Source organism: Dysidea avara, chromosome 4 (assembly GCF_963678975.1).
Source record: "Dysidea avara chromosome 4, odDysAvar1.4, whole genome shotgun sequence".
Lineage (NCBI taxonomy): Eukaryota > Metazoa > Porifera > Demospongiae > Dictyoceratida > Dysideidae > Dysidea > Dysidea avara.
The window spans coordinates 44,361,203-44,621,758 of NC_089275.1; the positions used below are offsets into that span (position 1 = coordinate 44,361,203).

General features: G+C 38.5%; 17 protein-coding genes and 1 long non-coding RNA gene across 19 annotated transcripts; 8 read left to right on the forward strand and 10 right to left on the reverse strand.

The window, feature by feature from the left end:
• Positions 1-52,703: 52,703 nt before the first annotated feature.
• On the reverse strand, positions 52,704-55,852 carry LOC136253894 (tripartite motif-containing protein 2-like). Its single transcript, XM_066046552.1, has 2 exons — positions 55,646-55,852; positions 52,704-54,842 (listed from the first exon to the last, which is right to left on the reverse strand). Exons 1-2 carry the CDS (start codon positions 55,823-55,825, stop codon positions 52,881-52,883), a joined length of 2,142 nt encoding a protein of 713 aa, XP_065902624.1. The 5' UTR covers positions 55,826-55,852; the 3' UTR covers positions 52,704-52,880.
• A 6,874-nt stretch (positions 55,853-62,726) lies between these two features.
• On the reverse strand, positions 62,727-63,991 carry LOC136252312 (uncharacterized). Its single transcript, XM_066044722.1, has 2 exons — positions 63,870-63,991; positions 62,727-63,775 (listed from the first exon to the last, which is right to left on the reverse strand). Exon 2 carries the CDS (start codon positions 63,754-63,756, stop codon positions 62,896-62,898), a length of 861 nt encoding a protein of 286 aa, XP_065900794.1. The 5' UTR covers positions 63,757-63,775; positions 63,870-63,991; the 3' UTR covers positions 62,727-62,895.
• Positions 63,992-63,996: 5 nt separating this feature from the next.
• On the forward strand, positions 63,997-112,164 carry LOC136252310 (dedicator of cytokinesis protein 2-like). The gene is made up of 58 exons (XM_066044721.1): positions 63,997-64,079; positions 64,358-64,418; positions 69,477-69,560; positions 74,733-74,773; positions 74,871-75,044; positions 75,294-75,380; positions 75,511-75,560; positions 75,689-75,776; positions 76,193-76,228; positions 77,152-77,303; positions 86,841-86,940; positions 87,811-87,877; positions 88,140-88,208; positions 88,260-88,356; positions 88,535-88,623; positions 89,229-89,360; positions 90,400-90,524; positions 90,683-90,781; positions 91,304-91,376; positions 93,138-93,241; positions 93,934-94,135; positions 94,850-94,947; positions 95,593-95,676; positions 95,892-95,992; positions 96,393-96,471; positions 96,611-96,663; positions 96,775-96,889; positions 97,556-97,626; positions 97,817-97,935; positions 98,083-98,234; positions 98,698-98,787; positions 99,707-99,805; positions 99,853-99,947; positions 100,421-100,600; positions 100,728-100,858; positions 101,130-101,206; positions 101,675-101,760; positions 102,042-102,207; positions 102,732-102,772; positions 102,865-102,955; positions 103,057-103,164; positions 103,218-103,307; positions 103,988-104,095; positions 104,293-104,379; positions 104,761-104,815; positions 105,267-105,348; positions 106,552-106,636; positions 107,318-107,404; positions 107,649-107,825; positions 108,249-108,332; positions 108,378-108,500; positions 108,623-108,699; positions 108,808-109,111; positions 109,339-110,109; positions 110,161-110,426; positions 110,762-110,895; positions 111,335-111,435; positions 111,509-112,164. Exons 2-58 carry the CDS (start codon positions 64,364-64,366, stop codon positions 111,836-111,838), a joined length of 6,921 nt encoding a protein of 2,306 aa, XP_065900793.1. The 5' UTR covers positions 63,997-64,079; positions 64,358-64,363; the 3' UTR covers positions 111,839-112,164.
• A 2,389-nt stretch (positions 112,165-114,553) lies between these two features.
• Positions 114,554-134,915, reverse strand: LOC136252315 (scavenger receptor cysteine-rich domain superfamily protein-like). Its single transcript, XM_066044726.1, has 9 exons — positions 134,785-134,915; positions 131,631-131,957; positions 126,554-126,877; positions 125,591-125,917; positions 123,422-123,760; positions 122,524-122,850; positions 117,793-117,962; positions 115,453-115,649; positions 114,554-115,084 (listed from the first exon to the last, which is right to left on the reverse strand). Exons 1-7 carry the CDS (start codon positions 134,831-134,833, stop codon positions 117,817-117,819), a joined length of 1,839 nt encoding a protein of 612 aa, XP_065900798.1. The 5' UTR covers positions 134,834-134,915; the 3' UTR covers positions 114,554-115,084; positions 115,453-115,649; positions 117,793-117,816.
• A 9,854-nt stretch (positions 134,916-144,769) lies between these two features.
• Positions 144,770-173,058, reverse strand: LOC136252314 (scavenger receptor cysteine-rich domain superfamily protein-like). The gene is made up of 9 exons (XM_066044724.1): positions 172,786-173,058; positions 166,229-166,555; positions 159,765-160,091; positions 152,582-152,908; positions 149,980-150,318; positions 149,542-149,868; positions 147,306-147,474; positions 145,780-145,976; positions 144,770-145,283 (listed from the first exon to the last, which is right to left on the reverse strand). The coding sequence occupies exons 1-9, from the start codon at positions 172,832-172,834 to the stop codon at positions 144,889-144,891; spliced, it is 2,457 nt and encodes an 818-aa protein (XP_065900796.1). The 5' UTR covers positions 172,835-173,058; the 3' UTR covers positions 144,770-144,888.
• Positions 173,059-173,133: 75 nt separating this feature from the next.
• LOC136252316 (uncharacterized) lies at positions 173,134-175,176 on the forward strand. 2 transcript variants are annotated; one of them, XM_066044727.1, is made up of 6 exons: positions 173,134-173,690; positions 173,745-174,220; positions 174,261-174,455; positions 174,508-174,594; positions 174,667-174,943; positions 174,992-175,176. In XM_066044727.1, the coding sequence occupies exons 1-6, from the start codon at positions 173,324-173,326 to the stop codon at positions 175,174-175,176; spliced, it is 1,587 nt and encodes a 528-aa protein (XP_065900799.1). In that variant the 5' UTR covers positions 173,134-173,323. The 2 variants fall into 2 exon arrangements, with proteins under 2 accessions (XP_065900799.1, XP_065900800.1); XM_066044728.1 differs by having other exon boundaries at positions 174,282-174,455.
• Positions 175,177-175,284: 108 nt separating this feature from the next.
• LOC136252317 (uncharacterized) lies at positions 175,285-177,480 on the forward strand. The gene is made up of 7 exons (XM_066044729.1): positions 175,285-175,429; positions 175,651-175,794; positions 175,847-176,017; positions 176,069-176,250; positions 176,439-176,809; positions 176,862-177,061; positions 177,112-177,480. The coding sequence occupies exons 1-7, from the start codon at positions 175,285-175,287 to the stop codon at positions 177,141-177,143; spliced, it is 1,245 nt and encodes a 414-aa protein (XP_065900801.1). The 3' UTR covers positions 177,144-177,480.
• On the reverse strand, positions 177,398-178,904 carry LOC136252318 (uncharacterized). Its single transcript, XM_066044730.1, has 2 exons — positions 178,169-178,904; positions 177,398-178,046 (listed from the first exon to the last, which is right to left on the reverse strand). Exons 1-2 carry the CDS (start codon positions 178,406-178,408, stop codon positions 177,438-177,440), a joined length of 849 nt encoding a protein of 282 aa, XP_065900802.1. The 5' UTR covers positions 178,409-178,904; the 3' UTR covers positions 177,398-177,437.
• A 5,512-nt stretch (positions 178,905-184,416) lies between these two features.
• On the reverse strand, positions 184,417-201,657 carry LOC136252313 (scavenger receptor cysteine-rich domain-containing group B protein-like). The gene is made up of 9 exons (XM_066044723.1): positions 201,562-201,657; positions 194,326-194,655; positions 191,319-191,648; positions 190,309-190,635; positions 189,017-189,355; positions 188,398-188,724; positions 186,241-186,409; positions 185,381-185,574; positions 184,417-184,963 (listed from the first exon to the last, which is right to left on the reverse strand). Exons 1-9 carry the CDS (start codon positions 201,608-201,610, stop codon positions 184,557-184,559), a joined length of 2,472 nt encoding a protein of 823 aa, XP_065900795.1. The 5' UTR covers positions 201,611-201,657; the 3' UTR covers positions 184,417-184,556.
• A 1,951-nt stretch (positions 201,658-203,608) lies between these two features.
• LOC136254185 (uncharacterized) lies at positions 203,609-206,043 on the forward strand. Its single transcript, XR_010700349.1, has 3 exons — positions 203,609-204,450; positions 204,527-204,888; positions 205,624-206,043. It is a non-coding gene; the product is annotated as an uncharacterized lncRNA (long non-coding RNA).
• A 4,774-nt stretch (positions 206,044-210,817) lies between these two features.
• On the forward strand, positions 210,818-212,971 carry LOC136253895 (uncharacterized). Its single transcript, XM_066046553.1, has one exon. The coding sequence runs from the start codon at positions 210,818-210,820 to the stop codon at positions 212,969-212,971; it is 2,154 nt and encodes a 717-aa protein (XP_065902625.1).
• Positions 212,972-220,464: 7,493 nt separating this feature from the next.
• Positions 220,465-230,413, reverse strand: LOC136252323 (serine-rich adhesin for platelets-like). Its single transcript, XM_066044734.1, has 5 exons — positions 230,299-230,413; positions 229,269-230,070; positions 228,322-228,489; positions 223,702-223,810; positions 220,465-222,688 (listed from the first exon to the last, which is right to left on the reverse strand). Exons 2-5 carry the CDS (start codon positions 230,027-230,029, stop codon positions 220,649-220,651), a joined length of 3,078 nt encoding a protein of 1,025 aa, XP_065900806.1. The 5' UTR covers positions 230,030-230,070; positions 230,299-230,413; the 3' UTR covers positions 220,465-220,648.
• Positions 230,414-230,440: 27 nt separating this feature from the next.
• Positions 230,441-231,858, forward strand: LOC136252324 (testis-expressed protein 264-like). The gene is made up of 4 exons (XM_066044735.1): positions 230,441-230,765; positions 230,986-231,089; positions 231,135-231,258; positions 231,561-231,858. The coding sequence occupies exons 1-4, from the start codon at positions 230,508-230,510 to the stop codon at positions 231,681-231,683; spliced, it is 609 nt and encodes a 202-aa protein (XP_065900807.1). The 5' UTR covers positions 230,441-230,507; the 3' UTR covers positions 231,684-231,858.
• A 1,262-nt stretch (positions 231,859-233,120) lies between these two features.
• On the forward strand, positions 233,121-237,917 carry LOC136252327 (testis-expressed protein 264 homolog). The gene is made up of 4 exons (XM_066044739.1): positions 233,121-233,411; positions 236,330-236,433; positions 236,598-236,721; positions 237,592-237,917. Exons 1-4 carry the CDS (start codon positions 233,154-233,156, stop codon positions 237,712-237,714), a joined length of 609 nt encoding a protein of 202 aa, XP_065900811.1. The 5' UTR covers positions 233,121-233,153; the 3' UTR covers positions 237,715-237,917.
• On the reverse strand, positions 237,853-239,577 carry LOC136252326 (DDB1- and CUL4-associated factor 13-like). The gene is made up of 2 exons (XM_066044738.1): positions 239,487-239,577; positions 237,853-239,295 (listed from the first exon to the last, which is right to left on the reverse strand). Exon 2 carries the CDS (start codon positions 239,266-239,268, stop codon positions 237,937-237,939), a length of 1,332 nt encoding a protein of 443 aa, XP_065900810.1. The 5' UTR covers positions 239,269-239,295; positions 239,487-239,577; the 3' UTR covers positions 237,853-237,936.
• Positions 239,489-242,886, forward strand: LOC136252328 (small ribosomal subunit protein uS12). Its single transcript, XM_066044740.1, has 4 exons — positions 239,489-239,599; positions 239,689-239,848; positions 239,981-240,165; positions 242,715-242,886. Exons 1-4 carry the CDS (start codon positions 239,596-239,598, stop codon positions 242,795-242,797), a joined length of 432 nt encoding a protein of 143 aa, XP_065900812.1. The 5' UTR covers positions 239,489-239,595; the 3' UTR covers positions 242,798-242,886.
• On the reverse strand, positions 242,801-244,669 carry LOC136252325 (uncharacterized). The gene has a single exon (XM_066044737.1). The coding sequence runs from the start codon at positions 244,616-244,618 to the stop codon at positions 243,047-243,049; it is 1,572 nt and encodes a 523-aa protein (XP_065900809.1). The 5' UTR covers positions 244,619-244,669; the 3' UTR covers positions 242,801-243,046.
• A 9,773-nt stretch (positions 244,670-254,442) lies between these two features.
• On the reverse strand, positions 254,443-256,049 carry LOC136254186 (uncharacterized). The gene has a single exon (XM_066046860.1). The coding sequence runs from the start codon at positions 255,960-255,962 to the stop codon at positions 254,523-254,525; it is 1,440 nt and encodes a 479-aa protein (XP_065902932.1). The 5' UTR covers positions 255,963-256,049; the 3' UTR covers positions 254,443-254,522.
• Between the last annotated feature and the right edge of the window lie 4,507 nt (positions 256,050-260,556).

Below are 260,556 nucleotides of genomic sequence, written 5' to 3' on the forward strand. Positions count from 1 at the left end.
GCAGCTGAACTCTCTACATGGTAGTTTCTTTGTAGCTGAACTCTCTACAATGTGACTTCTTCTAGCTGATCTCTCTACAAGATGACTTGTTTCTAACTGAACTCTCTACAGTGTGATCTGTTCATAGCGGAACTTTCTACTGAGTGATTTGTTTGCAGCTGAACTCTTTGCATGATTGTTTCTTTGCAACTGAACTCTCTACAAGGTAACTTCTTCTAGCTGATCTGTCTACAGGGCAATTTGTTTGAGCTGAACTCTCTACATGATGGCCTGTAGGCGTAACAGACCTCGACCTTATTTTACGCAATTAATCGGTCATAACTCCGTGAATGTTCATCGGATTCCTACCAAAGTTGGTACGGAGATCCGCCTTAATGAGCCCTTTAAATGTGCCAAATTTCAGCCCGATCCGAGCGCGCATTCGTGTTTTATGGCGGATTTTGCGAATTGTGCGAAATGAAGAAAGAAAGAGAAGAAATTAAAACGAAATTGTGTTCGCTCGTATCACGGAAATAGCTAGAGCGATTTTCTTCAAATTTGGTGTGTAGACTCCCCTAGGCGGCCGGCACGTATGTAGCAAATATGGTTCCAATCGGATAAGGGATCACAGAGCTACATAGGTGTGAAAATTGCGTTTTCTTTCTTCCTGTTAATATACTCACGGGTGGCATGCCAGCTTCTTGGGCCGCACGACACACTACCGTGTGTCTTGATAATATATGTGCCCAACTTTCTTGCAAATGTAACATTCATTGGTACAAAACATACAAGCATTTTCACCCCTCCTTAACAGGATTAAATGCTGATAGTTTACCATGAGTTGCGATAATTTCCATAGTTTGCGCAGTTGTAACAGTTTATCTTCATCGCCACTGTAATGTACCCTCCAATATAGGCAAGTCCTTTGACTTACAACACGTGATAATAAGTCTTAATATATAGTAACATTTAAAGTTTAATATAACTGATAACACACCAATGATACCATATAGAGGACTTGCAGCGTGACGTAAATCATCGTAATTACTAAGCAACCGTAGCTGTCGGCCATGTTTCGGGACAGCGTTGTGGCTGAAAAGCGCTTTCTCAGGATTTGGTACAGGCTGTGTTCTACACCATATGCGTATTTTGTACCATACGCGTATGGTACATACCATATGCGTATACGCGTACGGTACAACCATACGCGTATGGTACGGAAAATCGTACCATCTGAGTATAGCTAACCTGGTATGCGTATAATATCAAGCAGAAGGTTTTTGCACTGCCGTACATTTTGACTACGCCTGATGGCACTCTGCTTTCATTTCTGTTCGGGGAAGAGGGAGGGGGGAGGAGCTATAGTCTTTCTGTTCAGTGAACTTGAGATCGAGATACTCTAATAGAGCAATCATATATTTTATTATTATTATATAATTGCAAGACCTCGCACAGCGAGTATAAATGCAATATACAAATCAAAATATATAGCTACAGCTAACTAATTACAATTTTACAGTTCATTTATAAGGTTGTTAAACACGGTGATAGATGAAGCTTCAAAAGTCTCTGGTTGCAAGTTGTTCCATATAGCAGTGGAAGGAAAAAAGCTGAATTTATATGAGTCAATTCTAGTGAATGGCAGGGTAAGTTGATCTGATTATAGCTATTCTATTCTCTAGAGCTAAGATCAATTTAGCTTTACTGCGATTAAGATATAATTTACTTTACTGCATCATGGATGCAAACCTATTTAAAATAAAGCATTCCTTAAAATAAAAGAATAACATGATATCTCGCATGACTATATATAAGTGATGAAACTGACATCTTGATTTAGGACAATATATGATAAAAACAATCATGAATTCATCACACTGTTGGCAGATCCAGTCTTGAATTGTGTTAAGTCCTGCTGATCTGGTAGCATCTGATAAAATTCTACATTGTCAAAACTAATAAAGGTCAATCATCTGGGTTGGAAGCTTTACGAAAAACATGATAACACCTAGCTGCATACAGTATAAGTCTGAAAAGTATAAATCAAAGGAAGGGGATTAAATATAATATGTCTTAATTTATACGTAGTCATTGGTGTATATCTAGCTATAACAATGTATCTCGTTGTCTGTTTAACATTTCATATCATCAAAGCATCTGACAGTTCCACAAAATACGTGCAATAGAGCCACCACCCATATAATTATGATGGTTTATGTATAAGCACCTGTGGATTATTTTCTTGATGTCTTCTGACTTTTGTACATATTGATTTATTGCCTCGTCCCGCTGTCTACTGCCTTATTTGTCATGGATTTCCATCTTGCATTTTTATAATAAATGACTTCATTTATCCACAGTGTAATTGATTTGAAAGTACATGCACAAGCTGGTATACTGTATACGTTCTTTAGAATAGTTGAGTTAAAATGACCAGATTTGTGAAAAGGTACTTTTCCACACATTTTACATACCAGCAAACAAAATGGTGTAACACTTGACTCCTTACACTGATAAACTTGCTCTTAGTATCAAAATGCAGATAGATACTAGTAGCTACTGTACATTCATGGATAATTGCATGCAGGCAATTATAAGGTATATGTTCTAAAACTTACGAAACCCCAAATTTCAAAATATGCATGGGTCAAATTTTGTCTGTGAAAAAGGTACCTTTTTGCAAATCCAGTCACAAATTATCTAGTTGTTGCATAGCAACTGCACACACTGACAACGTATGGTAAATTTTAATTTTTGTTTTTTCTTCCACACAGTACATTGTGGCTGCAATTGCTACACATATATTGCTTCTTATTGGATTCATGATCCATTGTTGATACAATGAAAATTTAAAAACTAGGCCATTATTACAAATGCTAATCCTCCTTCATATCTATAATAGAGTTAATGATGTAATGTAATGATGTGACATGATGTAATATAATGTAATTTATGCATACCTGTAACATTAATATTGTGTACTGTAGTTGTAAGAGTTAGTTGTTATTGTGTACTTTCAGTTATTGATTAATAATATTATATACACTAGTCTGTTTTGCCTATAAATGGTCTGCCTACACTTCCCTAAAATTAGAACAATACCCACACATAATATTTATGTGTTTACAAATACTCCTGAAGATAGTCAAAGATTAGTACAATAATTAAAAGCTATATAGAGCAACATTACCCAAAACTCTACTAGGGGTTTCTCTATACTTGCATATATGAACTTTGTAAAAATGTGTTTGCATGGGTTTAAAGGTGCCCAATTATCCTTTCAACATAAAACAAGAGCAGTATGCTCCTTGTCTTACTCAGAAACTGAAATTGAAGTTTGATCTTCTAAAGCATTATTTAGGGCAAAAGACATTGATTTCTTTTAGGCTGTAGAATTGTGCCAGCATATTGATATTCACGATTTTTCAATGAATATAACTGGAATGCATAGTGATATAAATGCTAAGCCAGTAGAGGTAGCATTGTAGCTAAATATAAACATAAGATTTTGATATAATTATCCATATACTACATTCTGATTGGTTACAACATAGCAACCATATTAAATAATTTGCATCCATTGGCAAATGGAGCCAATTTTTTCAGGCATATATATATTATTTTATTAAATATTTTATTCTATTGTTGCTACATATAATCTATTTTTTACCTTTAATTTGTTAGTACACTAGCTTCCACTTAAAAATGGATATTTATGCCTGGTGGCACTAAAGGTGTGTCACAGTTGAGCAGACAATTTTAATCAGATGAGCTCGAGAAGTACAATGTATAATGATTACTCAAACAGAGGAAGACCTGGAGAATGTTGATACAATAACATTGAGGGAGGTAGCAAAGAGATATAACTGTATAGAGAAAGTAATGTTTTTAGTTTGCAAATCTGCATGGCTGTAGCTTATAGCAATATTAGACATGCTATACTATAAGACTGATGTGCATAGTAATTAATTGTGCAATAGTTTTTTTTAAACTGTAGTTCTGTTCACTGAATCTTTGCTATTGAATGAGACATGTGCATTGCCTGCTGAGATGAAGTAGGAAAACATAACATGGCAGAGATTTTATGGTGAGTTTATGAGTTCTAATGTATATTTCAGTAATGAATGTATATTAAGTAGCATTGTTTTATTATTGTTAAGTGCGTTGTATAGCTACTCGCTACTTACTGTCATGCTTGTGGATGGGAAGACAATGTGTTTAGCTACTCTTATCTGAATGTACTCTTTAAAGTTAACAACATCCACATTAATTTGTGCTGTAGGTCCAGTGTGATGAATATACTATTTACAGTATGTATAAACAAGAAAAGTAAGTAAACAAGAAATTGGATCCTCAAAAGAAGAAGAGTGTATATATAGTATATAAAAATGCAAATACAGTGAGGAGCCATGTTGCACAACTGATGACACTTACGAAGTTCATTTTTCCAGTTATTAGCTTTGCACAAGCAGTATAATTATGAATAATTCAGTTAGAACTTACTAGCTGCCTACCATGCATGTTGTAATTGCTCTCCTTGCTTATTTACCCAATTCTGTTGTAAATTGTCAATTATCCACACTTATAATTGAGTATATTATATAAGACCATCTGCATGCTTCTGATAGCTAATGTATAAAGTAGTATACATGCACAGTACCATTTATGTAAAGTTCTGCAGACAGAGTGAGATCATGTACATAAGATTTAGGTACATTAGTATAGGACTATAGTGGGTATTGCTTGGGCATAGCAAGCTAGGATAAAATGCATGTGTGTGCTGATGAATAAATTTATAGTTACAGCTCAGTAGTAAGCAGATTATTGTGTTAATTGTGTTCTAAGTTTGCTCAGCTAGAAATACTTGTAAAGACAGCCCATTGTAGCTAGGTGATGGCAAGGCTAGAAGATACTATAATACGCATATCACTACCAGAGAAGTATGCCATGAAACGTCTATGTTTTTTCCATGAAATGTTAAATCGCCCCTATGAAATGTACCATGAAAGTCAATTCATGGTATAGCATGGATTGTTTCATGGGCCATGAAATGCGTCTCCAGATCAGATTTTCATGGTAAATTCATGGCATTGCAGAGATTTCATGGGTGTAGTACCCATGAAACGTTAAAATTCATGGGATAAACCATAGGTATTTTCATTGGTATTTCATGGTTATTTTCATGGCAATTTCATGCACTGTATCTGGTAGTGTATGGTACGTACCATACGCGTATGTCTATACCGTACGCGTATATATGGTACGGAAAATCGTACCGTACGCGTATGGTACCATACGAGTACGGTACAAAATACGCATATGGTATAGAACAGCTGTAATAAAGCAAATCAGTGTTGAGTTGTGTTGTAAATACCACCCAGCTCGTTTAAAAAGGCGAAGAAGTGAGTAATGTATCGAAATTTAATTAGCCACCTATTTCACAAAGCCAATGATAAGATTAAAACTAGTACCTTACTAACCAAGAATTGATGTATATAAATATTCCTTCCTCCCAAGAACTGTACCAGCCAATGGAATAGATTAGATGATGAGATTATTGAGACTGACTGTGCTGAAGAATTTAACTTGAGCAAAAATTAGCCCCTTTAGTCTCGCGTGGCCAGACCGCTTTTTTCTCTTTGTCATTGGGTAGGGAGAAAAAAGGGTCTGGAACAATTTGAATCCCACAATCGTCTTGACATGTCACGAGTCTATACGTCATAAGTATGCAACCCATGCGCTTAAACTCTATTGTAACAAGAATGCCACAGCACAACAATAAACAAAGATTTAACTTGCTTAAAGAACTAACAATCAATTCATTGACAATCTATTATCGCCTCAAAGGCAGCTTTAGATGCTTATCGGTTTATAAATACGCGCTTGCAATTGATTGACGCAAGTGGCTACTATTTGAAAACACATCACGTTTCTTTGGTTAACACCCCCCAATTATCTGGGGAGTGCCAAGACGAGTGTGGGATTCGAACTGTTCCAGACCCTTTTTTCTCCCTACCCAATGACAAAGAGAAAAAAAGCGGTCTGGCCACGCGAGACTATAGCCCCTTCTATGTATATAGTTATGCTGTTTTCTCCCTATCTGCTATATATTTACTGGCAATTGCCAATACCTACTGTGCAAGTCAAGGTACAAGAAGATGATAAGTAACTTATCGTAATTGTATATATTTTTATAGTTTATTATTGTAATGCACCTATCAATGTAATCCCCGACTACTACTAATACGGGCTGAGGTGGGGGAAGGTGGGGATTTGCATTTCTGAAAATTACAATTCCCCACCTACTGGTGGAGTACTGGCAATATAAACCCCGACCAAGTCTCGACTTGCAGACCCCGGGAATACTGGGGCTAGGCGGGGATTTGTACGGTCGTGTGGCGTTAGTCTAGTGATGAGTTAGTTCGAGTGGATTCTAGTGTAAACGTAATAGCTAGCACCCGACCTCTTTCCTAAACTGAAAGCACACATCTTCATTGTCTGAGTGAATTTCTTTAGCGAAGACAAATCCCCACTATATGTCAGGGAAATTTAGCGATCAATTCCCCCCACCATCCCCGACCTTCCCCCACCCCCAGCCCGTATTAGTGGTAGTCGGGCATTACATTGATAGGTGCATAATTGTACATATGTATATAATTAAGTAACTTGTCGTAATTGTACATACTTATATAGTTAAGTAACTAATTGAAATTGTACACATGTAATTGCACACATTATACCCCTGGAGGGTCCTGCTGATTAACAATAATTACAATTATTGTGAAAGTAATAAAAGTTCATTACATGTATTTTGAACCATATAGCATGCTGTGCTGTACCTAGGTCAGTAAGTAGCACATATTTCACCTGGCCACTTACCTGATAATTTTTGAAAGTAAAGTCCAGCTTTGTAGCGATATGTGTACAGTTAGTTATACTGTGTGTAACGTAGTTGATTACTTGTAAGCTATAACTGTGTATGTCTCTGTGTTTATGCTGTTGTATCTAACTTACTTAGGTCATTCTACTGGCTGACATTATTTTTACTTAGACTAATCATAAAGGCAACAGCTGCATGGTTTATGTCTGCTATTCCTTATTGGGTAGTCTGTATGTGTGCATCATATATGTGGTGGACAATTAACAGGTCCACCTGTAGAGATATACTATGGGATTAGTCTCAACAAGATATAACTGATGCCATAGGGTATATACACCTTAGTGGTAACTATGATGAGGTGATCATATTAAAGAGGTAGCCACAAACTGAGATTTCACTAATTTGTATACAATGAAAAAATTATAGGGCTTGCTCTAAGGTGTAGCAAGCCCACATCAAATTGAATTTAGAAGGGACTACAAATGATCCTGTTAAGTCTTTCTGCATATTTCAGTAAAATTTAGGGTATCATAGAAGTGCTCATATCTAGTAATCATCACCTTCAACACTTATACACGCAATACAAAGCCTGTGTGCACACCACTTGTTAATAGACTAATTTAACTCCTTCTTTGAAAATGTTTTAACAAGCAGAGTGGACTTTACAGGATCATTTTTGATGTGGTATATAGCAGTTGGATACTCTCTTCTCTATTATTTACTCTTGCTAATACTCATTAGGGATGTCAAATGGATTTTTAAAAGTCTCCCAAATGCGTGTTTTAGCCACAGCATCTTGTAGAGCTAGAAAAATGCTCCAAAATGATATATGGGTTTGCCCACATTTGCTTTTGTAGTAGCCAGTAATTGTTAAATAAACAAATAGACTGTTCTCCAGACTTCTTTATTGATCACCATTATTTTATTGTATTGTATTAATGCTTTACAGTGATCAGCACTGAAGGTCTGCAGCAACATGTGCTGCAGCCTTAGGATTACCTAACCTAATTTCAAGGACTTAGACTTAGTGGCTTATAGCTGAAAAGGTGTAACAGAAAAGGGGCCAAAGTAAGGAAAAAAAATCCCTCCAGCCGCAGGAATCGAACTGCAGGTCACCCAATGTCTAGTCGGGGCCACACTCAGTCTCCTCCAGGAGGGATGGATTTTCTTCCTTAATCCTAAAGTATTTATTGTATTAATGCTTTACAGTGACCAGCACTGAAGGTCTGCAGCAACATGTGCTGCAGCCTTAGGATTACCTAACCTAATTTCAAGGACTTAGACTTAGTGGCTTATAGCTGAAAAGGTGTAACAGAAAAGGGGCCAAAGTAAGGAAAAAAAATCCCTCCAGCCCCAGGAATCGAACTGCAGGTCACCCAATGTCTAGTCGTGGCCACACTCAGTCTCCTCCAGGAGGGATGGATTTTCTTCCTTAATCCTAAAGTATTTATTGTATTAATGCTTTACAGTGACCAGCACTGAAAGTCTGCAGCAACATGTGCTGCAGCCTTAGGATCATTAGTAGCCCTGGCACAAAACAAAAACAAATGATGTATGGGTGATTACGTCACTTTGTATTATCAATTGCACAACATTGCCAGGAAACTAATACAGGCGTTCAAGTTGCATCTTGCACTAACTGAAAACCAATCTATCGATTAACTGGAATGCTGTTGTGCATGGCGATCGACAAAACTAGCCTGCTGTCATCTTCCATACATTTACTAGGCAGGAATCCAACATTGGGTCTTACACGCGCACCAGCTACGAGGAAATTCACCAGAAGAGCACTACCTTGACCAGTTCATCACTATGAAACGAAAAAATCTAGTGGATAAACTGTCTACAAGACGCACAATTCATTGTGCCACTTTTTAATGAAATTTACGGGAGAAGAAATTTTGTTTTTTTTCGGGGGGGGGGGGGGGGTTGACATCCCTACTAATAGGTGATGCCGATACGCTATATGAGCTTCATTGAAAATCAGCATAAGCTGAGTTGGCTCCCTGTTTAAGTATTGCAATTATAATTTGGGTTTAGTTAACAAAGAAGGGGGTGGGGGAGGGACACAACTTCCCTGCCTCTTTGTTGAAGTGCACTTCCGGAGAATAACGGAATTGTCAGTAAATCACTTCAACTCGTGACGAGCTACACTCGTGACGAGCTACACTCGTGACGAGCTACACTCGTGACTAGCTACACTCGTGACAGGTTTCACGAAATTTTCAGTTGTCTCAGAGTGGCAGTGGCTATAGAGCAAGGTGTTGTGCGTTGTGACATGAGTACAGAGAATACACTGTTTGCACGAGTAAAAAAGAAGTCCCGTGTTACGTGAAAACAGAGCTCACGTCGGCTCACCTCAAGTCGGCTTCTCTTGAACTACGCGTGACTGTTTACGCGTGGTGAGTTATTTCTGTTTGTAGTCAATTGTACATTTGGTATTTTAATTACTATATATTGCATCTACCAACCCACAGTCTCTAGTCTCGCGCAGCTGCTAGAGCACCAGATTTTGAAGTTCTACTGCGTGAATTCTGATTGCTGTGAGCGGCTTGGCGGGAATCGCACTTTTTAAAGAAAACAGTAGAGAAAACGGCTCAATTGGCACGCCCATCGAAAATCGCACATGATAGCTTCCAATGAAGTCAAATCCATTGTGCGCGGTTCTCACCAATCAACACTAATCAGTGAACCTTTCACAGTAATCGGAAGCCGCGCAGTGGAAACCGAGGAGTGCCAGAACAAAACCGCTATGCTGTGTTCCTCTCCGACAAAAGAAGTGATCTGGCTGTGCGTGACTACCCAATCTACATCCCCTGCTCAGGAATCATAGCGATTTGAATTTCCGCTAATGTAGCAGTATTTGTTTGAATACAGTAGAGCAACAATCATGAACTGCTTGCTTACCTTGCTATAAGTGAAAATTGTAGCCATAGCTATGTTAATTGCGAATTTCACTCACATGCACTGCAAAACAATGCATACCTCGTAATTAAATCTATGTTGGGGCTAGTCTGGCGCCGCTGCCCCTTCGCAAAAATTAAGGGAGATACCATATCATTTCAAAATAATTCTATTAAATGGCGTACATAGCTGTCGTTACATCAGATGATTGCCCTTCAGTTCAAACAAAAGCATTGTGTTACCAAGGCAATTTGTGTGCATTGAACGTAATTGGCACTCATTAATTGGCTATCACCGAATCAGGGTGGTAGAATATCTGTATTTCACTACACCCTTACTTTTTGGAAAGGGGTGGGTGGCACCAGATTATGTTGGGGCATCATTCTGCATCAATAGTACAAAACTCCTGAGGTGGGGACTAATAATGATAGGTGTATATTAAAGCAATAAAATCCATTTAGCAACTTCCTATGCAAGAACCTAAATCTTGAAAATAGCTCTTTGCATTGTTAGTAATTTTCTGGTCTATTGAATGGTTTGATCTTTCCTGCACTGTACATGTGTGATAATATTGGTTTGATTTTGGTTTGTACATTGGCTGGCATTGTTTAACTATATGGCTGACATAAATAGCTATGTTGTCATGGTGATCATTGGTCTGGTGCTTTTTTATTGTTTATAGGGAGTTACCCAGCCAGTACGTAACTTTCTTGAGTGTATTTACGTAAGCAATAGTTTATACTGGCTTAAGGCATGTGACTTATAGTTAGTTGCAGTTGCATTTCTATCAAAACTTGTGTGGCCAATACCACAATATTGTGTGAAGTCTGGGATTTTACATGCTGCATTGAGATGTCCATTAGGTAATGCTAGCTTGGTAATGAGGATGATTATTTGTGACTGGATCTGCAACAATCCCACCAGCCTAATTTTAGAATAGAATGCATTAAATGCAATGTGTGAAGTATTTTGTAAAATTGAAAAAATTATATCAAGTATTTTGTGAAATTGAAAAAATTCTATCAATTTTTTTGAGTGCTTGTTGCACAATAAAGGAAGGTGATAATGGTGAAAACTTGATAGCATTGTGATCCCCACAGTAAGAGAGCTTTGAAAATCTTTGTTTCGTGTCAATACTTTTAACGAGATGGAAGATCTGAGCATTAGTCTGCCTTGCATTGGACAAGTGAAGGGCCTGGAAGACAAAACTTACCCTGCAATAGATTCACCTCTTCATGGAGAACCTAATGGTATAAGTTGCATCTTGCTAGAGGACTGCTTTTGTAAGTTACGACCGTTTGTTTACAGTTTATTTTCCATTACGTTACAGTGCAAATCGATTTTCAGTTGTTGCCACATTGTAACTTCAGAAGTTCTTGGCTTCTAGAGTTGAAACTTCGGTTGACTATCCCTTTTGAGGGGTGTGACACCTTCACAAATCTGTACATGATTTGAAACTTGTTTTGTGATTTGAAATTGGATTTGTGATTTGAAACTTGATTTGAAACGTCATGCGTGATTACCACAGTATGATTTGTAAGGTTATTACTGGGTTCTGAAGGACATTAGTTCATGATTAAGAACTAGTATTGTATCACTGTAAGCTTGTATTGTTATAAATATGTTATTGAGGCTAGTTTTCAAGCAGCATTAATTACTTGCGAGGGCGATTCACTCGAGATTTGTTGATTTGTGAAAGGCGTACTTGCTTGATTTGTAGAGGTGTCATACCCCCCATACCTTTGGCTATCTAGATAAAGAAAATAGAATCAAAAATGCAGGGTTCTTGCATATTCACCTCAAGATGTCCACACTGGTCCCACTGCAAATACTCAGCAGGGATAGGACAAGCCCACATTAACTTGTAAACTTGCAAGGTCCTTAGTGCTACTAAAATACATTTTAAAGAAACAGATTCTTTTGTCTCTATAAGGATATACCCAGCTTGGACAATTGTTTTTAGTTGTTTGGTAAATTAAATATGTGGGGACTGTTAAGTGGCAAATTGATGACCACCACGTGTCGTTGTTTTGGAATGCTGATTTCTACATGATGTGTTTGTTATTCTTCATGAAATCAGACCATTATAAAGTGCAAACACAGTAGAGTATACATCTAACTTCGTTGAACCTCTTCATCAATATTTTGTACAAGAACCAAATTAGGCTCATGTGAAATATTTTTGGGCACCACATAAGTGTATTTCATAATGTATATCAGTTGATGTGGACTTGCATATACTAGTACTACTGTGAAACTAAAATTGTATATGTATATTACTTGTAACATAGGTTTCATGTAATAGTGGATGGTGACATAAAATTCATGTATGATGTGTATACTTTCTGTTCTTATTTTATATTCAGGTTGCTATCACTAAAGTATATACAAAGATGCTAGGAATGCAGGCTCTTCATTTATTTAATAGAGTATATGCCATTCCTTTTTTGCTCATTTTGTGCTACTCCATTTCAACATCCGTTTTCAAACATGTTTATAATATTGGGATAGTTGCAACTACTATACTGTGTATGGTAAACTTACAACTGGGGTACCAGCCAGCCAATCACTACATACTTGATCTCAGGCCAGAATATGGAGACGATATTGTTGAAATTGCAAGTGCAATCTTCCAGAGCTTCACCTATCAACTCCCATTTTTGAAGAAAACCAAAAGGCGACTTCGCCGTGGTCAAACAAAAAGATTTATCAAAAAACGTGGTTGGCGACTACACATGGTGCACCCTAGAAGAAAAACTTGTAGAAGAAACATATGTAAAACACACATTGTAGACAGTAATCCTACAATCTTATTGCAAGATTTACCACTGCAAGCTGTACCAGAATTTGTTTCAGCTGAGTATTTTACAAAGTGTACTGTATCATGTGAAGCATTTGCAGTAGCAGGATCCACTGAAGAAACAGATGTGATCAGTGATGATATTATGCCTTTGGAATTCAAACAACGGTCAACTTTCTTGGCTAGTGTTTCAGATGAAATATTGATACCAGAAGCTCAATTACCAGTGACATCTTGACTATGTAATGTTATTAGTGGCTTTGGTAGTTTGTTCTATGTGTTGAATGCTTTTGTGTGTATGAATTATTGGTTTTGTAAGAAACATAATTGTATTGCTATTCTCTATCAGTTCACTTGTGAAGTAAATCTCTGTAATCTGATGCTCATCAGATAAAAAAATTGTACATGTGTGATACTGGGTAATATTGCAAACAGTGTGGTATTCTGGATTTAATGCAGTCTATTATGCAGAGGTGTAAGTTTTTGTTTTTTATAAACTACATATATATGTTGTGAAGCTAAGTGTTCGGGCAAAGGGTGGAGCATGACTGAGTCATAAGGTTAAAGTCATGCAGAGGTGAGTGTTTAACCAGAGAGGACTAATGGAGAGTATAACTTCAGCTCGAGGGTACAGTTCACATACGAGGATATGGAGATGATATAGTCAGGCTCTTGGCATTATGCACCTATCAATGTGTTGCCCCCCCCCCCCCCCCCCCCCTCCCTCGGGCGTAGCTAAGTGGGGCTTTACAGGGGGAATTTGACACGAAACTGCTGCCCCACTATGAGGCATTTGACGATCATTCATTAAGCGCCCAAGTACTTTTTCGTTGTAACTTTCTATATGCTATGTCAAATCCCGAGTAAATCCCTGTGATGCAACTGGGGCCAACAGTGGGGATTTGACGATAGGTTTGCCCTACTTTGAGGCATTTGACATTCGGCTGTGTCAAATCTAACTGTAACTTAGCACTTATTGTATTTATTGTAACTTAGCCCTCACTGTAATTTAGTACTCATTGTAATTTTAGCACTTATTGTAACTTACCACTTACTGTAATTTAGCACTAGTTGTAACCTAGCACCTATTGTAACTTAGCACTTATTGTAACTTAGTACTAATCATTATTGTAACCTAAATTATAGGCACTTATGTTATTGTAACTTAAACTAGGCACTTATGTGTACGTACCTTGTACATTAGCGTAAAAACCCTGTTGGGTGTTTGCTAATCAATAAATAAATAAATAAATAAATAAATAAATAAATCCCCACTATAGCCCCATATATGCCCAAGGGGGGAGGGGAAGTGGTGGGGCAATACATTGATAGGTGCATTACTACAGATACCGCTTAGTCTCGCGTAGCCAGACCCTTTTCTTTCATTTGTGTGGGGGCGGGAAAGAAAAAGGGTCTGGTAAACATAGTATAGCATCGTCGTTGGCCTATCCCGAGATTGTAGGGATTCCACTGCGCAGCTTCTGGATTGTTGATTGGGACGAATAACGTGATTTGCTATTATTTGCGTCATTTGCATCCTATTACCATAGCTACTAATGAAATATCTATGGTAACAGGACGCAAATGCAGCAGATCACGTCATTTGCACCAAACAACAATCCGGAAGTTGCGCAGTGGAATACCCACAATCTCGGGATAGGCCAACGACAATGCTATACTATGTTCACCAGACCCTTTTCTTTCCCCGCCCCCGACACAAAAGTCTGGCTACGTGAGACTAACAGATATTTGTAATGCACTTGTCAATTTCATGCCCCACCCCCAGGCGTCCCCACACCCCAAGTGGGGATTTTGGCATTGCTCCTTGTCCCCACCACAGCAGGGCGGATCCAATGGGGGCTTTGGGGGCTGAAGGTCCCCCTTCACTTTTAAGCTTTACTTGATCAATATGCATGCTGAGTATTATAATGAAATTTTGTCTTAGCATAAGGCCAATGAAACTTGATTAGCAGTTTCGCGTCATCGCCCGCATGGTTTTGATACACCCGCATGGAATTTCATTATTGGTATTTCAGATCGAAATACTCTAATAGAGCAGTCAGCTAACTACTCTAATAGAACATTCACTGGAAGTATATAGTTGATTCTGTTATAGAATTTTTCCAAATCTGTCTGCACCTATAGAGCGTATTCACGTGACGTCACAAACGTGGCGTTTATTTGAAACAAGTTCGGCGTTTATTTAAGACGTGTGGATAGTCCCAAATTGCAGCAGCATATTCCAGCACAGGTAAAATAAATTGTTTATAGCTTAGTTTGCACGTGAACAGTTTCTTAAGTTATGCTGTAAAAATCCGATTAGTCTGGTTGCGTTGTTGCATACATGGTTAACTTGTGGTCCCCAAGAAAGATGGTGATCTATTATTATTCCAAGGTAAGAATGCTGTTCAACAACTTTGAGGGGTTCGTTTGACATGTGATAAAGAAATGTTGTTTTATGGTGGTGTTTGGATAACTGGAGAATGCAACACTTGTCAACATTAAATTTCATTTGCCATGTTTTAGCCCAAGTATTTAAGTCTTGTTGTAATAACTGATGATCATTAGGAGAATTTTTTGGTCGATAGATAAGACAGTCATCAGCAAATAAACAAACAATGCTCTGAATATTTGATATTAGATCATTAATATATAGTAGAAATAGTGTTGGTCCTAAAACTGTACCCTGAGGTACTCCAGAAGTAACTTTGCATGGGGATGAGTATGTGCCCTCAATGACTACTTGCTGCAATACAAAAAAATTGCATTTTCCTTCTTTCTACCATACCTGGAACAGGAGCAGCCAATTCACGACTATGAGGTAACCACCTGTGAATGTGTAATAACATACTAGAAGCATGACCTCGTAGCTAGTCTACTTCCTGGTATCGCAGCGGAATGTTTCGTCTTGTGTAGGAACATGGCACACTTCATGGCCATTATTTCAGAAACTATACTAACTACGCTCTTGTGCTTCTAGTTCCTAATTCTCCATTGATAGGCGACTACTGTACTGCCACTAGGAAGTTGTTCGGTGTATTCGTGGTGGTGGAAAAACGCGAGGTAAAACTTGCTTAGTTTTGGCCTGTGTTTTGTTGACACTAAAAGCAGAGAGAAAACCAATTCATGGCGGTATGGTAGTAGTATATTAATGGTTAATGATGTACTAGAAGCACATTGGCGTAGTTGGTCTACTTTCTGAAATTTTCACCACAGAACGCGCCATGTCCTAGACGCGTAGGAAAACAGATGGGGCGTTCTATTACGATATCAGAAAGTAGACTAGCTACGAGGTTGTGCATCTAGTATGTTATTACCCACCTGTAGGTGATTACTACAGGCCACGAATTGGCCGTTCGTGTACCAGGTCAGGAGGAACGAATGAGAACGTGATATTTTTCTATTGTTGCATTGGGGCTTTTACCACACGTATTTTAAGCGCCTCGTTTGTAATTTCTTCGTGAATACGCTCTAAACATACAATGAAGTGCATTGGTCTGTTTAAAGGGCTTCATTCACCTACTTGTGTAGTTAATATGTATGGCAATACTTAATTCAGGTACACAATTTCCATTGAAAATGCTCTCAGATTCAATCTTAGTCTGGCGTAGCCGACCCGCGCGCGTAACGCGAGGGTCTGGTGACAGCCGCATTCAGTACCTGTGCCAGCCTTACGGAAAACTGGTGCGTCCAATCAGATCGCTTAGTGACCATTCTATGACGTTATTCCAATTTGGCCACTGATTATGGCGAGCTTCTTATGTCTTTTCTACAACCAGCACAAATGTAAGGGTTTGTAGAGGAAATAGACGTCATTCAAGTACAAGTACAGTAGCTGTCGCGCTCTGTTACCGGAAATTGTCCAAGTGTTTCGCGCGTATTTTCAAATTTAATTGCATTCCATCTGCACAGGTACTGAATGCGGCTGTCACCAGACCCTCGCGCTACGCGCGTGGGTTGGCTATGCCAATCTTGCATTGTTCACATTTCAAAATTTTCCACTTTCAACATTATTATTTTAACATGCATCTATTCAGTGTTGTGCAATTGTGAGATGGTGCACCATGTACTTGGTTGTCTGTACCTACCCAAACTTTTCCATTAACAAAATGCTTCAGAGAGCCATACCTATAATCTAAAGGCAGTATATAAAATATCTACAGGCAGAAAATATTATGTATTTTATATGGAAATGTCTCCAAATTGCAGTATTTTAGCTCTATTTTTCAAGAATTTCGTGGGGGGGCATGTCCCCAGACCCCTCTAGTTACAGCATGCTGGGAAGTGTGCTTCGCACACCTCTACCCAAGAGATTAATACCTTGAGTTAGCCCCCCCTTTTATAAATCTTAGATCCGCCCCTGCACTGGGGCAATTGACAGTTGTCCAATTCACTGACCAATTTTCAGTAGTTGCATTTCTAAACAATAAAATCGCACTTGCTATAATTTTACTAGCTACGAGGCAGGTTTATTACTAGTCGCATGCATGAAATATGCGCTTAGTCATCCTTGAGGTGTTGTCAAATCCCCTACTTTACAAATCAGCATTTTGGTTTGTTCACCTACCTTCTTCCCAGTGCGTTTCACGAAGCTATCTAGTGTCATCATGCCAGGAACCCTTTTTACAACTTTGCTGGCACAGCTGCCATCACTACCACTCGCAACACTATTACCACTACCACTTGCAGCACTACTATCACTACAAGAAGATGGGGTACAATTCTTTAAATGGTCCAGCATATTCTTTGTGCCTAGTGATTTTTCTTCCCCGTTTGCCATTCTTTTATAAAGAAGACAGGACTTACACACACTACAAGCAACACCATGTACTTGCTCATTCTTCACTGGATCCCAAACAAGATGAAACTGGTTCCAAGCACGACTGCCCTTTCACTTCTTGTTAATCTTAAGAACCAACTCTCCCGACACCACACACTTTGTAGGGACTCCAGAAAACACGGAATACGGAATAACATTATTGTTATTATCAAATTGTTTAAAGGGATACACAAAAGGCATGTGCCTGTACAAGGTGATACCCTTACATACAATCTTTACAGTTACAAAATACAATTACAAAAACAGAACAACATACAGAATTAAACAATTAGTAGTGTGCGATATCAGGATTTTCATTTCGATATGTTATCGATACGATATTGGGGTAAATATCGAAATTTCGATACGATTTTCGATAATTTTTATTGTGTGGGTGGTGTAATTGCGTGGGCGGCCGATACTTATAAATATGCTTGAAATACACTGTACACACAAACTACTGCATAAAAATAATAATAAGCCTAGGAAACTGGTAGACAAGTTTTTAAAGTGGCTAGATAGTACAGAACCAACCTTCATTTCTAGCGTGATTGCGCAATCACACACTAAATGCTGTAGATTTATCGAAATATTCTTCGATATTTCGATAATTATCGCAAAATATTACCTTTTCGATAAATATCGAAATCTGCTAAAGCAGTATCGAAAATCGATACGATAACGATATCGACAAAATTATCGCGAAATCAATATTTTTCGAAATATCGCACATCACTATAAACAATCACATTAAAATAAACTGTTTCGATCTAGATCTGAAATGTTTAACCTGGTTTCGGGCCAAAATGTCCTCAGGAATAGTGTTCTACAAGAATGCCACAGATACAAAAAAAAACAATAACGGAAATCATTGATAGTATAAGAAAACACTTTTAAAGTTAGGGAGTGCGACCTTGTACACAGTGTATTGAACTCAAAGTAATCACTAAAGTTTATTCCAGTACGCCCCTTCCAAATATCATACAAATTTGACAGTGACAAGAATTGCTGTCTAGACTGCAGGGATGGCCATTGCAATTCACTAATACAGTCATCCAATGATTTGGACCACTGATGTGATTGTGGATTCCAGGTGCTACAGATCCAACGTGCTACTCTGCGCTGCACTAATTCAATCAATTTAATGTTAGAAGAAGTAAAGGGAGACCAAACAGGACAGGCATATTCAAGATAGGGTCTCAAAAGGCACTTGTACGTAATGTTCTTAGCTGAAAATGAAGCACCAAACATAATACGACGAAGATGATTGAGACAAGCCGTAGCCTTATACACACAATATTTGTAATGGTCGGACCAGTTCAATTTTGAAGTTGCAAAAAACACCAAGATACTTCACCTTCTGAACCCAGCTTATCAAATTAGATCCAATATAGTAATTAAAATGTAAAGAACAGCGCTTGTTGGTAATGTTCAAGGCTTCACACTTGAGTGGATTTAGTCGTAACAACCAAGTCAAAGTCCACTCATATATCCTCCTAAGGTCCCATTGCAACAACTCACAATCACTCACACTGACAATGTTCCGATACAAAGTAAGATCATCAGCGAACATCTTTAGATAGGAGTGTGAGATCACACATTTTATATCATTAACATATAAAATAAACAACAGTGGGCCCAAGATAGAGCCTTGGGGCACTCCTGAAATAACAGGTAACCAACTAGAATGAGATCCATTGACAACAACTCGCTGAGCTCGAGTAGTTAAAAGCCTTGACCCAGTTCAACAAATCACCAGTTATTCCAAGACTCTCCAACTTTAATAATAAACGCGAATGAGGGACAGTGTTGAATGCCTTAGAAAAGTCAAGGAACAAACAATGGCAGCTCTAACGTAATTCTAAAGTATGTGCCCAATCATAGGTAGCTTCCAACAACAAATGAGTTGTTGAACGATGTCTACAAAAACCATATTGATGATTTAATATGAGACCATGAGCCTCTAAGCATGAAGTTAGCTGTGAGTGAATTATACGCTCCATAATTTTAACAACAATAGAGGTAAGGCTAATTGGGCAATAATTAGAAGCATCACATTTATCACCCTTCTTATAAACTGGGACAATGTTGGCTGTGACCCAGTGACGTGGCAAGGTACCAGTCTCCATTGACTTTGTATATAGATATGATAGTGGCACAGATATACTCTCAGCACAGAACTTTAGCAAAAATCCAGTAATCAGATCAGGTCCACAAGCCTTACTATCATCAATAGCACATAGATAATCACATACAACAGTAGTACTGAACTCCACTGATGAAATAAGTGGAGGCACAAAATTCAATGACTTACGAAGCTCAAGAAGGTTAGAAACATCCTCTTTCGTTAAAACTGACTGAAAATATTGATTGAAATATTTGCTTTAGCAGAGTCCTCTAGTATAGGCACATCATCGTGTCTCAGTAAGGGAATAGGATCCCTTTTACCCTTGGAAGAATTTAGCCAGCTCCAAAATTTCTTAGGATTAGAAGAGTATTGCTTAGAGAGTGACTCAGCATAGTTGCGAGAATCTATCTAGTAAGGAAGCAACTGAGTTTCCTGTAAACAGCCAATAACTCTGGAGGTGGTGAGTGTCAAAGACGTTGAAATTTCTGAAGACGTTGATATATATGTCGCTTCTTGTAAATGAGATGGATTGTATCACAAGAGAACCAATGCTTCATTTTACTCTTTTTCCATTGGACTTTTGGGACAACAGAATCTACAGCTGGAAAAAAAGAGATCTTTAAACAGCATCCAAGAGCTTTCAATGGTGCTAGCTAACTCCATAGTGTTCCATGGTACCTGAGACATAACATCCGACAAACGAGAGAGGTCGGCTCTCTTATAATTATAAAGTAACCTCTTACATGAAGACGTTCCAGGTAAGACCACTGATAAAGTAAACTTAAATAGCATCATGATCAGTACCAGGAAGATTGTCAGTTACTTGAACATTTGCAATAAAATTAGGAGAATTAGAAAACAATAAATCCAAAATGTTGTCACCTCTAGTAGGAACGGTTACTAGTTGAGAAAGATAGTTATCATTGACCAAGTCACATAAACTATTAGCTGGAAGTGAAGAAACCGTAGGGAACCCAACTGACCAATCTATGTTAGGGACATTGAAGTCACCGCATAATACAATAGAATAATCAGATATGGACAATAAACAATGGTTCAAAGAAATGATATCACTGTTACTTTGGGAAGGCGATCTATAATAAACTCCAAAAAGAAGTGGTCCATTTAAAGTAGCCACCTCCATCCACAAGAGCTCACTACAAAAGGAGTGAGCTCTTGTGGATGGCAAAAACGGAACAGCAGAATAACGGAACAGCGGAATAATGGAATTGGCAAAAATTACATTCTTACATTTTACTACATATATACAGTCTATAGCATTTATACAATACTCACCTCGTAACAATTCCACAGAGAATCCACTAATACTCACCTCGTAACAATTCCACAGAGAATCCACTAATACTCACCTCGTAACAATTCCACAGAGAATCCTCAGGGCGATCTTTAAATAGAACGAGCACAAAACTAACCACTCTAGAATAATCTAACTCAGTTAAAATACTTTCTAGGCTGTTGATATTTAGCCGGTCATTACAATTTTAAAAAAACTTAGAAAAAATCGTGACACAAAATGTTTAAGAAACGAATAAAAATGTGTGACGTGACCTAGACTCGAACCCAGGTTTAGAGTACCAACGCTCTACCACTGTACCACCGGTGCTTGCTGGCTACTCCTCTTGTTTTTGTACTATTTAAATGTTACAAATATAAATTATTAAATTATATAGTCTAACCATACCAGTGAAGAAGAAACCAAAGCTGAACCCGACCCTAACCCTAAGCTAACCTGACGTTTGCCTGTTAAACGTAGTGATGACTTTCACTGCCTTCATACAACTAGTGTGTTTGATACTAGAGTTAGAGTAGAGGCTGGTATTGTGGGACAGGGGGCAATGTGGGTCGCATAACTTAAAACCAGTTGAGCAGGTTAAATCCTGCAGATTTAGGAGTAAAGAGATAGTAAATATTCAGATCATCACAGATAGTGATTATAAGTCAACCACAAATCTAATTATGGCATGATATAGCTCCTTAAATTTACTACATCATATTGGCATACTGTCGATGATTCTCTTTGTACCACTCACTATGTAGTTAAGAGTACAAAGATGTAAAGTAGACATATGAAGTCAACTAATCTTTTTTGACACTCTACAGTGTCCCTGCTACCCTTTACATATGACACCTACTGTAATTTAGTATGAAATAGTCAACTTTCAAGCACAACGTCTCATAATACCCCCATATGTCTCATAATACACACATCTACAGTGTTCCAGAAAAATTATCATACAGACCACCACAAAGCAGGAAATTTTTAAAATTTTTAAGTTAATGTAGTTTATGGGTACACTTTTCCTTAGTAGTAGTGGGAAATACCAGGGTTACAGTTTTAGGTAATTTCAATGCTTTGAAGTTAAGTGTCTCATAACTACCACTACTACTCTATAGGTGACACTTCCCAACAAACGGCCGGCTAAATATCCACTTCATACTTTCTAATACACTTTACTACAAAATCGCTACAACACTATAAGTTCTTTCTGCTAGAGTTGCTTATACCAGCAGTCACACACGAGTAACTACCCGAATTTATTAGAATCAAGCTGCACAAAGTGATGTCAGCTAAATACAGCACTTAACCTTTGAATTTACATTAAGCTTGTTTGGCGATGGATAACTAACAGGTTAGCCAAAGTAGATTATTTCAGAGAAGATTTCTTAGGATGGACACTAATAAAATCGGGCAGTTACTCGTGTGTGATGGCTGGTATAAGTAGCTGTCGCAGAAAGAACTTATAGTGTTGTAGCGATTTTGTAGTAAAGTGTATTAGAAAGTATTTTAGCTTAGTTAGATTATTCTGGAGTGGTTAGTTTTGTGCTAGTTCTATTTAAAGGTCGCCCTGAGGATCGCCTTAGTGATTCTCTGTGGAATTGCTACAAGGTGAGTATTGTATAAATGCTATAGACTGTATATATATAGTAGTAAAATGTTAAGCTGAGAATATAATTTTCGCTTATTCCGTTATTCCGCTGTTCCGTATTCCGTGTTTTCTGGAGCCCCCGCTTTGTAACAGTTTGAGGCGATATGGTATCACACGGTTCAGAATGAACACCAGCAGATGGCGGCTCAGACGCAATGTGCTCCTTCGCGCAAATTCGAGCGCAGATCTGATGCTCGACCAGAAGCCATATTTCAAGTTCACGTAATCTAATTAATTATCCCGGTCACATCCGGATAATTTATTTGCCGGATGAGACCCGCTCGACCCGGCAAAAAAGTGACCCGGATTTCCCTGGTCATCCCACCCACTTCCAACGCTGCTCGGAATGACACCTCTCCAAATCACGTACGCCCTTCAGCTACCAAATCACAAGTCAACAAACACTCGAGTGGTTTCGCCCACGCAATAATTACTCCCGAGAACACTGATATTTCTAAACAATACAAGCTCGCACCTTACAACATCTGAAGGTCACGTGCTTCCTTTACATTAGTCTAACATCTTTGTCCAGCATCTTACCATCTGGTGTTAGAGGTTGGTGGCAAGGGGTGCTGGTCACCCTGGGGTTAAAGAAAAGCTCACAGTGATACAATACTAGTTTTAATCATGAACTTCTGTCCTTCAGAACACAGTACTGTAATAACATCACAAATCACACTACAGCAATCACACATGAAGTTTCAGATGGGTTTCATTATGTAAAATCCTGCGGATCACGTGATTACTATTTTAACCACAATGAGAGAGAAAACCATCATGATTATGATGAATGTGTACAAAAATAACAACAAAAAAAGAGACAAGCATGTGAATCCTCAGACTAACATGTGACCACAGATCTTATCTACACAGTAGTCAGTTGTGGGCATGGCCAGGAATGAAAAGGTGTAACTACATACATACATACATACATACATACAATAAGAAAAAGCCCTATAAGGTAGCTTAAAATCTAGTTCAATCAGTCTGGGTCGATAGGCCATTCTTTACAGTTCCTCCCAAAAAGATCTTCTGAGATGCAGAAATTGATGCCTACTATTTTAAATCCCACGAAGGTTTCTGATTCTCAGTTTGATGCATCACTACTGATGCACTTGTCAATTTCATGCCCCAACTCCATCCCGGGGAGGGTGGGGGAATAGAGGGGATTTGACAAATCGTTGTGTTAAATTCTCCACCACTGGGGCAAAATCGGCTGTCAAATCCCCACTATGTCCTCACCCCCATAGTAGGGGATTTGACAACACCTCAAGGATGACTAAGTACATATTTCATGCATACAACTAGTAACTGTAGCTAGTAAAATTATAGCAAGTGCGATCTTATTGTTTAGAAATGCAACTACCGAAAATCGGTCAGTAAATTGGACAACTGTCAATTTCCCCAGGGGTGGGGACAAGAAGCAATGTCAAATCCCCACCTCAGGTATGGGGATGCCTGGGGGTGGGGCATGAAATTGACAAGTGCATGGTTACTGCCTCCCTGACAGATCTGATTATCAAGCAGTCAGTTTGTGCTCGGCCCCCTGATGTTTGTTCTGTAAAGGCCCAAGTTCATCTTAGTCGGCGAAGAGCTTCCAAATAACTCCCTATGCATGTAAGAAGTCATCTTTCTTCCCAACTTCGGGATGGCTATTGGGGCAATAGCCACCAATAATTTGGCTAGTTCAAGGGCGTAGGCAGGGGGGTTCGGATGGTTCGGACGAACCCCCTGGCAGAATTTTTTTTTAAATCATATACGGTTATTCATACTGTGTAGCTAAATTGAAAACTGTAAATTTGTGGAATATACAAATGATGCTTGTTACGTCCACTGCGTCCTGTATATGCCTCGATATAGACAAACCAGTCCCACTGGACCAGGATGGACAAATGATGACTGGATTGGATTGATTGATTGGATTGATTGATTGATTGATTGATTGATTGATTGATTGATTGATTGATTGATTGATTGATTGATTGATTGATTGATTGATTGATTGATTTGATTGATTGATTGATTGATTGATTTGATTTGATTGATTGATTGGATTGATTGATTGATTGATTTGATTGATTGATTGATTGATTTGATTGATTGATTGATTTGATTGATTGATTGATTGATTTGATTGATTGATTGGATTGATTGATTGATTTGATTGATTGATTGATTGATTGATTTGATTGATTGATTGATTGATTGGATTGATTGATTGATTGATTGATTGATTGATTGATTTGATTGATTGATTGATTTGATTGATTGATTGATTTGATTGATAGATTGATTGATTTGATTGATTGATTGCAGAGGCACTTCTACTGTTTTTTGTTTGTAGTGTTGTGTAACGGGCTGAACATAGCTGAAAGTGAAGCGTAATGGCCACTGCATTTTCAAAGCAGTATATGATAGCTGGGGGCGCACATTCAGATGAAAACATTAATTCTGGAGCCATCCTTTCTTTTGATGCGGTATGCGTGGGTTCACTAGTCATAATAATGTTACAAAAAAGTAAACAAACAAGTGTAAAATATTAGCAATTTTAAGTTCGATTAGGGATCATAGAAAAAATGTATAGGGAAACAAGGAGGTCACCTACACCTCCTGAAGATACATATAGTGAACATTTAATACCTAGTTCAGCATTTATCTTGGGTATAGACTGAATTAGGAAATAAATGTTCACTATATCTGCGACTCCATTATTTCCCTACTTTTTTATATGATCCCTAATCGAACTTAAAATTCATAATTTTTCCTTACACTTGTGTATGGAAGGTTCAGTATAGTTTAGATGAAATTAATAGCGTTCATGCAGTATGGTCCCACCCAATAATTTTATCGTACAGTACGATAGTACTGTATAGTAGGGACATCGAAGGTGTGGGAGAAATCTGTAATATAATATAACCCAAAAACTTACTGCGATTTTTCCTCACAACATGACAGTATTGGTTGGGTAAAACCAAGCCCAAAAGTGTCTTCAGATCGACCCGAAACATTTCCATCAAGTTGCTACAGAATTTGTTTAAAACTATTCAACGGAATTTTCTACTGCCTGTCTGCCTGCCTGACGCCTTCAGTCAAGCGTAGCAGAAAACTGGCTATAGCCCTAATTCTTTCGCAGAAACATCTCGATTTCTAGTTCACTTAAGAAGAAACCTTTGGTATATTGATAAACATACAATGCTTGCGCTATTGTCTTACCTTTGACCCTTCTTTACTATGGTCATCAGTCAAGGTTCTACCACTGAGTGTTAATAGACTACAGTACGGCTTCCATCTACCAGTGTATTATTGCATCAAACTATTTGAATACACGTGGTTTCCGGTCACACGTACATGATTCGCAGTTGATATTGATTAGTGAGAGCAACTCGTGGCAAACTATATAGTAATGTGTAAGTAAATAAATATAGTTTATTTAGTAACAATGTTAAATCGAGTCAAGTCCCACTTTACGGATTATTCGGGTCTGACCCCACGTGCTAAATTAAATGTGGATGTGTTACTACACATCAAAGCGTAGCCCTGCTTCTTTTGTGAGCAACGACCACTTATGTAAATTACTGTCTAGACATATGGTAGCCACGCCCATTCATTAGTCTACAGGTATGCACGAATCCATGTCCATTGTTGTCTGCAGGCTTATGTAGAGCCACGCCCACTGATCAGTTGTTATTGTATGAGCCATAATTTAGTGTAATAATGCTGTGATCAACTCTTTTAAAATATTGTGACTGGTTTTGGGAAAAGCAGGCTATCTAGTGGTCATGAGCTTGCATAATGTCTTTTCTGTTATTGTTATTCTATGAGGTACTCTGCACGGCTCTGTTAAGAGAGTTGAAAGCATTAGTAGCATCAATTAGTAGCATTCCCTCAGTATCATCATCATTAAAAACTTCCCTCATAGCATGAACAGAAGCTTCCCCTCCTGATGGTTGTCCTGCACACAGTTGCAAAGAGCCAGCAGCAAACTGAACATCTTCACCAATCACACACAAAACAGCTTTAGCAATAATACGTCTAACTGTTTCACCAATGCCAATAGGTCGGACACCTGGTCTCTTATCTAAAGCTATCAGCCAAAAAGCCATCAGGGGGGGAATCATCACAGGATCAACAAACATGGTACACAAACGACGAGCTAATAAAGCAATGGAAGAAAAAAGTTCATCTGAAGCAGAGCGGAAGGAGGAACACAGTCTTTGCCAACCGTGAGCATCAATTCCAGAAGGTCCGGCAGCACCTGAAGTTCGTAGGGCAGCAGCTCTTATAGCTGGACCATCCAATGCATCGAAGATAACAGGATACACAGGAGTTGTAGTAACACTGTCAGGTAGTAAAGCTTCATAATGTAATGGGGCAGCGGCAGGATGTTTTGACTTGAGAATATCATATACTTTACCAGATCCAGGTATGGTATCATCTAAACGTAGAACTCCTCCTCTCCCGGGTTCAGAGGCTAACATCTGCATAGCAGCTGCAGTCTTACCTGAGAACATCAATTTAGCAAAGGGCTGTGATAATGAATTATTACTAGAAGCACGATTGCTGGTCTTAAGACGATTTTGAATAGATCTGCCTTCTAGAATTAGCTCATTCAGATTGCCATCACTCCACAAAAGCATCCGTCGTTCAAGAAAAGATCTGTAGTCTTTTGATTTTGGAGTACGTGTTGGCTTCTGAGTCACTAAGGTGCAAAATGTGAAAGCAGCTTTCAAAGCAATGGACTCCAAACTGGATCCCTCCCCAGCTGAACGAAAGAGTCTGGCCAGCTCCAGCACAAATTTCTTACCAACGTTTCCAGAAGGTATTTTAAAACTGTTGTTTCTCCAGTGAACAACTTCACTATAACTTGCTTCAAGCGAATGACAGAAAGTGTCTGAGTCAACAGATCCCCAGTTAAATACAGAACTAGATGAAGGCTCAAAGTCCGGTAGGGAACAGCGTTGGTCTTGAGTATCAATGTTATCAGATATTGAAATAGGTAGCGAAGAAACGTCAGTCGACTTGATATCAATAGCATTATTTAAGTCCGCTGGTAGTGACGCTTGAGTCATATCGGCTAAAGCACTAGCAGTAGAAGGTGGAAAGTTGGGCTGAGAGTTTGCGCCAGCTTGCAATTGAGCACTTGGAGGGTACGGCACACCAATAAACCGGCAACAACGTTTGCTCGAGCAATCCACGAAAGAGTCCAAGTTTCGGGAGAAGGGTTGATCTTGATAGCGGATGGTATTCTTCCAGTTTTTAGCAGAGGCTTTACCCGCTTCGCGCTGAAACTCACAGCGTGTCAGGGTTCGAGAGCCAAACTCGATGCAACGTCTAGACCCACAAGATAAGTCTCTGGTAAGCAACTTCGCTTGCAAAGTTCCACAGACTATATCCACTGTCAAGGCCCGAGCTCGAGGTAGTTTCTGTAGCCATTAAGAAGAGTTTCTTGGAGCTACGAACATGTTCAAGCTCGTTAATTTCTGCTTTGTTTTTGCTTCGCCAGACACAGTCATCGGCCTCACCCCCAGTTTAGTTCAGCGCAGTGCTTCATAACTTTGGAAAACGTAGGCGCTTGCGAGGGGGCGCTTGTAACCGTGACGACCAGAACCACGAGTCGACGTCCACTCGAAAACTTGTGGCATAGATAATAGGTAGGGGTGTCTATTATCTATGTTTGTGGCAAGTTATAATAACCGAATACTAGTGAAGGTCACTATTTTTTGGAACCATCAAAGATAAATTTATAATACCCAAATAAAATGGGACAATTCCTCGGTCACATGCGACCACGTTGACCAAAGCAGAGATAATCACTGACCAAAGTCATGGCAAGGATAGATACAAAACAAAAACAAACAAAAGTGAATAGTCCAAGTTGGGTTGCTGAGGACAAAGCAGGGGCGTAGGGAGGGGGGTTCCGGGAGGGTCAGGAACCCCCCTGTAAAATTTAGACTTCTGCAAGCAGGGTCCTAACTCCTAACACACCATTTAGTGTGGCAGGACAAAATGAGTGAGTAATATAGCACAGCACAAAAATTGATAAAGCTTGCATTCATCTCTCAGGGAAGGATTTACAGAGGTAACATGAGCCCTACAAGGGGGTGTCACTCAGGCTCTTGCAGTAGGTAGATCTGCGACCGCCGTCAAACTCTAAGTCAACGGTCAAGGCCACTAAATAGCTCTTACAGTGGGTCAAGGGTCAAGACAATACGGAAGGTTCGAAACCCACAATTGAAAACTATACGTAGCTATTATTAAGTTTACGGGATTATACGTAACTCACAAGAAAGTAAGGATCTCTAAGATGTTTTAAAGCTCCAACAGGCATTTTGCCGTAATTATAATGATTTTTCTCTCCCAGCTGCTGGTAGCACGCACTAAGAAAATATTATACTAGGTTACAAGCGCAGGTGCGTATAGGAAAATAGAGAAATAAGTGTAGGTCAAAAGTTCGACAAGAAATGCTCAAGTCACAGGTCAAAGACGATAAACTCTGCAAGTCAAGGGTCAAGGTGAAATTTTCCTCGGTCAACACTTTGACCGTGGTCGCAGATCTACCTACAGTGTGAGACGACGTGACACCCCCTTGCCCTAGGCCTCTTTAAAAAGATCGATATACTCTAATAGAACAGTCAGGTATACTCTAATAGGACATGCATGTGATTATGATTATGATTATGATTATGATTATGATTATGATTAAATACGGGTAAAGGCACAGCCTGCATACCCGATCAATGCAGTAATTATACAAAAATAACTCTTGAATCAATTAAATAACTTATACAAAAATAAATCTTGAATCAATTAAATGACTATCTAATAATGATTTAAAAGTGTTAATCGAAGAAATATTTACAACATAATCAGGCAAACTATTCCAATTGTTGGTGATTCTATTGATAAAGTAATTAGATCTACATAATAGTCTTGAGCGTTCCTTAAACAATTTGAATTGATGCCCCCTGGTAATAGATCTTGAGTACGTATATATATATCAGTAAAATCGGTGGTGAAATAATTGTTAAGAATTTTGAAAAGAAATATTAGATCACCTCTCAAACGTCTATAATGAAAAGATGGCAAATCTAGTTGTGTCAACCTCTCTGAGTAAGATTTGTCTTGAAGTTGTGGGATGAGACGAGTAGCCCTTCGTTGTATCTTCTCTACCTTTCTGTTGTCTAGAATATAATGAGGCCCCCAAATAGGATTATTGTATTCCAAGATAGGTCGAACTAATGTATTGAACAGACAAGTTAGCATGGTAGAGTCAAGGTATTCAAATGATTTCTTAATCAAACCAAGTACTCGGTTAGCTTTGGTAGTAACTTGAGTGGTGTGATGATGGAATTTGAGCTGATCGTCAAAAACAATACCGAGGTCGCTGTGCGTTGCATTGATGTCAATAAATATGTAAATATTTCCATGTCCATATGAATTTTTCTGACATTCTAACATTAAATGCAAAACTTAGCATGACCTTATACTGCTATAGCTTTGGTGTGCAGTGTGTAAAGATATAGAGCTCCAGTAATTTATCACTTGTGTTATGCAAAATGAATTCATGCTATGCATATTTGTATAGTTATATTGTTTTGATTGTAAGTCATTCCATTTGTATCAGTGGATTCATGGCTCTTATATACCACAGTGAGATAACTATCACTTACAGATTACTATGTGTCTCTATATAATATTATGTGTTATGCTATTTGTTTCCACTAGGTGGCTTTATCTAGTACTACCTTCATCGCGGGGCACTTATATGCATCATAATTAATGTACTTTTTGCATAAAATATAGCAATTTGCTGGGTGTTGATTCATTAAAATATTGAAAGTCTCTCAGCAGCTGGGGGCTGTGCCCCCAGACCCCTGCTTCTGGTAACTCAATGCTGCTGCTGCTGGAACCCCCCTTCAAAACATCCTGGCTACGCCCCTGCAAAGAATATTCTCTGAGAAGCATGCAGTGATAGCAATTGCTGGTGCTGTTTTGGAATGGGAGAAACTTTGTGAAATGTTTTTATTGCTGTAATGGTTTCATTAAGGTAATGACCAATTTCTAAAGTGGAAATGTGAAGGTCCGGCACTAACTAGTAATGTCTGCCACAATGGGCATTCCGGGTACTACTAATTTTGTAGTGACTGTCACTAGCTACCATTTCCTTTAAGTCCAGCTCCAGTTTCAGTTTGCTAGGCCTTTGAGTGCGAAGCTTTAGGCCTTGTAGTTTTCTCAAACATTATTTGTGACCGGATTTCACATAACAACGCTTCCACACACACACAAAATCAAACTTACGTTTTTACCAGAAATGGATTGCTGACCTAATACACTATCATATTCCACACTGTACAGGACTGGCAGGTCTGGTTTCTGTGGCAGCTTTCTTCTGACCCTGTCAAAGCCACGAGTGGGAGATTGGTGCCATTGAATGGCCATGGCTTTGTGGTAATGGTTGTGTAGTGAGCTGGGACTTCACAGAGAGCTCGCCAACAGTGTTCTCAGTCAATTTGGAGTGATTTGAGGGTCATGGAGGGCCATGGAGAGCCCAAACTTGGCCTCTCGATTCCAACCGTCTTCTTGCTTCATTTTGGCTGTTGATATTTAGCCGGTCACCGGCTATGGATTTTCAGTGTTATTTAGCCGGTCATGCCGATTTTTTCTAAGTTCTAAAAACGTGATACCAAAAGGTTCAAGAAACGAAGAACAAAAGTGTGGTGCAGCCGGGAATCGAACCCAGGTACCCAGGTTTGAGAGGCCGACGCTCTAGCCACTGTACACCGGTGCTTGCTGGCTACTCCTCTTGTTTTTGTACTATTTAAATGTTACACATATAAAATACTATATAGTAACCATATACCAGTGAAGAAGAAACCAAGGCTGAACCCGCGCCTACCTCTAACGCTAACCTGACGTTTGCCTGATAAGCATAATGAGGGCTTTCACTGTCTGTATGAAGGTAAGTTTTTGGGTGAGTTCGAGGCGAGCTAGGGTTGGAGTGATTATGATTATGATTATGATTAAATACGGGTAAAGGCACAGCCTGCATACCCGATCAATGCAGTAATTATACAAAAATAACTCTTGAATCAATTAAATAACTTATACAAAAATAAATCTTGAATCAATTAAATGACTATCTAATAATGATTTAAAAGTGTTAATCGAAGAACTATTTACAACATAATTAGGCAAACTATTCCAATTGTTGGTGATTCTATTGATAAAGTAATTAGATCTACATAATAGTCTTGAGCGTTCCTTAAACAATTTGAATTGATGCCCCCTGGTAATAGATCTTGAGTACGTATATATATCAGTAAAATCGGTGGTGAAATAATTGTTAAGAATTTTGAAAAGAAATATTAGATCACCTCTCAAACGTCTATAATGAAAAGATGGCAAATCTAGTTGTGTCAATCTCTCTGAGTAAGATTTGTCTTAAAGTTGTGGGATGAGACGAGTAGCCCTTCGTTGTATCTTCTCTACCTTTCTGTTGTCTAGAATATAATGAGGCCCCCAAATAGGATTATTGTATTCCAAGATAGGTCGAACTAATGTATTGAACAGACAAGTTAGCATGGTAGAGTCAAGGTATTCAAATGATTTCTTAATCAAACCAAGTACTCGGTTAGCTTTGGTAGTAACTTGAGTGGTGTGATGGTGGAATTTAAGCTGATCGTCAAAAACAATACCGAGGTCGCTGTGCGTTGCATTGATGTCAATAAATATTCCGTTGAGACAGTAAGGACCATAGTGGTGGGCTGGGCCAAAGTGAAGGTGTTTGCACTTGGAAATATTAAAATTCAAAAGCCACTGTTGTGACCATCTTTGAAGTAAGTTTAAGTCACTCTGTAACGCAGTATAGTCTTCTCTATTTCTAATGACTCGAAAGATTTTTGTATCATCAGCAAACAATAGCACCGGACTTGATACAATTGATGGTATCTCATTTACAAACATCGTGAATAGTAGGGGACCCAGCACAGAACCCTGGGGGACACCACTAGTAACTGGAATGGTGGAAGATTTATGGCCATTAAGTACAACTTGTTGCACTCTGTTAGATAAAAAACTTTCAATCCATTTTAGCACATTTCCATGAATACCAAACGATGTTAACTTTTGCAATAAACGTCGGTGTGGAACAGTATCGAAGGCTTTTTGGAAATCTAAGTAGATTACGTCAATAGAATAGCCCTCATCAAGATGATGAGTTAAATAATCCAGCATCAGAAGCAATTGAGTGGAACACGATCTTCCTGGTATGAAGCCAAATTGATAGGGAGACAGTAAGTTGTTTGTGGATAGGTGGTTCAGTATATGATCTTTGACAATGGATTCCATTAACTTGCTGAAAATAGAAGTGAGGCTGACTGGTCTATAATTGCAGGCCAGATTCCGTGCACCTTTTTTGTGAATAGGTGTTACATTGGCACACTTCCAATCTGAAGGTAAAGTGCCACTATTTAGCGATTTATTAAACAGGATAGATAATGGTACAGAAATAAATTCACTTACAGATTTGATAATAGTTATAGGCCATCCGTCTGGTCCAGAGGATTTATTACTTTGTAGAGCTATTAGCTTGCTGAAAACAGTTTCAGGAGTGATTTCAATGGAGTCATCAAGGAGAGGGGAACTAGTTGAATCAACTGTTGGAATACTTGTGGTGTCCTCACAGGTAAATACACTAGAAAAGTATTCGTTAAAGTGAGTAGCCATTTCAGTATCGAAATGTATTGCAGAACCATCCGAGGAGACCAACTCGGTAACACCTGGGCGTACTTTTGTCCTTGAGTTAACATATTGCCAGAATGCTTTAGGCCTAGATCTGACACCTTGAGCCAGATTCTTTTCGTAGTCTTTTCTAAGGTTACGAGTCAAGCTTCTAAGCTGATTATTTACTGATTTAAAGTTTGCAAGGTCTATGAGAGAACGGGTCGAGAGGTACTTTTTCCAAAGATGATTCTTTTTCCTTTTCAAACTAAACACTTCAGAGTTACTGTATAGGCTTTTCTTCTCCTTGGGCTTGTAAGTAGGAACACAATTGTCAAGAGCATCCTGAAAGATTGACCTAAATTGCAACCAAGCATCGCTCATATCAAGGGGGTCCAATAAGGATACCCAGTCAACATCACCAAGAGTTTGCTTCATTAGATCAATATTTGCCGCTCTTGTATTATATTTCAAGTTGTCAGTCTTCTTCGGCTCCAAATAGCACAAAAGATCAAACTGTATACAAATGTGGTCGCTATTACCCAAGGGTGGAAGATGCAACAAGTTTGTAACCATATTCTCTTCGTTTGTGAATACTAGATCGAGTAGGCTTGGGGAATCACCCTGTCTAATTCTTGTGGGCTTGTTGACATGCTGAAACAAGAATAAATCATCTACTGAGTCGAGAAAAGGTACTATATGAGAATTAGTAGTTGAACCTGAAAGGTCTGACCAAGTAACTTCTTTAAAGTTGAAGTCGCCACATACTAATAAGTGAGAATAGTTATCGAGTTTGGTAAATAAATTACAAAGAGATGAAACACTAGTACTGAGATCACCCGTAGGACTACGATACAGACAGCCAACTAACAGTGAATCAGATCCACAAAGTTGAATTCTAACCCATACTTGATCTTCAAGATCAGGTGAGTGAAAAAATACTTGATGAGCCTGCAGCTTCTCAGAGACAAATATTCCAACTCCACGTATGTGAGAGGTGACAGGGGTATATGTGTTTGGATCAAAGTTAACGTAAAGAGAATATCCAGGAAGTGCCAGTAGAGCTGAGCTAACAGTAGAATTTGGTGATTTAGGAAGCAATTCGGTAATAATAATTATGTCAGGGGGGTGGCTACCTGTAATTTGAGCTGAAAGAAGATCACGCTTATTTAAAAACTGATCAGCGTTTGTATACAAAGTTCTTAACATTGTATTACTTATCATTACTGAAGAACCAGCAAGACTTCTATCAGGAACAATTAGTAGCCTGCTGAGTGTTGGTGGTTTCAGCAATTATATTTACACGGGGTTGTCTCTGTGAAATAATGCCATTACGAATTATCAGATTAGTTTCTCCATTGGCCTTCCTTTGTTTTAACTCGTCAACAACCCTTTTGTGCTTAGCACGTTCAAGTCTTGTTCTATCAGGGACAAGGTATACTTTGTTGTACTGTTCGTGTCGCTTCAGAAAGTGAGAATGAGAGAGCATGAAAGTCTTGTCGTCAACATCTTCAACAGTCAATAGTAATGGTCTGTGTTTATTAGGGATCTTTGGTCCCAAACGAATAGCCTTGGTTACATCCAGATCCAATTTGAAAACTGTGTCACTTAGGGCCTTAAATGATTGAATATCAACGTTTCGGTCAGTGGACTCCGGGAAATTGTATGCGACAATGTTATTTTTCCTTCGATCTCTATCTGCCATCTCATCTATAATGTCTAGAGCATTACTAGATGGACCAGCTCCTTGAGTGATGGATTGAGCTGGAGCACCAGTGTCCATGTTAACAGCAGACTCAACAAATTTGGAGGATATAGATTGCACCGAGTTGTGTAGTGTTTGTTGTTTGATAGTCAAATCAGCAATTTTCTCACTAAGGTCAGTCAGAGTCTTAGATAAACAATTCTGTTCCGTTGTTGTGCTGGTTTCAGAACTGTCAGCCGGTGGGAAAAGTGCTTTACTGATTGAACCGAACATAAGCTGCTTGGAGCGCGTTTCACACTTATTAAACTTACAGTAGTACATAACATTTTCAACAGTGGATGTTAATTGAGTAAGCAGTTTATATTCGTCTTTACTTAGACCTTCGCAAGATGCGTGCAGCCACGAACAGCACAAATCACATTGAACAGCCTCACTTTTTTTAGTACATTTCTTGCTGCAATGACGGCAAACATCCACGCTCTTACTGGAATCGTCAGGGGAATCCTCTGGTCTCTTTCGTTTGGATGGATTGTTTCCCAGCGATGCCATCCGCTTCAGAGTCTACTTTCAGTTCCAATTGTTGCCAACTGAGGGTGACCAGCAGCTGCGAATATACGCGAACGAGACAACTGTACGTACTGAAAGCAAACAAACCTTCCTTTGTACCGAGTGAACGAAGCGAGCGTCCCGGCGAAGCCGGGCCAACCCTAGCTCGCCTCGAACTCACCCAAAAACTTAGCTTCATACAACTAGTGTGTTTGATACTGGAGTTATGGGGACGTTTATACAACAATGACCGGCTAAATAAATATCAAAACCGTGACCGGTGACCGGCTAAATATCCACTTCGCTTCATTTTATACCCCTATATTAAGCCCACCCAACCAACGCCCCCCACCCTCCCACCCTATTATAGGGTCCGCAACGTAAAAAATGAAGTAGCAAGAAACAAATCCCCAACTATCGTAGTATGTTACCCTTAGTGCCCCATCACTAATACCACCCTTGCTTTGGAACTGAGTTCCCTTGTTGGAGAGACACGCGGATTTTAATATCTCATATGTGATTGATTTTTATTTCGTGCGCTCCAAAGAAGACGCCCAGAGCTCCCAGATTCTGAGTGTGATATCAAGTGTTGTTGGCCTACCAAACCATGCTTAGAAGTGAGTAAAACTTTGCCTGTGTTTTCCACGGAGGCTGACTTTCTGTGGATGGGTCGAGAAAGTTTTTCGTTCGAGGTACTCTACCAGCCAAGAGAAGAGAAGCCAATCCTATCACATAAGATGGTAATGAAGTTGGATGTATAAGTTTTCTACACACCAAGTTTGAAAGAGCTGCGACCTTTCTAACCATCTGGCTGGCAGAGTTGAAATTTTCAGTACAATGATCTTCAATGATTTTGGTGGGATGCCTCCTTCCTACTGTTACAAACTGTCTTCCATAGGAGCTTTAAATCAGGGGAAGATCCAGAAGAACATCTGAGGATTCTAAGAAGTGGTCAAATCCTTGACTTGTAAAGTTAAAGGCCATTGCAAGCTACTACTCTAATAGAACGTTCACTCTATTAGAACAACCATGTATAGTCACTACTATAACATTTGCCATCTACTATTAGTTGTGTCAATTGAACAGCTGTAGACAAGTTGCTTAATTAATAAAAGTTGCACAGTCATTATAATATTATTGTATAAATAATATAGAATATAGTTTCAGATCAAAAACCTTGTGTATCGGTATGTCAATAATCCTGCATAACCTAGCTAGCTAGCAACTTCTTCAATGTTTAGGGCAAAGGCTATAGCTTTAATCATACTGAAGAACACAATTATGTATAATTTGCAATGTTTGAGGTGCATATTGTGCACTTTGACATCCTCATGCAGTGTGGTTGGGTGTTTTATGTACAAGTAAAGTAGTCCTCCAGGGATGGCATCCCAGACATTCTGTAATGTACATGATGATAGAATCGCTGCTAGTTTTCACTAATTGTTGACGTGTGTATAGTTACATTTTTATCCAAACACACTTAGTTATAATTGTAGGAATGCATCTAGCTATAGTTGCATTTGAAACAATGTGGTATATACTTTTAAAAGTTGCACAATGTTAATTTATAGCATTACAATTTCCATTTTGTCATTAGCACTCTCAATCAAGGTGTTAAAACACAAAAGTGTTCTAGGATGGAATCCCAGACCCCTGCCATGTAGTTGATCTCATGCTAGGACCAGCACACTAAGTGTTGCATTTCTCTGTGTTCTATGTTGCACAACGTTGAAACCGGGTCACTACTGCTGACCCGGATGACCCACTGACCCGGATTTGACCCGGATGTGACCCAGATTAATTAAAGCCGAGGCGTGCGATAAGAGCTATGTTTCGGCTAGTCTCGAGTGAGCGAGACTACCTTTTTGAGCGTTCGATTCGTGTTGAGTAAACAGGGGTGGATCCAGACGCAACTTCAGCCTAGCTGTAGGTTGAAGACCAAAAAAAAAAAGGTCATCACCTACTAACAATAGCTACCCCTCACCATAGATACCCTCAGTTTCGTGCTACATACTGCACTTACTAATAAATGGGCGTGGCTGAGCGTATGTTTGTAATGCGATAAGTGGGCGTGGCTCACGAAAGAGCTACGCGATAGCGTTTATAAATTTCCACGTCGTCAAACGAACAATTTCGTTTCTCACGTGATCCAATCCGGGTCAGACCCGGATAATTCGTAAATAGGGTCAGACTAGGATAATTCGTAAATCGGGTCAGACCCGGATGACCCGGAGAAAATGTGACCCGGATGATCCGACCCGGTTTCAACGCTGATGTTGCACACTCATCATATCACTCACATTACTTTGGAAAGCAGTCACCAAAGCTGAATCATCTATGATATCATCCATGATAGCTGTCAGTCTAATGATAGTTCATGGAATGATTGGCAGTATGATTTTAATCAGGAATAGCAAGGGCGGACAATATTTAAGGGGGGGTCTAGATTGATGATGCCATGGTCTAGCAGTAAGTTGAAGACCAAAAAAAGGTCACTGTACTACCTGCTGGCAATAGTTGCCCTCCACCAACTAGACTATATCTCCTTATTTATAACTACATACGTAGCTTGCTACACTGCTCCTCTAAGAATACTGTGACTGCTCTATTAGAGTATATACTTCAATCTTGACTGCTCTATGATCTAAATTATTGATGCTATTGAGCTAGGCTCTCCATCACAGCTACAGATAACTTTAGGAGGGCTAAACACCCCATAATTTTTTTTCACAGGGGTTGCAGCCCCCTTTCTCTGCTGCCCCTAAGGAATACACCATTTTACCAAGTTGTATTAGTACAATAAGCACATGCTAAATTTATAATTATGAGCATAAGTAAGCATATTTATCACTGCAATGACTACATCATAATTAACTCTATAATAATTATCTATATATTCAGTAGTTGCATTGTGCTCAATAAGCAGACAAACTGCCAGGTCTCTCATTTCTTATTCCAGCTCCTGCATAGATTTCCCACATCCTATTAAGCTATATAGTGAGGCATATTATACTTGTACATTAACCTACTCACATTCTATAGGTCGCCTGGAGAAAAAATTGTGTGATTAGTCTATTACATTACGCACATGTAGTTTACAGTAAACAAATCATACATGTGCATGACCATACGCTTAAATAAATTAGGTCACATAAACTCAATCATCAGTTTATCATCCATCAATACTACACAAGCTTATAGCCAATTATTCTTTACAAACTAGTTTGCTGAATTGATACCCCAAATGATTTGAAATGCTACGTTTTAGTCTGCTCTAGCCATGCATTTATTAACTTTGATGACAGCTTCATACAGCTACACTCAACAATCAATGGAACAAACAATCATTGATATGGTAAGGGAAACAATGACATAGGCAGAGATGTAAAATTAATAGATCTAGATGAACAGAAATTTGGCTTTATAAAGTAGATAACATTGCAGATTGATGAGTATTTTCAAGATAAGTTTGTTATTTTGAACAGGTGTTGTTACACAGAGCAGTCCAATGCATATGGACCTGTGACAAGCAGAAATCAATACAACAGGATAAATGTATTCTTTGGACAATAAAATTCACTAATGTGTTCAAAGAATTATTCAACCATGCACATCTCCTTACAAAGTACTTTCAATTAGGAAATATGCCAGCATAATAAAAAGCATAATAGGCTGGAATGCTATGCTACGTAATGCTAGCATATTAGGTGGATATTTCAAGCTATGGAGCTTAATTCTATGAAAATAGATTGATACTCTCCAATAGAACAGTCAGTGCATGGATGCTGCAAGCTGAGCACTCAAATGCATTGTAGATTGATACTCTCTAATACAACAGTCACTTTTAGTGAAATAATCTAACAGAGCATTCACTGATTAAAATGTTCAAAGATAAGTGTCAGAATTGTTGCTAATCTAAGAGCATAATGCAAGCATAATGGGAACATCTGATGAGCATAATAGGTGAAAATTTAGGGAAATTCCTGAAAGCATTTTGGGCAAACTTTTGAGCATATTTCTCTCAGGCCTACTTGCAATTAAATGTAAAAAGTTCTTTAATTAGTCCATACAGACACAGATTCCATCTGGATGCATGCCCCAGGGCTCTGAGACAGTACTTTGGGTGTCACTTTAAAAATTAAGCAGTTTGTGATTGCTCTATTAGAATGATTAAGAGCACATTGATCTTTTGCTACAAGAATTGACCACCAAAACTGGGGGACCATGCATGGCGTGTGGTTCCCTGCCCCATTTTCACTACCTGTGCAAAACATGGTAAAAGGACACTGCAAAAACGTGTGTAATCTATTGGTCTACCACACCTATCAAGTAATACACTACTCTAATAGATAGTGCTTGGTGGTATTGAAAAAATAGCAAATGATATACCTTCCATAAAAGTATCACGGTATTACTAAATATCACGGCATTGATGTAAAAGTCATTGGTATTAAAGTAACTGCCATTTACCTCAATAAAAGCACCAAATACCCATGGTAGCTCAGCAAGCCTCAGGTACCAACTACCGCTAACAAACTTGCTTACATAGTTTGGCTAGCTGACTACATTAGCACCTGCCTACAAACATTGTCACATGTCTGGTTACCTTCTAAATATGGGATGAAACAAGCCCACAGGGAGGCCATAGTGCCCAGACGGTATGGCGGTATTAAAAAAAAAACAGGCGGTATCAAAACTGGTATGGCTTAAATATCACAGATTACTAACAATACCGGTATAAGCTTTACCTCTATCTTAGTCATGAATCAATAATTTCACAAACTCATAGGCCATATACACAGCAGCATTAGGGTATTATGGCTATACCTGCATTACTGAGTTGTTATTTGTTTAGGGAGTTGCACAAGATACATTATTATTGTTGTTAATTTTTGTATAGAAAACCAGGTATGTAAAATGTGAGGTTAATGAGCTGGTCCTGCAATAAAGTACTCCAGCTCACACAAAATAATTACTCCGTAACAAATGAATGGATTTCAAATACTATTAGACTCTCCAGCATCCTGGACTCTGCATTGCTTGCATCATCGCAAGGTTAAAATATCAAGATTTAAACATCCATAAAATGCACACTTGCCAAGCAATCTATACAGCTGTTCAACTGACTGACAATCAAAAGCAGATAGTAAATGTAGAGACTACATGGTTGTTCTAATAGAATACTGAATGTTCTATTAGAGTAGTAGATTCCAATGACCTTTTAACTTTAAAAGTCAAGGATTTGACCACTTCTTAGAAGCCTCAGATGTTCTTCTGGATCTTCTCCCGATTTAAAGCTCCTATGGAAGACAGCTTGTAACAGTAGGAAGGAGGCAACCCATCAAAATCATTGAAGGTCATTGCACTGAAAATTTCATCTCTGCCAGCCAGATGGTTATAAAGGTCGCAGCTCTTTCAAATTTGGTGTGTAGAATACTTATACATCCAACTTCATTACCATCTTATGTGATAGGATTGGCTTCTCTTCTCTTGGCTGGCAGAGTACCTCGAACGAAACATTTTCTCGACCCATCCGCAGAAAATCAGCCTCCGTGGAAAACACAGGCAAAGTTTTACTCACTTCTATGCATGGTTTGGTAGGCCAATAACACTTGATATCACACTCAGAATCTGGGAGCTCTGGACGTCTTCTTTGAAGCGCACGAAATAAAGATCTATCACGCGAGGTATTAAAATCCGCGTGTCAGGGGCGGATCCAGAGTTTCGAAAGAGGGGGGGGGCACTTTTTCTGAAAAACAGTTGAAGACCAAAAAAACTTGCTGAAAACCAGTTGAAGACCAAAAAAACTTGCTGAAAACCAGTTGAAGACCAAAAAAAAAAAAAAAAGGTCACAGCAATAATAGCTAGTTATCCTTACCAACTATATCACGTCTGTTATGCAAAATAAAATCCTATTTGTAGCTTCATAGGTAAGCTACACTGCTTCATGAACATTGTGACTGCTTTATTAGAGTAATTGACTGCTCTATTAGAGTATCTCGATCTTGTATGCAATTTCTTGAAGGAGGGGGGGGCATTTGCCCCAAATGCCCCATCCTGGATCCGCCACTGCGTGTCTCTCCAACAAGGGAACTCAGTTCCAAATCAAGGGTGGTATTAGTGATGGGGCACTAAGGGTAACATACTACGATAGTCGGAGATTTGTTTCTTGCAGCTTCATTTTTCACGTTGCGGACCCTACCTATTACTACCACCTGTGATATTATTACCCGCTCGAGAAAAGCTGCCCAAAACAGGGCTAATTTTGGGTATCAGAGATGTATACACCCACTCATGTGATAGCTAGTAAATAGATGCATACTTGGTGCAAATTTTGTTTGCACAGCTGTAGGCACTGGGAAGTTATTACACAATGATTACTTAAAATCGCCATATCTCCTAACGAAGCTTTGTGCGTCGAAGCCGGGTTTTGTCAAATTCAGTCACATTTATTATTTATTCATTCATTATTAGGCCACTCCAAGAAAATTCCTTGTTTCCCATTTTATTTACCTCAAAAATACATGCGGGCGGGCGGTTCAAGTCATTCAGTATCCATTATTCATTATAGATATTTCCACTAATTTTCGAAATTCATAACTAACTTACAGGTAGAATACAGTAGAAATATTTAAATTAAGAACCTAAACAGTGAAAAGCTAGCTAAATGGGTTTTCTGCCAGAATGCTAAACTAGTTGCTGCTATGCAATCACAGGATAAATAATGAATAAAATGTTCAGTTGACAGCAATAATGAATGACCATGCAGGAAGAGAATCTGCATGCTGGCGGGAAATGGGAAACAATGAATTTTCTTGGAGTGGCCTTATTTATGACATAATTTTAACCGCATTTTGTATTATTCTTAGTACTTGGTTGTATAATGACTGATAATTCGCACTTTATGGAAATAAGATTGAGATACTCTAATAGAGCAGCCATTTACTCTAATTCAGCAGTCAGGAAATGCAGATATACTCTAATAAAACAGTCAGCTCTCAAGTATAATCTTGATTTTGAGGGTATAATTTTGAGCATAATAAGCTGGATTTTTTAGCATTACTCAAAAGCATAATAGGCAATTTTCAAGCATAATTGGCTCAAGCCTAGTTGTACACATAACAAAGCTGCTAATCAGACAAGTGTGTTAGGGCTCCAATCCATCATTGTTATATTTGTGTTACCACAAAACATAAACAAACAACTTAAGTATACATGCCAGAACCTTTGACATCAGCCCTCCAGTGGTTCTGCAGCTGAATATAGGTAATAATTCACAGATTCCCCGAGGACAAGGTCCGCAAGGGGAGGATGGATTGTATGAGGAGGTGGAGGATACAAGGAACAGTGCTAACTAGTGGTATTACCTTCATCACTCCTTGCCCACAGCACATTCAAAGCTGAGCTTTAAATAGAATTCTTACTTCTAATTAACACCTTCTTACGCAGTGAAAAGAAGCAGTATACACAAATTACTGTTTCACCAGCACAATTTGATTTGCTGGTGCAAGTATACAATTAAAATCAATCTACACACCTGTATACGGGGTAAGTAACCCCAAAGAATCATATACAATACAAGTATAATATTCTAGAATACTAATCACACTACTTAATCAGAGTTAGTTCAATGGATAGTCAAAATCACTCACACCTCCAGATCTCCCTCTTCCTCTGCCATTTCCATGGAGCTGTAGAAAGGGAGGGTATAAGGCACATATATCATGTGGGTGGGATTGCACTGTTCCTTGTATCCTCCACCTCCTCATACAATCCATCCTCCCCTTGCGGACCTTGTCCTCGGGGAATCTGTGAATTGTATCCGGAGGTTCCGGATACAAGGAACAGTGCTAACTAGTGGTACGTTTAAAGCACAAATCATACCTGCTAGAGGGTCCTGATAGAACAGCTCTAGTAAATTCAGAAGACCCTTCACTTCTGTAATAGAATCTCTCAAAGGTACTTCTTGAAGACCAATTTGCCACCTTGAGAATCTCAGCAACAGGGACTCCTTTAGCCCGAGCTCGTGAAGAACTGGCACTTCTGGTGGAATGGGCTGTAAACTGCTCAGTATCAATGCCTGCCTTTCCCAAGCTGTGTTTAATCCAGTGACCCAAAGTTCCTGGACGAGCTCTTCTAAATGGCCTCTTTGAAGTCAAGAATACTGGCTTAGGTGAAGTTATTGAAGCTGCTTGTTCTGGTGTTCTGGAGAGATATAATTGAAGGGAAGTAACTGGACATACGTCAGCATCCTCTGGCAGAGAAGAATAGTGTACTGTCCTAGGGGGACCTGGGGTACGAGTCTTAGTCAGCCGAACCTACTGTAAATTGGGCCCCAGTGGGTGTCCATCTCAAATGATCCCTGTCCAGGGCTGCTAGGTCTGAACACCTGCTTGCATTAGCTAGTGCCATTAACGTTGCCACCTTCCTGCCCAGCTCCAGAGTTGAGAGACCTTCTGAAGGGCAGCTTCTAAAGTACTCGACAACTACAGCTACATCCCATGACACACTAAGGCGAGGAGCTGGTGGCCTGGCATTGAACATGCCCTTTAGTAACCTAGACACTAAAGGATGGCTTCCCACATTAACGTTATCTAATTGTGGGTGAGAAGTTGAGATTGCAGAGCGTAATGTATTAAGTGAACTGTATTGTAAGCCTAAATCAAATTGGTCTGCAAGGAACTCTAACACATTTCCTAAAGATGCTGAAAGTGGATTAATTGCCTTCCAGCACACCACTTAGACCAGGCTGAATTGTATGCTGCATGGGTGTCAGATCTCCAGGAGTGCAGGAGCAGTTCTGTAACTCTTTCAGAAAATCCTTGTGTTGAGAAAGCTTGCCTGAGACAGACCATGCGGCTAAAGACATCCGATTCTCCTGGATTAGAGGATGGGGCTTCAGATCTGGACTCAGGAGCAAATCCTGTTTCATGGGGAGTAGGATAGGATTCCTCACTAACATTCTCAATACCTGGGAGTACCACACCTGAGCTGGCCAAGTTGGGGCTATTAGACAAGCATAGTCTACCTCTTCCAGGAAAATCTTCGACAGTGCTCTGCCAATCAGGTTGAAGGGAGGGAAGAGATAAGGCTGGTCTTGCGACCAAAATGTTGAAAAGGCATCTACCACTCTTGCCTGTGGGTCTGGTCTCCAGCTGCAGTAATTTGGCAGCTGAGCATTCGTTCTGCTCGCAAATAGGTCTATTGTAAAAGGACCAAGGAGGAGGTGGACAGCATCGAAGACTGATGATAGGAGTTGCCAATCGCTGCTGTTGTGGTGGCAAGACTCCCAGTCTGCCAAGACATTGTCCTTCCCTGCCAGATACTCTGCATGTGGTGTAATCCGATGTAGGAGGCACCACTCCCAAATCTTCAGGGCCAACTGACACAGTTGGGATCTCAATGGATTGCCAAGCTTGTTCAAATAAGCTATTGCAGTGCGATTGTCTGACCTGACCAGTACTGCTATATCGGTTTTGTCCTTCAGATAGGACTGCAAGGCCAGAAACATTGCTTTGAGCTCCAAATAATTGATGTGGAACTTGGTCTCCTCTAGTGTCCACCTGCCACCAGTTGGTACCCCTTGGCAGACTGCCCCCCCAGCCCAACTTGGAGGCATCTGACTCGATCACTGTTGAGGCCTCTGGTTTCCATATTGGGGCTGAGCAGTGGGAAGGCAGCTCCGAGCACCACCACTGAAGGTCTACCCGTGCCTCCTTCGACAGGCTCACAGAACCTTGGTAGTGAGGGTGTTGACGAAGTGATCGAATCTTCATATCCTGTAAGGCACGATAATGGAGAGGGCCTGTCCATACAGCTGGTTTGGTTGCTACCAGTGTCCCAATGAAGCAAGCCAGAGTCCTCATTGGAATTCTGTCCAGAGAAAGAAGATGAGATGCTTCCTTCTGGATACAGTGCAACTTGTGTGCTGGGAGAGAAATTACCATGTTGTCTGTGTCCACTATGAATCCCAGAAACTCCAGATGACAGGTGGGGGCTGTGATGGACTTTGGGATATTTATTAGAAACCCTAGACTGGTAAGTAACCATATGGCTGTTGAAAGGTCCACCAATAGTTGATCTTTGGTAGAGCTGCCAGTAACAAATCGTCTAGATAAATAATTAGGTGTATGCCTCATTGACGTAGGAACTGGGTTGCAGGCTTTGTAACTTTTGAAAAGGTGAATGGTGCGGTACAAAGCCCGAATGGGAGGCACTGGAACTGCATCAAGTTGTGTGGTGGACCTGCTTGGAAGGTTAGAAGGTTCCAAGATTCTTGGGCCACAGGGATGGTTAAGTACACATCCTTTAGGTCCAATTTCACCATGAACCACCCCTGACTGATGATGCTTGGCAGCATGTACAGGCCCTCCATCTTGAAGTGAGGCGGTACTATATGGGAGTTCAGGTATCTCAGGTCTATAATCAGTCTCCAACCTCCGCCGCTTTTGGGGATGACAAAGATCGGACTGATTATGTGAGCTTCTGACTGCTGCACTAGGTGAACTGCCCCTTTCTCCCTCAGTTTGGACACTTCCTCCTGCAGAACTGATTGTTGTTCCCTGCTGACTGTGATGGTGGACCTGTGCTGCTCTGGCAAACACTCTAGGGGTATCTGATACCCTCTGATGGTGGATAGCACCCAAGGATCTTTGGTCAGGCACGCCCAGTTCTCTAGGAACAAGGCAGCCCTTCCTGCTACTGGTGTTAGTGTGTCGAGGTAGAAGGTGCAGATTCAAATTGAGTGCTTGAAAAGAGGTATGTGGTAGGGGTAAGATGTTCAGGACTTTTCCAATCTCCCCGAGTGTTTGTGGGCTTGGAAAGTGGACTGCTTCTGAGGATGGGGGTACTGATGGTATGGCTTGTAAGGCTGCTTGTTGGATGGGGGAACATTGCTCTGCCAGGACCCCGAATTGCCGGCAGGGCCTGGTCGAAAAAACTGTTTCTTACTGTGACCCAATGTGGACTGGCGGCTTTTCTGGTCATATGGCTGATAGCGGTGGGATATTTGAACCACTTGTGCCAACGTCTTATCAGACTCCACTGTCGCTTTCAGCTTGGGGCAAAACTCTTTCCCAAACAAGAATTCTTCACTATTAGTGGGGGGCTCCTTACCATACTTCTCCAGACCTTGGTCAACAGACCGGAGGATGTTGCACCTCCTTGTCTGGGAGACAAGTTCGTTGGCATTCCCCAACAGCACTAAAGTGCGCTGGACAACGCTTAGCGCATCGTGAACGTTTATCATGGAATCCTCATCCTTCAACAGATCGTTATCAATTAATTCCGACCACAGACACGAGAGGGGCCCAGCACATCGCAACAACGCCGCTTGTATCGTGCCAAGTTCGGCATCACGTGACCTCGGGAATCGTTTGTTTAGGTGATCGAGGACAAAGCGATCAACTTTTGGCACTTTCATCGCGGGAGTACGAGGTACCGGGTGCTCCTTATGCATCTCCTTTCGCACGTCTTTATCGAGAGACGCGCGAAAGTGTTTTTCTAGATACTGTTTAATTACCTCATGGGTTTCAAAGGTGAAATCGTCGTCCGACTTCAAGTTGTTAGGATCAAATAGTGTGGATCCCCCCGAGCTGTTTCCATCATTACTAATAGCCTGGGAGTCCCCATCTCCCAGAGAGCTAGCTGACGACTGGCGCACACCGGCATCCAGCCCGCTAACCCCTCTCAACTGGGGCACACCGGCTCCCAGCGAGGCATTAATACCAGATTGACGCACCCCGGCTGTCAATTGGTCTTCTCCATAATCAGGAGGGTGGTCTTCAACCACTGGGGGACTGGCTACAGTGTTTCCTGATTGATCGCGTGCCTGGTCGCCACGCTGTTGTCCTTCTCTATCCTCGTCCTGCTGGACTGGGTTTCGAAGTGCATCCAGGAACTTCTTCCTCAGTGATTCGCTAGAAGAAATGCTCTCCAAAAGACTTAACACAGAGTTCTCATCCATCACGATGTGAATTGAAGTATCACGTGCTGATTGAGCAAGTAAAGAAGGTGTTAATTAGAAGTAAGAATTCTATTTAAAGCTCAGCTTTGAATGTGCTGTGGGCTAGGAGTGACGAAGGTAATACCACTAATTAGCATTGTTCCTTGTATCCGGAACCTCCGGAATACAATCTGCTGGCCACAGCCCATTACAACTGATTTTCGATTAGGTAAACAGCTAATTATTGGCTTCTACTGATTACTGATCCAATTATTGGTACAACTCTAGTCACCATAATTTTCACCGGTTCACAGTAACAGTTTATCTTCATCAGCAGTGTAACTTAATGTACCCTCTAATGTAGTACCAAAGTCAGCAAGTGTTTTGACTTAGCTATAACAACTTATTTAGAACATTCTACTGGCTGACATTTTACCAACACAAATCATAAAGGCAACAGCTCCATTAAGGCTGCTATTCCTTATTGAGTAGTCTGTATGTGTGTATCGCACATGTGGTGTACAGTGAAACATCGATCATTAACAGGTCCACCTGTAGTGTAAGGGATTAGTCTCAACAAGATAATCCTGATGTCATAGGGTATATGCCTTAGTGGAGAGAGTCACATGGTAACTATAATGAGGTGGTCATATTAAAGAGGTAGCCACAGACTGAGATTTCACTAATTTGTAAAAGCTTGTACTGATTCCACCTCATTATAGCTTTAAAGGTGTAGCAAGTCCACATCAAATTGAGTTTAGAGGAGACAACTTTGTTCATAAGGCCAGCAGCCACATGATAGATTTAAAACTATTGCCTCTGAACAGGTGAGCAAGAGTAATACTGCAATAACATTCCATGATCGCTTATTAAAATTTCAAAAATTTCTTACAGGAAATTATTTTTTCCTAACTAGAAAGTTCTCAAGCATTATACTGCGTAGCTTAATTCCTTTAGCTAATATGGTAGCAATTAGATAGCTTTTCACCAAAATACAATAACATGGCTAAATCTAACACATGTTGCTGTCAGACCTTCAGTGCTGGTCACTGTATAACAATAATAATAATCGTCTCGTGTAGCCAGACCAGCTTTTTCCCGCTATGTGGGGGTGAGGAAAAGCCATCCCACTCAAAAGACAAAAACCAATCTGGCTACGTGAGACTAGGCTAATTCCCCTGTAGTTACATGTAAAGATAGTGACACTCTAATAGAGTAGTCGTGTAAAATAATTTTCATTCAGTGCATATTGTGAAAATAATTATAATTTTACACAAAAATTTATTGCCATTTTTTTTACAAAATGAAACCACATATGGCTTGGTTTCACACATTTTTGATATAGTCATCATCAGGAACTCATGATCACAGAAATCACGTTTAGTTAATTGATGTTGACCTGACAAAAACATATGTATTGTTATGTGACCATGAATTCACTTTAAACATGCCTCACAACTCGCTCTTGCTCCTAACAAAGCTTTTTAAAAACAAATCTGGCATTTAAAGGGCATCACAGTACAATGTACTACAGAATCTTTGGGCATTTGTGCATGTACGTAAGAAGGGTTGCTTCACTGGTTTGCTGTTCAAATTTGCTTTAAGTGTTAATCTGAGACTAATACACAACATGTCAGACTAATTTAGTGGCTGCAATTACTCTAAATGTGACAACGTGTATTCAAATTATCAGCTCATCAAAATGAACAGTTTCACTTTAAGGTTATAGACAAGTTACTGCTAATATAATACAAAGTGTGACCTCCAGCAAAGCCCACTGTTTCTTAGTTTTGTATTGTGACTATATACAGTAGAAGTTCATGTGAAATACCAATGCAATAATATTTATATAGGCAGTGCTATGTATTAAGAGTTGTATAGATTTCTGCAAATTTAACAGCTATAAGAGCTAAATTAAGAGCATGAAATACAGCCGGTACAAGCTCCATGGGTTATATAACTCTGAGTAAAGTTATTGTAGCTCCATGGGTTATGACTCTGAGTAAAGATATTGTTAGAAATCACTCCTGTGCACAACTGCTACACATTCACATGATAAATAATTAATAAAAATTAATGTTCAGTTTACATCATATATAATGAATAAAACCATGCGGAAGAGAATTTGCATGCAGGTGGGAAATGGGAAACAATGAATTTTCTTGGAGTGACCTTATGCCAAACCCATAGATATTTAGCCAAGCCTCTAAGTTGATCACACCTGTAAGCATTAAGGCATGCAGATTGCTCATGACTATAAAGACCTAGGATTAATTTTTGTCACAGTATTAAAATAATGCACCCAGGGTAAAGTACTGTGCAGTGTACAAAACAGTAATGTACATCACATTCTGAAAGTTGAGTATATTATATATCTTCTCTCTTGTGTCTGTGTGTCCACGTGCATCTTGTATTAGGCACACAGTAATATCTGATTAATTATTTTTATAAAAGTGCCTATAGGTGCTTATGGACTCAATGTGCCAGGTAAACAAAACATGCAAAACAATAACCACCCTGGTGCTCGTGCGTATATTTCAGGCAAATCACTTGTGCCCATGTTACAACTACTACACATATAATTACATATACCTCATGCAGTGACATATACTGTACACACATGTATAATATACCCACCCACTCATACATTATAGCAAAAATGTGACTCAATTTGGAAAACCATACTTGTTGGCACACTGGTCAATTTTCTCTTTTATAGCTTAAATGAGGCACAGAGTGTTATCTGTCTTGTGTTCAGCTTGATATCTTGAAGGGTTCCAGAAATATGGTCAATTTACTGTCTAACTTTTCATAGTAATACATTGAGTTCTGTGGGTGATTAAGTGTGACAAATGGTGACAAATCACTTTGCTTACAAACAATTCCATTCTTACCATCTAAAATATATATGTGACCCTATTTTGGAAAACCATACATTTTGGACAGTACACATGCAAAATTTGTGGGAATACTCAATTGAAAATCTGAGATTTTTTGAAATTAACTTTTTGTAGCCATGTATTGATAAAGCAACTATACACAACCAGAGCTTCTTTATTCTAGGAGATATACTTAATTATATCAGACCATGTAGTAGTTTCACAGTGTGTGGGACACCAATTAACTTACAAATTGGGTGATTTGTTCATTCCCAAAACCAAACAGTTTCTTGTCTTTAGACAATAACACAAGTGATTTAATTGAGGAAAAGCACAAAGAACACATGATTAAACTCTCAAGCAGGGGCGGACCGGATCCAGAGTTTGGAAAGGGGCTGAAAAGTTGAAGAGCAAAAAAAAGGACACAGCAATAATGGCTACCCTTTACCAAATGTATTTACTATGAAGTGTATAAAATTTTTATTCATAGCTTCATAATTAAGCTACACTGCCTGTGACTGCTTTATTAGAGTGACTGCTCTATTAGAGTATCTCGATCTTGTATGCAATTTTTTTGAAAAGGATTAAAGAAGGTGCCCCTCAGTGTTGGGCAAGTTACTTTGTAAAAGTAACTAATTACATATTACTTGCAACAGAACTATTTAGTTACAGTTACATATTACCCATAAAATAAAGTAACTGTAATAATATTACATATTATATTACTTTGTGTCCACAGCCTTAAGCTGTCACGTGTGAAACTACCACCTTATCACGTGACATGATTGCGTTGTTGGACAATGTGCAAATCTTGGTTATAAGTAAGAAGCTAGTGAATAAGCTTCATTCAGTAGGCCTCGTTACTTCGTTGTGGTTAGGCGTTACTCAGAGGATTACTAACGAGATCAGTAACTTCGTTACTTTTAGTAATAATATTACGTCATATTAGACTCGTTACAGTAATTATATTACTTAGGTAACGCGTTACGTTTGTAAGTAAAGTATCTTGCGTTATATTACCTGTTTTCATAGCGTATTTCGTTATATTACTTTGTTATCACAAAAGTAATAATATTACGTAACGCGTTACTCCCAACACTGGTGCCCCTGTACCCACCCCTCCTGATCTGCCACTGTCAAGATCTCTTTTCATCCATTTTAGATTGTAAGAATGAGATCTTTGTCAACAAAGTGATTTGTCATCAGTTTGTCACACCTGATCACTATACAGTTCTATAAACTGATAATGAAAAGTTAGTTTGTTACAGACAGTAGTAAATTAGCCATATCTTTGGAATGCTTTAATGTATCATCACAAAAGTTTCACACAGGTAGATAATCACTCATTTTACTACTATTATAATTTTACTATTTAAAAAAAGAAAATTAACCGATGTGCCAAAATAGAGTCGCATACTAATAAAGAGACTTATTATAGTTAAATAAAGTGTTCCTGGTCCTTTTCTTCAATTAACTAATTATTGCCTAAATGCTTAGTTTTAACCATTCTATCACCTGAACAAATTACCCCATTTGTATATTAATTGGTGTCCCATGCATTGTGAAATCATATCACTACATAGTCTGATAAAATCATCCATTAGTCTGGCGGCGCCCGCCCCTTCGCATAGAGTAAGGGTCTGGTATGCTTAGTATAGTGGAGTTGTACCGGATTACCAAAACTGGTGCAACCAATCAGAACGCTCCACGTTTAATCAGCGCATTTTTGTGTATGTTACGTCAAAAGAAGGAATCAAATGCCCTAACACGTAACAGTACTGAAGAAACAAAAGGAGTTAGCTAATAAAGAACAAAGAAAAGAAAGTGTTATATCGGGAAGGGCTTTTCGCCTTGTTTGATACGCGAAAAAACCATGTTACGCTCTGATTTCCTAGGTAGGGAGACATGTGTCTTTTATAAAAGTAGACCAATCCACTTTCGCCTGTGTAAAGACGAAGAAAGTTCAATATCTCTGCTACAGTTTTGGGTGAGGCGCTTCCGTTAAGGCCATTTTCGTTACGTCATTACATTCAAATTAAATTCCTCCAGAACAACTCGGTGATACTAAGCATACCAGACCCTTACTCTATGCGAAGGGGCGGGCGCCGCCAGACTAATCATCCATATCTTCTAGCAGAAAGAAACTTTGAGTGTTCACAGCAAGAAGGATGAATAGTTGCTTTATCCAAATGTGCAATTTCTTTTTTAATTGCTGAAATTTTCAAATTGAGTTTCTACAACTTTTGCATGTGCCCATGGCCAATAGGATGGTTTTCCAAACTGATTGGGTCACGAATGTGTTTGTTCCAATTTCTCAACATTTGATCAGGGTACAGTTATCAAAGTTAACAAGCTGCAAGCAGTCAAACATATTTCATTGTGTTATTAGACCCATCTGTCAGGTATATATGTTTACCCCACAATGCTGTGCACATGAGTATTGTGTCTAGTGATATAATATACTCAAATAAAATTGATTACCTATTACAAACATTCTGGTAGGAGATACATCAAACAATCATAATAAAAATATCTACAAAATCTGAACCCTCCTGTTGCTATAATCAACAACAAATAATATTATAATAATTACATAACAATAAAGAATTTTTTAAAGTCTCTAAAATATCTAAACCCTCTTGTTGTTATAATCTGTAACATACACATCATTGTTGGGACTAACAGCTATTCCATATGGAGCAGAAAATTGACCTTCAGCAGAACCATAGGACCCAAACCTGTGTAAGAACACTCCATCTTTGTCAAGAACTAATACAGAACTTCCATCCTCATCACTCACAAGGATAAAGCCACTCAAATCAATGGTAAGTGCAGTAGAAGCGAATTCATATTCTTCATCAAACTGGTCCATACATGTGCCATCAAGTCTAAACCTGAAAATGCCAACAATTTCACAATCAGCAACAAGTAGTTGATCATTACTAGTCACTGCTACACCCCAGGGGTTACAAAGTTGTCTTGATCTAATAAAGTGACTGAACTGACCATTGAGGTAAAACACTGAGACACGACGATTGTGACTTTCAGCAACAAACACTTTATCACTGTGGACTACAATACCTACTGGACAGTTCAGTTGACCATTGCCAGATCCATATTGTCCAAACTGCAACAAGTATGTACCATTAACATCAAATTTCTGTACCCTGTTGTTGTTGCTATCAACCACATACAAGTGATTATTGGCATTAAATGATACTCCTCGTGGATTATTAAATTGACCATTGCTGTTTCCTCGTTGCCCAAATTTTCTAATCAACCTGTCTTGACTGTCAAATATGTATACACAGTGGTTGCTATAGTCAGCAACTGCCCACACTCCATCCTTACCAAACGCAATGCCCCATGGACTACCCATCTTGCCGTCATCATTCACAATCTTCCTGGGCTTGTTCACAGTTTTGTAATCTCGGGGCTGCACCATAACAGTGTAGGGGCTTCCTTTAATATGATCCCCTTCAATGGTAATTGACAACTTTACTTCTTCAACTTGTTTGGCTACAAAAGATGCAGAGTAGCTCCCATCATTGTTATCCTTCACTTTTATTGGAACAACATCTCCTTCCTTGCTTGATTGTGCTTGAACAACAATGTGGCTACCTCCATTGGAACAACGTTCATAATTACAATTCTTGGTGATGATGGTAAACTCAAGTTTGCCTCCCACCATAATCAGTTGTGCAGGAATACCAGTAACTTCACAATTGTCTGGTATGGCAACATCATCAAACAATTGGCCAAACTGGGGAAATGATTTTTTGAAAGTCTTTGCAGGAACAAACTCCATTGTGGGCAACTCAACTGGCTCAGTCTCAAGCTTGCTGTAGGAAATAGTTAGCCTTTTCACATCATTTCCAACTTGTCTCTTCATGAACAATGCTTCCTGGTCTGATCCATATTTCACTGCATCATTCAGCTCCTTCACACTCAACAGTTGTGCTTCTGTGAAATCTATTTGTTCCAGCTGTAGTGAGATTACCTTTTTCTTTTTTGTAGACAACTCTCGTAACTTGTTCTTTAGTTCTTCTCTTTGTTGTTGTAGTTGTCGGTGTAGTTCATCATAATACAAGTCAATCTGTTGATCAACTTCACTGGCCTGTGATGTAATCTTCTCCCCAGCAGCTACCACCTTCTGACGTGACGTAGACAACTTGTTGATCATTTCCTTAACTGGTTCAATCATCTTCTCCATCTCCTTCCTGTGCTTGGTGGCCATCTTCTTCACAGAATTGTGCGCATGTCCATTGTGCTCATTGGTTGTGCAGTAATGACACACAAGCTGGTCACATGTCTCACAGAAGAAATTCATCTCCAGATCATGGTCAGGGCATAACATGGACTTTGCTTTGGGTCGGACGTCAACTTGTTTCTTCTTTGACTGCAATTCAACCAGCTCAGTAATGTTGTGGTTTTGATTCCCTTTCATCTTTTTGTGGAACTCATGGCAATGCTCACACAGGAAGGTGATGCAATCAAGACATAATGATACTGCTTTCCCTTCATCAACACACATGTCCAGGCCCGTAGCCAGGAATTTTGAAAGGGGGGTTCTTTTTGACCAAAAGTGGACCTTTACTTGCATGATGATTAATAAAGGTACTGAGACTGGGTGTGCGAAGCACACCCAATCTAGGGGGGTCTGGGGGCATGCCCCCCCAGAAAATTTTTTGAAAACATACTAAAAGGTTGAATTTAGTGGCATTTCAGTCAATAAAAATAACATTTTTTTTAGGTAAACTGAAGACCAGCTGTATGAATGATATCTGGAAAAGTATCTCTACTGCTACTGTAATTATACCATCTGCACATACATGTGTCTAAATATAATATATTGGAATGTCACAATGAATAAGAATGGGAAAGATTGAGCACCCTGCCATGATCAACAGGGGCAGTGTAGCAGAACAAAGGGTGTCTTAAACAATGAAATTTACACATTGCATGGAGTTGAAGCATGGATGCTATTCGTGGGCTCTGCATGGAGGGGCTTGTCCACCAAAATCTTATATTTTAATGAAAGCTCGGTTTAGACAATCTACATGTAAATTAAGTAGCTTTTAAAAGAAAATGTAATTGTGACTGTTCTATTAGAGTGATTGTTCTATTAGAGTGGTTGACTGCTCTATTAGAGTATCTCGATCTTGCATTGCATTTAATGCAAGCACTGAATGAGTTACTCGGAGCACTTATTTTAGCTTCTTATTATAGTGGTATCTAGTCAACTGTAGCTAATGGACTTTTGCTCCTGAAAATTTGGACTTGTATACTAAAATTGTGGACCTTTTTGCTAAAATTGTGGACCTTTTACTGAAATTGTGGACCTTTTTTCCAAGAGGGCGGTTCTTCAGAACCCCCCGAACCCCCCCTGGCTACGGGCCTGATGTCACATTTTGCTTCATCTTCTCCCTCAACTTTACGCTTCAAATCAACTTCATCTAGTAGACGATTAATGAAGAAATTGTTTGGTAATTCCTTCACACCTCCTGCCGGCACCACACTCATTTCTCTACACTCTGGGCAGATGATGTTAGAACCACTCTGTAGTTTCTCCATACATCCTTCACAGTAGGAATGATAACAAGGGAGCCTCTTGTACACTTCATAACACACTGGACAATTTAGGAGACCTGCTACCTTCTTCATTCGCTCTGCGGCCATTTTGTTTGATGGGGTACAGTTTACCAAACTTGAAGGAAAAAAAGCAAAATTTATACGGAAAATAAGACGGGTTGCCTTTTTAAGGCGTGGTCGTTTTACCGTAAATTTTCCACATACTTTCCGAGTTCGCTAGGTCAAAAATGTATTACAGCTATTGGAGAAAATGAACGTTTCGGTTAACTTTAGCAAGCAAGAGTTAGCCAGCCTTCAGAACAGAAAGTATGTTATAGAGAAAGGTTTGAGCTATAACATATCCAACGTGTAAGGTGAAGGCTGAACGAGAAGATGATTTTCTCTCAATCTCGGGTTTTTGGAAAGCGATAAAACTCGCTGAAAACATTCTTTGTAAGACTTTGCTACTACTTAGAATGATAGACTGGATGATTTTAACTCATCTTGTACATTTGAAGAGCCAAAAACGTTTGTCAAACTATTTTAAAAAATGGGATTTTTGTTGACTTCTTGACCAACATTGTAATCATGCGTAAAACGGAAAGTCGCATTTTCTCGCGTTACACAAGGGACACGCCCTAAATAGGCAACCCGTCTATACAACACTTATCGCTAACCTTGAGCTTCTGAAAAGGTGAAGTAGCTAGTAGAGTCTCAAGTAGAGTCTTGTAAAGGTTGAGCGTCGGGTCTCCAGAGCAAAGGGAGTTAGCCTAGTCTCGTGCCCAGCCAGGCTCGCGCTAACGAGTAAACATTAGTGCGAGCCCGGCTGGGCCACGAGACCAGTTTCACATAAGGCCTTAAGAATGCAATCAGTGTTAATTGTCTATTGCGTAACCACTGGATGCTGTGGATGCCCATAAAAAAGTATTGAAGCCATTTGGGAAAACGATGATAACCGGCAGCATTTTCTGTACATGGAAAGAAACTACATTGATTTCTCTTTCGTTTCGTGGTTGTCCGCTGTGCCAATACAATCTTGGATATGGTCAATTAAAGCATAGTTAATGTGCCACAAACATGAAGCTAGCTATGGCTACGCGTAAACATTACAATTTTACATAGCCAAGCAGCTGAGCCTTGAGGGAAATATCTAAATTATACTTTAGCGAATGCGAATGTATTATATATAATATTATATAGTTAGCTACTGTTCCAGCAATGCACCGATGTCACCTCTGTGAAAACTTTTGTGCCATCCCGGCTTTTAAACTTCTGTTACTTCATAAAGTACACTCTACTGTGTGGAATTGATCATTGTGAAGCTACCTTTATCAACTTTCATGCGTTTAAGTGACACACTGTAGAAATTCACTGTTCATACTGATGGTATGACTCCTGGAGTCCTGCAGTCATTTACTGTAATAATGCTAGCTAAGTGACTGCAGGAGTCATACCATCGATGTACAGTGTTACAGAAGAAGCACTGATTGATTACTACCAAAGGTAGCTAATAGATTTGACCACTGGTCAAAGTGCTGGAGATATCGAGGGAGACACACTACACAAAGTGTGGATTTTTTTCAATCCAATACACAGAGCCAGCATTCTAGCTCTGGCTCAACATCTTCTATACCGGATAACCAAATTTTCTTTTAGTTTAACATCTATGTTTTGTTTTAGGAAAATCTATCATGAAGATCACCTTGTAGCTAGCCTTACAACTAAAAAGATGACCACATATTTTGGTTAGCATTCAAAGAATGCCTTTTGTAGTTGAGGTGAGACAAATATAATTAGTTGATTAGCCATAAGCCTAATAATAATTATTAGAAACCATCAAATAATTATATCGAAGAGTCTCCATATGTGCCCTGTTACACAGTTTATTCAAGTAGAGTTTACATACTTTTGTTGTTTATTGCACAGCACACTTTAGAGTTATGAAACCTCTAACTGGGCGAAGAGTGAGAATTTCTCTGCTTTGAAGATCTTTTACATGGACAGTGGTAAAGATGTTTGATGGCTGAACTATCCAGGAATGGTAGTGGTCAGAGTACTCTATAAAATTTAGAGTTTTCAGGCCTAGTATAATATTTGAATGGTATATACACACACAGTTCTTCAATACTGGCAAACTTGTGATTTGTGTGATCTTCAGTAGAGGTGACGATGCCTATTTTCATTCTTTGAACTCAGTTCTGCTTTTGAATTACAGCTGTTACTATGTAACCATCTCAGTTGCTGAAACAGCATAACCATTTGCCAAATTAACACATCACCTACATGTGCTAAATTAAGTATACCTTTGTTGTAAAACCACAAATTAAATGTGTTATTTCAGCATATGGTTTGTTACATCAACAACCTAGTAACAATAGCGCATCATATGTTAAAATAACTACCCAATTTTAACAGTGTGTGTGTGGGGGAGTTGACTATATGAGGGAGGATTGAGTTCCACAGTTTGATTGTCGAGCGGAAAAAGGAAAATTTATAACTATCAATTCTGGTATCTAGTTGGTTGAAGTAGCCATTTCTCAAGAAGGGTGGAATAGGAATCAAACAATCATTTGGAATACACACCAGGTTGTTTGTGATTTTATACATCATCTGTAATTTGGGTAGATGTGTGGGGGTCCCGTACAGGAGAAGCATACTCTATTACCGGTCTCACCATAGCTATATAACAGTTAAGTTTAATATTAACAGGACAGTGGTATAAGTTGTGATGTAAGAAGGCGTTGACTTTGGTGGCTTTGCTTGCTATCTGCTTTATATGTTCATTCCAAGAAAGGGTCTGATCAAATATTACTCTGAGATATTTGACTTCCTTTATTGAGTGGTTGTCAACATAATAGATGTTGGGGATGATGTTCTTATTGTTAGAAAGCCTTAAAAATTCACACTTCTTAGGATTAAATATCATCTGCCATTTGTGTGACCATTGTGTGAGAAGATCAAGATCTCTCTGTAATACATAACAGTCTTCTATGTATGTTGCGGTAAAGAATGACATAGTCTGATTTTGCTTTGTACTTGTAAAGTGATGTCATTAATAAATAATAGAAATAACAAGGGGGCTAAAACAGTGCCCTGTGGAACACCAGAAAGAATATCACTTTGTTTATTATCAAGCTTAAGGATTACTCTTTGTGAACGGTTACTAAGAAAATTTTTAATCCATGTAAGTAGAGTGCCTCTGATACCGTAGTGATGTAACTTGTAAAATAGTCGAGAATGGGGAACTTTGTCGAAAGCTTTGCAAAAATCCAACAGTAACACGTCACATTGTCCTCTTTCATTCAGACACTGCATGGGCAAAGTCATGCATTGCAATCAATTGAGTTACACAGTTCCTATGCAGTCAAAATCCATGCTGTTGCTCTGTTAAAACTTGATGGCAGTCTAAATGTTCAAATATGCAAGAGTATATAATATGTTCTAGTATTCAGTTTGGAGCAAATACAAGTTAGCGAAATTGGTTGGTAGTTGCTGGGATCATCTTTTTACCTTTCTTGTATGGACAACTGAGGCAGATTTCCAGATGTCAAGTAGTGACCCCTAGTTCAACAAGGCCTGGAAAATCAAACACAGGCCTAGGGAAGGAGCAATCTCATTTGTAACCTCTTTAAGGAAGTAGGATGGTAGGTTGTCAGGACCCGCAGCCTTATTTGGTTTTAGATTAAGCAATACTTGAGTGACACCTTCTAGATGTATGTGGATTTGTTGGATATCAGGAAGCGGTTCACCTTCAAGAGTGGGAATGTTAGACGAATCATCTTGAGCATAAACTGATGAAAAGTAATCAGTGAATGCATTAGCTTTGGATAATGAGTCAGTGTGGGTTTCTCCTCTGTAGTTAATCGGGCCAATATTAGTTTGGTCGAGCCGCCTGCTTTTAATAAAGGACCACAATTTCTTTGTGCAATTGTTTTCTGCATCAATAAAGCTAGATATGTAATTGTTAAAGGCCTTACGGCACTCTCATTGCATAAGTCTTTTGATGTCATATAGTGAGATGACCAATCATCTCAGTGATTTGTCAGTTGTACGTACATGATTGTACACTTGCTGTTTCCTATGAGTGAGCTGTTTGACATGATTAGTGAACTTTTTGTTGTATACATATTACCATAATTTGCATTTTTTGTTGTTGTAAACTAATTTTCATATGCAAAAAACTTGTACAAAAATTTCTTACACAACATTTTTACAGAAGATTGAACTACTCTAATAAAGCACTCATTCACGTAAATTATACGAAAATATTTTTACATGGAAAATTTGTCGTGAAATTTTTTTGCATGAAAATAAAGCAAATTACAGTATAGTATGTCTGTGCAGAAAACCTGTCTTCCAATGAAAATCCTTCAAATGTTATGGTAACTGCACACATAACACAGCAGAAAGGTTACAAAGGGGTTGGAGTCTCTTACACACAGCCAGCTGACTGCACCTTTAATCAAGATACTCTAATAAAGCAGACACTATTGCTTTATAGCTGAGTGTAATTACCTCATCAGTTTTTTGATGTAATTATGGACGGGAAACAAGCAATGCCATATTGATGGCTTTAGTTTAACCAAATTGTATACATATAGTATACGTACAACCCTAAAATTACACACAGCTATTATACTATATATATTGTTAGTATAGAGTAGTTGTATTAAAATATCACAATTTTTAATGTCAAAAAATAAAAAAATACACTGATCTATATAGTTGCTCTATAACAAAACTAAGTGACTGTCTAAGTGATTTCTACCTTGTCAAACGAGATTCTCGGCTTGTATAAGCTATTGACAAAGGAGACTAATGGATCAACATACCTCCCATCACTCTTTCAGGAATTTTGGGAGAATGATATTGAGCTCTATGGCCAGACAAACAGCATCTAACAGTTGCTTGTAGTAGAGACAATTATAATTTTTTTCAAATCTCAGTGAAAATGTCAGGCAACCTAAAGCATTACCTGACATTGATCGATATGCTACTGTTTTACACAATTCGTTGGAAATCCTTATGATACATTGATAGAATAGAGTGACTCAACCTATAATAATACAATCACTGTTGTCTAATTGATTGACAATGCGTCACTATAAAACTCTCTAACTTCCTTCTATTTTGATCTGACATTTTGTCAGGCAGGTTTCATTATGGTCATGATATTTGCCTGACAAATGGCCTATGTCAGGCAGTAATAATTGACTCTGTTGTAGTATTGTGCACATGATCTCCCAGCTCCCGGTTTTACCAAGCAATCTCCCACTCCCTCTCCCCTCCTGGTTTTACCAATGCCCCATCAAGAGTTTAATAAACTCTTGAGACTAGAACGTTTGACGTCTGCTCAGTTACCTGTTATAACCCTACCCTGCAAAGTATAATACCCTGGTTCTTCACATAATTAATTACTCTCCCATGTTATGCATTTATATATACATGTAAATGTGTTTGTTCCAATTCTCAACACCTTAGCTGCGAGCAGCCAAACAAAATAAATTTCATTATGATATCACCCATCTGTCAAGCCCCACAATGCAGTGAGTAACTGTCTAATTACTAAAATGCTCAAATAAAATAATTACAGTATTACTATACATTTTTGTATGTGCATATGTCATGCTCATTTGTGTAGCTGTATAGTTACAATCGTACAGAATGTCAGAATCAGCAGAATTAATTGTAACATGTTTGGGCCGCATGTAGCTCTCTAAATCTGTATAGTACAGGAAATTCCAGTTAACAGTGATACATGCATTATACTAGCAGTATACTGAACACGTAAAACAGCTTTGGTTAACCAATACATACATAGAGAAGTGCATGCACTGATTTAAAACAAACTCCATCCATTATAGTTAAGGGAGATGATTTTGTGGTTCAGAAAGTTCACACTAGAGACAGAAGAGGTAGTTCACAAATACATATATTATTTTAAGAAGTCAAGCTATGACCGTATGATACAAAATTTTGGTGGAATTTTTTTTTGGCAAATTGACTTCAATTTGTCAAAAAATTCTTGTCTAATTTTTTCAGCGAACTAAACAGAGAAATGCAATATAACAGAAGCATTTGCCAAAATTACCAAATTCTATATCTTGGGTATCGCCAAAACTTTGTATCATGTGGTATTTCCAAGGGATGTTGAAGTTGCAGATTTCAATGCAGCTTGTTCATCTACAAAATTACATTTATTTGCAAAATTTTGTGCACTTTTTGCTGCTGTATACATATGTAGCAGACAGTCTGTGTGGAAAACCTGTATATTCCCTTATTTTAGGCTAGGTCATCCCTGTTGACACATTTTGTAGAAAGGTTACTAAGGGGTTGGAGTCCTTATGCACAGCCAGACACATGCACCTTTCAAGATCAAGACACTCTAATAAAGCAGACACAATTGCTCTATATTAGGGCTGAGCGATACTGCCATTTTAGTATCACGATCGATACTAAAGGCACTATTCATGATACTGAATAGTTCACGATACTTACAAATATGTCAATCATAGCTGGTGCTACATAGTGTATTCCTCAGTATTCCTGCAGGAAGTCTTCAAAGTTGCATCAAACTAGCCACTGTCAACCTTGTTTACAGTAACAGTTATTGTAAGACATGCTTTGAAGTTATGTTATGGTGTTCACACCTCTCTGCAGGGGTAACCAGGTTATGACTTACAAGGATTCTTGAGCCTGGTACTGCATAACAAATGGCTTTTTAATGACAGTAATGTACAGGCATGGCATCATGATAGTTAATAACAAAATATCGCGATATATCGCTAAAACGGTAGTATCGCTCAGCCCTACTCTATATCCAAGTAAAATTACCTCATTTTTTGCTGGACGGGAAACAATATCGGCCATAATGATGGCTTTAGTTCTTTTGCATATACAACCCTAAAATTAAACACAGCTATTATTCTGATTACAGTAAGCATTTAACTGTCAGTATAACAGCTACAGAGTAGTTTTTAACATATATGACAATTTTTAATGTCCAAAAATAAAAAAAAATACACTCAGCCTTTATTGTTCTATAACAAAACTAAGTGACTGTCTTAAGTGATTTATACCTCGTCAAACGAGATTCTCGGCTTGTATAAACTATTGACAAAGGAGACTAATGGATCAACATACCTCCCCATCACTCTTTCAGGCATTTTAGGAGGAATGATATTGAGCTCTATGGCCAGACAACGACAATACATGTTGACCAGTTTGTTAATAAGTGATACTTGGCTGGATTGGACCAATAATAGGTAGGGGTTTCCCCCAGGGGGAATGACATCGAATGACACTGTGTGAGCAGTATTTCTTTCATCTAGCACCCACGACTTGATATTATGGTATGAAATCTTCCCAATTTCATTCTCTACTTTCAAACAATTCGGCATTATTTTAAGCATCACTTTGGTGGTGGAATTATTGATGAAACAGTTATGAAACACATAGGTCCCATATCCCTCACACTGCTGAGCTAGTTCTAAATATTGCCGCTCGACAGTAAACATTGGATCAAGATAATCCTCAAGCTGCATCAACTGTTCATCACTGGGTTGAATAAGGCCAGTATCAACTGCATGCTTTGCTTCTGCAAATAATAAATGAAGGGCTACATCATCTTTAGCTATTAGTTTAGCCTCTAACTTGATGTCACTTGGTACACGGGATAGACTCAATTTCTGGCCAATAGGAATTTGAGCATCGTCATCAAATAATAACACCTGATGGTCTAGTCCTCCCAAAAAGATGCCAAATAACTGGAGAGAGTCATCTTTCAGTGAGAGTCGCTTTTTCAAGGCCTCCATCAGTTGTTTCCCGCTACACGGGTGTATTATATTACACGAAGTTGTCCCGTATTTTCCATAAGTCTCCACCACGGATAGTTCAGACCCCTGCGCACCTGGATTATAGAACTTGCCCGCCATACGTCAGTGTACATTCGGCCTGGAAAAACAACACATTAATTACGCACTTATTGGTGCGAAAATCACACAATTGTAGAAAGTTAGGAGGATAACACAAAAGAAAGCGTACTTACTAGGAGCCAATATCGAAACGGTAAACTCCAGATTACATTCTAAACACCTCCCAAGGTCTGTGGGCGTGGCGTAACACCTCGTGTTAAACCACTCTATAATCACGTGATAATTCCCGTGTCACGTTTTGGGATCACATTTCCTGTAGAGGCCGAGGTAGAGGTAGATTAGTACACGTCAGACAAGTCTTCAGTTGTGATGAAATAGCGTATGTATGTTGTGTTAAAGGTGTCTGCATGTTAAAAGCATATTCTTTCGTAACACTTCGTGTTCGCCCGCCATTATTACAGCGTGCTTGTACAAGCGCGCGTAAATCTCGTGTTGCAGGCGGGCTGTATCAATTGTGTCCATGTTTATACACCTTGCTGCATGTTCACTCATGTGTAGTTAGTGTGTAAGTCTATCTGTAAGCGTCTGGGAGTGTTGAATGTCGTGCGTTGTGTTTTTTTTGTGTGAAGTGATCTCAATTGATTCTCATAATTTCGCGCAGGTTGTTATGTTTTCGAGGAATCCCGTTTGGAGTCCACTCACAGCACCCAGGCTCGGGATAGGTGAGTATAGAGTAGTGTTACATTTGTTGTGGACATTAAGAAATTTGTTGGGAACATGTATCTAGAAATTTCTTGACTGGGTCCGCAACAATTACATAGTACGCTGTGTAATACTTGGGTCCTGATTATCAAGGTGGCCGTATTTTCCAGGTCAGTTTAGTTGCGAAGGGATCTCACCTAAATGCCTGGATTATGTAATTGACCTTATTAGCCCTAATGTTCCACTACAAAGCCATTTTACACACTTTAATCTGAACAATTCTTTCCTTGCTGTGTGAATGATATTTCAATAAGTAAATGTCAAAAATCCAGTGTCAGCAATACCGGGTATTTGAAATCATTGCATTGTTTCCCTTGGCTCAGATTTTTCAGTATCAAATGTACACTATCTCTCAAGGTAGTGTACAGTTTGTTAATATTGAGAATCAATTTGACTGTGCATGTCAAATAAAAATTGGTACTTTTATATCTGGTTAACTTGTAACAGAATGAAATTGTGTTGCATGATGAAATGTAGCCACTTGTTGTGTTGTGGAACTTGAGAAACGTTAGCTGACAATGATCTTTGAGGTACTGCAGTTGTTAAGGTTTGGGGGGAATTTCTATTATGGATCACAAAAGCAAATATGGCTGCCTGGTTGGGAATGTATCAAATTTAATTTCTGGGACAGTTGGTTTCACAGTCAATTTTTAAAACTTCCCATCCACCAGCTGTTAGATGTATGCAGACATTACTCATCAGCCAAGTTTACGTGGCCACCTGTGGGACCAAAAATAATACACTTAATTAGGTGCTGCCATAAATGAGGTGGTGCATGAAGTGTGCCTAAGTGAGGTTTTGTGTTTGTGACATGGTCGTTATAATGAGATGGTCTAATTAATGAGGTCACAAAGTACACCTTACACCCCATTCACACCACTTTCTAACCCAGGTACAGCACAGCATGGCTTGAATCAATTGAGCTGTGCTGAAGCACAGCACAACAATACAAGGTGGGCTGGCACGGGTCGGGATACAATGTGAATGTATCCTGGGCTGGCCAGCTCGGGTTAACAATAATATTTTGGTTCTGTTAGCCACACAGTAAGTATTTTCTACACTGTAAAGTATTCTACAAATGTACTGTGATGCTCCTAATCGTTTTGCACCACAGACATTGGCAAACGGGAAACCCAATTTCATTACAGTTTTATTAGCTAAGCACCGAATTGAAGAACAGTTTATTACACATCACGTGCTTGTTTTAGCTCATTATTATTTGGCACGTGCAATCCTCAGCCTGTTTGTTGAGCAGTAGTGTGAACAAGGGCTGGCTTGAGTTCGATAAGCTCTAGTTGGGACAGTGTGAATGGGGTGTTAGCTGTGTTTGAGACCTACCCTCAGAACCTATAAATACAGGCATTGTGAATCTTGGCACCGGAACCATCAGAATACCAATCTTGTAGCACATTCAGTCTATAACCACAACACCTGGATTCAGACTTTCACCCTAAACTGAGGCATATCAACTTATCCCCAACTAAGGGACCCATGAGAAAGCTAAAAACCTGTAGGTGCAGGCTGTCAAAATCTTGGCACTAAATATGACCATTATAATGAGGTGGTTCTTCAAACAATGTGACTGCTAAGTGAGGGCACTGTAGCAGTAAAATTAGGCTTCTTTATAACCTTATATGTACATGACAGATGCTAGTTTATATGGAAGAGGTTATTAGGTAATTTGGGTGATTTACTGATATAATTTGAAATGATTGACCACAGTGTTATTGCTCAGCAAGTTAGAAGGGAAATTCAAACTATTTAAACAAAGGGGGGTTAAACGGTTCCCTGTCAACTTGTAACATGTGTTGAGATGTATTATAAATGGTGGAATAAACTACCTCCCATCACCTTGACAATCAAGAACACGTGTTTGCAGTCCCAATAATTGTGTATTACACAATTGTACATTTAGTTTATGACTCCTGAGCACTTCTCTAATCTGAAACTATAGGACTTCTAAGTGTGATTGTTGCTTAATTTATAGAGAATCATAAATCAAGAGTTGTGTGTATTAAAATTCATACACTGAGATGTCTTAGTGTTATGTTTTATCATTTTCTAATGTTAGTCATTGTGCTGTATGATCACACATCATCAAATGTATCATGATCTCTAAATAGTTATCCGGTCACATGTGACCAGATCTGCAATAACCTGACACAATCATGCAATCCTAAATTTACAGTATAACACATTGAATGCAATGGGTGAAATACTTTGTTCTAAGTGAAGAAAGAGTTTAACAAAGGAAACCTGGATATCATCTTATTTGCCTACTCGAGAGGCATTCGAAAGATCAAAGGGTGCGCAAGCTATGAGAAGTTGTTTATGTCACATCAAAACAATAGTACAGTCAAAACAATACGTGATTGATCCTTCTTCACTAATTTAGTTAAGAAAGGTGATACATACCCAGTAATTGATTTCCCTACTCATGGCAAACACAATGGTACAAATTTCAACTCCGTATGTCATTCTGCTTCTAACAACCGTAGTTTAGTAAGCGCCTGAAATTTATTTTCCCTATACTTGCTATACAAATCAATGTTTCTGTTGTTGTGACTTTGTAGGGAAGTTATTACCATATCAGGCTGAACTTTACCAGAGCATACTTAAGTAGATTACAATATTAATAAACAGGAATCTTAAAAATGTACGATTGTGTCGAGTTTTGCAAAACCTGGTCACAAATTAATACAGTGATTTTTTCGATAGACCACAGTTGCTTAATTAATTCATAGAGCTTGTAATCTGAGTTGTCTGTCAATATTTACATTTGTAGTGTCTAAACTGTAGTGTCACCATTGCAGCCATCATGCTCACTCAATTTTAGTACTCAAAATGGCATCTGAAAAACTGTCACCGTGGTGAATAGAGACCCCTGGTATAGCTTTGATTGGCGTTTACTGAATAAGGACTATTGGTTATTCAACTTAAATTTGGCTATTGCATTTGGAGAGCCAATCAGTAGTATTCACAGCTATACCAAACATTCCGATACTTGAATTAGATCCTTTCAAATTTCCATTTGTTTTAAGCCATCCCAAAATGATTTCTGACCTTTCTAGCTCATCCATACCCACTTAAAACATATCTAGAGTTTATTAAAAAGGTTGGCTTGGCTCTGTTATACGAACATCTTGAGGTGTAGAATTATTGTATTACTTAACACCAAGTAATGTACCGCAAGTGAGTGAAGTCTAGTGACCACAGCATGATACTATGTTGTGCTGTATTAGCTAGGGCTGGGGGTATTTTCACACAATGAGGTGAGCCCTCATTAATTCAGTGGATGGAATTACACAAGTTTTTGAAGTTTAGATTATGTAGTACTGCTTGACCTGCTAACAAACATATCTCATTTATTATGACCAATCAAAATTTTCACCATACATTTCCTATGTGGAAACTATGAAAGTGTAGGGACTGGTATGGCCTTTCCTCCTGGACTTGTAATGGAGCCAAACTGCTCTTCATACTGTTATTGTCTATACTCATCTGGTTGCCAGTTCCCTTGAGATAAAAATCTATTTTTTTAGCAAGAACAATTTAGGAAAACAAAATCAACCTTGAAAAGCTGTCCATACTCTTGTCCAATAATATATCACCCTCCTTGCATCTCTTTTCTATAAAAAGATTGCTATCATTGACCCTTAGGGCTCAATACCATGGCTACAGTGTTTTATAGTACTTTTGGTCCTTGATTTAAAGTGTTTGTTTCGTGGACTCAAAACTATTTGGATTTTCACAATGTCAAGTACTTATTGATAGACATGAACAACTTTTGTAATTTGAGATGTTTTGCAGGACATGTTTTGCACAGCATTTTTTGTGGACACAACTTTATATCCTCCCACACAAGTAATGTCTATATGAAATGAACTAAACCTCATGTTGTCCCTTATTTGCACTTGGTCATGGTAAGATTACAAAGCTGTGATAACTGTGGTCATAAACATGGTATGGAGTTGTTTGTATGTTACCTAACATCTCCAATATCATGGTGGTTACATGTGTGTGACATGAATTCCTCTATGACACACATGTGAACATGTGGCTGTTGTCAAATAGCAGACCTGTCTGTTACCTCATATGTGATGTTAAAATGGCTACTGCTGTATGTAATGGAAACCAGCCTGTTACGGCAACCGTGTTCTTGCCAAATATAATCTAACCAAAAGTGTATTTTTTTTCATTGTTTAGATAATCTAACAAAAAGTGTTTTTTTTTTTCATTGTTGAATGCAACATACATGTGACATACATGGTACTGACACATGATCACTATGCATGTCACATGTCAGTCATGTGTTGTACTAAATATGCAACATCTAGTCTGAGCAAGGGACCAACATATAACAAAGTGCTCTTCCCACTGTTCTTGTAGTGTGTTTGTGTATAAGCACTGTCCTATAGCGTTGCTGTCATGGGAGTTGGAAAATATTTGTATTGTGAAGTAATCGTACTAAACTTTTACAACATCTGTCATTGTGCATAAAGAACATGTCAAGTATATGATATCAACAAAGAATATTATACAAGCTGTTTTGACATGTGAAGTTGAATTTCTGAAATGTAGATTTTTCTTGAAGTACATATGGTAGGTGGTATGGTACAGCTTACTTGACATAAGGTCCACTAAATCTCACTGTCTGAGCATGTGTTGTACATCCTCATGCAGTGTATGTGTAGTTCCTCCTGCCAAAGAGCCAAGTCTGCCAAACTGAAAGTTTCCCTCCATATTTTGCATGCAACGTTTGCTGGTTACACAGTGTGGTGGTGGTATGTGTTAGGAGGTACCACCTGTCTATCCGATAGGCGATATTATATTACCAATTAGTGTGCTGTTAACATTCCTTTTACATTTGTTGAGAAGGTTGTGAAAACCACCTCCCTGCTTCCTCCAGATACTCATGTTACAAATTACATTATTATGGTATTGTACAGCTTGTGTGTAGTGGTGGGCTATATTTAGATTTTTTTCTGATATTAATTTTTTTTTTCTGTTCGGTGTAGCTGTGTACAACTTTGTTGCCAAGGATGGTCATCAGCTAAGTCTACAGTTTGGAGATCTTGTTCAAGTAGTAGAGAAAACTTCAGGTATAGTGTGTGTGTGTGTGCGTGCGTGCTTGTGTGTGCGTGCGTCTACTTACACGTGGTCTGTGTTCACACACATGGGGTGTAATTTACAGACTTGTTGTGTGTGTTTATAGTTTGCTTCGTCTAGCTTTTAGCACCCTACATTAAGCTGTTGTGTTTGTTCTAAATTCCTCCATTTGCAATAGAATGAAACCAAGGACCACATTGACCCTAACCTCACTTATTAGTAGCATTGCTTTTAGCTAATACATGTATAAACTACGTTCTGGACATGTCATGCTAAATTTAATCCCAAGCACTCTGTTATTTGTTTGTACGTAGCATATTATCAATTCTTATTAAGTTTCTGAGGTCACTGATATATTCAGCACACCTCTATACTAAAAAATTTTGCTCTAATTGTATCCAAATCTGGTATGAACATCAATGTCAGCTGAGGTTGTTTTATAAGGGTAGTTCTGAAAACTGATTGTGGGTTTCAGTTTCTTGTGTTCAGTTAGTCTAGAATTTGTTTTTACTGTACTCCAGATGAGAGAGTGGAATGCAACTAAATTTGGATTAAAACATCAGCATTTTTTGAGTAGGGGATTTTGCCTCCTCTAAAATATTTTCTTAAAAAATTCCTTTGCTCCCTACTAGTTGAGACTAGGGAAGCACTAGTGTAACCTAAATGGCTTTGCAATGTAAACAATCTGGGAACGTAGTCTCTTTAAAACGAAGCAATATTACTTTATTGCATTTTTTAGCCTAAATGAGATGAACAGCTTTAACAGAAAGTTTGATGAATAATAATTTGAATGATGTATAGTACAGGTTGTTTGTTTAGTCATGTGCAGACAAAATAGTGTGAATACATTGGCGTCAACCAAACATGTTCATTTGCCCTCAACAAATAATCATATTGCTGTCACAACTGTCATTTCGAGAGCCAAGTACTAGTGCTTGTCAATATGACTTGACCCCACGTCTGAATTTAAAACTAAATTTGCTTTAGGGCATGATTTTCATCCATGCACCTTCCAAAAAATTATATTTTTAACAGTTTGATTGATGTTGTGCTGTAGTGAACTATGTAGTTTTATAGTGGAATGTGTGAAGTGTGATTATGGGTTTGGGTTATGTTTAACAATTTCTTTGAGGTCATGAGATAATTGATGATGCCTTCTCTCAATCTACGTGATGCTTTATTTCACATTAAGTCCGACGGTTACTACTTCCATGTAACGTAGCAGCTTCCTTGCTACTTTTTTCTCTGCCGCAGCATTTATCAATTAGAGATTATGAGCCCATGTCTCAAGTCCCACCTGGGTATTGATCAGTTTTATGTGATGCTTGAGGAAGGTTTTGTTCTCTTTGTTATAGCTTCTGGTCAGATTGTCATCTTGTCAGTGGCAAAAATAAATAGAAATTACCAGACCGTTTTCAGAGCTATAGTCTTAGGAACACATACAATACTTTTCATCACTTTGATTCTCCCACACTAAGTACAGTGTAAAAATGCTGAACAGATGAGTTGTATGGGGTTATATGTGTATTCAGGTTCTATTTTGTACTTTGCATTAGTTTGTCACATCATATTCTGGTAAGGATTATAAAGGTTTGCACCTTCCAACAACCAATATTAATATTGCAGCCTCACAGTAACTCCACTGAGGTATTATTTCTCAGGTGCACGATAGTGTAACCATGCTCCTTCCAAAAAATGTAATTCTATATAACGTCCAGTGTAGTAGTGGACCATGTGATTTTATTTATAGTGTAGGTTGTACAGTTTGATTGTGGGTTTGGGTTTACTATAGTTTGTCACACCCTGGATTATGAAGGTTTGCACCTTCCAACAACAGCCTCACAGTAACCCACTGAAGCCCTAAATTAAGGGTTTTGAAGCCACACAAATACTGTTCTTTTCACTTTTGAAAAGAAATCTGCAGGAATAAACTAAACTACTATTTCAAAGATTAACCTAACTTTCTACTATACAGAGGCCAAAGTATAAGATTATACCTTGATTCATTCACACGCTACAGTCCCTTGGCTGCTTGCACAGGCATCAAATTCGCTGTGAAGATTCTTTAACTATTTTGTGGAAACTTAGCGCATGGATTTGTCTTTGCACTTCTTCTTTCTTGAGTTACGAAACAAACAGTGAGTGCTCGTGAACAAACTTCGACTTCCAGGCCTTGTAACTTTGTGCTGGATTGCAACAATTATAATTCTATGCGCTAAAACTTTGTAAATTTATCACTGATGGTTCATCAAAAGTTTGGTAGAGATCCGACTATCGTGTATTCCAGAATATCACCTTTTACAATGCAGTGTACAACTTGTGCTTGCTGACAACAAAATAATTCCAATAAGCCACAAATTCCAACTTATCAAATAAGAAGATATAAATGAAGTTCTGAATGTAAGAAAAGCTCTTGTTTCTTTTTTTAGCACTAGGACACCTTCTTGTTGTGCCAAACCTGCTCTTCAATAGGTAACGCCTTATTATTATGCACAGTTAGCATCTTGTAGTGGATGGTAAATCCAGCTGGAACATCATCTCTACCTAAAACAGGTATACAATTATAACTTACCAGCATACACTATCACTCAAGACAACATTAGCTGGTTTGTGTCTTCAAAACTAACATTTACTTTCCGGCTAATTTACTCTAGTGTCATGCTTGGGCGCCCAGATGATCATTTTCTTGGTAGCTGTCAAACAAAACAGGCTGTTTTTTTACCAATTTCGTTGGCACAAAACACGGCCGCCTAACACCAATACTTCAAGTATGCATAATATTGCCAATTATGATGTAACAGCTGCATGTGGTTATGTGGGTTGGCCCTTGAATGGCTTCAACAACCCGCTAGTTGGGGCGAGCCTGAGCGAGCCCCACACTAGCAGGACTTTCGTAGCATGGTTCATGCACGGCAAGTTAATAATTAAATCCGAAAACAAACCTTACAAGTTCTTAAGTGTCACTAAAGGCCGCAATAATAAACGAAGTTAAGTAGTGCTATCAAATAAGTTATAGAATCCGAAGTTAAGTGGTGCTACAAATTACGTTATGGAACCCTGATGCTACTGGTGCTATCAAACATCCGGTTGGTGCTATCAAACATTACACGTTACGGAATCCTGACGCTACTGGTGCTATCAAACATCCAAATATGGGTTGGTGCTATCAAGCACCACAACAAATTTCTAAAAGACGTGTGCTTATAATTTTAATGCATAAGTGCTGAGGCTCTGGGACTTGAACGTGCTACTGTTGGGTGCTCCTCTGAAAGTCAAGGTGACAGATGTAGATGAAGGCATAGGGAACTGTTCAGACAAAGACGCATGTGATGGCAGTAGTTGGTAGGAGACAAGAGTATTCGGTGACGGTGGTGAAGGAGTGTACAGTAATGGTTTTAACAGAGTGTTCAGTGATGAATTATGTGTTGATTGTGTGATTTTTTTGTGGTTGTTATTATGATACAATGATTTCAGTCAAAGGGGAGAATTTGATAGTCAAAATGTTGATCAGTAGCAATTGACTTGGTATCACTATGATGCAAGGGCTTACTTGATACATACTTTTCTCCAGCAGTATCTGCTTTCTCTTCTTGCAGTAATCTATCATGTTGTTGAGGTGTCATCTTAGTTTTTCTCTGTCTGGCTACTTACACTTGTTTTTGTTGTGTAAAGTTTCTTTGTCACATTATAAATTATATTACAATAACTATTTCTTACAGTAGTCATTTCTTGTTCAACTCATCATATTGCTCAATGTAAAATGATAAAAAAACATGTATAATTGTACCTTCCATGCATCACTATCATGTATAACTATCTATGTGACTCCTCAATCACTCCTCGACGTTGTTAACATCTGTCTGGTACACACACAGGTAAATTCACAGGTGCACGATTGTATAACCATGCTCCTTCCAAAAAATGTAATTCTATATAACGTCCAGTGTAATAATTGACTTTGTGATTTTATTTATAGTGTAGGTTGTACAGTTTGATTGTGGGTTTGGGTTTAATCTGAGGTATGATCCCAAGTTCATGATATTGAGCTATCAGTGTCATCTCCTGGTAATACTCATTGGACAGGCACTTTGTTGAAAGTGTACATTAAGAACAACTTGTAAATAATGCATCACTCCACAGAGGATCATGTACAAGGTTTTACAAATTTGTTCTTATAATTGTAGACATCATTTTTGACCCAACTTTGGAAAATCAGTCTTATTGTCACATATGAAATGCACAGAAATCTACACTTATATGTGTCACCACTTATGCTCCTAGTAAAATATTTCACAGAATCTCTTATAATTCTGAGTATTAATGCATTCACTGTAAAGCTGAGTAGAAGTTCGTAATGCCTTGATTTAGTCATAGTTGTAAAATGTGACATTAAGACTGATTTTCCAAAATCGGGTCACATTTTTTTAAAATCTAAAACCTCATACCATAACAAAGGTTCTATCCTACATCAGTGTAATACCTAGTTACCCACTATATTGTGGCCAGTTACTGCACTGTGTATCGAGTTCATTGTTTGGGGGAAGTATCTCACTTCCAGCATGTCTGAATGGTGTAAACACAAATTTACCACTAATCTCTACTAGTGGTAACGGCTCTTATTCTAAGAACCTGAGGTGTTACCTGTGTATTGAAAAGTGTCCTGATTATCAAGGTGTCCTGATATTTCAGGTCAGTTTACATGTTAATGGATAGTTTGGGTCCATTACCAAGTGTCTGGGTTCAAGCAGGTGTCCTCATTTTCAAGTGTCCTGATTAACAGGGTCCACTGTACAACACAAATCCTCCCTGGTTTCTTGTTGGTTGGGTTCACACTTAAAAGTGTGTACCTTGCAAAAAATTATGTTCTATTAGAGTACTACCTAATTTTAAATTGCATTGGAAACTCGCTGTAGACCTTTTATAACCACTTGTGTAAAGGGTGATTATGGGTTTTAGTTTTTCAACATGAAACACTTATAGTACAGTTGTTTGAATGTTTCAAGTGATTTCTAATCATGTAGCTTTTAATAAAGGCCTGTCTACATATTGCATTGATTAGAATTATTCTCCTCTACAATAAATGTGCATTAAAAGTGAATTTAACCTTTAGGGTGTGTGCGTGCATGTGTTCATATTTTATTAACTTGTAACTTGTTCCATTACAGGATGGTACAGAGGCTTCCTGTACTACCAGCCTTCACAGCAGGTATACATGTGTGTGTGTTTACCATAGTGCCACTGAGTGAATACAATGTACAATCGCTTGATATAACAGATGAACATGTTGTTATCCATCCCCTTAGGGCATATTTCCAGTCAGTTATGTCCATCTTAAGAGTGACATCTCCACGGGGACAGTAAAACGTCCCAAGAAATTGAAACACACAGACCTGGTGCCCCAGCAGAAAGACCACTTAGCCCTTGAGATCGAAGAGACACTTAGAGAGTGGAAACCTTATCTGTGGAAACTATTTGTTGTAAGTTAACCACATCTTTGTGTACCACATACATGCATTCCCCACTATAGGGGACTCTGATATACAAAAGTTAGATTGTGTATTTGTAGGAATCAATTTCGGTCCGTAAAATGGTTTTGCTAAAGCAGCCTTTCTTTAATGCAGTACGTGATATTTACATCAGTTTGTAGTGTGTGTAACATACTCCCTGGGGGGGGGGGGCTTGATATGTTTGATGTGACCTGTGATCATGTGATCCACTTCCTGTAGGAAGGACCACAGGATGACTTCCAGTTGTTACTACAAAGCATGAGAGACATGTTATCATATCACCAGAATGTTAAGGCTGCTAAACTGGTATGTAATGTGTTGCATGTAGTGCAGTAGTATAGTGTCTGTGTGTATGTGTGTATACAATGTGTATGTGTGTATACAATGTCAGATATGTTTTAGTCCGGATCTGTGGTGATGTTATTCTGTTGTGTAGGAAGCAGCTGTGAAGCCTAAAGTGACCTCTAAACTTGACTTTATCAACCAGTGAGTGTGTAAATGTGTGTTTTTATTTTATGTATGAACCTGTTAATGTGTGTATTTAATGTGCGTCCGTGCGTGCGTGCGTGCATGTGTGTGTGACATGGTACATACTGCTATATTACCCACTACAGTAAACTGGGATTAAATGCTGTACCCCGCAATACTCAAGGAGTGGTGATCGATCCTCAAGAGTCCAGTTTCCATCTGCTTTGTGAAACAGTTGAGTCACTGTGTTATATTTATTATTATCGTGCATGTAGTTTCTGTTATCTTCATTGTTCTTGCAGTGCTTATAACAGCGAGAGTTCATAATATTTGTATTATGAACTCTTGATAACAGTCAGATTACTTTAGGAAAACAGGGAATTTTTGTAGTTATTAATAATGGCTTCTCTATTAAAATTGTACAGTTTTTGCAATGGATTTGAATGGCCACATGTTGATGTGTCAATTTATTTACACCTAAATGACTTATATGGGATATCATTGTTTTCCAAATTCCATTTCATGTAGTGGAAAGAATGTATGGGATTAGCAAAATGGCTACAATTGGTAGCAAACAACTGAGTAACCCTGTGTCCAAATTAAAAGAATTTAAATTCAAACAAGTTGCTATGTGCTTTTCTCTCTTCTAGTACAAGTCACGAAGTGAAGACATCAAAAGATCCGTGGTGAGTTGATTGTTATTTCTTATTGTTTGGTGTGGAATTTTCTTGCCAATGTTAGGAAAAAATTTCTTTCTTATAAAATGATATGCTACATACTACTTTTCTCTAATATCACAAGCTTTCAGTAAAACCCAAAGCTGGAGTGTGTTTGAGTGTAGGTTGAATACAGAGGTATTTCAGGCCAGCTGTTATGTTGTGGCTGCTGGCTCGTGCCTAAACTGCATTTTGCTGTGAAGCAAATCACCAGCTGGGTCTGTGAGTTTTTCTGCATTCTACAGAGTTCTAAATACATGTTTCGTATTCACTGGCTTAGCCTTCTCACTTGCGATAACGATTGGAGTAATGTGTGTGTCCTGGTAGAGTGTAAGACTCACATACGTACACGTACTGTGTATTCTAATGCTTTTCAATGAAAACATTATGGTCGTGCCAAGTAGGTCCCCAACAAAGCTGAGGGTTAGTGTTCCATCAATACAGAAAAAATGTACTGATCTGATACCGATACCCAGCAATGAATTTCACCAATAGAGATCTGATGCCGACAATTGTCAGTATAAATTTGTTTGGCTATACTGCTTGTATTTATGTAGGATATTATCATGTGATGACTGTTCTATTAAAGTACCTCAATCTTTTTCATTCAAATATGATTACTCAATATTTTGACCTGTACTAGAATAATACTCATTGCTATTTCCAGCCTGTAATCCCCCAAGTTTTGCTAGCAAAGTATTACGATGATGATTAGTGCGGTTGTTAAGTATTATCGGAATAGTTTAATAACTGATACTGGTCGATACCAGTATGGCAGATATTGGCTCCGATTTGAGATACTGATCTGAATATCAGTGGAATGATGTTCTCTGTTATAAGACCATCCAGTCGGCTGTATTACTACTATGCATTATTAACTGTTCCTATTACAGACTGGAGCTGGTACTTTAGTTTACAAGAAGACTACGTCTGTTTCGATGTCTTATCACTTGTACTTGTCTGTGGAGGAGATTGATCACCCATTTCCTGATGACACAGAGTTGTTCTTCCGACTGTATGACATTGAAAAGAAAGAGTATATAAGGTTATTAGATATGTTTGTTGTTGAAGCTATTTCGTATTTGAATTTTTTGTTAATGTTGACGTGTTTGCATAGGATACAGCAACATTTTAAAGATGTTGCCTTGAACAGATAGATAGATAGATTTTAAAAACGGAAATTTAAAAAGGATCGCGATCACTAGGGTGGTAATGTAAACCACGAATCCCTATTTTGACTCTTCTATCGAGGCAAAATAGGGATGTGGTTTACATTACCACACCAGCAATCCCTTCTTGCTTTGTGAATTTTTAGTGATCTCTATTTCTATCTATATAGTTTGTTCCACCTCATTATAGCGACCATGTCAAGTAGGTCCCAGACATACACCCTGTAGCTAATGTGTACTTCATGACCTCATTTTTATGGATAGTATCAATATATGATGGATCCCTGTACATGTACATCAATTATGGTTTTATGGCTGGCCAACTATTGTGATCCAATGCATATATCTGACTGAAATAAAAAAAACTCGAGATTTAAATCAAGTTTGTCATAGGGCTCTGCAATATTTAGTCATACTGAGGTATTAACAAAGCTATGTGATCATCTCAGCAAACAAACCGCCTAGTTCACACTTTTGATTGAGATAAGAACGAATTTATAAATTGGTGAAATTATGTACATGTATACTTTATAATTGGTGGTTCTAAAGTCTTACAAAAAAATGGGATTTCATTGATGTGTTTGGGCCATGTTGTAGTGTTAGTTGGCTTATTTCAAGCACTCTTCATCCTAAGGGGTGTAATATATTTCGCGGACTGGACTCACGCACTGAGCTAGAAACAGTTTTTAAACAATTATCCAGGCCTTATCCATCTCGTGCAACACTGGAGACACCACTATCGAGCTACAACTGCCGGTACGGCTCTTCCTTACAATTCAACAAACTAGTGCGTGCACTAATTAATTAGAATACACTTACGATGCACGATTACTAGCAGTAATAAAGCGTGATAGAGGCTATTGTTGTTTAGACTATGGTACAGCTCATTTACAGGGTTACTAAATCACTTAGTCACCTGACATGCTCATTTAGTCACCTGCCCTCAAGCAATTTTATACAAGATAAATAATTATAACACGAAAGGCACACTGCAGTACTTGATAATACTGTAATAGTCTTCTTCTCCGTGTTCCACAAATAATTCTGGACAAATAGTAGACTAAACCGGCGTATGTACTGTAGCTCTAGCCGTTACTTTGGTTACCGGTCAAATAATTATTTTTGTGGGCGTTGTAAGGACTTCAGGAAGAAACCGTTCCGCTGTTCTGCATTGCTCTTTCACCCCACACTCATGCTCTAGCTATAAAGGTACGTACTTTAAACCATAGTCTAAATAAGTTAGACACCGGGAACTAAGCGATTTAGTAACCCCTCTGGCCCTTAGTAGCGCCCTCGCTGCGCTCGGGACGCTACAGCCTCAGACCATCAGGGTTACTAAATCGCTTAGTTCCCTTGGTCTTGGTGTCTAACTATTATTTAGTGATGTGCAATAATATCGATAGTGTGATAATTGTATCACAGTGATTCATTATCATGATATGATAATAGCTTATGATTATCGTGAGCACTAATATTAGACATTCTTACCTCGCTGAAATTACTTAAACAATTTAAGCATTCACTTGTATATTCAATTATGTATTCTAATTGTTTTCTGAGATTGAACTTTGCTGTATTTTGGCAGTACATTTATGCATTCGAGTATACAGGATGTACCTTTACCCGTATTTATAGAAAATAAGTTAAATTAGTGTTACATTATGCATCTTATCATTTGGATTTACTACCGTGATAACTATCGTATTGTGATGCAATTACATTTCGGAATGCTCGGATCACATATCAACGTGTTTGGCCTAGTTTTTCTTATGTCAGCAAGTTTTCGTAGGATCAAAACAAAACGGAAGTGACGTCACCACAACCACCGTATAAGTACTGCCACGTGCTCACACCAATCGGCCATTTTTCTTGCTCGTTCATCAAGTGAGTAGTACGATCGTTGCGACATGTCTTCCAGCGATTCTTCTCATCGAAGGCACAAGAAGCACCGACGACACAAACGAAGCCGCTCCCGTAGATCCGAGCCTGACGCATCACAGCTAGCGTCTCTACTCGAGTCCATACGAGGAGAGTTGAAGGCAAGCCACTCTTTCCTGTGCGACGAAGTCGAAAGAATTTCTTCAAGAGTGGCAGCCATCGAGGGCAATAGTTCGGCAGAGCCAACTAACACGGAGCAGAGCCTCCTCACCGCCCAATCCCCCGCCGCGGAGCAGAGCCTCCCCTCCACACCATCCAATGCAGTGGGGCAAAGCCTCCCTATTCCAGCCGATCTTCGACAGGAGCAGAGCTCCACAGAAAACCGGGACAGAGCTGACGGGACAGAGCCCCAACAAGAACTGAATCAGCCGCTCCTCGAAGCCAACGAAGACTGGCCAGAGCGTGAGGATGACCCAGACTACAACGAGACGGTCTTCTGGGAACCCAGTGACTCGGAATCGGCAGAAGGCGACGTCCGAAAGATCTCAGCTACCACAGCAAAGCTGGTGAAAGACGCCTTCTCCCAGAAGCTCCTGCCCCAAAAGAGGAAAAGTATTAAAAGGAAGCAGCCAATCCCTGACACTCCCTTTACTAAAGTCCCAAAGCTGGACCCAACCATCATGTCCAGAATGACACCAGGAGCTAAATCAGCTGACCGGAGCCTAGCTGGATTGCAAGGGTGTGTCCTAGACGCAGCTGTCCCTCTAGTAAACATGCTGGAATCGGCAAGATCAGGAACACTCAATCCCAAAGAAGCAGCAGAGTCTGCCCAGCAAGCTCTGAAGCTAGTTGGCAACGCTTCAGCCCACCTATCTGCTGAGAGACGCCGCAGAGCTTCCCAATATCTTAACAAAGAGCTGTCTACCCTGGTGGAAGAGGAATCCACCTTCAATGATGCTGTCCCCTTCCTCTTTGGATCCTCCTTCCAGCAAAAGATGAAGGACCATATGGAGGCCCTGAGGAACCTCAAACAATCTTCCTCTGCTTCATACGGCTATGGTCGACAGCAGCCTTTTCGGAGGAGCCACCCCCCACAGTCCCGGGAAGGTGGCAACAGCAGGGGCAGAGGCCAGAAATTCCCCCAAAAGACAAGGAAATAAACTCAGCAATATCCGTATGCTCTTTGAAAAAGCAAATAAATGTATTTACAAGTATGAAAGTTCAAAGGGTTGTAAACGACTCCCAGAGCAGGTGTCTAGGGCCCACTACCAGGGAAGCCAGGGTGATAAACTGTCCACTAGTGACCTTGCAGGTGCCAGAGTGCACAATCAACCAAAGGGTATCAGAGAACATACCACAGGTTTCAGACCCCCCACCCTCCAACCAACTGGTGTCAGAGACCACACCATTACAGACCCTGATACCAGTGTCAGAGATCACACCTTTACAGAAATCATTGGCAGAGGCCAATCAATATTATGTTCTGGGCTTCCCCATAGTACACCTTCCTCCAGCTGGGGAGAGTCCATCCCAGACCCAGTTAATCCAGAGAGGCATACTTCCAATGGCAGAGACCATTTGTCAGTCCAGTCAGACATTTGCAGGCAGAATCAGCCTATTCAAGCTGAACTGGAAGGCCCTAACTCAGGAGACTTGGGTAATTCAGACAGTGACGGAAGGCTATCAAATACCACTCATTTCTACTCCCAACCAACACTCCCCTCCATTCAACCCCCACTTGTCCCCAGAGGACACTGCAATAATGGAGGAAGAGATACAATCTCTCCTGCAGAAGCAGGCTATTTCCCAAATTCCGACTGCCATAGAGGGATTTTATTCGAACATGTTCATTGTCCCAAAGAAAGATGGGGGTCAGAGACCTGTCATCAATCTAAAACAGTTGAACAGGTACGTGAAGTCAGAGCACTTCAAGATGGAGGGCCTTCACACAGTCAAAGCCCTCCTGAGGAAACACGATTGGATGGCAAAAGTAGACCTGAAAGATGCATTTTTCATGGTTCCAGTAGCCCCTCAATTTCGGCAGTACCTCCTCTTCAAGTTGGGGAAGAGGATATTCCAGTTCAACTGTCTCCCTTTTGGCTTGTGCACAGCTCCGAGAGTATTCACGAAGATACTCAAACCAGCTGTGGAAATGCTCAGATCACTAAGCATTCGACTGGTAATCTACATGGACGACATGCTTCTGATGGCAGACTCCAAACAGAAGCTAGCAGAACATATCCAGTTGACATTATTCCTTCTCGAGAACCTGGGGTTCATCGTCAACAGCAAGAAGTCCATCTTGCAACCCACTCAGGAAATCGAGTTTCTTGGGATGATTGTAAGCTCCCTATCAATGGACCTAAAATTACCAGGAGAGAAAATCAGGAAAATCAGACAAGAGGCGCGACGCTTGTTGCAGCTAAAGCAACCATCAGCCCATTTACTATCCCAGTTTCTAGGAAAGCTAAATGCCACCTCTCCAGCTCTACAAATGGCTCCCCTATTTTGTCGCTCACTCCAGATCTGCCTAAAACAAGCTCTGACAGACAACCAACAGAATTACCAAGCAGCAGTACAACTGTCTCCCCAGGCACTGGAGGATCTTCAGTGGTGGGAGCTCCACCTCTCCTCTTGGAATGGAAGAAGCCTGATCATCCAGTCAACTTCCTTGACAATAACATCGGATGCCTCTCTACAGGGCTGGGGGGCCACCTGCAATGGCAATCGGACCAAAGGACCATGGTCTCCACACGAGCAGTCCCTCCACATCAACTGCCTGGAGCTGCTAGCAGCCACCTTGGCAGTACAGACCTTTGCAAAAGGGAAATCAGGCATTTCCATCCTCCTACAAATCGACAACTCAACAGCAGTCGCCTATATCAACAGGAGGGGGGGAACAGTATCACCCAAGCTGTCCCAGCTAACAAAGGACCTGTGGTTGTGGTGCATGGAGAGGAATATCCTTCTTCACGCCCAGCACCTACCAGGAATTTTGAACACGATCGCGGACGAGGAATCCAGAACTTGGTCAGACAGGTCAGAGTGGAAACTCTCTCCAATCCTATTCCAGGAAATCAATCGTCTTTTGGGACCTCTGTCCACAGATTTGTTTGCAAGCAGACTGTCATCTCAGCTTCCAGTATTTGTGAGCTGGAAACCAGATCCACTAGCAGTGGCCACAGATGCCTTTACTCAGGATTGGAACAGCCTTCCAGGGAAGCTGTATGCCAATCCCCCCTGGGGTTTGATAGGCAGAGTCCTATCTCTAGTTCATACCCAAGGAGTTCAGGAGCTAGTACTGGTTGCACCAGTATGGAAGGCCCAACCATGGTATCCCATGCTCCTGCAAATGCTGGTCAGAGCACCAATCCTTATCCCACAGTCTCCAGACACAATACAGCCAGTGTGTCAGAACAATTTACCGGACATCATCCCACAATTAGCCGTGTGGGCTATATCCGCCAACAGTGTGAAGGCAGCCACCTTTCTCAAACAGCTACAGATCTTGTCCTCTCATCATGGAGGGACAGATCGACAAAGTCATACAATTCCTCATTTGGGAAATGGGCTAGCTGGTGTGCTGAACGGAATAGAAATCCATTTTCAGGACCTATAAGTGATGTAGCCAACTTCTTAGCAGAGCTATTTGAACAAGGCTACCAACACAGTTCACTAAATTCCTATCGATCAGCTATTTCTTCAACTCACGAAAAGGTTGATGGCATGTCAGTTGGACAACACCCCACGATTGTGAGAGTGCTCAAAGGAGCTTACAACCAGAGACCCCCTTTACCCAGATACACCTTTACCTGGGAAGTGACCAAAGTAACTTCCTATATTACTGCCTTAGGCGATAATGAGTCATTATCTTTGAAGATGTTGTCATTTAAACTAGTGGTACTACTGGCTTTAACAAGGCCTTCAAGGTCCAATGATTTGTCTAATCTTAGCTTGAAAGCTATGAGAGTGTTACCAGATGGTGTACAATTTAATCCAGCCTGCCTATCAAAGCAATCGAAACCATCTAGACCACTGAAGCCATTTATATTCCCGTCCTTCTCTTCTGACAAGAGGCTATGCCCCAAAGAGGCACTAGCAGCCTATATAACAAGGACAGAGTCTTTCAGAGGTGAAGGGAAAGATAAGTTACTTCTCTCATATGTCAAACCTCATAATCCAATATCGTCATCTTCAGTGGCCAGATGGATAGTTTCCATGCTAAAATTAGCTGGAATAGATACTGACACCTTTAAGTCACACTCTACAAGAAGTGCTTCAGCTTCTGCAGCAGCATCAGCTGGGATTACAACTAATCAAATAATGGAGGCTGCTGATTGGAGATCTGAATCTGTTTTTGAGCGATTTTATTACAAGCCAACTAGTAGCAACCAAATGGGACAAGCAGTGCTGTCCACATCTTCATCAGATTCTCTACAAACATCACGTTGATATGTGATCCGAGCATTCCGAAATGTAATTACCTGAATGGCTCAGATCACAGAGTGATTGCCAGCTATTCTGGATTACATGAGGAATGTGAGGTGAACATATCAACGTCCCACCCATCCCATACCATTGATATATTCAGTCACATCACTTGGGAGCAGAGTCTCCCACACTGAGGGCAACAGAGTTCCCCTAGGTACTAGCGCTTACTCCAATCAGCAAACCTATTCTAACTTTAAAAATGGCCGATTGGTGTGAGCACGTGGCAGTACTTATACGGTGGTTGTGGTGACATCACTTCCGTTTTGTTTTGATCCTACGAAAACTTGCTGACATAAGAAAAACTAGGCCAAACACGTTGATATGTTCACCTCACATTCCTCATGTAATCCAGAATGGCTGGCAATCACTCTGTGATCTGAGCCATTCAGGTAATTATCATGATTAATCGATATAGTTGCAAACTTGTTATGGCACATCACTATTGTTGTTAGAGTAGATGTTTCCCTTTATTGCTGTAGCACTAGTGCTAGGGTTATAGAGATGAGCCAGTAATTATTCTTAGCAGGTAGCTAGGTGGCACCACCAGACAAGGTGATGGGGCTATGCAAATAAACTGGCTCATCACTACAGCCCTAACAATAGGCTAAGTATTGATGCAACAAAAGGAATAGATCTACGCTACAACAATAGCCTCTGTCACGCTTTATCACTGACAGTACTCATGTATTGTAAGTGTAATTAGTGCACGCGCTAGTTTGTTGATTTGTAAGGAAGAGCAGTACCAGCAGGTGTAGCTCGATAGTGGTGTCTCCAGTGTTGCAAGAGATGGATAATGCCTGGATTATTGTTTAAAAACTGTTTCTAGCTCAGTCCGTGAGTCCAGTCTGCGAAATACATTAGGCCATCCTAAGGTTATCTTGTATAGCATCGCTAGTATATTTAATTTCTTTGTATTAATTCTGGAGTTTAGCCAAGGCCATTCTTTTGTTTCAGAGTATACAGACAGTTACATACTGACACACACATACAGACAGTTACATACTGACACACACATACAGACAGTTACATACTGACACACACATACTGACACACACATACTGACACACACATACTGACACACACATACTGACACACACATTCAGGGTAGTTATAATTGCTTAGAGGCACAGCACATGGAAACAATGACATCAGCAATTTCTGGTCAGCACGAGACATGTTTACAAACTGTAGGTAGATAATATAGCACCAATAAATGGTTTTAATTTCTAAGTTCTAAGCCTTAAGACTAGGCTTTGTGTGTAAAGGTAACAGGTTATGGAAATCAAAATTCATAACAATGAATATATTGGCGTTAGCACTGATGAACGTACTTAGATGACCTCTTGTAACAAATTGCATATGCAAAGAGAAAACTTATTGATAATGCATGGCCGCACAATCAACTTAGAAGACTATGTATTCCTATACTAACATACATACTGTGACACTGTGTGCATTATGAGAAAGATCAATGCTTATTCTTCTTTTGTAGAATGGCGGACATTGATCCGTAGCTGTACAGACTTTAAGATAGTACATCTGAACCACTTCCTACATTGCCATCATGGGTCTCTAATTATTACACAAATTCATCCACATAGTGCTAAAACCCAGTTTTCCTATAGACAATGCTAGCTTCTTTGTACCTCTCTCATTACAACCTTAAAATTTAATGAAAAAATCACTCTATTAATGGATTTATAAAAGTATCTTATTAATGAGGTCATGAAGTACACCTTAGCTATGTCTGGGACCTACTTGACATGGCCACTATAATGAGGTGGTCTTATTAATGACGTCATGAAGTACACCTTAGCTATGTCTGGGACCTACTTGACATGGTCACTATAATGAGGTGGTATTACGAAAGTACACCTAAGGTTTTGGCAATATCATAGAGCTCTAGTTTGTCATATTCTTTTACTGCCCATTTCAAAATTGTATTCCGTTATGATTGTTCTATTAGAGTAGTGGTGATGCACGTCTGATTGCTTTATTGACTATGCCTTACCTGTCTGGGGTCCTCCACTTAAATAGTCACAGTTAGCACATTGGCAACGATTGCAGAACAGGTGCTAAATGTTTAAGGAAATACGATCATGTTTTAGGACATCGTTGACAATTAAACTGGTTGCCTGTCTATGATCAAATTAGGTTTAAATTTACTTGTGCCATGTTTTGTTTCTACCATCATAACAGTGAGCCATACTTGGTTCTCAATCCACCAATCTTATTTGGACAACAACATAGATATTATACACGTTGCACGTTGCAAAGACAGCTTTGTTAACCTGCAACCTTGCTATCTCTACTCCACCAAAAACTTTTCCATTCATCTGCCACTTCCTGGTGGAATTCTTTCACTGACGCCACACGTGTTATGATGAATTTATATTTTCTGTTAAGAACTTTTACTTAAATAAGCTTGTGATTTATATTATTGCATGTGTTACATGGTTGTCTAGTGGTTGTGTTTTGTACTGTGTTTATTGTTGTGTGTGCGCTCTGGTAGGGAAGAACGGCTTTAGCCAACTACCATGACATTAAACAGAAAATCAATTAATCAAAGAGTATCTCAATCTTTCTAAACTTTTCCTCCTGTATTTAGACCCTTAATACAATATGTTGTTTTTTTAAATCTATCTTATTACACTGCATATTTGTGCTGTTTGGCTTTTTTTCTCTGTGTTTTTGCAACTGGTATTGTATGACAGGAAATTGTAAGGAAGAATTGCACATTTCATCAGCTTTGACAGATTGAATGATGAATTCAAGAAATCATAGATCTAAACACATATAAAAGGTGGTTATGAACATTTCACAAATTAAAAGTTGACCATTTAACTGGAATTAAAATTTTAATTTAATTGGTCAGCCTTAAATTTCCTGTTGTGCGGTAGTCTGGTGTTTCCTGATTTCAGAGAGGTTTCCAGAATCTGAAGAAGCCCTACTTCACACGCCCCTGCCATATGTGGTGTTTATAATGCTTACTGTATATATGTGTGCATGCACCTACTAATACACTAATATATGTGATCTTCTAGTGAACCGTTCGCTTTTGAAATAAAGAGAAGTGGAGAAAAGACTGGCACATCAAGTTTCCATTTGACAAATCAGTCTGGAGTGAACCATGCTCTCTTCACTGTAAGTGGATGTGCTATACATGATGTTGTTAGAAGTGAGGTACAGCGGAACTATCTACTTGAGACTTTACTAAGTATCCATATTATCAACATGTCCTACATTTGGTCAGTACATGTGGTAAAGGACAAGTGATCAATATACCTGAGAGGGTGTATCTGTCTGTACCAATACAATACAACAGATGATATGGTACATTTTTCTTAACCTTACGTGCTATTAAATGCATGGACTGCTAATATATTTTTATAACCATTGTAAGTATCAGCTATTACCCCATTCATGCTTAAAAAGAGTCCTTGACAGTGGTATATGCTCTGTTCTGATATGTATTGCATCTCTATTTGGCACCAATGTACCAATTAGTTAAACCACAGTATCTTTCTTTGATACTGTCTAATTTCTTAACACCGCAATACTGTGAATGTTAAAACAGCTTAACTGTTTTGTATGAAAGGATTGAACTGGTGTATATATTCTACCTTGCTAACACATTTTTGTCTTCAAGATACCGCGGTGTAACTAAATAATTGGTACATTGGTGCCAAATAGAGATCTTCAACAAAAATGTTTAAAATCTGTACTCTGATTTTGCGTTAGTAGAAGTCTAAAATGGCATCAAACTAATTATTATAAGCCATGCCAATAATATAGTTATACCATAATATCAAGAGCTATTTACATCTTGATAATATCAAGTACATGTAACAATATTGTACCATCTATGAAATATCAAAATCACTCAGCACTATTTGGCACCGTTACCAAATGTCTAGATTATGTATGTAGGGAGTTTACAAGTGCCTGCATTTTGACAGGTTCCACTGTAAGTCATTTTGTATCCCAGCAATGAAGTGTTTAATTGTCTTTCAGGATTTGGGAGGCAAGGATATCTACCTGAAGCAGATTTTCCTTGTGTGTCATATTGTGAGGACTGGAGGTATGTATAATATAGTGTATGTCTGTATAGTGTGTGTACGTGTGTGTGTGTGTGTGTGTGTGCGCGCGCGCGTGTGTGTATGTTGTACATGCGTGCGTGCATGCGCACGTGTGTGTAGCTAATGCTAACTGTCCATGTCTCACATAACAGGTGAGATCAGATCTTTATGTGTAGTGTAGTGTGCAGTGCATGTGTATTCTATAGTCACATGCATGCTTGCATATGCACGTGTACACACATACTGTTATACTCATTCTCACAGGTCGTATGTTATATGGAGAGAAGAAGTACTCATCCAACCACAGCTTTAGGAGACCTTATGGTTGTGCAGGTACACTATTATTTGTACTGCATCACAATTGATTGTGGTTTTGTATTTTAGTGTTTGACATTTTGGAGATCTTACGAGGTGCCGTAGGGGAAACCCCAGAATCAGTCTATGCTGATGAGCACCACTGTTTCATGCCCATCTTTGTCTGGTAATATTAATAGAAGCAGCGTGTTTTATTAGACACGTGGTTTCTTGTTTGTTGTTGGGTTCGTATTATTTGTTTATTTTGCTTTATTGCTTTGAAGCATATACTCAAAATTGTGTGTGTGTGCATGTGTGTTAGGGCATATCACATTTTACAAACACTTTGTGTGCACCTTTTTCAGTGCTGGAAAAGACCAAGAAGGTGATTTTGCCAGTTTCCACGACAGCACCATCAGGTCAAAAACAAAGGGGAAGAGTGTGGACAGACAAAGTAAGTGTCGCGGTGTTGCTATGGTAACAGTGGTGCTGTGCTTTTTATAAAATGGTGCCACTTTGTGGCAGACACTAAAGAAATTAATCTTTTTTACCACATTAACTCCATCATAGCCAAAACTACTGGGGCTAATTTTTTTTTTTTTTAATTACAGAAGGTTTGCTTGTGGAGTCCCTTAATTATGGGGAAGCAAATGATTGTAGTATTGTGCTCACTTTTCTACAAGAAATAAGAATAAACCACTAAAGGAGCACCTCGCCTTATTTGAATGGAATTCATACAGGAGGCTACTTCTCTGAAAAAGCCGACTTTAAAAAATTTACTAGAGATACTTTTGTATACTACTTCACCGACCACCTGCCTATTATAAGTCAAACAAATTTTGTGGCCGGCGTGGACAGGCTTCACTGTACTGTGGATACCTTAGAAAAACCACTTTGTACACAAATGACATGATTGCTATGGTATGTAATTCTACGATCAGGACAGTATTGGTTGGTCCTTAGCTATCAATGACAGATTCGCTGTAAGATTGGCAATTCCTTTTGCATTTGTAGTTTCTGTCAGTATATTATCTGTGTTCGATTTTTTGTGCTTTACAGTGACGGGGATTTCATTTCTGATGCGCAGCTACCATGGCAGCTATAGTGACCTCTGTCATGATCATCCGATCCTCGCCACAAAGAACCTTCACATCATCCATAAACTGGGCTTCCCCGAGATCATCTTACCAGGTGAGTCACGTCCCTTAAGGTTATGATAAGTTTATATTGTGGACCTGTATCAGTAGGGGTACACCAGGACACTTGTCCTATTGTCCCATTTAAATTTTGTATTAGTGTACACACATTTAGAGCTAGACCCTTGAAGTCAAGACACCACACTAATAAGGACACCTTGATAATTAGGACACTTGTCTTAGTGTATATACCAGAGGAGGGCTGACACGAAGTAAGCGTCATCAAAGATTTCATGTTCATTGCATAACTTGAATTTTTTTGGTCGCTAAAAGCAATGTCTAAGCCCATATTGTAGGATTGTAAGGCTCTTCGGAGACTTTTAAAATCCGTTTCAGTCATATTCTGTTTCCCGATAAATGTTTGTCCCCCATTTCATGTTGAGAACTCTTGATCACGTGGCAATGTCTTCAGTTAATTGTGTATACTGAAGTCAAACCATTAGAGTTGAATGGAGTTGATTGCACTGCTTGATTGAGCAGAGAAAAAGCTTTTGATTGGCATGCATAGCTTAGAGATACCTTCCCAAAATTGGTCTGTACAAACCCTATGGCTCACATGAACATGTTGGCCCTCCTCTGCATACACACATTTAGACTCTCAAAATCAAGACACCTCACTGATAAGGATACCTTGGTAATCAGGACACTTCACTAATAAGGACACCTTGATAAACTCCATGATCCCATTTGTATTAGTGTACACACATTTATACCCCCAAAATCATCAAGATACCTCACTAATAAGGACACCTTGATAATTAGGACACATGTCCATGGTCCCATTTGTATTAGTGCAGTATACAGTGAAATTTGTAGTTTTAAATACTGTCTCAAATCTAACATTCAGCCCCAGAGTGATGGAATTCATGTCTGTTGTACGCTTAACTTTCATTGCTAAGTTTTCCCCTCACCTGTCCGCTCTCCACCACTCATGTTCTGTCCACTATTTTTGCTGTAAATCCCAAGTTCTGTGTTCATATGTCAGCACCTGTGTGTGTCCATTACCATGGTAGTGTATATTCTCTTGTTGCTAGGTGACAATCGTAATGATGTTTACATCATCTTGGAGAAGGGGGAATATGACAAAGGAACCAAGACTGCACAACGAAACATTGAAGTGTGCGTTGTTGTAGTCAAGGACAGTGGTGAATTGAAACAGGTTAGATAGAGTCATTAGAGTGGTATTGTGAAACATTTTTTTGTGCTGTTTTATCAAAATTCTATCTCAATGCTGTCAGGGTTAACGTCTATTAATAGCCTATTAATATCACAAATTGATTGGTTGTTTATTTTAAGTGTTTGTGTTCTTGTTTACAGAATGCAATTGTTATTGCTGAGGGCTTGCCACCAGTAACTGAGTATCATTCAACTATTTATTACCATAATAACAAACCTCGTTGGCAGGAAATGTTGAAGGTGTGTGTGTGTGTGTATGCATGCATGCGTGTGTGTAGTGTATGTGTATGCGTGCGTGTATGCATGTACGCGCGCGCGCGCGCGCGCGTGTGTGTGTGTACAAACCAGACAGGGGTCAAACACTTGGGCAAAGTGTTTGAAGTACTTCTCAAGCACTTGCAAAAGGGTAAAAGCAGAAATGCTAAAGTACTTCAATCACAAAATGAAGCACTATAAAATGATTTGTCTGCTAGCACATTTTTGGCTGTCTTGTAAGTAAGTACAATATAATTTAATGGTTGGCAGCTTTTGTGCTTATAAAGTTCTTAAGTATTAGCACAAGCACAAATACTTCAAAACAACAAATGTATGAAAGCACTCTCAAGCTAAGTGTAAAGCGCCTACAAGCACAAGTGCTTAAATGCTTGACCCATGTCTGGATGAGTCTCACAAACAGACATGTACTACAGACATACACTACATGAACACACTACACACACGTAACATATGTTGCTGGTGATGTCCTCCCTTACCTTACTCTAGTTGGCTATTGGTATTGAGGAGTTACCACATGTTCACTTGAGATTCACCTTCAGACATCTTGCTAAAAATGAAAGTGAGTGTAACTAGACAGTTGCTATAAACATTGTGAGGCAAGCCTGATAGAAGACTTGCTGGACACATTGTCCCTAGCAACACCTAGCTACCTGTACACCTCACTGGTGATTGATTGGTGTTGATAAATACAGTCAAGCATTTACTCTGTAGACTGAGTGTGTTTTTGTTAAATGTATCCCAGTTACTGTAGATGCTCTCCCTGTACAAACATTACACATCTTTCCCTTCTTGGTTGAAGTATGGCTTCCTGTTCTTTGCTGGTCATTGCAACATGCCTAGCTGTCACTCTCCAATCTGTAGTACACGTAGAGTACCATATCTCTGTCATGTTCTCTTCTCCTTGATCTCTTCTCTCTTTCCAATGCATTCTTTTCGTGCATGTGACGAGTACATACTATTTCAGTACAATTTTCAATGCCATTCTCTTCTATTGTTGGCATTTGTTCTCCATTTTGTGCAATAAGTTCTTCATCATGTGATGATGTCTCCAATTGTCCTGTATACTAATATCAAACCACTGGAGTTTGGTGGGGTTCACAGCCTCATTAAATTATGCTTAAGAAAAGCTTTTGATTGGCACCTAGTTTTAATGAAACTCTCCTAAATTAAGTTGCTCTATACAAATCCTACGAGCTCACACAAGTGTGTCATATGTGCTCTGTATTTGGTCTATACTGTAGATGGTGCTTAGCTGTGTTACAACCATTTTTATACCAGCATACAACTGATTTGTAACACTCGATCTACGCACAATAGTACTTTTGTAATAAAACGCATTCAAAAACAATGGGTAAAAAACGCAAGCTTCAGAAAAATTTTATGCAAGTTTTTATCGCCTTGCTGGTCAGTGAATTGACACTCCAGTGGGTAAATCCTGGGCATCATCGTGTTCCCCTATTCATAGGGAGTTCAAAAATCCTTGCTTCATCTTCATACACAGGTGAATTTCTGAGTTACGGACGTTTGATTACGTTGCGGTGACGAAAGAATTTACAACAATATTTCTTCAATGAATTCGCCTTCCTTCCGGATCACAGAAGAATACCTTTGGCAAAAACTATACCTTGGTGGATTCACAAATTCATGGTGAATACAATGAGCAAAGACTCAACTCCGTACACCATTGTATCAGTTATGATGGTTTATGTAAGTGCGTGTAGATTATTTTCTCGATGTCTTCTGTACATATTGATTTATTTGCTCGTCTGGGTGTCTACTGCTGTATTTCCCACACTGCTTATCTTATGAAGCTGAAACTTAGCCAATCCATTCCTCTGTCCCTGTAGCCAACAAAGAACCAATAAAACGGATTTTGATAAATGTGCGGTTTTCTAAAATTAGGTCACATACACAGTTTGTAAATCTAAGAGTGAAGGTTATAGTTAGAGACTTCATGATAGGGAAATCTTTAAGGAAAAACAGCCAGGCTGATTTATATAAGTTGCCTCTGTAATTTTCTACTAGCTACAATGTATTATGTGTAGTATCTATATGTACATTGTTGTATGTGTAATATGTGTGAATGCCATATTGCCTTCAATAATGGCCGGTCTCGAATAATGGCGTGGGTAAAAAGTTACCAAGAAGTTACCAAGTTGCCTACATGTTTATTTCACTGAAGTAGTTTTTCACCCAAGCCACCCCTAGTATATGGGTAAAAGATGCTTGAAAGAAACAAACACCCAGGCCACTATTCGAGACAATATAGTAAATGTGTGTGCACTTCTTGATGATGTACACGTCTCATTCACTCACACAGATAAAGATAAAGCAGACAAGACCTTTTCATTTGCCTTCTTCAAAGTCATGAGGTCAGATGGCTCCATTATATCAGATGGACAGCACAGGCTCTACGTTTACAAGGTATCCATGACAACACCAATGATAGTGTAGCACCAATAGCAGATTGTGCACACACTCACCCATTAGGTATTATCAAGAGTTCATAATATATATATACTAAGGATAGTATCCTACTCTCATATACCCCTGTAGAAAGGCGTATCGTGAAGTTATGATGTAACGACAAGATGTTGTGTTTTGTGATGTGCAAGAAGCCGTAAAAGTGCAAGAATCGTTAGCACCGTTTCACACTTGCGACGCTCAGGATAGCCGTATTCGCGAATGGTCTAGTAAGAAACGCCTACGAAGCGGTCTTAACCCATGAAGGAACGATTGTAGTTGGGCTGGAGTTAATTTGGTTGCTAGCGACGTTGTTAGGCACGCGTTCAATCGATACCATGTTCAACTAATGACATCATTAATATACAAAGAAAAACGGGCGAACTCAGAAGTATTACATCATAACTTCACGATACGCCTTTCTACAGGGGTATATGAGAGTAGGATACTCTCCTTAGTATATATATTATGAACTCTTGGTATTATCTAGTTATTTTTATTCTATACATACAATTGACCATACCCAACTAGTAGGTTACACTGGGCTGCAATGGACATGCTTGATATGTGCATTTGAGGCCCAAGAGCCACACACAGCCTCAGAATTTTGGATGTGTATTATGTCTAAAGAGAATCTTCTGGTTATTTTACAGGCTGATCACAAGAAGTGGTTGGAACCAAAGGCATACTTGACACAGATGGCTTCTAAGGAGGATGTGAAGCAGGCTCAGAACACACTGACTATGAGCACAACAGGCAGCACTCAACAACTTGCCCCAGGCCAGATTGGACAGAACTATCATGAGAGCTTCTATATCTCCATCATGACCTGCTCCACTAAGCTGACACAAAAGAGTAAGTATATATGTACAGTATGTAAGTGTTATAGCTATTTGTACGTAACACTGCACACATGCACACGCACGTACACACACATACACACACATACACACACTGCACTACACGCCCACACAGAGTTGGTATTTGCTTTCCTAAATATAACCAGGTACCCATCACAATGACACAACTGGGTGAGTTAGAGTAATGTGACATAAAACTTGGACCTGTGACCTTTCGGTTATATTTACCAGGCTGGTGCTCTTAAGGCACTTTAGGCTGTGCCGCCTCACACATACTATAGGTCATATATGTTAGCTATTTTGGATGACAGTTACATGAAGGAAAATAAAACAAAAAAAGAAATAATACTTAGACGGAAAGGGTCCCTCAAACAAAGAAAAAAAGCACAACAGTCAGGAAGACTGGGAACTCAGGCTAGAATTCTACCGCTATGCAATATTATTAAGCTCTCCTATATAATGTGAATCAAGAAGAAGAGCTATATGTACCCTGGTGAACCTGACCCTAACCCTGATGTTTGCCTGTTATGCATATTGACGTCTTTCACTTGAGATTTTTGTGAGTTTTAAGGCAATTTGCTGTCTCAACCCTATTTCACCTCAAATGCTAGTGTGTTTGTAGTGTAGATGACTGCCATACTGATTTTATTCGCATGGCTACTGTGCTAGTATAGCCACTCTATTATATTTATTCTGAATTTTTCTGTAGTCGAGTTATTGTCCCTACTAAAATGGCGTCAAGAGGAAAAGAAACTTGATAAAATTCTAAAGAATCTCATGAATGTTGACGGAGAAGAAATGGTCAAGGTACTTCCATATGTTTTGATTGTGGGGTTGCAATATAGTAGTACAAGGGTCAACAGACATCTGTTATCTGACCACCTTGATGTTTGGAATTGGAAATGACTGCATGTCCATGTATCAATGATGGTAGGCCTTCTATTAAAAGTTATCAAACAGTTGAATGGACTTAACAAATCCACTTGTTGAAACTGTGTCGGGAAGCTTGACTTTTTAGGGTCCACTGGTGGTAGAAAGCTGTCCTTACTTGGTTTGTGTTTGCTAAACTGGTCACTTGCCACCGATGTGTAATAATAGACTGCTATTTTCCTTACCTGTTGAAACGTACAATAGACATCAAATGGACATTGCTTGAAAACTTATTGAGACTGATTAATAACGTATATGTACTCCAGTATGACCCACTGTAACCACACCACTGTGATAGCCTTCCAGATATTCAAGTTGATACCCTTTGAAACTTTGTGTTCTGCAGCAACCTTAAACTGACAGAGTTTCAGGTTGCCACCTTGTTGGTTAGGAGTAGTCAACTCATGCCAATTTAAAGCTGTTATTCTATAGGTCAAATATAGAGTATTTTTTTGTACGCTGCAGTACTTAATTGGTGTATATGCATTTTGAGTTTCAGTTGTGTTATGTGTTGTACTGTAGTTCTTACAAGATACGTTGGACAGTCTCTTTGAGATTCTGGTACAAAATGCTGAGGCTTACAGAAAGCTAGTGTTTGATGTATTGGTAAGTTAATACCAGTATGCGTGCGTGCGTACGTGTGTAGTGCGCGTGCACGCGGCAGCAATAGTTGTTTCACAAGACTACCGGAGGCTTTGCTTTGCTTTGTACATATATGTGTGTATGCTGTGCATGTGTGTACATATGTATGTGTTATAATGTAGAGCTGCCTTTGAGCTGTTTATCAGTACAGTCATCATGATGCCCATGTTCCGATACAGGTACACATCATCACATTGTTAGCACAACAAAAATACAGCCATTTTCTACCAGTACTTGATGTCTACATTTCCCGCCATTTTTCAGCTACTCTAGCATACAAGTGAGCTCATGTGTATGAGACATACATTATCAATAATATTACCGTATGTGCTTATGAGGTAGCTTGTAGGATGTGCTGCTTTTGTTTCATAGCTGCTTCAGAAGTTTTACATATCACTTGGATCGCTATTTCATTTAAATACATATTTTTTTACACTTTTGTTAATAGCTATGTGGAGAATCACTACTTTGGCATTAATGCGTAAGGATTCTAGTCGGATCTCACTCTAATAGAATGCACACAAACTAAAACTCTAATTGAACAGTCATTTTTCTGTTGATGGCCAATTAATAAAATAGCAGGGCTAAACAATATCAATTATAGCGTAATGATGTAATAGTAACATTGTATACACATCAGTTAGTGTGGTACTCTTACATGTTGTTATTGGTGCCTGTAGGCAACTGCTATATTCTATCGTTGAGTATGCCCGTAATGCTAACACCATGGAAACTGAAATGCTGTCAAAAACTTTATCAGTAAGTGTGTTTGTTCCCTGTGTTTCTCTGTGTGTCTGTCAATGAACAAGTAAGACACAGCACATATAATACAAATCCAGTATTTTGATTAATTAAATGTTTATTTTTGTATTTACATGATATTTCATACATGTTACAGGCACTAGAGTACACCTTCAAGTTCATGGTACAGTCACACATACTTTACTCCAGGTGTGTTGGTGTGATTTAATTAGAGTATAATATGGTGCATTATTAAGAGTAGTGTTATGTATTTTAGATCATAAACTATTAAATTTGGTATATGAATTTTGGTTGCTATAGGAACAGGAATGCAGAGGACCCACAATTCCCTAATGATCTGAGGGCGTTCTTCCAGGCCATGAATGGTATGATGGCTCTCCATACTGACCAGGTAGCTCAGATACATGAACCACAGGTTAGCAGTAGTGACTGTAGTACACTTGTCTGTCAGCACATATATGCACAGTGAACTCTCAGTTATCCTGGTCTCAGGCAATGGTAAAGTGTTCAGATAACTGAAGCCATATACAGAGTTCTGAAACACTCTAATAAAACATACACCTTTACTCAGGTTATTCTAATAGGACAGTCATTTCCAATTTCAGATAAGCTAGGGTATGGATAAACAACAGTCAGATAACTGAGGGTTTACTGTACTACACGTGTATGCACACAAACACGCACACACACATGCGCACACCGTATGCTGTATACGTAGTGAAATATAGTAGCCCCTCATTTATCTTACTACAACATTGAAATGACTAGTCAATTAAAATGTATAAGTATTTGTTTAGTTTGAGTAGAACAAAACTCAAGGCTCATACGGTGCGTGCGGGTGTGTGTGTGTGTGTGTGTGTGTGTGTGTGTGTGTGTGTGTGTGTGTGTGTGTGTGTGTGTGTGTGTGTGTTGGTGTGTGTGTGTGTGTGTGTGTGTGTGTGTGTGTGTGTGTGTGTGTGTGTGTGTGTTGGTGTGTGTGTGTGTGTGTGTGTGTGTGTTGGTGTGTGTGTGTGTGTGCGCGCTTGTGTGCGTGGGTGTGTGTGACAGACATCTAATTTCACATACACATTTTATCCCTCAGAATGTGGCACTACTCCACTTGGCCTCAGTTCTACCAGACATCAAGCACATGTTCAGTAAAGAAGAGTCAGCGTAAGACACTGTGTGTACTTGTGGTTGGTAGAGCTAGTGCTTGACAAAACTGTATATAGCGTAACCCTTACACTTGGACTATGTTAAAGTGTACTATACTGAGTCCACCAACTTTGGTCCCATGGTACACTTACAAAGAAGTTTTACATGTGGTTCAGTTAGTATAAATATGTGTTTGGTCTCTGTATAGCAAACTGGTATCAGATTTTCTTAACTCAATGAGAAATCGTCACCATATCCTACCTGCTGGTAAACTGCAGTTCATCCTCAATGTACTGGACAGCTCTGTAAACTTCTTACAATACCCAGGTGTGTGTGCACATGCGTGCGTGTGTGTGTGTGCGCTCATGTGTGTGTGTGTGTGTGAGATGTAGTGCGTGCGTGCGTTCGTGTGTGCATTTGTAGTGTGTGTGTGTGTGTCCATTAATTGTCAAATACATCACATTCACTGCACAGACTCAAGAGCCATCCTAATTCCCACGCTGGTTGGACATTTAATGAGCTTTGTCAACAACACTGTTCTGAAGGAGAATGAGTTTGGAGACAATAGTGTTCGGTGTATGAAGGCCATCGGCAAAATCTTGGAGTCATTACACATCTGCAGAGAGGTAATTAATGACACTATGAGGATCCTATATAGTTGTAAATAGAAACGCAGTGATATGTTAATGTGCTGTGTCCATTATCCAAGCACCTGTGTGATCACAAAATAATGTGTTCAGCTAAATAAATAAATCTGTTCATTTAATTTACTGTCAGGCCTTCATCTAAGAAATGACTGGGGGGGAGGGCTATGGTATAAATATCTTTGTGCCATCTAGGCACCTTGGGGGCATGCTCCCCAACCCCCCCCCAAAAAAAATTTTATATCTTAAACTCTCAGATTTCTTCTGGTACATTCTCAGTTACCTGAGAATGACCAGAAGTAATCTCAAGTTATTACTATTACTGTTCCTGATGTATTCCCAGGTACAGTGCTCAGCTACTGTACCTGCCAAAATAATTTAAGGGGGAGGGAATTCCCCTCCCTTTGTATTTGAGACATGTTACCTGTTTGTATGCCTCTCACAGAGGGCCAGCAGTGATGTGGAATTTGTCAGACCGTTGTTCAACCCATTATTGTCACTGTGTAAACTAGCTGAGCAGGGAGAACAGATTCAAGTGAGTTACTTGTATGTTGGAACCCACCTAAGATGGATGTCGTCGTGATTTTTTTTGTATCTTGTTAAGAGTTTCGTTTCATAACTTTTGATTTGGGACCTAGACAGGTGTCCTTCAAAAAAAGAGGTTATCCGTAAGAAGGGTGTCCGTTTAAGAGTGATCCTGCTGGAGTGCTTGTAGTAGAAGACTTCATTGGACCAGTTCTAGTTTTAGGTCACTGTGCCGCTTATTGGTATACTTTTATCCTCAGATAGTAGTCCAGGTGCTAGAGTGGCCTCTTTTACACAATGCACCTTTAAAATCATGTGAGCTCATCTGTCATAAGTAAAACTGGGAGGCACTTATAGGCTCCTAAAGTACGCATCAACTGAAGAAGTTATCCCACAAGTAAAGGGTTGCCAAATGATCAGGTTATATGTACATAATATTAACCTTCTATACCAGCAGGCAGGTAGACACTTGTTGTAGTGTTATTAATACTCACTGGCCCTCTCGGAAGCCACCAGTACTACTCCTGACATGTACTTGATGTGGTTCATTGAGGTGCCTACAATAATATGTCTTCTATACATGGTCGCTATGGTTACCCATTGTGTTACTATGGCTTTCCCAGGGAAGAGACATTTGGTGCTATATGTTACCAGTAATATGTGTCATGTTTGGTTGTGGGTGGGTGTTGCCACATTTTATACTCATTAAATCCTGCACAGCAGCTGCTGTTTAACAAACCAAAAGTTTATTTGTGATATCGGACCCCAAAGGTATTATATTCTAGTAAATAATAAGAAGTTTTGCACAATTCTTTGAATTGACATGGCAGGGAACCAGAGAAATAAATTTTCATGTCCTATAATATGTACAGTATATACTCTTGCATGTTATGTTTCATTGTGGGATTTGCTGTTGTTCACACACATAGCAACTGGCTCTAATCAACTTTGTGGCACTACTAAGACTGTTTAGTGATAAAGATTTTGGACAATTCTTAAGCAGTCTGAAAAAGACCGAGACATTAAAGGTTAGTTATTTGATATTGACTTCTGGTTAAATCAACATATTCTTTAGCAATGTATTAAAGATGTGTTCACTTTGTTCTTGGAAATGGTAAAGTTTTCACCTTATCATGCTGAATGGGAGGCTGTGCATTATATACAGAATAGGTCAGTCTGTGTGTGTGTGTGTGTGTGTGTGTGTGTGTGTGTGTGTGTGTGTGTGTGTGTGTGTGTGTGTGTGTGTGTGTGTGTGTGTGTGTGTGTGTGTGTGTGTGTGTGTGTGTGTGTGTGTGTGTGTGTGTGGTAGTGAGACATCACAACCAAGTGGTTAGAACACCGGCCTGGTAATCCAGGTTTGATGCTCCAGTTGCTATTGTTGTTGTTCTTGAATAACCAGCTGTAAATGAGGATTAGGGATAGTAAATGTCCAAATGTTGTAGGAGTGTTGTTCTGTCTGTGAGACATGGTACAGTCTACCTGTCTGCTTATGATGCACAGGTGTTTCATTGGGTGACAATAGCTGTGATTTTGCACATTGGTTTGTGTAGTGTGGTGTGTTATTGTTTAGTTGTAACTTTGTACAGTATACAAAGTGTAGACATACTCTCATATTTACATGCCCTGTTCCTCCCACTCTGCAGAGTACTGTTGTGCACAGTGCGCAGTTTCTCCGTTGTCCTCCACAAGAAGTTCTTTGATGAGAAATACTTCAGCAAGAACTTATGGCAGTTGTTCTTCTCTCTCTGTACCACCTTCATCACCCAGCCATCGCTGAAGGTAGAGGAATTGTCTGACTACAAGAGATACAAATCCCTCACCAGGTACGTGAGTACTAACAATACTCAAACCCACACTCTTAGTGTCTATATTAAAATGATACTAGAGAGCCCTAGCTGTATGCCTATCTATTGGTGAATGTGTGTTAATTTTTCTTATTGTGGTATTCAGTTTTGGAGATATGAGGGTGGAGATGTCGCAGCATGTGTCAACGGTGTGGTTGGCACTTGACGCTCACAAGCCATCCTTCATCCCAAGGATCATAGTTACTGTGTTGGAGATGTCCCTCGTGAAACAGAAAGGTTAGAATTGTGTACACTGAAACTTGTCAATGAGGTAACCCACACACTTGGTTATGGCCTAAAGGTATCTATGACGTGATCTGGAAAATTAGAACACCTTGTAGTCAGGACTATCCCAATTGTATGTAGATGTTAGTGCCTACCAGTTCTGACTCCATACATTTTTACCTCTGAAAGGCTCAGAATTGGTGTCCAGTTCCATTTGTAGTGAGATGTTGTATATATGAATTTCTTGAGTGAAATATTTCAAATATAATTTCTTATTATCCAGATGTGAGACTGAAGACCATTCCGCTCCTGTTTGATATAATTGTATGTGAACAACATAACAGTGGGAACTTCAAAAGGGTGAGTTGTACAAGTTTGACTGCTTCTCGATTTACATGTGTAGTGCGTATAGCTGTGTGGAGGACATGGACAGTTTACTAAACTTCATGTCCCTGTACCAATAAAATTATATGAGAGGGCAGCTGAATGCTCTATTAGAGTACTTGAGATTATATCCATTTTTTGAAAATTCAGTTGAATCCCTTTCTTGTAATCCACTCATAACCCAGCTGACAAATTCTGTTGTTCCTTATACCAGTAGCTGTTAATATCATTTTTATAAATTACTTGGTTGTTGTAGTAGTCCTTGTTTTATAATTGCTGATACAAGACCTTGTGACACTCTAGTGATCTGTATTTAAGACTTAGTACTTCTTTGAGTCTGGATTTTAATACAGATAAATACAGTGCCTGATTGCACACAATCATGATGTCAAATTCCAGGCAGTGCTACAAGAGTTGTTGTTCATGTTGTCCTTTTGTCTGCAGGTGGAAAAGGAGATATTTGACAAGATGGACTCCATGTTCAGTGCTGGTCAAGGAGATGGAGAGTATAAGGAACTGTTCTTTGATATGTGAGTAGTGATCATGTGAGGTCATGTGATCCTGTGATTGTGTCATATGATCTACTGACTATTGCTCTGAATTTATATGCCCAATAGCTTGATTAGTTTTTGATTTTGCACGAAAGCCAGAAGCATTATGGTTAATGTAGTTCCTACAAAATTACCATACTAATGTGCACATCAAAAAAGTTTTGTCTAGCCACATTTCTTTGCTTTAATTTATACTTGTGTTTGTCCTGTACAGTGTTCTGATGTTGCCATACTTGATATGATCTCTCTCCCCCCCTCAGAATGACAGAGAAATGTACTACACTAAGAGACGAGCAGTTATCCAAGTCTATTACAGAGTTCACCCAATCGATGAAGCACTACATTGAACTAATCCTCGACTATCGTAATGTACCAGCTGGTGACAGTCATAAGAATAAGAGGATGGGCTGTATGCTGAATCTGCTGGTATGTATGCGTCTGTGTGTCTGTGTGCTAAATTCTATACAGGGGTTGGGGTTTCCCTTCCTTTCCTAGACAAACTCCCACCTACCCCCACTCCCTGCCCTTTAAATGTTAAGCAAAGCTTAAATGAAGTGCATCAGCAACAGTAATTGCTTCTGATGGATGCACCAGAAACAATATAAAAAAAACCTTGGGGGGGAGGGGCATGAATGTCTTATACCCTGTTTGCTATGCACATGGTAACACCACACCAATCCTTTACATCACCTCCATCCCCTCCTCCTTACTATCATAAAACCTTATCTCCCCCTTCCCAAGTTATTTCTTACAAGGGCATCATATTCTAATTATATAACTCAAACAATGATAAGAAATTTCAGCCCATAGATTTGTTATATACAGAACTTCAGTTAACTACTCTAATAGAACATACACTTATAATAAAACATCTCCCTATTTTCGAAATTTATAATTTTCACTTTTGGGTAAGTGCCATATTCATTAGATCTTGTCCTATTTCTCTGCAGAACTTTTATCAGAATGTTGACAAGGAAGACTTATACATTAGGTGAGTTGAACACAGCCACACCCATCTCTTGTATGCAGCCTGCACATAGCCACACCCATGCAGCCACGTTCACACCTATTTGTTACTTGCAGATACATCTACAAACTCAGTGAGTTACATGAGAGAGAGCAGAACTGGACAGAGGCTGGCTTCACATTACTACTACATGCTGACAAGCTAAAGGTGATCACTTGTTATTGTTTGCTGTAGGCTAAATGAGACATACTTGACATTGATGTAATCCATACAATTTGAGTGATCATGTGATCTCATTGTGATTATAGTGGACAGAGGATGCACTAATGGCAGAAGGGAAATACCCTGAACAGATGGAGCGGGAGAGAAAAGAACAGCTCTACATGGAAGCCATAGGATTCTTTAATGAAGGAAAAGTGGGTGTCCATTATATTGGTGACATCATATTACATCACATTGCATATTCCAGACATGGGAGTGTGGTATCAGACTGTGTAAGGAACTAGCTCAGCTATATGAAATGGAGCAGTTTGACTATCACAAGCTGGCGGCCATCTTGGTGAGTATTGTAATACCATGTGACCATGCTAGCTTTCAGTGGACAATATAAATTATAGTGCTGTGCGATATCTGGATTTTGATTTCAATATGGTATCAATCGATAATCAGTAAATTATCAGAATTCAATTTGATTTCAATATTTATTAATTGTATGGACGGACTGTTTGTGTGAGCAGCCAATAATTTATATTAAATGCAATTGATTCATTAAAATCATTGCATAGCACTAGTAGATGACCTTTTAAAATGGCTAATTTGACCTCATGTCTAGCACGGTTGTGTTTTATCGAAATATAGCTTGATACAAATCCAGGTCCCAGCTGTTGTAGCTTCTTTGGTACATACATAGACTACATGTTGCTGGAGAATCAAGTCACCATTGAGTGTTGTGGGTTTTTCTCTACATTCCAGTGTTAGTGCCCTGGTACAGTGCATTGTCAGTTACCATTCCTTTTTGCTATGATATCACGTGAAAAACAGCCAATCAGATGCTTTGTAAGAATTTGAAAAAGCCTGGCCACCTATCATTGTTTGGTTTTCACGTGAGTCTCATTCAGAATTTTTGTACGACTGACAACCAACATGCAAAACTGTATACATGCTTTTAGCTCGGGACCCCAGTGAGGTGTAGTGATTAATAATCTATAATGTGTAACATGTGTATTATCCACCCTGTAGGAGACAGAGGCAAGATTCTTTAAGAACATCATCACAGAATTGAGGATTGTGGAGCCGGAGTATTTCCGTGTCAGCTACTATGGCAACGGGTTCCCTTACTTTCTACGGGTAAGGATTGTTTGTTTGTTATTTGTACCAGCATTGTGTGTAGAATAGTGTAAGTCAAAGTGGAATCAAGATCAAGACCAAATCATGTACAATTATAAGTCAAATCAATGGTTAAAAACTAAATCATGGGCACCTGTTCCATTAGTACATTGTATGAATAAATAGCAAAGAGTTTATTCTGTTGGTTTGTTGTATAGAACAAGACATTTATCCATCGAGGTAAACCATACCAGAAACTGGGAGCATTCATCTCCACCCTCACTAATGAATTTCCAACTGCACAGGTTAGTCCTTTGTAACCCGTAGTGTAGTGTGTGCGTGCGTGCATGTGTGTGTGTATTTAGTGGGATGAAACCTTCACTATCCAAACACCTGTATACCAGTTGGGTACAATGACAATTGTATCAAGTTTGAAGCTTACTCATTCAAATACTCTAATCTCCTTAGTAGAACACACATAGACCTGTTTACAAAATATTCTGATCAAACATTTGGTTCTGCTGTTTGAATAATTGGGAGCTACTGGTTGGTTGTAAGTGATTATTCAGGTCTCAGTGTATTTATTGTAACAGTACATAGAGATTACTGTTTAGGAGTGTAGTAGGTTGACTTGTTAGATATTATTACTAGTAATTTATTCCTACCATTGGTTGTATCCTCCACAGATACTCACTCACAACAAGCCAGTTGATGATGAGATCAAGAACTCCACTGGAAGGCGTATCCTAACACTCTCACACTATATGTTGTACATCATTGCAAAGGCTTGTAGCCATGTGTATGAAGTTATAGTGTGACATGTGCACGCTCACTTATCGTAAGATGGATACAATATTATCAGTGTAATACTTTTCTATTATTGTTTATGGATAGTGTAAGTTTCTGAGACTTTCACAACATGTTTAGCAACTTATTACACAACTGAAGAAGCTACCTCAGAGCACAGCTTGCTAAAGCGAAAGTATAATTCAGTAATATATGGCCTTGATTCTCCTACATTTCAAAATGTTTTGCTCTTGTGTGTGGACAGGCAAACATACCTACAAACAAGTATACTATAGATGGGTGCACACACTTTTTTCAGACATCATTTTAACAATGTCATGTATATTCTATAAATTGTTAGCCTTATAATTCTTGCATCAGGTACAACACCTTAACAATATTGTAGACATACAGCTGTGTTGTGTCCAGCCAATTGAAGAGAAGAAAGACATATTCAAAGGAAAGAATGTGGACATGAACATTCTGAAGTGAGTTAAAGTATTTGTTTTTTTTTGTACATTATTAAGTGTCTGAATGGATAACATAATCTATGGTTGCAAGTAGGAAACTGTCTTGGTTGGTACAGAGAAGCCTGCTCTGTCCACCATGTATTAACGAGTAGCTACATATGTTAGGCAAGTCACTTTGTACACAAATTACACATTTTCAAGTTGCCCAGTATTAGGCAGGTAGACAGATAACCAGGAGCAATTCAAGAAAATTTGTTGACTGGTTTAATGCAGTAGATTCCCACCAATTGTGTCCATAAAGTAAGAATCTTTCATTTATTTTAGCATTAGTATCAAGGGAGTCAGTTGCCTCGGTTGGTTTGATAACCTCACTGTGCTCATCTGGACTCCTGCAATGGTCCTAACCTACAATGAAACTGGGTCAAGTCATCCCAGATCATTTTGCTGGGTAATCCGAGTCTGCGGTCTAACCCAGATTGATCACGTGCAAAGTAAATAGTTAGTTTCACAATGGGAAAGCATATTAACATGTCATAGTATAGTAGTTCTAGCTTTTCTGTGAGCCATACCCACTTGTCAGGATTACAAACATCTGTTGAGCCACACCCATTTATCAGTAGTGCACGTACTGAAAGTTTGCAGTAGTCCACGTCTGTTGTATCTGCAAGTTTACTTGGAGCCATGCCCACTAATCATTTGTTATTGTATGAGTCTTGCAATAGGCCAGGTTCTTTTGTGAGCCACGCCCACTTTAATATTGAGAATGTGTTTGTAGGGATATGTGGAGCCATGCTACAAATTTATCAGTACAGTGTGTTGACGTTAGTAGATATAAATGAAGCATGTTTTATTGTCTGTCACCTTATATGGAACCACTCCTACTGACTGAATGTTATAAAACTACCTGTTTAATTAATTAATTATCATATAGCTACCCGTTTACTTAAACATACTAATCAAACTCCCAAAATGTATACAATCTTGTGTGGCTGAGACTTTAATAGGTGCACCCCTTGGTTGTAATTAATCTGGGTCAAATTTTGGACTGACCTGGATTACTATCTGGGTCAGTGTGTCATCCAGGTCAGCAGTAGTGACCCAGTTTCAATGCTGGTTTGAAGCTAAAATGAGTTATTTTGGTAATTTTGTGTTAGAATAACTGTTTTATAAGAAGTTCCCAGACTTGATAATTCTCCTCACTGTTTGTTGTCATGGTTACAGGTATTACAAAGTGAATGACATTCGGAGGTTCAAATTTGATAGACCATTTCACAAGGGGACTAAAGACCCCAAGAATGAATTTGCTGTAAGTTCCTTATGTGTTTAAGACAAGCGACTACCTTGTCCTAAGACACTATCTAGTTTAATGTGAGAGTGCTATGTGTTGTCATCAAGCATGCTATGTCAAACCAAGTATAGTAATAAAACTATACTTGTTTGCTATGGACTAAGAAACTCTCTTGTTTACATGGTGTTAACCGTGTAACTTCATGTACCCTATAATGTTTCGTTATCCGAGGGTATTTTCTACCAAGTTTCAGCAAAACTTGTCTTCACATATGGATGTGTGTACAACAACATGTGATCACTTTTTTTTGTTCTTTGATCAAGTGTTTTTATTTCACTGATACAAGACACTTAGAGCAACTATAATAATAATATTGTCAGATTATTCTAGCACAAATTATATTGCATTCTCACAATAGTCCGCAAAGAACTCGTCAACCCAAGAAGCAGGCTTCTGTGGGTGTGACCATTTCAGCACAGGTGCTATACCTTTAGAAATGTTCAATGCGAGTCCATAACATGTTGTATGCGTAAGTTGGTACCCTGTGCTTGTTTGAGTTTTCAGAGACCAGTATGTTTTAGTCCACCTAGGATGGTTAGTTTTAAGAGTCCACTTTTGTAGGCATAAATTTTTCCAGTTTCCATTACGGGTTTTTTCTAGCTGTGTTTGTGCATATTATTTGTGTATTTTGTTTGTTAGACATTATGGTTTGAACGTAACACCATGACAACATCAAGCAGTTTCCCGGGAGTACTTAACTGGTTTGAGGTGACAGAGTCTAAAATGGTAAGCATTTGTACATAATTGTGTAAGTTAGGCCTTCCTTAGTACATAACTGACAAAATCAGGACACCTTGGTAATCACAGTTGGCCAGTCCCATGTCTATCACCTTTGTTGTTGGGACTAACTGAAGGTGTCTGCTGTAAAGTTAAGTTTTGCTAGTAAAAATAAATATTTATAAACATTTTTTGTAACTCACTAAACTTTACATGTGATTTAACTATAATATTGTCTTATGGTGGGCATTAGGTGGAGTTGGCACCCTTGGAGGTAGCTATAGAGACAGTGGAGTCAAAGAATGGTGACATATCATCACTAGTGGATGAGTACAGTTCTAATAGTAGTATGGATATCAACCCATTAAGTATGTTGTTGAATGGAGTGATTGATGCTGCTGTACAAGGAGGAACTGTACAGTATCGTGAGGTGTGTGTTTGTGTGTTGTGTGTGTGTATTGGGAACCTGATGGCCTAGTGTCATCTGGAGAAGCAGCCCACCCATCTATGACATCACTGGGTGCCTGGTGTTTACTGGGGAAGGACCAACTGTCCTTGCCTTGCCTTATTTAGCGGTGCTTGGGTCGTGGAACTTCAGATTCCATGACCTCTCTCCGTGATAACTGGACAGCCCTCCTGCGGGTTACTAGCCCTGCCCCAGGAGGATTTGCCTGCAGAAGCACGTGAGTGGTGTACGGCCATCCCAGTGGGCAGCAATAGCTGTGCTGCTGTAGGCTTTGCTTTGCTTTTGTAGTATGTGAGTATGTAGTGTGGGCGTGTGTGTGTGGGCGTGATGTAATATACTTATGGTAATTTTGTTTTGTTTTATATAATATCTGTACATTTTAAACAGATTTTCTTAACACCCAAATATCTTACTGAACATCCAGAGGACGCAGCACCGATAGAGAAATTGAAGACTTGTTTAGAACAACAGGTATATTATTGAAACACTGTAAAGGTTGCTATTATATCTTTCTAGACATCACTGTGTCGTATAGGACTGGATATTCATGGCAGTCGCATCACAGCCAGTTTACAAGGACTTCATCAGAAACTCGAGGAGATGTACAAGATGATGTGTAGTACTGCAGGAACCAGCCAGGTGTGTCATTGTGTTTACATTCCTGTACTGCATTCTCCATAATTGCCTTCCTGTATTGATTGTATTCTCTAATACTCCATTCTCTGTATTTACATTCTCATGCTGCATTTTTTTAATGCCAGGATCAACCAGAGATACGTCGCAAGTCAGCTAGTGCTAAGAGACCACTACCAGAAACACCACTACAAAAGGCTATCATGTTAGTTTATGTGTAGCTTCTTTTTTGAGTCCTTGTAATTGTTTCTTAAATGAAAACATGTTCTAGTGTTGTATTACCTGCTATTATCCCACATGTGTCAACACACAGTGGTCATGAAACAAAGAGTGCTACAATGGCTGTGATGAGGAAGGACAGAGAGAGAACAATGTCTGTTATGGTGGACTCTGGGAGAGGCAACAGGTTGTCAGCAAACTTTCAACAAAAGTCTGCATCTGTATCGGCAATACCTGATAGCAAGCATCCGTTTTCTCCTCCATTATCGGAAGTTTGTCCTGTTAATGAAGACACTGCTGATAGTATTTATGAGATGACAACAGCTCCGGAAGATTATGAGTTTGTTGACCCTGCTAAAGCCAGAGCTAGTATGCTGCAGCAAGATGATATTTATCAGGTGAATATATTGCAGTATGTGTTTTCCTGTGGGTTATACTAGTCCTACCTCTTGGGAGGGTGCTAAGTGTTGACTGCGTAGACACTACCCTTGTGAATAGCCGAGGCCTTTCTTTGTGTAGTGTGTGTGTGTGTGGGGGGGGGGGGGGGGGGGGGGGTGCAGTTTATATTTGTATGCTTGATATACTCTTTAATATGTGTTTTTATACCTATTGCTCATGTGTACAGGTTCCATCAAGCCTTGCCAATCAAGGTGCTCCCAAAAACAGTCAAAATGATGTGTATGGCTTTGACACACTGGCACCTGCCAACTCATCACAAAACGATGTATATGGCTTTGACAAGCTAGCAGCACCTAATTCTGCACCACAGAATGACATATACGGTTTTGACAAGTTAGCAGCACCTAAAGGTTCTCCACAGAATGATATATACAGTTTTGACAAGTTGACACCAACAACTACAAAGTCAACCACCCCAAGGTTCCCTTCACCTACATCCAACAGGGCTAAGGTTCAATTTTCACAGGCAGACAGTGATTACTCCTTTGATCAGTTAGTTCCAGCTACTCCTCCTAAGAAAGGTAGTGGCAGTAGCAGCAGTATCAAGGAGGATATGCATCATGTACAGTTTAAATGTCCGGAGGAGCAGTCTGACGATGGCTTAGTTGTGAAAAAAGATCAACAGAAGAAAATGTCAAATACGGGATACGACACAGTCCCTCCACCTGTGCTCAAATCACCGTCGCCTCTGAGCGATGATGATCAAGAGGAATACATCGAGCCGATTGATGAAGAAATCTTGAAGGGGATCAAGGGTGAGCATCAAACTTATGATCGATTGAGCAAAGATCAAACTCATGATCGCATACCTGGTCCACCCCCACCTAATACTAATCAAACTCCTCCAAAGTTACCAATGAAAAAGAAATCGTTTCCAGTACGTGATTCTTCCTACGAGCTATTGGGAGCAGACGAGTCATGCCCCGTTGATGAAAAGGTATAGAAATTACAGCATGAATCACTGTAAATTTTATTGCTTCTGTAACAGAATACACCAACAAAATCCAGTAGTGGTGATGGTGCTGTTGCCCCACGATTGCCAGTAAAGAGCAGGAATTCTCTAATCATGGATGACGGAGCTCCTCCACTGCCAGTCAAACAAGACTCAAGGGGAGGCAACAGGAACTCCATATCCAAGGACGATATTCCACCACCATTGCCCAACCGGAACTCTTTGATAATGGATGACGTACCTCCATTGCCTATGAAGCAAGACGGCTCGTTGCCTTCCAAGCCAAGACCATTCAGGGAAAGGTATTAAATATTGTTGTGTAGCATTATTGAAAAAAAGATTTCATAAGCAATAGCATATTAAGACAACAAACGTTTATTCTCAACTGTATTAACTTGTTGCATATCATCTTTTTGGATTGAAACCTGTTAATGTGGACACTTGAGAATGCCTATACACAATCCAGACACTTAGTTAAGGTCCCAAAGTGTTCCTTAGTACATAAATTGATCTGGAAAATCAGGACATGTTGATAATCAGAACATTATTGGTTGGTCCCAAGTTGTCCATATTCCACTTTGGTTCCTGTGTTTGTGTAGATCCATTTTTCAGGACTTCTTGTTATATTTTGTTGTAGTCGTAAAGGTCCGTCACTTCCACCTCGAAATCAGCCATCACCAGATGGCAAGCCTGTCCCTAAACTGCGTAGTGGTAGTCAAACAGCTGTCTCCCCTGTATCACAACCAAATCTGGTCAGGAACATCTCACAAGGTTAGTGTGTTCAGTGTGATATGAAGTACGCATTTTGCCCATGGACAATTTTCAGAGGATTTTTATTTTATTTTTTGCAGAAATAAACAATTTTGCATTCTTATATTCATGAAATCCCAGGAGCGATCTATGATAGTGTTTTCACACAGCCGTTGTCACTCAAAAAATTCACAACATAATCATTACTGTTTCTTGAAAGAGTATCTCAAACTTTTTATAATTTATCTGCTTTGTGCATGTTGTGACAAAGATAGAGTGTCATGACATTTACGGTTTTATTGCAATCATTATAAATATTTTTATCACCTTGTTGGTTTTAAGTCCTGCTTGTGTGTTTTGACATGCACGTATCAGTGTTGCTAACATAGTAATCCAAAGTTTTGTACTGTAGATTATGCATATACTGCATGTGATGGTCACATGTTTATTATCCCTGCAGGCAAGATTCAAGTGGAGTCAGAGTACTCCGTGTTGGAAGCAGTACCAAGCACAAACGATATTGGTCCAGCTCCAACAGCAATACGACAACCAATGGCTAATGTAAGTGTGTGTATATTTCCTAAGATAGATAATGTCTGTACTATAACTTGTACAATACTGTTGTTGCTTACAGAAGCCCAGACTACCCTCACCACCTCCCCCTTCCCTACCACCAAAGTCATCAAGCTCGGCTCCATCTCCAGTAAGACCAGCCCCGATGATTCCTTCTACGCAGTCACCTGCACAGCGTCCACTCCCAGGCCTACCCATGCAGTCACCAGCACAACGGCCATTACCAGAACCACCCATACAATCCCCAGTAAGGCCTGCACCGATGTTACCATCATCATCACAACAGCTAGCTCCTAAACCGACATTGCCACCAAAAACCAGGACACCTACCTCGGGCAAGCCAGGATTTATGAACAAAGTGTTTAAAGATCGTGGAGAATCAAATGCGTAGGCATTTTTTGGAATTTAATTTTAACATTATATTAAATAAAATGATTCCTTGTTGTCCAAGCCTAATATGCACAACCCACACGCATAATTATATATTATTATTATTATATAACTTTTTCATCTTTTTTTTATTAATGTAATAATAAACAGGTTGTTATTTTCATTTTATACATGTGACAGTGTAGTGGTATATGTTGTGTGTATTGTAGTCTTGTTTGTATGGGACAGATTGTCTACCTCATCTCTGGTAGGATGATGTTATTTCATTTAATCAATATTGTAAATATTGCATGGTTGCAGTGTTATAAATTTGAATGTTTAAATTTGGAGATTGATGATTCAAACTCTAGACGGTATAGTTGACAACAGCTGTTCTTCCTTGCCAGAGACTTAAATGAAGACACATTCACTTATTATTATGCAGGGATAAATGTGGACAGAGAAGACAGCATCTGAACTTTGCTCTAATAGAGCTATCAGGGTACTATGTTTGTCAACACATTCTTGTAATAAATTGTTGTGATTGTGACCATCCACATGCCATTGATGCTGTCAGAAAGGTAGTCACCATTTTGGATTGCCACCATGAAACCACACATCCATGATTCCAGAAACACTTGACTATCCCACAAACTTAACCAATTATAAGTCATGTAGATATTTGTTGTAGTAAAGCAGAGTAGTAAATTTGTGACTGTCCCCAAGTTTTACAATGAATAAAAAGATTGATCAAATAATAATGCAAACAGCTATTACTTACATCCTGGTAGTCTTATTGTAAGTGTACTGGCTAATATAACAGCTGCAGATTGATAATGGGCAATATATCTTGAGTCTTTTATTATAATTATGCTTTTAAATTCACACATGCTCTTAGGATTTGGCCTATAGTACAGCCCCAACCAACCCCTTTGAAAAATCCTAGATCTGTCCCTGTAATTCATGTCACATGAGGATCCTAGTTTGGTGTGTAACTATGAAGACTGACATCTGCTTTACACCTGTATATAAATTCCTTACCAAAAAATAACTGATGCATGATGGACCCAAAAACACTATATGTGACCGGATTTGCAAAAGGGTACCTTTTTTACACATAAAATTTGACCCATTTTTTCAACTTTCAAACTTTGTAACTTCTTTATCATTGCAAGCACGTGTCTGTAATTTTTGATGAGTATGCCTACATTATGTGGCTATATTTTGATACAAAACGAAAGTCAAGGAGTCAACAGTTATGATATTTTGTTTGCTGGTATGTCAAATGTGTGAAAAAGGTACCTTTTCGCAAATCTGGTCACATATACCATCTAGATCTCTGTGTGTGTGCAGTAATTCATAAACTTCCAAAAATAATTAAGTGTATTATATTATTTTTTAATTCAACAATGCATTGTTCCCGCTTGATATTTCAGCAGCACAATAATTAATTATTTTATTAACAACCAATTAGCAATTATAAAGTGCATGCCACTCTGTTGTATGGCTTTGTACCGAAACTTAACTTCGGCAATTCTTTTAAAGAAATCATCGATCAAGTTTCTACTATATATATACTTCTTGTAACTTTAATTTATAATATACAGCTGCAGTATCACCTAACCCGTTGCTACATAACCGTTTACTGAATTGTTAAATTTTTGCTCTGTTCAAGCTTTTATGTGTCCAAGATCAAATAGAAAAGTAGTCATAAATATACAATCATGTTGATATTGTACACATGGATTAAGTGTTATAACTAACTTTAAAATGTTTACCGGATTTTTGAATTTCTAAGTTATAGACAGGTAGATTAAAGTTAATTCTGAGACATTCCTTTTCTGTATTCTGTCACTGTGCAACCTTTGTATGCTTTTTAGCACTTCTAATACATAGTTTTTGACAAATTCTAGTATTTGTGACTGGATTTGTGAAAAGGTACCTTTCTTTACACACAAATTTTGACCCATTTTTCAAACTTTACAACTTCACAACTTTTTAATTATTGCACATAGCTACAGTATCTGGCTGCATTTTGATGCAAAGAGCAACTTGATCAGTATAAGCAGTCAACTGTTGACATTTTGTTTGCTGGTATGTAAAAGGTGTGGAAAAGGTACCTTTTTGCAAATCCAGTCACATTTGGTGACTCCTGAGGACTGTTTATAAAGGTACATGTTGGACGTGAAACATTAACACAATTGTTAAAGTGTTAGGCTTCTTGTCTCTCTGTGCAGTTTCAGTCAACACAAACAAGTGGGGTAGTATGTAATAGTCATAATGAGCATGCCACAGCAGTGTTTAAGGAATATAAATAGATTATCGAAACAAGCACACATCTGGTAATCTTCAAATGGCTCATACATTGTGTGTTACGATTCACTATCCTCAAAACAAATCAAACATACCACATGAGGCACATCATACTGTATAGCTATCAGATGTGCACTTTCTTCAGACATCTTGTTTGACATACACTGCAAATAAACTATAGAGATGTGTTTGAACATAGTATGCTGCCTCTGAACAGTAATTATAACTGTGTTATTTTGATAAGAATTACAAACAGCCAATGAATTGCTAGGCCTAATGATGCAGCTGTTTGTCCAATGACACTACTATTAGTTATTTTGTCTGATCAGCAGCTTATACGACTTGCTAGTAGAGTACAGAACATGTAGAGAGAGAGGAATTATACTGTCTATGGCAATTATTTTACAACCACCTCAGACACAAATTGATACATTTAAAAATGTTATTAATGTATCAATGTGTCACTACTGTACAAAAAAAAAAAAATCAAAATTAGACAATAGCTGCATATACATATGAACACCATAATTGGTCAGTACTAGTAATACAGTTCATCAAATAACATCCTGAGTGGTAGGTGTGGCAGTAGTTGCATCATTTGACACTGTAGTATCAGGTGGTGGTCCAGCATCACCATCATTAGTGGATGTATCTTCAACAGAACATTCATCGGTATATTCAACAGCAGTTAGTTTGGCTGGAATACAAGCTTTAAAATCAGATTCATTATCACTACCACCATCAGCTACAAATATCATTGGGTGTTGCTTATGAAGAAGAACATATGCAGAGCTCCGTTGTTTCGTGCGGTAACGTCTCACACAGACACAGGTGACAATCAGTGAAGTGCAGAGTAGTAGGACAACACCAAGTGTAATACCAGTGATGGCTCCAGCAGACAGCTTATGGTGGTTGTGGTGGTGGTGATGATGATATTTAGGTGTAGAATGCTTATCTAAAATTGTAAACAGGATAAACAACGTCCACAACTTAAGTAGAAACTATAAGCATACCCATCTCAGATGTTTTTTGAACCCAAAAACATCTGAGATGGACAATAAAGCTGAGTACATAATAGTCACAGTGATGATGTGCCTGAAGAAATCCCATTATTGCAGTACTAAAAGTATGGATGTATGAATCAATTACAGGAGATAACAGTATAGTAAAGATGTACTGTAACATGTGGGACTATAATAATTCTGGTAGAACAATATTACCATGTCACTTTTTTATAAGTGATAGGTTTAAAACATGAGGAATTACGATTGGAATTTGAAAGGCTATAAGACCTTTTTTGTTCATACAACATTCATAACTTACAGCAGTGAAGTATAACATCCATATCATGAGTACAAGGAATATTATGATTATACCCGTAATCATAGTCGTGATAATCTGATGAACAACTGTGGCTTACATCACATGAGCTCAGTTTCTTTTCTGACCCATTACAGTTGGTTTGACAAACAGCAATTGGTCCATTAACAAGCTCACAATTATGCATCGAATAATTTTTACTAGAAAAGAAACAAGAACATCTGTAATGCAGTACAGCTATGTATATTGTGTATAGATGTTCAATCACAATATAGCTAGTATTATTATTTTAACTCTCATCACTGCTAATTAAAGGCCATACAACAGTTACCTATATGTAGCAGTACCTGCCTTATCATTAAACTTCTCCAATAAAGTACTTCTCTATCCTAAATTAACACCTACCCTATAGCACTATCACAAACACATACAAGAACGTGTGTATTGTTCAAGCAGTAACAAAGTATATTTACCTACCCAACACAACATGTACGTAGGACAAAATACACAGATGAAAAATGTGACCTGCCCAACAATGTAAATTAAGTCACTATGATGTTGAGGGATTGCATAAGAGCCAAATCTGTCAGTCTGTCTGTGAATTTGTTTAATGTGTTCTATTGAATTTAATGCTTGATGTATGCGCACATTAACTTTGTAAGTGTAAGGCAGGCACTCTGTTTTGTGTTGTATATGAATACTTTGTGTTTGAAATGTGCACACTATACATCACACAGACAATTACAAAAGTGTATAACACTTCTAGTGGGAAAACCATATAGCGTAATTCGCCATTTTATTAAACACATTTCAATGAACGCTTATAAATCCTCACCACAACAACACATGAACTTCTGGTTTGGACTATTCAACAGTTGTAAGTAAACTACACCAGCATGTTGTGAGGTATGAGTGAAACAATAAAAAAACCCACTCCTCAAACACTGGTATGTACATATTATCTAACAGCAGTACTTCTTCACTCTATGATCAATTTTTGAACAGTTTACACATTTAAATTAATAACTTACTATGAAATTATCCTGTCACTTTAAGGGATACCCAACTACCAGTTGTGACAAAAAATTTTAAGGAGATTGAATATGCCGTTCATGAGTTATTCAAGTTAGACTAAAACCATTGGTTGTCATAGGCACTACCGTTTTGCTCATAAATTGAGGCCTGCTAATCCGGTTTACTTAAAACTTGGGACTCAAAGAGAGCAACACAAAGATTCAACCACATAGCTCACTGAAAGCTGTGGTATAGTGAGCTACACTCCACTGTGAACCACAGTATAAATGGTAGAGCAAGTAGTGATAGGGAATTTGGTAAGCTGAGGACAAAATAAAGTTGCAACTAAAAGGCCCAGGAGTGAATTTTGGACAGGAGAGTGCCTAACTCCAGTTTAAATAGAGTGTGTCAGGTCTTTCTGGTTATTATAATAAATCTACGCTTATAATTTAAGTAATAATTAAAGCATTTAACACTTAGAGAAGTACCGGTACTGAAAGTTCATCTATTTTGTTGTGACTATACCAAGTTGTCATCATTGCTCAGTGTTGTTAATGGCAAAATTAAAGACGTCAAAGCCAGCAGTGTTTGGTATTGTAGTTATACAAGATGTCAAAGAGCTCTGATAGAGGCAACAGCTCTGGAGATGCTGTATGATTTCATGAAGTTGCAGCAGCACAATTTACTAACTTTACTTTGCAATGTCAAGTGTAGCAGTTAACCATCATACTCTTATCTGGTCATGTACCTTGGGATGTAACTGCAGGCTAGGTGTTAGCTGCTGTCCTCACTCTATGCAACCATTACAAGTAGTAGATTTATCATATGCAAAAGTAAAATTGTTTGTGCAAGCCTCTGGCACAAATCATGATTAACATTCCTCGTTATAAAATAGATTTGATGTGGCCATTTTGATAGACCATACTGGAGTTTGACACTCTCCTCTCTATCCTTCCTTGGTATGACTAGCATAAGTCGCCTATTATCAAGCGGTATGTATTAACATACTAGTCAAGCTACTCAACAGATCAAGGCCAATAAAGGCTAACAAAAGGACTTATTGAGCTGTAATTACCAACAATATCACATTTACAATAGTTTCATTCAATAGTTTTTATTGGTATAGGGCTCCAGAGGCTCTAGTTGATACATGACTACATGAAACAAATAAAATGTTAACATAGACAGAAGATGAGTGTACAAATATTACTTCAATATATGCTGATCAGGGTGGATGGTGCTGCACTATTTATTGTGGACTTATTTGCTATTTTATAACAAGGTAGACTTTTGTGATCGGGTGCTGTATACTACACATAGAAAACTTACCATGATGCAGAATATTTGTTACCATCAAAGCCCAGCTGTTCTACATGCCACATTGGCAGCATGGCGGTAAAATCCATGGCTACACACAGTTCCCCATGTGCCGTTACCCAATTGAAACATCAATGTTCCAGATTTTCGACTAGTACCACCAAAAATCCGCAAACCGTGATCTGTTAAAGGGAGAATTATAACAATAATGTGACCATCTCAGCACAAGCATGCACTTTGAGAAAAACAAACCTTAAAAATTATAAAATTACACATGCTACAAAGAAAAATGTGCAAGTTTTTATCTCAAAGAATATACAGACTCATATCATACATAACCTCATTTGCCTGCTCATGGAGAGTTCAAAAATCTTTTGTACCACAAACAGCATGCATGTTACATGCATTTGTTTACAATGTGGTAAATGTAAACAAGATTGTCATCATTTCTTGAACAAAACTGCTTTCATGTGTGAGTGACTATAGGGCAAATATTATACCTTCATGCTAATCCAAGTTGAACCAAATTCCAACATCGTAGACTACTGTGCCAATGGAAGTTATGGTTGTGAATGTAAGCACCTGCAATATATTTTCAGTATAGTCACTGTACAAATCGATTTTCTTGCTCTTCCTACTGTCTAACACTGTAATTCCAAAACTAATCACCATAAAAGGCTGAACCTTCGGTGATCCATTCCTTGGAGACTGTAGATAATGTGGAGAAAATAAAAAATACTGGAAGTTGTGCAAACAAATTGGGTTTTTGCTGAGACGATGATAATTTAGCACGTGTAGCAAATTATCACAATACTCATCAGGATTGTAACACAATTGGTTATTTGAGACTATACTGTCATACTATGATATTTAATAGTTATACCACGGCTGTGAGGGATTTTGCTGATATATACGCCCAAAGCCCAAGGGCTGCAGGCCCAAGTGTATATGTCAGCAAAATTCCAAGCAGCCGTGGTATAAGTGATATATATCACTTGGGGCACACTCACCTAATAGGTGAAAGAACTAATGAGAACTCATCCTATTTGTTTTATACAGTAGTATCTGAAAATTGATCGTGGTTTTAAAAGCGTGGGCTAATAGCCATCAAAACATTGTCCATACGTTAAAACGTCATTAATACGTTACTATGCTTGCTTCAACACGCTGTTAGAAAACTTGCGATTGTGGGATTGAGTTTATATTATCATTTTTGTACTAAGTGTCTATAATTGGTCTTTGAAGTGGCATCCTAAATTAAATCCAAAGAAGTGTGAAGCAGTTAACATCACTAATAAACGCCATCCAATCAACTTTGAGTACTTTATTGGATCTCATCCAATTCCATGGTCACAGAAAGTTAAATATCTTGGCATTGTAATCAGCTCAAAACTTAGGTGGAATGATCATTGTCGATATGTAGTCAGTAAAGCTACTAAGTGCCTGAACCGTATACGCCGTGCTATGTTTGGTTGTACCCAAGCAGCTAAAGTTAGTGCTTACAAAGCACTGGTTAGACCCTACCTTGAATATGCTTGCGTAGTGTGGGCGCCGTACACAGCACAGGATATTAGTTTGTTGGAATCGGTGCAAAATAGAGCTGCACGCTGGATTAAAAGCTTTTGGGATGCAGCTGCTCAAAAATGGTCTAAGTCGTCGTCGGTTTGCATCAGTGAACTGGGATGGCCTTCACTTAAAACACGTCGAAGCTATATATCTATCTGGACCCTCTACTCCATTTATCATAAAAGAACTGCCATCAATTTCTCAAGGTATTTTCATTTTAACACATTGGCTACGAGGTCACATGCTTTGACATTAAATCTTGCGTCGTCAACTATCAACGCATTTCGGCACTCATTTTTTGTGACTACACCTTTTCTTTGGAACTCAATTCCTTTTGAAATTTTATCTCAAAGGACTGCTGGCAGTTTTAAGACTAGGTTAAAACATTATCTTTTTTTGTAATTAGGTTTATTGATTTTGTAATTATTAAGTAGTTCATGTTCCTTTTGTATTTGTTTGTGTGTAATTGTACATGTGAATGTATGTTCTGTGTTGGGGATCACCTTGTACAGGCAGTATTGCCTTTTGTGTTACCCATCTTTGGAAAAATTGATAATAATAATAATAATAAAGTTAAGCCAACTAACTTCGCTATTGGGACAGTAAGTGTTATATTAAGTTAAGTAACTTAGGACTGTAAGTTACTAACCTATTTCAGCGTAGCAGTATATAGTAGTTTTTCCGTTCTGTGGTCTGTTCAAAGGCTGATACGTAATGGGTAGAAATACGCATCCACAATCGCCCAAACAATTATTTTGTGCCTTCATTATCTTTACTAACAACCAACTAGTCCATCTTAGAAAATATACTCAGTTTAGCAACCACTACAAAATCAAGTCCCACAATGTAAAGCTCTATGTCACTCAATATAACGAGTCAAAGCATATCGTTTCTTTGATTTGGCTGGGCATCAAAGTCATTGGCAAACCGCTTTCCCATGATATTGCCCAGGCAATATGCAAGTTAAACACCAAGCGGTGTCTTTGAACGCCCACGCTAAAGTGGTATATACAGTGATATACTATTATCATAATAGACATGTAGACAAAGTTATAACCTTTTTCAATAAATAAGCACAGTACAATATTGTAATTAATAATCATTTCATCACAATTATCACACATCTGCAATACCTACACACATACTATAGCAAAGTATCTTAATGTGTATGCTAATGTGTCTTGATCTTTACAAAGTATGAAAGGGACAGTGTAATCATATCAGGATGTGGACAGACATGCAGCTGAAGTAGGAGGCAAAGTGAACAATTTCAAATACATACTTTGTATAGGTCCCACATTCATATGCATGTGAACATATTATGCATGCAACTGAATCTGGGAAACCGGTCTTATCACACATGGCAGCAGGTATGGTTTTTCACCATGAATACAAAGCTACATGAATAATCTATCAAATTTCACTGAGTAGTTCGCTTTTGCTGGCTGCTCTTCCCAAGTCCAGTAGCAAGGTCTAAGGTCCTGAAAGAGCTATGGCCAACCTGGGGCTCTGTGGTATTGAACAAAGACCTGTACTGTAATTTTCCTTGCATTTTAGCCAGTTTTGAGCACTGAAGGGCCCATCACTGGGCCTAATTCATCCCCACACATTCCCTTTTTATTTTGCAAACAACCCTCCTCCTCCATCCATTCACCACCACCCCCCTATTGGAGCCAGTCTGATACAGTCAACCTTGAGTAAAAAGCTACTTGCTCTGGAAGGTAAAGAATTGGTGTGAAAATATGGTACATGTATCTTCGACCATTAGCAAGCTACAGCACAAAACTGGCATTTCTTAATACTTGACAAGACCATTTTCCCTGGAGACAGTCACATAACTCTTTATAGACTCTAAGGACCTATTGTCTTGTGTAGTTTTACTGTCTTCTTTATGCTATACTAGTTTGAAAAGTTAGCATGTAGGTTTCTTAAAATTCTGTACTAGCCATGCAGTTAACAACTGTTCTAATAAAACTCGAATGTTAAGATAAAGAGCTGTGGACTTGATTTACAGGCATACGATTCTCAGCAACATTTCCAAGCATTTATTATGTCAAGGTGGGTTCCAAACTGGCAAAATAAAAATAACTGATTTTTCACCACTACAGTAATATCCTCGATGGTACACTGAAATAGAAATTCCAGTTGCTATTTATTTTATTGAATCAGTTATAAGCTACAAAGTTCAGTTACATCACAAATACTGATCCCCTGATAATCAGATCAGTATTAAATTGGCACTGGATTTTGTAAAATGAATGTCAACTGCTATACTATTGTCAATACTAATACTAGACTTGCATACAATAGAGGGAAAGCAACTTGGAAGCATTAAAAACCAAGATACCTTAATAGAACAGTTGGTATTGTGCAGATACCCTAATAGAGCAGTCAACAAGCAACTCTGTAAAGTTTGCCTGCATTGTTTAAAATAAGCACTCTGGTTTAAGCTCAATAATAGGTATATGTGTACCAGCATAATCAATGCTTCACATACAACTGTTAGTCTATTGGTATTAACATTGATATTAATAATATTAAGTGTTCTGATATCATAATGGTCTATTGCTGTATTAGTAGATCTCTAATCACAATGTGATGTATGACCAAGAACCAGAAGTGTTGTTATTATAGGTGCATTGACAGTTGGTGAATACTAGCAAAGTTAACTCTCCCTTCCAACAGTGTGCCTTGCAAGAGTGGTGCACAGTTTAGCCGGCAAGCTACAGTGAAATTGATGCTATGGTGCTTCATGCTGGAAAAATTCAAGCTTCATGGTGTGTCTCCTAATAAAGGTATGCACAAAAACAGGTCAGCTGTACCATGAATAGATCAAAGATCAACAATGGCAAAAGAGTGGACTATTCAAAGCCTCACTTGAGTCTCTTTGTATACGGCTTTAGCTTGTTAGTGTCACTATCACAGATAGCACTTACTGGGAATTATCATTTTTCAGTGGTAAACTGTCATCTGAGTGTTGCATGCATAGTACAAGTGACTGCTAAATGAAGGCTATGATGCATTTTCATAGAACAATCTCTGGGACCTAAAGTAGCCATGTAATAGCTTTGATTACTAAATACATGTACATACATTCAGGTTACACTGCACATGCACAGGTAACTTTGATAGCAGTAGGTCACATTATAATTTTGAAACACCATAGTCAGTACTTACGGGCAGTACAGACTAATCCTGCACCTTCACCACGTGGACAGTTGCGTGAATTAAATCCATTTTGAACACAATCAATCAGTCGACCCTCTGATCCTGTGCAAGATACATTGCCTGACCAGATCTGTCTTGTTCCTTGCCCATAAGATTGATCTGTAGTGACTGCTTTAAACGAAAGTCCCAGTTGACGACAAGCAACCATTCCATCACTTTTACTCCAGGAATTATCACAGACAGTTCCCCATTCATTATTGTGACATATTTCTACTCGTCCCTTAGTATCATCAACACCACCCACAAGACGAATTTCACCTTCACTACAAGTTATATCTGTAACAAATCATATTATGTAACTGTACTCATCAATATAGTCAGTATATGTTCACCTCAGCCCCCACCAAATATAGTAGTAATATCAAAGAGGTGAACATGTGTTCACTCCTTGTACTGGAACAAGACATGTTTGTGTGCCTGAATCGTCTATACTAAATGTATGGGATACTTTTTTGGCCTCATAACTCACTTGTTCTTGCCCATATCAAAGTGCTTTTTTGATAAACAGTTCAGACATTTAAAGGGCTTCACAGTGCTACTAAATGTTTGGGCAGCTGCTCCTTGTAACAAGAGTAATTAACAAGAAATGAGGGCCCAGTGAACGTAAATAGATTATAGTACACATGTAGATAGATATGAATGTCAGTATCTTCAGTGTTAATTTCTTGCATGTCAGTTTTTACTGTTGACTTCCACCTTTTAATTAATACTGGAAGGCATCAAATGGACTTGAGTTTGTAACATCATTCAAATGGATAACATCAATATCAGTAAAGGTAAGAATTTAATCTCCCACATGTATGTACATAATGGTATTTCTAAAAATCATTTGACTACTACAACTTACTTGTACAAATCAGGTTTACAACCTGAGTTGAGTAACGTTTATTTGAACTAAATTCATTGTGAGCACAATCGGTTAGTCTAGTCTCTGTTCCTGTACACGACAATTTGTCCAGCCAAATCTGACCTGTTCCTTTCCCATATTTATGACGATACGTATAACCTGTAGGAATTGTTACAAACTCAAGTCCCAGTTGGTGACAAGCAACTATTCCATCGCTTTTATCCCAGGTACTACTACAGAGAGAGTTCCATATAGAGAGATGACATATTTCCACATGACCCTGGAAATCATTGGTACCACCTAACAGACGAATATCACCCTCACTGCAGCTTGTTACATCTGTAATTGAGAACATAGTTGTGAACCCAAAATACTGGACTGGATGCAGCTATGTACTTTATTCACATTTACTGAAATACTCATGAGCACATGCATGCACACACAATAATAAACTCTTTTGTCTATTGTTCCCTTTCTATTGACTGCTAGTAGTCCTCAGTTTATTTTGCCGATCTATGCTTATAACATATCTGTAGTAGTAAATGCATTAATTCTGTGAGGCTGCTCTCTGTGTTGCATTTAAAGTACTGTAATTTGTTGTAAAATAGTTTTCGTATGCAAAGCTTGTACAAAAACTTCTTACACAAAATTTTTTACATATATCAAACTACTCTAATAGAGCAGTCATTCATGTAAATCATATGAAAATATTTTTTTACACAAAATTTTTTATTGCGATTTTTTTTTGCAGCTGTGCGCATGTGTGTGTAGTGTGTGTGTGTGTGTGTGTGTGCGTGCGTGCATGCGTGCGTGTGTGTGTGTGCGTGTGTGTGTGTATGTGTGTGCGTGTGTGTGTGTGTGTATTTCATGCTCAAGGAAACAACAACACCAGAATATTATTGGCATAACTTTACTCACATTGCTCCAGTGTATATTGGGGATTTGGGGACCTGGTGTCATCTGAGAAAGCAGCCCACCCAGCTGTAACATCAATGGGTACCTGCAGGTGTTTGCTGGGAAACCCAACTGTCTTTGTCTTGTTTAGCAGTATCGGTGTTGTTGTGGAACTTCAGGTTCCGCAACCTCATTCTGTGGGATCTATACAGTTCTCCTGTGGGTTACTAGCCCTGCCCCAGGAGGATATGCTTGCACAAAGTGCCTGAGTAGTGCACAGGTATCCCATTGCTGGTCTGTAGGCTTGTTTTTGCTTGTGTGTGTGTGTGTGTGTGTGTGTGTGTGTGTGTGTGTGCGTGTGTGTATGTGTGTGTGCGTGCATGCTTGCATGCGTGTGTATGTGTAGATATACGTTACATTTATATTTATGATAAGAAGTCTGGACATAAGGCCATATCAAGAGTTAATAATAGTGGAGAAAAGAGTGTTTAACACAATACAGCGCCTCTACAAATGATTTACAAGGATTCCTCTGTAAACTCTGTGATTTGTAGTATATTCTATATGTGAAGTTGTTTTAATCATCACATTTCTTTTTTCTACTAGTGTGCACTTATTAACACATCCCTTTGAATCACTGAAAATCATTTGTAGAGGTTCTGTATTGTGTTAGACGCTCTTCCACTATTTTTAACTCTTGGCCATATCATATGTTTCATGGACTGTTTACCCTCTAGTAATGATCTGGCAGGTCAAAAAATAAATAAAATTCAGCTGCAACTGACTGTTTTATTAGAGCACATATGACTGCTCTATTAGAGTATCTCAATCTTGACAGGTGCCAAAGTCCTCCTGAAAAATAAAGGGAGCTTTATTCTATTTGCTACTACACCTGTTACTGCTTACACAATTTTTTGAAGAGTCTACAGCCACTGATATCAGCACTTCTTAAAAAGTACATTTATTTTAGGTCTGCCAAAACACTGCATCCATTAAACATAGGATTAATTTGTAATAGCCTAAATAATGTACTGCAAGGATTTAAGTGACTATTGCATAGGAGTATCAGTAAACTGGTAAACTAAAAGATACTACAACAGTAGACAGTAACATGTTCTGCCTGTTTTCCAAAGTATTTTTTTAGAAAAAGACATTTGACTTCTGGTATAAGTGCTCACTTAGCCCATGAAAATAATGTTTAAAAACTTAATTCTCAACAAAACATTAAGCATGAGCAGAAAATATTTTAGCACCGTAGATTAGATGGACACTTACTGTTGCATACTACTCCTACATCTTTACTATGTCCACAGTTGGGAGCACTAAATCCGTTATGGTAACAATCAATTAGTTGAGTCTCTGATCCTTTACATGATAAATTATCCAGCCAGATATGTCCTCTGCCTTTCCCATAATATCCTGAGGTAGTGGTTCTTACCAATGAAAGTCCTAACTGACGACAAGCCACAATTCCACTGTTAGCATTCCAGTTATTATTACAAACAGTTCCCCATAAATTTTTGTGACAGATTTCTAAACGGCCTTCAAAATTGTCAGGACCATCCACAAGACGAACTTCTCCTTCAGTACAGTTCACTTCAACTGTATAAGAAAGCCTGTACTAACAGCTATACAGTTAAAAAAATGAGCCACATACATACATATGCAATTACAAAGTTGTGCTTAAGCAGACATACCACATTACAGAAGCTGAAGTTTCTTAGAACCAACACGTTTTTTTGGAGGGGTTGTGGGCCCCCCCTGAAATTTAAGGATGTCATTTTGACCAAAAAGTGCTTTGAAATCCAATTTCATGATGGCTATTTTCAAAAACATTTCTCAACAGTCTACCATTTGGCTAAAAATATTACTCCTATATTTAATTTCACTATATTTAAAATTTTACAGTTGCTAAATTTCCAAAGTTTTCTCTTTTACTAATCAAAATTGCTTCCAGATTCAATCTTTTGATAGTCACCTTTGAAACATTTTCTGGGGGGAATGTCCACAGACTCCCCTAGTTTGAGCATACTATGCATGCTGGGTGCACTGATGAGAACCCCTTGACTATCCCTGATTGCATCAACCTTAACCACTTTACTAAATTCAACAAAATAATGTATTTATTCATCTACCCTTTGCCCTCCCTTCCACTGGCATATGCCCTCTCAAATAAACACTGACTATAGGTACAAAATGCAAAACTAATCACCTTACAAAATGCATAAAACTGCTTACCATCACATACTAGACCAGCTTTCCTATAAGAACAACTGTTTGTACCAAATACACTATCACCACAATCAGTTAATCGGCTCTCTGATCCTGTGCAATTTAAATTGCCAAGCAAAATTAAATCTCTTCCTTGCCCATAATGGTAGCTTGAGGTGACTCCAACAAACTCAAGTCCCAGTTGACGACAAGCAACCGTTCCATCATTGGTATCCCACTTGTCAGCACAGATATATCCCCATGTGTTAAGATGACATATTATTACATCACCATCATAATCACCATCAGTACCAACAAGACGAATTTCCCCCTCAGTGCAGTTTGTTTCAGCTGTACAGTAAATTCATCACATACTATACACATTAACATCTTTGTACACAATACAAGTGAACAGTTAATCAAAACTTTGTTACAATTGTACTGTATAATACAGTCAATGCTCAGTAAAATAACACTTAAATCAGAACATAATTTCATTATAGGGTTTTATCATTCAATTACCAGAAAGTTGATGCATTACTATAGGTACTAATAAATTCATTAAGTGATGTCATGAATTGCATTGTTGGAATCTTCATTGGCCTGTCACAATACACTTAGTATTACTGCTCAGCAATAATGTATAAAGTTGAGGTTTCTCCCAATATTGTGCAATTGCAGGGATAATACTCTCTGTCACCCAATTTCTACCATCAACAGCTCATGAAACAGTTTTGATGTACTAAGGACACATTTCAATGGATGACATACAATATGTTTGTTTTGATGCTCTACATATTTTAATGCTCACTGTATTGTTGTTTGCATTTTCAACATTCTTTTGATCAATTTTTGGAAATATACTGTTAACAAGAATTACATCTGTGTGTAGTAACCAGTCATACTACACTTCCTCAGAAATAACAAAATGAATTGTGTTGAATCAACTCTTATGTGCATCTTAGGAACTGGCCTGGGGGTCGAATATTTACAGTTGAAACTGACATCACTAATGAAATTGTATCATTGTGTATTTGGTGTCTATCAGTATGTGGATAAATTTAAGTTTAGATGCTGTCGGTGCCAGTATTTCTTCCTCTTGAAGAATCTTTCTTGCAAGAGACTGTATTAAATTACATCAACGAATAGAAAAAGCACATCAAAGAACATGAAGCACTGTGAGTATTTTGTATCATCAATGCATGTCCAAGGTTACATGTACATAAATAAACATGTAAGTGTAACAACATCTTGAGACTGTATTAGAGAGTGGATACATATTAGATATTTATTACTATAACTTTTAAGTTTGTCTTTAAATGCGCATGCTTGTCTATGACTAGTTTTGGATGTGCTTATTTTTGTAGTACCATGATGTGTTGGCCACAGAGAATACTTTCACTGTACATACAGTTAGGAAATAATTTATACACTCTTTTACATTACTGATCAGATCATATTTTCTTGTAAATTCATCCAAAGAACAAGTTAGACAACACACAGAAGTACTTTACTGATGTCAGGCTTGACAGATAATTCTTGTAGACCACATGGTTGGTTTATTCTATTAGGTAATTGATGATATTGTGGTGGAATCCCTTCAAGGCTTCTCTTAGTCTACATACCAAACTTCGGTGAAATTGCCTCAGGCAGTCAAGGCAGACTAAGAAAACAACCTACGTATGGTTTGTCATGACTACAATACCTAAAGTGAGTAAGTTGAAGTTGCTTGCTGATGATGTATTACTTTATTTTAATGTGACATCGGTAAAGGATTGCCAGTTATTACAGAATGATCTTTCTGATATTAGTATCATGGTCAGCGTCAGCTTAATTTCAACCCCAAGATATGTGAGGCATTATCCATTACCAACAAGAGGAAGCCGATTACCTTCAGTTATGTTATAGACTCAATAGACCAACACCTGGGGATCCATATAAATGGCAAATTTCAGCATCATATTGCTGCATCCAAGGCCACCAGGGTTTTGAATGTTTTACAACATACCATGTTTGGGTGTGATACACAGGCCAGATGTAGAGCATACAAAGCTATTGGTAGGCCATTGTTGGAGTATGCTTGTGTGGTTTGGTCTCCACATACTGTGAGGGGTGTGAATTTACTGGCAGCTGTTCAGAGACGTGCTGCATGATGGGCTTGTGGTGCTCGCTGGGTCCCAACAACACATTCTTGGTCTGTTTCTTATGATGTGTGCTACCAGAAGTTACACTTACCTACCTTGTGTGCCAGGCACGACTATTTGTCAGTTTGTGCCCTTCAGGACATTCATCATACTGGTTCCATTACTATTGTATGTACAACAATGTGCCTATGTGTAGCCATCAACTTACTATTATCTCTATGCTATCTACAATAAATGCCATACGTTATTCTTTCTGTATGTGTTAGTTTTACTTGAAACCAAGTTCCCCTCAACATACTGGGAATTGACCGCCATTCTGCATGTTTCATCATACTGCTTATAAACATTTTTTGTTGTAAATTTTGAGTATTTGATTGTACTGCTGTTTGTTTTGTATTGTGTCATGTTTGTCTAGTTTGAGTTGTTGTGTTTCGGACAGTACCTTGTGCAGGCTTGTGCCTTTTGTACTGTTCCTTCCCTTGTGGTGTGGTAAATTCATAACAAATAAATGGTGGGATTATGGTTGAGGAACTAACAATTTCATCCAGCTAGCATGTTCACTAGCAATTAATCAAGATCACCACACTGCTGCTGCGCAGGAGAAGATGTTACAGTACACAATGTCTAGCACAGCAAATCAAGGCATTGAACAACCATAATCTCTTCATTGTGTTGTAACTGAAGACATCATAGGACATACATATGTATACATCTGTACACTGCAGGTACATTAAATGTCACCATACAGTGGAAAAGGACTGATTTCTAGAAGCATTATATGACAGTAAAAGGATGAAATTTTGACAGCAGACAGCCAAGCAACCAAAATGATTGTTTTAACACTATTAAGGAAAAGTTTTTATTCATCAAATCGTGTAGGCAAGCAAACAGAAAAAGATAACTATACGTACTTGACCCCAGTAAATGGTAATAATTGATTATTTCACTGGTATCAAGACACATGATAGTGTGTCATGCGGCAAAGTACACAGCCAGTGCGGGCGTGTGACAGAAAAGTGTGTGTTTTACAGGAACCAAGAAAACGTCGTTTTCATGCATCCGTAGCTTGATAATGGCTGGACAGAAATTAACCATTTTTGCTGTGTAAACTCCCTCGTTGTAGGGTACCTGCCATTCCAAATTTGAGGTGAATTCGCCCATCCATCACTGAGATACGCACCTTCAACTTATTTTCTTCATATTTTTCTTAATCTTTTTCTCCTTCTTTTTTTTATTCTTCTTCGTCTCACACACTTTAGTAAAATTGTAATAACTCGTGCATGCTTTGGTCTGTTTACTTACAATTTGGAGGGCTGTAAGAACGTAATACTGCACATTTGCAGTCCAATTGTGGTACAGCTCAGACAAAGAGCAAGAGAATTATGCACAATTTTTCAAAAATCTAAAAGTGATGTGTTGCCATACCTCCAGGGTGAACTGCTTGACAGAATAACTTGAAAATTGGTCTGTACATGGAGTAACCATTGTAGTGCAAACTTTTTGTGGTTTGGAAGAAATTGCACTAACAGTCATGGAATTATAACAAAAATGCCAACCATGTGTAAAATTGTATGATCGAGTTTTGCTAATAAAAAGTATTACTTAAGCAAACTAGCTAATGGAATCAGCTGAAAATAGGTAGAGAGGTAGAATAATTACTTTAGAATGATCTTTTTCAGTAGTTTACAAGGAATCAGATTAAAACTACTGAGTTACTCTACGAAAGTCAACTAGGTGTAACAAGTGTGCAATCGAGATACTCTAATAGTGCAGTCATCCTAATAGCAGACACGCCAAATACATTTAAAGTACTTAAGTAAAGTACAAGTACTTTTGAATTTTCCAAGTACAAGTACTCCAGCAGCAATCAAGAGAGTACTTAAGTAAAGTACAAGTACATGCTGGAAGTACTTACAAGTACATTTTGCTGTAGTAAAATATATGCTGTATTCAGTGTATTGTAGTATGTAAGTGCGCCTAGGGGGTTGGTTTTTGTCAACCATTCTCTCTCTTAAACTCTTAAAATTCACTGACTTGAATAGCAGCATTGTTTTTGTTTGCCAGAATGCTATGACATCATTAATCGTGGCAACATGGTACATAGTAAGGTTGGGGAAGGCAGTAGAAGAATTGTAAAAAGTTGTAAACTGCACCTTCACCCACTGTGTACAAACTACGTACAATGTTTGCAGTACTTACAAGTACTTAAAAGTACTTTAAGTACTCAAGTACATACAAGTACTTAGTGAAGTACTTGAGTATAAGTACAAGTACATTGGGAAAATTAAGAAAGTATTTAAGTAAAGTACAAGTACTTTCAAATCTGTACTTAAGTGTACTTAAGTATAAGTACTCATGTACTTGGCCCCATGTCTGCCTAATAGAACATTCAGCTACGTAATAAATCACTCTATTAGAACGTTCAGTTACAATCACATCACCATATAGAGAGTTCAACAATGAGCAAATTACCCTGTAGAGAGTTCAGCTACAAACAAGTCACCCTGTAGAGAGTTCAGTTACAAACAAATTGTAAAACTTTTAATAACAACAATTCAGGTGAATTTGGTGCTGCTTGATGTTGGCACCAAATTCACCTGAATTGTCATTATTAAATTTTTATCATTAACCTACCATCACAGCCATTTCTTGGCTGCCACCTTGGATTTCACATCTTTTTTCACCATAGCCTTTTTGAGGGCCGCACTCTTTTTTTACAGCTTATCTACACACTACCAGTATTACTTGCCTTAGTGACATGCAGTAGTTAATATCAAATTAAAAGTTTACAACAATAAATCATTGTAGAATTTTGGGAGGTACATGTGCATAAAGACGTATGCACATTGTACATACATGTGGAATACTTTGAGTAATGACATAGCTAATGACATCTCTTTTGGTCTCACTCAAAGCATATCAATATGTTACTATGTAGCAAGCCTATAATATGTACATACCATAACACACTAGACCTGCATCTTTGCTGTGGCTACACCCGTGTGAACTAAAGGATTCATGCGGACAATCAATTAGTCGATTTTCTGATCCTGTGCATGATAAATCATTCAGCCAAATACGTCCTCTTCCTTGCCCATAAGAGGCACTCTTAGTTACCGAAATAAACTCATGTCCCAGTTGACGACAAGCTACAATTCCATCATCAGCACTCCATAGATTATCACAGACAGTACCCCATAAATTATTATGACACACTTCCACACGACCCTCATAATCATTGGGACCATCCATAAGACGAATATCACCCTCAGTGCAAGCTGCTCCAACTATAAACAAAAGTGGTAAAATTGCTCTACAGCTGCTACTGCAGATATAACAAAGCATTATAGTTGTGTCCTTACCATTGTACAGTGTTGAAGTACACACACATTACTCAAACAAAGAGATATATTTAAATACAACAACTAACAACTGATACCATCAATGATAAATACATTAACTATCAGATAAGTACTTTACTATCACAAACATAACACAGGCCCACCCGACAGTTATGTTCTGTACCATAGAGTTTTATGGCATCTATTTGTAGTGACCATATACACCTTGTCTACTATATAGTAACTTTTTACATTCTGGAATGTCAAAACTTGATACTCCCAAAACCACAAATATCATAACCTTCCCATATTACTAACTCTTGGCTACGTACACAAAGGATGTCATTGAAACATACGTACAGGACCAGCTGGGTTTGACATAAAGATTATTTCTGTATTTAATCAACTGTTATGATTTGTTGACAATAACATATTCACTATTGGTGCTACAGCTGTTATGAAAGTGCACAGACTGTGTCTAATTGAATGATCTAAGTAATATTCCCAGCCAACACAGAAACCCTATACAGTGTAATAGGGTTAGTCACATATCAGTCACTAATGAATAGCAAATACCAACAGTTACTATAGCAACAGTGTATACTACAACATCTATGTTAAACTAAATCACAATACCCTACTTGTTTACATTTCATCCCAATAGTGGATACCTTAACCTGGTAGTGACTGAATTTTGGAAAATCACCCATACAGTATGGGTGCACATGAAATAATTAGAATTTTCATGTTTAGTGGGTTGCTAATAAGCACAGGGCACAGTTTTGAAGATATTTTAAGAATTTTCTTGTCAGTTAAGGTATTGAGAATGGCTTAAAACCATCAACAAGTAGATTTGCATTATAAAGTTTGTGATTTGGTCATTAAATATTTTAGGTGTCAAATGCACCCATCAGTATGAGTGATTTTCCAAAATTTGGTTACATATATGACCTAAGGTTGCATTGAAGCAACAAGTTATATAAAGTGCTGACTTTTACAGGAGGCACATAGCTGTAGGGAGACCTGTACATATGAAGGCAACTAAATATTGCCTTTCTAATTGTTGAACTGTTTCTTGGTATTTCTTCTCAAAATTTTGACTTCCTGCTGTGTGCACTTTTAACATATACATAACTAGAAATAAATCCTTGGAGCCTGATAGCTCCAGTTGTTAAAGCAAAAAGAAATACACTAGAATTATTACCAACCATTGGCTGAAGATCATTATTTTTGTAAGTCACATAATATCATCTAGCATAATTCCGTCACAGCACAACAAATTGAATGTTGAGTTGGATTTGAATAGTGTTTGTAAAGGCGTATGTTGCTCTGGTAAGAATGAACAACAGATGATAATTGACAGAGGGTAAATCAATCAGTCAACTGTGCAGTTGAATTACCAATGGTTTGACCACGATTGCAGATCTAAGTGCTGAGGGTTTAACACTCTGAAGTTTTGTACACCCCGTCTGTAATACAGCTGAAATTGCAGCCCACATGATATCACCAAGAGTTTAATAATGATGAACATTATGTGAACATTATGAACTGAAGGAACACTTGATATCACAAGTCAAGCATTTTAGCATGCAGTGTGACCACTGTACGTATTATATACATTTCTAACTGCTTTGAGCCATGGCTTAAAATAGAATCGGAAATCTTTCTACAGTGACACATGGCATGAAGAGATCCTTGTCATGTCATAAGTGTCACTCTTCACTCTTGCTCTTAGGTACCAGCATGGCTACAATTATGTGAGCACATGAAAAGTCAATCTGTAGGTTTTGATGGATAAATTCAGCCCATTACTACCCAGTCAACTCTTCATATCTCGTATTGTATAGCTAGCACTTGGTCTCATATTCACTGAAATCACTGCATGTGATTTGGAAACCTCACAGTTAACTCCTGCTATTCCCAATTACATCTTAAATTATAAGGTGGAACGCAGTTAGCTGTAGCTGTTTGGTTAGTGGCTAATCCTGTTTATTTCTTCTGCTGTCATTGTGTAAGTGGCCTATAGTTGCTATAGTTATGTACCTATCAATGTTAAGCCCCACTCCCCCAGTACGGGCAATGTCAGGCTTTAGGAAAGGATTTGAAGTTGAAAGTGTGCCTGAGGGTGGGGAATTTGAATGGAGCGCTAAGAAGTCTGACTTGTGCATATGATAAAACTGAAGCTCCGTGTCATATCATTTCTTTTCGCCATGTCTTAGGGGATATTATGAGGATTCGACCTAACAATTTTTCCTCAGGTTGGAGAATTTGACTTTCTACCAGGTCTAATCCCTGGCCTGTACTGGGAATAGGGCATTGGTAGGTGCATTATAGTTTGGCCATAAAGGTAACTAAAAGAAGGCGACAGGGCCTATATGGGTATTGCGTACCACCACCCACAATAGTGGTAGGTATATATTATCTATGAAATAAACACAGTACGAAAACAAAGAACACTAAGAAACATTATTTAAAAATATAAACTGTACTGTGACAAGTAAAAGATGAGCTAACTCATGTAACTTCACTACTGAAGCCTAGCCGCTTTACCAGTTTGACAGACACTGGAGGGCGAACACTGGAGGCAGAGCCTGCATATACAATGTGTTTACCACGAACCAATGAGCCTAATGTTTAATAAAGTGAAACGGCGGGTGGATAAATACCAGCATTGCGGAGACAACTATATGCGAGTCGGCAGGCCGCAACTGAGGCACAGTCAAGTTCATGTGGTTTGATACAATACACTGACACAACGTACAATTGTATGTACCTGCTAAAACAGTTGATGCAAAAGCAAATATATTCACCACGATCTTCATCCTCAAATCTCGAGTAAGCTTACATTGTTACACTGTATCACTTGCCTTGATTGCATCAGACTTTGATCACGTGACAAGGTAGCTAACTACAGCTACTCTGTGAGACAGTTGTAGTTACACAGGTGACCCAGCTGTATTCTTTGATAAATAATTTACTTTGTGGATCCATAACAAGCCTCATGACTGATGGGCCAATGGTGAGATAAACAAACCACAATAATCACAGTAGCTTTGGCAGATCTAGATCGTTTAGACTTCCCAAACTTTTATGAAACGCTGGAAATAAGTGTGCTTGGGCACTATAAGCATTTTTCTGTTAAAAATATACTGAACTTGTTGTGTTTTGTCCATTCTGATCTATCATTGCCAAGGTCCACTGTACAGCAAATGCTAGACACTGCATGCATATCGGATTCTCAGAGGATATTTATGACTCGGAAATGCAGTGAATGGTTCTCTCCAGACCTGAACTGATTTAACTGTATTAATTGGTATACTCAATATATTTTTGTATTTCACTCCTTGCCATGCCCACACTGGTGTTTTTGTAACTCTTTTCTGTGGTTGCATGTGACCGAGGACACACCCTCATTATTATTATTGTATATATGTACATTTTCTCTCATTGTTTCAATGAATACAATGATGGTATCAATAAAATAATTATCTAGCCGCAAGGGGTGGGGTGGAGGCAGGGCCGCCCAGAGAAATTAAGGGGCCCAGGGAAAAGAGTTAAAGTGGGGCCCTTGACCCAAGTTGTAAAGTGAAGACCAAAAAAAAAAAAAAAAAAAAAAAAAGGTCACAACCTGCTGGCAATGACAATAACTACCCATCACCAACCATATCTCCTTATCTATAAGCTTGCTACACTGCTCCTCTGAAGAATACTGTGACTGCTCTATTAGAGTATTTAGATCTGACTGCTCTATTAGAGTATATCGATCTTTTAAACAGGTATTCAGGGGGCCCTTCATGTGGCCTCCTGGGGCCCCTTTCAGGCTGGGGCCCGGGGCAAAATGCCCCAGTTGCCCCCCCCCTGTGGGCGGCCCTGGGTGGAGGGCCGGTGGGGGATTATAGCCTACTTATGCACTTGTCAATTTCATGCCCCACCCCCCACCCCCGGGGGGGGGGGTGGGAGAATACAGGGGATTTGACAAATCTTGGTGTCAAATTCCCCACCCCTGGGGTAAAATCGGCTGTCAAATCCCCACTATATCCCCACCCCTTTAGTAGGGGATTTGACAACACCTTGGATTTTGGTTAAGTAACCTGGTTTGCACCAGGAGCTCATCGAGTCCGTAGGACGAGGGAGCATGTAACTCCGCATACTCACAATGCAAACAGCAAAATTCAAACATGGCGGACATTTCTTAACATAGTATATTCCTTATATAGTAAAAGTTGTATCGTAGGGTAAAGAATTACGTAATAATCATGCCACAAATATGCAGCGCCTGGATTAATTCGTAAAAGAAAGAGATGGCAAGGGAGGAAACGTCGAGGAAAGGGCTTAACTAACGGAGTAAAATAGTGACAAGATGTTTTGGAGACTGCTAGGAAACATTCTTGCTTACCGCGTAATGTAAGTGGGCCGGCTATCAGTCCACGGCGGCAGCACAGAATATCTGCAATAAATACTGAAGGAATCGAGTTTCATCGCTCAGTGCTGGAGCAAGAAGACTACAGTATTGTGCCAGCAGTAATGGGTTTAGCGAGCATGCGCGGTATGTTTTTATCCTTATACGGTTACTGTTTAAATTACTATTAATAAATTACGACGCCATGTTTGAATTTCGCCGTTTACGGAGTTACATGCTCCCTCGTCCTACGGACTCGATGAGCTCCTGTTTGCACCTACAGCTAGCAAAATTTTAGCGAGTATGATTTTATTGTTTAGAAATGCAACTACTACGAAAATCGGTCAGTGAAGTGGACGACTGTCAATTGCCCCAGAGGTGGGGACAAGAACCAATGTCAAATCCCCACCTGGGGTGTGGGGACCCCCGGGGGTGGGGCATGAAATTGACAAGTGCATTATAGGGGCCAGAGAAAGCTCAGTTTCTTGGAAAATAAATCCTCAAATCCAACTACAACATAAAGCTGCCTGTATAGGTGTTATTAGGACAGGGTACCGACTGGAACACTGTACACATAATAAACTTAGGATGTATTCTTTAACAAGGAAGGAGGAATAACTGGTAAGGTCTGAACCACTAGCTTCGAATGGGTTAAGCGTAGGCTAATTCATCAATTTTGGAAAGAATAGAAAATCAGATATTTAGCTGGTCAGAGGGGTCTGGGTGTGCAACCCCCAAAAGCTGCAGGATTTTTGCAATTTGAAGTCTTGAAAATAGCCTAAAATTTATGCTAAAATCAAGAAAATCTAAAATAACAATGTTAACCTATGTATATACTGCAAGATTTGAATTTTTTGGGGGGTGGCAACTTATTTTTCAACAGCAGGGGGTTAGAATCATCTATGGTTATGATTATAAATGTCAGACCACTCACCACCATGACTATAATTAGTGTTAATTAACTACTGAAACACATGCAGTAGCCTGAAGCAGAAGAATAATCATAGTCTATGGCACTGTGATAACATCAAACACATATCAGCATGTACTGAGACATATATGGCTACATTTTATAATACTTCATCCTGATCAATAAAGTAGGTGGTGTAAGACACTTGGCATAAAGGATAAAAGATGGTAAAAATCCATTAGAAATGATCGATATCTCTCTGTATTATAGTGTCAGTTGGTCTAAATAATTTATAACTAAAGCATTTGTTGCTATTGGCAAATGTAATAATTTACTCAGAATATTCAAATTAAAAATGTCATTAATTTGGACAAGAAATATAATGGAGGACCAAGAATGCTGCCCTGAGGGACACCAGATACAGCAGGTAACAGCTCTGAAATACGATTGTTTATAGTTACAAACTGATGTTGATTTTGATACTGATATATGAGGATCAGAGTTTTTCATTGATGCTGAAGTTGGTTGTGGCAAGGGCATCTCCAGGAAATTTGGTGACAGGTTTTCAAATTTTCTGCTACATGTATGTGCACACTTAAGTCTAGGGAGTTTGGCAGCATGCCCAGGAAATTATGTGTTTTGAGATAGAATTTTCACCAAAATTAAATGTGACATTTTAAACATTATAATTTTATTCTGTTAGGAATTGTTTGATTTATTTGACATAATATTATGTAGGTTGCTAATGCTTACTTCTACTGGCAAAGCATCAGGAGTAGACTAAAGGGTTAGAGATGTGAAGTTTTGTAATTGTAATAATATAATTATTTACACAGAGAATCCATTCAGTAAAACTGATTTTCAGTGGAACAGCAGTTGGCTGGGCTGGAATACAAGCTTTAAAATCAGATTCATTATCACTATCACCATTAGCTACCAATATCCTTGGGTATTGGTTATGAAGAAGAATGTATACAGGACTGCATCGTTTCCTGCAGTAATGTCTCACACAGACACAGGTGACAATTAGTGAAGTGCAAAGTAGAAGAACAACACCAAGTGTAATACCAGCAACGGCTCCAGCAGACAGCTTATGGTGGTTCTGGTGAGATTTATGATGGCAGTTATCTAAAAAATTATTGTACATATATCATTAATAAAGCAGCAGCATTAAGAGTGAATAGCTTCTCTATTATTCACTCTTAACAGTATGACCCATTATATGGAACCAACAATGGTAGGGTACTTTGGATACTGTAAACAGGATAAACAATGTCCAAAACCTATGCAGAAACTAGTACTTTGAACGCCATGATGAGTATGTGGCAACCCAATAACATCTGAGATGGACATTAATGCTGAGTGTATATGGTTGCAGTGATGATGTGTCACCCAATTTTGAAGTGCTATAGATATGACTGATGCATGAATTGACAGGAGATATCAGTATTATAATAGTAAAGGTGTAACACATGTGACTACATTAACTCTGGTAGATTCACAATAATAATATCATAGTGTCACTTTTTATAGATGATAGGTTAAAAACATGAGGAGTTTAAATTTGATTATAGTCAAACTTGGAATTCGGAAGGCTATAAGACCCCTTTTTGCAGGTCCATTCACACAATGTCATCAACATTGACAACTTACAGCTGCAGTAGAGTGTCACATCATCATTATGAGTACAAGGAGGATTATGACTGTACTCATAATCATAATCATAATAATCATATGATGGACAACTGTGGTGCACATCACAAGAGCTCAGTTTCTTTTCTGTCCCATCACATTTGGTGTGACAAACAGCAATTACGTAGTCCATTAGAATGTTCACACGATGTCAAATAATTTGTACTGCAAAAGAAACCAGAATATCCATACCATATATGCAATGCAATCAAGTTATCTATATTGTGTATAGAACATTTGCATGCATGGAAGATACTGAAGTACTGAAGTGGATAATTGGAGATTTAATCAAATATTTCTGAAAACAAAGATGCTCAATCACAATAATTATAGCCAGTATCACTCTGGAAATTACTGCCAATTGTTAAGGCAATACAATATCACAGCACATTTAGTCATGGGTGTAGACTGAAGTAGAGATTAAATGTTCATTAGTATATCTACAGGTGTGGGTGACCTCCCTTATTTCCTTACTTTTTTATGATCCCTAATCAAACTTAAATATTCCAATTTTTTCCTTATACTTGCTTGTTTGTAACATAACTATGACTGGTGAACCCACACATACAGCATCAAGAAAGGATGGCACCAAAGTTAATGTTTTTGTCTGAATGTGTGTCCCTGCTATCAATTACTGACTCGAAAGTAAAGTGACCATTACGCTTCACTTTCAGTTATGTTCCGCCTGTTACACAGCAGTTCAATTGAAGAAAGTAGGAGAAGCTCCTCTACAATCAATCCAGACACCATGGAAAACATGGATGATATTCCCACTTAAAAATATAGGGAAGCCATCATGCTACCATGAATCGACACCTTGGGCTGTCAGCAAAGAGAATTGGGACATAAAGGAGGGCAAAGGTAAGTCTATAATGCATGCGTTGTACGTACTGCAGTATGCCAAAAGCCACTTGTCAGGCTGAAGCAATGATGAACAGTGAAACAAATCAAGCATGTAGCGTTAGCCATTATTGAGTTACACTTATCTGAAGGTATCAGGCAGGCAGTTAGTCAGTAGAAAATTGCTCTAATGTTTGAAGAATTTATACTCAACAGTAGAATGTGACTCAACCACAACTTTCAGTGGGACAATACATACGTAACAGTTAATAATTTATATGGTGAGTCCTTAGTTTGTTATATACAAAAATTAATACATGCCAAATGATGCTAGACAATAAAAAATGTTACACAAAAAATGTTTAGCAGTTACTATAGCTCATTTGTGGACACATTTGTTGTAACAGGGTGGACTTTTGTGACCAAGTGCTGTGTATACATATAGAGCACTCACCATGTTCCATAATCACGGACACTATTAAAGCCCAGCTGTTTGCATGCCACACGGGCAGTATGATAGTTAAATCCATGGCTACATACAATTCCCCATGTGCCATTACTCAACTGAAACATCAATGTGCCAGATTGTGGACTAGTACCACCAACAAGCTGCAAACCATGATCTGTTAAAGGGAGAATGCAACAATAATAATTCAGCATCTGCATATGTAGTGAATTATAGTAAATCACAATACCCATCAGGATAGTAACACAACTGGTTTTGGAAACTGATCTCACAAGCATACTATGTAGTGTAGTATACTGTTCTCATGATAGAAATCATGGCATAGGTAACTATATGGAATAGTTGTAACACAGGCATGAGCGCTTTGCCTGATATGTATGCCCGTGGATCTGTGGCTCTCGGACAGTCAGTCATACATATCAGGCAAGGCCCGAATGCCCCATGTTACAGCTAATGTAACACTTATAAGGCTGATAGCTTCTACAGGGCAATCAATCATCCAAGCCAATACAAGTGCAACCACTGGATATATTATATTTGCATACCTAAACATTTTCGATTATGGGTCAGTAGCTAGTATGTTCTGGTTACGTTTCGTTACGATGAATGGACATATCCTAGAGATATCATGGAGAATTTCAGTTATGTAAGTGTGTGTATATGTCCTTAGATAATATAGCTATAGTCTGTACTGTAAAGTGTACAATGTTGTTGTTGCTAACAGAACCCCAGACTACCTCACCACCTCCCTCTTCCCTACCACCAAAGTCATCAAGTTTGGCTCCATCTCCAGTAAGACCAGCCCTGATAATTCCTCCTATGCAGTCACATGTGCAGCGTCCACTGCCAGGCCTACCAAAGCAGTTTCCAGCAAAACGGCCATTACCAGAACCACCCACACAATCCCCAGTAAGGCCTGCACTGATGGTACCACTGTCATTGCAACAGCTAGCTCCTAAACTGACATTGCCACCAAAAATCAAAACAACTACCTTGGATTTATGAACAAAGCATTTAAAATCATGTTGTTTATATTGTAGTGTTGTTTGTATGGGAGAGATTGTCTACCTCATCTTTGTTGGATGATGTTATTTCATTTAATCAACATTGTAAATTGCAGCATTATAGATTTGAATGTTCAAATTTGAAAATTGATGATTCAAACTCTAGACAGATGACAATAGTTGTTCTTCCCTGCCAGAGACATAAATGAAGACACATTCTCGTATTATTATGCAGGGATAAATGTGAAAAGAGAAGACAGCATCTGAACTTTGTTCTAATAGAGCTATCTGATCAGTCTTTTTATTCATTGTAAAACTTGGGTACAAATTTACTACTCTGCTTTAATACAGCAAATACCTACGTACATTACTTATAATTGATTAAGTTTGTGGGATAGCCAAGTGTTTCTGGAATCATGTGTGTGTGGTATCACAGTGGCAATCCAAAATGGTGACTGCCATGTTGACAGCATTAATGGCATGGGCCATGATAGTCACAATCACAAAAGTTCATGTCACTTTATTACAAAAATGTGTTGACAAAATAGTACCCTGGTAACAATGCAATCAGCTAGCCATATTATTAATTAGCTACATGCTATTAATGTTATTGTAAGCGTACTAGCTAATCTAATAAAACAGCTGCAGGTTGATAATAGCTATAGGTTATCTTGAGTCTATTAGCTTGCATTGTTACCAGGGTATTATTTTGTCAACACATTTTTTGTATTAAAGTGACATGGACTTTTGTGATTGTAACCATCATGGCCCATGCCATTAATGCTGTCATATGCTATTATGCTCTTAGGAATTGGCCTAGTATAGCCCCAACCAACCCCTTTGGAAAATCCTAGATCCGTTCCTGTAATTCATGTCACATGAGGATCCTAGTTTGATGTAACTACAAAGACCGTGACATCTGCTTTACACCTGTATAGGTCCTTATTTCCTAGCTTACCAAAAAATAACTGATGGACCCAAAAACACTATCATCTAGGTGTGTGTGTGTGTGTGTGTGCATGTGTGTGTGTGTGCGTGTGTGTGTGTGTGCATGTTAGTGTGTGTGTGTGTGTGTGTGTGTGTGTGTGTGTGCATGTTAGTGTGTGTGTGTGTATGTGTGTGTGTGTGTGTATGTGTGTGTGCATGTTAGTGTGTGTGTGCGTTTGTGTGGGGATTCATAAACTTCCAAAAACAAGTGTGTTGTTATTTTTTATTTCAACATAATCCGTCACTCCCACTATATTTCAGCAGCACAATAATTAGCTATATTAACAACCAATTAGCAATTACAAAGTGCATGCCACTCTGTTGTGTGACTTTGTACTGAAATTTATAATTAACTTCGATAATTCTTATAATTTTCTGCTGTAAACTTTATTGTAACTTTATACACAGTATCACCTTACCCATTGCTACATATATAACTGTTTACCGAATTGTTAATTTTTTGCTCTGTTCAAGCTTTTAAGTGTCCAAGTACAAAGAGAAATTCATGAATATACAATTATGTTGATACTGTACACACAGATTAAGTATTATAACTAACATTTACCAGATTTTTGAATTTCTAAGTTATGGACAGATAGATTAGTTAATTTTTTTTCTGTGTGCAACCTATATTGTGTGCTTTTTAGTACTTCTATATATATATATATAGTGTATGGTACATTTTTGACAAATTGGTATTTGGTGACTCCATGAGGATTGTTTATAAAGGTGCCTGTTGGATGTGAAACATTAATGTCTCTCTGTGCAGTTTTGTCAACACAAACAAGTGGGTATATAGTACATAATAGTCATAATGAGCATGCCACAGCAGTGTTTAAGAAATGTGAATAGATTATCACACATTTGGTAATCTTCAAATGGCTCATATACATTGTGTTACATTTCACTATCCTCAAAACAAATCAAACATACCACATCATACTGTATAGCTATCAGACGTGCACTTTCTTCAGATTTGACATACACGGCAAGTAAACTATAGAGACATGTTTGAACATAGCATACTGTCTCTGAACTGTTGTGTTATTTTATTAAGAAATACAAACAGCCAATGAATTGCTATATAGGCTTAATGATGCAGCTATTTGTCTATAATGATGCCACAAATGGTGCAAAGTCTTAATAACATACTTACAAGTGGTAAAAGTCAAAGAATTGGATGTGTGTGGAAGCATGATTTCATCAAATCTGGTCACTATATATGTGGTTTTGACAAATTAGTAATTGTTGGTGGCTCCACAAGTATTGCTTATAAGGGTGAAAAGTATTATACATTGTTAAAGTGATAGGCTTTGACATACTTTCTTGCCTCACTAGCCAACACAAATGAATAGCATTCCCTTCTTCTCTCCTGATTACCTCATATCGCCCAGATATTGTTTAATTTTAATTTGTTACAATGAAAGCAGCAACTCGGTGGCCTTGTTAGAACTGACATGTCCCTTAGATTCAGTTGAACACCTCAAATCTGCCAGGGATTGAAAACAAGGGAAGAGAGAGTACCAAGAGTTACAGTCAGAATTTGATCATCAAGGAATTCCTTGTTTTTATGATACCATTGAAATAAGTGTTTTAGGCCACTACTTGCCGGCGTCTTTGTCATCATTTATGAACTGTGTTAACTTTATTCAAAATGAGATCAAGATTTCTAAATCCACCTGCAGAAGGATTTTTGACTTGGCTGCTACCATTTCTATTTCTTCATCAAGAAGAATTTTCATGGCAAGAGATTGCCCTGAATGGTCTGAAGATGCTTGAATGTTGTCAACTCTATTATTTATTGTAATTACATTTTTTGTGTGTTGCTGTAACTAGTTTTTTCCCTTGCCACACCCACTTGTGGGCATACATTCTATTGCCTTCTCTGTGGTAGTGTGTGTCTGAGGACTCACTCAATTTGCTATAGTTATTTTTGTACATTGTCATTTTTTTGTTGTTCATCACCAATGATGGTTTCTCCCCTCTAATTAATAAAAACAAGCACACACAGTAAACCTCTAATGGTTCTTACATCGCATGTTATACTAAAACAATATCAAATGTACCACATCAGGTGTATCCTGTAGTTATCTTATCAGATGTGTTCAGACATCTTACTAGAACAGTTTCAAACAAAGACATACATACAGCTGACAAATGAACTAGAGACATGTTCGAACATAGCATGCTGTCTCTGAACAGTATATATATAGTTGTGCTATATGTTTTGTTAAGAAATACAAGCATAGCCAATGAATTGCTAGGCTTAATGATGCAGCTATATGTCTCAGTTGTTTGATGCCACAAATGGTACAAATTCCTTCACAGAAGTCCTCAACATATTAATTCCTTTGTCTGATCAGCAGCTTACAACTTGGTAGTGGAGCACAGAAAACGTAGAGAAAGAGGAATCATACTGTCTATGACAAACATTTTACAACCATCTCAGACACAAACTGATACATTTAGAAAGTTCTTAATGCATCAATGTATCACCTACATACTGTACAAGAAAAACACATTTAATAACAACTACATGTACAAACATTATTATTGTTCAGTACTAGTAACAGAGTTCATCAAACAACATCCTGAGTGGTAGGTGTGGCGGTAGGTACATCATTTGACACTGTAGTATCAGGTGGTGGTCCAGCATCACTATCATTAGTGGATGTATCTTCAACAGAACATTCATCAGTATATTCAACAGCAGTTAATTTGGCTGGAATACAAGCTTTAAAATCAGATTCAGTATCACTACCACCATCAGCTACAAATATCATTGGGTGTTGCTTATGAAGAAGAACATATGCAGGACTACGTTGTTTCGTGCGGTAACGTCTCACACAGACACAGATGACAATCAGTGAAGTGCAGAGTAGCAGGACAACACCAAGTGTAATACCAGTGATGGCTCCAGCAGACAGCTTATGGTGGTGGTGGTGATGGTGATATTTATATGTAGAATGTTTATCTAAAATAATTATACATAACCATTAATAAAGCAGCTACTAAATGGTATCAAGAGTGAATAATAGCTTCTCTATTACTTGCTCTTAATGGTATGACCCATTATGTGGAATCAACTATAAGCAGGGTAGTTTGGACATTAGAAACAAGATAGACAATAACCCTATGCAGAAACTAGTACTCTGAACACTGTGATGAGTATGTGATTGTTGCAACCCAAAAACATCTGAGATGGACATTAATGCGAAAATCCCATTATTGAAGTGCTAATGATAACTATGATGGATACATGAATTGACAGGAGATAACAGTATAGTAAAGGTGTAACATGTGTGACTACAAAACTCTGGTAGATTCACAATAAAATATTCTGTGTCACTTTTATAGGTGATAGGTTAAAAACATGAGGAGTTTATGATTATAGTCAAACATAATTCGGAGGGCTATAAGACCCCTTTTTGCAGGTCCATTCACACATTACATCGACATTGACAACTTACAGCAGTAGAGTGTCACATCATCATCATGAGTACAAGGAGGATTATGACTATACCCATAATCATAATCATAGTTGTAATTATCAGATGATGAACAACTGTGATGTACATCACACGAGCTCAGTTTCTTTTCTGACCCATCACAGTTAGTTTGACAAACAGCAATTGGTCCATTAGAATGATGACATGAATAATTTGTACTGCAAAAGAAACCAGAGATATCCTTAAATATGCAAAGCAATCAAACTATCTACAGTACATTGTGCATAGTACATCTGCATGGAAGATACTGAAGTGGATAATTGGAAATTTTAATGAAACATTTCTGAAAAGGAACAATACCACTCTGGAAATTACTGCCAATTGTTAAAGGCAACAGCACAGTTCAGTCATGAGTATAGACTAAAGTAGTGATTAAATGTTCATTAGTATAACTGCAGGTGTAGGCGACCTCCCTTGTTTCCCTACCTTGTTTTTTTCTATGATCCCTAATTGAACCTAATTTTTCCTTACACTTATTCGTTTACAGTGGAACCTCTCTTAACAAACTCCCTGAATTAAGGACACAGTAGAAAAAACCTCTGTAAAAAGGACAAAAATTTTGGTCCCAACAGGTGTAGTTAATACATTTTTACCTCTGAAAGAGGAAAACCTCTATATTACAGCAAAAAGTGTTCGAAAATTCTGGGTCCCAAAATGTCCGTAATAGAGAGGTTCTACTGTACTTTTTTGTAACATTAAGTGAACTCATGTATACAGCATCAAGAAGGGATGGCACCAGAGTTAACGTTTTCATCTAAACGCATGCCTCAGCTATCAATTACTGACTCGAAAGTGAAGTGGCCATTACACTTCACTTTCAGCTATGTTCAGCCTTTTTCACAGCACTACAAATGAAGAATAGTAGGAGAAGCGCCTGTGCAATCAATCCAGTCATCACAGAGAATATGGATGATTCCCGTTTAAAAACATATGGAAGCCATTGTGCTACCATGAATCGACACCTTGGGCTGTCAGTAAAGAGAAATGGGATACAAAGGTGGGCAAAGGTAAATCCATAATGTGTGCATTGTACATACTGCGGTATGCCAAAAGCCACCTGTCGGACTGAAGCAATGTTGTACAGTGTAACAAATCAAGCCCGTAGCCTTAGCCATTTTCGAGTTATGCTTGTCTGAAGGCATCAGGCAAGCAGGCAGTTAGTCAGTAGAAAATTGTTCTAGCATTTGAAGGCTTTATATTATGGTTTACAGTGGAACGTAGCTCAAGACCACAGCTTTCAGTGAGACAATATCATACATAAGAGCTATGGTGAGTGCTTAGTTTGGTACATACAAAAATGAATAAATGCCAATCAGGGTAGATGGTGCTGGACAATTATAAGTGTAACACAAAAGAGTTTGGCAAGTACTATATATAGCTCATTTGTGCTGTAACAGGGTGCTATATATAGCTCATTTGTGGACACATTTGCTGTAACAGGGTGGATGTTTGTGATCGAGTGCTGTACATACATATAGAGCACTCACCATGTTCTGTAATCACCGTAACTATCATAGCCCAGCTGTTTGCATGCCACACGGGCAGCATGATAGTTAAATCCATGGTTACACACAGTTCCCCATGTGCCATTACTCAACTGAAACATCAATGTTCCAGATTGTGGACTAGTACCACCAACAAGCCGCAAACCGTGATCTGTTCAAAGAAGAATACAACAATAATAATAATTAAGCATCTGCATATGTAATGAGTTATAGTAAATCACCATACCCATCAGGATAGTAATACAACTGGTTTTGGAGACTTATCTCATAAGCATACTATGTACTATTGGGTAATGTTATTATGATAGGAATCATGGCATAGGTATATGTTATAGTTAAACCCCACCATGAGTAGGATATCATTGTTATCAACCTGAGGAGAAGCTGATTCTACAAGTGCAGGTGTGGTTTAACTGGCTTCTATCCCACACTTTGAAGCAAACGACTCTTAAACAACATTATAACACACCTTCAAGTTGGTTATAATTTTTGGTATGCTTTTAATATATATATATATATTTTTTTTATTTATTTAGAATATACCATGGCTTCATGTTGTCTTTGATCCAACTGAACGTGTAAATAAACTTGTCTTTGATATTATTGATACTTACCTACTGGGGTTTAACTTCTAGGTTTAACTACCATATACTCTTAGTCTTTTACTTTGATGTAGGGCTTCAGTGGGATAACCTTACTTTTCCAATAATAAACACAGTGCAGTATATTGCAATTGATAATCAATTTATCACATGCATACCTATATGCAAAGGAATTATCATTTTTTTCAGTGGTAAATTGTCAATTCACTATTGCATGCATTGCACAAGTGACTGCTAATTGAAGTGGCTATGTTAAAATCAACGCATTTGCACAAAACATTTTCTGGGAGCTATAGCCACATATTACTAGTGATTTACATCCACACAAAAACAGCCAAGCTGTGAAAAAATGGTGTGACCTTTAAAAGCCTGGGTGAAAAAAGTTGTGAAATCAGAGGTGGTGGCTGAGATATAACAATAGCTATGTGCATTGTTAAGATTTATTAGCATTAACATCACTGCAGCCATTTCTTGGCCACCACCTCTGATTTCACAACTTTTTTCACCCAGATTTTAAAGGTTGCACCATTTTTTCACAGCTAGGCTGTTTTGTCCGTGGACTTCACTTCTTTTTGTACTTTAGAAGGCCCCAAAACCAGCCTATGACTGACTTCATTTGTTTTTACTCAGATTTCTTGTTATAATAATATTATAGACACAATGATGATTAAATACAGACTTATAAATGTATTGCATGATTTACTATAACATTATTATAATACTCTAATAGAGTGTAAAATTTTTGAGGACTACTAATAGAACACACATAGAAAGTTCTAGAATAATCTAGTACTTTTATTGTTAAACTAGAATTTTCATTTATAAAGCAGAAATTAAGTGCGATGATCCAGCCAGGATAGCAGTGGTTCAGCAGTTAAAGATGTGGATGTTAGATATGGAGGTCCCTGGTTCAAACTTTGGTAGATTCCTTTTTTGACATTTTTGTGCACCTTTTTCACTGCACTATGATTGTTCTATTTAGAGTATCTCAAACCCACAATTTTATACTTGAATGGTTTATGCTTTATTATTTGTCGCTGTAACTCTCTTGCTATTCAAACTATCAAAAGGCACTGCTATGATGATCAACATATGAACACACTGATTTTCAAGTTATTCCCATACTTGGTTTACCCTATAGCTGTGACTAAAGTTTGATCTTTTTTATGTGAATAGTGCTCATAACTCCTTGATATCCATCAGATCTACAGCAAGCTTGGGATGTAAATTCACCTTTATACACTCGTATAGCATAAGAGAAAAAAACAAAGAAACTGTATCAAAACATTGAATGTCTATATCTTGCAAATGGCTGTTGTGAATTTAATCAAATTTCCTACCCTACTTGGTGGGCAGCTATACTGCAAAAATGGTGTGCTTTGAAGAAGGGCCATGGAGTTACACACATGTGAAAAGCTGTTTTTTTTTCTTCCTATTAATATACTCATGGTGTGGTGTGCTGACTTTCTTGGACACATGACACTACTGTGTGTCTTGATATACACTGTATTTGTGCATACATTCAGGTTCCATTGTACTTGAATTTTGATAGCAGTAGGTCACATTATACTTTGAAACACCACAATATACTCATGTGTAATTATTTCAGTACTTACGGGCAGTACAGACTAATCCTGCACCTTCACCACGTGGACAGTTGTGTGAATCAAATCCATTTTGAATACAATCAATCAGTCGAGCCTCTGATCCTGTGCATGACACATTGCCTGTCCAGGTCTGTCTTGTTCCTTGCCCATAAGATCGATCTGTAGTGACTGATTTAAATGAAAGTCCCAGCTGATGACAAGCAACTATTCCATCATTATCACTCCAGGAATCATCACAGACAGATCCCCATTCATTATTGTGACATATTTCTACTCGTCCCTTAGTATAGTCAACACCACCCACAAGACGAACATCACCCTCACTACAAGTTATATCTGTAACAAAGTTACGTACATTGAACATATTGATAGTATGCATGCAGTATATGAATAGATTAATTTAGTACATAGAATGATTTTTCAAGTCATTTGACTATTATAACTTACTGGTACAAATCAGGTTTACAACATAATTTGAGCGACATTCATTAGAACTAAACTCTTTGTGTGCACAATCAGTTAGTCTAGTCTCTGATCCTGTACATGATAATTTGTCCAGCCAAATCTGTCCTGTTCCTGTCCCATATGTATGACGATACGTTAGATGTTTAGGAATTGTCATAAACTCAAGTCCTAGTTGGTGACAAGCAACTATTCCATCACTTTTATCCCAGGTACTACTACAGAGACTGTTCCATATAGAGAGATGACATATTTCCACATGACCCTGGTAATCATTAACACCACCTAGCAGACGAATATCACCCTCACTGCAGCTTGTTGCATCTGTAATTGAAAATAGTTATCATCATAGTAGCCAAAATACTGGACTACAATGCAGCAACCTTATTCACATTTTACTGAAATACTAATGAGCACTGCACACACGCATATATACTATTTTTAAAAATTGTTAATTTAAATATGAAGTAGGGTTTTATGCAATAAAAAGTAGTGAGACAAGAGATGAATGATGGTGTTACAGAATAGCTCGGTCCCTTCTTTGGCATTACACAAAATAATAATAGCTGATGTGCCAAAGTAGGCACTTTCACACTGAGCTATGCTGTACTACAATTATTCATCTCTTGTTTCACTACTTTTTATTGCATAGATCCCTTCAAATTAACATTTAAAAAAAATATATTATTTTGTTTAGTTTTTTTGTTGTGGAACAGCTAGCTACAATGTAACTTGTATTACAATTTTCCACATCTACAGGTATGGGAAAGGCTGATGCCATCACTTATAAACATCTTGTCTATTTGCTCAGAAGTGGAGTTCCCCATATTTTGTGGTTATGGGCAGGCTTCGTTGCAGTTTGGGGTTCTCCTTGCTGCACTCTTCAGTAATGTGTATCAGGGGATCGCATTCTAGATCCAAGCATCCCTGTGTGCCGCCAGCTGTTGACTTTACTGTTGCTGAGGGGCACCTGTCTCCTTTAGAACAATAATGTAATATACTGATTTTATATTGTGCTTGCTTCTTTTTCTTATAAAAATAGCTATGTCTACTAGAACAATGTAACTTGTAACTGTTCTATCATACATGACTGTTGTATTAAAGTATATCTCAAGTCAGCCAAGGGGTTTACAGCTAGCAAGATCAATAAAGAGTGAAGTGGTCTTGTTTATTGTTAAGTAAATAGCTAGATTGTTAAGAGGTCAGATCTCCTTCCCCTTTGTTACTATGCTCACACAATATTGAAGAGTCTACAGCCATACTAGCACTCTTTTTAAGAGATCACGTGATTTACATTTATTTTTGAGCCTGCCAAACACTGATCCTGTGAAGCATAAGATTAATGTGTCATGGCCTAAGTATTAATTAGAACAGGTCAACAAGTTTTCTATGCTTTTATGCCATTTAGAGACCTGAGGACGATGTGGGTGAGGCTACCCACAAACTTACCGTAATTAATGAGGATGCAGGCCGAGGTAATCAATTGTGAATAGCTAAGCCTACATCATCTGAGGGGTTCTAAGTAGCATAAAAACCAATGTTGACCTGTTCTAAGTGATTAAGAAAATTTTCCTAGGTTAAGAAAGAGTGAGAGAAAGTGAGAGAAAGTGACAAACCGTGCATGCTAGTATTGGGATTTACCTTAAGTCGAGTTGATCATGTCAGGCCATTGCACTGGTGTGACATTCATAACATTATGTGACAATACTGCCAGTATTAAGTAGTTACTATGCCAAGCTAGAATGATGCTTGTCTTGTCCAGAAAGTAAGCTAACAAGAAGCAAACTGTGGATGCTAGCATAGATACAGAAGTTTCATTACTTCTTGTAACAGTAGAAAGCCAAAAGCGTAAAGCATGGTGTGGGGTCTAGCATGTTACTTACCCACAAAAATGCATTGCCAACTCCTTGGCTTACTGTTAACATTCCTTATATGTATTCAACAACAACATTCTGTGGCCAATTAAGGAAGCCATGTGACACCTTACGCATTTCAAATTTCATTGCTGTGTTGCAAGAAGTAATGAAGCTTCTGTAATATACTAAAAAGTGAATGGCAATGGTGACGTTACTATGGACAATCCTTGTTAGTGGTTTGACTTGTCATGCTCAAGAGTTCAGTAGTAGACAGGATCAGCACTCAGTTCATGAAATACATCCTTAATACAAATTTTTAATCATTGTGGACTTAATTAATGTTAAAAAAATTCTCGTACTTTGTCAGGGTCCTTAGCAACAGTGCCACAAAAATAACTGGTGCCATACCTGGGCAACCATATCAATGAAGTTCAAGATAAACTGGCTCTGTACTGCCATGATTTGATAACACTCACCCAATTATCTATTGGATTTAGTAACCTCATACATCAAAGGAAATATTACCTAAATAAGTGACTAATGTATTAGAAGCATCAGTAAACTATATAATTTATGGTGATAAAATTATAGACACTATAGATAGTTCTACTTTTTTTTCCAATGTACTTTCTTTACAAAAGCCATTTGAGTTCATGGGGTAAGGCTTATTTAGCCCAAGAAAAATGTTATAATAATGGCATTATATACACATACATTAGATGGACACTTACTGTTACACACTACTCCTACATCGTGACTATGTCCACAGTTGGAAGCATCAAATCCATTATGGTAACAATCAATTAGTCGAGTCTCTGATCCTTTACATGATAAATTATCCAGCCAGATGTGTCCTCTGCCTTTCCCATAATAGGCTGAGGTAGTGGTTCTTACCAATGAAAGTCCTAACTGACGACAAGCAACAATTCCACTGTTAGCATTCCAATAATTATCACAAACAGTTCCCCATAAATTGTTGTGACATATTTCAACACGGCCTTCAAAATTGTCAGGACCATCCAGCAGACGAATATCTCCTTCAGTACAGTTTGCTTCAACTGCAAGAAAGACCTATACTAATTGCTATACAGTTTAAATAGTAAGTCAACATACATATGTAATTACAAAGTTGTGCTTAAGCAGTTCTTACAGTGAGCTGGTACACTGTAAAAGCAGGGGTGTTATGGTAACACCAAATTGGAGTGTCAAGCACACTGTGCACCACTGACACCCTTTCAGCCTTTCTAACACCCTTTGAAGTGTCACCCACAATAGAAAACTGAAGGGTGGCATGTGAGGTATTGTGAAACACCCTGGTAGGGTACTATAGTGATACCCTTGATGCTCTATACTAACTTCTAAATCTTCCATTGGGTAAAACCCCCATCATCCTCTCTTGGTTATTGATGGTTTATTTAGAAAGTACACGTGATCTGTTAAATACAGCAATTCAACATATTACAAACACACTTAATATTTACTTGTCTTCCTACAAGTGCACAAAAAATTTGGAATTTTCAACTAGAGTAGGGACCATAGCACATTGATAAAAAGTACTAAAACAAGCTTTTATTGGTGTGCTATGGTCCCTACTCTAGTTAAAAATTCCAAGTTTTTTGTGCACTTGTTTGTTAACTTATTTTGCAAATAATTACTATGACTGGTGAACCCACGTATACTGCATCTGAAATGGCGATGCACACCCCAGCAGTGTTGGGTGTAATGCGTTACTTATGCAATATTATTACTTAATGCAGTAATGAAGTAATATAACGTGCTACATTTTTTAAGCTAGTAAACAGTGTTGGGCAAGTTACTTTGTAAAAGTAACTAGTTACATATTACATATTACTTGCAACTGAACTATTTAGTTACAGTTACATATTACCCATAAAATAAAGTAACTACAATAATATTATATTACTTTGTGTCCACAGCCTTAAGTTGTCACATGTGAAACTACCACCTTATCACGTGACATGATTGCGTTGTTGGACAATGTGCAAATCTTGGTTATAAGTAAGAAGCTGGTGAATAAGCTTCATTCAGTAGGTTTCGTTACTTTGTTTTGGCTAGGCGTTACTCAGAGGATAACTAACGTGATTAGTAACTTCGTTACTTGTAGTAATAATATTACATAATATTAGACTTGTTACAGTAACTATATTACTTAGGTAACGCGTTACATTTGTAAGTAAAGTAACTTGAGTTATATCACCCATTTTTGGGGCGAGCCTGAGCGAGCCCCACACTAGCGAGTCGTCCACGTAAATTCGTGTCATCAACCATGCGCAAACAATTACAAAAGAAATCGGAAAACTTACCGAATTAATGCCCACTATACTCCATGCCACGGTACAGTAAACGGCGAAGATTACAGCACTTCCATATATGCTCGTGTCATCGACCATGTCACGGAAAAATAAACGGCGTAGACTACGGCACTTCCATATATGCTCGTGTCATCGACCATGTCACGGAAAAATAAGTGGCGTAGATTACAACACTGCTAATCTCGTCTACCACGTCGCGGCACGTGTTGTCAACCATGAAACAAACTTGGTCCATGATGGACAGGGAAGAACGCCTTAGAGAAGAGAGCAGTAGCTATAGATTGAGAAGAGATCGAGAAACTTCACAGGTAGCAGAAGAAAGACGAAGGAGAGACAGAGAATATCAGAGAAGACGTGCTCAATTTACACAAGAGTAAAGGGACACAATCATACAGCAGAGAAGGCAGAATTAGTACGTTTGTTATATATAAATTTGTAAGACTCACAAAATATTTGAGTATAATAGATTAGGCCACTACAATGAGATAACTTGTTTCTCATCAACTTCTCATAGAGTAACACATGCGGTAGGGCGGGTTATCTCATTATCTCATTATTGCACAAGCCATAGCATATTTGTACAAAACCAGTATAATAATCCTTTATTTTAGGCTATTGGCAGGATGCACACCAAGCACTGGTGCACACTGAGGGTAAAATTCCAAGTGCACATAAACTTCAACTTCAGTAACAAAGCATTCAAGTCCTTTGCGAAAGTTCCACCAGTCTTGGAGTCATGTACCATGCAGCAGCAGACAGCAGCAGACAGCAGCAGTCTTAGCACATGTAGGCTGGTCAGTCTTATTAGGGGGAGGGGCTGTGTAAGCTTGTGGCAGAAGTAGCAACGCTAAAGCTACTATGTCTCTTAGATATGATGGCCCTGCACATAGGGCATGCAGGTCACGATACCAATGCTAGTGTATGGTCTAATGTACACTGTAGCACTCACTGTTGATGCCTTGGTGGTTGTTGATGCTCCAGAAAGCTCTCTAATCAACACAGAAGTAAAAAACACTCATAAATGGTGTCTGTATCTCAATGGGATTGCAGTTTTTCATGGAAATATTGCTTTTCTACGTGATAAACCCACTACCACAACACTCAAAAAAGCCATGCTGCCATCTCGTGCAATAATGAGTGCGCATGGGCAAAAGAAAATTTTGGTGCGGGCGGTTGATGAGAAACAAGTAATCTCATTGTAGTGGCCTTAGTAATTGCTGTTCATAAAATATTAAACTGAATCCTATACAACTGATAAAAAATAGAACTGATTATGGTCTAAATTCACTACCACATTCTTGCAGATGGTTTATATGTGCATATCATACTAACAACTATTGTGACTCATTTTCATGATGTGTTTATATTGATAGTGCTTCAAATGTTGGTGTAGTAGCAAATACTGATGTGAATGTGGACCAATCACAACATGTCCAACGTCATGTGCCAGTTGACATTAGTGACCCTGCAGTCATTGCCAAGATTACAGAATTTCATGCTGAATTGACACTGTTCAATATGTCTTGAAAAATTCCCAAGCATTTCAATAATTGACATAAGTACCCCTGTAGGCGTTGTCACAATGATAGCCATGTCCTAAAGCTATTTTCTGCTGCTAATAATATGGATCCTGGTCCAGAACTTATTGTAAGTTATGTTCCTCACACACATGATGTCTAATAACCATTTAATACTTCCTTTTGTAGGGATTGTCAAAAGTAGAACAAATGTTAATTTCACCAGTTATATGTGTGCGACGATCAAAGATACTGACTGCCTTGCAGTGGTTGATAGCAAATAATGTATACTTCAGTAATATTACAATCAATCATGATAATATATCAGCTTTACCTGAAAACGATCATCTTACAAATGTACCTACAGTATCCGTGCCATCTGACCTACACATGTAAAGCAACCTGATTCACCTACAAACATAACAGAAGATCACAACAACCCAGATATACGTATGTAGAACTTTTGTTCCAACGATTCCTCAGACCATGACCGAGGTGCAAAATATCAGACATTCATTGCAATCAACTACAGTAACATGACCAGCCAGAGGAGAAAATCCCTTAAATGAATTCCAATGTAAACGGTACATTACCTGTGCTTTTCCTGTCCTTTTTCCTACTGGTGCTCAAACCACATTTCAACCCCATACTTTTATATAATGTGCATATCTTCCATTAGCATGAATGGCTAGATAATAAGACCAACATTCAATTATGACCTATACTAATATAAAACACTTATTCCCTTCAGGCTCGCCCCACGATGCTGCTAGCATCTGCCTAGTTATAGCGTATTTCGTTATATTATTACTTAGTTACCACAAAAGTAATAATATTACGTAACACGTTACTCCCAACACTGCTAGTAAAATCTAATGGATTGTTATTTTACATAAGTAATACGTTACTAAAGTAGCGCATTACTATATACTCGTTACTGTATAATATTATTACCTAATGAAGTACTAACGTGAACTAGTGCAAGCGTTACTTTAATATTATTACCTAATGAAGTACCTTTATACATTGTGTAATATGTAATATAACTTACATCCCAGTGCGTGGGAGTATCAAAGCGCTGCGCTGGGTTATAACTACCATACAGCTAGACAGAGTGGCGCTGCTACTGTACGATATATTAGTTATCACCCAGTGATAACTAACTTATCACCCTGTTGCGGAGCCACTCAGTCTCTTTCGTGACATCATAATAACCGCGAATGGCATTGCTTACCAATGGAACAAAGAGCCAAATAAGGAAATATTGATACAAAACATACCAATACAGCACTTAAAACTAGCTAAATCTTACAAGAAAACTGTTAATCCTTTACACAATAACACTACAAGTTACCAATACGATAGTTTAACAAATGTCAAGAATAGTCCGTGACGATTTTCACTCCAGCAATCACTCCCAACGGTCACTATGGTGAAGAACTAACTTCCTCTAGCTTCATCGTTCTATCTAGGACTATGATAGCCACTTGTTGGTCTTTATTTTTCTCTTGCACACCACGCGACACCACCATACCAACTTCTGACAAAGGCGAATTGTACCTGGAACCGCTGCTTCATAACACCGCCCTTCGCTACAGTTTGTAGGCAGTATGTAAGGTCTCTCTTGTAGCTACGAAGTAGAATCTCCACACAATTCGGACGAAATCTTGAGCACAGTGACAGGAACTCAAACCGGAACTTAATTTACTATCCGTAAACTTCTGCGCACTGGGATATAAAATAGTTATATCCCGTATACTCGGATGATATCATTATTATTACACTCGTCCTCAGCTCCGCCTCGGACTCGTGTAATAACAATGATATCACCCTCGTACCGGGATATAACTATAACATATTACTTTTAAACTGAAGTAATATATAACTGTAGCGCTTTTCATCACAGTGGCAGTAACGAGTAATAAGTAATAATTATATTACATTTTAAAAGTACCGGCCCAACACTGTGCCCCAGCTGTATCAATTATCATCAGAAAAGTGAAGTATCCATTATGCTTCGTTGTCAGTTATGTTCAACCCATTATACAGTATTTAGAATCAAGAATTGTTCGAAAAGCACCTCTGCAATCTGAAAGAAAGAAATGATACCGCGTGCCCCAGTTATATCAATTATCATCTGAAAAGTGAACTATTCATTATGCTTCATTATCAGCTATGTTCAACCCATTACAGAGCAGTACGAATCAAGAACTGGTCGAAAGCATCTCTGAAATCAAAATAGGCACTATGAAAAATATGGACAATTTCCATTACTAAGGAAAGCTCATGTGCTACCACAAAATCGACACTTTTCACTGTCAGCAAAGATGAATGGGACACAAAGGAGAACACTGGTAAGTCCATGAAGAATGCACTGTATGTACTGCGATATGCCAAAAGGAACCTCTCGGGCCGAAGCGACATTGAACAGTGAAAAAATCAAGCCTGTAGCCTTAGCCGTTATTGAGTTACACTTGTCTGAAGGGGCAGTCAGTCATTCAGGCAGTCAGTCAGTAGAAAATTCTGTTAAATATTCATATACGTAAATTCCGTAGCAATTTGTTGAAAGCGTTTCAGGTTGATCTGAAAGCTTGTTTGGGCTTTTTACTTTTACTTACCAATACTGCCTCATTGTCATCAGGGAAACTTGAGGCTGTTTTTTGGGTGATGCTGTTTCGTGGGCCACGCCTACTCCTTTGTAGTCCCTACTATACACTACTATTGTACTGTATTATACACTTCATACAAATTGCAGTTTGTATTTAAAACATAACTGCTAAAAAACTTACAATTGTGGAATTTTAGAACATTTTCAAGTCAATTTTAATTTCTGGACTTTATGTGGGCAATTCTAGCATATGACTGCACCACAAAATTGCCAGTGAAAGTTACCCACAATTATGGAAACATAGGCTATCAGTACATAGGGAAATGTACCATGAAACCACCTAACTTCAAAGACAAATTCCAGGGTACATATCTTATAAACCCTGGCTGGCTATGGTACATTTAAATGTATCATGGCTTTGATATCTTATGAGGTAACGTTGTTTGTTTTTATAAGAATCCTGGCAGTATTCGATTGTGGGAGTTTATTATTACTCACATGATGAAAACCATGAACCTGATTTTGCATTCTACAGCACTCATACGAAGGCTATTCGACACCCTTACCACCCTATGAGTTGACAAACGGAAGTTTAAGGTGAGAACTAGTGTTATAGTTAATTTACAATCGCGTGTCCACGTGTTTGATTATGTACCACGCCCACTTTTCGTATATCACGAGGTAACCACTCTACAGCGAAGCTTACCCCTCTGGATGTTTAGAAAACATTGTGAACAGTGGTTAAATGATGTAGCAACTTTGAAACACTTGTTAATCGCAAATTGAGTGTTTCCGTGATATTCATAGGATTTTCCCGTTTATGTTAACAAACGTAACTGCAACGTTACTTGCTGCTGACCCATAATCGAATTTTACAAGACTCTCTATATAATAAATCCAGCGGGTTGCCTCGTATTGGCTTGGGTGGTTAGTCGCCCACCACAGTAGACTATTAGCCTACATGGTACATATCAGTTGTATCACGTGCCCTCATGATTTGCCTGATATGTACACCCACACTCTCGGGCCTAACGGCCCTTGAGCTTGGGTGTACATATCAGGCAAATCACTCGGGTACATGATACAACTATTACATGTTAGGTTGATGGATAAATGAGTCACCATGGGGTGTCATAGGGTTATTAAGGGTGCTACAGAAACATTCCTTGACACCCTTACACCTCATCAATAAATTGGGTTGTTATATACCATAACGCCCAGAGAGCCACATGGCACTTAGGTACACTCTCAGAGTGTTACCGCAACACCTCAATAATGACACTCTTGGGTGTTACTATGACACACTAAATCACCTCAGAGCATTATGGGATGTGATGTGAGCACTCATATATGTTGTAGTAGCACTATGCTACTGCTACATCACCGTACTTACAGTGAACCATAGGTACAAAAATGCAAAACTAAATCACCTTACAAAATGCATAAAACTGCTTACCATCACATGCCAGACCTGCTTTACTATAGGAACAACTGTTTATACTAAATAAATTATCACCACAATCAGTTAATCGGCTCTCTGATCCTGTGCAATTTAAATTTCCCACTAAATACAAATCTCTTCCTTGTCCATAATGGTAGGAGCTCGGGGTGACTCCAACAAACTCAAGTCCCAGTTGACGACAAGCAACTGTTCCATCATTGGTATCCCACATGTAACTACAGATATGTCCCCATGTGTTAAGATGACATATTATTACATCACCATCATAATCACCAGCAGTACCAACAAGACGAATTTCCCCCTCAGTGCAGTTTGTTTCAGCTGTAAAGAAAATTCACCACACATTATTATCATTGTAAGCATATTATTTTGTACACAATACTAGTGATCAATTAATTCAAAACTTTTGGCATTATAATAACCTTATGTTCCTAATAAATACAATACATTTGATGCTCATTAAAATAACACTTAGATCACACATAATTCAACAGAGGGCTCTATCATGGGTTTCATTCTATTATCAGTAAAGTTCATATTATAGAAGTCTATTACTATATGTACTAATAAATTCATTGTGATGTCATGAATTGCAGAGAACACTGCTAGCCACTTGTCCATATGAACAAACTTAGAGTATTACTACTCAGCAACAATATATAAGTTGAGGTTTCTCTCTAATTGTGTAATAGACTAACATTTAAGGACCTTAAAATGTAATTAGTGTTAATTGCGTATGACATAACAACTGGATGCTGTGGATGCCCATAAAAATGTATTGAAGCCATTGGGGAAACTATGATAATCGATGATTAAATCTCAGTTACTTACAAAGTATACGGTATGTTCCAATTCTCTGTACATAAAATGAAACTACATTAATTCTCTTTTGCTTTGTGGTTGTCTGCTTTGATGAGCAAGTTAATTATAGAGCTCCAAGTTCAAGATTTTGCTGAACAATGCTTTCCATGGCTGATAATGAGTTTGTACTTGAAAACTACTCAAACTGATAGGCAAAGCTTTGTAGTAGAGTATTCCATGGTTCGTATCAAAGATAAAGGCTACAATCGACTTTATGGGTCAACTAGCAAACACCATGTTTAGCGAGTCAGCAAACTCTATCCAGGTGAGTTTTAGTATTGTTACTCCATATAAACATAGAAACAAGCACCTGCTTGCATGCTTCGTCACTAGACAACTTTTTTGCCCGGTGCTTTCAACTTCAACAGCTTTTTAACTTGCCAATCGCTACACCTAGAAGCAGCACACAACCACCACCAGGTGTAGAAATTAATGTAGTTTTCCATGCTGTTTTGAAAACACGGATATATTATTTAATTTCTGTATAACAAAGGGTTTAGTCCCTGTGGTTGTCCAATGGTTCCTGTAAATTTTCATGGCTACCCACAGCATCCAGCATTGTGCAATAGCAATACCAGGGCAATTAAAATACTTTCACATTAAATGAACTGGTCTATTGCAAGGATAAAATTCTCTAATAAATCTGTCACCCAATTTCTACGTAGATCAGAGACTATTGTGTTCAAAAGCTCACAAAAGTTCCATGTACTAAGGATACAATGATTTAATTTAAATGGATGGTTTAAAATTGATGCTCTGCATATTTTATGCTCATTTGCATTTCAACATTCTTTTGATTAATTTTAGGGAATATCAAGACACATGGTAGTGTGTCGTGTGGCCCAAGAAGTTGGTACGCCACACTGTGAGTATATTAAAAGGAATAAAGAAACCACAATTTTCACACTTATGTAGCTCTGTGATCCCTAATCGGATTGGAGCCAAATTTGCTAGAGAAGTGCCATCCAATTAGGGGAGTCTACATACCAAATATTAAGAAAATTGCTCAAGCCATTTTTGAGATACGAGCAAACAAAATTTCATTTTAATTTCTTCTTCATTTTGCACACTTTGCAAAATCCGCCTTAACACACAAATGCGTATTCCAATCGGTCTGAACTTAGGCACACTTGAAGGGCTCATTAAAGCGGATCTCAGTACCAACTTTGATAGGAATCTGATGAACATTCACAGAGTTATGACAGATTACGTGCGCAAAATAAGGTCGAAGGTCTGTCACGATCACAGGATAAACCCCTTGGAGAAATGAGTTAAAAATTGCTATGTAGATGGAGTAACCATTGTAGGAGTGCCTTTTTGTGGTATGAAAGGAATTGAGATAAAGATCATGGAGATATGACACAAAACCCAACTTTTGTCACAATTACGCAATCGATTTTTATGAATAAAAAAATTCATTAGTTTTTGCACCTACCAGGCAAACCACTTAGAGCAATGAGCTGAAAATCCATATGTAGCTGGAATAATCACCATAGAAAGTCCTTGCAGTAGTACAGAAGAATCGGAATATAAACCACTGAGTTATGATTCGAAAGGCAACTACGTGTAACAAATGCGAGATCGAGATACTCTAATAGAACAGTCATCCTAATAGAGCATTCAGCTCCGTTTATAATTACTCCATTATAGAATTATACTACGTTGCAAGTTACAGTATCCTGTAGAGAATTCAGCTACAAACAGTTAATCTGATAGACAATTCAGCTACAAGCAAGTCACCTTGTAGAGAGTTCAGCTGCAAACAAGTTATCCTGTAGGAAATAATTGGCATGTAATAAATATCTAATCAAAAACAGCCAAGCTGTAAAAAAAGGTGCGGCCCCCAAAAAGGCCATGGTGAAAAAAGATGTGAAATCCAAGGTGGCGGCCAAGAAATGGCTGTGATGGTAGGTTAATGGTAAAAACTTTAATAACGACAATTCAGGTGAATTTGGTGCCAAAACACAAATTCACATGTATTGTCGTTATTAAAATTTTTACCATTAACCTACCATCACAGCCATTTCTTGGCTGCCACCTTGGATTTCACATCTTTTTTCACCATGGCCTTTTTGGGGGCCGCACCTTTTTTTACAGCTTGGCTGTTTTTGATTAGATATCACTTCTTTTTGTATTTGTATACTGCAAAGCCGGCCAATGGCTGGCTTTGGGTTTTTTTTAACCCATGTGTTTTTTTTCTTTACCACAGGAAGAAGAAAAGAACTTAAAGAAGATTTTTAATACTTCAATTATTTTTGATTTTATTAGTAATTATACAAATTATATACATATATTTATTACATGCCCACTATTCCCCACAGGATATTATTTTGCAGCTGATCTCTCTACTAGGTGACTTGAAATGTAGCTAAACTATCTATAAGGTGACCTCTTCTAGCTGATCTCTCTACAGGGTGATTTGTTTCTAGATGAACTCTCTACAAGTGATTTGTTTGCAGCTGAACTCTCTACATGATGGTTTCTTTGTAACTGAACTCTCTACAAGGTAACTTCTTCTAGCTGATCTCTCTACAGGGCAATTTGATTGTAGCTGAATTCTCTACAGGGTGATTTGTTTGAGCTGAACTCTCTACATGATGGTTTCTTTGTAGCTGAACTCTCTATTAGGTACCTTCTTCTAGCTGATCTGACTATAGGGTGACTTGTTTGTAGCTGAATTCCCTACAGAATAACTTGCAATGAAATATAATTGAGTAAATTATAAATGCAGCCAAATGCTTTATTAGGGTGACTGTTCTATTAGAGTATCTCGATCTCGCATTTGCTACATGTAGTTGCCTTTTGAATCATAACTCAGTCATCTGTAATCCGATTCTTCTGAACTACTGCAAGGACTTTCTATGATGATTATTCCAGCTACACACTGATTTTCAGCTTGTTACTCTAAGCGGTTTGCCTGGTAGAAACAAAAACTAATAGTTTTTTTTATTCATAAAAATCGATCGCGTAATCTTGACACAGGTTGGGTTTTGTGTCATATCTCCATGGTCTTTATCTCGATTCCTTTCAAACCACAAAAAGGCATTCCTACAATGGTTACTCCATCTACATGTCAATTTTCAACTCATTCCTCCAGGGGACTTATTTTACGCAAATAATCGGTCATAACTCCGTAAATGTTCATCAGATTCCTACCATAGTTGGTACGGAGATCTGCCTTAATGAGTCCTTTAATTGTGCAAAAGTTCAGCCAGATCCAAGCACTCATTCATGTTTTATGGCGGATTTTGCGAAGTGTGCGAAATGAAGAAGAAAAAAAAACGAAGAAATTAAAACAAAACTTTGTTTGCTCGTATCTTGGAAATGGCTGGACCAATGTTCTTCCAATTTGGCATGTAGACTCCCCTAACTGGCCGGTATTTCTGTAGCAAATTTGGTTCCAACCGGATTAGGGACCACAGAGCTACATAGGTGTGAAAATTGCGTTTTCTTGCTTCCTGTTAATATACTCACGGTGTGGCGCGTCAGCTTCTTGGGCAGCATGACACACTATCGTGTGTCTTGATACTGCAGGTACATAAAATTTCACTGTACAATGCAAGAGGATTGATTTTCTAGAGGTATTATATGACAGTAAAATAATAAGGATGAATTTTTGACAGCAGACAGACAAGCAACCAAAATAGTTGTGTTTTAGCTCTAATAAGGAAGTTCTTTATGTACACATTGGTGTTCATCAAATTGTGTAGGCAAGCAAACAGAAAAAGACAACTATGTACTTCACCACAGTAAATGCTGGTAATAATTGACTATTTGACTGGTATGATCCATACACTTCCAGTAACACTTACAGTGATGTGCAGTAGTTAAATACTACTATAAATCATTATGGAATTTTGTAACATGCTAGGAGGCACACGTGCACATAGTCAAAGACCTATGTACATACAGTACATGCATACATACATACACACACATACACACACACACACACACACACATACATACAGTACAGCTCACAGGTAACGTTGCGACTATACACATGCGAGTAATGCTCGCATCTTTTCGCGGGATCATTCTTTTGCAATGTACTGTACAATACCTGTGGAATATCGCGTGGATATGCACTAGCCACGTGAGAGACTCGCCACACATGAGGACACTCGCTACTGAATTTAGTAACTTCATACAACACTTAAATCACATAAACATTTGTGATCAGTCCCATAATTATGTTCGTGCAAGCCTAGCTAGCTAATTATACAGTAGAATGCAATAAACACACGCTGGGCCCACAGAATGCGATGGGTGGAATATTTACAAAAACGAATAAAAAATTGTAAATTCTAAAGCGTTTGTTTCACAATGAAAGAAAGTGATAACACCATATGCCTTGGCAGCATCATGATCCCAAAAGCAAGAGGTGTTCCAAAATCTTTGTTTCGTGTCAGTACTCTCAAGGAGACAGAAGATATCAGCGTTAGTCTGCCTTGCATTAGACAAGCGGTTCACTATCGCTTTTTCTCACGTTCGTTCGCCTTTGCCGGTCCCCCGTGGATGTAGGAAAGGCCTGGAAGACAAAACGTACCCAGCAATGGATTTGCTTGTTCATGGAGAATTCGATGGTGCAAGTTGCATCTTGGTAGAGGACTGCATCCGTATGTTATGATCGTTTTATTAAACGCCTGTAGTTTATTGTCACTGTACAAATCGATTTTTTGCTGTTAGCACTTCGTAGGCCCTTCGTAGCACTGTAACTTCGAAATTTCTTGGCTTCTAGAGTTGAAACTTCGGTTGACCATTCCTTTAACTATCTAGATAAAGAAAATATGAATTAGAAAAATGCACTAACTGGGGTTCTGTGGCATTAGCTACTTGGCGACCAATCCATCTAGGTTTACGGTAGCTACTGTATACTGCTAGCTACAGCACTGACTGTAGTCCGTGACAGAGTCAAGGTCAAGTCAGTAGCTAAGTTACCAAGTATTCGGTAGCTACAACACAGGCATTGCAATAGGAGACTTCACAGCTGGCGGAACTGAACCAGTGCCGCCTCCCAAGACCATAGGTGAGACCTGTTATCTGGTCTTGCGTGACGCTCTCGAGTAAAGTTAGCTATCATGGAGCATTACTGTAGCCTTGCTACATCCACACGGGTCACTCGAGCGCACGTCACGCGTATCATGTGCGTACATGCGATGTCACCCGTGAGCTGTACTGTACATACAGACATACATACATACATACATACATACATACATACATACATACATACATACATACATACATACATACATACATACATACATACATACATACATACATACATACATACATACATACATACATACATACATATATACATACACACACACACACACACACACACACACATGCACATACATACATACATACATACATACATGCAAGTAGCTAGTATTTTTGAATAATGATTTAATGACATCTCTTTTGGTCTCATTCAGAGAACTTCATTATGTTACTATACATTATACTAGCATTATTTTAGTAAGGACTTTTAGTTTTAGATATAGTTAACTAAAACCACACTACTATATTCATAATATGTTACAAACCTATTAATTTTTACTCAGCTATTTATATATGCATGTACATACCATAGCATACTAGACCTGCATCTTGGCTGTGGCTACACCTACGTGAACCAAAGGAACTGTGTGGACAATCAATTAGTCGATTTTCTGATCCTGTGCATGATACATCATTCAGCCAAATGCGTCCTCTTCCTTGCCCATAAGAGGCACTCTTAGTTACCGAAATAAACTCATGTCCCAGTTGACGACAAGCTACAATTCCATCATCAACACCCCAATGGCCATCACAAACAGTTCCCCATAAATTATTATGACACACTTCCACACGACCCTCATAATCATTAGGACCATCCATAAGACGAATATCACCCTCAGTGCAAGCTGCTCCAACTATAAACAAAAGTGGTAAAATTGCTCTACAGCTGCTACTGCAGATATAACAAAGCATTATAGTTGTGTCCTTACCATTGTACAGTGTTGAAGTACACACACATTACTCAAACAAAGAGATATATTTAAATACAACAACTAACTACTGATACCATTAATGATAAATACATTAACTATCAGATAAGTACTTTACTACCACAAACATAACACAGGCCCACCGGACAGTTATGTTCTGTACCATAGAGTTTTATGGCATCTATTTGTAGTGACTATGCACACCTTGTCTATTGGTTCAGATATTACATTCTGGAATGTCAGAACTTGATACTCCCCAAACCACAAATACCACCTTCCCATATTATTAACTCTTGGCTACATACATAAAGAAAGTCATTTAAACATACAGGACATTTGCTGGAGGGCCAGCTGGGTTTGACATAAAGATTATTTCTGTATTTAATCAACTTTTACGATGTTGACAATAACATATTCACTATTGGTGCTACTGCTGTTATGAATTGATTAGTAAGTGCATGGACTGTGTCTATTCCCAGCCAACACAGAAACCCTATACAGTGTAATAGGGTTAGTCACATATCAGGCACTAGTTAATAAATAGCAAATACCAATAGTTACTATAGCAACAGCGTATACTACAACATGTATGTAAACCTAAATCACAAGACCCTATACTCATCCCAATAGTAGATAGCTAATAGTCAGAATGTATGTACCTTAAACTGGTAGTGAGATCATGGAAACCAAAAACACTAACTAAAGCCTAAATACGTATATGGCCTAATGTCGCATTGCTATATAAAGTGCTGACTATTACAAGAGGGTGTGACAAGCACATGCTGTAGGGAGATCTGTACATATGATGGTAACTAAATATTGCGTTTCTAATTATTTAACTGTTTCTTGGTGTCTCTTCTCAAAACTATTGACTCCTGCTTTTTCCCTGTTGTCTAGTGCTTGTGTGCACTTTTAACATATACATAACTAGAAATAATTCCCTTGGACTCTGATAGTACATCCCGTCTGTAGTTACAACGTATTGTACTTTGCATGGGAGGATCAAAGCCATGCTGCGTATTAGGCCTGTGCGATAATGAAAAAACCTATATCTCGATAAATTCCGATAATAAAAGCCTATTTATCTCAATAAACGATATTATCTCGATAATGATCATACAATATAACACTGAACACTAAAGAACTTTCAAGTAAGTGATGGTTGTTAAAACAAAAGATTTAGTCTCACAATAAACAATATTGTTATACCGTTAGTCATACTGTTACTTTTAAATTTATCTTTTCTTCTTGTTAACTTCTAGGTTTGCACCAAGGAAGACCAACATGTTAACATTCTCCGGTAGTAGACAGGCTCTTTTTTCATTTACTACATGTCCAGCCACACTAAACGCACGCTCTGATGGCACTGAGGTTGCTGGAATACATAAAAATTTCCTAGCTAACCGTGCTAACCGTGGATAGCGTTTCTGATTGTCTTTCCACCATACTAGAGGATTACCCACTGTACTAGGATCAATTTCAATGGCAATGTAATTGCTCATTTCCCTTTCTACTTCAGCTTTGATTCTTTCACTGTTTGATAGTGGAGCACCTTCATCTTGAGATTTGGAATTAACAACATCATCCAACAAAGACATCAAGCCTTTCTTGGCCTTTTTAGATGGTGGAGGAGCATCGTCATCATCAGTCAGATTAACAGTGCTTGTACTAGTATCAAGGCTGTTTCTATCATCATCATTCAACTCTTGTGCTTCTTCTTCCACAGAAGCAATTGTAAAGCTCTTGTCACTGTCAGTCATGAAAGCAAGGGCTTTAAATCTACGGTCAAGGAAGCATGCCTTGTTAATCAAGCTCATGACATCATCGTAACGATCTTTGAGATCACCCATCACAATCTTTTTCATTGTTTTAGCCAGTGAGGAATCTGAAGAATTTTCAACCAAATGTATTGACAAAAGCTTGTATAATAGTGCTGAAATGGTTACTAGTTTTTCACCACCCAGTGTCTCAGTGATTTCCACAATGGGTTGTAAAACTTCTAAAAATGTTTCCATTGATGAAATCTCAGCATCACTAGGCATAAAATCTGTTTTCTTAATTTCAATTAAGGTAGCACACAGTGGCTGACGCTGTTGAAGCAAACATTTCAGCATGTAATACGATGAGTTCTACTGTGTAGTGACATCTTGAACCAAACTTAGTTCCTCAACATGCAAGTCTGTTTGTTTCTGCTTTAATATATATGAAGACTTAGAAGAGTGATGAAAATGGGTCACTACACGGCAGGCACGAGCAAGAGCTCTTGATATTTGTGGAATTTCCATAGCTTTCTTAACTCCAATTTGAAGAGTGTGGGCTAGACAACCAAAACGAGGCCATGATAGTATTTCAGTTGCACAAACAATGTTTCGTGCATTATCAGTGGTTATAGACACAAGATTATCATATTTAAGATCCCACCTTGCAAGGCTATCCTTTAACTCATCAGCTAAATTGACACCTGTGTGCTCCAATGGCATTTCAGCAGTGTCCAAAAGGTGAGCTTGTAGATTCCATAATTCATCAATATAATACACAGTATGTGTAATATAACTATGGTTAGCACGGGAGGTCCAACCATCTGTGGTAAGTGAAAAATTCTTTAGACCACATGCCATAGCAGCAGCAATTCTTGCTTTCTCACTCTGATAAATTTCTGGAATGTAATTCTGTGAGAAGGTCTTCCTATCAGGAACCACGTATCTTGGCTTAAAAGTACGCAACATAGCCCGAAATCCCACATTGTTGACTATGCTAATGGGCAACATATCCTTCGCTATACAATGGCTTACTGATTGGTTAAGAGTTTTCCACCTTTTCGAGTTTGTTGACAGTGGCTCTAACTGACGGAAAGCTTCACTAATGGGTGGTTGGTTGGCAGACACGGCACTACACTTTTGACCAGTTGCCGTTTTGGCTTTTACTTTCAAATATTCCGAGCGGTGGTTGTATTCCAAATGAGAGATCATATTGGTGGTGTTTCCAAGATAGTTCATCTTCTTTGGGCAGAGCCTACAGTAGACTTCAGCCCGCTTCTTTTTATCTTTCTCCAAGTACTGCCCATTTTCTGCTGGGAAGCCAAAGTATTCCCAAACAGGACTCTTTGCTTTTTCAAGCTTTAACAGTTCACGAGGACTATCGCGACACTCACAGCTTGAGTCACTGCTAGAATCACTACTCGCACCACTATAAGTGCTCATTTCACTAACGCAGATAAAACAAAACAACACGAGGTGAATCACGAGATACATGATTACGTAAGCAATTGCATCATAATTAATTATCGTATAATAATCGATTACAAGGAATATAATATCGCTATCTCGATAACCCTTCACCCTATCGCGATAATCGTATTATCACTATTATCGCACAGCACTACTGCGTATCATATTGTCCATACAGTACTAATCAGCTGCATAACTGTACAGTATAAGTCATACAGAACAGTTATGCAGCTACTTGGGTAAATACAGTACAGTTATGTGGAGAATATATTTAAAGAATGTTACGAAAACTAAAACCAGCTAACCAGTTCGTTCTACGGCTAGAAATAGATTGTATAAACACTCACTGATTGCCTAATCATGAAGCTATTTAAACACCGTTCCACTAAGACAGCACGATTGATCACGTGCGTGACATTGCAAATCGCTACAACTAGCCAAACTAACCCTATTAGTTTGCTCTACAACTAGAAATAGATTATATAAACACTTACTGATATCCGCATTACCGAAAATTGCAGCAGTTTGAGTACTAGAGAAAATCACTCCAAGCCAGACAACCAGGAAGTACAATATAACACTTAAAGCACTGCCTATGCTATATTAGTCTCTCGACATGCCCCCTCGTGCTGTATTTTCCATACACACATGTGGTGGTGCATTAACTATAACTGAAATTGTAGCCCACATAATATCACCAACTTGAAGAGTTTATAATATTATGAATGTTATGTGAACATCATGAACTGAATGAACTCTTGATATCACAAGTCCAGCATTTTAGCATGCGGTGCGACCACTGTACGTATATGCATTTTAGCTGCTTTGAGTCATGACTTAAAACAGAATTGGAAATCTTTCTATAGTGAGACACATGGCATGAAGAGATCCTTGTCTTTTCCATAAGTGCCACTCTTCACTCTTGCACTTAGGTACTAGCATGGCTACAGTATGTGAGCACATGAAAAGTCAACCTGTAGGTTTTGATGGATAAATTCAGCCCATTGCTACCCAGTCAAACCTTCATATCTCCTATTGTATAGCTAACCCTTGGTATCATATTCACTGAAATCACTGTGATTTGGAAATCACACAATTATTAATTAACTCCTGCTGTTCCCAAATACATCCTAAATTATAAGGTGGAGCGTAGTTAGCTGTAACATAGTGGCTAAATTGTTTTTTTTTTTTTCTGCTGTCGTTGTGTAAGTGGCCTACTTATTCAAAGCCAAATTAGACTGTTTGCTGATGACTGTCTTATCTATAGAACTATTCATTCTCATGAAGATCATGTAATCTTACAACAAGATTTGAACATCTTAACAGAGTGGGCAGACAGGTGGAAAATGATGTAAAATGTTTCAAAATGTAGTATAATGCAAATCAGTACAGCTCTTCACAAAAGCATTTTTGTCTACACAATGAATGGCAACCCACTAAGTCTTGTTACAGAACACAGATACCTTGGGATACTGATAAATGACAAGCATCCACACAAAAATCAACTGTGTCACAAAGTCAACCAGCTACTAGAGTTTCTGCAACGTAATCTACGAGGCTGCTCAAGAACACTTAAGGAACATAGCTACAAACAAGTGATTTTATCTACTATAGAATTCTGTTCAGCCATTTGGTACCCCCACCATCAGAATGCTATCCACCATAGATAATATACCCCCCTGGATTGGAAACTAGTAAGCGCCACTAGTTACAGGCTGGTTTCGCACCCCCTTCAATAACAAGACAAGTTTCCCTGGGTGAAACAAGACTCACCACTGGTAAAGGGTTCTTTCTCAAGATGTTTTGGAAGCCAACAGTAAGTTTTGAGGCAAATTGACTCTTTATTGTGCGAATGGTAGAAGTGAAACTGAATGCGAGATCAGATGGTTTGGACACATTCAAGGAAAACACCAAAACCCTGTACGCTACTCCCTTCGCACCCATACCATACCATGGAGCATTAATTGATGACTTTGTAGTATAAAGTGTGTAGCGATACTGTCTAGAATCACAAAGAGAATGTGTTTCCAGTTTTGCCAAAAATACCATCCCAAAAACCTGCCAAAGAAGTTATGGGAAGGCATGTTATTTAGCCGAGGCAATTCTTTATAGCATAGTTAACCTTGTGATACTTAATTTTTCTACCTACAGCACAATCAGTTTAGCCAAGAATGTTTTTCCAAAAAAGCATGTAGTCCACCATTGTAAGCCTTCCGACCAAAAGTGAAGCGTAGTGGTCAAACTAACCAAAATATTTATCATAACAACACCACAAGTCATTCTCATAACAAAGTAAAGTCATTAATGCCACTATTCTGCTGTAATATTTGTTGAGGCGTGAAACCAGCCTAAGGACACTGGTTCTTGTACACAGTCTATGGGCGCGCAGCATAGTTTCCAATCCAGGGGGGTATATTATCTATGTATCCACCAACTGGAAATGAATCAACACCGTGCTGCAAGATTTGTGTTAAACAAACCTTAGAGAAGAAATGATCAAGACAGTATATCACAGATGTTAATGAACTTGAAGTGGCCTTCCCTTCAAGATCAAAGAAAACATTCTCGCCTTCATTTACTTATATGGGTATTGGGTACCACCGCCCACAAAAGTGGTAGGTATATATTACCTATGAAATAAACACAGTATACGAAAACAAACAACAATAAGAGACATTATTTTAAAATATCAGTATAAACTGTGACAAGTAAAAGATGAGCTAGCTATAGACAATACACTGGAGGCAGAGCCTGCATAATTATACGATGTTTTTACCACGAGACAATGAGCCTAATGAGTAATGTTTAATAGAGTGAAACAGCGGGACACTACACTGCGGAGGCAACCACCAGTGTAGGCCGCAACTGAGGCACAATTCATGCCAGATACTGTGACAATACATTGACACGACATACAATTGTATGTACCTGCTAAAACAGTCGAAGCAAAAGCAAAAATATTCACCACGAACTTCATCCTCAATGCTTACACTGTTACACCGTATCACTTGTCTTGATTGCGTCAGACTTTGATCACGTGACAAGGATAGCTAGCTCTGTGAGATAGCTGCAGTTACACAGGTAACCCAGCTGTATTCTTTGATAAATACTCGAGGGATCCGACACCACCCAAAAGTCGCATGTAAGATTCCGAATCTCACCACTTTTTTTTTTTTTGTAAAGATTCCTGATTCCAACCTAGTCTCGCGTGCCAGACGGTTTGTGTGGGGGCGGCAAATAAACCGTCTGGTCACTGTCAGAGGAGGTTGGACACGCGCACGTGAGCGCATTCAATTGTACAGCAAACAGAATAAACCGTTTTGTGAAGCTTCTATTAGAACCAATCGATGCAGTAACTTACTATTAATGTATCTAGCCGCTATACCCCATTCAACCCCACCACTTTGAATACGGAAATCACGATTGTATAATAAGGGATCACGTGTGCAGAAAGTGCGCGATTGAAATGGAAGAGTTGAGTTGCGCGAGAGCTTGTACGCCCGAAAGTACGGCTCCAAAGCGTCCCAGAAGCTCCCCAACGCTGCTAACACCTCATAGAGACCCCAAAAGAACGCCAAGAACACCACTGAGGGAGAAGGATTGTAATGGGAATCATACTCTGCCACGTGTCTTATCAGAATCTTTTGATCGTGTCGTCAAGAAAGGAGCCAGTGCATCGACAAAATGGTCTGACGCTGAACTAAAGGCGCTTACAGAATTCATCTTATTCCATTCTGAGGGGAATTCCTGGCCTGCTCATAAACGGGATGTTTACTGGCAGAGTGCCAGTGAGTTTGTGCATACCAGGTCAGGGCACAGCATTTACAGAAGTGGTGAGTCATTTATAAATGTGTGCCACTTGCTATACCTAAATATTCTGCATCTAGGCATGGCCTGTCGGTTTAAAGTAGTAGGCTTGTTGTCTAGTAAGTTTAAGACACCAAAAGAAGCTGAAGTGCACTACTTAGGGCGGGGCAATGCACCAGTGACTGAGCCTGCATCTACCAGCTCACAAAGGCCTACTGTTTGTGCAAGTGTACAGAGAGATAGTATAGATGTTTCCACCCTGTTGGTTTTATTCAAGAAGTTACCTGAAAAAGATCAATTGCAGGCTGTATCGAAGATGTTCACAGCATACCTCTCATCAGGCCATTGTCTTGTTCCTGAAGATTTTTTGATCCATGCAAAGAATGCTATGCTGCAGCTTAGACGCCATGGACGCTCCAATGTCTTATACAACCTAGCTAAAGGTATTGGAACAATGAGGGAGGATAACAGTGACTCAAAATTTCCAACGAAATGTATGCCGATGGGGTTGGTTGAATATGCTGCAAATTTTTTTTCTTGTGATAATTTACAACAGGTAATAATAATGTATGTACTAAAATGTAGTCAATATGTAGATGTGTCATGCTGTTATGCAGGTTTCGTGTCCCCTGGATTATTGGCTGTGGCAGCAAACAATGTATTGTCACTTTGGACAGAAGTGGTCCAAGCTGCATCATGGGCCTTTATGGAGTGTTACATTTTCTGCACAATCTTCTGAAAGTAGTCACAGTAGTGCTGATCAACATTCATTTGGACGGAATCCCCTTCAGGTATAACATTGATTGCACTTAACAAATTAGTACCTTTTATAAATAAATATAGGCTTTGGTTAATATCCCCGGCATTTCAGAAAGGACAATACGACGAGATATTGCTTCGAGTGAAATACATTTAAATTCACAAATACAGGTACACATGCATGTTTGTACATAATGTAATATATAAGCGAAGTACTACTCTGTATACGATTGTGGTTTCTAGCTAACCGTCCTAGATGAAGCAGCTAAGTCTAACCCTGATGCATGGTGGTGGCTCAAAGCTGATGGGTGTGATATTACCAAAGGCCTGAAGGAGTCTGTAAAACTACAATGGAGTGGAGATGTTGACCTGAACGATGGTTCTTTGCAAAAACAGTGTGATGCTTACAATAAACGTTTAAAGATGGCAGAAAATGCTGGATTAGATAGAAACCAAGCTGGGGAAGATTTCAAGAATATCTTGAAAGATTTGGCCGAAGATTTGAATTTTCTTAATGCAGGTACTGATAACGTAATTTTACAAATTGAATTTTATATATTTCTTACAGAATTGATAAGGTCAAATGATGTGTACTCTGAAAAGCTGCATTCAAACAAGTACAATGACAAAGATCTGATCAACTTGAGCTGGAAGCTTAAGGAACTGGGGGATCTTAACGAGATGGGTAGAAAATTGCATTCAGATATTGATGTACTGTCTGCAAAGATTGGCGAACACCAGCACTCATGGTAACAAGATAATATCCCTAGCCAGCTGAAGGAGATCCGCACGAATTTAGTGGCATTCATCAGGGGCATCACCCGGCACCAGCGAACTGCAGCGACCCACATTTTAGTGTTTATGATTAGCAACGAAGAACGTAGGAAGAAGCCATATGCAATACCCGTGCAGTGTCTGCCGTACAAGGGATTGACTGATGGTAGGGTTCGTGAACTTTCAAACAAGCTAATTGAAGAGATGACGAAAAGGAAGATGAAAGTGGCTGGTGAGTGCGTATATACACACATGCAATCATATTGCTATTTGGCAGAGGAAAGTTTGGCAGAGGAAAGTTTGGCCTATTTGGAAACTTAAATGCCTAATAAGATCCACAAATTGCTTAAAAGTTTTCCTCACTAAACCTTACCAAGAGTAAATTCTCTGAACTTGCTTAATGTATAGAAATATTGCTTTTAATTATAGCTATTGCTTTTAAATAATATGTAGGGTTTACGACAGATGGTGAGTGGAATTCATTGCGTATGAAAGGAAACACTCGACCGCTGTCAGTGCTGCAGATTCGTAGTGATGTTAGACGACAGTATGGACACATGAAACTTCAGAAGATGATCGAAATGATTACTCCAGTGTGTAAGTAGACTATGTAATCTGAATACGCATCACTGTGTTGATACATATGTAGGTGATGCTGATGGCCAATGCACTGCACGTGCCTATAATCCTGCTGTACCTGCAGACCTGCTTAAACAGGTTCATGGATGGTTTAAAACAGGTGCAACAACCGATGATGCGATTGACCGTCTGAGGCTGCAAACTGTACCAGCTAGATATACCTTTCACACTTGGATAGAGGGTCTGTTAGCAAGTGACATTGACCTGTTTATTGTAACAATATCCGGGTTAGGTAAAGATGAAACAAAGGCAGAAAAATTAAAATCAATTTTGGCTCAGCTTGAATACAAGCATCAAGTTGACCTTTGGCAATCCAAAGGTGTGCCATTCAAGGAGCATCTGTATGTCCCAGAGATTCATCCAAAGACAGGACTGGGCTTTTGTGAACGGGAAGATGAGGGTCACGTCTTAAAGGTTAGTATAGAGTCTCTTTGTGCTTTTGTAGTGGTCATCACTTAAACATGACACATTGAAATATACAGTATGGATGGGTGTGAGAGAGCATTCGGGGACCAAAGCCATATTTTTGTATATTTTTAGTTATGCTTGTCTGTAAATTCATAATTGTTTGGCATTAAAATTCATTCCTTTATTGAATATAGCGCATAGGACATAGCCTGAGACAAGGTGGAAACGATGATATCCAGCTGGAGAGATTCGAAGAAGCTCTTCATGATTCGTCTGCTGGGCTCACCTATACAGCTCTCTCAGGAGTGAGAAAGCAGTCTGTGGAGGACGTAGAGAGATTGTTCAGTGGATCTTTAGTGAAATGGATGGAGAATAAAGGCTACAAGAAAGAAGCCGAGTACCTTAGTGTTGTTCACAATTGGAGACGTGCCTGTGACGAAAGGGGACTGACAAGTGCACAGCGCAGTAAATATAATGCTGATTTTCTCAGCTACCTCCTGGACGATTTGATGCCTTGGCATCAACAAGCCGAACTTCGAGACTTCAGTCTTTTAGAAGTCAACAGGTAAATAAACATATTTAATGTGTAAATATTTCATATATAATTGCTGATTTAGAAATATTACAAGAGTTAGGGGGTTTAGTAGAGAAACATTAATTGCACTAATTGCAAACATCGAGTCCCGTGAATGGAGACATGAATACATCACTAAGCACAACCTGCCCCCAGAGCATCCTCGGGCAAGTACAGCGGACGATGTAGAATGCTTTTTCAGCTTGCTCCGTGACAGCGTTGGGAGAGACTTCACTCTAAGAGGTTCAGGATTTCAAAAAATTACATTTCTGTACATGTGCATTGTTATGCAGGTTCTATATGGCTGGAGAAGGGTGACACATGAATTTGTTAAAAGGATTGATCCTGATTTGCCATTTTATTATTATACATCAGCCCACAGCCGTTTCTACGAAGGAGAGATGCCTGACTTTGAAGCAAGACCCAATAAAAATCCTAAACCAAAACGTGCTCCCAAATATGAAATGCTTGGATCCAATAACCGGGTGACACTTGCAGTTCGGAATTCTACCTCAATCCGAGCTACATTTCATAATTTGCCAGTTGAGCTGCCACCCCCACCCGGCACTTACAACCAACTAACACACGAACATTCATATACAAATTGTCATAAATAAGTCTATTTAAATGTACTACAGCTTTGACAAACAGTCTTAGACCAAGTTCCATTCAAAGTGATGATGATTCCAGCGTACCAGCCTGGATTTTTGTAGTACACTTTGACCATAATCCGATCAAAACGGACTGCTAGTATTTTGTCTGCATCCATGGCATTGTGGACATCAGGTAGTGCTTCAGACACAACATATCCGATCCTCTCCCATTCCTTGTCAGCCTTACACATGAAGGCAATGGCACGAGAATCAAAACAGTTTGTTGGTTCTTTCTTTAACTGCACCGGAACAGTCTGTCCGTCTTTCAACTTCTTGCTAGCTAAAGCTAGCAATTCTTGGTACCTTTTTTCTTTATTGGCCCCAATACACTTAAACACCACGGAGTGAGTGATTGGTGGGACTACTGGTTCATCCGTATTGTCACTCTCATCATCATCAGATTGCAATTGATGATTGGTGGTAGATGCATCATCACCGTCTTCATTATTACTGCTGTTTACTTGCTCCCCATCCTCCACATCGTCCAACCATGCCCAGTCCCAAATCACAAAAACTTGGTTATCCCGGAACAACTTGTATTGGGACACATCAATTGATTTGGCAAATTCTTCAACCTGCAAAAATAACATGGAATATTTCAACATTTATATGAATAGTAAATATTCATCATGTACACTGTATGCACGCTGTCATAACCCCTCAGCGCTTGTAGAAATCGTGTGATTTAATGGCTCACCTCGATAAGAAAGGCATTGTCGTGACTAACAGGCAGTCTGGCTACTGCTGGCAGGTGGTGATTTAAATTCTCGCATTCACGGACAAAACCATCAAAAACGTGCAGCGTTCCATCTTCGATGTCTTTCCAACGAAACTTTGCCTCTCTTATAAGCGGCTTAAATACCGGAAAGCTGGGAACAACGTACTCAAGTCGGCTTCCTGTCTGGAGAACTTCAACGTCAACTACGCACTCCGACATTTTTTCCTCAGATTCTAAACAAGGAATTTCAAATATGCAATTAAACGTAATAATTTTCAGTAGCGTTTATATCGTGTCCAACCTCCTCTGGGTCACTGTTGCACACTTTCCGTGAACTCACTGGAATGCAATTAGATTACATCACGGCATTGTTTTGCGCCAAGGATGATGTAATAATCGTTCCAATCACCTCTGTGAGCAGACTAAGACGATAATTGTACTGTATTGTCCTGGTGACGTATTCGAAACATTGCTGAACGTCTTACTCTACAATTCCGCCGTTTCACAAATCCGTAGTGAACCATAATCGTTCTTATACCAACGCTTTTAAGAGCCCTGTACTAGGGAAACAAAGATCCTAAGCCCATGGCGTTGTTAAACTTTCGAAAAAGTAATCTGTAGCCGAGATTCAGTTCTTTACTACACTAAGAATTTGAATTATTAGTGTTTGTTTCGTCACAGAGTCCGCGAAGCGATCTGATTGGCTCTGCCAACATTCCGGCAGTGGTCCCGGAATGTGTGCAACAGTGACCAGACGGTTTATTTACCGCCCCCACACAAACCGTCTGGCACGCGAGACTAATTCCAACCAAAGATTCCAGATTCCAAATTTGGAAATTTACATAGCTAGCAACACAGATATTAGCACTTTTGTGCATTCAGCTGGCTTCCAGGCTAATTGGATCATTGGCGAGGCCACCGTGCTCACAAGACTAAGCTGATTGCAGTTAACACATGTACAGCACATGAGATAATATACGGTATAATTTACTGGAAATATACGGAAATAATTGGACTTGCAGAACAACTGTCGAGATTTCAGATTCCAAATTCTTGCCCAAATTCCAGATTCCACTGTGGGATTCCAAATTTGTGTCGGATTCCAGTTGGTGTCGGACCCTCCGTAAATACTTTAACATGACTCAGTCACATGGCCTGATGGGCCAATGGTGAGATGAACAAACCACAATAATCACTACTAGCAGCAGGGGGTGGGGTGGAGGGCTGTTGGGGAGGGGGGGGGGGGGGGGTTATAGGGGCCAGAGAAAGCTCAGTTACTTGGAAAATAAATCCTCAAATCCAACCACAAGATAAAGCTGCCTGTATAGATGTTATTAGGACAGGGTACCGACTGGAACACTGTACACATATAGTAACTGGCAAGGGCCTGAACCACTAGCTTCGAATGGGTTAAGCATTGTTAATTCCTCAATTATGAAAAGAATATAAAATAAAAGGCTGCTGATCAGAGGGGTGCAGGATTTTTGCAATGTGAAGGCTTGAAAATGGGCTAAAATTTATGCTAAAACATAAAATAACAATGTTAATCTATGCATATACTGCAAGATTGGGAGGAGGGGTAGTAACTTAGCAGGGGGTTAGAATCGCCTATGGCTATAATTATGAATGTTGGGCCTCTCACCACCATGACTATAATCAGTGTTAACTACTGATTCTGAAACACATGCAGTAGATACAAGTAGCCTGAAGCAGAAGAGTAATCATAGTCCATGGCACTGTAATAACATCAAACACAAATATGTACTGAGACATATATGGCTACATTATAATACTTCATCCTGATCAATAAAGTAGGTGGTGTAAGACATTTGGTAGGACTAAAGCCTTCGGGATAAAAGCTGGTAAAAGTCCATTTAAAAATGATTGATATCTCTTTGTAGTGTCAGTTGGTCTAATTAGTTTATAACTTTCCTATAGCATTTGGTGTTATTTGAAAATGTCAATAATTTACTTAGAATATTCAAATGAAAAATGTCATTGATTTAGACAAGAAATAGCTATATTGGAGGACCAATAATGCTGCCCTGAGGGACGGATACAGCAGGTAACAGCTGTGAAATATGATTATTTATAGATTTGACATATATGAGGATCTCAGTTTTTCAATGATGCCACAAGACCATATAGATTTACTGGAAGTTGGTTGTGGCAAGGGTGGCTCCAGGACATTGACAGGTTTCCAATTTTTCTGTACACTTGAGTCTAGGGGGTTTGGGGGAATGCCCAAGAAATTATGTGTTTTGAGATTAGAATTTTTACTAAAAGTAAATGTGACATTTTAAACATTATAATTTTATTCTGTTAGGAATTGATTTATTTATTTGAAATAGGTTGCTAGAGATGTGAAATTTTAAGCATACAACAGACACATGGATGCCATTCTGGGGGTCTGATTGTGGTAGCATGTCCCCAGGAAAAAAGTTAGGTCTAAAAGCGAGCACTCTGAGAAATGATTACGGACTACTTTTACTCAGGTACTTTAAAAATACAAAATGTGACTGTTCTATTTGGGTATTTCAATCTGAATCTTTGCTAATCAATGCAATGATAAATTTTAATTTCTTGAATATACTTGACCAGTTTCTGGAAACCTCAGAAACTTCCCTGGATCCGCCCCCATAATGTGGAATACTAAGTCAAACAGATGCATATAAATATATGTTGTCAATTTCTAAAGTTGATTGGTAAAATATTGAGGTTGCTGTAAGGTAGCATTGCTAATAGAGTCATTGAAACAATATTGCTGTAGATTAGATGTCCTAGGACCTTTGATGTGTTGCTTAGTAAGAAGATGGGGTGGTGTACTATCTTGTGGACTTTCTAGGAGTCAAAATTGTAGCAGACATTGAGTAGAGATGCATGCACTTGTTATGCAGTGCTTCTTCAGCTTTCCTGTTTAGTAGTTTACATGTCCTAATTATGAATTGTACAGGTAACTATAATTGCTGAACATAAGAATGTATAACAAAACACTCAGTTCTTAGCACATGATTATTGATTTCTGGCTTTATGACATGTGTTTCTGACTCAATATAGAAATAGCTACTCAGTGGCGTCTTCCAGGCACCATGCTGGAACTGCTAAACAGCATTTACTTATGTATTCTCTATAGGCATCGTATATACAGTGTGTCCTAAATAAAGTTCATGTCAGCTGTATGAAGATGATTGTATTGTTTACAGAAGAATAAACCATTAAGATACTAGCTACAATGACTGGCTTGCATGTGTGGCATGTGAAATTAAGTGTATACATCAGTACTAAGCTTTAAAAAAGACCCCACTACTGTAATGTTTGAGCACTAATAAACTCTTTATTGTTGGCACTCAAACAAAGTTTAATTTTATGTTATATTGCTGGTAGCATTTGCTATGAGTATTTTGAGTCTCACTATGAGGTATAATTCTAGGGCAAGGCCTCTAATATTTTACTATGTGCTAGCTACAGAGATAGTAGAAGCTACAGAACAGATAATTACATCTTAAGTACACATGGGCAATGAAAAGATGTCAGGGGTAAAACTACTTAAAAATTAAAATATTCGAATAAAAACAGTCTAAAGAATTCCAGTCTTACTGCAAAACTATATTTCTTCACATTTGGGGGTTTCTGTTATTTCAGTCCATGTTGCAACTGTTTTCAAAGAATTTTCATTTATTTTCACCAAGTACGGGAAGTACTTGGTGAAAACAAATTTAACTTTTTCTCAGAAAGCTAAATTTGCAAAAAAAATTTCTGTTCCCCGATAGAGCATGCTTTACATGTTGAGTGTGCTTTGCTCATTGTAGTTGCTATAACTACTAGTTGTATCAACAATGCAAGTTGACCCACAATTCTTAGCCCTCACCCTAGCTTAATACCCTCTTCTAGATCCATCCCTATAATTTATGATAGAACATGTCACATGAGGATACCATGCAGCTATAATTACAAAGATAAGACTGTCACATGTGCTTTACACCTCCTTATTCCCTAACTAAAATGTAATAGCAAATGGGCCCAAAACACTACCATTGTGATGTATACTGCAAGAAATCGTCAACTTCCATTCATTATTATGTTTTTTTCTAAGTTGCACCAATTCAACATACTCCTACTTGATACTTCAGCACGACAATTAGTTATGTTAACAACCAATTATGAAGCCATTGAAGTGCATGGCATATGGCTTATACTTAAAATAAAATATATTCCTGACATACTCCATCACCAGTACTTTAATTTTATAAACAGCTAGTATCACCTTACCCCAGCCCATTGCTACAAAACTATTGAATTTTTGTTTTGTAAGCAAATCTTTCAAGGGTTCATGAATCATGTTGATATTGTACATGGATTAAGTAACTAAAAATTGTTTTAATTACCAGATTTTGAATTTCTAGAAAGTTATATGACCAGGTAGATTAAGCAATTAAATTAATTTTCTTTGCATTTTCTGTCAACGTGTTACCCTTACCACGTGCTTTGTAGCAGTCTGACTAGTCTAGTACTTTACCAATTGCATACAAAATTATATGGTTTTTGATAAATTTGTAGTTGGTGACTACTAGGATTGGTGTTTTGGATGTGAACATTAACCCATGCAGTGATAGGTGTGACATCATTTTGTCTCACTGTACGGTACAAACAAGTGGGTAGTACACTAGTGAATTTAAAAATTGTTAATTTAGAAATGGAAGTAGGGATCAAGCGATAAAAACTACTGAAACAAGTGATTTGAATGATGGCAACTATTATTAATTACAACATAGCTTTGTGGGGAAATCCTTACATTGGTATCTCACCACGTCACCATATATGTTCAATGCCAAAGTAGGGATTTCCCCACAAAGCTATGTTGTAATAGTTGCCATCATTCAAATCACTTGTTTCAGTAGTTTTTATCGCTTGATCCCTACTTCCATTTCTAAATTAACAATTTTTAAATTCACTAGTTTGTTAACTTTTTTTTGGTATAGGTATATAGCTATTATTGATCTTTGGCACTGACTGCTCTATTAGAGTATCTCGATCTTGCTGCTTGCTTTATGCAAGCTGCTCAATTACTAAATTGAAAGGCATGCAGGGTTTCTATCTCCTGTTTTCTACAATTAGTTACAGCTGGACCATTAGTAATGGGCGTGGTCCACTGATCGTTAAGTACGAGCGCGCGCTCTGATTGATAAGGGCGTGGCAGTGTGTTCTTACTTCACTAGGCTGTTTGATCGCTTTGCAAGTGTTGCTATACAGGCATCTACTTGCCCTTACAGTACGGAATCCGTTATTAGTTTTGTGGCGTCCGAATACGGCTGCTCTAAGGAAAGTGTCGATACGAATTATTAACGCCTCCGTGACTGGAAAAGAAGAAGACGATCCGTAATTGAAGATAAAAGGAAAGGCAAAGCGCAGAAGGCAGACACTCGTCGGAACCCGAAAAGGCACATCCCAGCAGCAAGTTAAATATTGTGGCAAAGAATGGTGATCCTTCGCTGCTTCGTTTGGCCTGTAGCCTTGCGAATGTGGTCAGGCTGGCAGGCAGGCAGGCTGGCAGGCAGACGAAAATTTCTGTTTTAGCGATTTTTTAGAAATAAAATTCCAGCACTTTTCTAGTCGTTTCCTGATATATAACGCTAGAAATAAAGTTAGAAACTTGAAGACTCTTTAGTAAAAGGTTTATTTGCTGTGTGAGATATTTCTAGGATGATTTTAGAGGGATCGAAATTTGAGGCGCGCGCCAAATCCACCTTGATCCCTACTTAAACAGTACTATCGTACTGTTTGATATGTGGTAGTAATAATCAGCATGCCACAGCAGTGTTTAAGGAATGTGAATATTTAATGAAAACAGGCACACAACTTGTAATCTTCAAATGATTCATACATTGTGTGTTATCTATCCCCAAAACAGTATCAAACATACTACATGAGGTGTGTCAGCATCATACTGTAGTTATTACATATGCATTTCTTCAGACATCTTGCTTGACATACAGCATACACATAAACCCATAGAGATATGTTTGAATATAGCATGCTATCTCCAAACAGTATAGTTGTGCTATTTTGTTAAGAAAACAAGCAGTCAATGAATTGCTAGGCTTATGTTATAATTATGCAGTAATTTGTCTAATGATGTCAGAAATGGCGTAAATTCCTTCACAGAAATCCTAAACAGTCCTTTCTTATACATAGTTACTTTGTCTGATCAGCAGCTTACAACTTGCTAGTACACGTAGAGAAAGAGGGATTATTCTGTCTATGGCAATTATTACAACCACCTCAGACACAAATATAAAGTTGTTAATGCATCAATGTTACAGTAACTACATATGAACACCATATTGGTCAGTACTAGTAATACAGTTCATCAAATAACATCCTGAGTGGTAGGTGTGGCAGTAGTTGCATCATTTGACACTACAGTATCAGGTGGTGGTCCAGCATCACCATCAATAGTGGGTGTATTGTCAACAGAACATTCATCAGTATATTCAACAGCAGCTGGTTTGGCTGGAGCACAAGCTTTAAAATCAGATTCAGTATCACTACCACCATCAGCTACAAATATCATTGGGTGTTGCTTATGAAGAAGAACATATGCAGAACTACGTTGTTTCGTGTGGTAACGTCTCACACAAACACAGATGACAATTAGTGAAGTGCAGAGTAGTAGGACAACACCAAGTGTAATACCAGTGAAGGCTCCAGCAGACAGCTTATGGTGGTGGTGGTGATGGCGATATTTATTATAATCATATGATGTAGAATGTTTATCTAAAAAAATTATCATATACAGATCATTAATAAAGCAGTATCAAGAGTGAAAGAAGTTATCACTCACTCTTAATGATATGACCCATTATATGGAACCAACAAAAAGTAGGGTACTTAACATTGTAAACAGGGTAGACAATGTCCAAAACCTAAGCAGAAACTAGTACTTTGGACACTGTGATGAACCCTGAAATGAACATTGAAGCTGAGTATATGATGTGCCCATTAATCACTGGTAAAGGTGTGTGTTAGTTTAACACGTGTGACTCAGGTGTTCAGATTAAGAAATTAGATTACCATACTACTTGTTAATACGCAATAAGTTAAAAACATGATGAGTTATGATTGGAATTCGGAATATTGTAAGACCCCATTTTACAGGTCCATTCACACATTACATCAACATTGACAACTTACAGCAGTGGAGTGTCACATCCATATAATGATTACATGGAGTATTATGACTGTACCCATAATCATAATCATAATAATCATATGATGAACAACTGTGGCGTACATCACATGAGCTCAGTTTCTTTTCTGTCCCATTACAGTTGGTTTGACAAACAGCAATTGGTCCATAAGAGTGCTCACACCTCGAATAATTTGTACTAGAAAAGAAACCACAATATCTACATAAGCAGCACAGCTATGGATAGATGTTTAATCACAATATGCCTAGTATCTCTCTGGAAATTATTGTTTTATCTCACATGACCGTAAATTGTGAAATGGTTACCCATTTACAGCACTAGCAACAGTAATTGTCCTTCCATGCAGTTTAAACTATTCAGTGCACCAAATCAAGTACTTTTCTATCCTCACCCATCCTATAACACTATTACAAACATAACCTGACAGACTGGGCCAGTAACACAGATGCAAGGATGTGTGTAATATTCAAACAGTAACCTACCAAACACAACACATAGGACAAACACACAGACAACAAATGTGGCTTGTCCAACTACATACAAAAAGTCACTATGATGTGGAGGGCTAGCTATAAGAAGCATGAGAGCCAAAACTGTCAGTCTATTGACACATCAATTTTCAAGAAAACTGTAAGAGCTTGAACCAAACATCTTTGTGTAGCCAAATGGTATGTGCCTAACAATTACTTCAATACATGCTAATAAAGGTGGATGGTACTGGACTATAAAAGCATGACACAAAAGGTTATAGGCAGGGTACTATAGCTCATTTATTTGCTATTTTGTAATAGGGTGGACTTTTGAAATTGGGTGCTGTGCACTACATACATATAGAAAACTTACCATCTTCCAGAATAACTTAAACCATCAAAGCCCAGCTGTTTACATGCCACTTGGCCAGCATGAGAGTTAAATCCATGGTTACACACAGTTCCCCATGTGCCATTGCTCATCTGAAACATCAGCATGCCAGAAAGTGGACTAGTACCACCAACAAGTCGCAAACCATGATCTGTTCAAGGGAGAATAATAATAATTTAGGTGTGTACGTATGTAGCAAATTATAGTAAATCACAGTTTTTGAGAATATTCTCACAAGCATGATAGCAAATAGTATGGCAGTACTGTTTAAGTAGGACCCCCTCCCAAAACAATCTTGCCATTTTTAAGTATTCTTTCTGTTTATGGATTCCGCTTTCTTACTAAAGAGAACAGAATATAGTAGAGAGACTGGGGACTGTTTACATGACTGCTCTATTAGAGTATCTTGATCTTACATACAAACAACCCTGCCATTTTTGGTAGGACCCGAGTTTTACTATGCCTAACTCTATGCTTCACCAGTGGTGTCTCAGTCAAAAAAAATGTTGAAATACTAGTGAAATTTTACCTGGATTGTACCACTACATAGCTAACCATGTATAGCTACAATGCACACGAAAAATCAATCCATAATCACGTGATCCATGGAAACTAATACCATTAGGTGGTCACAACATAATATTGAAGTCTAAATAACTTGCTGGAGAAACTAAAACTTGGAGTTATTGCAGCCACGCCTCCCATTTTAGTGTCAGACGCGCTAGGAAGAAATTTCATGCCGCTTAGTTTGATGGAAGGAAAGCTCAGATCCATATGAAACTTGCGCTGTGCATGAAGTGATAACCAAACTATATTGCTTTATAGTGAAGGTTTGTGGGCTTTCATTCTGTTGATTGCTGGGTTGCTCTGAATCCAAAAATATGTGATTTTCGGCCGATTTTTGGCAAAGAGTAGCTCCGTACCAAATCCATAGTAGCAAATCAATTTATTTCTGCTGTGGGTTATAATCAGGTATAAAACCTGGACTATATATGCCAAGTATGGGAAGGAACCCATGCTTCATCCGGAAAGCACACAATTTTTCATAATTTCCAGCACAAAACAATTGTGATTCCCGTCGTATGGAGAAAGATAAAATTAATAAGCTTGATTGGTACAAAAAAATGATACTTTGATATGCCCTACAGGTTGAAATAGTAGGGGAATAATTTCATGATTATCAATTTTTTCATTGCGGACCCTATCTTAGACCATTAGCAATCTACAATACAAAACTGGAATTAGGACCATTTTTCTCAGGGACAGTCACATATATCTTTATAAAGATTTAGACTCTAAGGAGAATGAAGGCACTATTTTATTGTGTAATAGTATACTGTTTGCAACATGATATATTCATTTGGAAAGTGCTTCTTAAAATTCTGTACTAGTTCTGCTCAACTTGAATGCTAACATTACGATAAGAGCTATGGACTTCATTTTACAGACACAGCTGGATAAACTTAATACATGTAAGTACATGGTACACAAGCAAATACTTCACATACAACTGCTAGTCTACATATTTGGTAGCAGCATCAGTGTTGATTATTAAGTGTTAAGTATTGGTATTGTATTGAGGTCACAAATTACAATGTGATGTACGACCAAGAACCATACATGCTGTTATTATAAGTGCATTGACAATCAGTGAATTCTAGTGAAGTTCTACATTGCAAGTGACAGTTTCTAACTCTCCCTTCCAACAGAGTGCCATCCAAGATCAGTACACACTTTAGCTGGCAAGCTACAGTGAAATTGATGTTCATGCTGGCAAAATTCAAGCTTCATTATGTAATAGAGTGGACTATTCAAAGCCTCACTTGAGTCTCTTCTCAAGGCACATGGCTTTGCATATATGGCTTGGTAGTGCCACTATCACAGATAGCACTTACCCAATATGCAAAGGAATTATCATTTTTCAGTGATAAATTGTCAACTGGGTGTTGCAAGCAGAGTACAGGTGACTGTTAAATGAAGGGGCTATGTTAAACTCAATACACAATCTCTGTAGCCACAGTGAATACTATACATACATCCAGGTTCTATTGTATATGTACAGCAAACTTTGATAGCAGTAGGTCACATTATACTTTGAAACACCACAATATACTCATGTGCATTTATTTCAGTACTCACGGGCAGTACAGACTAATCCTGCACCTTCACCACGTGGACAGTTGTGTGAATCAAATCCATTTTGAATACAATCAATCAGTCGAGCCTCTGATCCTGTGCATGATACATTGCCTGTCCAGGTCTGTCCTGTTCCTTGCCCATAAGATTGATCTGTAGTGACTGCTTTAAATGAAAGTCCCAGCTGATGACAAGCAACCATTCCATCACTTTCACTCCAGGAATCATCACAGACAGTTTCCCATTCATTATTGTGACATATTTCTACTCGTCCCTTAGTATCATCAACACCACCAACAAGACGAATATCACCCTCACTACAAGTTATATCTGTAACAAAGTTACGTACAATGAACATATTGATAGTATGCATGCAGTATATGAATAGATTAATTTAGTACATAGATATATGTATATGTATGTTGTATCTTGAGTGTCAAGTTCTTGCTACTGTGTTTTTACTCTAAGATGTTATTTTATTTTTGGCTTCCACCTTTTGATTACTACTGGAAGGTCCACAGCTCAAATGGATAACATCAATCACAGTAAGGTAAGTATGTATTCTCTCAGGGTGTATGTACAGAACGGGTGGTCTATAAGTCATTTAACTACTACAACTTACTTGTACAAATCAAGTTTACAACACGACTGGAGTAACATTCATTAGAACTAAACTCATTGTGAGCACAATCGGTTAGTCTAGTCTCTGATCCTGTGCATGACAATTTGTCCAGCCAAATCTGTCCTGTTCCTTTCCCATATTTTTCACGATATGTATAACGTGTAGGAATTGTTACAAACTCAAGTCCCAGTTGGTGACAAGCAACTATTCCATCACTTTTATCCCAGGTACTACTACAGAGACTGTTCCATACAGAGAGATGACATATTTCCACATGACCCTGGAAATCATCAACACCACCTACCAGACGAATATCACCCTCACTGCAGCTTGTTGCATCTGTAAATGAGAACAGTTATCATCATAGTTGTGAAGCCCAAATACTGGACTGATATCACAACCAGCTACATTTACTGAAATACTCATGAGCACGTACACGCATGCACACACACAATAATAAACTATTGTTTCCTTTTACTTAAAATTTTTATTGACTGCTAGTAGTCTATCAGTATATTTTGCCAATCTATACTTACTATTTTTGTCTTGTTTAGCAGTGTCGGGGTCATTGTGGAACTTCAGGTTCTGCGACCTCTCTCCCTGAAACCTGGACATTTCTCCTGTAGGATACTAGCCCTGCCCCAAGAGGATTTGCTTGTACAAGGTTCAAGTGCCAAACAGGCATTCCATTGCTGGTCCGTAGGCTTTGCTTATGTGTGTGTGTGTGTTTTGTGTGTGTGTGTGTGTGTGTGTGTGTGTGTGTGTGTGTGTGTGTGTGTGTGTGTGTGTGTGTGTGTGTGTGTGTGTGTGTGTGTGTGTGTGTGTGTGTGTGTGTGTGTGTGTGTGTGTGTGTGAGTGTGTGTGCATGTGTGTGGGTATGTAGGTATATTGTAAGGAGTCTGAACATAAGGCCATATCATGTTTCATGGACTGTTTATCCTCTAATAGTGACCCGGCAGGTCAAAAAATAAATAAAATCAGATCCAACTAACTGTTTTATTAGAGCATATATGACTGTTCTATTAGAGTATCTCAATCTTTACAGGTGTAGGTCCTCCTGAAATGAAGTGAGGGAGCTCCATTTCCCTTTGCTACTATACTACAGCCATATTAGTGCTTCTTTAAAGAGAACACATGATACACATGTATTTTTTAGTCTGCCAAATAATTGATCCACCACATAAATGAAACAGAAGATCAATTTGTCATGGCCTAAATAATACTACTGCAAGGGCTAATCATTTAACATGAAGAGATGACATTTTACCACTGTAGATTAGACAGACACTTACTGTTACACACTACTCCTGCATCTTGACTATGTCCACAGTTGGAAGCACCAAATCCATTATGGTAACAATCAATTAGTCGAGTCTCTGATCCTTTACATGATAAATTATCCAACCAGATATGTCCTCTGCTTTTCCCATAATAGGCTGAGGTAGTGGTTCTTACCAATGAAAGTCCTAACTGATGACAAGCAACAATTCCACTATTAGCATTCCAATAATTATCACAAACAGTTCCCCACAAATTGTTGTGACATATTTCAACACGACCTTCAAAATTGTCAGGACCATTCACAAGACGAATATCTCCTTCAGTACAGTTTGCTCCAACTATAAAGAAGGTCTATATATACTAATAGCTATACAGTTTAAACAATGAATCAACATATATATGCAACTACAAAGTTGTGTTTAAGCAGTATCATAACTATTTCAGTGAGCTGAATTTTCTATGTAGGAGCTATTTGTCCAGTTCCATACGTATAAATAAACCTAGACAAAAAGTTTGGCAAAATGAAAAAAATGCAAAACTTCCAGGGCTCGAAACTGGACCACTGGTGTAAAAGGTGAGTGTGGTACCAACTGTGCTACCACTCCCCAGCTCATTACTTTTCTATCTTATTAATGTGATCCAATAAGTAGCCTGTATACAGTAAGGAAGACCGGTCAAGCTGAATCCTAACGCTAGCCTTAAGTTTGCCTGTTAAAGCATAATGATGTCCTTCACCGTCTGTATGAAGGTAAGTTTTAGGTGAGTTCTAGGGTTGGCCCAACTTTGCAGGGATGCTCGCTACACTCTCTCCAACCCTGGCTCGCCTCGAACTCACCAAAAACTTACCTTCATACAACTAGCTAGTGTGCTTGATACTTGAGTTAAGATGAGTGAAAGCTGGACAAATAACCTGTGTACGTCGGTGTCCAAAACTGGAGAAATAGCCACTACCATTTTTCTAAGCACCATAGGTACAAAAATGCAAAACTAATCATCTTACAAAATGCATAAAACTGCTTACCATCACATACTAGACCTGCTTTCCTATAGGAACAACTGTTTGTGCCAAATACATTATCACCACAATCAGTTAACTGGCTCTCTGATCCTGTACAATTTAAATTACCCAACAAAATTAAATCTCTTCTGTGCCCATCATGGTAATAGGAGTTTGAAGTGACAGTAACAAACTCAAGTCCCAGTTGACGACAAGCAACTGTTCCATCGTTGGTATCCCACTTGTCAGCACAGATATATCCCCATGTGTTAAGATGACATATTATTACATCACCATCATAATCACCATCAGTACCAACAAGACGAATTTCCCCCTCAGTGCAGTTTGTTTCAGCTGTACAGTAAATTCATCACATGTAAACACAATACTAAATTCAAAACTATGAGGGTTCTGTCAAGGAATTTCATTCAAATTATCATAAAGTTCATATTGTAGAAGTCTGCCATACCATTACTATAGTATGTTCACGTTGAGCTGAATCCTGAAAAACAGCTAAAAATTAAAAGTGGATTTTTTTCTCAATAGAGTGAACATTTCAGCCAACCAGATGATTATTGGTAACAGCAAAGAAGTCAACAACAGACATGTACGGTTTGGCTCCATTACAAGTTTGGGAAAGGGCCATAATGGACACTGTACTTATATGGCTTCCCCATAGGAAATGTATTGTGAAAATTTTGATTGGCCGTAAATATTATGTCAATCATTTGAACAAAATAATTTTGAAATATTTTTAGCGGATCAAGCAGTACTACAAATGAGCCAAATTTCAAGATCATGTGTAATTGCATCCGTGAGTTATTAAATGTTTTTGAGGATTCAGCTCAACGTGAACATACTATATATGTACTCGTAATATTCATTGTGATGTCATGAATTACACTATTGGAATCTTCAAACAGTGCCTACCACTTGTTTGTAGAAAGATATATGAATATATTAGTATTTGTTGCTATAGAGATCAGCCATGAACAACCACTGCTCAGTGACAATGTATAAAGTTGCAGTTTCTCTCAAACTACTGATTGTGTAATAGCAAGGCTCTAATAAAACTGTCACCCAATTTCTAGATCTGAGACCATTGTGTTCAACAGCCCATGAAAAAGTTTCCATGTACTATTAAATGTTTGGCTTTAAATTTGATGCTCAACATAATTATTAATGCTCACTGTATAGATTTTTACATTTCAACATTCTTTCAATCTTAGAAATATACTGTTAACAAGAATTACAACCGTGTGTAGTAATCAGTCACACCACACTTCCTCAGAAATAACATTTAGACAAACAATCACTCTTAGGAACTGGTCTATAGTGGTTGAATAATATATATTTATAGTTGGAACTGACATCACTAATGAAAACACTGTATTGTTATCATTATTAGTATTTTTTTGCGTCTATCAGTATGTAAACGAATTTAAGCTTAGCCAGTGCCACTAGTTCTTCCTCTTGAAGAATCTTTCTTGCAAGGGACTGTACAGTGTGGCCTAAATATTAAATAGTTTACTAAACATCTTTGAGTCTAATTTTGAAATCATTTTGGATTCCATCTCTGTTTGCAATTTTGTAAACAGTTAAGTACATGATCGCGAGTTGGCCACCGAGAGTATTTTCACCGTGAAACATTTCATTATTAGTCGGGTCATTTTTTTTTTGTAAATTTGTCCAAAGAACAAGTTTGGCAATAAAAAGGTGCTTTACTGATGTCAGCCTTGATGATAATTCTTGTAGACTACATGGGTTGTTTTATTCTATTAGGCTGGAGTCATTGATATGATATTGTAGTGGAATCCCTTCAGGGCTTCTTAGATTACATATCAAACTTCAGTGAAATTGCTTCAGGCAGTCTAGGCAGGCTATGGTAAATTTCAAGTAGCTAAACAACCTACGTATATATGGCTTGTCATGGTGGTGGAACTGTTCATGTACTAACTATTTCATCCAGCTAGCTTCAATATGTTCACTAACAATTAATCAAGTTGGTAGTCATCACACTGTTGCTGGGCAGCAGAATATATTACAATACACAATGTCTAACACAACAAATTCAGGCATTGCCTATAACTGTTTACTAGCACAAACACCATAATCCTTCACTGTGTAGCTGAAGACATCACTGAAGGACTGCGTAAGTCTGTACACTGCAGGTACATAAAACTTCATGCATGGAGATTGATTTTTCAAGATTTTCTAGAGGATTAGCTACACATGATAGTAAAAATTCAAGATGAAATTTTGACAGCAGCCAACCAAGCAACCAAAATAGTTGTTTTAACTCTATTAAGGAAAGTTCTTTATGTATACAATTGTGTTTATCAAATCATGTAGGTAAATAAACAGAAAGAGACAACTACGTACTTCACTCCAGTAGATTATTTCACTGGTATGATCCATACACTACCAGTATTACTTGCCTTAGTGATGTGCAGTAGTTAAATATGTCAAAAAAAAGTTTATTACATAAATCATTATAATATATATCTTATGTTGAGAGGCACACGTGCACAATGACCTATGTACATACATGTAAGTAGTCAGCCTAGTATTTTGAATAATGATTTAATGACATCTCTTTTGGTCTCATTCAGAGCACATCAATATATGTGACCCAGTGTGGGAAAATCAGTCTTATCACCTATTTAAAAGTATCTGAGGTTGGCCGTATCAGGCGAGCTCCAAAAGAGGAGGGGACCTGGAAGGAGGGCAAGAGACTATTTTAAAAATTGAAAAAGAAAGTATAGGGATGAATTAGACCAAGTTATGGGCCATTCAGGCCTCAAAATGGTTTAAATGAAAGAAACTTTACAGAAGAGGTTTTTATTCAACACCATGAAATTGTACTGCCACATACAGCCATCCCCAGGCTGACCAGAGCTCCATTAAGATCCCATACTGTATGTACGGATTGCCACTGGCCTTGCGGACCACTCAAGTCTAGCTGATTTTGATTGTGAAGTTAGATAGTTCATTCATGTAGCTTTGTGTTCTATATGTGTACTGTACTTACCATAGCATACTAGACCTGCATCTCGACTGTGGCTACACCAATGTGAATCACCAAAGGAATTATGCACACAATCTATTAGTTGATTTTCTGATCCCATGCATTGTATATTATTCAGCCAAATGTGTCCTCTTCCTTGCCCATAAGAGGCACTCTTAGTTACCGAAATAAACTCATGTCCCAGTTGACGACAAGCTACAATTCCATCATCAGTACTCCATTGGTTATCACAGACAGTTCCCCATAAATTATTATGACACACTTCCACACGACCCTCATAATCATTAGGACCATCCATAAGACGAATATCACCCTCAGTGCAGGTTGCTCCAACTATAAACACAAGTGGTAAAATTGCTCTACAGCTAATACTTCAGTTATAACAAAAGCATTATAGTTGTGTCCTTACCATTGTACAGTGTTGAAGTACACGCACATTACTTGATATAATAATTATGTTGTCAAACAAAGAGACATCAACTAATTATGATAAATACATTAACTATTGGATAACTACTTTACTACCACAAACACAATACAGACCACACCTGACAGCTACGTTCTGTACCATAGAATTTTATGGTATCTATTTCCATGCATATCTGTCTGTTGGTACAATTTACCTTCTAGAATGGTATTGATCTACCATATAGCTACATAGAGAAATTCATACATATTATACTATTTGTAGTTTCGAGAACATTTGCAGGAGGGCCAGCTGGCATATTACTGGTCTATATTGGAGTCTGTTTCATAGAATGATAAAAAGCTTTAAATGTACACTTTTACGGTTTGTTGACAATAACATAATATCACTATTGGTGCTACTGCTGTTATGAACCGATTAGTAAGTGCATGGACTGTGTCTAATTGTATGATCTAAGTCAAATATAAATTTCCCAGACAACACAGAAACCCTATACACTCTAATTGGGTTAGTCCCATACCAGTACTAATGATTAACAAATACCATAACAACACTAGCTATGCTCATGCTATACTCAAACCCTACAACCAGCTGAAAAACTAAATCACATGATCCTCCTTGTTTACATTTTCACCACAAAATTATTATTGAGGATACCTGACAGTAAAAATGTACCATAAACTGGCAGTGACTAACATCATGGAAATTGAAAACACTAAACTATATAGCAAAGTGCCTAGCAAGCATTAGTGTGTGGGGTGTCACAGGTCATACAGCCAAAAGGCCAAATACCACCTGGCCTATGTATGCACGAGCTGGTAGTTTAAAGGTGGTTGTATAGAAGTAAAAAGTTATAAAGTGCTGACTGGTCTGGCAGGCACATGATGTAGGAAGATCTATACAAGTGACTGTAACCAAATATAGCCTCAATTTCTCAACTGTTGAGCTGTTTCTGGTGTTTTAACAAAACTTTTGACTGCTGCTTTTCCCCTATTATCTAGTACACATATGCTTTTAATATACTAGTAAGGTGCTTGATAGCTCCAGCTGTTAGAGCAAAAAAAATGCACTAGAATTACCGTATAGCGCAATATTTTGGTGGGGGGAAAAATTGACGGTTTTGACGGAAGAGGGGTAATCCATCAAAATTTTACCCATCAAATTTTAACTGGTGTGCAAATTTTGCAACGCTTATCGTAGAATTTATTAACAGCTGGCGGTGAAACTGAACAGGTGACAACAAGGTGACAATGTCATTGTTAAAGTATTTTAGTTGGAAGAAGACCACCAGTATTACTAAGGAGATACTACCAGATCCATCAGGCAGTCTTTTGAAAGAAGTTCCATCATCGAATATCGCAGCAGCCAATGAAATAGCGGTGACTGTATTGACAGCCAGTAAAAAGAAGAAAGAGTATATTAAGCTGACTGATGCCCAGAGATTGCAAATAGGGAAGAAGGCCAGCGAAATTGGGATAGCTGCCGCTATATGATTTTACAATGACAGAGTACCAGATCTGGGTCGATTGCTAATAGAGCCTACTGTTCGTAGGTTAAAGCATCGATACAATGATGAACTAAGGAAATACAATGATGAACTAAGGAAATACAATGAAGAACTAAGGAAAAGACCACAAGACCAGGACCCTGGTGAATTACTCCAGTTGCCATCGAAAAAGAGGGGGAGGCCACTTTTACTCGGAGAAAACTTAGACAGACAGGTCCGAGCCTACCTTAACGCAATTCGTGAACGTGGTGGAGCTGTGAATACATCACTTACAATTGCTATTGGAACAGATATTGCAATGAGGGATAGCAAGTTTGCCAGTATACACTGCAATGATGACTTTGAGTTATCAAAAGACTGGGCTAAATACCTTATGCAACATATGGGGTTGGTGAAACGTAGAACAAGCACTAAAGCAAAAGTGGATGTTAAAAATTTTGAAGAGATAAAGAAGGGGTTTTTGCTAGATGTACGTAATGTTATGGAAATGGATGAGATACCTCCAGATCTGGTCATAAACTTCGATCAAACAGCTGTACACTATGTACCAGTTGATAATTGGATGATGGCAAAGGGAGGTAGCAAACGTGTAGAGATCATAGGAAAGGATGACGAGCGCCAAATTACGGCAGTCTTAGGGGGAACGATGAGTGGAGATTTTCTTCTGGTTCAGCTGGTGTACAAAGGGACAACAAAGCGCTGCCTTCCCTCATTCAAGTTTCCAAATGACTGGGACATTAATTATAGTTGTAATCACTGGTGCAATGAGAAAACGATGTTGGATTATGTGCACAAAATCCTTTTTCCATACTGTGCAAAAAAGCGGAGTGAATTGGCATTACCTCCTGATTATCGTGTTTTTGTTTTGTTTGATAACTTTAATGCAGGCTTTAATGGGCAGTGTACAGAAGAGATCTTAACTCTATTGGATGATAACCACATCAATGTTATTATAATCCCAGCGAACTGCACAGATAGGCTTCAGCCTCTGGATTTGGCTGTCAATAAATCTGTAAAGGATTTTCTTCGAAGAGAATTCCGGGATTGGTGTGCGAAGCACGTTTGCAGTCAACTGGATGAGGACCGTGTTGAGCTCGTTGATCTCCGTCTGACCACTATAAAACCGTTAGGGGCTCAGTGGATGGCCAATGCTTTTGACTATATCAAGAGTAAACCGGAGATAATCAAGAATGGATTTTCCTCGGCTGGGATATCACAATAGAAGAAACGTTTGTATATAACACAATGTAGAATTCCATTGTTTGTATTTCATTTCATGACAGGGTAGTAGCAACTAGCAAATATTATACAATCATCATGTTCAATAATTTAGTGGAATGTAGAATACTAGTGTGGTTTATATTTTGGTGTACCACAAATTATAAAGCAAAGTACTAATTAGTCTCCTGCACTGGTACAATGGAACTCCTCTTACATCACCTGGGGTCTGGTTTACACTTATGCAATTAATACTAGCACGTGCATGCCGTAGGGCTGTACTATTTAGTCACTTTGTTTATTGTAATAGACTACAAACCACATGTCAAATGGGGTTGTCCAGGTAAGGTAAGAGAGTGTTCATTAATATTGTTATTACAAGATTTCAGGGAACTGAAAATTACATAACTAAATACGTATACTAGTCCAAAAATGATATGAAATGATATGTACAAGTAAGAGTCATGTGTTATTAATATATACACTAACGTTCAGTCATTGGAAACAAAATCATTTTGTTCTGGAGAAAACACCTGGCAAGATGAAGCCTCATCCGGTCCTGGTGGAAATTGGCATGTTCTACATCAATGCCAAGCGCTAAGCTTGTAGAAAACGCAATGGCAAAAATTCCACAACCTTTCTCTCCTACTTGCTTTTGTGTTTTTCCTACAACTTTGATGTGGGTGTTACTGGGAAAACATTTGTATAAAATCTGTTTTGTAGGTTCATCAATGTTTCGGAAAACGGAGTCATATATCTTCACCATTCCATTGTTACAGCCAATGGCTGTTGCTGTAATCCAATGATCACGTGATGAACAATGAACAATTTGAACCCAATTAGTTGTGGGCTCATTGGATGGCTTATCTTGTTGCAGGGTTGACCTTAATCCATTTAATTTAGGAAACTGTAGCTTCAACATTTTTTGACAGTGATTGATCTCTATATCTGTAAGCTTTTCACCCATGATGATGAGATGGGTATCAATACACAGTGGTTTCTTCTTTTTTGGAGATTCATCATCAGCAGTTTCCAAATCAATGACTTCAACGATAGCTTCATTTGTACAACTGCTTGTGGTGCTACTACCACTACCGTTGGTGCTGAGATTGGTGCAACTACCGTTAGTATTGTTGGTGCTACCACTGTCAGTATTGTTGGTGCTACTACTGCTGGCACCGTGGCTTGTTAAAGTATTACAGCTGCCTCCACTGCCAGATTTGCCTGTGCTGGTGTTGCACTTGGTAGCATTGCTGGTACTGTTGTTATCTTTCTCTGAACTCTGTAACTCTATTACTAACTTCCCTTTCATCAATTGAAGTGAATCGTTGATTAACTTCTCTGTTTTGCTGCTCTCTCTTTGATCTTGTATGCTAAATGTAAGAATACACGGTAATTTCAGTCCTCCTTGTGGTAAGTCAGAAGAATATTGCCTGTTTCCAATGACTCTGCACTTGATGGTTCCGCTTTGCCGTAGAAATATTGAACAAATAGGCGAAATGACTCGTGGCACATGACCCACTGTTACAGAGTCCTTTCGCATCGCCACAGCAAATGTATCGTTCCGATTTCCCACCTCTCACTCGCATGTCAGTTCTTCGTCAAGTTCTGCATTCCAAATTTCTTTGTACACATGGTACCCTCTAATGACTGCGGCAACACTAAAACGTGACGCCATTTAAATGTTCGCGCTCAGACATGGTGCGTGGGCATGTGATATTGGTGTAACCGTCAATATTTTCCCCGTCAAATATTTCAAAATCTTGTATCCGTCAAATTTTCCCCCGCCAAAATATTACGCTATACGGTATTAACTTTGTTTTGCCAGTTGCTGAAGACCATTCTCTTTTGCACATGTACCATCTAGCATAATTTTGTCACAGTATAAGTACTATACTTTATAAATTAATTTCAAATGTTATTGAATAATGTTTGTAAAGTAGCTATAATATGTGTATTTCTCTGGTAAGAAAGAACAACAGTTGACAGAGGGTAAATCAATTGTCCTTGACTGTTGAATCACCATCCTTGACTTTGGTTTTGACCACGGTCGTAAATCAATCTATGGTAAGTGCTAAGGGGTTTATACATTCTGAAATCTTGTACACCCTGTCTGAAATCACTGTAATTACAACTGAAATTACAGCCCACATGATATCACATATCAAGAATTTAAGCAGTGTGATTCTGTAAACATTTTTATGTATTTCTGGCTGCTTTGAGTTATGCATACATGATCCAAAACAAGACTCACAATTGGAAAACTTTCTACAGTGGCACATGACATGAAGAGATCCTTGTCTTTTCATAACTGCCATTCTTGTCACCAGGCATGTGTATTATGGCTACAGTATGTGAGCATATTAGCTAAAAGACAAGATACACCCTGTAGGCTGATGGATAAATTGAGCCTGTTGAACCTTTCTTCCCAGTCGACCCTTCATTTTGTCCTATTCTATAGCTAGCACTCGTTATCGTATTTACTGAAACCATTAGAATTGGAAGTCTCACGATTCACTCCTGCTGTTCCCAATTACATCCTATTAAGTTGGTGTGTAACTAGTTAGCTGTAGTTTTTCAGTTAGCTATGCCAGTTTTTTTTTCTGTTGTCACTGTGTAAGTGGTCTATACGGTAGTTAAGGTAAATGAGGATAATTCCGGACACTCTTTAGTAAATCACTCTAACACTGCACTCACAACGAGTTAGTACAAACTCTACTAATCATTTTAAAGCCTATCTTATGGTGCATCTGCAGTACAAATTTCGTTTCGATACAACCAACTGCTGAGAAGTTATGAGTTGAAGTTTAACAGCATGTAAAAATGCAACATACGACTAATTCCGGACACTTCGAATAACAAGCAAGTAGCACCTTCCACAGGTTATACCAATCCTCTCTGAAGTATGGAAACTAAAGTACCACTCACCTGCAGCTTATAAATCAAGTAGAAAGTTCATAACCTTTGGGAGAAAGCAGCAGTGCATATTTTTAAAAGCCTAAGTGTATGTAATTCATGAATATTTTCTTTGTATTCCAACTGAGCAGCTGCTGCAAAATCGACTGCCACTCCGCCTGTGCTGCATGGATTCTTATGATTTCCATATGCAATTAGCCGAGAGTATGACTTTCATATAAATATTTGAAAATCGAGAATATGAGCTTGGGCTGCCTGGTTAGATAAAGTTTTTGAACAAAACTACCCGTGATTGTGCTACAGATACGTGTCAAACCTCGAGGTGAAATAACGGATTCGCTTCAATTTTTTTTACGCTGCAGAACACTCATTTGTAATTTTTTTGATAGTACACAAAATAATATAATGGGAAAAAACAAAATACAGCTACAATACAAACTACTCTACAACTAAACTACAAACACAATCACAACAGGGGTTAGGAAAAGGAAAATCAGAGTCCTCACACTGCAAAGTCCAGTACCGTAAAATCATACGGGCATTGTTCGTCTATAAAGAAACTGGAACAAATGTTTATGTGTTTGGTTGACGCACCACTTCTGGCTGTGGTGCGTTCAGCAATGGTACGAAGGGTTTGAAGTGCAAATGGTGACCAAACACCAAAAGTCTCTACAACAAGTGGGACAGTCACACCCCGCCTCCTCTACAGCACCTTGATGTCTTGGCTAACCCAGCACAACAAGAAATGTGGTTCCTTCAATTTTGGTTTGTAGATAGACCATAGGACGTTGTAAGAGTGGAGCAGCCATAGAGAACAATAAGTTATTAACACTATTTTTGTAGGATATAGACACTTTAGACTGAAATCTATTAGGGATGATATCGTTTTGTGTGGTTCAATCGGCCAAGCTCACAACGTGACACTGCATCAACACACCTGGGATTCTACCATTGTTGAGAACGATCTAAGTGTCCGGAATTAGCCGCTGTCCGGAGTTACCCGCATTTACCTTACAGTTTGCGGGCCATAAAGGTAAGGAAGGCGACAGAGCCGGTTTATATGCATGGGTATTGGGAACCACCATACTAGCCTATTCTCCGTACTCCCACCACATTTAATACTGAAAATAACACAGAATACACTGACACGACGTGCAATGTACTTACGTACCTGCTAAAACAGTCGAAGCAAAAGCAAAAATATTCACCACAAACTTCATCCTCAGTTCTCGATATCACATCTTGATTGCGTCAGATTGATCACGTGATGATGGGGCTGACAGCTATATATTCACTATTAAAATGTACTAAACTAAAATATTACTAAACTAAAATATTAAGCTATAAATGAAATGAATTGCCAGTGCATGCAGAGAACTTCAATTTGATCAGTATAATTTGCAAGGTATAGCTACGTAGCTACAGCTACTCTGATGAGACACCTGTACGAGGGGTCAGCAACAGAGCAAAAATGATTATGATGTGATTTGGGTTGAGGCTTAGAAGCCTGTACACCCATTCAATTACATACATACACATACATAAATTAGATGCAATGACTGAACAAAACTTAACTATGAATATAATTATTACATTAACACAAATCTATAGTCATAAAAGTAATTATCTACAGCTGATTTAAAATTATTTAATAAAGAATTTCCTACAATATCACTCGTAAGATTGTTCCAATCATTAATTACTCTAGTACCAAAATAGTTGACTCGACATGAAAGGTGGGCAGGGGGCTTAAGCAATTTATATGCGTGACCTCTAGTTTGTGTATTGTGGGAGAAAGTAAAAAAGTTGGAGTGATCCAGATTGAAGTAATCGCTCAACATCTTGAAAAGAAAGATTAAGTCACCACGTCTGTGCCTGTACAAAAGAGATGGTAAATTCATTCGATCTATGTAAGACTTGTCTCTTAAAGATGGTACTAGTTTTGTAGCACGCCGTTGCACACCCTCAAGTTTACGTTGATCTAATACATAATGGGGTGCCCAAATTACATTTCCGTATTCTAATATTGGTCGAACCATTGATTTGTACAACCGTGATAGTACAAATTCATTCAAATCGATAAATCTTCTTTTCATACAAGCCAATACCCTGTTCGCTTTCATAGCTACTTCAGAAGCGTGTTGGTGGAACTTTAAATTCGCATCAAATATAATACCCAAGTCCTTATGACAATTAACTGAGTCCAATGAGACACCATTAAGATAGTAGCCTCCAAAGCTCTGTGTGGCTCGACCAAAGTGAATCACTTTACATTTAAGCACCTATCAACGTTAAGCCCCACTACCCCCCTCCCGGGCTTACTAGGGGATTAGTGGGGGATTTTGACCTGATTTGATCTGAAACTCTGCCCCACTAGTGGGGCATTTGACCGCTCGAAACTTTAGGCGTTTGTTTTAACTTGCAAGCTACATGAATTGACCTGTTTTCTAAAGTACCTTACAGCCATACTACATGGAGATTTGACCCGAGGGGTCCTTCACTTCCAGAAATGTCGTCGATGACCATAGAAATTTGGCAATTTTTATTAGAAATGTAGAAATTTTTGTTGGGAATTCAGAAATAATAACTGAAATTTTAAATACATAAATCCATACAATTAAATTTTTTATAATGTTTGGCATTGAATTTTGATTATTTCATTAGTGTAAGTTACATTGCATGGATTTATATGTGTATATACACGAGGCCAGATGCAAGGAAGAGGGGTCACTATCAATAGAAGACCTATAGCGCCATCTAGATTATACGCACTAACATTTGTCCGTAATCTGCTTCGTAAATTTGTTGTATACTTTCGAGCTGATTCGATTCCCACGGTGCAAAGGCCACAGTGCAAGTCGTTTTGGTGTGTCCATGGATTACAGAGTGTTTTATTCAAATTCCTACCTCACCTCAACCATGATAGAGTCACGACAGCTTACCAGACCTCTAGTGAACCGTTCGGCTCGGCTTGAACCCATACTGAAACCATAATACAGTAGCCTAAGGCAGAGGCACTAAATTATTTTTTTTTAAACCTTCGTCACAAGTTTACCAGTATTAAACTGACACGCAAATGACTGTAAATTATGTACACTACTACGCGGTATCACCAGGGGTTGCTAGTGAATGCGCACACACAACATTCAACTCGCTCGTGAATCCATCGAACGAAAATATTAGAGCCATACTTCTATATTTAGCCTAGATTACTCGCGTGATAGAACATTTTTGAATCTAAAAAGAGTGACCCGCTTCTCCGCGGCAGGAGTCACAACTCACAAGTGACAAAGGAAACCAAATGACGCTACGAACCTACTGCCTACGAGATGATAAAGTGTTAGCTAAATAAATGTACCAAGTTTTTGGGGCGAGCCTGAGCGAGTCCCACAATTGCAGTACTCTATTCGACCGTACGATCGTCGCGTTCCCAAACGTTTACGCAAAGAACACGGAAAGTCCCACACTGTTAGTAGTCCATTGGACCGTCGTACGACTTTTGCGTTCCCAAACGTTTACGCAAAGAACACGGAAAGTCCCACACTGTTAGTACTCCATTGGACCGTACGATCGTCGCATTCCCTATCTTTTTCTCTCTTGCGGTCCTCCATACAATGCATCCGCGGAGCCCGCTCATCCATCGGTCACTATGTTAAGACTCCCCCAATTGTGGAGCTGATTCGGGCAGAGTCTCAGTTTGCCGTGGACTAAGAAAGTCCCGGTTTGTCCAGCACAGGCCATTTATGTGCTGGGGGTGGTAGGCAAGGGCAGTCCATCAAGCCCGGGTAAAAAAAAAAAAAAATTATTGATAAAAAAAAATAAAATAAAATAAAAAAAAAACGTTTACGCAAAGAACACGGAAAATCCCACACTGTTGGTAGTCGGGACCGTCACATTCAGTTTCCAAAAATTTACAGTGGTCACTTTTATTGCACGTGGCGCGATGTGACCATGGCGAGTGTTGAAAGTGCAGAACAGAGAGAAGAAAGGCTCAGAAGAAGAAGGGAGCGCGATAGGCTCAGAAGAGAGAGAGAGAAACCGAGGACGAAAGACAAGCAAGGTTTTGTAAACGCAAATAGCCGGTACATGCACTAAGTGCAGCTTGCTACCTGTGCCTTTCGAAAATACTATTGTAGGTTGGCTAGGCGAAGACAATATGAAAGAATTAGACGCGAGAACGTGGATGAACACCGAAGGCTTACCAGAAGACAGCAAGATCGGCGTACACGTGGAACAGAATCTGATGAACAGAGGGAAGCAAGGTGCTGCCGGGTAAAATAGGACTGTTGATGGGTGTTAAATGCATGTATCTTTAATTCGTAACACATTAAGTTTATCAAAGAACTGTGTATTAAGTACTTTCAATAAACTAAGTGAGGCTGTGTTGATAGCCATCTAAATTGCATGTCAACATAAGTCAGTAATAAGCTGACTATACTGTTTTTTTGAATATGGGATTTTATGTGACCCACTAGGCAAAAACCCGACTTGCTTACATGTTTCTTGATATAGCTCATCACATAATAAAAATTGATTGTACTTTTCATATAGATTGGCTAGGAGGAGGGAAAATTATAGACGTAGACGTGATGCTATGAATGCGGAACATTCTGAAACAGCACTTGAAGATCCAAGGGAGAGCCATCAAATTTCAAATCATTCATTACCGTCTCAATTTAGAAACCTGGCATTATGTACACCGACCATCCAATGCAACATTTGAAGACATGGCACTTCTTCATTTTGCCCAGAACTATTCCATGCCGAGAGAATTGGGTACTGCTCCCAAGCAACATAAAATGAAAATAGTCAGTGTCCGACCATACTGCTCACCTGATCCAAATGGTCCCAAATATGAGCAGTACTGCCAGTAGAAATTGATGTTGCATGTTCTATTCCGCAGTGTTGACCAGTTAAAAGGAGCCTGTGAAAGATTCTCAGAAACTTACTCCATTTTTCTTAGTTCTGCTAATGTTCCTCCATCACTTGAAGACGACATCAGAAGGCTGACTGAACAGCACATGGAACAAGAAGAACAGGATGCAAATCGAGCACGTGGGTGGCTTGGGACGAGACTACGTAATTTCTTCTTTATTATTCTTCGTTTCTCTGTGTTACTTTACGAGAAGGTCATGGTGTGGAATGCAATAAAGACAATACACAATTAGGGTGTTTACCTGTATTGTTGCATCCCTAATGTGTATAGCTAGCTATACAAGTCTTTTAGCTATAGATCAGGCTCGCCCCACAATGCTTTTAGCATCTGTCTAGTTTTATCGAGTCAATCACACTGGACCTTTGTACGTACGGCAGTGCAGTCTGTTTTTACTTTGTCAGTCAGTCAGTCAGTCAGGTGGATCAGTCAAGCTTACAAGTTCTGCTAGCAAGACAGGTGGGATTTGGTGCAATACATGGCATTTGAATTTTGCCGAGTGAAGTGAGTGAATACGTCATCCTGTCATCAGTGTGCTAGGACTGCAGCACAGGCTGTGGCTAACGTAAAGTAACCTGTATTTGCACTAAAGTATTAGCTCTACGGGACTGTGGATGAATTTGTTGTACAGTTGTGGCACGTGCGATGATGCTCGACGAATATAGCTACCTCGATTGGAAGCAGTCAGTACTGAAATATAGTTACGTAGCTAGTTATTTCAGCTGTAATAATACAACATCGTATGTTGGCTAGCCCACCATTGGGTCATTAGCCTTTTTTTGCAATCATGAATGATTTTGAGTGTTTCGTGGGGGCATGCCTGCCCCTCCATCACCTTCTGGCTAGCTACGCCCCTGGCCTAAGGCACGGAATATACTGCAACTCAAGCTACAACTTCGTAGCACCCAAGAATTTCCAAGCCGGAAATTTGGTAGAAATTTATCCAGAAATTAGAAATTTGGTTGGCAAATTTCCATATTTCGAAATTTCGTAGATGGATTTTGTATAGTCTCGCGTGGCCAGACCGCTTTTTTCCGTATACTGGGTGGGGAAAAAAGGGTCTGGTGCAACTCCAATAGCTGTTTACTTCTGAGCCGTCCCCACATTCCGGGGACGCTAATGGAATAACATTGGTCACAAAGGAGGTGCCATGACGTCAGTAAACTACGAAGTATTCCTACACTCCTGCTCCGGTTGTGAGTCTTGTTACACGATGAGGATTAACTTTCAAGACGCTATAAAAGAGACATCGGAGCAAATTAAGATTCGTTTAAAGGATAAACAGATCTCTAGTTAACTTACTGACGTCATGGCACCTCCTTTGTGACCAATGTTATTCAATTAGCGTCCCCGGAATGTGGGGATGGCTCAGAAGTAAACAGCTATTGGAGTTGCACCAGACCCTTTTTTCCCCACCCAATATACGGGAAAAAGCGGTCTGGCCACGCGAGACTAGATTTTGTATGTGAAGGACCCCCTGATTTGACCACTAGTCGTTCCCCATGGGTGGAGAATTTGATTTTTCAAAAAGTCAAATCCCACCATTTCCCCCACTACGCCCGGGAGGGGGTAGGTGGGGGATAACATTGATAGGTGCATTAGTAACATTGAACTTCAGTTGCCACACATCAGGTGGGGTCTATTCTACGGAACGGAACGGAATCATGGACTAAACTACGGAAAGGAACGCTTTCTCAAAATGAAGCCTGCAGCTTACCATTGCTGAAACTTCCCTTACAAGTTATCGATGGACCTCCAGCCGGTGATTAAACAAAGCCCCAAGAAAGATAGAAACAATTAAAGAACTGATTGTGGGTTTTAGTCGGTTGTCATTAGTAACGAAGTACTTATTGTGGGATTAGCTGTCTCAGTGATGTTTATCTAAGAATTTATCAAGAAGAAGAGTTAATGGATCAATTATTTTCATTGAAGCTTGCACTTGTTTATGCTTAGGCCACACCAAGTCAAACCTTAGTTTCTGGTCACCCGCCCGCATGGTAAACCTGGAACCCTAGTTTATGAGGACTATTATTAATATTACAGGTGCTTAAGTGCATGTGACCCAGCAAGACACTTATTTTTTACTGTAAAAGATCGAGATACTCTAATAGAGCAGTCAGGGATTCCAATAGAGCAGTCACACTACTCTTAACTCTAATATTAGGTATATATGCCACACTAATAAAATGTTTCTAACTATAGCTAGTTTTGTCCTTGATTAGCTGTTCAGATTATAACTGTTACTAATGCTTCTGTAACCAAAGTATTTTCAGTAGCATTAACTACTAGCCCATGCAGATGGGCCATAGTTTTAACTTTATAATTCAAATGTAGTCCTCTAATGATTAGTCTAGTAACTTCAAATTCCTTATCACTGAACACTGCAGGGGTATGGAAAGCCGGCAACATTCGGTGAGCTTAAACTTAAACTTTTCCATAACTAAAATTAGATTGGCAAGTAGAAACCCTTATAGTTTAAACATTCCCAGATGATCACTAAAAACACTATAGTCTGGAGCACTCAATGACTCAAAACTTTGACAGTTACTTTTCTCAAGGTTACTGAATAGAAGGCTGGAAACACATAGCTAGTGGGCTACGACTTCACATCTGAATGAAGAATTTATGATGTGAAAATAGAAGTTAAATTTCATTTTGGATCATGATCATTTGAACAACTTAGCTATATAAGTCATAGTAATATTTTCCTGACATAGCTAATGAGACATTTATTTCACTTGGAAAGCATAAGTAGCTACATGAGCAAAACATTTTCTATAGTATATTCTAAATAAATAATTAAATAAATAAATAAATATACTTAAATGCTATACATCAGTGTATAGCTAGCCATGATCCATCAACAACTTTCCTAGTGCATTTTTGCCGAAGCACAACTACTTATGTTGTTGGTTAAGTTTGACTAAAAACAAAATCAACATGAATTTGCTAAATTGAGCAAATAATAATACCATACAGTATATTGTCACAGTAGAGTCTATAGTCCTGAAGTCCTGATCATCCGCCCGCCCGCATCCATTTGTAGGCTTGGGAGTGACCAGAAACTAAGGTATGACTTGGAGTGGCCTTAGTGTGACTATAGACTACAGTCTGGGGCCAGCATTTCAATCATAAATCAGTACACTGAATGTTGCATGCTTCAAAGGAAACAAGCAGGAAGGCAATGGTGATAAGAAAGAGCCAGCTGAAGGAACTCAGTCAAAATATAAGGAATTTTGTACAGTGTGTGAAGTGCAAACATTCTGGCGGACTGAGTGCCACAACAAGGCGGCTATTTTCTGTGAAAATCAATAAAGAGCTTGCCAAGTCTTTGACTGTTAGCCTTGAATCAATACTTGAGACCACCGACAAAATCAACCAGATCTCCTAAACCTTTCATGCATTCATGCTCATAGTCACCAGACCTTGATTTGGACCAAGATCCTAGGGATTTCTAGAGTGTAACATTTCATATGCTTCTTTCCATACAATGAGACTAGCATGTACTGTAATTTGCTGCAACAGTGTGGCTTGTGTGGGCTCCCTGGGAGTCTACCTTGAAATATCAACTACAGCAGATCTAATGCAGAACGTGCTTCGTAGTAAGAACCTGTGATCCCACTGGACCAGCTGCATGGACTAAGAATCCTCACTCGAAAATGGTGGTGAAAAAATGTTAAGATTATCCCAACATGTGAAGTTATTTGATGTGCATACATCCACTTAGCAACATATTCAAGACAAGAAATTACCACCTTTTAATCTCCAACCTTCACCGTCATCCAAGACCCAGTCCACCTTTATTCCATCAGTGATTTTGTGAAATTATATATCTAACCTAGCCAAAGACTTTGCCACTCTAATTCACATCATTTCTTTATAATCACCATATTGTATAATTGCCACTATGTGTATATCTTCATTTGTAAAGTACAAAATAGCTAGGTATGTAAATAGTAAGGCAGGATTCTATTGACTGAACAAACTTAAAATTTAGAAGACAATAATTTACTTTAAATTGGATATTTAATGTCTTGCAACCCAAATCTAGGCTCACTCGTCTTTGACTGCCATCTAAAAGATTACAGATTATAGTAAAGAAGTTTTTAGTCAGTAAGAAACACCAACAAGAGTATCATCCAACTCACAGTGTACTTGTAAATAGTACATATAGAACATAATTATTTATGTATATAAGGCAAGATTTTTTAGTTAAAAACAAGGTACAATTTTCTTTTTACTGAGAGAAAAATTCTTATCAATGTCCAAAAATTTGATGAATCCATGCATCTCATCAACCTTCACACTGGTGGTCTAAACTTTCTGAAAGTGATACTGTGTTTAAATAAAATCGAGTTATGATCAACTAGCCTTTTCCTGTCAATTTTCTTTCTGGTTTCTGAAGACAACGTCAGGAAATTCTACTGTGATTATGCTCTGAAATCAACGAAATTGATTAACCTTCTAAATATTGTACTATCTCATCAATATCAGCAGAAACAATTAACTGCATGACATCATCCAATCAGCTATACTGTATATATCCAGTAACGGCCTCACGATCATGTAATAAATGAATTGAAGAGCACTACTAGGGAAACAATCATTGAGAAGGCTAATCTTGTTGCTAATGAAAACTAACAATCTATCCTTTAATAAGGGTATGTTTGATCACACGCTGCCGCTGGAGGTCGGCTGATAACTTGTAATGAGGATAGATTCAGCAATGAGCTGCCGCGATTTGAGAAAGCACTCCATTCCATAGTTTAGTCCATCATTCCATTCTGTTCTGTACCATAGATCCCACCTGTTTAGTTAATGGATCCATGCTCTTATAGTGATGTTCACAGAATATAGCCTCCTTGTGGAACACAGCCCAGTCCGCCAGAATGTTTGCACTTCACACACTGCACAAAATTCCTTACATTTTTACTGAGTTCCTTCAGCTGGCTCTTTCTTGTCATCATTGCCTTCCTGCTTGTTTCCTTTGTAGCATACAACATTCAGTGTACTGATTTATGATTGAAATGCTGGCCCCAGACTGTAGTCTATAGTCACACTAAGCGTAAACAAGGTACATACAGTAAGCTTTAGAGAAAATAAGCGATCCATTAACTGTCCTTCTTAGATAAACATCACTGAGACAGCTAATCCCACAATAAGTACTTCGTTACTAATGACAACCGACTAAAACCCACAATCAGTCCTTTAATTGTTTCTATCTTTCTTGGGGCTTTGTTTAATCACCGGCTGGAGATCCATCGATAACTTGTAAGGGAAGTTTCAGCAATGGTAAGCTGCAGGCTTCATTTTGAGAAAGCGTTCCGTTCCGTAGTTTAGTCCATGATTTCGTTCCGTTCCGTAGAATAGACCCCACCCACCACACCATTTGGCTAGATTATCTAAATCAGTTTGGAGTTGTACATGGTCTGCTAATGTAGAAATGGTTCATATAAGCTTGGTATCATCTGCAAATAAAAACACATGACTTGAAATGGATTGCTCTGTCCCACATGGCTTGATGTTTAATATGTTGGAAGCTGTCAAAGTTCCCATGTCAGTGGTTCGCTACATTCAATCCTTTTATTCTGTTTTGTCTGTTATTATAACAACTAAAACTTGGGAAACTGAGCCAATTCCATTTCGAAGAGGCGTTTTTCAAGGTGATACTCTATCGCCTTTAATGTTTTTACTTGCCTTTAATCCCTTATTAAAGTTAGCTGAATCTTTGAACCACCCACATGGTTATCATATCAAGATTCCGATTGAGGACTCTGAAGCTCTTCCTCCTGTTGATTCCTATGTGTATGTAAAGTGGACAGAAGCTGGAGAGGAACCACCTGGTTGGTACAAGGCGCGAGTTGGTCAGTACTTTCTAAACAGATCGTGTAAAATTGTTTATGATGACAGTGATGATCAAGTTGTTTCTGAAGTTGTTGCTTTACATACAATAGAGTGGAAACTATGTGCTAAAAGAGCAAGGAACTTTGTCTCCCTTGATGGGAAACCTGCTTTTACCAAAGCCAACGGGAAACCATCAGTTAAATTTGCTGACTCAATGAAACACTCACTCAAAGGATATGCTGACGATGTCACTTTGATCTCCTGTGATATCGATGTTCATAAATCAGTTTTACAAACAATTGACCTGAAGGCAGCAGATTTGGACTTGACTTTTAAACCATCTAAATGTATTTCCTTTCTATTTGATGGCTCCAAAGTTGTGCCAATGGGCTTGCCATTATCCAAAGGTACAACTAGACCCATCACAGAAGGCCAAACCAAATTTTTAGGAAAGTTAATTGATGTCTCTTTGAGTGCTACCAAGAAAGTTACAGGCAAGCGTATAATAAGCCATCTTACTGACCTACTTTCTGCATCTGACTCACTCCCCATCCGTGGTGAGTACAAACTGTGGATGTACCGGAACTATATTCTCTCACTGACACGGTTTCATTTGTGTGTTGATGCTGTCTCCAGGGGGACCATCTCCAAGTTAGAATCTATTGCCACACGGTTTCTGAAGAAATGGCTGAATTTGCCCCGGAGTGCTACACGAGTTATTCTGTACTACCCAGGTGTTTGTTGTCCTAGTATTTCTCATGTCTCCAGGGAGGCAAAACTAAGTTTGCTAGCCTGTGTCAGTGCCTCCTCTGACTTGCGGCTCCAGGAACTTAACCTCCATTTGCGTCTTGGGAATGTTGCTCTACAAATCCAAGACAATGACTATTCCATCCTGTCGATTGCTCAAAAACAATTATCTGCCTTCCCATCAGCTCGGTCGTTATATATTAAGGCTAAGCACCAGTTGTCAGATTCCATCAAAGCTCAATGCAAAGACCATTTACAGTCACTAACTGTTCAGTCAAAGTTTGAGAGTTCCGCTGAACTAGAGAGCTCCTGTAAAACTTGGAACAGGCTACTGAAGGGATTCCACCCCGGTCAATTGTCATTCCTCCTTCGTGCAGCATCTGACACTCTACCCACCGCTGTGAATTTACAGAGATGGTCCATCCTATGTGAAGCGAAGTGTTTGCTTTGCGATTCACGGCGCCCAACAACTGCTCATGTTTTAAGTAGCTGCCCTGCAGCATTAAATCAACAGCGGTATACCTACCGTCATGATCAGGTTCTTCGTGTTTTGGCCACTAAACTTTCTGAAGCATTTGCTGACATCCCATTTGTTAAAGTGTTTGCTGATATACCTAATTTCCATGCTGATAATTCTCCACAGTCTACAATTCCGATGAGTCTCCTTATTACATCCTACCGTCCAGACATTGTAATATATAATTCCCAGAGTTCTTCCATCACTCTGTTGGAACTAACATGCCCTCTGGACTCCATCCATCAAATCCAGTCTGCTCGCAATAGGAAGCAGAGCAAAACTGAGTATCTGCAGCTGTTGGCTGAATTTGATCGCCTAAATATTGCTAACTATTATGACACCATTGAAATCACGGTACTTGGTCATTTTCAAGTGTCTTCCATCAAGAATTTATCTCGTTTGTTAAACTTTGTTCAAGCTGATATAAGGATTTCGAAGCACATTATTAAGGAATGGTTAGATGCTGCTGCCTCTGCCAGTATCTCTGCCTCTCAGAGAATTTTTCTAGCACGAAACTGTACAGAGTGGTGCACAAATTAGACAGTTTTATTTTTGTAATTACAGTAATTAGTCTTTTTTGTTGTTGTTGTTTTTGCCTTGCCATGCCCACAGTGTAGTCCTCTACTTTTTGTGTTCGCATGCTGTCCGAGGTTTCACATGCCTATTTGTTTTGTTGTACATCTTTTCATCACAATTGTTAATGATGGTTATCTTCTTCGGCATATCATTATTTATTTTATTTATTTAGCTTTACAGCATGCGTGCAAGTAAAATCAAAATTGAAGGTATGCCAGCAACAGGTGTTGACATCCAAGGTGGAAAAAAAAAAAGTAATAAATAAACAATTTTAGTTACCGTTAATTACAGAATTATAGTTACAGTTCATTGCAATTTACGGATATAGGCACACTGGAGCAGCGATGACACGGACAAAGAAGGTGAAAAGTGCAGGCTCGATCAGAATTGAAATTATTGTAAAAATGAGTCCATAAGTGTTGGATTAATTGGCGTTTGATAATGTTAGTTGGTAATGAAATGTTAATAACTGGGAGGTACCGTACGGAGGGAAACTTTGGAGGGGGGGGGGGGGGGGATTTGGCGAATCTAACAAAATATCACTGTTGGCGAAATAAAATTTGGCGAATTGTTAGCAAAGCGCACGCCGTGTTGAATTAATTAGATCACTAATCGCTGTGCCTGAAGCGAGAACTAGAGTGTCACGCCTCTCAGATTCGCCGCCTGGACTCAGCTACCAACTAAAAGGCAATACTATATAGACAGTACCCTAGTTACTGTAATCATTACCATGGGGCTTTAGGGGTTGTAAGTGGCTGCGGGAGAGTATAGCTACTGTACATTTACCATGCATGCACTGTTGGAGACTGATGCATGTTTCTGACTCTCTGTATTCACAGTCTTAGCCTTCTCACAGGTCCCTAGTGGGATAGCACTTAATAGTCATATCCAATACCGTATAGCCATTCCGAGGAGCAACATTTTCGAGGTTAGCTAAGAATAAATTTTTCAGAGGATTTGTATGCAAATGAACAGGCTTCCGGCATAGTTTATATCTGAACAAATTTATACTTACCTGAACTGGCACACATGCAGGTGTTCGGATAATGGAGGTCCTACTGTATCTTCCATGCAAATATATCAAACACAATTTGAATAGCTTGACAGCATGGCATATGTAAATATCTTGCTTCCTTTTCCAGTAAAGATTACCCAAATTATTGTAACTTTGTATATAGCCATAAGCCTAATGCAACAATTGCTGTTTGTCAAACCATCTGTAATGCATGGGACAGAAAATAAACTGAGCTCGTGTGATGTATGCCACAGTTGTTCATGATAATTATGACTACAATTATGGATACAATCTTGTACTCGTGATGATGATGTTACACTCTCCTGCTGTAACTTGTCAGTGCTGCATCAGTGAGTGCATGCCGGAAGCATGGATCATAACTATAAAATATACTTATTCTTTTAACCTATATCACCTTAAATAAGTAGCTAATGTCTTAGTATCTAATGTCTTTGAGCAGGCTGTAGGACCAGGTGTCCTACAGACCTTCAGCACTTGTGCTGTAAAGCTTTAATAAAAATAAAAAAATTAAAAAAATTTATGCCAAGCAGTGGTAGTATGTTAGGGGGTATAACATGACCAAATTTCAAGCTACAAGAGTGTATAGTATCTTATTCACAACCAGGGCTATGGGTTGACAGGTACATGCAATTGAAATGAAACCACTTTTGCAGATCCAGTATATTATAGCTAGATCAAGGTACAAGATGGTATGATGTTATAAACAGTGGCAGAGGGTTAAGAAGTTTATGTGAGGGGGGAGGGCTGACCAGAGTATAGAATTTCTGATTGCTAGGGGGAGGGGCTGCACCCAAGAAGCTGCAGCCATTATAGCTTTTATGTTGTTCATGCACCTGAAGTAATTTATAGGTACAATTTGAAGCATTTCAACTAAAACACCATTAAATTTAGTCAAAAAGTACAACAGGCTATTTGCAGTCAATGAAAACCTCTTTTCCAATTTGGCAAAGTTTTTAGCTGTTGACTACAGGGTTAAGCTGGGTATTTACAAGCAGTACAAAACAGCCTGGATACCTACTTGGTACAGTGATAAGATACCAGCTCTCAAAGCAAGAAGTCAAAAAAAATTGATTGTGGGATTTGTTGTGTGATTTTTTCGTTGATTCTTCCTAAGCCATAATGTTCGTAATGTGCACAATATGTTTATTTGTACCTTGTAGGGCCTAATCAGCCTTGGGGCTGTCTGCTCTATTTTAATTTAACTAATAATAATAATACTCCATCCAGTCCTGCGATTCTTTCAATGAGCTCTGGATGACTGGCCACAACACCAGAATGAGGAGAGGAAAAAAGAAACCTGCTACATGTCAAGATGGTATGGATATGTCAAAGAAGACTAAGAGTCTTAACTCATCTTGTCCCATTTGCGAACAGGCCTTTGAACCGGGGCAGGAGTCTATTGTGATGGCGACTGTCAGAAGTTCATTCACCGGCAATGTGCAAGCCTGACTAAGAAACAATTCAAGCAGACTGATGAGTCTGACTTACTGTGTTCATTGCACTTAGTCTAAACAAAACTCAGAAATACGGAATCTTAAACAAATTATCACTGAGCTTACTGACAAAATCAATTCTCTCATGCCAGTGTGACCGGCTAAAGGGAATTCTACTGTACAATAACCTGTAAGCTTGCAAGTGCTGTTAACCATCAACACTGCTACTGCAACAGTGCAACAAGCTGACTGAAAATTTAACCTGGTAGTATATGGAATTAGTGAGTGTCCTATTGGAACTAGTCAGGCAGACAGAGTGAAACATGACATAGACAAGTCCGTTTCTGCTTTATCCAAGGTTAACAATGACATCAACTCCAACTCACTGCTTAAGATACAATAAAGATCAGAATCGATAGAAATTGACTTGTCCTGGTTGGGACCCAGGTTAGAAAAGACAGAAATTACATGAATGGCTCTATTAAGTATTAACAAAAGTGGATGAGGACGATCAAACCTGACATGACTCCTGATGAAAAACAAAAGGAAGCTTTAATACTCAAAGAAAAGTGGTCACTACTGCAGTCTGGTGTTAACAAAGCAGATATCAAGATCAGGTCAGGTGCTATTTATGTTAAGGGTAAGAAACATGGGTATGTTTCTAATTCAGTCCTCCACTCTGTGAATGCTAGTCCACCGACTATGTCTGTGGATGGAGATTCTACAGACAATTAAAATTGACTCAAAAAATATCTACACTTGTGTTTGTATAATTACAGAAGTCTTGTAAATAAATTGACAAAACTTTGTCTACACTTCTAGCTATATATTATAAGAATATCTGAAACATGGTTAAATTCTACAATAGCACTGATTATAGCAGATAATGAAATTCTTCCTGCTGACTTTACATTGTTCCGATAGAAACACTATAGAGGTGGAGGAGTACTTTTAGCTATCAGTAATTCTGTTTCCAGCCATACCCTGATAACTTAGAATTGATCCTGTACTCGTTGACCTAAACAATCCAATTGAATTTGCTTGCTATAACCCTCTTTCTATATACTATAGACAAAAATCTAATATCATGTCTTGAGAACCTTACTACTGATCCTATCCCACTTGTCACAATGGACAATTTTAATGTCCCAGATATGAACTGGGCCACTTTAACTGGGTTTTTCATCACAGTTGTGTGACTTAGTATTTCAGTCTAACTTACTGCAGATTATCAACTGCCCAACATTAGAGTAGTTTTGACTGCTCTATTAGAGCATGTCAATCCTTTCAATACATACCTTTTTAATCCACTTTGGAGAAATCAATGTAAGCACTGTAGTGATACTGCATGCCCTGCCCTGTTCCCGTTTGTTCTGTGGATGTGTGCTGCCAAGTCTGGTGTTTCTTTATACAACATAGTTATGTGCATGTTATCACCATCTGTTCCCTGCCAATGTAGGAATTTTTCCACATAGTTATATTGTAATAGCTACCATCATTTATATACGTAGTTTGTTTCACTATGTATAATCACTGGAACCCTACTTAGACTTTTAGCTTTAATAATACTATATAGTGTGTCAACTGTTTTTTCTATTATACATGTGTGGCTGTGACTGCTTTATTAGAGTATCTCTATCTCCCTGATAGAAGGGGACGTGCTTAGATGTTAAAAATCAATATCTGGCCATCTGTTTTAAATGTGTTAAGACAGATTTGTAGAAGTGAGTTCCATCATGTATGTTTGTATGAAAGTTTTTAACTGCAGCATTTTGGGTGGCATCCATCACTTTTAGGGGGAATCCCACTAAACGGTACTACTGTACTGTTTGATATTGGCAATTCATTTTACAAGTACATAACTAGACTGAAATGACTATGTCTTATCTGCAGGTGTAGGCAACCTTCCGTGATTTATTTCTATGATCTGTAGATGAACTTTAATTCCTTGTACAAAAAGTATAGTGGCTATATTTTCTTCATTTTCAGCTACTAGCATGTCAACCCATTATAAGCACCTCTGCAATTAATCCAGTCAAAGATGATTCCCATTATAGTAAGCAGGATACATAGTTGGCAGAGGCATATTGCACACTACTGTCAGTGAAAAGAAATAGGACACAAAGGAGGACAAAAGGGAGTTCACAATGCATGGAGTGTATGTACCTGTTGAGCTGAAGTGACATCTAATTAACAGTGAAAAATCAAGCCTATAGCCTTAGCTAGCTGTTGTTGAGTTGAGTTTGCCTGAAGATGTCAGTCCAGTAAGCAAATTGAAATGTAACCTAAAAAGTGATTTTTAATGACAACAGTATTGCCGCATCATTATTAAACTTTATGTCATTGCAGTCATATTTGTTTGACCGCCACATTCGAATATGCAACTCGGCTTAGGCTTTTTTGATGGCCATATATATTTATATACACCTTACTTGTTTCTTCCCCAATGCTCTATATGGCCAGCTTTGGAGCTAGATTTTTTGATTTGTCTTTCTTTACTCTGTTTCTATACAAAAACATAACAGAGTAGCATCTTTTACTTTATTACTAATATTACAGAGCAGTTACTATTAATTTTGTGCTCAGTCGTAGACCTGTAACTGCAACTTTCATATTTAAATTTAAGCAAGAGGTTTCTTTCATAAGAGGGAGTCTGGCAATAATTGTCCAGTAGATAAAGCCACTTATTAGATATGAGGTCCCTGCTTCATTGAGCTTTTTGTTCACCTTGTTATCAAGTGACTGTTCTATTAGAGTAAGTGTATTACACCTGTCTGCAGTTAGTACTTCAATCACAATTAGTTTAACTAACTAGCTTTCATCTTCTTTCGTAAGTATACAGTTTATCCTGTAGACATGATAACAAATTACACCCCTGATTTCTTGAAAGTTGGACCTGTACATGTGTGTAGATCACCAGTTTATTTGTCTATAGTTGGTGAAATTATTTCAAATTTGGAGAGTTATCTAATATAAAACGCATGAGCTTATAGGCTGTGTATAATTGTGATGATTCTTGTAAGGAAAAAATGAGGAAGGCCAAGGTTAGCACTAAAGAAATGTGTTAAATGACAAGTATTTTATATTGATGATGTGGCTATCATTGCAGTAGTGACACTGTCATGATGGTACACAAAATTAAACATCCCTGATGGTACTGGTACGTGACCCGTCTATTTGTTTATGTACCTTTGATGTATATCAAGCCATAATGCTCATTTAATTGATAGTCAGGATGCATGTTCAGGTGAAAACAGTGAGCCTGGCAGCCTTTTTTTAATCTAATGCAGTATGTATGGGAAAAGTAAATAAACAATTAAGTACAGGAAAAAATAATTAGGCATTTTAAGGATCAAAGAAAACACCTTAAGATATACTATATAGTGGACTTTTAATCCGTACTTCAGTCATGGGTAAGGATTAATGTCCACTAGCTAGTTTATCTGCAGGTGTAGGCAACCTTTCTTGTTTCACTACTTTTTCTTTCATCTCTAATCGATTCCTAGCTTGTACTTGTTCCATACTATAAATCTAAAGGATATCAAATTGACATATATTAGGAACAACCGATGATTCTAGCTAATTGTTTATAATGGTCATTATACAACATGCATCATATGGTGGAATATCTTTAACTATCTCTCCAAATTAAGGACACAATATAGAAACCAATAATATATGGATAAAAAAAATTATCGCAAAATGTTTAAATTATATTATATTGACCTCTGAAAGAGGAAAACCTCAGCACAACTGCATGGGCCAAAATTCTTGTCCATTATAGAGAGGTTCCACTGTATTGATAAAAGCAATTATATTTTAAAGTAGTTGTTCACAAGCCAATAGTATTATCCATTCTGAAAGCGCAATTTTCTCAACAAAATGTTGGAGGCAAAGGCAGAAATTTTAGTATTTTGAGCAGTTCAGCATATGGAGAAAAAAAAAATGAGTTCTGTATAATACGGTCGTACAAAGTCTCAAGAAGACACACCCTTGGACAGAGGATGAAGTAGAAGTAACCTATTTGAAGGTGCAAAAATTTGGGGAAAGGCAAATGGGCCCTAATATTAAAAGTTATGACTTTAGCCCACATCGGACCAATGTCCATTTGAAAAGACAAATGGAGGAATATGATAAAGAATAACCAATTGAGTTTCTAGTAAATATATTTATAAAGTATATTGTTGGACTATAATTGAACTGTAATATTTCAATGCCAATTATTTTTCAATAAATCAATCAAATTACACATGAAATTGCTTAGTTCTTGGAAAAAAAATTAAAATTACTGTTCCTGTATATCAAGGGGTCAGCAACATAATCTCGTAGGCCATTGAAGAGAATCTGTAAATCTTTGGTCTCAGAATTGGTCCAAATTTCTATGTTAGGAGTTCATCAAATCCTTTGAATCTGTCTGTAGGATTCAATGTGCTCCTGTCTATATGTATACTGACAGTTGTATAAATTTGTAGGATAAATCTCTGTGTAAATCCCACTCTCATCATACACTGTATATAGGCGATTTTTTGCTCATTGCAGATCCCTTGCTTTAAGTAGGCCTGAGTCAAATATGCTCAAAAATTTTCCTTAAATGCTTCATAAGAATTTCCCAAAATTTTCACCTTCAGTGTTCCCATAATGCTTACATTATGCTCCTAGGTTAGCAACATTCCTTAAAATTATCTTGGATCAGTGAATGCTCTATTAGAGTATTTCACTACAAAGTGACTGTTCTATTAGAGTGTGGAATTTATTTTCATGGAACTAAGCTTAAAAATTTTTGCTGGCATATATTTGATGCAGGCCTAGTTACAAGAACGATAGTTAATCATTGACATAGCTAACTCCTGTTATGACAAACTAGCTTGTGTGTATGTGGGTGGGGGGAGTTGCCAATTTGAACACCAATACCATTGAACTTTTACTTAGCTCTTGGAGGTTAGCATGTCAATAATTATTGCTAAGTATAGGCCTAGTCCAAGTGACTGTTATAAGAGAGGTTCCACAATATTCAGCTTTATTCTCAAACTCATGTATAATAATAGCAATACATCTATTTAATGTATTTACAAAATGTAACACAAATAACATGCGTACAAAACCATTCATAGCTAAAACTTTGTTATATTGTACTCCGAATAAATACACAGCTATATAAAATAAGCATTTATTTTACATTTGCGTTTTGTATAAATCCAGCGCTCTTCTTTTTAAAGGAAACTTTGCAGCTAACACACTGTCTTTTACTGAGCTGGTTGTCTTTTCACTTTCATCAGTTACTACTGGCTTGGGCTGGGTAACATCAGCAGCTGACTTACTCTCAGATAGGTTACTACTAAGTGATTCTACTGTTTTGGGTTTAGGTAGGTTGGGTCTTTTCATACTGTGGGGCACAGATTTCATTGGTGAGGATGTTTTCAAAACATTGCTGGCACCAGCTGTCTTAGCGCTTCCCAGTTTCTTTCCATTAACAATTGTTTTTAAACGTTGGTCTCTGTTGGGTAATTGTTTTCTGTTTGATGACTGTGAAAATTTTTGTCGTGATTGTGTAAGCGTTGAACAAAAATCAAATTCACGTATTTTTGGAGTGGATGATTTTTCTGTCAATGACTTTTTCACATCCGATGAGTTTCCATAAAAATTCAAATGTTTACTATCATCCAATAGTTTCTTAGCAGGCATTGGTGACAATGTTTTTGTTTGACTGCTGGCTGTATCTTTGGTAGATGATCTTATACTATTACTATTATTACCTGTTGAAGTACTATTTGAAAGTGGTCCATTATGTTTATCTGTTGTGGATATTTGTTCTTCTTCGTCATCAGAATTAAAACGATCCAATTTGGCTTTCTTAGGTACAATAAAAAGTGCCTCATTCTCTGAAGAAGACTCAGTGTCTGACTCACTACCAGAAAAACGCCAGTTCCGCTTCTTTGCTTTCTTCTGGTCCAAGTTGTTGTTTGTAACTGTTACAGATTTTGACTTTTCAGATTTGACTGTCTCTGATTTTGAAACAGCAGAGTCCTTTTTCCCTGTAGTTTCTGATTCAAGTATTGGTGGTGCCACCATTACAGAATCTGTTGTTACTTCAGGTTTTACTGATGGCATTGTTGGAGACATGTCCTGTTTTGTTGTTGTTTCAAGTTCATTTGTTATTTCTGGTTTTGGTGAAGGTGTTTTTGATGACTCTGGTTTCATTAAAAAGTTACTCAATTCAAATTTCTTTTTCCGTTTCACTCCATTTTTGTGTTTTGATTCTTCACTTCTCTTATTGGTCCTGTCTTTATTGGAGTCTTTTTCGTGTTTACTAGGACTCTTAACTGGTGGAGTCTCTTTGCTATATCGAGCAAACTTCATTTTGACGACATCGTCTCTCCTGCACAAGTTCGGAGACTCAAGTTTCTTATGCGAACTTGTTGAGCTGTTGGTGCTCATGCTTGGTGGTTGGTTGAGGAATGGTGCGTCTTCAAATCCGAACATTGGTGGGCTGGGTGCACAGTCCGAGACACTTGGAGTCCTACTGCTTCTCCCAGAACTCACAGAAACACCTGCAATTGGTTCACTTCTTTTACTGCCTGACTCAGAATCAGACGAACTACTATCCTCTCCACTAGAACCAAAGCTGCCAAATAATTCTCTTGTAGTTAAATGTGGTGGCTTCAATTCAATGTTGTCCTCTGGTAGGTTACCATCATCATTAAAATAATATGGCTTAGGTGACTTCCCACTACTGTCAGATACTGAAAGAGGTGGGCTAAACAATGGACTAGCTGTGATACCTTCAGCTAAGCTCTCCTTTCTCTGCGCCAACAGATCAAACGCACTTTCTTCTTCACTCTTTATATCACCTCGATTGAGACACAAACTTGATTTGCGTTCCGCCTTAGTTAGAAGCCTCTTCACTTCAGCAACTGGAGTAACTCTCTTCTCGGCCTTGCTCTGGCTAATGGGCTCACTCTTAACAACATCAGTATGAATACTGCCATTTTGGATGGCTTCCTCAGAATGGTGACCATTACACTTCATCTGGTTGTAGTACTGTGGCAGGCGTAGATGCCAAGCTATGCTAGTGCAGGCACTGATGGTACGAAACTGGTGCACCACATTTCGTGGAATAAAGTAGATGTCGTTACTGCACAGAGTTACTCTGGCGTATCTGATGCCTTCTCTTCTTAGCTGGTTCAACTTGGCTTCTTCTACCCACTGGACACACTAAAAAAATAACCAGAGATCATAATGTTATATCTTCTACCTAGGCATTTATTTTATTTGGACTCAGTGTTTAAGGAAGCCTGGTGGCTACTTACACCAGGTATGTACTGTTTAGAGTTCACCAGATGTGGGGTGGTAATGGGTTAAGTTGAGGTGAAAGTGCTTATATATAATCAACTTATAGTTCTGCAGCTTCAATTACAATGAAACACCAGGTGAAACAGTATATATGTACCTGACACTTGAATAATGTATGTACACATTATGGGATGAGACAGCTTGGGGAATACCCAATCAAAAGGGAAAGTCCCCATAGCCAAGAGTGATGTCATAAATTCCCACCACATGATTGCAGGTCATGTGTCATGCATCAACAAAAACTCACAATCTCACAAGAAAAGTTCAATCCATTCAACCCTGACACCTCAGTATCATTAAAGTATTCTAATGCATGAGTTATATCAATAAATCACTGTTCCCAGTGCCCTTGTTTTAGCCACAGAGCATGTTGTGTGGTTTTCATATCCAAGAAACAAAGCCTACATTATTCATACTTAATGTGAATGTGGCAAATATAACAATACCAACTTCAAATGTCATGTTTGGTTGTGTAATAACATGCTATGACACATGAAGACCAACTACCTCTGACAAGATTGTATTATGGTGACAGCTTCTTGTAGTGCATAAACGAATGTACTGAAATTCAAAGATTTATTTAGATGGAAAACAAATCTTGGTAGTTGACACCCAATATCTACATCACACATAGGGATATAACTTGTACAGTTTTGGTCTTTACATTCATGTGCACAAGACAAGTATGCAGAAATCTCACAATAGGTAGATACGATAAATTAAACTGTGGTTGAAACTTTCACATTATTCTAGGTTTTCATTCAAACATTTGAATCCTCAATTCTAGCATTCATTTATGCACTAGCTCATTCATGTTGTTAATTGGTTCCCGTGAGAAGGCTAAACACATGGAGTTAAGTATCTTATATACATACCTGAGATGCAGGTGGCTCGTGAAGGTCTATTTGCAGACGATAGACGACCTCATCATAATCCTCTGCATGGAAACAGACCACGTCTTTAGTCTCTCTGTTCATATCATGACTACAATGAAAACAACAAAACAGCATCATAGTGGAACTAGATCTGACTAACAAATACAGTGATACGTGAAGCTTCACTACCTTGTTAGGCCAGGTGTCAAACATAAAGCAAGGCTTATTCATCTCATAACAAGATCCTGACACTATTTTACACTACTAATGAGGTGAATAAAAAAGCATCTATCTGGGACCTGGTCACTATAATGAGGTGGTCTTATTAATGAGGTCATGAAGTACACCTTAGCTATGTTTGGGACCTACTTGACATGTTCACTATAATAAGGTGGTCTTATTAATGAGGTCATGAAGTATACCCTAGCTATGTTTGGGACCTACTTGACATGTTCACTATAATAAGGTGGTCTTATTAATGAGGTCATGAAGTATACCCTAGCTATGTTTGGGACCTACTTGACATGTTCACTACAATGAGGTGGTCTTATTAATGAGGTAATGAAGTATACCTTAGCTGTATTTGGAAATGTTCACTATACTGAGATGGCCTTAGTAATGAGGTCATGGGTATGTTTGGGACCTACTTGACAAGGTCATTATAATGAGGTAGCCTTATTAATGAGGTCATGAATTATACCTTAGATATGTGCTGAGTAATTATAGTGAAGTGGTTCATTGAATACACTGGAATAACAATTTACTGTTAACCCTAAGTGTAATCAACACTTCATTTAACAATATCAGTTACTGTATGGCTTCTACTACAGAAGCCAAACATTATAATTGTCTAAACATGCTGCCCAAAGCCATGCAAGTGCCACCACACGTCATGTAATTTGATGTCATACAAATAACGAACTTCATTTTCCTGGTTATCAGCCACTGTTATTTCAGAGATAAATATCTTTGAACTTTTGTCGTTTCCAACCAAGTTGAGGTCCTTCGTATGGAGGAGACAGCATACACAAGTGTGTTTGTACTATAGTCTACGCATCGTCCACTGAAATGAACATGTGTTGATACTACACAGTGTATCTAAATAAGTACGTTTGCACACAATTTAAATTCACGCTAAGTAAAGTTGCCATACATAAACTGGCCTGGGACACCTTTACAATCAGAATGCTGTCCATACTATGGGAATTCCAGTTTAGTATTGTTGGGGATAGTTCTAAATTTGTTGTAGTACCCGTAATGTTAATCTGCTAAATGTGGACACTCTTGGCAATCAGGATACCTTCCATAAGTGTTCACATTAACTAGTTCCAGTGCAGGATATTCCAATAAGCTGGTAGAGGATGTATGGTTGAAGACTTCCACAAAGCAATAACAGATCACATTGTGGATACAGTGGTATCATTTTATCCAGACAACCTTGGGATCATGCTTATTAGTCAGGTGTCCTGATATCAGGGGTCTAAATGTGTGAATGTTAATACAAATATCACTGAAGCAGACCAATTGAGAATGTATTGTGGTTTTCAATGTACACACACACTTTTGTAATGTAAACATTTATCATCACATTGCCATTCCAGGAAAACACACTTCCTGTGCTGACCATACAACACAAAAGAACTCTAACTTGAACTTTAAAAGTACAAGCGAAGCCTTAAAATGGATCATCCCATTTGTATTAGTGTACACACCCCTGAAATCAGGACACCTCACTAATAAAGACATCTCGATAATCAGGACAGTTGTCCATTTGTATTAGCAAGAGTTAACTCTTGGTATTAATGTACACATTTAGACCTTTGAATCAAGACACCTCTCTAAAAGGTCACTTTAGCACAGTCCCAAAGGTGTCCACATTGACTAAAAAGGTGTTTTATGTATTTGCATGGCACCCAAATTCATTGAATCGTGAACTTCCCCTTGTTAATTTCAAGGCTTCAAGCTAAAGCTAACAATGAATCCACTACTATTAGCATAATAATTGAAGTTACAGTGAAACCTGTCTATTCTAGTAGAGGTCCTTCGCTGATAACTTTACTTCATTACATATGGTAAACAATGCTATAGCAATAATCATCAGTTGGGGGTGTCTACCATTCCGTAGGCATTGGAGGAGAGAAAATGTAACCTATTCAGAAATCCCAGTGACTCTATTACAATACTCTGAATGCATCTATTTCGTTTAAGCCACTGTACTTACTCCATATATAATTGATATTTCATCTGATGAGTAAGCAGGTCTCAAACAAGACGATACATATTTATCACACATTCTTGTTATCTTTCAAAGCTTAATCACAGAGATAATGCGACTAATAGCACATATTCGATAACATTTTTACCCCGTAACCTCCATTGCTACAAGGACTTTTTCTGCACTCATTTTCAGTTTCATTTCATTACAATGGTGATTACAACTAAAGGACAAAAGAACTCCATGCCTGCCATTTTGTTTGTGTTTACCTCTATACCTCGTTAGTAAATTAGCCATGGTAATACACAAAAGTTATAGCCATTTAAGTTTGGAAAAGACATGACGTTTTACACAATTCTGTTTACCCCTTTCCTTTCACTGCAACGCAAACAATCATCATTTGAATAGTCATATATCAAGTAACATGCTCCATCCCACTTTAAATGTGTGGAAAGTACAGTACTGTGTTTATAAAACCAGATCTTTAACAGCTACGGCAACATAAGTGGCACCAATTCAGAAGTCAGAATGAAATATAAACTAAAGGATTGCAACACAATAGGGAAAGTATGATGAAATTAGGCAACAACTAGCACCTGTTATGATGTACTAGTTCAAATAGGGAGATTTTAAACCTTCTGGCCAATGATGTTAATGGCCAATCAGGACCTATTCTAATAGTAAAACAAGAAATTCTATACAAGCTGTATGGACTGTAACTAGGGGATATATTTCAGACATTGCTAGGGTTGTATCAAATGGTATATCATTATAATCCCACTTCTCCTAGTTTGGATACGGATCAACAGACTGGATATCTGATAGCAAACAATAATGCATTAGTTACATTTTGTGGAAATTTATCAAGTCATTTACACTTTCCTATATCAGAAGATTGAGGTTGGTCACACATCATCATTCATCTCGGGAATACCTCAGATTGATGCTGTAGTATATATCCTTGCCATGTGTGTCCTAAGAGCCACCACCTTTTCAGCACAACATGTTGCTTTCCAGCATCAGTGCAAGTGAAAAATACAGCGCTCGGGTATCTTGAGATTAATAAAAATTTGGCTTCACCTTGTGCTATATTAGTCTCTAGAAACGCATCCCTCCTAGAAACGCATCTCTCATGCTGTGCATTCCTTACACGTGCAGCAGTAATTATAGTGCAATGCTTGGTAACATAATGGAGTAGCATGCTTAAAAAGTCACACATTTGTGCAGATGTTGCAATCTAACACACCAATTCCTTACTACACATTCTTGTAGATTCCTGCTCTAGTGATAAAATCTGATATGTATTAAAAGTGAAATATTGGATGTATTGATACTATATTCCTGGTGTGCATATGACACACAGGTTAAGTATCGTTGTTGTATGCTGTGAATGAGATAAAGCAAGTCTCTCTACATTTCCATATTTCATATTACTATCACACAAGTCTCAATAATCGCAGTACAAAACCAGAGGTGCACTGGGACTCAATGGTATTTCACACAAACTTCAAGGCAATGTACGTACTTTGTTTCGTAAGAGGCCCTGGATTCTTGGTGAAACAATGAAAAATCACTGTTTCATGCACTAGCAAGGGTTCAAACTTCAAAACAAAGTGCATTTTCTTGAAGTGAAGCTTACATAAAGTGCTATCTAAATAAAAGATTTACTGAGCCTAGTGAACTTCAATGTTTAATGTTTTCTGCTATAAGGAGATTGTCATTTCAAAAAGGCTATATGGATTTCAGAAACTTCGTAAAGAGGTTGAATGTACAACATCCTTTATACAGAGGGTCCTTTAAGAGAGGTTCACTGTATTAGGCTGCATTATGGCACGTTGCTATAGTTACTTTTAAAACATCATGATATCATACAGTACCCAATGATATCATGCAGTACAAAGGCAGTACCCATTACATCAAAACCTCAGACACATTTTACTAGCTGGGTAGTTGGATTAGAGTATATAGTTAATGTATTTATTGGTAAAAGAGCCTGGGCATTTATTTCTATGGGCCCGCATTTTAAAAACAAGCACAGATTTTCAGGCTCAGAAATTTATTTCTTAGGTGGTGGTAATGATTAAAGCAGTGGTGAGAGTGATTTATCTTCACTTGCAACAAGAAAGACAACGTTTATTCAGTATAGAGTCTAGTCAACTCCAACAGTCATTTATAGCTTAGTTTTGGCACCCTGTTTTTTAAATGAACTCAGGAATGGATCTATACCTTTGTATGAAGTTCCTGGCGTATAACAGAACCAGACTTTAATATGCATTATTAGTACATGCACCATACTCACTCTACACAGCATCACATAGACAGACAGACAGACACACACACACACACAACACATGTGCACAAACACACACACACACAACACACACACACAACACACACACACAAACCTGTCTCCAAACTCAACAGCCTTCAATAGAGCTACAGCAGCAGTTGTACAACGATCTAATCCCTGGCCAACATGATCAGCATGGCATTTGGTACGGTCTTCGATCAGCGTCTCTCTCCTCTCATTTTGGCGCTGGGCATATAACAAGTTCTTCAGTTCCGATGATCCACTACATTGACAATCAATAAAATAACATTATGCATACTGTTGTATGTATGCACGTGGTGTGTGTGTGTGTGGTATGTGTATATGTGTGTGTGCTCGAGTGCACTGTGAGTGCATGCATGTACATGTACTGCAGATCGTCTGTTTTCTTGTAGATCACAGGTATCCCAGTGTTTCACATCATTTAACAACAGCTACAAGCTTATTGTTTTAGTGTAGCATACCATGTGTATGTATAACATACACAAATGTTACAGAACACACACCATAGCCAGGTCAGGTACCAAACAAAGACATAGAATTTTTTTTCTCTAAACTGACATCCATTTCTCTAATAAAGAGTACACTTACAGTAGAAAAAACATGGTGTAAGTTACTGCTAAAACATGTATGTGCGTATATCTAAAACATGTACGTCATATCATTGTCAATCTAACACTGAACACTATCATTTAGATGTGGGATCAAAATACCAACAGGTTGAATACTACTATGAAGATGCAACAAGGTATGACTGAATGACAAACATGTACACTATTACGGCCAACAAGCAAGTACATGTAGGCAGAACTATACGTTTCCTGCTGGCACCAGAACTAATAGCCAAAGCTTCATATTCTAAAGGACATAGGAATTTGCATAAAAAGAATGACAATTCTAATATAGGATTCTTTACAATACAAAAGGCTCTACATCTACAGCATAATTAGACATTGCCTGTAAACCCTTCATAATAAGGATGACACAAATTGTGCTAAGGTGGAAGTATCATACATTAATTACCTCTTCTTTTTCCTTCCTCCACTTATTAATCCCAACTCTGCAGAGGGAACCACTTGCTCTCCCGGTCTCACCCATAGAATGGGACCGTCGTCACTCTGCTGACGATCTCTCAGCTGCAACACAGACATTGAACCCCAAGGCAGTGTTGCGGACAGAAATGGTGACCGCTCAATCATATTCAAAATCTCAGGAAAGTACCCTCCTACTTCTTCTTGAACTGTGCCCACTAAACTGATAGGGTTCATACCACCACAACGAAATGTTCCATTGCAGTAGCTTGACACAACTTTTGAATGGTACTCATCCATCGACATTGATTCAATACCCAACTTTCCGAGTTGTCCCATCTTAACCAAAGTGTCAGGATGATGTATAGCCAGGTAACTAACCATCTCAGGTAAGCACCTTGCATTATCGTGTACTATACCGAGTACATTTTGAGCCCTTCCGTCCACACTTTCTCGGAAAACTTCTTCAAAGAATTTCTCACACAGTTGACACATTCTGTCCTTATCTAAGTGCTCTATTTCATCTTGAAACATGTGTACTACAGATGCCCCACCATTTGGGTGCACCTCGACATGGATAAACCTGTCCAAATCATCATTGTCATAATCACAGTCACCCTGCAACAACATTCGATGGTAGTTGGATGAGAATTGTCTCTTGAAGGTAGGTGGTGGCGGTGTTGAAGTAGAACCCGCCCTATCCAGGTTAATTGATACTGGTAGAATAAACTTTTCACTCATAGGAGAGTCCATGATGTGTACCGTGGCTGTCTTGCAAGGGAGCGCTTATACATCTACAAAAATAATAGTAAAAGAAATAACACCAGCTTTTAAACTTCTTAACACCATTGTAGAACATGTTAAAACAGTTAGAAGCGATGCAGTTTCTTGTACACGCGTAAGCGAATTCAATATACGAACTTTGTACAAAACCATCCTGTAAAACGAATTCTTTTACTTATCAAAATATTTTACGAAGTTAACAATACAAAGCGCTAACATATTAAACATCTTATAATCACCTTCATAAAATCCTCTTGTCCTCTCGGCAACACATACTCGTTTTCACTCAAAATTTTTGTAACGCCATAGTATGAGTCACGCGATTACATTGTCTCTCGTGCACATTCACCCACGCACTTATTTGAAGACGCAAACATGTACAGGCGCAAACTTAAACACCGCGAAGGTAATTAATTACAGGCGCGATCTGGCAAGCCCCAGCTGCAAGATGTGGCAAACAGACCTTGTGTTCTACCTTGTAATGTTCGTCATATTAGTGATCAGCGCTGTTTTAGTAGTCCTGACACATGCCGGGTACTTCCACACAGTCAGGGTGCGGATGGCTACTCCACATGTGCAACCTCGCCACTTCGCTTACGTCGTGAAGACCGGACCGTACAAAAGTTGTGCAGAAGCCTTCAGCAGTTTAGCAATGTTAGCTCCAAAAAAGATACTGTTTGGAATATATTACGATGACCCTGATACGGTATGTATATATGTGATTCTCGATGTAATACACGTACACATGGTCTGGTTGAAAATGAATGCAGCAAGTGGAATATAGAGCCCTTGACTTCACCCTGTTTAAATTTTTAGCACTACAGAAGTTCAGTGCCATTCTCTGTTTTACAAGTGCTCAGGCTGGGTCCTTGTTGGGATAGCATTCACGTTTTTACTTAGTCACATGTAAACACTGCCTGACACAGATAGCTGAAGACAAGCTAAGATACTTGGTTGGAGTTTGCTTACCTGATCCAAAAGAAGTGAGCAACAGTGATGATGACTTGACAGAAAGATTAAAGAGCAATGGGTAAAGAGGATACTACGTTGTGTGCTGTTTTAATATTCATGTTAGGTACCAGTTCCACACGTTTCCAGCATGTGAGAAAGCCGTGATGACAGACTATCCAAAAAGAAACTTCTTATCTTTTATGCTGGCTGTAACTTACGTGTACCCAGCATTGAAGAAGTTTACAGCAGTACGTTGCATGTGCATTTAAGTACAGAAACATTTTTGAGACCAGTAAGAGACATTTCACACATGTGGTATGCAAATAAGCTCCTCCTTTGGTTGGGACCATTAGTATCACCTAGCAACCACTAATTTTGATGTTTGTACAGTGAAATCTCATTAATATGGTCACCTTTGGACCCAAAGTAATCTCACTACCATCTAATATACTAGTCATTCATTGGAAATTACAAACAATAGTTTATCACTGTACACCATATGAAAATTAGTGGAGAGATGAACATTATTATGTCATGATATATATTGCAGGCATACAAGTTGACAGCAGGTCCCTGCATTGAATACTATGAGCCAGACATGATACAGTTCATTTTACCACTTGATCATCATGAAGAGTTCTATGTGCCTGGCATTGATCCTCGATACAGTTAAGACATGAAGGAAGGGACACATTGAATGAAATGAACTGGACACATGGTTGAAAACTTAGCTGTAGTTCAGGTTTTGTTGTTTTTTTTTGTTGTCCTTTTTCTTTACATGACTCCAGCAAATGTAGTGATTATTGTTTTTGTTGTAGACAACTACTCTAATAGAACATACATGTTGAGTCATAGTGCAGTTGGGAATTCATTCCAGCCATTTGCAGCATTTTGCTGACCTACACGTTGTTCAGACAATTCTACTCCAATGGAAATCCCTGTAGGAGTTAGCCACATTCTGAGTCGTGTCTATAGCATGGGGATATGAGTTTTTAGCTTTAGTAGGCATTCCAGTGTCCGAGATTTTTTAATACAAAAATTCTCCGTATATTCCCCAATAGAACCCTGGCACAAAATAACAACTCGTGTTTTACTTGGGATTACTCCGTCGTCTGAGCTCCAGTGACGATGAAAATTGCTGTGGGGTTTGTCCACACGTTGATTATAATAGTCTTAGTTTTATCATGCGTGTTACATATAAGTAAGTTTTGTGTTGTTTTGTAATCTATTCAAGCCTTGTAATGTATGTAGAATACTTAAAAACTTTTTAAAATGTACTGTTGGGTGGAAGGTAGTCACTGGCGCTTACTTTAAAGTGCGTAGTTACTGCGCTCGGGTTAGCAATTTTCAGCTCCAGAGTAATTTTCTGATAGCTGTGTCATCAGCTCAAAAGTATAACCACTTCAAAGTCGGCATAACAATGCCATAATTGAAACCACAACTCCACCTTAGACATTGTTGCATCATTGTGACACCTCCACTTTAGTTGTTTACCTTTATAAGTTGTTAATTTGACTTACTTGAGATAGCCTATGGGTATGACCATTGTAACATATTTGCTCACCACAAAGCATATACAAAGATAGATCGCTGTGATCTGAAGTTACTCTCATAACATGTACAAACTTGTAGCTAGAAGCAACTGCAATTTCAAGATAGTCCAGATTGCTAGATGGCTTCCTGATTCAATTGTGCCATTTTTCCCTTCAAAATGTATGGGTAGCCAGGGAGGAAAAAATGTACCTTTTCCAGTTTTTAAGCACTGTGCATGTCAAAGTAGCTAATTCCAACCCAACAAACTATATATATTTCTGAGATCGGCAATCTTATAAAAAGCCCATTTTTCCAAAATTTAAAAATCGGGCTGGAATGCCTAGCTATAGTATAAATTGCTGAATATAAAAAAAAAAAAACTAGTTATATACCCTAATTGAACGTGCAGCAAAATTGATAGCTGAATCTTGAATTTCTGCTGAGCCTAGTGTAGACCTATAGGGTTGACTTCATTCATCCAATCATAGATATATCATAGATAATAGGCACCCCTACCTATGGGGTGTCTATTATCTATGGATGTATGTAGATATTATATATTAAGCGCTGCGCTACAAAATAAACCATCGACTATTTGGCGGACGATAAAATGTGGCAGTGGGATCTCCTATTCTATCTGGTCGTGGCGGTTGGTGTAGTGCTTATAATCGCACTGGGGGTGCTGACACACGCCGGGTTCTTCTATACGGTTAGAATTCGTATGGGTACACCTCCCGTGTTACCGCATCACGTGGCGTACATCCTGAGGACTGGACCATACGAGAAAGCTGGGAACACGTTTTATCCTCTAGCCAAGTTGGCCCCCAAGTCGAAACTGTTTGGAATATACTACGATGACCCTGATGTGGTGAGGATAGTAATGATAATTATGATTGTACAGTATAGCCTTGTTGTTAACGGTACATATCCGGATGAAAACCGGTTAATGGTATGCTTTTATCTCAAGACAGGGTAGAGTCCTGGGAGTGGCAAGAACTCATAATATTATCGTGGTAGTGATAATCCAGTGATGACTACTAAGTAAATGATACAAGTGTGTGGTGGATCCCTAGTCTTAGTCTGGTGCCGCTGACCCTGTTTTAGGTACCTATAAGCGCCCCAACAAATAGGGTCTGGTCTGTCTAGAATCAAGGACTCGTGCCACTGTTACTGAAAACTGATATGTCCAATCAAATTGCAGTATTGCCAATTTAAATGCATTGTGGCTGCATGACATGGGTGAATACTGGGACAAAAGTCACGAAACAAAAGTTGTGTGAGTTCTTTTTGTGTCAGGGTGATTAAATCAGGGACGATTTTCCATTTAACATTCGTGTGTAATAGACTCCTCTACTCGGAAAGTAGAAATATTGCCTCCACAATCTAAACATCAACTGCCCATAGAAAGTAACTGATTGAAATCCCTAAAGCATCACTGCCGTGATTGGATTCTTCACTATTCGTGATCTCTTACTATGGTTGTTAACGCGAGCCGCAGTACAATTACGCATTCCTAAGTACAAGTCCTGAATGCTAGACAGACTAGACCCTATTTTTCGGGGCACTTATATAAGTGCCTAAAATAGGGCTGACAGTGCCAGACTACCCTAGTCTCTCGTGTCCAGACCGTTTTTTTTTTCTTTGCACAGCACTTATCGATTAGAAATTATAACTGCCTACTCTGGTCTAGAATTGCTAACATAGGCAACTTGTTTCAAACACCCCCAACCACCATGGAGGGTGTTAATGAATTTCAACAAGCCTTTGCCCACAACTTGGCCAAAAAAAATGCTTAGAACTCGAATACTGAATGTTTGTGGACTGAGTTGTAGGTAAATACTTGTTAGAAAAATTTATGTAATATTTCCTTTGATGTCTGAGGTTACTAAATCCAACAGCAACCTGTGGTGGGGTTACTAAATAGTTAGTGACCTGTGGTCTTGCTGGTGGTTGTTTACTACATTCATCAAACGGCAAAACCAAAAAAAATGTTGTTACTGTTAGTGTACTTTCTGAACAAGACAGGCATCATAGACATTCGATAGACCAATTTCTGTTGTGATGTAGCACTGGCACAATAAACTCGAAGGATAAATCAGCACGCACAGTTTGCATCTTAATAGCTTACTTTCTGGACAAGACAAGTGTCATTCTAGCCCGGCATAGTAACTACTTGACACTGGCACTGATGTCCTGAGTGCAGTGACACTGGCACAATCAACTCAACTTAAAGCATGCACAGTTCTCTTATCCATAAATTTTCTAAATCACAACAGGTTGACTACCCCTCAGATTTGATGTGGGCTTGGCTACCCACAATTAATTACCTCAACCTGAGACATCAGTAATTAAGTTTGTGGTAGCCTCAGAGAAATCATTAACACCCTCCATGGTGGCTGGGGGTGTTAGAAATGAGTTGCCTATGCTAACCATTCCAGATCCATTTTTGGAGCAGGCACTTGTAGTTTTCAATCAATAGGTGTTGTGTGGAGAGTGGTTTGAGACTAGTTAGTGGAGCCCTTTTAAAAGTTACATGTGCTCATGGACACCTTATATGTTAGTTGCTCTGATACATGTAATAGTTGTAACATGGGCATGAGGGCTTTGCCTGATATATATGCCTGACTGCCCGAGGGCAGAGGGTATACATATCAGGCAAAGTTCGAATGCTCATGTTACAGCTAATATGTAACACTTGTTAGGCTGATAGCCTGTATAGGGCAATCAGTCACCCAAGCCAATATGAGTACAGCCACTGGATGTATTATATATGCATACCTAAAATTTTCGATTATGGGTCAGCAGCTAGTACGTTCTGGTTACATTCGGCTATGATAAACGGACATATCCTAGAGACATCACGGAGAATTTCTGTTACGCGAGTTTAATGTTTTAATTGGTGCTATTGAATCGTTTATGGAAAAACTACGCAGTTCACTAAAAGCCTAGACAGGTAAGCTTGCTTGTAGAGTAGTTACTCCGTGCAGAGTGGTAGCTTTGTGATGGGGGTGTGTCCGTATTCGAAATGTGTGGAAACGATCGGTAGTACTCACCTTAGCGCAACGTTTTTCAACTCGTAGAATGGCGAGGATGACAAAACGCTCTCCGTCTGAGTGGTTTTCATGGCAAAATCCAAGTCGTGTATCCTAATCACGTGAGTATTAATCGATCCCCACAATTGATTTCAGCGTCAACGTCTATATAATCACTGCCCAGTTGTAGCCCGGTCTACATTTCGTATGTAGCCCGGCTAGCTTGGCTAAATACGAAATGTAGTGTGGGCAGCTCCTTTGATCTGAGGTGTGAAAGTGTTACATGTTTCTTTGTATCTAATTGTTCATACATGTAGATTAGGGCTGGGAGATAATTTAGATAAAAAGATAATCTAGATACCTAAATCACTTATCATAAATTAGATCGAGATAATAGTAAATCTCCATAATCTAGTGTATATCAACCATAGTCAGGTGAAAAACTTTTGGAAAGGTATCGAATTAAATGAGGAACAGGTAAAATTTCTGACTTTGTCAACAAATATGTAAAACTGTGCAATATTACATTATTATCGAGATAAAATGGTAGTCACTTATCGAGATATAGGTTTTACTATTATCACACAGCTCTAATGTGGATACCTGGAATAACTAACTTACTGTGGCTAGGATAGTTTACAAGGTGTCCATCTGTTTACTTGATACATTTTCTAAAGTACTGAATGGTCCACTAGACAGAATACCTACAGTACTGTTATAATCAAATGTGTTATTGATCGATGATATTCTATAGACCCCAAAAGACAAGCTGAGATACATTGTTGGTTGTTGTCTACCAGACCCACTGGAAAGAGGCAGCAGTATGAATAATTTGGAGGCCAAACTACAAAGTCATGGGTGAGTAAGTCCACTTAGAGCTCATTTGTATTAAAGCCACACTGAATAAAGACATGACTTGTGGTTGGATTGTACAGATTTTGACTTTTTGATGTCATCTGTGTGTAATCTAGATATAGTACGAGTGTGTACTCTGTAAGTCATTTTGATTTGTTGTATTTCAGGTACCAGTTTTACACGTTCCCGTCTTGTGACAAGGTTGTCATAACTGATTACCCATGGAGGAACCACTTGTCAATAATACTGGCTGTATTCTTTGTATACCCTACACTGAAGAAATATATGAAGGTATCGTGGCTGTGTGGGTTGGGATGAATCCAGTCTTCCAAATTAACTGTTTATTCCATGGTAACTGGCTGCTGTAGTTGGTGTTGAGGTCACTTCATCTTGATTAGTTGTTTCTTGGGAAAATTCTCAAGAGTATAGGGTCGGTATATGAATAAAAATATTAACAGAAATCAGCTCTAAAAGGAGTGCAAAAATAACGAAGTACATGTAAAAGGCATGCATGATTTGTGGTAAGTTTTTTGAGAAGATATTTGCAGGTAAACTTAGAAGAATTTGAGGTTTGTGCTCAAGAGTTTATACTGGGTTTTATTTAGCTTGGTTTTTTTCACTTACAAAAATTTAGTGAAGTAGTCAGTTAGGCCTGTAAAACAACTACAATCAAGTTGATATGACTTGAATAACTCAAACAGCCATAGCAATACAGCATGTAACGTTGTACAATATGTATCAACAACTTTTCACCACTACAAAACTTTGTTCTGACTGGCTAACCAGATTCCGGCATCCATAAGTTTTACTTTAAACAAACCATTTCCTAGCAGTGATGTGCATGAACAGTGAGCACATCCCTATCGTAGGACAAGAAACTTTTAATGGACAATGGAAGGAATAGTTCACACTTCATTAGCTTTGATGGATTACATGTTGATGAAAATCATAGATCTCAATAATACAACTTTTTTTTTTTACAGATGCTTGTTAAGGTTTGACCAATTTCCATCAAAATTTCTTTATTGTAGTTGAGGCTTACATAAGTTTATCAAGGAGAAACTCCAAGTTCAGTTCTGCAAAAAATATTTTCATGACTAAACCTTTAAAAAGTTACAGTGGTATACCATTGCTGTAGAACTTGTTCTATTTGTTTTACAGGAATTCAGTGTGGAGGCTGGACCCTGTATTGAGTATTACGAGAAAGATTTCATCCGGTTTATTCTACCATTGGATAACCGGGAGGGATTCCGTGTACCTGAAGTTAGTGAACAAGACCGCTAGATGGTAATCTGCTGTAAGAAAAAATGAACTACATTTCAATCAGCTGTAGAACAAGGACCAGATTTGTGTTAGGTATCAAATTACTATTCTCTAGAATCAACAAAATCATTTTAGAATTCATATTTATTTCTACATACATCAGTTTGAACCATTGATTTTATTTTAGCATTTACTTTTATTTCAAATCAACTGATACTATTTTATATTACACAATTGCGATTCTCACTTCATCACAGACACAACATGTTTCTTTCTCTCAGGGACACGTTTAACACTCCCTGGCTTGCTGTGCCGTATCACATTTTCTAATTTTCTTCTTTTAGAGTTGAGCATGATTCTCTTTTCCCGTGAAGCCTTGTAAATCATCTTGGGCACGTGACGGTGACGTGCTATACGTCTAATTTGTGGATGATATCTGAACTTTTGTCGTAGTTTGTTACTGTAACGTAGTGATGCCTTCTCTCTTGACCTAGTAGGAGCTAACTTTTCAGCTGCGTTTGCCTTCCACAATCTTATATTAGCCTCATTGCTCCCGGATAAGATATACTTAGCATCTACACTCCACTTGACACAGTAAATACGCTGCATTCTTTTGGTGTAGTACACTTCACGACTGTGGCCTGCCTCTCGAGGAAATATTCTAATAGACTTGTCAAAACTTCCTGACACAAATTCCTGGCCAGTAGGAGAATAGTCTACATCTAAGACGGCCATGACATGATCTTGGTGAACATTTAGTGCATGACTTAGTTTCCTCATGTCAAAAGTGTACAAGTTTGTGTCCTCATTTGCCACTGTGAAATTAAATGCTTCTATTGGGTTCCAAGCAATTGAGTTGCTCTTCATTTCCAGTACAACTTTCCTAAGAGGTGATGGCTTCCTGATATCATAGAGACTTATACTTCTATCTGATGCAGCACCAATAAGGATATTCCGTTCCACAGGGTTGAACTTAACACAGTGTATACTGTCAACCCCCCATGTGTACGATCTGATTGGCTCTGCAAATTCTTCATTCCAAATATCAATTTGGTCCCCGCTAGTAGCGTACACATTATCTGACCAGTGGTGGTCGATTGATTGAAAGACAAATCTTCCGACTGAAGTTGACAGAGGTTCATCCGAGAAGTCACCATCTCCAATATGCCAGGTTTTCACCATTTTATCATCACCGCATGAAATACATAGAGTACCATCTGCATTGACACAAAGACCTCGGACAAATCCAGAATGTGCTTGAAAAGTGTGTAGACATTCCAGTTGGCTCAGATTCCATACTCTAATTTCACCATCACAAGAACCACTCAAAATGGTTGATATACTTGTAGGGTGTTTGCACAATGTGAACACACCGTCAAGGTGACCCGACAGGGCACCTATAAATGGTTTGGCAAAAACACGATCAAGTTTTGTAGCATTTAGTGCTCTTGTGTACTCCCTGGCTGATTCAAACGGGTGAAGCTGAGGATCGAGGTTCCTTGGTAACTTATGAATATCACATTTCCTCTCTCGTACATAGTCTGTTGGATTGCGGGACAAGACTTTAATCTTCATCTCATTGCAAAATGTTGACAAAAGAATCTAAAAAGAAAAGGGCGTAAAATAATCACAGTAGACTACGTCTTATTCGTAGCACTTAACGTTATTGACTATACATCACTGTCACTCTAAATAACGCACATCAAATCTTGACTGATTAAAACGACAAAGTAAATTGTAAAATAGCACGATTACACTCAAATTAATTTTTTCATCCACATTATTCAACGTACATTATTAAAAAGCTATCTATCCCAAGGCCAACAGACAAAGTTGTGTTCACACCTATACACGTGACTCTGTGCGCATGCGTCTCTCTTGTTGAAAACTACGTGAAGAAAAATGGGTGAGTGTTATCCTTCGCTATCCAGTCATCCGTCTGTTACTTTATAGTTTTAGTTGAGCGATTGTGCTAATAATGGTTATCTTTTATAGGCAAGCCAAGGGGATTAAGAACGGCGAGAAAAATGCGCGTGCACAGACGCGACCAGCGGTGGCACGACAAGAAATACAAGAAGACTCACTTGGGTACAGCCCTGAAGGCTAATCCCTTTGGTGGAGCTTCTCACGCTAAGGGAATCGTGTTAGAAAAAATGTAAGGGTTTTTTGTGGTGCTGATTCTAAATAATGCACATCACTTCTGTCACATGGGTGTAGCGTAGCTTGTGTAATATACGTGTGCATGTAGTAAATAGACAGCATTTATTGTAGTCCTATTTTAACGCAGTGGAGTGGAAGCTAAGCAGCCCAACTCAGCTATCAGAAAGTGTATTAGGGTACAGCTGATTAAGAATGGCAAAAAAATCACAGCTTTTGTACCCAATGATGGCTGTCTAAACTACATTGAAGAAAATGATGAGGTGCTTATTGCTGGATTTGGACGAAAAGGACATGCAGTAGGAGATATCCCAGGTGTGGTAATAAACTGAACTGTTTATATTCAAACATGGTAGTTTGTAAAGTTTATCATAGTGGCCACTTCTAAGTGCAGTTATATGAGTTCTCCTTTATGACCTCATTATTAATCCATCATTGTGGACACGACTCCTAGTTATATACATAGCCCTATTAATGACAGTTCAGCGTACCACCTCAATCCAACTAGCCTAACCTGTATACAGTCTGACATGGCTTGGAATTAACTGCAGAGTGAATTGATTGAGCCCAGCATAACATGGCTGGATGGGTTGGTCTGGTTTGGGAGCCTAGGATACAATGTAAATGCATTCTTGGCTGGTCCATGCACTTTAATTGGGTTAGCAATAATTTGCTTCTGTCGAGTACTACAGCGAACAATTCCACATTCTCGGAGTTGTGTATAGCGTGGCTTGGTATGACTAGAGATGCGATGCTTATAAGTTTGCCTAGCCATACAATTATTACTCTGGTTTTGTATTTTATAGTATGCCTAAATATTATCATAGTAGGGACCACAAAGGTGTGGGCATGGTCCAAGAAAAACATCACCCCAAAACCAGCTTCACTTTTTACAGACAATGATGAGAGTATTGGTAAGTCCAAACAAGCTTTCTGATTGACCCGAAATGCTTTCAACGAGTTGCTAGTGAATTTTTTTTAAATTTATGCGACAGAATTTTCTAGTGACTGACTGATGCCTTCAGACAAGTGTAACTCAATAATGGCTATAAGGCTATGGGCAAGTAAAATAATAAGAAATGTTATGTCGGGATTCTACTGTGTATTTCTGTTATGGTATATTGAGTACAGTAGGGTATAACATTTATTGTTTTACTGTGATTTTAATATCATGCACTACTCCAGCTTGTTTCAGTACTTTTTATTGATATGCTATGGTCCCTTCTCTAGTTATGTACTTGTATAGTGTAATTATGCATAAGATCCTAGATTATTTGTGTAAATATAGTATTTTAGTGCATTTAGATAACCAGGCATCTTGCCAAATTTCTGGGTCACAGGTGTTTTTCCTGACCATTTTTGTGCAGTTGAATTCTCAATATACTGGTAGTTGGTCATGTGTCATCTCAAGAAACACCTCACTAAGTAGTTAACAGTCTACCCATGCCATATATGTCCCAGTGTTAATAAAAGAAACATAACATATAAACAACAGTAAACATCGGCCAGGAGTCACTCACTACCTTGCACTACCTTAATGTAATTGGAAACTATGTTACAATAGTTGGATTATTATAGCAGTTTCTGCTAGGGCAAACAAGATTTTTTTCGGCTGGTTTACAAGAAATAAATATCCTGGATAAATTCTAGTACACTGCTTTCCTAGCTCCTATACATGGTATGGTTGGACATTGTATTTGACCAAAATGGAACATGTTTGAACTAGTGCAGTGCAATATACCAAGTGTTTAGTTAAACCGCAGTATCTGTTTTTGATACCATCTAAATCCTTAACACCGCAATGCCGTGGATTTAAAAAATAGTTGTTAAGGCTCAACTGTTTATATCAAAAGTGTACATATGAAAGGATATAAATTAGTATACAATAATATACTGCAATAAGCCTGCTAACACAATAATGTTGTGTTCTGAGTAAAAATGTTTAGAAACTGTACTTTTTTAGAGTGTTTATACTCTGGCCCAACTCAGACATCTACTGCTCCATTTGAGTTTACCACTGGGCCAATCAACCACTTTAGCTTTGAAGTGTATTAGCCATAAAGCTGCCAGACCTTAATTAATTGAAATTTCTGTTTTGTTCAATAAGCTAGCAGACAAACCATATTTATTATTTTGATGTTCTGTGATTTTTTTAGTGTCACAGGGAAAGTATTAGGCACAGGAGACCTAAATGAAACGTTTATCAGATTAATGGCTCCAAATACTCAAGACACTAGGGCCACAGTTATGGTGATGTGCATTATTTCCTAATTTTAAGTAATTATATCAAGTATACTTTATTGTGCTTCATTTTGTACTTAAAGCACTTGTTTTCTTGAAACATTTGTGCTTGTGCTTAAGCACTTTTGCAAGTACTTGAGAGGTGCATCAAGTACTTGACAGAAGTGCTTGGCCTATGTCTGGTCCAAGGAATGGTTTGCCAAAGTTTCAGTCGATTATGGTGGGTACTTTTGGAATTGCAGTGCTAGACAGTAGGGGAGAGCAAGGAAATTGATGTGTACAGAAACTACAAAATTACAGGTGCTGACATTCACAGTTATAACTTCTGTTTGGATTAGTCTACAGAGTTGGGATTAGGCTTACAATGTTCGCCATGGATTGGCAGATCGATCAAGGTTAAATTTTGTTTTTCTCAAAATGCATGCTTGTGTGAACCAGACTGGTTTTCACTGAAATGGTCGCATATAGTTATACTGCAATATCATACCGTCTTTGAAATGTCAAAACCGCTCAGTGCTAGGTTGAACAAACAATTTTGTCTGAAAAAGATTTAGATTATTTTGATGTGTGACCAACCTCTGTTATAACTAGATGTGTTCTAATTGGTGCCCATCATTTTACAGGTGTCAGATTCAAGGTGGTGAAGGTAGCTAATGTGTCACTACTAGCCTTGTACAAGGGGAAGAAGGAGAGGCCGAGATCATGAGACTTGACTAACCACACAATATTATTGTCCAATATTGAAAATTTTTTACATTGTTCAACAGAATAGTGAAAATGTGAGCAACAACTAAATAGGTCATTTAAATATGTTTACAATAATGAGCAGGGGAATACAAATGTTGTCAGTTCTTGACCATATAAATAAACCATGTAGTGTTAAAAATAAATGGCATACAAAAATTGAAAGTGGGAGCATATAAATATTAAATAAATACAACTGCAACCTAATGGTTTACACAGTGCAGGATCGTTGCCTCAACATCTGCTGTGCAAGTTTGTTATGGTGGATTTCTCCTAATGTATTGATCAGTTTCAGCCAACTAGAGGCAAGGTCATCATTGATCCAAACATCCAGCATCTCACGACATCGTTCAGCTTCAGTGGCATAGTCTTTCCGTATCATCTTTAGTCGTTCATTGGGGACTCCTAATTGTAAACCTATTTCATAGTAAGTAGTTGCCATTTTGTCTACATAAATATTCAACTCATTTAAATTTGGAACAGTTTGTAGACATTTTACTTTCTTGTTTGTGGTTGGTTTAGGTGCTGCCCCATGTTGTAGCAATAATTGTGTGACCTCAGTGTGGTCAAATTGGAAAGAATAGTCAAGTGGCGTGGCACCCTTGTCATTAATAGTGTGGACATTGCTGTGAAATTTCTCTATAAGGAAATCAACAAGTTCTGTATATCCATTCTTCACTGCTTTGTGAAGGCAGCTGTCTCCATCATCTGTAGTGACTGTGGTATCAATGGAATAGTCGGTCAAGAGCTTGATTGTAAAAGATTCTGTAGCATTGTCTATGGCATAGAAGATGCATGCTTCACCATCGCTTGTTAGGCAGTTCAGGTCTGCACCATATTGTTTAACCAATGTGTTGACAACTGATAGTCGATCTCCTGAAATGGCAGCAAATAGAAGAATGGGCACATATGGAAGATCAAGACCAAATTTATTATAGTCGTTGAGTGATTCAGCCATGGTCTTTGTGTGTCCATTTCTTGACGCAGATAAAAGCTGGCTAAATGATTCAAGTTGCTGGAATACAATATGGACATTAGAGTTATCTTTTAGTCTCACATGATCATCCTCCATTACCCACCCGCTCATCTTCATCAACTCCTCACAAGCAGGATACCTCCACACTTTACTACTAAATGTCATTTGACGATGCTTGTCATCATTTGGGTGTAGTACAACGTCCTTGTAAATGTCATGTAACGATTTCAACGCCTCTTCAAATTCATCGAAGCCAACGAAACGTGCTAACTTATTCAGGAGAGCAATTACATCTTCTCTTATTCTTCCTACTGGACGTTTTACTGAGGTCTGTGGCTGAGAAAGGTCACTGCCTGATGACACCTCAACTCGCACTTCAGCTGGGTTGGTAACGCTTTCAATGGAACACCACGACAAATGGTCGACGGATTCACACGAAGATCTAGGGTAATATCGCTTTTGTGGTTTGTCAGGCAGCTGCGCTGGTTTCTGGTTAATTTCCTGTTGAGGTGATTTCAAATCTGGAGCGGAATACCAAGATAAATGTGCTCCGGATTCCACGGGAGCTAGTCGTTCACCATAGACACTTGACGTGGAAGAGGTGCTATCACGATCACTTCCGTGTTCTATAACGTGCTCGGCGTTGCCAGTGAAGTTGCCAGCAGGGTTGCCAGTGTGCGAGCACCAGCTGAGGTGTTCAATCGACTCTGGGTGGTCAACTTTGGCGCGCTCTTTTGGCGCCACTGTGAATGGCGCCGTTTTCACAGTGGCTTCGTTGTGTTTGCTCAGAGACGTACTACAACCCATCCATACTACAAACAAACCATGCAAACAAACGAATAACTTACGTCAAGGGATTTTAGTGGGGTATTTCCCTCGCAAAAAAACAAAGGCTCTTTATTCTGTTATTCTCTAGGGGGGAGCCGAGCCCACTAGCTAAATAGCTATGTAGTACCGTAATAGAGCAGGCAACAAACTTTAGATAGAGCTGCATAAAGACCTCTACAGTGGAAAATTAATTATAGCTAGCTAGACTATATCCCGCTTTACTCAGTCATCAGCTAGCCGAAACCATAGTCTCGCCCCACATGCAGACCTTGTGGTCTGGGGGCGAGACTAACTAAACCATACAAAATGTCCATCTTGTATGACTCCTGTGGCAATTTTGTGTGACATTCATACTTCCAATTTTCAGTACCTCAATTTCAAAACTCAGCCGGGAAGCTAGTAGCTACTGAATGAGCTCCGCGGCAGTATAGCTATAGCTAGCACCGGGCTCCATAGCCTAAGGGAAGGGTTGGGTATTTGCTCAGTAACATGAAGCAAAATTTGCATTAAGTTTGATATACATATGTATATAAACTTAAATTGTCCAAACCGCCAGTAGTATAGTGATGTCATAAGTTATATATATATAGGCTTGTGCATGCAGAGTATCTAGAAAATTAATGTACTTCCCCAGGAAATTTTTTGAAAATATTGCTGAATCCGAAAGCAATTTGAGACTGAGAAAAGACAACTGCTAATATGTAAACTGAAGGTGATACTGAAAATAGTTAATTGTCTGTCAATGCAGAGAGTTCAACATACATGCTGAGAGGATTTTTGCTGGCTGCATGTGGAGTGAATGGAAGGTAGCTATAAGCATCATTTAGGTGCTACTATATCAGTTAGCTCAAGATAATTTTGAGCAGTGCATGGTTATAAGAAGGTAGTGTCATGCAAGAATCAGCCTCATGTAGCATACAGTGTTTATTTATTTATTGATTAGCAAAACCCTTAGGGGTAACACACTAATGTACACTTACATTAGTGTTTTATTGTGGTCTCATGCACTGGAAATGGAGTTACTTTCTACACAATATATATATTAAGCCTCAAGCTCTTTAAAGCTGCAATCACTATTTTGGCTGTTATACTAGACAATCTGTGGCCATAGGTGCATGATTTGCTCCTCACGTATGAATGGGAGGACTTGGTTTGGCTGATTCATGCATCGGTCATATAGGTTAGTAGTGTTTCTGTACAGTCACTTAATCTCTTAACTTTACCACTCACATTATTCAACAGCAGATAAACCTTATAATGTGACTGTTTTTTACGATTAGGTGATAGCAGCAGGTATCCTTAGCTTAATCAGCTACTATAAACTCCATTATTACCTGCATGATAATCAGTGACAGAGGGGCTTCTTCTTTGCATGCTCTCTGTTCTCATCTCATTAAATCATGAGAGAAAACCATCACTGCCGGTAATGAGGGAGTATATAAACAGTGGAATGAACTGCTGGAATAGTGGAATACATGGAATGGCACATGGAATAGAATTTTTTAAAGTTTAAGGGTGCTCTGTACAGTTTGTGTAAGGCTTCCCAAGTCACATGGCAAAACAGGGCCAGGGTTATCTTTTACGTTGATGGAAATATTATGGTTGTTAGTTATAGTCTGTGGCTTATTACTGAATTTTTAGCACCAGCTGTGTGTTAGGTAACAGGCACGCCCTTTGCTATTCTACTCACTTATGTTTAAAATAGAACTAGTTTGTCATTTTTCATCCTAAAGGCATGAAACGTTTGGATGAGTTACTGTAGTAATTTTGCTAAAAAAGACCGCTTGTGGCGTTTTTTGATAGCAACTTCAGGTGACAAATAGCATGGAAGTATAAAGAAAGATTGGTGGCAGTGTCAAACTGGAAGTTGAGTATCTGATGATTGAGAAGCTAAAAGACAAAAATAAAAATGCACAATAGTTTGTACTGTTTTGTATAGTGTATCATGAAAGTATCAAGGCTTTAGTGTGTAAACTGTAAGGCTAGTTCTAAGGAAAAATTATAACTCTCATTCTACAGCAAATTAGCAGTTGGGTTTGGACTAAAGTGTGCTCTAGAGTTAGCTTATATCCAGTAAGAAAGTACAGTATATTTGCCCAAACCATTTGTGAGTTATGGTAATTTCATTGGAGCCATACATGAACTGTACAGAGCACCTTTAACATCAGTTTTTACATCCAAATAAGTACATCTCCTCCCCTTAAGTAAGCAAATAATTAAATAGGATGCCCTTGAAGTCAGCTCTTAGCATGCTTCACCTCACCATAGACAAAGTTTACCAATGTAATGTACTGTAAAGTCAGTTATGAACATGTACAATAGCAGTTTATTGGGAATACCAAGAAGACTCCCGACTTAACCCTTATTCCCAAATGATAAAAAAGTTATCTATAGCTGATTATATTTACATGTATGCATTTATGAAGTAAATTCACTGTATAATGAAGTATTCATTTATTCGTTACCAGTTAGGCACTGGAGGGTGAACACAGAAGGCAGAGCCTGTATGAGGTGTTTACCGCTATAACCTACATAGGAGCCTAAGCAAAAATCTTTGAGTAAAGTGAAACAGGACCATGTTATAAGCATTTACAACGAGCCTTTTCCACAATTGTATAAAATTTTAAGCCAAAGTTTGTTGTGGCAGGGCCACATTGCACATGCACTGAACCAAGCCTTCATTAAGACAGTTTCAGACAAGTAATTAAGTATTGATCATGAGTTATAAGTCATACAAGTGTTGTAGTGAGGAAAAGTATGCTATAAATGAGCTGACTTCAATGGGGAATCCTATTTATTTGCTTACTTAAGGGGAGCAGTTGTACTTATTTGGATGTAAAAAAACGATACTGAACTTTAAAAAAAATATCCATTCTACACCATTCCAGTCCACTATGTATACACTATTATTTTGTACAACATAAATGATACATGTGCATGAGTCCTTGAACACTGATATGTGATGATGGGTGTGGTCCTAAGAAACAACCTGCATGGTCATGGCAAGGGTGCATGTGGATATAGTAATAGACAAACTTCATAATAAGGAAAAAATTAACTCTTGCTCCTAGCAACCTAATTTTTACATTACTTGTAGGTGTCAATGTCTAAAGTAACCACTCCAAGTTTTAAAAGGATAGCGCATCTAAGTTATGAGATATGACAGTTTGAAATTGTAATTTTCCAATACATAGATGAGAGGGACACCAGTTTCCCCTTCTTGGTAATCACACAAATCATGGGAATGTCCGTAGATTCATATACACTATCCATTTAAAACTTGGAGAGATTATTGTTGACATTCACACCTACAAATTATGTAAAATTAAGATAATTATGTGCTTTAGAATTTTTGGTTTTTGCATACATTGAAATACCTCATTTTTGTGATTTCCCAGAAGGGGAAACTGTAGCCCTCTCACATAGATATGTATGGGAAAACCACAAATTTCAAAATGTCATATCTTATGACATGTATATGCTATCTTTTCAAAATTTGGAGAAGTTACTTCAGACATTATCACCTAACAATAATGGGAAATTCAGGTTGCTAGGGAAAACGGTTATTATTATGCATTATAAAGCCTTATTATGAAATTTGTCTATTACAGTAGACAAACTATATAAGTAAAAATAGTCAGATCCTTGCAACCACTCTTTACAGTTCCTTAGCTAAATATTTTCTCAGAGGCTATAGGGATGTGGCAATTATGTCAGCATAATTTGGGCATAATAGGTATGTGTTGGAATCAGGAATTATACTAGCATTTTGAAGTGATTATAAATCTTTAACAATAGCAGATTTCACAATTTCATCGAGATACTCTAATAGAGCAGTCAGAAACTCTAATAGAACAGTCACTGAATATTGTTTACTCTAATAAAGCAGTCACATTGAAATGAAATACTCTAATACTGCAACCAGATAAAGAATTCAAGACTACTTGAAGCTTAAACATCAATGAAAATGGTCTGATACAGCATTAACTGGCATTATTAGCCAATTATGGTGGTATAATTTTGGGAATAATAGGCAATTCTCAAAAGCATAATAACTGATTTTTTGAGCACTGTTCACAAGCATAATGCTCAATTTTTGGAACATAGTAGCCTCGGCTAGGATACCTCGGTAGGAAACATCATCTAAACATTTTGTAATGGATGGCTTGGTGATAGTTACGGGTATAATTATAGAGATGAAAAATTTGATAAAATTCAGAAAATATTCAATGGAAGCTGGTTGGTACTGGCAAGTGTTGAAATTTCAATGGACTTGTGATAACTGGAGATGTTCAACTGATCCGGCAAATTCTGCCAATATTGCAAACATTGCTGATTGTAAATGATGGACAGAGTCTAATGAAGGTCGGATGGTAGCTTGGGGTGCCCAGTGGTTATAAGTCAGCAAACACGTGAACCAATCAGTAAAAACATTAATGAGCATAATAGCTACAAGGTAATCATTTAAGCCCTGTGCTGTTATAGGTAGGGTGGAATCACATTTTAATAAGCACTTTGTTGTATCACATTAGCTGTGTTGACCACCTCCGAAGGTTGACAGCAGTGCAAGGGTAGATCTAAGGTATGTAGCTTGTAACAGAAATGATAGTTGACCATGCCAGAAATCCCAGAAATTCATTTCCGACCAAAGGAGCTTTCCAATTCATTTAGCAGAGTTAGGCATCAAACAAAAATGAGATTGAGGGCTCAAAATATAAATTTATATCAGCAGCTCTCAAGTTGTACATCATTGTAACTTGAGAGCAAAGTAACATATCCCTTGGGATTGAACTGACAAACTTTGGAGAAAGTTTTCAATTAGTTCAGGACTCATAGTTTCACTGTTCCTGCATGTACTTATTCCATCTGAATGCAATAGCAGTTGCATGGATTCAATAAACACTCTTATAGCTACATAAAAAAAAACATTTGGATGCCGACCATCCAAAAATTGCCTAGCAACATCTAAATAAACCTCATCCTCAACATTGGCTGTTACATAATTGTGAAGGTTCTCTCACCAGACCAGTCACCACAATACATGCTCTATATGATAACATCACAGCAGACAGAACAGTCAAGGTCAAGTCCCTAACAGTTTATTATGTCTAATAGTAAGAACTCCCCCAAACGAAGCAATTCATATAGCAATAATAACATGGTCAACAATAAAGCCATACATGGCCAGACACATTTAGATGGAAGACCCAAAAGCATAGCCAACCATAATGAAGGCACTTAAGCATCCCAAAAAGCCAGTGCCATATGTAGTGGCAAACCCATCTTTTTCACACTCCTCACTTGCTTCACATTAGTTGTTTTTGTCCATGCAGCACTTTACTAGTGCTGTGGGTGGTGACAAGGGATGCTGGTCACCTCAGAAAAAAGTTTTTAAAATACAAAATTATGACCCAAGCTATATTATGTTACAAGTTAACATTGGGTTTAGCAAAATTCAAGGCAATTTTAATAACTCTTTCAGAAACAACAATTACTTTAAGGCAATTTTGATTTTAATAGTGAGTTGTAAAAAATTTAAATTAATATTAAAAGTAGCTATGACTATAGATTGGATCAGTTGTTCAGCGTAACCTGCTACTTTGGTGCTGGGAGCAATTCATCCAGTCCAGGGGAAAGTATAGATTAGATTGTAAGGCAATTTTTAATCAAATACATAAGGACCATATCACTGTGCAGCAAAAGAGAAAACTTTTTGAAGAATAGCTAAGTACAAGATTAATAGCTATACAAGATTGGATCTTGAGGTGGTACTTCTAGTCAAATACGTATAGCAGACTGTAAAAGAGACTTAAAATACACATGTATACATTTGTAACTTTTTACTATATACTTGGTGCAGCTTGCTGCTTATAGTCTGTTTTCAACTATAGCCCTTACAACTGTATGGCTCAAAGTCACTATAATTATAGCTTTTTGGCCAGCCCCTGGAGACACAAAAGCTATTCTAAAGCATTAATCTGGTAACAGACAGCTGGTGCTTGGGGATAGAGTAGTTCACTTCAGCTGCATGGTATGTCAACTTCAAGTGTAGCAGTTTATGTAAGCCATTCCAGCAGCTGTGGTTGAGTTCGAGAATGTCATTACATCATTTATCTCTAGTAGGAAAGCAAAACTAGAATCATGAGTCATTATACCTGCAACACAGAAGAACTAGCAGCAGCTGTCTACCATACATGGGGTTCAGGATTGGAATAACATAGCTATATGGTGAAGCTAGTGTAAACAGCATGTCATCCCAAGTGGATGTGTTCTATACAGCCTGCATTTAATTTGCAAGACATGCGTAATGGTTCATAATAAAAATTGTACTAGATTATTTTAATTACATGTAAGCCAGTGAACTATCCTTAACTGGAGGTATTGCTCAAGTGGCAATATGTGAGTGTTTTAATATTAACAGTCTTGCTACACAGCATGCATGCTGTAAACACATTTGTGACTGAATTTTGGAAAATCACCCATATGGGCACGCGTGAAATAATTAGAATTTTCATGTTTATTAGGTTACTATGATGGGCAGAGGAGAGCTATAAAAATATTTCTAAAATTTTCTAGTAATTTAAGGTATTGAGAATGGCTTAAAATCATCAACAAGTAGATTTGCACTATAAAGTTTGTGATTTGGTCATGAAATATTTTAAGTGTTAAATGTGCCCATATGGGTGATTTTCCAAAATTCAGTCACATTTGTGTGTCTGAATTATCTGTACTTATTTTAAAATGTCATAACTCACTTGCCAAATTCCTTTTTTAGGGAAAAGATGTGTGGTGACTGTATTTCACTGGCTGCTCTATTAGTGTACCTCAATCTTGTATAATTTTTTGGGAGGGGGTTTCAACTTGTAGTAAGTCTCATTTTCACCCTGCAACATGGAGTGTATATATGTGACTGAATTTTGAAAAATCACCCATATGGGTGCATTTGACACATTAAATATAATAATTAGTTCTGAAACACAGCATTATAAGTTAAATTCCTACCCAATTAATGGTAGAATAAACCATAGATACACCAGAAAATGTTTAGAAATATTTGAAAAGTGCTTTCTTCTATTAACAGCACCGCCATGCTAGTTTCAAAACTTTTAATTGTTACAGGCACGTCCATAAGGGTACATATATGTACTCATTGATGGTCTTGTTTACTCCTATGCATGAACATTGCAGTAGTTTAAAACACACATCAATTGCCTTTAACATTGCTGCTATACAATATAGGCATATACCAGGGGCGGATCCAGACTTTTTAAAAGTGGTAATTGCAAATTTAGTCTAGCTACCTAGCAGTATAATAATTCATAGCAAACACACTCTTCATGATCAGTAATGTATCACTGTTAAATCTTACCATTTAGGTCTTTAGAAATGCAACTGAAGACTTTTAAACCATTAAACAACTTTTTAAGGGATGCCTATTGCACATGGAGATGCTGCATGGGGTAGCAGTTTTAAATGAGTTTATAGTGAAGAAAGGTAAAATGAGTGTTTTGTTACTATTGTTTGCAATGAGTACTTATTTGACTGATAAACAGATTTTGGTGTACTGAAAAAACTTGGCAACAGCTCATCAAATAATATTAAGGCTCTTCCAAATAGGGGGTTCCATGGAACCCTTTGAACCCCCTGGATCTGCCCCTGCATACACATTGATTGCAGGGCCGCCCACAGGGGGGGGGGGGGGGGGGGGCAACTGGGGCATTTTGTCCCGGGCCCCAGCCTGAAAGGGGCCCCAGGAGGCCCCATGAAGAGCCCCCTGAATACCTGTTTAAAAGATCGATATACTCTAATAGAGCAGTCAGATCTAAATACTCTAATAGAGCAGTCACAGTATTCTTCAGAGGAGCAGTGTAGCAAGCTTATAGATAAGGAGATATGGTTGGTGATGGGTAGTTATTGTCATTGCCAGCAGGTTGTGACTTTTTTTTTTTTTTTTTTGGTCTTCACCTTACAACTTGGGTGAAGGGGCCCACTTTAACTCTTTGCCCTGGGCTCCTTAATTTCTCTGGGCAGCCCTGATTGATTGTGTCAACAGTGTTCATGGAGTACACTATTAGTATTATCTCTTGAGTGACTGTTCTATTAGAGTCTCTTGTTGTTTTTTGTTTGCTGTGCATGACCTGGAAAATGGCTGACAGCCTGAGAAATTATAGAATCTTAATGAAAATCCTATAGACAAGTACCTATAAGACGCCATGTAGCCCTAGATCTTTTGTAGCTCTTCATCCCCCAGTGGAGGAGCCCTATACATGACACTGAATGCTTATTGCATGGGACATAATCCAATGAGGACTGCATGAATAAAGTTTTACATGTACTTAGAAGTGCAAATGCTATAAATTGCACACAAACTGTTTGATGTGCTGTGCCACAGCAAATAATACAATTCTATTGTGTGTTTAAGGGTAATATTATTGTCATACATATATAGGCAAAACACATGTAGAGTGTATCTAATACTTGTATTGTTGTAGCTACAGCAATTTGTAGATAATGAAGTTAAGGTTGGTGGGTGTTATAAACAACACCAGAGACAGTTAGCTAAGCCATGGGGGGCTTCCACTGTAGGTGAAAGTACAATAACTGCTATAAAGTCACTGTACATGAATCATGATTCATGTACAGTGACTTTATAGTAGTTACACTATACTAGATAATGAAGTTAAGGTTGGTGGGTGTTATAAACAATACCAGAGACAGTTAGCTAAGCCATGGGGGGCTTCCACTGTAGGTGAAAGTACAATAACTACTATAAAGTCACTGTACATGAATCATGTTATCTATAAATTGCTGTAGCTACAACAATACAAGTATTAGATACACTCTACATGTGTTTTGCCTATATATGTATGACAATAATATTACCCTTAAACACACAATAGAATTGTATTATTTGCTGTGGCACAGCACATCAAACAGTTTGTGTGCAATTTATAACATTTGCAGAAGTGACCACAATGAAGACCTAATTAGATCATGGTTTGTATAGGATAGATGATGATTGACACTTCACACAATATAAAGCCCCTTCTTGCTAAGTAGTATAACATGAAGCATATGCATGCATGCAGTACTGTGCTCTAAACACACACACACTAAAACAAGACAGGGTTCAAAATACCTATAGCACGGTGCTCAAATAACTACAACCCTGTACAACTTCTTGGCTAAGCCTTTTAAATACACAGTTAATGCCATACAACTCAATTTAACTCCTAGAATGAAGATGAGTGTGTCAATTCTTGTCTTAATAATTTTATATATAAAAATGTTACAGTTATATAGCCTCACAGTTAGTTTACATCAGGTATATCAAGAGTTCATAATAATTATTATTGAGAGTATCCAACTTACTTACCTGGTCAAAACACATGCACTGTGTTGAGTGATTGCATCATATCTCAAATACTTCAGTTTCATGTTAATCACCTGCAGGCTTCACATATAATTAGTGTTTGGGACATAATAATAATATTGCATGTCTTGCTTGGTTTATTAGCAATTACTTTAAGATAATTGTTGAACACAATGTAGCATCAAGAGTTTGTATATCTATATATGAACTCTTGCAGGCCTATACATGTTCTCCCTCCCTATTGTGAATTGTTGTAAACCTTAATTGGTTATTATATGGATTCAGTATTTACTAATTTTGATTTGATTTTTAAATTTAACCTCATGGTAATCTGCAAAGCCGTTCTTTCTTTCCGGAGTATTAAACTTTCATTATTGTATTGAACATGTATTGACTGAAAAACAACCATTACAGAATAATCATTGTGTAGACTATGTAGTGTAACCCTGTATGTGTGTATTTATAGAAAGACTGAATTAATGATAACTAATCTGTAACATTATACCGTTTCTAAACTACAGGTTGTCCTTTTATCCTTTCAGCAACAGCACACAATCCCACTTCATGTTCTTCCAGTGCATCGCAAAGTTTCCTCCAGGTAGCTGAGGTATCAGTTTCAAGCCACACTTCTAACATCTTACGACACTTCTCCTGAAGATCAGCCAACCTGGGGTCACTCTTAATCACCTTCAATTTACTATTAGGAATGTCAAGCTCCAAGCCAATAGCATAATAAGATGGTGCCATATCAGTGATGTAATGGTTGAGCTTGTTCATGGTTGGGGTAGCTTCTAAGTCAGGTGGCTGGGCATGAGTGGCTTCTTTATTTAACTCAGGGAAAATTTCAAGGGTGAGATTGACAGCTTCATATGCTGGAGTTCCACTGTTACACAGTTGTTGGAAATAATAAAGTTCCTTGCTTGCAAAGTTTCTGAATATCTTACTGCGCTTAATGAAAAAGTTTGAACTTTTAGAATAGAAGTTTGTGGTATCTCTGACCCGTTGACCACTATACAACATGTATTCTTGAGGTTTTTTGCCATCACTATCTTTTATGTCTGAGTTAGCTCCATGTTGTATTAAATATTGTGCAATCTCTACTTCATTAATGCCATAAGCAATGTGCAGAGCTGTACCACCATTTACATCAACTTTATGATTACTGATTGGCTGGTTGATAGGAACTTGACACTTTTCCACAAGGTATCTCAGAACAGTGAAAAGCTTGAGCAAACATGCGAGATGAATTGCTGACAATGGTTGGCCACCTGTACAAACATGAAGCTTGAATTCCTTGATAAACTCGATGATCAATGATTGGCAAGCGTCAGAGGAATCACATCCTGAAAACAACTCAAGGAAACAGGGACTGCCTTTCCCATCCGAGGCATTAGCATCTATACCATACTCTTCAATCAATATTCGTGCAACGCCAATTTGTCTAGCTCTAAAAGCCGAGAATATGAGGGGACTTTCTCCAAGTAGCCACATACATCTTACGTCAGAAGTGTTGTATCGACTCAGCACTTGTTTCACTTTATTTCCCATCCCATAACGTATAGCATTCACTATGACAACAGTTTCATCTTCTGGAGGCACAAACATCTCTGTGTCAGGTTTCTTAGCAGAGAATTGTGAGGTGTGTTGTACATTGGTTTCTTTTCTGCCCAGTAACTGGGATACAATATGGATATGAGAGTCATCTCTTAGTCTCACATGATCATCCTCCACTACCCACCCACTCATCTTCATCAACTCCTCACAAGCAGGATACCTCCACACTTTACTGCTAAATGTCTTGTTAGCCAGTTTGATTTGACGATACTTGTCATCATTTGGGTGTTGAATAATGTTGTTAAAGATATTCCTCAGTGTTGACAAGGTAGCTTCTAGATCTTCAGGACTGACAGAATCAACAATTTTATCTACTAGTTGTGATAAAGCCTCCATCAGTGATACCGCTGCTAAACGAAAACTCTCTTTAGTTCAACTCGACCTGTCGACAGCTGGAATAAACTGATTTGGCACCTGCACTGTCCTATGTATGATCTAGGAGTTATGGGGCGCTGAAGTAATTATGTGAAACCATACAATGCTTGTTCACGGTAATCACTGCATCATGTTTGTGGTTACGCTTGAGCAGGCTGCTGGAAAACCTACTTTCCACTCGTAGTGGCGGATCCAGGGTGGAAGGCACGTGCCCCCCCTAAAAAAAAATTGCACATAAGATCGAGCATAGATACTAGACCAAGAGTTCATAATATATATATACTAAGGAGAGTATCCTACTCTCATATACCCCTGTAGAAAGGCGTATCGTAAAGTTATGACGTAACGACAAGATGTTGTGGTTTGTGACGTACAGGAAGCCGTAAAAGTGCAAGAATCGTTAGCACCGTTACGCTCAGGATAGCCGTATTCGCGAATGGCCTAGTAAGAAACGCCTACGAAGCGGTCTTAACCCACGAAGGAACGATTGTAGTTGGGTGAGAAACGCTTAGAGCTGGAGTTAATTTGGTTGCTAGCGACGTTGGTAGGCACGCGTTCAATCGATACCATGTTCAACTAATGACATCATTAATTATACAAAGAAAAACGGACGAACTCAGAAGTGTTACGTCATAACTTCACGATACGCCTTTCTACAGGGGTATATGAGAGTAGGATACTCTCCTTAGTATATATATTATGAACTCTTGATAATATATATACTAAGGAGAGTATCCTACTCTCATATATCCCTGTAGAAAGGCGTATCGTGAAGTTATGACGTAACACTTCTGAGTTCGTCCGTTTTTCTTTGTATAATTAATGATGTCATTAGTTGAACATGGTATCGATTGAACGCGTGCCTACCAACGTCGCTAGCAACCAAATTAACTCCAGCTCTAAGCGTTTCTCACCCAACTACAATCGTTCCTTCGTGGGTTAAGACCGCTTCGTAGGCGTTTCTTACTAGGCCATTCGCGAATACGGCTATCCTGAGCGTCGCAAGTGTGAAACGGTGCTAACGATTCTTGCACTTTTATGGCTTCCTGTACGTCACAAACCACAACATCTTGTAGTTACGTCATAACTTCACGATACGCCTTTCTACAGGGGTATATGAGAGTAGGATACTCTCCTTAGTATATATATATTATGAACTCTTGGTCTAGACTTATAATAGGGATTGGCAACGGAGGCGTAAACGGAAATAATCCGCGTTTCGCTTGTCCGTAACATTTTAGTAAATTATACAAGTACCTAGTTGAAATGTCTAGTATCTATGGATCGAGATACTCTAATAGAGCAGTCAACCACTCTAATAAAGCAGTCACAGTGTTCATGAGGCAGTGTAGCTTAACTATGAAGCTATAAATAAGGATCTTTATACTATAGTATATATGTTTGGTAAAGGACAACCATTATTGCTGTGACCTTTTTTTTCTTTTTTGCTATTTAACTTAATAGCAAAGTGTACCCCCGGCCCTTTCCAAACTCTGGATCCACCCCTGCACTGCAAGGGGGTGTCACGTAGGTACGCGCTGTAGATAGATCTGCGACCGCGGTCAAAGTCTTGACCGGCCAAAATTTCGCTTTGACCTGTGACTAAGAGCCTTTTTCGACCTTTGACCGGTGCCCTAGCGACGATATTTTAGCACTTTTCGATTGTGGGTTGGAAGCTTTTACCGTTGACCGTTGAATTGGCACGATTTTGGTGGCCTTGACCTTTGACTTAGACTTTCACCGCGGTCGTAGATCTACCTACAGCGAGTGCCTGTATGTCACCTGCGTGCTGTCTATTGGGCGGCAAGAACCAAAACCAGCTGCTAGCTACTGCCAGCCAAAATGAGTAGAAGAACAACGCTAGAGGGAAAGCCAGCTGCTAGCTACAGGCAGCTGAAATGGATAGAAAAACGAAGCGCAATCACCTTTTGCAGGGTAATCACCAATAGAAATAGACGGTGTTATAAGGATTCAGGTAATTGTAAAATCATAACAATAGTAAGTAGTAATGCCAGTACTGTTTTTAGTTATAATTGAAATTGTGTATGCAATCTACATTTTAGGTAGTCTGGCCATCATTTTCTAGTGATGGACATGCATGCCGCTTTGCTGTTGTCTCATCAGACTACACTGAAATGTTGCCTCCAACCCTGTAATACCAACTGCAATAACAAAAATAACAGGTATTTCAACACCATTTACTTCACTGATGCCTGTGTCATCCGCTGAGTGTACTCCTATGCTGTCAGGCAAGACAAGTGAGCCTGCCTTGTTGTCATCTCAACAACTCACAAATGTCTCCAACCCTGTAACGCCAATTGCAATAACAACATACATTTCAACTCCATGGAGCCAGCTACGTATGTCTCCCCATCATATCATCTTTGCACTATGTAACATACTTTGCCTAATACATGTATATACAGATGTGCCTGCTGTATCTATCCCTCCTAAGTTACCAGTGTCATCTGCTGTGCGTACTCCTGTGTTGTCAAGCCCACCAGTACTACTTGCTGTGTTGTCTGTTGTGTGTACCAATGCGCTGTCAACTGTGTCATCCACTGTGTGTACCCCTAGCCCACCAGTAGCTATACTACCTGCTGTGTCATCCGTTATGTGTACCCCTGTGTTGTCAAGCCCTGTACTCCCACACATACCACCACCATTGCTACCTACTGCTATGTCACCCCCTGTGTTAGTGTGTTCCCACATGTGCCACACCAATATGTGTTACCTGCTGTATCTACTCCTGTGTTCCCTCGTGTGCCACCACCAGTGTCATGTGCTGTTGGTATCCAAGCATCCTCGACCTCTGTGGAAGAAAACAGAAGATTATACTTGCACAAGGTAACTAGTAAACAGTAGAAATTGTAATTACACATAATTTTTTCACCTTTAGGTGCTCATTAGTGATGCATAGCACAAAAAGAATCCATAGATGTCTTCTACAAGGTGAGAAACTGCTGAAGCGAAATAGTTAATTTTTTACATACTCTGATAGTTGAGTTTTTAAACTGAATAGATTATACTAAGTCGCTTTCATGTCTCGAATTTATATCACGCAATCCTACCAAACTTTACTCGCAGGCATAGTTGGTAGTAGGCTCCTTAATTGTTGTGTTGAATCTTGGTTACGCCATGAAGAAGACATGTACAGGGTTACAAATACCCATGCATTTTCATTACGCACGTGGACTACGCACTATTTGTTACAGGTGCTAGTTTAATGGGTGTTGTGTGGCTTCACATAATTATTTCAGTGCCACCTTAAAATTAGCACCGTATATAATATCATGACGCATTGTACACACACACCCTTTAAGTCTGGCTGCCCCTTTGCAAATACTTTTTGCGAAGGGGCAGGTGGCACCGGACTAGCTCATGTTGTGGCCAGGACATGATCATGAGGATGGGCATCGTAATTATATTAGACCGAGCTGCTACCTACTTTTTGCTCTTGACTGTTTTATTATGAAGAGGTAAACTGGCAACTGGCAGCTATACCATGGCTAGCTATAAGGTAGATGCTGGTATTAAGGGTATTAAGGGTCGCATAGCTTAAAATATGTTTGGAAGGTTAAATCCTGCAGATTTAGGGAGAAATGGATGACACTACTTCAGATCAACATTGACAGTGATCATAAGCTAACCACAAATCCAATTTAGAGATAACATAGCTCTCATGTTACTATAGGGGGAAAATTTTTCTGCAAGTGCAAGACCATGATTACTTCATCTTAATGGCTGCCAAGAAACAACTCTACTACTTTACTGTTAGCTCGATCACTATACTAAAAAGCCAAATGTCAGCTAGCTATCAAGTGATACCAAATCTCACTGTGAGGATCACCTCCAAACACTTTCAGTTTAGTGCAAATTGATGATTCAGCTAAGCTGGAAGCTACTTGCGGATCTTGGAATTGTTTGTTGTCAAGATTCCATCCAGGACAATTATCCTTTCTTTGATGGGAATCATCTGCCACATTATCAACTGCTGTTAATTTACGTAGATGGAATATCCAGTGCAGTGCACGGTGTTTCTTATGTGATTCCCCACGTCCCACTACTGCCCATGTCTTGAATGGCTGCCCAGTGGCTTTGTCACAGAATAGATACACTTACCGGCGTAATTTGGTGCTGCAGTGTTTGGCATCCCAATTTATCAACATGTTTGAAAATCTACCGTTTTGCTGACCTTCCAAACCTACAAGCCAGTGTGTCACCTCCGGCCACAATTTCACCACAGCTGTGATGGTGACTCCTTATCGTCCAGATCTTGTTATTCATAATACTGCCACTAATTCAATTGCCTTACTTGAGTTGACCTGTCCATTGGATTCAAAACATCATCTTCAGTCAGCCAGGTAACATAAACAGATCAAGGTAGAGTATCAGCAACTGAAGAATCGTTGGATCACCTGAACATTTGCAACTATTATGAAACTCTCAAAAAGTCAGCGTTTTGGGCCACTATCACTGTTTCTGTGTAAAGAACTTATGGAACTTGCTATATTAAACACCAGGATACGCTAGTGTCAGAAGCAACACTAAGCAA

Bases quoted from the DNA above. Each gene is read 5' to 3' on its own strand.
- LOC136253894 (XM_066046552.1), bottom strand. From the start codon at position 55,825: ATGGAGAAACTACAGAGTGGTTCTAACATCATCTGCCCAGAGTGTAGA. The intron at 54,843-55,645 runs GTAGCCAGGGGG...ATGCAAGTAAAG, and splicing joins CAAAATGTGACATCAGGCCC to GTCCACTTTTGGTCAAAAAG.
- LOC136252312 (XM_066044722.1), bottom strand. From the start codon at position 63,756: ATGGCGGGCAAGTTCTATAATCCAGGTGCGCAGGGGTCTGAACTATCC.
- LOC136252310 (XM_066044721.1), top strand. From the start codon at position 64,364: ATGTTTTCGAGGAATCCCGTTTGGAGTCCACTCACAGCACCCAGGCTC. The intron at 88,357-88,534 runs GTAATATTAATA...CACCTTTTTCAG, and splicing joins TTCATGCCCATCTTTGTCTG to TGCTGGAAAAGACCAAGAAG. The intron at 102,956-103,056 runs GTGATCACTTGT...TTGTGATTATAG, and splicing joins TACATGCTGACAAGCTAAAG to TGGACAGAGGATGCACTAAT.
- LOC136252315 (XM_066044726.1), bottom strand. From the start codon at position 134,833: ATGAAGATCGTGGTGAATATATTTGCTTTTGCATCAACTGTTTTAGCA. The intron at 122,851-123,421 runs GTAAGTTGTAGT...GATTTGTTACAG, and splicing joins TGTAAACCTGATTTGTACAA to ATATAACTTGTAGTGAAGGT. The intron at 117,963-122,523 runs GTAAGTACTGAC...TCCCTTTAACAG, and splicing joins AGGATTAGTCTGTACTGCCC to ATCACGGTTTGCGGATTTTT.
- LOC136252314 (XM_066044724.1), bottom strand. From the start codon at position 172,834: ATGAAGTTCGTGGTGAATATTTTTGCTTTTGCTTCGACTGTTTTAGCA. The intron at 150,319-152,581 runs GTAAGTGTCCAT...TTTCAATTACAG, and splicing joins TGTAGGAGTAGTGTGTAACA to ATGCAACAAGCTGCAGTGAG. The intron at 145,977-147,305 runs GTGAGTGCTCTA...TTTCTTTTGCAG, and splicing joins TACGGTGATTACAGAACATG to TACAAATTATTCATGTCATC.
- LOC136252316 (XM_066044727.1), top strand. From the start codon at position 173,324: ATGGAAGAGTTGAGTTGCGCGAGAGCTTGTACGCCCGAAAGTACGGCT. The intron at 173,691-173,744 runs GTGAGTCATTTA...TTCTGCATCTAG, and splicing joins GCACAGCATTTACAGAAGTG to GCATGGCCTGTCGGTTTAAA. The intron at 174,221-174,260 runs GTAATAATAATG...GTCAATATGTAG, and splicing joins CTTGTGATAATTTACAACAG to ATGTGTCATGCTGTTATGCA.
- LOC136252317 (XM_066044729.1), top strand. From the start codon at position 175,285: ATGATTAGCAACGAAGAACGTAGGAAGAAGCCATATGCAATACCCGTG. The intron at 175,795-175,846 runs GTAAGTAGACTA...ATACATATGTAG, and splicing joins CGAAATGATTACTCCAGTGT to GTGATGCTGATGGCCAATGC. The intron at 176,018-176,068 runs GTCTGTTAGCAA...TATCCGGGTTAG, and splicing joins CTTTCACACTTGGATAGAGG to GTAAAGATGAAACAAAGGCA.
- LOC136252318 (XM_066044730.1), bottom strand. From the start codon at position 178,408: ATGTCGGAGTGCGTAGTTGACGTTGAAGTTCTCCAGACAGGAAGCCGA. The intron at 178,047-178,168 runs GTGAGCCATTAA...TTATTTTTGCAG, and splicing joins ACAATGCCTTTCTTATCGAG to GTTGAAGAATTTGCCAAATC.
- LOC136252313 (XM_066044723.1), bottom strand. From the start codon at position 201,610: ATGAAGTTTGTGGTGAATATTTTTGCTTTTGCTTCGACTGTTTTAGCA. The intron at 189,356-190,308 runs GTAAGTGTCTGT...TCTCATTTACAG, and splicing joins TGCAGGAGTAGTGTGTAACA to ATGCAACAAGCTGCAGTGAG. The intron at 185,575-186,240 runs GTAAGTTTTCTA...TTTCTTTTCTAG, and splicing joins TTAAGTTATTCTGGAAGATG to TACAAATTATTCGAGGTGTG.
- LOC136253895 (XM_066046553.1), top strand. From the start codon at position 210,818: ATGGATTGCTCTGTCCCACATGGCTTGATGTTTAATATGTTGGAAGCT.
- LOC136252323 (XM_066044734.1), bottom strand. From the start codon at position 230,029: ATGGACTCTCCTATGAGTGAAAAGTTTATTCTACCAGTATCAATTAAC. The intron at 228,490-229,268 runs GTAATTAATGTA...TTGTCAATGTAG, and splicing joins GGAGGAAGGAAAAAGAAGAG to TGGATCATCGGAACTGAAGA. The intron at 222,689-223,701 runs GTATGTATATAA...TTATTTTTTTAG, and splicing joins ACGAGCCACCTGCATCTCAG to TGTGTCCAGTGGGTAGAAGA.
- LOC136252324 (XM_066044735.1), top strand. From the start codon at position 230,508: ATGTGGCAAACAGACCTTGTGTTCTACCTTGTAATGTTCGTCATATTA. The intron at 230,766-230,985 runs GTATGTATATAT...TGCCTGACACAG, and splicing joins ATTACGATGACCCTGATACG to ATAGCTGAAGACAAGCTAAG. The intron at 231,259-231,560 runs GTACGTTGCATG...TATATATTGCAG, and splicing joins CATTGAAGAAGTTTACAGCA to GCATACAAGTTGACAGCAGG.
- LOC136252327 (XM_066044739.1), top strand. From the start codon at position 233,154: ATGTGGCAGTGGGATCTCCTATTCTATCTGGTCGTGGCGGTTGGTGTA. The intron at 233,412-236,329 runs GTGAGGATAGTA...GATATTCTATAG, and splicing joins ACTACGATGACCCTGATGTG to ACCCCAAAAGACAAGCTGAG. The intron at 236,722-237,591 runs GTATCGTGGCTG...TTTGTTTTACAG, and splicing joins CACTGAAGAAATATATGAAG to GAATTCAGTGTGGAGGCTGG.
- LOC136252326 (XM_066044738.1), bottom strand. From the start codon at position 239,268: ATGAAGATTAAAGTCTTGTCCCGCAATCCAACAGACTATGTACGAGAG.
- LOC136252328 (XM_066044740.1), top strand. The intron at 239,849-239,980 runs GTAAGGGTTTTT...ATTTTAACGCAG, and splicing joins GGAATCGTGTTAGAAAAAAT to TGGAGTGGAAGCTAAGCAGC. The intron at 240,166-242,714 runs GTGTGGTAATAA...ATCATTTTACAG, and splicing joins TGCAGTAGGAGATATCCCAG to GTGTCAGATTCAAGGTGGTG.
- LOC136252325 (XM_066044737.1), bottom strand. From the start codon at position 244,618: ATGGGTTGTAGTACGTCTCTGAGCAAACACAACGAAGCCACTGTGAAA.
- LOC136254186 (XM_066046860.1), bottom strand. From the start codon at position 255,962: ATGGAGGCTTTATCACAACTAGTAGATAAAATTGTTGATTCTGTCAGT.